This window comes from Strongylocentrotus purpuratus, unplaced genomic scaffold (genome assembly GCF_000002235.5).
Source record: "Strongylocentrotus purpuratus isolate Spur 01 unplaced genomic scaffold, Spur_5.0 spur5_scaffold_4, whole genome shotgun sequence".
In the NCBI taxonomy this organism is placed as follows: Eukaryota; Metazoa; Echinodermata; class Echinoidea; order Camarodonta; family Strongylocentrotidae; genus Strongylocentrotus; species Strongylocentrotus purpuratus.
In genome coordinates this window covers 12420857-12647428 of record NW_022145610.1, presented here as the reverse complement: position 1 = coordinate 12647428, position 226572 = coordinate 12420857, and the positions used below count along the sequence as shown (strand labels likewise).

The 226572-nt window shown below is 37.4% G+C and overlaps 8 protein-coding genes across 10 annotated transcripts; 3 read left to right on the top strand and 5 right to left on the bottom strand.

Annotated features, from left to right (window-relative positions):
* Positions 1 to 37707: 37707 nt before the first annotated feature.
* On the bottom strand, positions 37708 to 41189 carry LOC115929252. The gene is made up of 2 exons (XM_030997907.1): positions 39603 to 41189; positions 37708 to 38233 (listed from the first exon to the last, which is right to left on the bottom strand). The coding sequence occupies exons 1-2, from the start codon at positions 40649 to 40651 to the stop codon at positions 38128 to 38130; spliced, it is 1155 nt and encodes a 384-aa protein (XP_030853767.1). The 5' UTR covers positions 40652 to 41189; the 3' UTR covers positions 37708 to 38127.
* A 12618-nt stretch (positions 41190 to 53807) lies between these two features.
* Positions 53808 to 77970, bottom strand: LOC586320 (dopamine beta-hydroxylase). The gene is made up of 13 exons (XM_030998198.1): positions 77224 to 77970; positions 72403 to 72600; positions 61749 to 61928; positions 61185 to 61268; positions 60596 to 60775; positions 59776 to 59878; positions 58943 to 59109; positions 57849 to 57992; positions 57301 to 57339; positions 56722 to 56781; positions 55837 to 55963; positions 54770 to 54930; positions 53808 to 54259 (listed from the first exon to the last, which is right to left on the bottom strand). Exons 1-13 carry the CDS (start codon positions 77623 to 77625, stop codon positions 54176 to 54178), a joined length of 1929 nt encoding a protein of 642 aa, XP_030854058.1. The 5' UTR covers positions 77626 to 77970; the 3' UTR covers positions 53808 to 54175.
* Positions 77971 to 100807: 22837 nt separating this feature from the next.
* On the top strand, positions 100808 to 107814 carry LOC593050. Its single transcript, XM_792546.4, has 6 exons — positions 100808 to 100937; positions 102618 to 102743; positions 102937 to 103098; positions 104298 to 104467; positions 106558 to 106723; positions 107756 to 107814. The coding sequence occupies exons 2-6, from the start codon at positions 102629 to 102631 to the stop codon at positions 107812 to 107814; spliced, it is 672 nt and encodes a 223-aa protein (XP_797639.3). The 5' UTR covers positions 100808 to 100937; positions 102618 to 102628.
* A 3269-nt stretch (positions 107815 to 111083) lies between these two features.
* On the top strand, positions 111084 to 120952 carry LOC100888020. The gene is made up of 8 exons (XM_030998155.1): positions 111084 to 111305; positions 112889 to 112952; positions 114557 to 114623; positions 115717 to 115849; positions 117195 to 117372; positions 117934 to 118097; positions 118730 to 118871; positions 119407 to 120952. The coding sequence occupies exons 1-8, from the start codon at positions 111121 to 111123 to the stop codon at positions 119626 to 119628; spliced, it is 1155 nt and encodes a 384-aa protein (XP_030854015.1). The 5' UTR covers positions 111084 to 111120; the 3' UTR covers positions 119629 to 120952.
* A 1364-nt stretch (positions 120953 to 122316) lies between these two features.
* Positions 122317 to 125342, top strand: LOC593023 (peptidyl-prolyl cis-trans isomerase FKBP62). Its single transcript, XM_003723879.3, has 2 exons — positions 122317 to 122401; positions 123478 to 125342. Exon 2 carries the CDS (start codon positions 123558 to 123560, stop codon positions 124596 to 124598), a length of 1041 nt encoding a protein of 346 aa, XP_003723927.1. The 5' UTR covers positions 122317 to 122401; positions 123478 to 123557; the 3' UTR covers positions 124599 to 125342.
* Positions 125343 to 133329: 7987 nt separating this feature from the next.
* Positions 133330 to 165812, bottom strand: LOC586433 (centrosome-associated protein CEP250). 3 transcript variants are annotated; one of them, XM_030997820.1, is made up of 35 exons: positions 165730 to 165812; positions 164818 to 164937; positions 164268 to 164360; positions 162165 to 162257; positions 161145 to 161261; positions 160336 to 160410; positions 160029 to 160124; positions 158385 to 158423; positions 155650 to 155724; positions 154993 to 155130; positions 154373 to 154456; positions 153235 to 153438; positions 152617 to 152712; positions 151933 to 152028; positions 151015 to 151110; positions 150134 to 150287; positions 149497 to 149596; positions 149083 to 149143; positions 148345 to 148452; positions 147414 to 147485; positions 146689 to 147013; positions 145847 to 146458; positions 143936 to 145444; positions 143113 to 143173; positions 142110 to 142244; positions 140846 to 140980; positions 140233 to 140351; positions 139620 to 139761; positions 139004 to 139131; positions 137800 to 138216; positions 137287 to 137349; positions 136171 to 136382; positions 135420 to 135614; positions 134978 to 135089; positions 133330 to 134369 (listed from the first exon to the last, which is right to left on the bottom strand). In XM_030997820.1, exons 2-35 carry the CDS (start codon positions 164839 to 164841, stop codon positions 134308 to 134310), a joined length of 6048 nt encoding a protein of 2015 aa, XP_030853680.1. In that variant the 5' UTR covers positions 164842 to 164937; positions 165730 to 165812; the 3' UTR covers positions 133330 to 134307. The 3 variants fall into 3 exon arrangements, with proteins under 3 accessions (XP_030853680.1, XP_030853681.1, XP_030853682.1); XM_030997821.1 differs by lacking the exon at positions 158385 to 158423; XM_030997822.1 differs by lacking the exons at positions 164268 to 164360; positions 164818 to 164937; positions 165730 to 165812 and adding an exon at positions 163058 to 163185.
* Positions 165765 to 217400, bottom strand: LOC100888092 (CDK5 regulatory subunit-associated protein 2-like). The gene is made up of 11 exons (XM_030998038.1): positions 217269 to 217400; positions 198341 to 198432; positions 197264 to 197334; positions 196150 to 196254; positions 190029 to 190105; positions 186100 to 186223; positions 185161 to 185318; positions 167774 to 167933; positions 167240 to 167305; positions 166414 to 166523; positions 165765 to 165771 (listed from the first exon to the last, which is right to left on the bottom strand). The coding sequence occupies exons 1-11, from the start codon at positions 217319 to 217321 to the stop codon at positions 165765 to 165767; spliced, it is 1023 nt and encodes a 340-aa protein (XP_030853898.1). The 5' UTR covers positions 217322 to 217400.
* A 1880-nt stretch (positions 217401 to 219280) lies between these two features.
* On the bottom strand, positions 219281 to 224533 carry LOC586453. Its single transcript, XM_795299.5, has 3 exons — positions 224287 to 224533; positions 222197 to 222375; positions 219281 to 220660 (listed from the first exon to the last, which is right to left on the bottom strand). Exons 1-3 carry the CDS (start codon positions 224392 to 224394, stop codon positions 220576 to 220578), a joined length of 372 nt encoding a protein of 123 aa, XP_800392.1. The 5' UTR covers positions 224395 to 224533; the 3' UTR covers positions 219281 to 220575.
* Positions 224534 to 226572: the final 2039 nt, after the last annotated feature.

Genomic DNA, 226572 nt, shown 5'->3' with positions numbered 1-226572 from the left:
TATGGCATGACAATGCAAATATCCTGTATCACATGAAATCAATATACTGGATGGGAGGAAGCATGCAGGCATAGCTTTCCAATCATCTTTTCTTTGAATATGAATTGAAAAATATCAGGCATAGCAAATGGTATGATACACAAGCCATATATAGTCTCGGTGGATATGAGAATAAGTTATTTTTAATCACCCATTTCTTGAATGTCAATGCCAATAAAATCATGAAATATTGATGAATATCGAAGACGAATAAACAGAGATAAGCAGTTGTTTATCCAGGAGTATTCTACAGGGGGATCGCTATGGGATCACAAATATACTTCGAATCAAGGCCTGATAAAATTAAATAAAAAGGAAAAATGTTAAATATAAATCTTATAATTAGTTTGTCAAGCAATAATAATTGTATTAGCAACTGTCCAATTATTTTGTTCGAAGCAACCTTTTGCTTTTCATATGTAATGAGAATAGTTTCAACCCATTTTAATTTTGCTTAAGTAGTTTAATTCCATTCAATTCATTGAAACTTAAAAAAGAAAATTTGTATATTTGAACGTTTACAAAAAGAAGATTTGTCTGGATGAACAGAGACTCCTGACTCGATATATCCTCATACAGCTGTCTGATATATATTTGAAAGAAATTGGTAATCATCTTTGGTCTTAGACCATCTTAATGAGCCAACAAATAGATATGTTCATTAGATTAAAGACTCTGACCCATGATGCGCATCAGAGGCTAATGTGAAACCAGACAGTCACACTAGTATCATACTTTCAATGTGAATGAAATATAAAAGCACACAGCCATCATCTACTTTTCACATTGCTTTGCTCCCCTCTCCCCCCCCCCCTCTCCCTCTCTCTCTCTCTCTTGTTTTTTTCTTCCCATTTCCCCCCATTCAAAGGGGGAGGAGAGATGACCCCCATCGTAGCTACGCCACTGCTCAGCATTACCTTTAATACAAACATCTCACTTCCAACAAACCTTGATTGAAATGCGTTGCACCCAACGTCACATCCATCATTAGAGGCCTCTGGCTAGACCATGTCCAATTAACCTACTCTCCATCACAGGCATGACTTAGACACCCCAAGACACTAGGCCTGTCTTCATCAGCTCGAGATTACCTAATAGCCCGCTATAGCCTGCTGATTAAGGAAATAATCCCAAAGTTACAAATTGCGTCTCCATCAGCTCGAGACTTCGAAAATTGAAACTAGAGCTCGAGAAATTAGCTCGAGATATTTTGCTCAGCATTTGTGCAAAGTGCGAGTCTTTGGGCTGTTGTTCGGGCTGGTGAAGACGCACTGGACAAATAGCGGATATTTTGCAAACTAGCCAAAGATATCTTGGGATGACAATCTCGACCAAATATCCTGCTAATTGCAACTTCAGGCTGATGAAGGCGCAAATTAACTGGATAATTTGCTATCGGGATAGTTCAAATAGTGGGATATTTGACAATCTTGAGCTGATGAAAACAGGCCTACTGTTTACAAGCGCTTTGAAGTTCACATCAGGTTTGATCTAATCACCTCTTGGTTGTCCACAGGACATGAAGTCACCTGTTATCCGTACATTGACGGCTAATTTAAATGAAATTTAGGTGTCACTCCAATGTTATGACAAGTTTTGAAATTTCATCACAATTTCCTGAGCCACAGACATGTCTCAATGGGCTTAATGATCCCAATTAAACATTTAATTTTAAAGGTTAAAATTACCTCTCCCCTGTATGCAGGTGCATGTTCCCTGTTTATCGAAAGGAACCATGCTCAAACTACAAAGGTTTACTTAGTTTAAATCTAAAGTTATACAATGGGAGGGGGAGGGGGAGGAAGGGGAGGGGGAGGAAGGGGAGGGGGAGGAAGGGGAGGGGAAGGGGAGGGAGGGGAGAGGAAGGGAAGAGGAGGGGGAGGTGGGCACACTTGATCGTTCATAAAGCCAGGGTAGTAATGCTACTTTGAAGGGCCCCTTGCGAATGCCCTGGGATTATTATTATCATTATAAAGGCAGAATTTGGCTGATAGATATCTGTCCTCTCCTCCCCCTGAAAATGCTTTCATACCATCTTTTAGATATTTAATTCCCCCCCCCCTTCTCTCTCTCCCTCTCTCTCTCTCCATCTCTCTCTCTCTCTCTCTCTCTCTCTCTCCCACCTCTTCTTTCTGCCTCTTGCTTTTTTCTCTCCCCCTCTCTCTCTCTCTCTCTCTCTCTCTCCCTCTCTACTTTTCCTTTTCCTGAATGAGTGATGACAGTGATTGAAACAATATGAAATCAAAACGCTGTATCTTTGTTTATATCAGTAGACTTGCATGTCAAACTGTATGAAAACAATAATACCTTATTTAATTGAAGTATTTTGGTGATCGCGAAGCAAAATTCTTACCCCCTATGATATCTGCAAAGGCTGGCTCTTTGTAAACAACCGGCTCCTCTTCTGGCTCCACGGATGTCATTTTCTCCTCCTTTATTCCAAACAGAATTCTCCACAGATAGTTCAAAATATGTTGAAGAGCTGACACAGATCAAACCAATGTCTGCATTCAAGCCAGAATTCATTCCTCTCTTGGTACGTGACTTATTCCAAGAATTTTTTTTCCAGAGATAATTAAATATAGAATGAATTGATACTTAAATATTTTGATCATGAGCTCCCAAATGCCAAACTAAGGATATTCTTGTTAAATCACAAAGAAGTCGAAGCTAATTAACATCAAAAGGTTAACTAGGCGAAATTTCTGATGATGTCTTGTTGAAAAAACACAAAGCTCATTCCAATTCTAATGGTGTTTGTATTTCAATCACAGAACGTAATCACTAGCACCGCAGCGTAAAGACGACAACCGCACCTGACTACGTTTTGCTCAGTCAAAGGTGAATAAAGCATATACGGGGATCAGCATTATCAGAAGCCGAGCTTTCATGAGCTAGACATGACCTTTTACCGGCCAGAGACAGCCCTTTGAAGGCACCAAACAAACTATCGTCCAAGTTTGCAGAGGATACACTGCACTTCAAACACAAAAAGGGTACTCAGCACATCCCAAAGCATTGGAAACATCATATTCGGTTTCCATCACACCAAAATGCAAAGGGAAGAAATCATACATCAGCTATATATGACCTTGTACCAGCCCTGGTAACTCTTTGACGGCACAGAACAGCTATCATCCAAGTTTGCAGAGGATAAACTGCACTTCAAACACAAAAAGGGGCACTCAGCACATCCCAAAGCATTGGAAAAAATCATATTCGGTATCCAGCAGAGCAAAAATGCAAAGGGAAGAAATTATAGAGGCATCCATAACGGTTAATTACAGCGCTATCACCACTACCAGCGACCACTTTGGTCTAGGCACACAAAAGAGTGTTGACCAACTGTCAATTTTCAACGCCTTCTCCATTTGTAATCGAGTCTCACATGACATGCAACCTTGTCCAGCCCTGATCATGGTGGGTTAATTGCTTGTATGCGAGGCAACATGATAACCTTACATCATGTATGCAAATAAAAAATGAATGTTTAATTTTAAATCAAGACACTAGATGCCATGATAGGTTATAGACTCACATAAATAGTATTCAGACTCACATAAATAACATTTAGACTCACATAAATAGTATTTAGACTCACATAAATAGTATTTAGACTCACATAAATAGTATTTAGACTCACATAAATAGTATTTAGACTCATATCTTTTATATTTAGAACTATAAATGGCTTTGAAGAAGAAGACTTGATGCCAGGTGATTTTCATCTCCACCAGGTATTAAAATCTAGTGTCTTTTTTCAGTTTCTATGCAGTTTATTTTGTATTTCTTCATCTACTTTACAACTTCTATGTAGTGATATCAACAAAAATAACATTTGTTTGGCTTACTTCGAAGCATGGGGCCATCATGTCAGTTGAGTGGCAGCATTAATTACCCAACCTGTTGTGAAAACATGCCCTTTATTCACAAAATGTTGGGGTAATGTTTGTTAAATAAACACCTCTCATCTACAGATGGTCTGATCCAATCTTCCTAACACTTTGAGAAAACCCTGCTGTAAACCTACAAAAGGTTGCGTCCTTAACTTGCATCATCACATGATCTTCAGTTTTCGTTTCATGAAAAGGGCGTGTAACACAACTTCCCGACTGGACGCGGTGAACCGGTGATTCAAAGTAAACCAATTTTTTTAACCCTTACCCTCACATAAAGTTGAAATATTAATTTCAAGTTAAAAACAATCAGTAGAAGAAAAGAAAGAAGCTTAATGCACTACACATTGAAAAGGACAACTGCAAAGCAGAAACTGAATCCACACTACATTTCAAGATATAGGATATAAGTTGATTATCATTCCAAATTAAATATCACTGTGAAGGGTTTGAAATGTCATCATACTAAGACACAGGGACTGTTTAACCCACTGACTACTGAATTATCTAATTCCCATAAGCTTAACACAGGGACCAACGGGTTCCAGTAAGCAATGGATTAATAGAACCAGATGGAAGATAAATCAATTCTACCAACGACTGGCCGTGCATGGGGGCTCTATACCGGAAGTGATATCACATATATATATATACTGAATTGCATCATTAGGTATGTGCTACAGTAAATGGTGGGAAACATGGGGTGAAACTCGTTGGAGTGTTAATAATGAGGAGTGCTGGTAAATATTGATTCCTCTTTTAAGAGGAACAAGATTGAATTTGTAAAAGTCATCTGGATTCAAAGTGACACCTTGGCTTAAAACTAGCAATTTTGCCACTTATCTTTTTGTTAAGGTATTGATTTTGCTACTTGAGTGATTATAAAGACATGATTGGCACTCCTCTACAGCAAAGTTCACACATTTTTATCTTCTTGAAGAATCATAGATTATAGAAATTGTACAGAGAAATTGGCAGGACTGATTGAAGAGATTGGAGCAAGTTTCATGCCTACTTTACAACATGTCTTTCTATACATTAGATGCATACAATTATATACAATTTAGTAATATTATAAACAATGAGAAAATTAGTATGGGTTAGTTAAATGACGGTTGTTTTTAAAGTAAATACACAAATTGTACACATTGTCTGCTAAGAGTAAGAGCAAGAAGGTCATTAACTCATATGCTTTTACACATAGTGAACATCCTTCTTGCACTCACACGTTGAAATGTATGGTGTGTTGGGAGTAGCTAGTGACAAACATGCAGGACTAAGGAGTATATACATGTCATCTGTTGAGAGCCAGAAGGGCATTAACTTATATGCTTTCACACAAAGTGGATATCCTTCTTTCACTCACACGACATGTAAAGAGTATTAGGAGTGACTTGAGACGAACATGCAGGACTGAGGGGTATATAACATACATGTCATCTGTTCAGAGCCAGAAGGGCATTAACTCACATGCTTTTACACATAGTGAACATGCATCCTTCTAGCGCTAACCTGTCATGTAGAGAGTGTTAGAAGTCTTTGTGACAGACATGCAAGACTGAGGGGAATATCATACATGTCATCTGTCCAGAGCCAGAAAGGCGTTTGATGATGCTGTGGTAAAAAGCATATAGTAAACGCCCTTCTGGCTCCAAACAGAGGACGTGCGAATCAACAATCAAGGATGACACTCCTCTTGTTTAGAGAGGATCGTCATTACTGCAGCATTATGGGTAGGCGGGTGACAAATAGGAGTACAGGTACTCTAACACAGGGCATTATTAGTTCATCACGGAAATCACCCAAAAATGATGGATATCATGTGACACTACCTCCAACTGTGATGTAGTCTCGCTCATCCGAGATGTCTCGTTTGACGGCTGTCATCTCGTACTCTGGCATTCTTGGTAATCAAAGAGGGCTACCCCAAGGCTAGGGCCTGGCTTTAATCCTCCCTCAGTCCAAACAGAAAAGGAATCCCATGTAATGCGTCTCAAGACAACTTGTTCAAACTCACAAGTACAAGTATGTGCGCATAGGCGCATGCATGTTCATCTCAAAGAATACGATCGACCTCCTAGACCCCTACAGGGGGAACGCATAAAAACCGGTGGCATTCAGCGTGACACTTGAATCTGAGCGCTTATGCCAGGTCCGTTCTGCCCCTGCTATGCAAGCTATGCTTTTTAAAAACAATGCGATGCCTGTCCCTCCCTATAGGAAGGTATGCCTGGACTGCTGTGTTCTAATTTCCCTCATTCCGCCTCATTCCGCAAGCAAACAGCATGCTCATGATTCAGGCTCTTATTCTGAGCATGGAGTCTGCTTGACCTTTAACCCCCGCTGGAAGTCTAAGGAGAAAACCATGACATTGTCCACTTCAATGACAAACAATGTCATTGAGCATAGACCAGGGCCCTGTTCACAAAGCCTTTTTTCAATGACAAATGACAAAAATCAATGACAAATCTGCTGATAACCAATCAGAAGCAAGGATTTCAGTAGGTTATAACAAAATCTATCATTTGTCACAGATGACAAGTTTTGTGAAATGCTCCCCCCCCCCCCTCCCTCAGATGATTATGAAAGGCAAAGGCAATGATATATGCGCATTCAGATATGTACATGCCTAATAGTACATAGATATGCAATATCATGTACTGACTGTATTCAAATGGAAGCCTACATGTTCAAACCCCTGAAGCATAAACAAAGTACAGGAGAAAAATCAATTGAATATAAACAGACATACACTGTTGCCAATAAAGTTGGAATAAGTTTTCCTTACCTCTTTTCATCAAATGACTATAACAATATGATTTATTCTTGATAGATTAAGTTTATACCTTCTCAGAACTTTATTGAGCAATCTCTACGACTCTTCCGACTGATCAAAAAGTTCTGACAAGATATAAACTCTATCTCTATAAAGAATGAACTATCATTGTCACAATCATTTCATGAAAAGAGATGAAGAAAACTTTGTCCAACTTTTTGAGGAACAGAGTATGTTGTCAGCTGAGAGCCAGAAGATCATTAACTCATATAAAACTTGGACATTAAAGAGTAAATTCCCTTGTAGTTATCAGCGGACAATTGTTTGATAAAAGTTATTCATAACAAACAGACTATTCCTGTTCTTACATCATTTTCATCTCTAAATTATTTCCTTCTTCAAAAAATAGGAATATAGTTGGAATATATATTACACATTTTGGGGCTGTTTTTCAAAAAAGAATCTACGTTTACCACCGCTCAACATAGATGACTCAAAAGCCTTGTAAAATTGCACACTTAAAATATTATTATGGTTATTCACTACTTACACAATGTACCCTTTTTTCATTTTCATCCCTAATGATTTTTTTCTTCTAAAAAAATAGAAATATATTTGGCATAGTACACATGTTTCTTTTTCAGTCATTATTCAAAGACATCAACCATTACCTAGGCTAAATGTAAATGAATCAAAAGCATGTTAAATTGCACACTTGAATGTGACAAAAATCATTTATTACAGACAGAATGTAACTTTTCATTCGGCTAATGATTTTTTTTTTTTTAAATAGGGTTCTTTTTTATTGTTGCTTTTTAAAGACTTCCATCTTTAACCAAGACTAAACATAAATGAATCAAAAGCCTTGTGAAATTACACATTTTGAATTGCATTAAGAAGGAAAAAGGAGATCAACTGAAGATGTGGACTTATTGAACATGAATATTGACAGTTCGGAATTTGTATTAATTACAGGGCAAACCTGTCTAGTGGCCTCCTCTCTATAAATAACACTTTTTTCTGGTGGTCACATACACGTACATGTATAACTGTGTGAAGTCATATCTAGCCCTGATGTGAACATGTTATAAAAATTCCCAACAAGAAAGAAACAGACTTTAATTCATCGATCACTACATTATATCAAGTCACTTCTCTTTCCCTCCCTCCCTTCATCCTTCTGCCCTCCCCTCCCTTGCTCCGCCCTAACACCCTCCTCACCTTTGTTTCATGCCAGGAATTTCAAAAAACTCAAATAAGCTTTAAAATCGTTACACTGGCAACACATTGGATTATTCAAATTTCAAAATCATTGTTTTAGAAAATTTACCATTTTCAAAACGTTTATCTAAAATTATTGGAAATGCAAAATTCCTTCCAAGACATTACATTTTAATTTAACAATGTAGCAATAAAATAAAAATATCATACTTGACAATTAGAAGAACAGTATCTGTTCAATTTATCCCTAATAAAACTCCTTTCATAAAAAGGTTGAATGTGATTTGTTGGTATAACCCTTTAAGTATCTTTCATATCATCACAAGAGGACACTGTTCATGATTCACCCTCTGCTTAGTTTGCTACGTGATTATCCACTTTGGGTGTATCTACGGCAGCTATCACGATGTCTACAGACCTGTTATGGATTTCTATCTATATTAAATTGCTAAACTACATATTCCATTAACAAAAGAGGGCACTGTTTCACAATTCTCTACTCACTACATTACCTACATGAATCTTCACTTCGTGTGAAGTGCTAAAACATCCATCTCTCTGCGCAGTTGTTATCAAGCCCTACATTTTTTTAATACTTGCAGGTAAGACTGTTCAACTATATATCACATAACCACAAGAGGGCACTGTTCAAGATTCTCTGCTCACTCAATGAATCTTCACTTTGGGTAAGTCTACAATATCCATCTCTATGCAGAGTAATGATCGAGCCCTACATTTTTAATGCTTGCAGGTAAGACTGCTCAACTATATATCACATAACCCCAAGAGGGCACTGTTCATTATTCTCCTCTCACTAAATTACCTCCGTGAATCTTCACTTTGGCTGACTCTCTACAATATCTATCTTTCGGCAGAGCTGTTATCGAGTCCTTTATTTAGACTGCTCGTTATGTGATGATGGGGTCTACAGAGTGAAGTCGCTGTACTGTCTCACCAGTTGTGCATAAACACATCTTCATGCATCACGTAACAAAAGTGCAAATATTGATCTAATGATGAACATTAATGTGACCATCAAAATGGGTAGAATTTTGTTTTAAAGAGAAGGTTGAGTTCTGGGAAGAGGTGAAAAATAATTTGTGAGCGTTATCATTCTTATTATGCAAGTGTGGAAGCTTAGAACATCAGATAAAACTTGTTCCCTAAAAAGCATGGCTCTTCAAATGCCTTTATATTCTAAATATGTCATGTAACATTGTAAAACTCGGGGGTAGGATTTTTACGCCACGTGTATGTGTAGTCCCATGTACATCTTTCTGTGTACAGTGTTAGTAACTTTACCAAGACTTGGCCAAATTTCTTATCATGTTGATGATTCCAGAACCTTGCAATACACACAAATTCTTATATGCTAGATGATCAACCTTTTCTGGTTGATTCCACACCATTTCTTTCACAATGCAATTGCATGACCAGAACTCAACTTCATCTTTGATAGTACTTATTTTTACTCCTTATTGCATACAAATCACAGGTAGCTTTGATTTGGTCATTGTAAAGGACTGTGTAATGGTATGATTTTCTTGATGAAATCATTGAATACATGGTTATGTTAAATACATTGTGGAAGAAAATGAAAGCCAATGGTAGCGGTGGATTATGAGAAATATTGAATTGAGTGATATATATACTCAAAGAGAAAGTTGAGTTCTGGCGAGAGGTGGAAAATAATTTGTGAGCGTTATCATTGTTATTATGCAAGTGTGGAAGAACATCAGAGAAAAAAATGTTCCCTGAAAAGCATGGCTCTTCAAATGCCTTCATATTCTCAATATGACATGTAGCAGCTTAGAAATGTGGGCCTCATTTTTATGCCACATGTTCTGAATAACAACTTATACTTTCAAAAGCCTACAATTACAATCGTACGCCATAAGATATAGATATTAGGAAAGTCAAAGATCATATAGCCAAGCTGATTTTTTTTTTTTTTTAACCTGTCATAATGCTGCTTCTGTGTGCGTATATACCCCTTTAAAATGTTACCTAAGCCCTGTATCGTAGCTTAATTTCCAGATGCACAAATGTTCAGCACGCATGAGTACATACATACTGTCAATTCCATTTGCGAAACACATCCTACTCATAAGCAATGTTCCTTGTGATGAGAGAATGCTGCATGCCGATCTAGGAAAGCAGCCAGGGCACTATTTCACAAAGCCGTCGTAAGTAAAAGTTCAACGACATCCCATTGAAACGTGTGTTAATTAAAACACAGGCAATTCAATAGGATATGGGTGAACTTGTTCTTATGAAGGTTTTGTGAAATGCTGCCCAAGTGGAAAATGCATTCACTGTGTAGTATAGATGAGAGAAATATGTGAAATAGATTTGCTGATTTGGAAAGAAATCATTGGATAAAGGCATGACCATGTTAAAGGTAAAGACCAGTTATGGTCATGCGATTGCATTGTGAAAGAAACGGTGTGGAATCGACCAGAAAAGGTTGATCATCTAGCATCTAGCATCTGCAAGGTTCTGGAATCATCAAAATGATAAGAGATTTGGCCCATTCTTCGTAAAGTTACAAGCACTATACACAGAAAGATGTATATGGGACTACCCTATATCTCTCACAGACCATGAGAGAAACAAATTTACCAAATATATGAATTAGTAGGCGGTTTCCCGGCAAATTTTTTATCATCATGTATTAGTCAAAACATATTATTTCACATGATTGGTAATGAGAGCTTCCATTTCATTTTTTGAAATTGGGGCATTTCCAATACTGGTCTTTACCTTTAACAAACCATGCAAAACAAATATCTCATAGCGAGTTTGTTGTCCTGAGATATTTAAGAAATAAGAAAGGGTGCATGACTTTCCAGGGGCTGTATGCAACCGGGGAGGGGGAGATGTAGCCCCCCCCCCCCCCCAACACACACACACACACACACACACTTTTTAAATAAACTCAAAGGCTTACAATACTGTGGCACTGCAAAGATAATATGCTTGTTCAGCTCCCCCCCCCAAAAAAAAAACAACAACAACAACAACAACAACACAAATAAACAAAAACAAAAAGGCCCCACGGCTTTTGTTTGGATGCAGATCAATTACATAAGAACTTCCCGCAAACCCGCTCTAAACAAAACAAAAAATATGAAAATCTGATAAATAGCAACTCTTCTGCATCCATGTCATGTACCATACATCTAGCTCTAGAGTAATGCTAGTCCATTGAGGGCAGTACATACCAGAATACCAAAACATCTCCGTGACCAGTATTTAACTGAAATACATTTTAATTTTTAATCCAATAAGCTAAGCAAATGGAAACGTACTGACCTGGGGAGGCAGAACAATTCTATTTAAGGCACGGCAATGAATGTTTTAAGTGATTGGGAATTGCTACGAGTCTCGAGGTAGCTTCATCTGCTGAATGGGCTGCATCAGGCATCGATTGTTCTCCATAATTAATGTATGACCGACTTCTTAAGTGATGATACAGTCACCGGGCAGGCAGTGAACTATGTACTCCAAAGTAGTGAATCAGTGAATGTACTTTTGATGTGAAAAGGGGCTTTTATGTGTTGATGTAAAAATATTCTCAAGGGTCAAGTCCAAATCTTTTTTATCCTACTACAAGTAGTACAAAGTATCAATTCAACTGACTTAAATTTGAAGTATGATATATATTTCCTTCAGTTCTTTTCTCTGTATTCATAAAATACTAAATATACTCTGTACTCAATGGATTCATATAAATTTGAACAGCCTTGTTTCATGGACCAGTAGATCTGAGATTATATTATCCAAAACAAAAAAAGAAGAGTATGAATTTACAAATAGTACCAACAAAAAAAAAGAAAAAAAAAGTGAAAGGCGTAAATATTCTAAAAAAGAATGAAACGCCGATAATACCAAACAACAACAACAACAACACAAGAAGGCGTAAATTCAATTAAGCTTAAGCTTGTGTAAGTTATGAATGTATAAAATTATGCAATATATTAGTACGGTAGAGATGAACAGACGATGGAATTAAGAACAAACTGAGCAACGAAAATCCCCTTTTCCTTGCCGTGTCTGATCTTGGCTATAGTAAATATAGTAAATATAATACAGCTTGGTATTGCAGAAGGAACATCTTATTGGAATACATTCTTCCTAGCAGTTTAAATAGGTTCTCCTGCGAAAAGCGGCTATACTGTTTCATTTAGGGAGCATAAATCATCTTCTAGTGCCATGAAACATAAACATGTCACAATGCACATGTACACTGTAAACAGACATAAAGCAATTTCGATACAGCAATCCAACACCAAATGTCAAAGGCTAATAAAATCTGGAGGATCGAAAAGTGATGTAAAACTTCTGGTGTACATGGCTACTCAATTAGAAATGAATTTATGATGAAACAAAACGTGTGGCTAACATATGCACTGTATAAAAATATTGATTTTCAAGACAGATTTAAGCACTACTCACAAATTAAGAAATAATAGTTGTTTATTTTTTTTTGGGGGGGGGGATCTGTTTTCTGTATGAGAAATGTTTTTTCTTTTTTTTTCCTCCATCATTAATAATTGAATAATACATAGAAAATATATGATTATATTGATTACAAAGAAAGAAAAAAAAACAACTTGTAACATAAAAAGTTACTTCATCCATTATGATAACTATCAAGTTGTTTATGTCTCATTTAATTGCAGGTCAATTATGTTCTCACTTATCTCATTAAACATCTGATAAATGAAACCATTAGTAACAGAACCACACTGTATATAAAAAATAGATGCGAATTAGAAATATATTGAATTAAAGATAAACTTGAGTACTGGTAATGCGATTGCATTGTGAAAGAAAAGGTGTGGAATGGATCAGAAAAGTTGATCATATAGCATGTAAGTAATGGTGTGTAATGCAAGGTTCTAGAGTCATCAAAATCATCATAAATTTGGCAGAGTCTTGGTAAAGTAACAATCATCTTACACAGATAGATGTATATGGGACAACACACATGGTGTCGGGGCTAGTACTACCCTGATTTCCTTATCTTTCTATGCTCATTACTCAGCTAGTATACATTTTCTTCCAAAATTGTTTGGCACATAACATTTATTTGTAATCTTGAACATTCAGTTTAAGTTTCGTTAGATTCTGTGAGAATTCATTTTCTTTTTTTACCAAAACTCAAGTTTATCTTTAATACTGTGCCTTTAAAAATATAACGAGAGAGTGAACTATAACAGCAAGACCTGATAATACATGAAATACATGATTCTATATTTGGTTGAGGTATAGCTATTTCTTCCGATACTTTTCATTCAACTACTCTAAAATAACTACAACAATCAGCGTACTTGTAATCTGGTTGGCTGGGCATCACATTCCTATTCAATATTCTGAAAATGGGTCAAGTCTCTATAATGAAATTAATGTCGGCTCAATTGAGGTTCGTTTATTCAACCGGCCAAGTCGTATGTGAGGGCCGGAACTTAAGGAGCCCATCGAAATCTCGTTTATTCATGAATCGTATATTATGCACTTAGATCAACGCACATTCAAGATGCATTACACTGTCAACATACTGTATGATCAGTGGGATGGTTACGAGGGGTGTAGGAAGCAGGGGCACATGTCTACTCGTAGACTAGCAAATGGGCAATTCCACGGTAACGGAAGGACACTCAGACAAGATTTTTGAACTTCAGGTTCATACTAAAAGAACTGTTTTATTAGTATAAGATGTGAAACAGTACAGATATAATACCTATATAAGTGCCTTTAATTCTCCCCAAAAAAATTGTCATTATAGTTAAGTAGTTTAAGAATGTGCATATTAATTATCTCGGTAACGGAAGGACATAAAAATGGACATGGTTTTTCCAGTTAATTAGTGTTTATCCAAACTTTGTGAAGTTGATGAAGCTTTCCACTTGACTGAAACACATTTTGTTCCCCATAGTTTAATACATACTAATAAAACATTTCTTTTAGTATGAACCTGAAGTTCAAAAATCTTGTCTGAGTGTCCTTCCGTTACCGTGGAATTGCCCAAATGTCACGGATCCTGGGCAAAAAAGAAGGGAAAACTAAATTTCAAAGAGAGAATGAAAGGCCATTATGACAAGAGGATGACACAACCCTTCCCACAACGCCTCTCTCAATGGCCTCTGATGCATTTTATTCCGCTCATCCCCCCCCCCCCCCCCTCCCCATGCGCCTAGCGCCCCTCAAAGGCTGGACCCATGCTCAACCTCTGCATAACATATCCTTAGAGTTAAAGGGCATTAACTCACATTATATTAACAAAAACACGCCTTACTGGCTCTCAGCAGACAATATCATCATAACCTATACAGAGCAAAAAGCATAACAACATACACTGACTTAGCACTACCACACATTCTCATGAAGGGCTCTTGAAATATGTATTGCAGTGCCAATTTGTTCAGATTATACAAAGGGTTGTTGTAAGGATCATATATATTCCAATCGATAATGCACCTGGCTATTGAAATTGCCCTAGAGACGATATCCTAAAGGGATATGGGATCATGTAGTTTCCGCTTTTGAATCCCAAATGCTAACATTTTCCTATTTTATCACAGTGACTTTATATCTACAGCTGAAAGCCAAATTGGCATTAATGATGTACAGTCAAACCTTTCTTAGTGGCTACCTGTCTGTAAAAGCCACCTGTCTATAGTGGTCATGTATTTTGCCTCCCTCAAGAAAGAAATTTGTGTTGTAGAACCTGTCTAGAAAGGCCACCTGCCTACATTGGCCACCTTTTCTGTGTCCCTTGGGTGACCTTAATAGACAGGTTTGACTTTATACAAAAATATGAGTTACGGCCCTCTGATTCTCAGAATAGGATCTGTTCTTATATTGCTTTTCGCACTTAAAACAAAGAAATGAAAAAAGGAAGAAATGAAAGAGGCAAAATGCAAAAATGAAAAGGGAAAAAAGTTCAGGGAGGAAGAAAATGGAAAAGAAAATAAGAAATAGAGTGAAGATGAACATAAAATAAGCAAAGGGTATAAGAAAAGGATAGAGCTAAGAGTAAGTGAAATAAGGAGGGGAGAACAGACAAAAGGAAGAATTCAGTGAAAGGAGAGATGAAAATAAATAACAAAAAGGAGGGAGAAGAAGAAGAAAAAGAAAGAGGAACAATGAAAAGGAAGAGGAAATAGAGAATACAATCAAATGTTGAGAGAAAGAAGAAATTATCCACTCAACCCCTAGCACTGAAGTCTGTAGCCTCCTATCTCACTGCATAGGAATGCCCTGGCATGTGAAGCCACATCTCTGCATCAATTCCTTTATTCAACATTATTATCACAGACTTTACCGAATATGAATTACATTTTTAAAAAATCCCCCAACCTTTCCTTTTTATTTTTTTCCATCTATACGTGAAAAAGGTGTAGGAAGGTATTGAAATCTTGTGCAGTTTTCTAGTGCAATATCCCCAGGCAGCTTGCAAAACAAATAGATGATTCATGTTAAACAAAATGTACTGTTATAGGAATCCAATAAAGATGAATGCAGCACTGCTCCAGCCCCAGGGCATGACACAGTTTCAACTCTGAAAGGAATAGCCTTGATTTAAACAATAATTGAGAATCTGTAGATAATCTGTAAACTGGATGTTTAAAATACTAGATGGAACTTCGGCTGCGCGCAGTCGAAAATGATGCCTCCGCCAAAGAGCAATTTCACAAACCAAAACAGAAGCAATTTTTCATATTCAAGTTTAATAGTAATCCATTAAGAGGTTTTAGGAATATCGTGATTACAAGCTTTTTTTCATATACATATATGACCCTTTAATCTTTGACCTCATGACCCTAAAATCTATTCAGTTCATTGGCTTTGCAAGATACATACATGTCTTGAGTTTGATGGTAATTCGTTCATCGGTTCTAATGATAATGCAATCACAAGCTATTTTTGCATATGTAATGAGCCCCATGACCTTTGACCTTATGACCCCCAAATCTAATCAGTTCATTGGTTCAGCAAGATACATACATGTCCTGCGTTTGATGGTAATCTGGCCATCGGTTCTAATGATGTGATCACCAGGTATTTATGCATACATAATGAGCCCTGTGACCTCTGACCTCATGACCCCAAAATCTAATCAATTCATCGGCTCTGCAAGATAAATACATGACCTAACTTTGGCAGGAATCCATCAATCGGTTCTTGAGATAACGCGATCACGAGAACGGGACGGACGTACAACCCAAAAACATAATGCCTCCGGCGGCTACTTCGTAAAGAAGCCATAAAAACTCTCTATACAATAATAATCTCTGTAATAATTCTTGCATTCCTATGAAACATCCTACTGGTACCCACTTATTACACTAATCGAGAGGTGCAAATGAAATGTAATGACACTAAACATTAAAGGTGAGTCGGTGCTGGAACTCATAACATTTTCGCACCTCGATTCAAGGGTGTTAAACCTTTCCACCTGGACACCCTGATAATGAAATCGTCTGCTCAAAGCCAGAAGGGCATAAACACATTTAAATTAAACACCAGTGATTAAAGGTAAAGACCAGTATTGGAAACGCCCCAATTTCAAAAAATGAAATGGAAGCTCTCATTACCAATCATGTGAAAGAATATGTTTTGACTAATACATGATGATAAAAAATATGCCGGGAAACCGCCTACTAATTCATATATTTGGTGAATTTGTTTCTCTCATGGTCTGTGACAGATATAGGGTAGTCCCATATACATCTTTCTGTGTATAGTGCTTGTAACTTTACGAAGAATGGGCCAAATTTCTTATCATTTTGATGATTCCAGAACCTTGCAGATGCTGGATGCTAGATGATTAACCTTTTCTGATCGATTCCACAACGTTTCTTTCACAATGCAATCGCATGACCATAACTGGTCTTTACCTTTAACATCCTTCATGCTCTCCTCAGACTAAATTACAATTTTCACCCCGCAGGCAGCTAAATTCAGGAAACTTGTTTCTATTTGTGGCACTGCCAATCTGATTTGATGTATCACACATGTCAGTAACTCAACAATATCGCTATATCTCAAGATCTCATAAACATGTCAGTGACCGGTCATGTACAACAAAAAGCCGACAGAAATAAATTATTTTCCCCTTTCAACACTCAAGTGTTACATGAGGTTATCGGTTTGCCCTTTTGCCATTTGCCCTTTGAGAAACCTTACCCCATCGAATACTACATCAAGAATAATTAAGGGCGCATTCATGCTTGATTTTGAAAGGTAGAATGAGCGATCTGAAATGCTCATCGTGATCGTAGTTCCACGGTATACTGTTCATGCTTACTTCTCTGGCTCATCGAGGCAATTCTCCATGTGTGGCCTTAATTGGTATTCCAGCTGGATTCGCAAACCTTCACTGTACATGCTACGTAGACCCACTAAAGGTCAGTGCGTTGACCCCATTTAAACGCGTTTACAAATTGTAAACGCATCTTTTTGTGAGTTTACGATCGGTGATCGTGATCGCCGTTTTTCGGTGATTCTACAAAAGTAAGCATGGACGCAACCGTGTTTTAAACTAAATGCGTAACAGATGCCTGATTCTGGCCAGAAAAAGTGAAGCATGAACACGCCCTTAGACTGGTGTCTGGAAAATGTTCGCTATACTAAAGGGAATCATACACAATGAGTGGAACAATGATATTGCAATCTTTGTAAAACATGACACTATTACGGCTACAAATCAAAGTCCCTATAAAGAATCTTCTGGACATTAGTATCTTCTGAAAAATATTTTCCTGGAAGATAACTGTGGTTTGAACACATCAGTATAAATATTTGTTTGGATAACTTGAACCACACAATATCACAATGAAAATTAACATCTAATGGGTCATACAATGCCCTCAGAAACCCTAATGGCTAGGAAGCAACGTCCCCATAGAGAATCTTCTGCAACTTATTTTCCTTGAAGATAACTGTTGTGTGAATGCTTCAGTACAGATATTCCTTGGGATAACTCTAGCTGCACCACACTGCCACTTATGGAACAATTTATCTAAAATGATTAAATCATGCTTGACCCTTTATTCTTTTAAAGCGACACTAAAATGTCACATTACATGTATATCCTCGTACAAAATTGTTTCTCATTAAACTTCGTCTCTGAATTCGATTATTTTTTTAATCTATTAATTCTTAAAATACACTAGTATTGGATTATAAACATTACATACCAGAACCCCATTCGCACTTGCACATGCACTTTCACTGCACCCACTTGATCAATTCCGCGTGTACAATTATATAATTTAAGAGTTTGCCGCTATTCTCTCGAGGCTGCCATCGACTTCAAGCTTACCGCTTTATGATGGCGATCTCCTGCGTTTTCTGTAATTTATCTTTTTTTCATTGAAATTATATTTGTGTTTGTATGTACTTAAAAATGTATAATTATGTAAAATGAAGAAATATTTGTTACTTTATGCATATGACTATGTTCTATTTTAAAAATGCAGAAATAAAAACAAACAAACAAACAAATAAAAAAAAATTAAGATAATCATAATGGGTCATACAATATCCTCCAAAACAACGTCCCAACAAAGAATATTCTGGAAATTAGTTCTTCATGGGAAAAATTCTGGATATTAGTTATTTTCCTTAAAGATGACTGTTTTATTGATATGAGTTCCCCTCTTATTCTTGTTCATTGCTTATATCTACATGTAAATATGTTATATGTACACCTGCTCTTGCAGCTGAGTCTGGAATAAAGTCTTGAATTGAATTGAATTGTATGAACACATCATTGAAAATTTTGTTTGGATAACTTGTGCTACACCACACCATAATTTACAACATCATCATTATTTAATGAGTCATTCAATGCTCTCTCTAACCCTGCGGCTACCAATCAACGTCCCTACAGCGAATAATCTTTCTTTAACATAACTGTTGTGTGAACGGATCGATACCGATATTTGTTTGTATAACCCGTGCCGCACCACACCATCATATACAACATCAACATTCGCTAATGGGTCATACAATGCTCTCTCTACCCCTGCGGCTACGAATAGGAAATCAGCGTCAAGAGACCCATTAAAATTCCAGTTACTGAGTTCTCATACCATTGATGTAATTCATATTCATGCCCCGAGAGAGAGAGAGAGAGAGAGAGAGAGAGAGAGAGAGAGAAGATAACGGTAGCAATACTATTGCTTCCCATGTTTCCAACTTGAGTTGATTGATGTTACAATTATAATGAGGGAATTAAAACTTTGTACAGGTTAAGGTATTACATTTCCCGAAATTGATGGCATTGCTCATAAAACAGATCTTTTTACACTTTGTATAACTACAAAAAATAACATGAGCTCTTTTGGGATTTTCCAAAGTAAAAATATTACTTTTAGAAATATAAAAGATATGTTGTAATGGAGCCAAGAAAGTAGTAACTAGGTGGAAACCAGAATGATGAAATTCCCATGTAAAAGTGATTTCCAGTATTGAATGGACTAAAATGCTTACCAGTACTTGAAATAAATCTAAATATTAGTGAAAAAATAAGGTGATATTTTAATGCTTCTCTCTCTCTGTCTATCTCTCTCTCCTCTCTTTCTCCTCTCTTCTCCCCCTTTCTTCTTTTAATTTCAATCAATCTGACTTATTACCAATCCTAGTATTAAGCACTTTTCCATGATCAATAACTATTCAATCAATGACTATTTTTATGATAATATCTTGACTGGCAAATTGCATTAGGCTTCCATTATCATTTATTACTTCACTGTCACAAGCACATGAGGGAACATGAATGTAGATTGAATCGGTAATGACAGTGAAAAACCATGTCTATCTTGCTGGTCATGTTTCAAATACCCTCGCTGCGATCGAAATCGCCAAACGTGCACATGTAGGTATGCTCTGCGCGGTAATTGGAAGTGATGGCAACACTTTGTTCATTAATCTCACACATCCACTTCAATCCATCCTACGGCATTGACATGTTCACTTAACGTACAATCTATACTTGTGAATGCCCATTCGTCTGCTTGCCCAAATCAATTATAGGGGTGGCTGGGGGAGTAAACCATTTTGGGGGCTAAAATCAGCCCCAATCCCCATTTTAAATCTAGATGTGCTTTGCCTTTAATAGTAGACAAATATAAACTGCCCTTTAAATGTGTTTTAGTGCCCTCCTCCTTTTAGTTTTATTATCCAAAATACACTAGAATGGGGAAAAATAAAGATAGTATTTTTATTGTTTAAATCATAATTTGCTGAATTATTATTATTTATTTTATTTTATTATTATTATTAATATCTTCTCTTTTTTTTCTCTCTTTTTTTTTTTTTTTTTTGGGGGGGGGGGGGGGGGGGACAAGGGTGCTTTTTATAGAGATTTTCTAGTATTTCCCCCCTAAAAAAAACCCCTGGAACCCTGCCTAACACCACTCAGCCTCAGAATAGACAAACTAAACTGCTCATTTTCAGCACATAGCCTATGTTCGTTTATATGTTTGTTTATTTGTTTGTTTTACCTGAACGCTAAGGTGCCCCCTCCCCCTCCCCCATATCTATACCACTGTTTATACCCCGGATGTAGACCAAGAAGTACTAAGTGTGAGAACTGTCTGGAGACTACGCAACGTCACAGACATTATCAATATCAACCTGCAAAAGAACAGGTGCAAGCTCACGCACCGCAACAATTAAAACTACGCTCTACTACTATTTGGGACGATTCACACAACAACATTTTGAGATTCATTGCTACGAGTAGAAGCTTATCTGCTAATTGTAATCTATTACCTGAAATTGTTCAAAAGAATTACAGTCGAGACCTGGAAAGGGTACGAAAATAGCTTATGAGCTACTGAGCTTGTTGTTCTCTATTCCAACTTGGAAGATCATTGTTCTAACTCAACTAGAAGTAGTTTTAGTACTTTGGATCAAATTTTGATGCTACACTTTGTGGAGGCGAGTGCTCCCCCCCCCCCCCTGCCCCCCTCTCCCCTGCTCATTACAATGGCAAAATTAAGAATTTGTTCTTTTTAAGAGACTTAATTTCAGGTCAGAAAGTCTATGATAACCACCCACACCCCCCCCCCCCCTCCCACCCCCTTGATTTTCCTTGTCATAGATTTTGTACAGATTTTGGGGTTTTAATATCTGTGACAAGAATCTTCTTCTTTTTTTAAATTGATGAAATTTAAGTCATCACAATCTTTTTTTCCCAACAATTATACACTGCCTGTTGTTTCTATCTTGAAGTAAGTAACTCTGGAATTATCACCTTTTATTTTGAAATCTATATTCCTACGTATCTCTCAGTCAAGCAATTTTTTTCCCTGTACACAGCCATCTAGACAAATACGAGGCTGCAGTAGAGCGACAAGGTTTCAAATGACAAAAAGAAAATTAATACTTGAAGAAAATTTAGTCATCACAACCTTTCCTTTTGTGACATTAATACACTGTACGTTGTTTTTTTATCATGTAGTATGTAACTCTAGAATTCTCACCTTTTATTTTGAAACTATATTCCTACTTATCTCTTTCTCTACCTAGGGCGCGTTCATGCTTGATTTTGAAGGCAGAATGAGCGATTTGTAACGCTCATCGTAAACGCTCATCGTAATCGCAGTTCCACGGTGCAGTGTTCATGCTCACTTCTCCAGGCAATTCTCCTTGGGTGGCCTTCAGCTGGATTCGCAAACCTGTGTGCGCATGCTACGTAGACCTACTAGAGGTCAGTGCGTCGACCCCATTTAAACGCGTTTACAAATTGTAAACGCATCTTTTTGTGAGTTTACGATCGGCGATCGTGATCGCCGTTTTTCGGTGATTCTACAAAAGTGAGCTAAGACGCAACCGTGTTTTAAACTAAACGCGTAACAGATGCCTGATTCTGGCCTTCAAAATCAAGCATGAACGCGCCCCTAGATCCTTGAACAGCCCAGCAAATTTTGTCCCTGAATACAGCCATGGACACGACAATGCGGCAGTAGGGTGAAAAGGTTTCTGGGACATTTCCCTCACACGATCCTGTTTATGTTCCATGCCGTCTATCAAAACAATGCATGCCCATGCAGTGCAGATATGAGGAGGTCGATGCCTTTGATTCACAATGCGATAGAAACTCGGAAGCCGTCAAATGAAAAAACTATTCTGGTGTAAGTGATGATATCCTTGTTTTTCTTTGGACGGGTTGAAAGGGGTTTTTCCCTAAAGTGTCTGGAGAACGTATGCTCCACTTGTTTCTCCAGGTGTCTGTCTCTCAAGGTCTTTGTTTATCTGTTCATTTTCTATATTTTTTTTTCTTTGGATGTCACCTTTTTGTACGTCTGTTTCTCTTCCCAGCCATCCGTCTCTCTCTCTCTCTCTCTACTTTTCCAACTCCCTTTTCTATCTGTATCTTTCTCTTTTATTTTCTATATTCTGCTATTGATTTCAAACTCTCTCCCTCTCTCTCTCTCTCTCTCTCTCTCTCTCTCTTTCTCTCGTTCTTCTTATATTTCTATCTTTATTTATATATTTTTCTCTTCATTGGTGCCTCTTTCTTTCAAATGTAAAAGTATACTCTCTCTCTCTCTCCATTACATTATAACAAAGACTAACTTGCTGAGGCGTTATTTAGAGTCTACACTTTCTTTCTCTCTCTCTCCTCTCTCTCTCTCTCTCTCCTCTCTCTCTCCTCTCTCTCTCGTCTTATCTTGCTGTATTGTTCTCTCCCTTGGTGCCTCTCTCTTCCAAACGTTACAGTTTATTCTCTCTCTCTCTCTCTTTATCTCCCCCCTCCCCCCTCCATTACATAATAACGAAGACTCACTTACTGAGGTGATATCTAGAGTAGATAGGAAACAACTTCATTTAAAATCATGCCCCACCCCCTTCTGCCCTATCCCCATTTCCACCATCCTGGAGTAAGTCACCACTGGTGCTATACAACTTGAGAAAGTCTTTCATCTTCATTTAAAATCATGCCCCTCCTTCCTGCACCCCCCCCCCCCCTCCCCTTTTCACCAACCTGGGGTCAGTCACCCCTGGGGCTAAACAACTAGATAAAGTCTTTCATCTTTTCTTGCAAAAATAGTTATTATCAACCGTGAGCCAGAAGAGGATCGCTGGGGTAAATTGACACAACTGAATGCCCTTCCAGTTCTTAATAAACACAAAAGTAAGTTTAGGTACACACATCATCGACCAGATAAGCGTTAATCAATCAATTACGCATCACTGTGAGACCGTGGTCAGTACATTGATTCTTAGTGTAAGAAACGATTTGATTTCTGACGCAGGTGCCGTTACGCTCGGCAGGAGAGCATGCCAGGCCGATTCCGCGGAATAGAAACGAGTGTTAAACGAGAGATGAATACCTTCACAAGCCATGTGTTAGGAGTAGTGAGGATGAATGAACAAATGCACGCATCATTTCAGCTATTCATTCATTATTGATTTGAATGGTTAAAATAACATCAGGTTTATCACTGTAGCATACACGCATCGCACTATAAATGTCTGAACGTTATTTGGGGAGCTCATTTTTATTTACTATATTTCTATCTCTATGAAAGAATATTCATGTAGATTATGCAAACAAATTATCAAAGGCCAAGGTTTTCTCTCTCAGACTCAAAGTGAAAATTGAAGACCTCATTTTTTACCCAATGAACAAACAGGGTGAATTAATTCAAATTTGGAAAGAATAATGATTGTAATTTGAATAAAGAATATTGACTTGTGCCACCATACTTTTTAGCTTTTTAGGAAAGTTTTCAGTTATGATTTTTTACAACATTATGGACCTTTTACAAGTTTTGAGATTTTCATTGTGCACATCCTCTCAACGCCCTTCTGAGGCTTTGAAATAAGACACAGACAGACAGACACCAAATCCCCTTTATCACTTGATTGTAAATGCACATTTGAAAAAGAAAATTGGACAGAGACAGACATCTAAATCCTCAATTTTCCCCCTTTTAGACGCCCCAGTATTTCTTTTTCTCACCCTATAAGGAACAGACCCCTTGTTTATGATAAGAACCCAACCTAATCCTATTTCATCATTTTCCAGTCTGCTAGGCAATGTGAGGAGAAAGTGTTTCCCAACCGAGTAAGCCAAGCTTCTCCTAGAATATCTTTGTCAAGAAACTGTTCATCCAAAGTCTGATCCAAACTGACAAGTGCCCCAAATTTGCATTCGATTGCAAAGATGTGCTGCATACGGACTCGCTGCCTCACAGAAAGATCCAGCGTTTGTTTGTGTGAATTCTCTTCACATGGTTATGATGAAATTTCCAATTATGCAGTAGAAACATATAAACCGTTATCAAATATTGATGAGCTGGTTGGCTCGATTGAATTACACCTTTTGATGAAAACTGCATTCGACTAACAAGGAATTATTTCATTTGGGAGATCAGGTAGCATTTCATATGTACATATATATGGCATTTCATTTAGTTTAGGTTATGTAAACGAACTTATTCTAATTGCAAATAATCTTGAAGTGACAGAACACTGAAGATAAAACAGACTCTCCACTGTGCTTCAAACCCTTCCATGTGGTGGACAAAAGGTCCTACCCAAGAATTGTGTCTTGGCTAATATGTTTTGACAAAGAGCCACTACACAATTCTTCCCAACACAGCCAAAAAGTATTGCCATTGTAAATTTCATTTTCATGATACATGTTTTTATTTTTTGCCTAATCATGCAATAAAACAATCTTTTTAAACAAATCAAACATTCAAACATTTTTTTATTAATAATAATGTTAGCACAGAAGGAGTTTAGGGCATAAAAGGGGGTCAAAGTCCCCCAAATGTTCTGACTAGCCAATAAAGGGAAGTCCAGACCCCAAGACGACCCCCCCCCCCCCCATTGGCCAGTACATAAGGGTGTCATGTCATGCGAGTCTCTAAAGAAGAGGACTGACAGGATTGCTGGTATGTTTAATAGATCTACGGCACAAACTACATCCCGAATGTGCTCCTGCTGCACATATCAAATGCATTGATGGTTGTAACATAAAACAACCCCTTTGGCAGATTCGTTGCCCAATTTTTAACCTAGTGTTATCATGTTGTCTATTGGAAATATAAACTAACCCACTGCTGGTGCATTTTGATATCTATGCCACATATGTATTGTTTCTTTAGAGCTAAAAGGCCATTAACTTGTATATGGTAACACAAAGTTAATGCCCTTCTGGCTCCAAACGGACAATATCTCTGTACGTGCGTTGCTGGAAATATTAAGTACAACATCACTGGATAAAGTGACCTCCTTTGGCTGACTCATCGCTCCATTTTATTCTTATGTTATTATGTTGTCAACTCAATATATAAACAAACCCATTGATGGCAGGTTGTCTATGGATCATATATCTTTGTATGTGTGTTGCTCCAGATATATCATACAGAGTGCAACGCCATGGGGTAAAGCTACACCCGTGAGCCAACTGGTCACTCCATTTATAATCATGTGCTGTCTATTCAAAATATGAATTAACCAACTGCTACTTGCATAAACAATATCTATCCCACGTTTCTCATCACAAGTGTTGCTGTAGATATCAAGTGCAATGCCGTAGGATAAATCAACCCCTTTGGTTGTTTGGTAGCTACATTGTAATCTAATGTTGTTCTATTCATTGTATTGTTTTGTATGTATCGTAAGTAAAGAAAACACACTTCTATTGCATTTACAATATATACAACCCCTATACATATCAGAGTTTTGCTGCACATATCGTGTGCACCCACAACATAAAATGTAGCATAAACCAATTCTCTGGACCAATTTATTCCTACATTAATCTACTATTTTGTTTTTATAAATGTAATGCTTCCTGGGAGAAATTTCAATTATTTGTACATATTTGTGGCTTAGTATTTTGTTGTTGTATATTGGGAACAAAACTTAACTACTGCTAGTGTATTTGAAAAATGTATGTTATGTATTATCCTAAAAGTGTGTTACAGTACATATTGAGCGAAACACCAAGTGAAACACCAAGTGAAACACCAAACACCACCAAACACCTTCATACTGCAATCAATCTTTAACGTCTGGATGTCATCACTGCGGGGAATGCAACATATATATACCATCGCCTTTGGTTGACGAATTACAACATTTTGATCTAGTGTTGTGTTATTGTATTTGTATACTGGAAATAAAAACCAGGGACTGCTAATGAATCATACACGTACATCCTGTAATATGCGATGCTGCATAGATCGAGTTCAACGCCACAGAGAATGTAACATATCACCTGTTGAGAGGAAGAAGTATTTTAAAGCCCCACTGCACTACTTACATCTACTTGCGCCCTCTTTATACCAAACAATGCCTAATCAGTGACCGTTGGTCCCCCATGGTCCCCTTTTTCTTATGTTAATTGAGAGCTAATTCAATGAGATAACCACCTGCCAGTGCCCATGCAGGGAGGTCTAATCCCTCCTGGCCAAACTAGTGCAGATGGGCTTTAATACAATGTTTCAAATAACTTAAAGCCCTTCTGGCTTTCAGGAAATGATACACCAGCCCCTAGACCAATTCACTGATCCATTTTAATCTAGTGTTACTGTATCTTACATATGGAAATAAAAGCAACCACTTCTGGACCCTGTTTCATAAAAGCTTGTTATCAATGACAAGTTACAATAACTGTTATAAGCTACTGAAATAGTGGCATTTGATTGGCTGAGAGCAAATTTGTCAAAGAAATTTCGCATTTGCTATTGATAACAAGTTTTATGAAACAGGGCCCTGGTGTATTCCAGGAGGGTGTTTCACAAAGATCCTAAGTTGAACTTATCTCTAAGTTGGACTTAACAATTATGGAAAGCCATTAGCATCTTTGAAAAAAAATTGTAAAAGTCATTTTGAAAGGCATTAATTGTTTATTCAAATCATTCATATTTTCTATCATCAAGGAGATTTCATGTTCTGGATGTGGAATTTATAAAAAGTCTAAAATACTTGAATTTCTGCTTTTGAATATATTTCATTTTAAGACTCCAATGGCTGTCCATAATTTTTAAGTCCAACTTTAATAGAGTTAAGTTCTACTTAGGATCTTTGTGAAACACCCCCCAGAAGTCTATGCCGTGTACATTCCCTAATGTGTGTTGCTACACATATCACATGCCACATGCATGGTACATGATATAACATGTCATGTGTTGAGAGCCAGAAAGGCGTTAATTCTATACTAGGATGTGAGTTAAAGCCCTTCTGATTCTCAACAGATAAGATCCCACACCTTTGGTTAATTCAATTGAGAAGGTGCAATGGCTCAGTGGTAGAGCAGTGGTTTCATGACCTGGAGGCCCCGGGTTCAAAACCAAGTCAATGCACTTAGCTTGTGCTCTTTGGTAAGGCACAATAATCTTCATCACAAGTCCGTCTGAGAGGACTTAAAGCTGTTGGTCCCCGGGTTGCTGACTTACAACCATATTCATGCATTCTTAGCAGTCAGGTAAAACATCATCAAATGTCAAAGACACGTTTTTATCTAGAGTTATATCTTTTTCTAATACCAGAAGACAAATAGTTACCACTTGTACTGCTTTAAAAAATCTATACCAAGTTCCCAAATACAGTTCCTGCAAATATCAGGTGCACCATGGTAAAAGATGTAAGATATCATCATTTAAGGGCCAGAAGGGCCTTGATACAATGTTAGGATATGACTTAAAAGCCCTTCTTGCACTCAGCAGCTGATACACCAACCCTTTGGCCAATTCATCGATATGTTTTAATCTAGAATTGTCTACTACCACTTCTGGTGCACTTAAGAAATCTATGCCACATACGTTACATCCCTGAAAGTATATACTGCTGCAAATATCGATCACAACACTGAAGAAAATGTAACACAACACGTCCCCTTGTGCCAAGTGGTTGTTGCGTTTTTATATAATGCTATTTCACCGTATTTATTAGAAATGGAAAATTCTTTACTGATCAATTCATTTTAAGATATCTTTCATAACCAAAAGTGTGGCAGTACACATATCAAGTACCTCACCACAGAGATTGTAACCTGAGCCAACCCCCCTTGGGCTGAACAGTCGCTATGTTTTTAATCTAGTGTTATTGTATTATTCATCGGAGAGCACCTTCGGGCTAGGACACTTCAGCAATCTTCACGGAACAAGCGTTGCGCAATCATGAGGAGGTGTCCCTTCTCAAGTGCTCGGCAAGTGCCGCTTTCACATTTGCTGCTAAAGAGGGTCAAGTCTGGACTTGGTCTCTGGGGCAGGGAAACTTCAGCAATCTTCACGGAACAAGCATTGTGCAATGATGAGGAGGTGTCCCTTCTCAAGTGTTCGGCAAAGTACCGCTTTCACATTCGCTGCCAAAAAGGGTCTAGTCTGGACTTGATCTCTGGGGCAAGGACAATTCAGCATCTTTGCGTAACAATCATTGTGCAATGATGAGGAGCTGGTGTCCCTTCTCAAGTACTTGGCAAGTGCCGCGTTCACATTCGCTGCCAAAGAGGGTCTAGTCTGGACTTGGTTCGGTGCGATGGTTACCCATGTGATTCTAATCTCAAGATCGCGCACTATATAACTTTTTTTAATTGAACCAAGAGAAAATCACATATGTGCATATTTTTCACATGGTTAAGTATTTAAGGTAATACCTAATATTAGAGAGTCAACATCTGCTCTGGAGACAATTGCTTCAAGCATTATTTCATCAAAGATGGAAGCGTAGGGCGAGGTTAGGGTGAGAGTTGCAATTGTGTTTTAGGTTGGTCTAGGATTGATGTTGTGATTTTGCTTAGCGTAGGTTTATTGACAACAGAGCAAATCGTTGCCCAAGCATGTGTTGCACACAACCCGATATCCCAACACTTCTGATTTGTTCGAGAAAACCTGTCACAAAGCTTACAGCATATCCACAGTGAAATTTCACGATCCGCATCGGGTCGTGCAGATACTGTTCATGTTGCAGAGAGTCCACTTCTGGCAATGCCCTAGTCCAGACTCGACCTCCTCTCTCTAAGGAGGTCAAGAAGTGCGCACCAAGTGCGGATCAAAGCAACCCTGATAAACACCATTGCTATTAGCTTTTGCATCCAGACCGAGTCTCCATAGAGTCCGGATTCAACCCTCACCTACCCATGATGTGAAAGGTGCAAGGGGGAAAGAGATATCCCCTACGGAGAGAACTTTATCAATCTAAATGCAATAACGCTGGGACGATTGGATTGTCAGGATAATGGTGACTTTGGTATTTTCATATCGGAGAAGGGACGGGCACTCGTTCGTTCATTTCTTGAGCTGCAAGGGATATGATCTGAGGGATCTATGGTGTCTTAAAGGGGACCAACAACCAAAAACAAATAATACAATATCTTTATTTTGAGGATGGAACTATGGTGTCTTAAAGGGGACCAACAACCAAAACAAATAATTTGAACATCTTTTTTCAAGGATGGAACTATGGTGTCTTAAAGGGGATCAACAACCAAAACAAATAATTTGAACATCTTTTTCAAGGATGGAACTATGGTATCTTAAAGATACTATGTCCCTTTTGCAGCCAACCTCAAATTCTGTAGAACTTTGCAGGAATTATGAATATGTCATGTTTGTCCTATCTGTGAAATTTAAACGTTAGCAGTGCCCTCATATTGAAATTATGCAAGGAAACCTGTTTACTTGCTAGCCTTCACTGTCAGACACTATTGAGTGACTGACTGGCTTTTTTCTTCTTTGGTAATAACATACATGAAAATAGTTGAAAAGGGTACATGAGCATTTGTCTACACCAATAACCCACTTCTTGTGATGGCCAAGATTAAACTGATTGAATCTTTGCGCAGCATAAAACATATGACCATTCGGTACAATTGTCTGAAAATCAAGACTATTACTTTTGGGCTCTATAGCCCTAAAGTCGATTTGACAACTAAGAGTCGTTATTTTCCCACTTGAAGACATTTTTAAGCCCCACTTTTTTAGGGAAGTTCTAAATTAGTATTATCTTTCAAATGCAGTTGGAATTTAACTTTTTCATTTTTTTGGCCTGCAAATGGGACATAGTACCTTTAGAGGGGATCAACAACCAAAACAAATAATACAAATATCTTTTTTTGAGGACCTAAAAGCATTCTTGAAAACTATATGAGACATTCCAGAAGTTATAAATTTGGGAGCATGGGGGTGGGGTATATTTACTGTAGAATCCCTCTATGGGAACTACCGTGATAATGTTATACGTGTGTAATCCTAACGATGTCTACAGTAGGATTCTGCATAGAAAAATAGCACATGTTTCATAATGGCCCGAATTCACAAAGGAGGTTTGTCGACAAACCTTGGTTTTCGTTCGTCATATGACGCGTTTTACGCGTTTTTTACAAACCTGGTTTGTAAAGAACAAAAGGAGGTTTGGCGAAACAAAAGGAGGTTTGAGCTCAAACCTTGGTCTGAGCTCAAACCTTGCTTTGTGAATTCGGGCCTATATGTTCAGAACAATGTTAAAATGAGAGCAATGTTGCAACGTCTTCCAGTGAGTAATAGGCCATTTTGCGAAATGAGTTGTTGCTAATGGGTTAATAAAGAAATTGAGTATTCCTACAACCATCAGTATGCTACACCAGAACTCACTGGGGAGCATTTGTCTGTTACATGTAAATGTAAGATCAATGCAGATGAAGGCATGGATCTATGATTAGCATGTAGCAATGATGCATGAAGCCATGTTTTTAAATTGGCGACATTAAATATTAAAGGAAATTAATGTATAGGGAAATGGTCTCCCTAAATTGCACTCTCTCTGATTATGATTATCATGTAGCAATCTATGATTATCATGTTGCAATGATACATGAATGCTATGTTTTCAAATTGGCAACATCGAATATTAATGAAGGAAATTAATGTATATATATCTCTCTCTCTCTCTTCTCTTCTATTCTAACACCTATACTTCTTACACCTTTTCTATTTATTCTTCTCCCCTCCTCCTCCTCCTTCTTATTCATAATTATTCTCCTTCTACTTCTTCTGCTACTACCCCTTTTTCTTTTTTCTCTTCCATTATCTTCATCATCATCATCATCATCATCATCATCATCATCATCTTGCTCAATTTAATTAACTTTTTTTCTCTCTCTATACTTTACTCTGTCCATCTCTCCATCTCTATCTCCACCTCTTCTTCCCCTCTCTCTCTCTCTCTCTCTCTCTTTATCGCTATCTCCATCTCCATCTCCATCTCCATCTCTCTCTCTCTCTCTCTCTCTCTCTCTCTCTCTCCCTTTCTATCCATCTATATACATATCTTTATTTATCTATCTATCTATCTAAATTTCCTCTTCTATTCCTCTCCCCTCCCATCTACAGTTCCTGTTACTATGCATATATCATTCATGCTCTGTATCTTTCTTGTATTCAATGTCACTTCTTCAATTCTTTTTTTCTTGATACACTCCCAACAGCTCCTTGACACATATAATTGAATTAATCAAGATGAAAAACATGTAATACAGTCAACATATCAATACAAAATATGTGTTATCAATATCAGACTAGCGATATCCCTGAAGCAACTATAGACAATGCTCCCACGCTCATTTTCACCGACGATGTGAACATGTTGCAAAGTAAATGATGGATCATTACTCGTTCCTTGTACTCGAAGGTGCACGCAGCGAGGACGAGGGCGACAGGCCGTGAAGACAGAATCATTCCCTTTATAGAAGCAGATCTAAGGTCCTCATGACTGATTACGAATCGTTGAAGGGTGAATGAGGAAGGGAACAAATTTGACTTGATGGAGATGGATTTGTGGATGTCTTGAAGACAGAAGCAAAATTGAGAGGTTTTCCACGTCGGATGTGGAATTAGATCATTAAAGGGAGACGGTAGTCAGTTTCAATTTGCTGATACCGGATTTGGCGGAAATATCATTAATGTGTGTTCAAGTCTTGCAAACAGCAATCTTGTGGTCCCATCACTTGATCAGGAAATACCCCCTACTCTATCTGAGAGTGTTCTGTTTTGGGGGGAAATGTAAGATAAAGACTTTTTCATATGGGGCAATTGGTCGAAAATGCAGAACATTTCATAAGGCCTGTTGGTCATAAAACTGGAGGCTAATCCTGGTGATTGACAATACCTGTTATGGGAGAAAGCACCCAAATGGTGTCAAATTCCCCATGAGAGCTACTATGTGTCTTGAAGGCTCTGTGATTTCTAAATTAAAACATACATTTCAACAAAGGTTGATGAATAGGATTATTGTCAACTCCTTGGCCATTTAGAACACTTTTTTCTTAGAAGATGATAACACAAAACAAGCTCAATTTGATTCTTTTGTGCTTATGTTTCTTCTCCCTCCCCCTGACCCCTTCTCTATTTGACTGTCTGTATATGTCTCTCTCTCTCTCTCTCTCTCTCTCTCTCTCTCTCTCTCTCTCTCTCTCTCTCTTTCTGCCTCTCTCTCTCCCTCTTTGTCCCTGCATTTCCCCTCTTTCCTTCTCTTTTCCCAACTTTTTCTTTCTCTCTCTCTCTCTCTCTCTGTTAACCCCACCTATTATAAGTTTATAATCACTATAAATACATTTTTACTTGACAAAATCTGAACATTCCCTCATTTTTTAGAATATAGAAATAATAATATCACATATTTTTTCATAAAAGTCTGATAACATATCAACGTACTTGCAATTAAATTGATACAACCATATCTTGCAGATTTGGGTGTATGTAGTATGTAAGTTTGTAACAAGAGGTTATATAATGATATATAATGATATATTGCTGTATGTTATAACACATTATCACCAACAACAAAAAAATGTGAGCCAAACGCAGTAACAATATGCCATCGTCAAGGTTGTTTTACATTAACAGAGCAGTAAAGAAGGGAGTAAAAGGGCCATCATTCAACTCAGTCATGTCCATATATTGTATAAAGGAAAAATCACTGAATGACACAAGACTCTGAGGTTCCAAAATAGAAATCATTACCCTAGCTTCTAAAGGATGATGATAATCCAACACATTACTCCGGATCACAATAAGCCTTCAGCATGTCTGCTATTAGTAACAAACAAATCTCGATTTGGTAACAGAATCTCATCACAAATGCTGTTTTGCATTAGCGGTGCAAAGAAGCAACAAAGAAGAGCAGGAAGGAAAAAAAACGGTTACGGGGAAAGCAAGAGGCCGTGGGCATAAAAGACACATCTTTCGGGAGCACACTCCGATCGGGGTAAACACGACGTAATGGTGATCTGTCTGTGGGGAGATTGTAAACGGCTAGTGTTACAGCCAACAGAGGCTTGTAAATCGCATGAATGCAAACAGATTGGAGGAACAAAAAATTGTGCTTTCATAGGATTGAATTTTGTGGATGGTGTTCTTCTAAGCATATTTACTTTAGAAATTGCTTTGAAGATTTACAAACTTAGTAACGTCTAGAGTTTCACTAGAAACTTTCTACTACTACTATGGGTCAAGAAACTGCTTTGTGAATGAAACTGTCTGGGGACATTTCTATTACAGTGAAACCTGTCTATAAAGACCACCCAAGGGAGACAGGAAAAGTGGTCTTTATAGGCAGGTGGTCTTTAAGTACAGGTTCCTTTAGTACATGTTTCAGTAAGAAAACATTTTCAAGGGAAACAAAAAATGTGGTCTTTGTAGACAGGTGGTCACTGAAGCAGGTTTGACTTCATACATGTATGTGTGATAGTTTTCCAAACTGGCATCAAAAGAAAAAGAAAGCTGACCAAAGATATCATTACTAGAACTCGACTTTCTCATCAAAGCATAAAATATTTCTTTAAAGATCTTTGCACTGAAAATACTAAATATTAAAAATAAAATCAGGTTTAAAGAAGAAGGTTACATTCTTTTGATAAACACCCATTAGCCATAATATTCCCAACATATTCAGAAGTTGATATGCATCGCTTCTATGAGTCTCTTCACGATTTGACCTGGAATATAATGCTACAGGCAGATGCTGTAATATCCGTATTAGATGTTTGTTGCAATGTTTTTATCGTAATGCATCAGCAGATTATAAGAGAATACCCTCACAGCAATATACATTGTAAGAATTAGCAACGGCTTGTGCGATTGTAATGTAATGTATTAAAGATTGATTTTTTATAAGGAAAACAACAAATGTATCCACAAAGGCTTTGTCTTGCATATATTGTAGAGTTATATTAACAAAGTAGCAGCAGTTGGAAGGTTTCAAATGGAAAAAACATTGTTACAATACTTCTTATCAGCTTTAGAGATTTTTAATGAGAATATATATACTATATTTTTGAAAATGCAGTGTTTTTTCGAGTTGCAAATCAAAAAAATAAAAAATAAAGTACTTTGAGGACTTTATCAAACAAGGTTCTCTTTAAAGTTTGAAGAAAATTTTTCAAGCATTTACTTGAAGACAAATTATTTTGTGAAATGTTCAGAACCTAGAGTTATCAAACAAGATTTTCTTTAAAAACTAAATTTTAAGCATTTTCTTGAAGGCAAATTGTTCCTCGACATGCTCACAAAAAGGGTAGAGAGAGAACAGTGTCACATATACTTTAAAATGTAAATAAAAGGAAAGGATATTGGCTGCAAAGTTAACAATATACCAGCAACTAAAATCTACAGCAGCAGTGGGCAATTTGGCTCTGGAAAGCTCCATAAGGGATCGGGTAAATTGAAAAAAGCTCTGGTAAAAATCAATAAAATACTTTAATATCACTGTTAGAAAAAAAGTAGGTGTACAACACTAAATCCTAAAAGAGCTCCGGTGAACAGAAAATAATATTTTGCAATGCAATAAAACAACCGCTTCTAGCCACTACAGTTAAAATAAATCAAAAAAATGGTTTAATGCACATTGCTGGGTTTGCCCCCCTAATTCCTAGCTTAAAACACCACTGCTTTTACTACTATTCAGTATTTGCTCTAAGCAGCATCCCGGTTGTTGAACTGCATTAGACAGTTTAACATTAAGAAACCTGAATGTGCGTGTTGCCAATTTCCCCCTTTAATACCTCGATCAAGTAAGTAGATGGTAAATTAGACGGCACATGGTGTGTTCCCCGTCTGGCAAGTGTGAGCACCCACGCTGCCAAGGCACCGTTACGGGCAAAGTATCTTACGAGCTGTGCCTTCTCGGGCTTGAGTGTGTGCCCACTTACTTGTATCCGTGTATGTGTCAACAAGGTTATTTAATTACGTCCATCTTCCAAATGGATTTACGCTGGATTAGAAGAACATCATGAGATACCATTATCCCTACGCATATCATTAATCTCATGAGCTCCCTATTGGCATGCTACAAGGCTGGTTTGCCACCATAATAACCAAAGTTGACTCATATGGTGATATCCATGGGTAGAGATTTAAAGATGATCCATGTAAATAATGTTCTGTGTGATATCCATGACTCTTTATATTATGCTTCTCTCTGTCTCCATATCTTCATTCTCCTCCCCTTCTAGTCTCTCCCTCCTTCTCCGTCTCTTCTTTCTGGCTATCAATATCTCTCAATCCCTCTTTCTGTCCATCTCTATGTCACAAGCTCTCCTTTCCCCACTTTCCCCCTCTCCCTTCTTCTCTCTCCCTCTTATCTCTCACTTTCTTTTTCCCCTCCCGTCTCCCTCCCCACATGTCTCTCTTTCCTCCCTCTCTCTCTCTCTCTCTCTCTCTCTCCTTCTCTTCTCTCCCTCTCTTCTGCTCCCCTCTCCCTTTCTCCCTCTCTCTTTCTCTCTCTCTCTCTCTCCCTCTCTTCTCTCCCTTTCTTCTGCTCCCCTCTCCCTTTCTCCCTCTCTCTCTCTCTCCCCTCTCTTTTTCTCTTTCTCACCCTCTCTCTCTCTCTCTCTCTTTCTCTCTCTCTCTCTCTCTCTCTCTCCTTTTCTTTGCAAGGACAGAGAGATGAAAAGATGAAAACTAACATTAAGATTACCATTAAATGTATGAAAAACATGCATCCCCGAAGCACCTTGAAATCTGATCATCTCAAATGCGATTCTTTCAAATGGATGTCACATTCCAATTCCCATGACAGATTACCATGACAACTGCATAATCGTAAAGACTGGACCTTTCAACATAAACCATTTTCATGGGTATTATTACAATGGGCAAGCCGGTGCTTCAGGCTGAAGACAAATCTAGAAAACAGGTATATATATATCATCTGCTGAGAGCCAGAAGGGCATTATCTCTTAGACACATCTCTTTGACATAGAAGTTATGTCCTTCTAGTTCTGGACTTGATGTACCTCTGCATTGATTCCCTTAGAGCCTGGAAACGGATGTTCATAGTTGCAACTTGCAATATCATCTCAGCCCAAATAATACTAATGAAAAGTTTATTGCCATTTTTCTTAGTACCTAGAGAGAATGATGTGTACACAGATTGTATAATGAGTTTTTCAATTTAGCTTTGGAAAGGATCTCATTTTTTATGAATAATGCATAGGAAATATTATTTCTTGAATAATAATCCTACGGCTATAAAAATAGCTAGAAGTAGTAGACATAGAAGTAGTAGGTGTAGAAGTAGTAGATGTAGAAATAGTAGATGTAGAAGTAGTAGATGTAGAAGTAGTAGTTGTAGAAGTAGTAGATGTAGAAGTAGTAGATGTAGAAGTAGTAGATGTAGAAGTAGTAGATGTAGAAGTAGTAGATGTAGAAGTAGTAGATGTAGAAGTAGTAGATGTGAAGTAGTCGATGTAGAAGTAGCAGATGTAAGAGAATTATATTAAGAAATAGTAGATGTATAAAGTAGTAGATGTAGATGTAGTAGATGTAGAAGTAGTAGATGTAGAAGTAGTAGATGTAGAAGTAGTAGATGTAGAAATAGTAGATGTAGAAGTAGTAGATGTAGAAGTAGTAGATGTAGAAGGAATAGATAGAGAAGTAGTAGATGTAGAAATAGTAGATGCAGAAGTAGTAGATGCAGAAGTAGTAGACGTAGAAGTAGTAGACGTAGAAGTAGTAGATGTAGAAGTAGTCGATGTAGAAGTAGCAGATGTAAGAGAATTATATTAAGAAATAGTAGATGTATAAAGTAGTAGATGTAGAAGTAGTAGATGTAGAAGTAGTAGATGTAGAAGTAGTAGATGTAGAAGGAATAGATAGAGAAGTAGTAGATGTAGAAATAGTAGATGCAGAAGTAGTAGATGTAGAAGTAGTAGATGTAGAAGTAGTAGACGTAGGAGTAGTAGATGTAGAAGTAGTAGGTGTAGAAGCAGTAGATGTAGAAGTAGTAGATGTAGAAGTAGTAGATGTAGAAGAAGTAGACGTAGAAGTAGTAGATGTAGAAATAGTAGATGTAGAAGTAGTAGATGTAGAAGTAGTAGATGTAGAAATAGAGATGCAGAAGTAGTAGATGCAGAAGTAGTAGATGTCTAAGTAGTAGATGTAGAAGTGGCAGCTAACTTCTTGCCCTGGATAATATCCAATCCCGGCTCAGTAACATAAAACTTGATTACAATCCACATAAAAAATCTATCTCAAATCTTGTTGCAATTAATAGCATCTGACTATGCATTGTATTTATATGTAACATAATTTAATTCTGTTAGTATTTATTATAAAGTTACATACCATTGAAGGAGATACAAGTCATTTTGTGATAAAAAACTTTCATAACTTTTTATGTTACAGGGCTAAGGCATCAGGCATGTTGCCCGTATTCAGAGTACAGGTGTGATCGAGTGCATGTAGCAATGTCAAGTGTTAAATGTTAACTTGTCAAGCATCCCTCAAGCTTACATTCAATGCTCCTCAGCGGACCATTATGCTACAGTCACACGGCCATGTTACGGACCTGCAGATGCCTGCGTATATTTGGATAATGAAAATGCGTAATTTTTAACCCCAATACGGAAATTTGAGCAAAAGTTACCTATATTCTGCGGACGATACGGATTAGTTACGGATGTTACGTATGAATTACGGATGTTACGGGTAAAACCTGCGGATGAACCCATCCGCTGCCAACCCGCTGACACATGTTACTGACGACTTACGGATGACTTACGGATTTTACGGATGACTTACGGACGATACGGATGACTTACGGACGATACGGATAAGTTACGCTCGTGTCTGCGCATGTCGGCTTCCTCTGGCGTCCGCACCATCCGCATATAAACCCACGTGGATCGGAGCTTGCTTCAGTCGCATTTCATCAAGTCTGAGATCTAGTTCCAGTTATTCAACAGTTTCTTCTCCATCTTTTTGGACTTTCGTGTGCATCATGTCTGGCAGAAGAAGTAGCAGAAAAACCAGGAAGAATCCTCCAGTGAGTGAGCAGCCACAACAGCCTCCCCAGGCAGAGGAAGAGGCTCAAAAGGTAGAAGAAGAGGGACCATCCCTGGCAGAGCTGACGGTTCCCCCACCCCCCAAAGATGACCGTCAAAATCTCGTATACCATAGCCAATGGAAAAGTGGATTTCTAACCATGTGACAAGATGGTATACGAGATTTTTTACAGATAATTAGTCGAGTGATACTGCTTCCAAAAGTTCGCAAAAGTGTTTTCCAAAAAAAAACGACTTACGAGATTTTGGACGCCCACCGACGATAATCAAATGCAAAATGCATGTAATACATTACAAACAATATTATACATGTATAGAAAACAAAATATAGCAAAACAAAATTTAAATAAGCTCGATGTGCCTCGACCCATCAAGATGTACAATACACTTATTTCGTTGCGTGTTCATAACGCGTTCTATCTCATGCTGATATTTTAATTTCTTTTTAAATGATGAAAACGATAAATAACCATTTAAACACCTAGTTGAAAATATATAATATTTAGCATATAAAATATCAAAATTAAAAGAAGAATAATTTCCACCTGGTATGCCAAATACAAAATCATTAAAAGATAACATTATTTCACTTTTGAGAGTGTATTTTTCAAAATCATCTAAAAATCGACGATTGAAGGGGCATTCCCAAAATAAATGGGCAATAGTTTCAAAGTGTTTTGAACAAAAAGAACACAAATTTAATATACCAACAGTTTTCAGATACTTGTTAACACCAAGGATATTATGAAGAACTTTATATTGTAAATATCTAAGTTTTCTTGATAAAGAACATTTAAAAGGAATCATATAAATTTTGTCCAAAGTAACAATTGGTTTTGAAACAATGTTCCTCCATTTGTTTTGTGAAATAGGAGTTTTAAAGATTTTCTCAACACAGATTTTATAAATAAATTTACATCCTTTCGTTACCTTGTTCAATTTTTTTGTTGTCAAATTTAAGCATCAAGAGTTGCGTGATTTGTCTGTTTGTTATGTTTGGCCAACTGCTTAGGCCATGCGCTGCTGCCAGGGAACTGCTCCGGCGGTGCCATTGTAGTAATGCTTGAGGTACAGGCGCTGGCGCTTGGCAATCTTGGTGGTGTAGTTGCCAGCAAGCCTCTGTTGTATGTCATCCAGCACGCCCCCCTCTCTCCATGCACCCGGGATGATGTTGTGCTGGTCGTCCTCTCTGTCCATCATGCCATTCTGCTCAGCGGATGCCTGGTCTCTCAGGAGGTTGTGGATGCACAGGCAGGCGAGGACGATGGTCTCCACTGTGGAAGGCACCTGTGCCATAGCACTCAGAAGACACCGGAATCTGTTTGCAAGAATGCCAAAGGCATTCTCCACACATCTCCTGGCTCTGGAAAGTCTATAGTTAAATATCCTCTCCTCCATGGTCAGTGGCTTGGCACCAAAAGGCTTCATCAGGGTGGTGCGTAGTGCAAATGCAGCGTCAGCAATCACGAAATAAGGGATGTCTCGATCGTCATGAGGCAGTGGCTCATCTGGTGGTATTCCAATGTTCTCATCGTCAATTGCCTCTTTCAGACTGCACGTGTTCCAAATCTGGGCATCAGAACTCGCACCACCTGCTCCCACCTCCACCCACCGGAACTTGTAGTTGCCATCAACCAGGGCAAGGAGTACAATCGAGTTGTACCCCTTATAGTTGTAGAACTGGGAGCCACAGTTCGCGGGTGCCTTGATGCGGATGTGCTTGCCATCTAAGGCTCCCAGGCAATGGTGGAAGTTCCACCGGTCGGAGAAGGTCTGGGCAATGCCCTTCCACCCCTCTGGAGTAGATGGGTTGCTGATGGTCTCCTCGCCATACTCAGCGTAGATGGCCTGACACACGTCCAACACCAAGAGTGAGATGGTGTTGTGGGGTACATAGAATAGGTACATCAGGCTGTGGTAGGAGTCCCCACTGGCAAGGTAGCGCATGGTGATGGCGACCTTCAAGCCTACTGGAAGGGCCTTCCTGTACCAGGTATCATACTTCTGTAAGCGAGGAGTGAGGCGGGTGACCATTTCGGCAAACATGGCAGGTGTGATGCGGGTGAAGTTGCGGAAGCCCTGAACATCCTCGTTGCGTAGCAGGTGCATCAGGTTACCATAGGCACCCTGGTGTGGTCGCAATGTGATCCAGTGACGAACCCAACACATCCTCTCTTTTCTCCTTTCAAGGATGGCTTGCATCTTGGCCATCAGGATCTTCATCTGCATCTGATTGTGTTGGATGGCCATCAAACAATCCAGCAACACAAGGCGGCGTTCTCTCTCCATCTTGAGTGACCTGTGAAAGTCTACAGTTGAAGAACTGACAATGATGAGGATGCTGGCAGCATCCAGGGTTGCATACCCAAGTGAAGACCATTTGGCATGGGCGACATCCGCCGAAATGAAAGAAGACATAGGTAAAAATTCCGCATATTATCCGTATCTCAACCGTAACATACATATCCAATCCGTAACATCCGTATCCCATCCGTAATATTCGTATCCCATCCGCAAGCATACGCAATTACCGCAAGTCCTATCGTAAGATCCGCAATATATATGTCAAAAATACGTTAAACATACGTAACTCCTACGTAATAGTGTTTACGTACCCCTATGTATCCGCAGGCATCCGCACACCCGACAAAGTGTGCGGATCAGTTACGTATCTAACGTATCCTGCGGATGAGTTTACGTATCTTACGTATGAGTTACGTACTTTACGTATGGATAACGTATATTCTGCGGATGCTTACGTATATTTCATCCGCAGCAAAATTTTGAGATTTTCAAAATTCCGCTGCGGATCTGCGTATGTCTGCGGATCCTGCGGATTGAATTACGGATGGATACGGATGCTTACGGATGATACGGATCCTTGCGGATGCTTACGGACTTTTATCCGTAAGCATCCGCAGCTACCGTAAGTGGCCGTGTGACTGTGCCATTAGCCATGCACGAGAAAACGAGGAGAGCAATAACTTTACCATCTTCCGGGGTCTGGCTTCCTTTCTTCCCTTTTTTCCCTATCCTACATCATCGTCCGGTTGCTAGGCAACAGAACCGAAAGCATGGGATTTCCATCAGCGTGTTATCATGGTTTTCTGCACAGGGGAGGCTTCTGTGCCGGAAGGAATAATCTTTATGTTCAGAGCGTCTTAACAAAGTAGAAACAGTGCGTGTAAGGAATCTGATAGTCAATACAGATTATCATCATCAATGATAGTACTATAAAAAGTATTAGATGTACTGTAACAATGAGCAAAGGTGCGATTACTATTCATTGGAGGAATAATTGATGTAGAAGAAGAACAAATAAACAGTCAAACCTGCTTTAGTGACCACCTGTATAGAAAAACTACCCGTCTACAAATATCACATTTTTGTTTCCCTTGAAGACCACTTTTCCTCTCTCCTTTAAGTGGTCTTTATACACAGGTTTAACTGTACACTTATATTGCACATAAAACAGTCAAACCTGTTTTAGTGGCTACCTCGGTACAACCAACTGTCTATGGTGGCCGTGCTTTCTGTCTTCAGAGAGAAATATGTTGTAGAACCTGTCTAAAGCCACCTGTCTACAGTGACCACTTTTTTCTTCCTTGGAGTGGCCTTTATAAACAGGATTGACTATATCTAGTTTTCACATTAATACAGGAATCCATACTACCCCACCTCCGGCCTCCCTGCACTCATCAGATGCAAGGGAATCACAAGTTATATATTTCTACCAGTTCTGGAGGTGTTTCACAAAGATCCTAAGTTGAACTCATCTCTAAGTTGGACTTCCAAAGTATGAAAAGCAGTCAGCATCTTTGAAAATATTTTGTACAATGTATTTTAAAAGGCATAAAATGTTGATTCAAATAGTTCATATATTTTCTATCATCAAGGAGATTTCATGTTCTTGATGTAGAATTTATGAAAAGTCTAAAATACTAGATTTTTTTTGCTTTTGAATATAATTTTTTAAAGGCTACAAATGGCTCTCCATAATGTTTAAGTCCAACTTAAAGTGAAAAATTGACATAGGATCTTTGTGAAACACCTCCCTCTTGACTTATTCCTTTAAATTGGTCTGAGAGTTTGGCACTGGGGCTGCATAAGCTAACCTCTTCCCTGCTTGGGGCGCAAGGCACATACAGCAGGTAGGAGACATAATTAGAAGACGCCTTCTAATGCTGTTATAAGCTCCTGAAGTATCATGGTATATTGATTGCACATTAAGTGTGCCGTTCCTCTACCGTGTACAAAGTGCAGTATGAACCCAAGCCAGGCCAGGCTGTAGTCTGGTGGTTTATATTTGAGGATCCCGCACTTAAAATGAACTTTTTTTAAAAATTATCACTAAGTACTCCATTGCTATTTATATTTAAACAAAAAAGGGAATGTTAGTGGCATCAAGATGGCTTGAACAACAGCACTAAGAAAGCATTAAAGTTTTCATGAGGAAAATATGATAGCGGTCACCACTACATATGAATTTAAAATTTGTAATCAAATGCAAATTGGCAACAGTGTGATGGACCTTTGGAACGACCATTTCATTTTCTTTGTACTGAATTGTTCATAACTTTCCATTTTCTTGGCTGCTGATAAAGAGGTATCTCACAATGGGGCTGTGTAATTCCTATTTTTGGATGAAGAATTTTTTTTGTTAAACGATCATAATGGGTTTATGAATTGTCATTGCCATTTTCTTGGCTGCTGATAAAGAGGTATCTCACAATGGGGCTGTGTAATTCCTATTTTTGGATGAAGAATTTTTTTTTGTTAAATGATCATAATGGGTTTATGAATTGTGAAGTTGAACTTTATATAGCAAAATCTGCATCAAGATGATGTATGTGAAAACTTTTCCAAATGAAATTCTATTTGTGATGAACTGTATGATTATTTGATGGTCTTTTCTCTCATTCTCTCATTCTCTCCCTCTCTCCCTCTCTCCCATATGCACAGACATTCTCTCCCTCCCTACCCCCCCCCCCTCTCTCCTTCCCTTGCCCCTCTATTCTCCTCTCTCTCTCTCTCTCTCTCTTTCTCTATCTCTCTCTTTCTATCTCCCTCTCTGTCTCCCCTCTTCCTCTACCCCCTCATTGTATCCCTCTATCTACCTACCTATCTATCTATCTACCTACTTATCTATCAATCAATCTCTCTCTCTCTCTCTCTCTCTCTCTCTCTCTCTCTTTCACCATCACATCCACACTCCCGCACATACAATAACATGAGCCAAGTGGCTACTTGCTATTCAATCGATCTATCTACCTCTCTCTCTCTCTCTCCCTATCTCTCTGACTCTCTCTCTCTCTCTGTCTCTCCCTCTTTCACCATCACATCCACACTTCCGCACATACAATAACATGAGCCAACTGGCTACTTGCTATTCAATCGATCTATCTACCTCTCTCTCTCTCTCTTTTACCATCACATCCACACTCCCGCACATACAATAACAAGAACCGAGTGGCTACTTGTTATTCAATCGAAACTTGTTGCACTTTAGGCCGAGGTCATGCACAGACAGACAAGGAACCATAAAAAAAAAGCCAAAATGCTGAATAGGAAACACATTGGCAATTATCACCATGAGCACGAACACACGAACAGTACTCTCCGTTAAAAAAGTAATAAGTTTCCATTACGACCAGTAGAGAAAGGAACAACAGAGAACTGGTAAGTATTTAAGTGACAATTTGCATTTGTCATGTGCATGAAACTACATCTAATGAATAAGACTACAGACAATTGAAAAAAAATGATATATAAGAAATGGAAAGACAGTAATGACCATATTGCAAGACTGTGGGTCCATACAGAAATTTAAGAATTGCTAAGTCACAAAACGATTGTGTCTAGATTAGTAAAAGAAAGTGCTCTGTCTGTATGTTTGAAACCTTGTCCTAAGAATATATAATTTGTATTCATAGCAGTGACTATTATAAAGTATAGAAAAAGGTTTTTATTCCCCAAGAATCCTTCCTCTTTGTGAAAGGTGAGATTTTTTTGTGAAAAGTATTTCTTGTGGGGATGGCGGATGAGAAGTCTACCAGAATGAGCTTTCCAAAGCAAAAATATGCATTAAAGGTAATACAAAGTTTTGGTATGGGGTTATGAATTCGGTTCAAATGAACATGTTGGAAGCATAAGCGATCCTACAATATTCAATGATCGTTGTTGCGGTTGAAATCGAGTCTAAAGTTATGGGATTGTAAATAATTAACTCTTTATGTTCTATAGCTCCCTCTCAAGGTCAAAATGTTAATTAAGCTATAAAACAATGTTTCTTGACTAAAATCGACCGATTTGTTATTCCCATTTAGAAATTATATATTACAACTACATAGTCTGAGATTTTCATGTTTGCAGCTACCATTATACGGCCGTAGGGGCTATTAAAAAATTTATAAAATTTACCGGGAGCACCGGTAAATTGTTATATTCAATTTTTCTCGAAAGCAGAATTGTTTTAGGGGCTAAATTTTATAGCGCTTATAATACATCCACAGGGGCATCCAAATATATCAAAATTGTAAAGAATCACTATCCACCCAATTTCAAAATTTCCCAAAACTTTGTATTACCTTTAAGCCTGCACTTTATTACAGATATTCTGCCCCGGAAAACACATGGAAAGATCTTACAAGGTATTGGTATGTATTAGCCACCCTGCACAGGAATTCCATGAATAAATATTAATTTTACAATTAACACATAGCTCGTGTATAAAAAGAAGAGAAGTTTTATACTGAAAGTCACTATGAAAAAGATAGCAAATACGAAACCTGCCACAACTAACATAAATGCTCATTGTGTTTAACACACAGGAAACAATCTCAAGATTTGATGCTGAAATAGAATTTTCATATTGTACAATACAACTAGAAGACACTTTAGTGGTGGATCCAGGGGTGGAAGCATGGGAGCAAAAGAGCCAAGATAATGTCCTTAATGTTCAAATAGACAAAAATCAAAGCTGGAAAAAATTATATATCAATAGATATGGTTCCTTCCCATTAAAATATGACATAATCTCATTTGTATAAACAGATGAAAGTCACTGCTCCGCATTTAAAAAATAATGCCGCCAATCCATGTCCTTCAAACATACTTGATCCAATCAAACTGGGGCATTCACATTAGAAGAAATTTATGTACAAAACTTCTTACAAAGCAGAAACATGTATAAGGAATCACTGCATTGTCAAAACAATACTCAAATCCTCATTTTGCAACATAACGTTTTGTATCACGACATTCAGACAACCAAAATTAAATTACCCATCATCCAGCTATACGGGTTTTGTACTAGCTATACAATAAATATACCTGGTCTGAATGGGTATTAGGTAAATCATCATCCCGCCCACTGAAGCCGGTCTGGAGTTGTTTTCACTGCGCACACAAAATCAATCAGAATTCCTGGGAAAGGCCTTTTCAACTGATCAATGCTTCTCCCCCATCAGTGTTTGCGATGCTTAAGGACCTACTTCCATCCATTATCAACTTACCATCCTTGTACGAGAGTTTGTTCATAATTAATGCATGTAAAACAAACATCGGTACATTTTGTTCGAATCTGAGTGCCTGTGTTTGCATTGTACCCTTCATAATCAAAACAGGATGATTTGTCATTCAGATAATAAAAATAATAATAATAATTATAGGCATTTGTATAGTGCTGTCTATCTAGATATTCTATTCCAAAGCGCATTTATTATTACCCCAGCTTTAGCCTACCTGCCATTACAGCGCTCTAGCATTTCAAGAAATTAATTCCTACCAGGTACCCATTTACCTCACCTGGGTCGAGTGTGGCAAATGTAGATTAATGCCTTGCCAAAGGTCATTAGTGCCGTATCGGGGATCGCACCACGACCTTTGAATTTCATGTCAAGTGCTTAATCCATTCAACTATGACACTTCTATATAAATTGCCCCAATTAACTTGAAGCATTTACTAGTAGTCTACAAAACGATACAGTGGCGGATCCAGGGGGGCACAGGGGGCACGTGCACCCCCCCCCCCCCGGCCAAAAAAAATATGTTAAAATCAGCCCTAAATTCGCCCAAAATATACTGAAAAACAGGGGCGTGCCCCCCCAGGGCCCAACGGAGCAAAATGTCAAATTTAAAAATTTTGTGACCGAAAAAAAATAAAATTGTCCTCTTACTCCCCCCCCCCTCCGCTTATTCAGCGGCTGGCTGAGTCGTTGCGATTTTTTGGGGACTAAAAAAATATTTATATAATCTTCTCTTTCCACACGGTGCCCCCTGTGTGTGCCCCCCCCCCCCCCCCCCCCCCCGGTAAGAAATTCCTGGATCCGCGCCTGTGAAATGTTATCATTGTATTTGTTTGATACAAATTTCTGATTCATAAATGTAGTAGGGTTTTCCGTCAGGGTAGAAACAGAATATTGATTTACAGCATAGGTATGATATTGCTTTATAACTTAAATTCCAATCATGTATCACAGAGTTATCAATTTGTATAGGATTTAATTTAAAGATCCATTATCTTTTCATCCTTCATCAAATATTTCTCAAAACTTTCACTGCTCTGCATATTTCTCTCATTTCTGCTTTTCTTGAACCCACTTTATATCAGAGTAGACCTCCCCTTTAAATTTGTGGGTAATACAACCATTCCTCAAATGGATTTCCCACTGGGAATGTGTGCATTCTATCGCAGTGAGTGATCCGTTATTGGTAAACTGTCTGCAGTTTGAGGTTTCCTTTATAAAAAAAGGTCATGACGTTGTCACCAAAAAAGGTTTTGGATGATTTTATTGAAAACTGTCTAGACTTAGGAGCCTGTATATGTTTTTGTTATCATCAAAAAATGATTCAGATTGATCTTCATCTGGATTTAGGAATTTCCTATACACAATCTAGCATTCGGTCACAACATTTGAGATGAATTTATTGCAAACTCTCCGAACACAGAAGGGTTTTCTGTATAGTACAGTATCATGGAATCGTCCACAGAATGCTTCAGATGAATTTATCAAAATCTGTCTGCATTTTCAAGTCAGCTCTGTACAAGGGATTGTCCACAACATGTTTGAGATGAATGAGATGAATTGATTGAGAACTGTCTTAATTTAGATGAATAATTCTAGTATTGCTGACAAAATTTGGAGGTTAATTTAATAACAAAAACTGTCTGAATTTGTGGTTTCACTACATAATTGTGATCAAAGAAATCTAAAAAATCAAAATAAAATGAAAACTCTCTGAAAAACTCAGGATTCATGAAAATTTGGTCACAGGATTTCCCACATAATGGTTTAAGGTTAATCAGAATTGATTGATCAAACTTCTTTAGATATACCCACAAGTGGGTGACAGATATACATCATTTTAAATATCTATATCGTAGCCAAAGATGTTCTTTGGCAAAATGGGTAAAACCCACCACTCTCTATTTCCATCACTGCTAACGGTGGAGTGAAAGGAAGATGGTCAACTCTATTTGGGCTGAATACAGAACTCATAAGGCCACTTTTAAATAACATACATGTAAGTTAGTCTTCAATTTCCTTTATTCACTTTTTAAGCCATTATGTGATACACTTCCTATAATGTAGAGACATAGAAAGGTCTCCCCAGGGAGTGGAAAATGTGCACACATTGTGTGCGGGTGAGCCTGAATCCGATGACCGGGGTAATAATATATCTGTAAAGCGCTTAGGCACATCGTTGGATCGGTGTATTGAGCGCTATATAAAAAAACGGATTATTATTATTATTATTATTAACATAAAAAAATACTTATACCAGTAACAGAATCACCCAAACAATTTGACATGTTTGACCAAAAACAAATTTATCTAAATAACACTTTAGAAAATATAGACAGGCTGATTCAAGGACTGTATTATGCTCTTTAGACCAAATAATGCCACCCCCCCCCCACTATATATGCATTGACCCAGATCAAAAGAATTGAAGGAAAATATCAAGTGTAATTTAGGCCACATCTGTGGAAAAAATGCATGAATCAAAGGGTTTAATCGATGATGAATGACAGCTGATCTCAATAACAATATAATCTGTATACATCATCAGTTTTTCAAGCTGTCAGCAACGCATCTATTAAATCAATGATAAACAATCAATGCACAATAACTGTATTATGTACTCTAGGTAGATCTGCCTCATACAGGTGTAACAGATTAAATTTAGTTCAGCGAGGTCATGAATGTATTAATTGTATGATTTTTTTTTTCACACTTTTTCTTTGAATTAAGGTGCTCAAACCTTTGCTCCAGTGAGATTTGCTCTGAGCTATATTTTGTCACGTACAGTGAAACCTGTCTATAAAGACCACCCAAGGGAGACAAGAAAAGTGGTCTTTATAAACAGGTGGTCTTTATGTACAGGTTCCTTTAGTATGTGTTTCAATGATAAACCATTTTCAAGGGAAACAACAAATGTGGTCTCTGTAGACAGGTGGTCTTTCTATACAGGTGGTCGCTGAAACAGGTTTTACTGTAATAGGGCCAGGGATACAGTTGGGATAAAGATTGTAGGGCAAGGATTAGGTATACTGTACAATCCATGGTTGTGGTTTAATAGAAAATTTATATAGACTGCAGAACAAGCATTGGCCTGGCATGTGTTGGACAATATTGTAATGAAAAGAATATTATGCCAACATTTTGCTCTTGAGAGTCATTTTGTTTCAAGTTTTATTTTTGCCATATATTTAAAAAAATCAGTATTAGGGAAACAATTGGGATAAGGCTGGGTTTAGGAATAGGGTTAGGGTTATGTACATGTATATATAGAGTTAATTCCTCAGTTGAAGAATTCGACTAGTGTAGGCAAAATATTGCAGAGCAACTGTTCCCCGAGCATTATTGGTGTAATTTTTTATATGAAAAGGATAAAAGAGCACCATGGTACATTAACACTTTTCAAATATTTATTACCACTTTGCAAATGTACTTGTTTTTGTACTATTTGTTTTTGAATTTTTATTTTCTGATTCTATCTCTAGTTCAAGTTCTAGTTCAAGTTCGATTCCTAATTCCAGTTGTAATTCTAGTAGTTCTAGTTCTAGTTCAAGTTCTAGTTATATCTGGTTCTAGTTCTAGTCCTAATTCCAGTTGTAGTTCTAGATCTAGTTCTAATTCTAGCTCTGCAGCTATTACTATACAAAGTAGTATACAATCTACATGTACCTTCAGTATTAATATGTAAGCCTAAATATGTCATCACTGCATTACAGACAGGCACACACAGAAAAACCTTCTCATCACCTAGTAGCTATTTATGAAACAGATGGCCATCTTTACACATGATTGACAAAGCAAATCCTCTGTGCACTTCATATAGACAGGTATAGTACAGATGTCTCTATGAGGGTTCATACATTTATATCACTAAAAGGTCAACAAGAACATATGAGGTCACAACTCCAGTTGTTATGGCAACACAGCAGAGAATCTTGAATTTATGATAAGAAATAAAACATCTACATCAGAAAGTGCATAATCTATGAGCTGTTGTGAGGGGGAAGGGCATAATGCTACATGCTAAATATAAATTAAATATTATACACATAAAGAATGGTTATGAGTTCAATAGTGCAAATATTTTCATGAGTTGAAAGATTTACATTCTATTCAACGAGGCGTCAGCCGATTTGAATAGAATGAACGTTAATCTTTCAACAAATGAAATATTTGCACTATTGAACGAATGAAAAATATTCATTATTTGTTTTATACAATATCGAAGAAGATCTAATAGAATGTTAATCAACAAATTATGCTTTACTCCTTATATTAAAGATAAATTAAAGTTGGAGTCAAGCCTTCTCGATGACATTCAGATTGCCTTTGCGTCAGATACACACAGGGATACGCGCACGGCAGAGAGGTACCAAAAATGCATGGCGAATATAACCAAAAATGTACACCTGTGCAATAGAACATTTATTGAATATCATGTGACCAACAATCCTCCAATCAAATGACAAGGATCCACATAGGTGTTGTATAAATTAATATAATACAATCAGATGATACATACAGTAACAAATAATTTACATTATGGGTAATGCCCTTATCTGATTATCTGCAGATGATATTGCAGGTCACAACCAGAGTTGCTATGGCAACACAGATTTGAATCTCTATCTCAATTCGAGCACCAAGCTTCATATCTTTGAAGCTATTTGATTCAAGTGAATGTTTAAAATCACATGTCTCAAATTGAAGTAAAATTAGTATTTATATGAATATTATGTAGAGGAAAATAGTAGTCAATCAAAACATAATTGCTAATGTAATTCTTATTTCAATATAGTTCTTAATAATCCTTGATATGAGCCAACCAAGTTAGAAATCAGAGAATTTGCATTGCATTGCCTAGAGTGCAAGAAGAACATTGGAGGTCACAAAGTAGTTGCTATGACAAAATACATTTGAAGCTTGATCTCGATTCATGTGAATAACACTAAAAATCAGATGCCTCAATGAGAGTATGTACATTATGATAGTCACAGAGTTGAATGAGAACCAAGATTTTTTGTTTCTCTCTCTCCCTTTCTCTCTCTCTCTCTCTCTCTCCCTCTCTTTCTCTTCTCTCTTTATCTCCCTCTCTTTCTCTTCTCTCTTTATTTCTCTCTCTCTCTCTCTCTCTCTCTCTCTCTCTCTTTCCCGCTCAATATTATTTTTGTTTTATTTGCACATAAGAGGCATGGGAGATATGGAGACCGAGGACCAGAAAAACAACACCTCCAACTCATGTCCTTCATCTTGTTGTTATAAATATATATGAGTAAACTGGTATAATATGTCCTGTTGCCCCAACCACTTTTGTGCATCCGTGTAGGCCTATTGATAAACGGTTGTTTTTCTAGCTCTGAAAATCGAAAGAGTCTGCCCCTAGTAGAAGGATGCCATAGGCATAAAGCCAAACATTTGTAAAGATACTAAACTTGAATTGTCAAAAACAAAACCATACAAAACAATAATCAAGGCATTTCTACTAGTACTCCTACATTACTACTACTGCAGTAGAATACACTGGTATATAAACTCAGATGTTACTTTTGCTATTTTCCCTTAAAAAAGGGGAACAGAGAATCCCCTCATCCAAACTTGTGGCTAACCACACCCCTACCCCCCCCCCCCCACAACAACAACACCACCACCACCACCATCATAACCCTTTTTTCCCACACTCCACTCATATTTGATCCCTTCTCTTAGCTTGCTTTTACAGATAGCAAGTCATATTTCCCACTCTAAACATCTCCAAATAGTTCTATTTTGAAAAAGTCGCTAGAAATAAGTTTCGGGGGACTTACCCCCGATGATCTCTGCCCGGCCATCGGCAGGGATGGCCGAGATGCGTGGCTTCTTCTGGTTTACGAAGCTCGACTCCGCCATCAACTCAACGTCTTCGTTCCTTGCCTTGCCACTCATAATAATTTGCTCTTGTTGTTCTGGCGAAGAAGCACGCCTGCCCGATAAGTTCCTCTGATCTTTCGGAACTTGAAGGATTAATAATCCGTCTGGGCTGCTTATCCTCCGTTCAGCCAGTTTGGGAGATGTGGTAGATACAGTATTGAATAGAAAAGTAATGAAATGGGAGCACTTCGACTCCTCCCTCGCACACGCACGACCAATGTCTTCAACAATACAAATTCTTATTGAGGAGGAACGACGAACAATGCATGCACCTTCACGAATCGTGAGAGGGCACTGTACAGATTGTTCAGGTTTGTTTTGATTGGAGTCAAGTTCTTTCCCGCCATATAAACAAGTTATTTTGATTTTGTTTTTTAATTCACAATGAAACCTTGTCTTGGAAACTTTGAGAGTAATTTTTCCATATCCTAACGTAAACTTATTACTATTCCGTCTTTCTATTAGGCCACTCTCTTATAGGAAATAAAAATAGTACCTTATGTGATTAAAACAAGTAAATTATATCTGATTGAAATATTTTTGTTGGGGGGGGGGGGGGGGAGTACTCTTTTTCTCTTTTAATTGAGCATCCTGAAAGTTGTTAATTCATTAATTGATGTTATGATCTTTCGTACAGTCATGCCCCCTCCGCGCCCTCTCTCCCTCTCTCTCTCTCTCTCTCTCTCTCTCCCCTCCCTCCCTCTCTCTCCCTCCCCTCTTTATATCTCTTCCTATATCTCTCTCCCTCTTTCTCTCTCTCTCTCTCTCTTTCTCTCTCTCTCCCTCCTTCTCTCTCTCTGTCCCCCTCTCTCTCTCTCCCTCTATCTCTCTCACTCCCTCCCTCTCCCTCCCCTCTCTATATCTCTTCCTATCTCTCTCCCTCTTTCTCTCTCTCTCTCTCTCTCTCTCTCTCTCTCTCTCTCGCTCTCCTCTCTCTTTCCCTCTTTCCCTCTTGTCCCTCTCTTGGTCTCTTTTCCATACAGGCCTATTATACTCAAATATGTTTTCTACATTTCTCACATGCATGAACAAAACTTGTGAGAAATGCTTTAACAACAACAAAAATCACAAGACGGTTTCATACTTTTTACAATTTCACTCATTTTATTTTTAAAAAAATAAGTAGGCCCATAATGCCTAAGAGCAAAATCGAACAGAGCAGGGTATTGTGAATAATAGCGCAAGAATGAACGTAACAGACTGTAATTCCTTTAATGATTTAGATTGAGAGAACATTAAAAGATATAGAGCACCGAGGCAATGACGTTTATTAAACAGGCAGGATCGTAACGAAAATAAAAAGACTCTTCAATTATTATAGCGCATTTTTTAATACATCGACAATGTCTCGAAGCGCTAAACTACAGAATGTTATAATAATATTAACCCCGGTCATTGGATTCGGATTTGCCCGCTCAAAATGTACACTGTACACATTCTCCACTTCTTGGGGAGCATTCCAGCCAGGCGCCGTTTTTACAAACGCTCACAATGCTGAACAAACTATAACGAATTTAGCATCATACCAGGTATCCATTCAACACCAGGGAGGAGAGTGGCAATTTAAAGTTTAACGTTTTGCCAAAGTACGTTATTCGAACAATTTCTTGCTTATGCGATTTGTAAAACAAAAATGAAGTTTTAATAGAAAAATATATGATTGTCATATAGGCCTTCAATGTAGGATATCTGCATCAACGTTAGTTTAAATGAACCTCCGAAAGTTTTTTTAAAGTTAAGAAATTCACTTTTAAAGATCATTTCAGACTGATTAAAACAAAGGGGGAGACACGATTATAGGGTTGAACAGAAATACCCCGAGATGTTATTTATCCCGGAAAAAGTTTTCATTAGAAACTGATTATCGTTTTGCTTACGGCCTATCAAGTTACATTATTAATAATTGAATCTTAACCAACGTCCATAATCTTGGACAACATGTAGGCGCGTACACAGGGGGGGTTTGGGGGTTAAACCCCCCCCCTTTGGTAAATTTTTGTGTGTAAACCCCCCCCTAAATTTCCCTAAACCCCCCCCCCCCCTTTTTGGATTGGCTGAGTCGTTGCGATTTTTTTTTTGGACTACCAAAAAAAAAAAAAAAAAAAAAGTGTCCTTTTCCAGAAGATAAGGTTAGTAAACCCATTAGTAAAGCTTTGAATGGTTGTCTTTAATACGATATCTAAATCATGTTTCATCATTGAAATTAGAATCACAGTGTCAACCCTGCGAGACGCTCAAACAGGAGACCCATAGAAAGAAAAAAAATTATTCTCACCATGAAATTCAAAACACAAACGCCATTATTGTATGCCAAGAAAACAATTTGTTATCAAAATTGACCTCAGTGTAAATAAAAAAGAATACCTTGCATAATTATTGAGCTAAAGTGCATATCAGATGAAAACATGAATGTCAAATACCAAGTTCTTGTATTTTGAAAGAAAAATTCGTTTTCATGATTTGCAAAGTTTTGCGAAGATTGGCAGTTAGATTTTGAAGCAAGAGTCCGTCATCAATCATCTGTTGTTGAACACTCGTCCGAGATTTGGGGTAGATGGGTCCGAATCTCTTCTCTTTCCATGTTGTTCCATTTCCCCTGTGATATAAAGAAAAGGGACTTATAATTATTAAAGGTATTCATGCGTGGGTATCTAGACGTTCGTAAAATAGGCAACTTGGCGATCACGACGTGGGTCACCACATAACCGTGCGTTTGTCCGTGTGCTGCCCTCTATTATACCCACGCATGAGCAACTTTAGATGAAACGGTTAAAAACTAAATTGTGCATACTCATAACTCATTGCGGGCTAGAGGACCCCCATAGGATATCAAATATGGCTGATAAAAAGTAATGGTGAACAAATTAATTGCACATGTTCGTTTACAGGTACAATTCCGTCTCGTGCTGGATAATCAACTTTTCGATTTCAAACAGCCTTTCATAAGTTTATGTAATATCATTATTCCATAAGTCAGAATTTGTTTAAAATGCAAATGACTTCAAAATAAGGTGATCCAAATTTTGCTCCTGTGACACTTCCTCCGGACTAATTTTTATTCTCAAAGACAAGATTTGGAATGTAACTTTGTAGACGGCTAACTTACTGTAAACGGAACGCCAGCTGGTCGAAAGCAGTCCATGTCGACGTTGGTTTGGTGGACGATCTCCTGCCAGACCTTCTTCGTTTCTCCCGTCCACTCTAGACTTTGGAATCCCTCTACGATCTCCTCATCGGACATGTCGTCGGCAACGTCTTCTTCATGGCTGCGAGAGAGAGAGAGAGAGAGAGAGAACAGAGACAGAGACAGAGAGAGAGAGAGAGAGAGAGAGATGGATTGAGGGAAAGAGATGGGGATAACAAATGAGAGACAGAGGAGGACAGCAGGAGGGATAACCAAAAAGGACTTCTGTCAAAAGTTTTTATAGCGGTATGTTTTTCTTCGCCACTCTCTCTCTCTTGTTCTCTTCTTCTTCTTCTTCTTCTTCTTCTTCTTCTTCTTCTTCTTCTTCTTCTTCTCTCTTCTTCTTCTTCTTCTTCCCCTTCTCCTTCTTTCTTCTTTCTCTTCTTCCTCTTTCCTTCTCTTCTCTTCTTCTTCTTCTTCTTTCTTCTTTTCTTCTTCTTCTTCTTCTTCTTCTTCTTCTTCTTCTTCTTCTTCTGTTTCTGTTTCTGTTTCTGCTTCTTCGTCTTTGTCCCCCTCTCTTTCTCTCTCTATCGCTGCACATTTCAACACACCGAACACAAAACAATTCCACAGTTCCAGAATTTGTTTATGTTTGCAGGTAGTAACTTACTTGCTTTTACTATTGTGTTCCTACTTTCATTCTGTATATCCATGCACCTACTTTTTCTTTCAATATAATGTCTTTCAGTTGATATCAGGGAACTTAACATTGTTTCCATCCATCCGTTATGTTGATTGTTAGAATCTGGCATTGCTGTCAGGAAGTGCTCTTTGTTCTACTTGCATTGTGTTTAGACTTTGGAATATAACTTTCTGTTCTGCTGAAGCATTTTCCCTCCTAATTTTTCAGTTGACCTGATCCAAATCAATCGCAAGTCCTGTAATAAATCCCAAGTTTGCAGTCTCCTATCTCTTATGTACATAGTTGTAATTAATAAATCACAACTGTCAATTTTCTGTTCACATTATTTTGTCTCTAATTTACTTACCGTTTGCCCAGTAGAAGAAATTTCTGAGAATCCTTTTGGAGATGGTGCTTTTACAGACCTCCAGTGGGGTGCGTGGATAATAGTGAACGTAGTTTACACACATCTCATCCGTGATACTGAAACCACCCTAGAAAGTGAAACATTAATAAATCACATCTCAACAATGATACCTCAAACACCCTAAAATTTAAAAAAAATAAACAAACATTAAAATCGAACATAATAGGGTACAATGGGCGTTAATTAACTATCGACCATAACGTGGAATACTTTTTCTTACTCATTTCATAAAATGATTGTGACAATATGATTTACTCTTGATGTATAAAGTTTATAACTTCTTACGTTGGTTATAATATTGATCAATTTAATAAGTCATAGAGATTGATCTTTAAGGTTCTGAGGAGCTATAACATTTGCTTACTTCCTATGCCAAAGTGGTGAAGATTCTTACTTACACGATGATGCAAAAGATAAAAAGAAGACTATACCTATAAAATGAAAACTTGTATTAAAGTAACTTAATGATATCTGAAATCCCAGTGTGGATATGTATATTAATCTGAATTATAAATACATATATTTACTTAATATTTGCATAATGATCTACAAGTATGTGTTGATCAATGCTGCCTTGTTGACTATAACTGTAAGTATGATTTACGTGTGTGTGTGTGTGTGTGTATATTGGGTTTTTACAGACGTGTATCAATCAGATATGATTATTTACGTCTGGGGACCGACTTTTAACGTCACCATCCGAAAGACGTGACTCAGTTTCGAACCTGCGTTCTCGCTGAATCAGTTTGTAACTTCCACTGTTAGCTGGATTACAGGCGCACGCCACAACGCCTAGTTTAAAAAATGAAAATGATTTACACTTACCATCGTCACGTTATCTTTGTCACTCGTGTCGTATCGGCAAGAGGTTACTAGAGTGTCACCCTAGAAAAAAAGAAAAGGAGAGAGAGAGGAGAGAGGGGGCGGGAATAATAAACGAATGAATAAACGAGAAAATGATGGAAAAATTTACGACATTAAACTTCGGTTAAATATATTATAGGGGAAGCCCACCCTGATATTAAGTTGTTTTAATAGAAGCACAGAAATAAGAGTAACAGGTCAGTGACAGTTTGAGCAAAACCCAATTGAAAATTAGAAAATCATTCATTGTTGAAGGTGCGATTAATCAAACACAAATTGACAACTCTGTGACGTATCTTGTGAGCTCTCCTCCCACTTGCCCTGTACTAAACAACTTCAAAAATGTATATTGATTAAATTTTAAGTCATACATTAAGCCTAGATATTAGTATTGTAAATATATTTGTATACAACCCTTGTATGAAACAATTCTATTCCGTCATCAATATCTAAGAAAATGATAGTTTATAAAATTTTCTGTACAGAGGAAAAATTACTGTTTTGCTTGTATGTTAAAAGTTACACCACAGAAATACTTACTGGCAAGATATGAACTGGTTTTGGTAACATTCGGATTTCCTGCGAAAGGAACAATGCAAATTAAGTTAAATACAAGGGAAATCGAGTGTCTTTCAAAATGAATGAAAATACTACTTCATCGCTCTACTACGATTTTGCTTTGTGTTTTTGTCTGTTCAGAAAAATTGAAGTCCTTTGATATACCTCCTAGATTAATTGACAGTTTACCTTTTTTAAAAAAAATTGAAAGGCATCTGGAAATTAATTTTTGGAGAAGTATAAAATATTGTCTGAAGCTGATAGAAAATATTGCAATTTTTCAGGTTAAAGTGAAAAAATAGTATTCTACATTTTCTTATTAAAATAACAAAGTACCAAGTATTGATCATTGTGGGACACCACACTCTATAGATAATGAATCCTATTTAGCTTACATTATGACTCAGTCAAACCATATCTAAAAAACATCTCCACGATATAACCATCATCAATGTCAAACTCGACATCATCGTCGTCATCATCGTCAAAATCATCACCATCATTATTACTTTCTTGTTATAGCATGTTACCTGGAAGTCCGAGCTGAAATGATCGTCTCTGTTAAGCTCAGGTTGTTCGATCCCGTCTCGGACATGTTTGGTCCAAACCGCCGTGCCTGTCAAATGGGTGTGCAGCTGGGATGCAAACGCTTTAATGCCCCGTCGCGGCAAACCCTGACGGGAAATTCGGAAAAGAGAATAGTTCGAAAAATAATAGTTCATCCTTCTATTAGCATACAATACGGGAAACATAATTGGCAGTTGAAAACTTTGTAATGAATGATGTAAGAAATAGAAATACCATTTTGATAGAAATTAATGCATTTATTGACACGTGACTTAATCGTCCCGAAGTATTGTATTGTATTTCAAAATAACCCCGGAGAACTATCCCGAGAAAAATCAAAGACCACACGTTGGAGAGCTCACATTCTATCTGGGAGTAATTTGAGTTATTTTGAAGCGACAGTTTTTGTGGGGTTAGTCGTGTCAGTGGCTAAGTTGTCCGAGGGAGGGATTTTTCTTAGGGGAACTCTCTTGGGTGTTGTCCGGGGCAATAGTTCCCCTGATTCGTCATCACAACGTAACGGAATCATATTTGACACCTGTATAAGTCAAACAAATCTGCAAGATAAAAACAATACTTCTGTCATATTTAGGCAATCGTTCATGCCATACACCTTTAAAATAACGGGAGCATAGAGTATTGTCTCGGTTTCTTAAAGCTAATCTTGAGCTCTGGCTTGGGGATCGTTTTTGAGAGAAAAGTGCTATGGTTTATTTTGGATTGTTTATCCTGCAGTAGATTGTTTGTTTGAACCAGAGAAATAAAAACAAATGCACAAAAACTTACTGGGTATCAGCTTCGATAAAAAAAAAACATCACAAATTCCGTTTGCACATAGTGACCTGTGTTAAGCATAGGGTGTCGGGCCTACATGACTTGTACTTACCTTGATTTCTTTATCTTTCTATGCTAATTACTCAGCCACTATACATTTTCTACAAAATTGTTTGGCACATATCATTTATTGTAATCTTAAACATTCAGTGTAAGTTTCGTTGGATTCTGTGAGAATCTACTTTCTATATTTACAAGAACTTCAGTTTATCTTGAAGCATACCTTTCCTGTGCATCTTGGTAGACAGTGTCCGGTCAGAATGAATTCATCCATCTCTGGTGGTATCGAGAGCTTGGGGGTGTAGACTAGACCCAGCTCAATGATACCAGCGTCAAATGGTCTCAGGGTAGGTGTGTAGTAGAAGCGAAGACCGGAACTATCCACGATACCTGCCATGTTAAAAAATATTATTATTGTCATTGACCAGATACCCACATAATGAAAGATTTAGATATTCAAAGGCCTACATTTTTTGGCAATGTAGTATAAAATGTAAGGAATAATAATAAATCAAAATTGATTTTAGCAACTGTCCACCAAAAAAGTATATTCTAATCTCAATTGAAACTTACAGTTGGCATAAACTTAATTATTTATATGTTAATGAGCTCTTGCACTAATTATCGCTCATGTCAACACAGAAGCATTGTTATATGTGTCTACATTAAGTACAATGTAAAGGGCATTATAAAATGCAGACCATATAATATACTCATGTAGGTTCTTCTGCTATGTCTATACAGATTAAATTTCATGACATATAAAATGTGAAAAATAGTGCAAAAAGTGTTATTTAAAAAAAAAAGGATTTTTTCTCTCTACTACTTTCTTATGGCAGACAAAAGAAAACGGTTGGCAATCATCTCCGATTGGAAAAGTGCCTATAAACCATGTGGCTTTGAATGAAAATGAAAAACCACCCTTTACCTCATTGTTTTTAAGCACTTTTATGGGATGAACATTCCTAATGTAATATGAATGTCTCTTTGGACGTTAGTGAGCCTGCGTGTAGTTCTGAATTCAAGCAAAGAACAATTTAGTTGTTAACTATATACCTGCTTTTCTTGCCGGGTTGTTATAATGAATCTCTATCATGATGTAGCTTGATGTTGTTGGTCCTCCTATAGCAATGCCTGCCTCTTCAGGGTACACGAATGCCTGAAACGAACCAAAAAAAAATGATTGAAATTGGTTGGGTGGTTGGTAGGTTTCTTTGCTTTACTTCTAAGAAAGCATGTGTATGCTTGTAAGTAAGCAACCATGGGACCGACAGCTTAAAGTCCTCTCCGAGGGAATTAGTCATGAGGATTAATGCTTTACCAACAGACACTAGCGCATCGATTTGGTTTCGAACCAGGGACCTCCTGATTACAAGACCACTGCTTTACCCCTGAGCCACCGCGCCTCACTCTTAAAAGCCTGAATAGAACGTTTTTAATATGACACAATAATCTGCAACCTAATACTGTTGAGCTAATACAGTCATGTTAATTCCGTCATAAATATCGAAGTTATATGTTAATGATTGTTTGTAATGGTGCGTGTATGTGTATGTGGGTGAGTTTGAATAAATCTCCCTTTTCCTCCGTCTTCTCCCATATTCATGTTATTCAATTTTGGTTTTTCCGTCCGCATTATATTCCTGCTCCTCTAATTCCTCTTTGTATCATCAGCTTATCAGTTTTCATGGCCAAAACCATCATCATTATCGTCATTATCAAAGTCAACGATGTCAATAATCATCATCACCACCACCACCACCGTCACCACCACAACCACCACCACCACTATCATCAAAACCACCACACCAACACCACCATCACCGGTCCAACAATGTTAATTGATATATCAGATCAACCCTATCTATATACCAACCTCTGCCCCCATGGCCCAAGCGCCAATGACCTGGCTACACGCCAAACTAGAAGACCCGGCCGGACGATCATCACAGGGACCCTGGTAGAGAGATACTTCGACATCGGGATCGACGTCACAATGGTAGACCTCGATGTGATGAACGAGATCCTCGTTGCCTTCCGTTACCTCTACCTCATACTATAACGAAAAAGGATGAGAAATTATAATTAGATCCCATTCATTGTATTCATTCGCGGGATTTACAGTCAGCCAAATTCTGTTTTGCAGAAAGGACCTCGGACGACATTATATCCATAATGTCTAACATGATACCTAGACGTTGTTTTATTTAAGCACAGATGTCTTGAATATAAAAATCACCATTCAAAATATGACATTTGCGTTGTTTTCTATACTGATGTTTATCTTGATTATTATCAGTTGCCAATATAAATGGAAATGGTTTCGTCATTTATTTTAAACATGTTCAATAGAAAAGCTTGATAATAATTAATGGAAAGAGAGGACTACACATATAACTTTCGTATTTATTCAACTTGCAAATAGTTATTTCAACATCATAAATGAAAATATATCATCAGCATACCTTTACGATGTGATGTTTTACTTCTGCATCGGGAAACTTTGAAACTTTGCACCAATAAGTCGTATCATCATCAGGAACCGTGATCTAAATTAAAAGAAATGTTGCAATTTTCAATGTGATGCAAACTGATACGAGCTTAATAAAAATCTTACCAAAGTAACGGTATATCTCTGCCATTCTCTGGAGAATAATGTTGGTGCAATTTTATGAGTGAATCTTCGTATAAATGAATGAACTTTGCGAATTTCCTACATATTGCTAATGGCAAATACTTTTCTTATCGCAATTATACACTTTAAAGAATTACTTAAAAAGTGATGATGTTGATGATGATTACCAAACGGCATTGACAGAATATGTCAATATTCTATTTTGCAAAGCTAACAAAGTGTACAAACAGATCGGATGAAATAATTCAAAAGGAGTGTTCAAAACAATTATAAGCCTGGCCGAGATCAACAGCTATTCATGGGGTATTCGCTCATAATTTGGTATATCAAAATGACTGAAAATGACGAAAAAAACCGTGTTTTATAAAGATTTTTGTTTTAATTTGGGACTTACATCGTCGACCGTAACCTCAATGATCTTGGTATCAGATGGGAAGCTTGGAATTGGTCGCTCCGGCTTCAGGAGCGTTACCCTTCGTAGGGAGTGGTGGAGGGGTGCAACGGAGGACTCCACAGTGTCGTTCTGAGGCCATGAACCTGGCCCGCGGAGAAAGAGGAGGTGCGTGGTACCCCTCTGAAAACAAATGAAGCAAAACAGGTGAAAATGATTAATTGATTCACAGAGCGATTAAACTCTGGCTTGGGGAGTGTCTTCCCTCGGAGGGAGTGGTGGATAGGTGCAACGGGGGGGGGGGGAATTCACGACATCATTACGCGGGGATACCAGCTACCATGCTAATAAAGAGGTGGCGTGTGGATGTCCCACTGGAAAGAAATACATTTAGGATGAAATCATTAATTGACGATAAAGACATTGGAAGGAATCGAGACGGAGAACGAGAGAGAGAGAGAGAGAGAGAGAGAGAGAGAGACACACACACACACACACACACACGCACAGGGGTGAGGATGGGTGTAGTGAAAGAAGTGACAGTGAGAGCAACAGGGAGGCAGAAAGTGAAAGAGATGAAAGAGGAGAAAAAGAAAAAAGTCTTCGGCGTATAGATGGATAGATACATACATACATAGAAAGGTTAGATATAGATGGAGAGAAAGAGAGGATCAAAGAGTTTTGAAGGAGTTTTAACAAATATCTCTAAAGGGAAAATTAGGAAACTACTTGACCGGCCCACAACTGCAAAATTAACCCATGCATTTGTATCCTCCCACCTTGATTATTGTAATTCAATTTTTTCTGGTCTTCCGCAATCGTCCCTACTTCCACTTCAAAGAATTCAGAATACTGCTGCAAGGCTTGTTACTCTCTCGAGAAAGTTTGAGCACATAACCCCAATATTGCGTTCTCTTCAATGGCTTCCCATACACCATCGTATCACATTCAAAGTTCTTCTTCTTACATACAAAATTCTCCATGGCCAAGCCCCTAAATATCTTTCAGATTTGATTTCCTTACGTTCTTCTAGTTCTTTAAGACCTCTTCGATCATCATCAACCTTGCAGTTAACCCTCGGACCTCGTACCGCTACAAAATATGGCGACCGAGCTTTCTCAGTAAATGCCCCTATCCTTTGGAACAAATTACCAGCGCACTTTCATAATATTCATTCTCTCGACCAATTCAAGTCCTTGCTGAAAACGCACCTTTTTAATTCATAAATAATATTCTGCAGTTGTGAGTCGGTCAAAGGAGGTGCACACCGTCTTATTTTTTGTTTGTTCGATCCTATGTTTGATCCTATGTTTGACCTCTTGTATGTATGTTTGTTTGATCTCACTCTTATCTTATTTTTTATTATTATATATGCATGATTTATTGAATAAAGAACAGATGTATAAGTTGTGTGTTTATTATAAGTTTTGGTAAATAATTGTTAAGTCAGAATATGGTGCGCTTAGAGACACCAGTATTAAGCGCCTTATAAATATTGTTTATTATTTATTATTAAAGGGTTGGCTATACATGGGTACTTTTGTCATCATTTGCCGGAGTTCGTTAATCCATGCATACGAGACTCATTTTCAAGGCAGACACCGTTGTCTACACTGTAGCTTTGCTAGCTATTTGATCCTCCATTCATGTTTATGATCATTCGTTGAATTATTTCATATATTACTATAGCAAATACGTTTTCATAAGCTTTTATCGCTTTCCATACAATAACCAATTTACATTTATGATAATAACAATATATAAAAACACTTTTCTAATTATAAGCAAAAAGCTTCTGAGTTTTAAATTACACCTCAAAGCAAAATCGCTACAGACAGCGCAGACGAGGTCTGTGATCGACTGATTGTCGAATGAGGACAATCGCCTCAGGTATGACGTCGTTGTTCGTCGCATTTTATTGCAATATAAGAACAGAAGTCGTCGTCGAATTGATATACACTGGACATCGATTGTATAGTGTACGTTGGTACACTGGCCCCAGGGGCCGGTTTCTCGAAACCATTGTAAGACTTTTAAAGTTCGTGGACATCCCATAGAAACGCGAGTTTATTCTATAACATGTTTCATAGGGATGTCCAAGAAGTTAGACTTATGACGGTCCAAGAAACGGCGCCTGGTGGCAGCGGTTCGTGCAGTCACGTGATTGCGTGGCAGATGTTAAGCGCTTTGAGAGGGCCTTCGGTCCTGAAAAGCGCTATATAAGAACTAGCTATTATTATTATTATTATGTTATATAGCGTTGAAATAGTCCTGATGGCAAGTCCCCCAAAACAATTTTTTGCCAAATACCAGGGAGAGCGTGGATACTGGATAGATATTGCTTTCTCAAAAGGTGGAACATCTTTAGCTTTACAATGACATTTTATAGCAATGATACGAAAAAGGGGATGATTATTCAGCTCATGCAAGTTTCATCGATAGAATCATTGGTAATCTTATTAAACCTGTGTAGTAAAATATTCTGACAGAATATGCAATGCAGTCTTTAGCCAATATGGAATGTAACCATGGAGTACTTTAAATCTTAAAGATGAAGTTGAGTTCTGGTCATGCGATTGCATTGTGAAAGAAACGGTGTGGAACCGACCAGAAAAGGTTTGATCATCTAGCATATAAGAATTTGTGTGTATTGCAAGGTTCTGGAATCATCAAAATGATAAGAAATTTGGCCAAGTCTTGGTAAAGTTACAAACACTTGCACAGAAAGATGTATATGGGACTACACGAACACGTGGCGTAAAAAGCCGCCCCCCCCCCCCGATTTTTACGATGTTACATGCATATTTAGAATATGAAGGCATTTGAAGAGCCATGCTTTTCAGGGAACATGTCTTAAATGATGTTCTTCCACACTTGCATAATAAGAATGAGTAGTGCTCACAAATTATTTTCACCTCTTCCCAGAACTCAACCTTCTCTTTAAAATCCGTAATCGCAATATCCAATGTGTTTTTTTTCTTTAAAAAGGGCCCTTTGGCATGTCCCGATGCAGACAAAGAGAGTTGGCTGAGAAATAAGAGCTACACTTCTGAGAAAATTCCGCCAGTAACGACTTCATTCACCTTCAATGACCTTAGGTTTTAGGCTAATGAGACCATAGCCCTAGAGCCATTTGAGTTGGCGGCACATTCATGTTTCAATTCACCCTAAAAAATCGATGTCCAATTTAAGTTGAAATACTGCTGGTATCGATTTGTTAATTCCATTTTCACGGATCGGCGAGGAACGATGAGGGGGAGAACGGGGGAGACTGTCAGACATCGGGTACAAGAGTAAACGAGAAAAAGAGCATGAGAGCAAGAACAAGAACAAGAAAGAGAGAGCAGGAGAATGAGGGGGAAAAGACACTGATATGGAGCAAAAGAGGAGAGAAAGTGAAAGAGAGAGAGAGAGAGGGGAATACAGAAAGAGGATGCGACGAAAGAGAGACAGCTACATTGGGTTGGTGGGGATCGGAGGCAGAGAGATGGAACGCAACAGTTCGGGAGAAAGGAAAGATAGATGAGGAGAAAGCGAAGCAGCATTATTATAACTGAGAGCACTCCGTGAAGATAAAGTAGCTCTAACGAATCAATTTAATTTGGACGGAGTAAGCCAACAGACAGATAAACTTACAATGGGTATGTAATGAAATCGCACGAACGCGCGCACGACGATGGACGAAAAGGAAACCGGAACAAAGAAAGAAAAGCCCGCGTTGACAGTTAAAACAATCGGAGAAACTCATGACATTGATTGATTGACTGATTGACATTACCGTATTACCGGCATCAAATATCCGGTCAACCGCGTTTTCCTCGAGTCGATATTTGACTGTAGATAGATCCATCTGAAATGCCGATCGACGGATTGTACGTTTAAATAACCCGTGGTACACGAGTGTGTGCAATCGGATCTTAAGTAAATCGACCATACCTCGAAGCATAGGTCGGGAAAGTTCGTTGGACGCTCTCCGGGCTGCTAAATTCTGTCTTCCTGTAGACTTTGTTTAATGCCTTTGTCAAGTTTTGTAATTCATCAGTGTTAAATTAACGTGTTTTAAAGGTACTATGTCCCTTTTGCAGCCATGCAAATGCTGTAGAACTTTGCAGGAATTATGAATATGTCATGTATGTCCTATCTGTGAAATTTAAACGTTGGCAGTGTCCTCATATTCAAATTATGCAAGGAAACCCGTTTACTTGCTAGACTTCACTGTCAGACACTATTGAGTGACTGACTGGCTCTATTTCTTCTTTGGTAATAACATACATGAAAAGAGTTGTAAAGGGTACATGAGCATTTGTCTACATCAATAACCCACTTCTTGTGATGGCCAAGATTAAACTGATTGAATCTTTGCGCAGCATAAAACGTATGAACATTCGGTACAATTGTCTGAAAATCAAGACTATTACTTTTGGGCTCTATAGCCCTAAAGTCGATTTGACAACTAATAGTCGTTATTTTCCCACTTGAAGACATTTTCAAGCCCCACCTTTTTTAGGGAAGTTCTAAATTAGTATTATCTTTCAAATGCAGTTGGAATTTAACTTTTTCATTTTTTTGGCCTGCAAATGGGACACAGTACCTTTAAGGGTTGTTATGTAACTAATCAAGACTGGGCATGCGTAATCTAACATTTAAAACACAAAGCTGTAAATTGATGCATATGCTATTGTTTTGTGTTGATCGGCACGAGTGGTAAAGAAGCGACTGTGCGTATTGTTACTGGTGTTCAAAAAAGGATTTAATTTGTGTTAACAAATTGGAATTGTGTTGAAGTGTCAAACAATGACTCTGTGTATGCAGACAACAAGGAAATAGGATTAATGTTACAAGGAAAGCAAAATGTCCTGGGAAGTCTAAAGAGTAGAAATGTCGTGGTTTAGTGGTTCATTCGCCCAATCCAAAGGTTGATGGTTCGAATCCCAGCCCGCACCAAACGTCTTTTGACAAGATGAAATACATTTGCCATTCTTCACTCAGGTCAAAATGGGAACCTGACAATTTTTTTTTTTTTTTTTTTTTGGGGGGGGGGGAGGGGGGGGTAATAGTAATTGCAGGGCCCAAAGGAAGAACAGCATTGAAGCTAATGACCGAGGCTCCTCTGAGTTAACAATATCTTTACCATCCCTTCAGCAGGAGAAGCGAAATACAAATCGGCATCACCGCAAGGCATATATACACTGCAAGTATTAGCATGATCGCGTCTATTTCCATTTTAATGCACTTTCAATACCATACAAAAATTATGTACGGATTACGCAATATATCACATTGTCATGTTCGCCCATTTCAATAGGTGACGCGCACGACTATTGAAATGTCCATAAGTTTATGCTTTTCCGAAGTAGCTGCGATCCTGATTTTTATACTTTTAATTTTCTGGGCCTTTTTATTGAAGATATTCATTCATTGGTTCACTCATAACTTAATTCTGGATACGTCGCCGACATAATGTGTGTCCTGAGAATTGATAATAACAAAACCCTTGGCCTTGGGTTAGTCACTGGCTCAGGTTTCACAAAGTGACCGACATGTCACCCAAGGTTAATCAATATCTGACTCATGGCCAAGTTTCGAAGGAGTTTAGGGCGAGAGTTTTGGCGAATCACTAAAGAAATCTTGTAATTAGGCAAAGAAAAGGAGCTTAAGGGAAGAACTGGCGGATGAGGGTTTGGGACAAAGGAAAACAGCTAGGACATGAAAATCGTAGACAAATGAAGAGAAAGTGACAAGGAATAGCGTTTGGAATGGAAGTATAATGGAAGAATATGATATTCGGTGGCAATACATTAGAGTATAAATGCGGACTCCATAAATAGATTTTGATTATTGAGGATAAAGCGAAGCTACTCAAATATTCGAGACCTGCGATTGTAGACAGCATCCGCATCGACAACATTTGAACGCGTTTTTACGTGAAGAACGCGCCAAAAATGATTCTATACTAGTCTTGCAGATCAAAATCTCTCTCAGAAACTTGAGAACAAGTTTACATGTATCGAATCTCAAAATGAGCACAATGGTCGTGGGGTCTATTTTTTAAAAATAATCATTCCATCACTTTCCAATGCGTTGTTATTCGAATGCATATTTCACTCCACTGGGGAATACAAGTGGCGAAGGGGCATGCGCCCTTATAAAAAACCCTTTTCTCATGTCAACCCGTATTTTGGGCACCTGTGTGCGGCCCTTTCCGTCAGCGAATCCTCACTATCCACATATCTCACTACTTATCAATGAATCCAGGGGGCAGAGGGGGCACACGAACTTGGTTCAACCATTTTCACATCTCGATCAGCCCTAATTCCAATTGTTGACGGTCCTGTTTGCGGCCCTTCCTGTTTTACAGAGGGTCCTGGATTCGCCTCTGTGCCTCTCCATTCATCCTTTAAAACCAGGGAAGTTCTTCAAGTGAATATCCATCGCAGTAAACAAACCTGTGTCGTATGTAATGAAAAACCACACCGCTAGTAACATTTCAAACACATCTGTTGACCCCTTCAGACTCGAGTCTTCTATCTTTTCCATGCTCCACGTATGCACGCGATCATTGGCCCTTGTGGCTTACTTGTACAAAACTCCATCGAACCGCATTCACAATCGATTAATCTTGAGTTGCACGGTGTTATTGCGAGGCAACGTGGAAGGCTTTAAGGGCATTTACAATTCAACTTGAGTCTTCGGTTTATTGTGGATAAACGATAAAGGTATTTCTTTCTTGATAGACAGTTTAATGTCCTTCAACTTAACATGGCTTAACACAACATCTAACACTAGAACAATGTAGTTCTTGGGGGAGAACTTATTAAATAGAAAGAGAAGAAGAATCAGAAGGTTAAGGAGGAGAACGAAGGGGAAATAGGGGGGAAATGAGAAGAAGTAAAAAAAAAAAAAAAAAAAAAAAAAAAAAAAAAAAGAAGAAGAAGAGGAAGAAGATGAGAAAGAAAACATGACAGTGGCATATTTTGGGTCCATCAACTGATAGCGGCACTGGTGTCATTGGAGCATGGACCTACCCGTATAAGTCCACCGATTGCTAGACGTTGTGGGTCATCTTCCTTTTGTTTCATTTTGCTATTATTGCGAGGGGTTCGCCCCCTTAATAACGACGCCACTGAATTAGTCAGATATTATCTCTCATTTATGCAGGACACGTAGCCAGAGTTCGATGTTTGGGGGGGGGGGGGGCACCTACATGACTTGTAATCAATCGAGGTAAACAAAAAAGGGGTCTAAAAAAGTTCAACCGATCTTAGAAATTTTAGGGGGGCACGTGCCCCCCCCCCCCCCCCCCCGTGGCTACGTGCCTGCATTTATGTACGTTTTGTGATCTTAAGAGATGTGAAGTAAGGAAATACATACCGGGGTGTGTTAACTTTGATCGAGAACAGTCAATTTAAATTACATAGATGTGGAATCGAGATGGGGCACCCCCCCCCCCCACATACTTATTCTTTGGTACATCCGAAAGAGACTCTTATTCCCACTATTGAGTTTCATGATGTGCCCCATTTCCACGTCAAATGTTTCATGAACCTCGTTCTACACAAAATATCCCACTCATAGCCTCATTAATCATAACGAGTCGTTTTATCGGATCAATACCGCGGATATCTTGCCTCGCTTCGGTTAGCGTGCGAACCGTATGTTCTACAGGTGTTAATCTTTCGCGGTTTAACTAAATATCTTTTCAATCGATGTCCGCTATCGGATTTGTGGACTCGCAGGGGTATGAATTCTAAAAAAAAAATCATTGCTGGTAATGGCATTGATTTAGTTTTAATGTCAGCGTTAAGAGATTAGATTATAGCAGGAAAGACAAGTCGTGTCCACAGCTTTTTGGGAGAGAATTTCTCCGTGAGTAGTTGAACATACACGATGCGATCTGTCTATATCGGCAGGATTTATTTCAATGTCTATGTGTTCCTTTAAGATCTTGGTGACTGAAATCATTAAGTTTGTTCATTCGGCAAACTCAGGGACACCAACATTGGACACACATTTCTTTCATTTAGCTTTGGTCATATATAATACACTCCAGGGGCGTACGCAGGATTTTTTCAAGGGGGGGGGGGGGGGGGGTTTAAAATATTTTGCTCCCGAAAATTGAAAATCGCGCCGGCCGAAAAGTCGCACAGTGGGGGGGGGGGGGGGGGGGGTGAAGCGGACACAAAAAAAAAAAAAAAAAAAAAGGGGGGGGGGGGAGGGGGGAAGGGGTTTTAGGTTATTTTAGGGGGGTTACATACATAAAAATACCAAAGGGGGGGTTTGAACCCCCCCCCCCCCCCCCCCCCCCTTGCGTACGCCCCTGATACACTCTATCACCACATGGTTGTTTTAATATGGCAACCTAATTTTGAAAGTAAGCTGCCTCGAGTGAAAGCAATAAAATTAAAAGATAATTAAAAGTGTGATTATGAAAATCGTTATCAATATGATAAATGCACCTTTGATTTCTTTCAAGACAAGTGATTCACTTCACATACAAAAAAAAACACACAATTTTTTAATGTTATCGTTTTCTTTAAAATTGTGCCAAACGGGTATATTTCCGTGGTTAGTCTACTTGAATAAGTGCTTTCAACAAGACAGTTAGATAATAACCATCTCCAAGAATATATTTCCATTAATCGAAAGGATTAGAGTTAAATGGCGGGATCTTAATAATACTCAAAGAGAATTGGAAAGGTAAGGAATGAGTAAGAGAGAAAAAAAAAAAAAAAAAAAGGGGGGGGGGAGGGGGGAAGGGTTTTAGGTTATTTTTAGGGGGGTTTACATACATAAAAATACCAAGGGGGGGGTTTGAACCCCCCAACCCCCCCCCCCCTTGCGTACGCCCCTGATACACTCTATCACCACATGGTTGTTTTAATATGGCAACCTAATTTGAAAGTAAGCTGCCTCGAGTGAAAGCAATAAAATTAAAAGATAATTAAAAGTGTGATTATGAAAATCGTTATCAATATGATAAATGCACCTTTGATTTCTTTCAAGACAAGTGATTCACTTCACATACAAAAAAAAACACACAATTTTTTAATGTTATCGTTTCTTTAAAATTGTGCCAAACGGGTATATTTCCGTGGTTAGTCTACTTGAATAAGTGCTTTCAACAAGACAGTTAGATAATAACCATCTCCAAGAATATATTTTCCATTAATCGAAAGGATTAGAGTTAAATGGCGGGATCTTAATAATACTCAAAGAGAATTGGAAAGGTAAGGAATGAGTAAGAGAGAAAAAAAAAAAAAAAAGGGGGGGGAGGGGGGAAGGGGTTTTAGGTTATTTTTAGGGGGGTTTACATACATAAAAATACCAAAGGGGGGGTTTGAACCCCCCAACCCCCCCCCCCTTGCGTACGCCCCTGATACACTCTATCACCACATGGTTGTTTTAATATGGCAACCTAATTTTGAAAGTAAGCTGCCTCGAGTGAAAGCAATAAAATTAAAAGATAATTAAAAGTGTGATTATGAAAATCGTTATCAATATGATAAATGCACCTTTGATTTCTTTCAAGACAAGTGATTCACTTCACATACAAAAAAAAACACACAATTTTTTTAATGTTATCGTTTTCTTTAAAATTGTGCCAAACGGGTATATTTCCGTGGTTAGTCTACTTGAATAAGTGCTTTCAACAAGACAGTTAGATAATAACCATCTCCAAGAATATATTTCCATTAATCGAAAGGATTAGAGTTAAATGGCGGGATCTTAATAATACTCAAAGAGAATTGGAAAGGTAAGGAATGAGTAAGAGAGAAAAAAAAAAAAAAAAAGGGGGGGGGGGGGGGGGGAAGGGGTTTTAGGTTATTTTTAGGGGGGTTTACATACATAAAAATACCAAAGGGGGGGTTTGAACCCCCCCCCCAACCCCCCCCCCCCCCTTGCGTACGCCCTGATACACTCTATCACCACATGGTTGTTTTAATATGGCAACCTAATTTTGAAAGTAAGCTGCCTCGAGTGAAAGCAATAAAATTAAAAGATAATAAAAGTGTGATTATGAAAATCGTTATCAATATGATAAATGCACCTTTGATTTCTTTCAAGACAAGTGATTCACTTCACATACAAAAAAAAACACACAATTTTTTTAATGTTATCGTTTTCTTTAAAATTGTGCCAAACGGGTATATTTCCGTGGTTAGTCTACTTGAATAAGTGCTTTCAACAAGACAGTTAGATAATAACCATCTCCAAGAATATATTTTCCATTAATCGAAAGGATTAGAGTTAAATGGCGGGATCTTAATAATACTCAAAGAGAATTGGAAAGGTAAGGAATGAGTAAGAGAGAGACAGTCACAAAGAGATAGAGAGAGGGAGAGAGAGAGAGAGAGAGAAGGAGAGAGAGAGGGGGTGATGCAGAAAAAGAGGAAGAAACAGACACGTAGGTATAATAACAAAATATATGTACACAGAGAGGAAAGGAGAAAAAATTGTGAGACAGAAAGACAGACGAAGAGAGAGAGACAGACACAAACGGAAACAGGCAGAGACAGGTAGATCATAGAAATAGACAGACAGACAAAAAAGCAGAGAGAAACAGTCTGAGATATTAAAAAGAATAGAATATGAGAAAGACAAAAAATGCTACGAGAAAGGACCAGCAAACATAACTTTATATTGAAATGAAACGCACCTCAACTAAGTAGTCTTTATCATCGCACGTGTCGATCTGTCGCCCGTACTCGATCACAAGTTCTTTCCTCTTCACACGGTGGTCATCTTCATCATCGCTAATGTCCTCGCCTAATGGTTGCCTTATCCAAGCGTTCCATAGCTTGTAATCCTGTTTGTCATCAACGGTTAGCACTCCATTCTCATCCGTATAAGTGTCCTATAAAGAAAGATATAATTTGATACTTATTAGATACACGTAATTTGAAATGAGGTTTTCTTCATAATTGATGTTTTTGTGTTTATTCTTTTGATTATTAATTTGCTTCCTGAACGAGAGATAAGGTAATAAGGAGAGAGACAATGGACGAGAGAGAGAGAGAGAGAGAGAGAGAGAGAGAGGAAGAGGGGGGTGTATAACGGAAATAAAAGAGAGAGGGAGAGAGAGAAGGAAGAGGGAGAGAGAGAAGGGAAGAGGGAGAGAGAGAAGGGAAGAGGGGGAGAACAGAGATGGAAAGGAAGTATAGGAAGAGAGAGGAAGACAGAGAAAGAAAGAGAGCTACTATGAAGCATATTAACTGTGTAAGTAGTTTTCTCCTATCCTATGTCGCTTTAAAAAAAAAAAATCTAGATTCCGCATTTCTCACCTCAATTTGCATCATGACGTCAAACTATTCAATTCCATCAAAGTTTTCTTTTTAATAAAACTATATGAATCATCTTCTTTTTCTGAAACCACACATCACCCACTCTCAGAAAATGTCATATGGATAAATCGTGAAAGGTCATCTGATTTGCACCCAATCCCTGCTTCAAGTTTTGATTATGTTGTGGCTAAAAATGTACTCCAATATATTCCCTACCACTTAAGCAGACATGAAATTGTTAAAAATGAAGCCGGGTAGTTTAATAATCGCTTGGAAATATTGATGTCTAAATATTATGAAATTAGGTCCGAAAAGAGCGGTTCGATAAAAAATCTCTCGGGGAGAGTAGGGGTCAGAGTAATGCGCTGCTTTTGTCCGGCATTTAATGAAGTTTTAGGAAGCTTCGGGTGAAAATTGAGTTTTGAATCGCAACTATGCTCCGGGCTTGCAAGAGCAAATTGATGGCGTCGAGCCCCGAGCATTTGGAAACATGTTGTACGTGCATGGCTATATCATTTCGTGTACTTTAGAACTTTGAGAAGTGTTCTAGAGACTTTGTGCCATCATGTCGGAGGTGCATTTAGTCGGGCTTTTGGATGGGTTGGGTAGCTAGAGTCTGGTTGAAATCATTTAGGAAATCTCGCTGTGGGTATAATGCGGAGGGTCGGCCAAAAGTATAGGATGCGACTCAGCTGAGCCCCCCCCCCCCCGTCCATCTCTCTCTCTCTCTCTCTCTCTCTCTCTCTCTCTCTCTGTCCGAATCATGGGGCGGGGGGTGTCGAAAGTAGTGGGAGGGAGTAATACAAAGATGAAAAAACTGTATCTTTTGCTTCCACCACTTCATTTTCTGTTATACTATAAACCTTCTTTTTTTTTAACGAAGTCTTGAACCTTGAACCTTGAACCTTGAACCTTGAAGAATTACTCTCCCAAAAGGGGGAACTAAATCCGACAGCCCAAGGTTGACTGAAAAGACAATTTCTTCGGTAAATGAAAAGGATGGTCTAAGTAAGCCTACAGGTCAGTATAGTGTGAGCTCAAACGGGTGACATGTTTGGCAAGGCCCTTGCCATGATTATACGTCGCCACTTAATTTTAGTTTAGCTTTATTTCGTAAATTATTCTCCATCAGTTCATTACGACCATTGCTATGTGTCTTACTGAATTTTGTTTGTATTCGAAATCCAACTTGTTGTTTATTTTGCAACGAATAAACTTATAATTCATCTAACTTTTCATCTCGAACAAATACAAATCAATTAAATACATGCAGATATACATAATTATAAATATAATAGGCATGTTGACGTTAACCCATCCCTCCAAAAAAGCCTTTACCCCCCCCCCCCCTAAATACATCTCGACAACAATAACAAAATAATTTATCGTGTAATATTAGACATTTGAAAGTGAAGGGGGCGTTAAAAAAAAACTATAGTTGTGATATGCATAGCACAGATGAAATCCAATACTGCTACTGCTTTTTCCCCCTCTAACATTCTGTACGCAAATGGCCTCCTATCATTTCCATTTCGCCCACCTCTCAGTTACACAATATTGCAATATTATTATTATTTCTAAATTTTAATATCTGACTCCAAAAAAGAGATAATATCTCACATAACTGTGACAAGATAAGAAGATATCAATTGCCCAGGCATCAATATTTATTAAAGATAACTGCAGAGTATCAAATTTCCCTACAGTGAATATATATATCGGGTGTAGGCGTAAAAAGGCACCAACAGCGATCTTTGAATAGGCCTACAAAAGATACGTGACACGTTTTGGTCACTTTTCAACCAACGGGCAGAATTGCAAATAAAATGATAATACGAACAATGACTGCGCGTATATAGTTCAACGGTGAGACTCGGTTATTGATATAGTCAATGAGCTGGCCGAAAATCTAATAGACGATCACTGAATACTGCTGAATGGCAATCCTGGGATGTCAATATCTGTTATTGGTGAATTTTGTTAACGTTTTGATAAAATAGTGTCGCTCGAATGTGCTTGCGTGTGACCTGAATTTATCGTATGATATTGTCTATACAATTTGCATCAATAATGACAAACAAGAAAATTCCGAGGAGAAAAAATGGACCGCCATCGTCATGAAAATGGGAAACAAAAATATTGCAGATAACAAAATTAATGCATTTATATGAGTGTTCTACCACCAGACCTAAGTCAATAATTCACATTTAATGTAAATAGTGATTATTCATTTTTCAGATTTACATCTCTCGAAATCTAAGGGGGAAAAAAAGGGGGGGGGGGTGGTAAGTTATGAGATCTTACTGCTTAATACAAAAATATATCAAATTTATTCAGTCAAAACAAAATCTATAAAATACTTCAAGGGTTTGGTCTATCTAAAAAAAATACGCCTATTTCTTATATAAAATGCAATATTTATATTCTAAAATAGCCAGAAGTTGGCGCTAGGATATTCGTCACCGGCATAGGTGATAATAAAAGCCCCCCCCCCCCCCCCGATTTCGTTGAAGGCTGACGTCTTGCCCGAACACCAAGAAGCGGTACTAGGGGGTAGGGTGGGAACTGAAGCATCTCTCCCCTGCAAAAGAAAGGTGGTTTTTCGAGGCACAAGCCATGTTCAAGAACCTCAAAGCGCACCCACTAGCCCCAGCTCCCCAACCTCCACCTCCACAAAAATTAATGTAGAATTGATCCTGCGTATACCGACTCTCCAGTTTCTAGATTTTTACGCAGCGCCAGCTCTCTTGAATGATTAAATTAATAGGTTATTATCATCATTGACGTGGAATGAAACATAACCATATAACACATCTCTCAATGTTTTAGACAGAGAAAGATGTGGGTAACTACACGAACGATGTCCACATAATGATTACGTGTAACAATTTTTTTTTAAATGTTTCTCTGTATCTATCTTTCGTTTCCTATCTTCATGTGGTTCTGCGAATCTGTCTCTTTTCCTTTCTCAATCTTTCTCTTTTCACCCTCATTCTTTCTCTCTGTTTCTCCTTCAAATATGTTTTTCTCACTATGTGTGTATGTGTGTGTGAGTGTGTGTGTCTCTCTCTCCCTCTCTCTAATCAATTTCTCTCTCTCTCTCTCTCTCTCTCTCTCTCTCTCTCTCTCTCTCTCTCTCTCAGTCTCTCAAAATCCCTGTCTTATCTATGATCACAACCGACTTCAAGAACTGATTATTATTTCCAATGACAATGACATGCCCCCACTTATACAGAGTGGCAGCATCCACTATAATTATGGTAAAACATCGCCAGGCAATGTCTAAGGGCCTTGTTAGTTCATCGATTTCTAATTCACTCGAAAGCTTCGGGCTCTTGCAATCACAATTACACCGCCTACGGCCTAACAAGATCAGTCTAAAATAGTTTGTATTGGTTAATAAAGTACACGGCGTGAATTGGCCATCGCAGAGTGATCAATTACATAATATTAATCACTTTTGTCAACCATAAAGGTTATGTAGGCGTTGTACTCTCTTTCATTTTTCAAAAGTACACGTGCAACTGACATCATCTTGGCATTGTTTATGCATTGACTGCTGTCAAAGCTGGTGGGTACACTCTAATTTAGAATAATGATGTTGTTTTGGTGGTGGTGATTATATTGGTAATGGTTCTGATGGTGGTAATGTTGGTGATGGTGTTGCTTGTTGTTGTAGTTGATGTGGTAAGGTATTGATGGTGGTGGTAATGTTGCGTTGGTGATATAGTAGTAGTATTCATAGTAGGCCTACTTATAGCAGTAGTACTTATTGAAATGTAGAAATCATGCGAAGCTAATATAATGGTATACATCTACAATGTAAAACTCCGCGGGAGATGCTGCTTAATCTTGATATTAAATCAGCGAGTTGTATCCATTGCTGACAAAACGTCGACCAAAAACTTACAGAAGGTGATCATATTCCCTTCTTCGTCATTTATTTACCTAATCATCCCTGAAAAATATATATGGGCCTAATTGAATCCACTGATGCTGATATTAAAGGAAAGCATATACAAATATGTACTGTTCAATTGAATAAAATACATTTAAACTAAATAAGCAAGGAGTCAGAAAATCAGAAATATTACTTCACTATCTAGCATAGAAACAATATTATTGTATAAAATGCTTTTTCTATCATTTTTTTCTACAAAATTTAATGTGAGAAATTATTTAAGTTTATGACTTACCAAAATGGTGACTTCGCCATTGGACCCCCTGATAAACGTCACCATATCGGCATCAGTAGATGCACCATAGGGCGACATCCCCACCGCCAGCCATTCGCGGCCTGCCCGAGAAAGCGCGGGAAAATTTTCACTCCTGCTCCCTGCATCGTCTGCTGTGACATCGTCGAACAACGGTACGCTGAGCATGTACCGAAGCAACGACGTCGTGTAATCGACGGACCATTTTAGATGGGCGAGTTCGTCGATCTCCTCGTATGGTGTTACGAAGCTGGTTTCGTAGTGGTAGTCGTGGACGACGTCATGTTCGGGCTCCTCGGGGAGGATGGGGAGCGCGTTGATGGAGGAGAGGGCTTGTAAGAACAGGAGAATATGCGTTGCAGTCACAATGCATTTCTTGTTCATTTTCCTAACAAAATATGAGCACCAGATGTTTTTTCTTCTCCTTCTCTACAGTTTTGACGATTTTGAACACCGATGAAAGCAAATCAAATAACGTAAAGTTTCAAATCCATAGATCTAACTACCTTTTAAATATTAAGATTTTAAAAATGATATCTGCTGTCCAATAATAGGCCCTTACGATGGAAAACTAGAACGAAAATATCTTCATCGACGCGAATAATTTTGTTCTATCTTCTTTAAGGTCGATTTCGCGTCGTCGGAGCTTGAAGAGAATGCTTGTCTGATGCTCTTCAAAATTCATGAAGTTGTATTATTGTCCCTCGTGTGGCCTTAATAAGCAATTCCCAGCTATCTGCAGTCTCTCGTGGAAGAATTAAATGCAATCAAAACGACGTTCTTCATTGAGAGTGTATTGATGGAGGCAAGGTTGACATTACTCATGAATATTCATGAGATGTGCAGCTGTGTCGTCGACCGATATTAAACCAATCGGGACCATTCTCGAGGGAGTAGGGGAGGGGTCAAGAAAAGACGTAGTATGACGTCACAATCATGGCAATTTATACTGATTTCTCTTGCCCTTTCTACAGTATTAATCGGTACCCTCTTTACTCAACGTCAAAAATAGAATAAAATCAATTTGGTAGACTTTATATTAAACAAAATTTAATGATTTTAATAGAAACTCTATCTAATTGATGTAAAAAAACAATCTTTTCGGTCTATAATGAGTTACTTCTCATGAAAGCATAATTATAAAGTAAATTGTTTCAAGTTCATTAAACTGGCCACTGTGAAATTGGTACATATATTTTGTTTGTGGAAAATCATCCGAGTGGCTGAAATCATAGAACTATAGATCGCAATTGACTATATTGTTGTTGATAAAGGCCTATTTCTTTATAATGTCACATTTTTTAAATCCAGATTTTTATACTGTATCTTTAAAAAAATATTCTGGCAGGACAATCGTTAAAACCCGACTTAACCTTAACATGATCATACCTTTAACATTTGATATTACGGAAAGATTAAACGATGGATATCTCGTAATATTGACTTAGCTTCATGTTTCAAAAATAAAATGATGTCCATCGTGCTATTCTATTTAATTGGCAAACTGGTATTTGGACACGGATATAGAATTACATGAAATAATGAGTTTACTAACTGCTATTGGGGGAATACAATGAAAAGGGGCACAATCGGCACATACCAGACCCCCTCCCACCCCATTCTGAGAAAGATTTTTTTTTTTTTGCATTTATTTTTTTGCATTTTGAAAGTAACGGAACAAGTCTGAGCAATTGGCATATTCTGAGTTTCTTCTTCTCTTAAAAAAAACACCCATACAATTTTACACCCATAAAATAGCAACAGAAATCATACAAAACTCCATGTAATGAAAATGTTTTATCAAAGAATAAAAAATAGACAGACAAAGAACAGATTTGTATCGGTTGGAACAATTTTAAATTATAATTGCGTGGATCTAACGTGTTATGGAAGGACACTGGAGAGTTCGATGTTAAAACATGCCCCACCCCCACAAACACACACTCCCCTGCAATTTAAACTAAAAATAATATATAATTTCTAGCTAGGCGGAGAATTTTAGGTAGGTCTACTATTACTCATTAGATAACAAAGAGTGGTGCATGTGCGTCAAACAAACTACAAGTCTTTTGTTTGTTGGATATTAAACTGCTTATTTTGGAGGAGTCTATCTTGGTGAATGTTTTAATCATCTATGAATTGCCGTAATGATTAATTATCGCCTTACGTAATCTTTTATAGGTCGTTCTGATTGTTCTTTTAAAAATTGCTTACGTTATAATCAATATAAATCTCGGTCATGATGTCGGTTATAATAGGGACTTTTAGATTTGCACGAAGACAATAGGTCTATGCTACGATCGACGTCCTGCCAATGCACTGCCGTGAATGGACGTCACACGTATCAGTCCACGCAAATCTAAAAGTCCCTAATAACAGTACAGGCTCATACGAAAATGCCACCAAAGTGCAAGTGGGCCATTTCACAAACTCCGCCCAAATGTCTTGTGTTTTTTTTACACGAATGTATGTAAATAATATAGACGGAAACCTATCATTTCCCTTTTGTCCACCAATGCAATCCTGATATTAGGCCCATTGGAATACATACACTGTTGGTCATAAAGGTGGAATACTTATTTTTACCCCATTTTATGGAATGATTTTTGACAATGCTTTATTCCTAATAGATCTAAATAATAGTATACATTCTCAGATTTTATTGAATAATAATTTGCGAGTGTTTGCTTTGCATGACTGCTAAAGCATGTGTATGCTACGTTGCTTATAAACTAGGGGACATACGTCCTTTAAGACATAATTGACAGTAATGAAGATTAATGCCTCACAAAAGGGCACTAATTTAGCTGATCGACACGGTTTTTTAATTTTTATTTAGGTTTTATTTCCGATTAAAAACAAGGATTAACTGGAAAAGGAGCAAAATCCTAACCAAAGATGACAACAAATTCAGCAGATGGATCAGAGAGGCGGTGCATAACCAGAAGGGACGCGACATGGGCCAGTTTAACCTACCATCAATGTACATTCCCATTCTCTCGGACTAGAGTACCTACATAAAGGTACTCTATCTCGGACTGTCGTACTACCCCATCTAGTGGCGATAAAACGTCATTCTGATGATGCCTGCAGCAACGAGTAGGCGAATGTGTCACAGGTGAAACAGCTTGTGATCCACAGTCCGGTGACATATCCACTCGTCCACGACACCTCTAAATTCAGTGTATTCGTGTATTCAGAACTGAATAGTAAATAAAATGAAATCATTATTATCATTTTTATTATTATTATTGATATTTTCATCATTGTCATCATCATCATCTATATATTTTTCTTCTTTCTAATCATCCTTAATTGTATGAATAGCATGCCTACAGGCCTCTTCTTTATCAAATAGCAACTCTGCTGCACAATAAATGATAAGGACACGCTAATCGAAACTTAAATTCCCCACAAAATGGTCTTACTTCGTTTTTGTAACTGTTAGTACTTTACTCTTCTGTCATAAGTCATATTGCATAAGTAGCTGACATGTGGGTGGGATCAAAGCACATTGCACAATGATTGTAAGCAAACTTTGTACAAAAATATTTAGCATTCATGTTATCTTCTCTGTTGATAGTTTGTGGTTCTTAATTATATTTTATCCTAACATTCATGATATTGGTTCTGGCCTTACGTATTAGTTTTCTCTCACTTGATATTAGATTCTTTCTCTATTTTATTTTGTTCATTATGTTTCTTTTCCGATATGATATTATATTTTCTGTAATGAGCTAGCTTTTCGGTTTTCTGTTCATGCATCTTTTAACTTTTCATCTTACTTTTACTCCATTGAACGAAGCACGCAATATCTTTTATTTAATTTCTATCGAATAGCTCTGGGTACGGTAAAAAAAAAAAATCATCTTACCTGATGTAACTCAGTATAAGAGTATGAAATCCATTGGTCTATATGAGATATAATATATCTCTCAACTCAATATTTGTAACCTAAGCTAGCTTAACAAAGCATGTACATTTGCTACTTTTTAATGGCCAACATAATTATGAGCTATATAAATTTATAATGATTCAATCCAATTCAATCAAGGTTTATTAAAGACATGAATGGCAGTCATAGACTGAATTGTACGTGCTTTCACAGTGCAGGTAAAATACAATGCAAGTATAACATAACAACATGAGATCAGGAAATGGAATTGAATATGATGTGTACAAGCATAATTTAAAATTTGATAGGTAGTAAAATATATACGGACTTTTAAAATGACTGATTGATATTGCCCCACTGTTAAGAAGAACATAATATTGCACAGTTCTTAAGGCAATTATAAGCTTGGATTTGCAGAGTGAAAGTGTAATGCTACGGTCACAAATGTTCGTACGAACGATTCGTTCGTACGAATCTCCCTGTTCCTACGAATTTCAGAGTTCGTAGAGATTCGCAGATGGGGCACATATTCTTACGTCCTTCTTACGGAGTTCGTACGAACGCCGTTTAATTCGCAAGAACAACTCAAGACCTTCTTGAGAAACGAAGTGATTTTCGGTTATACAATAGCCCCAGAGTTCGTACGTTTTCGTAAGAACGCCTTGTGTTCTTCTTACGTCAGACGTACGCCAATCTTACGAGTTTTTGTTCTCGTAAGGTGGTCGTACGTTTAACTCACGGCATTCACAAGTCATTCGTAAGAAGAGCTTAAGAATTTGTTTCCTATTTGGTCGGGTTGCAAAAAAGCGCTGCCGTATACTGTCGAAAATTCTATGACTGTTGAAAGTTCGATATTACACGATGACAGTATTGCCAAGAAGACTACAACTGCAACTGCAACTCCGTAAAGTGTTTCTTGAACTTGCTGTTAGAATATCTGTTACTTCCTTTATTATAAAAGCAGTCATGTTAACCGAAGAAGTCAACAAGTTTTTGCTCTGTGGTGGCATCAAAGTCATAGGACTACTTCTCCTTTCTCAGTTTCCCCGTTACCTCATCTTCATCGCCGTCAAACTGCCGTCTTGATGGTTCTCCCTCCTCGTCGTCGTCGTCATCTTCCACCGCCTCCTGCCGGTCGCTTCCGATATGGCCATCATTTCTTGATATCAGGCGCGCCGAAATCAGTTTGGGATTGGGTGGCAAAAAATCCAGGGGGCTCACCTTCCAGGGACAGTGGCGTAATGAGCAAAATCGTTTGAAGGAGGGGGGGGGGGGGCAGAAGGAAAATTTGCATCACCACCACTCCTTGGCTTACATGTTACATGCAGGCCCCATGGAACATTTTTCAAAGTGGAGTATTAACGATCAGGTTAGAGTGTAGCGAGCGTAGCGTAAATTGGCGTGGGGTCCGGGGGCTTTGCACCGGCGGGGGTCAAGGGACTAAGCCCCCGGAAGGTCATGGTTTTTAGGCATTAAACTGCGGTCAGATAAGCATATTTAGATACCTTATTTGTGTCACTGGCAGGTCACTAATTGTCGGGGATTCCACGGAGCAGAGCCCACGAATGCTCAGGGGTTATAGGTATTCAATTACGGTCAGATGAGCATCCAGGGGGTCCACCATAGGGCCCTTGGTGGGGTTCAGGGGGCAGAGCCCCTTGAAGCTCAAAGGTTTTCGGCATCTAATTACGGTCAGATGAGCATATTTTGATATCTCATTTGTGACATTGGTAGGTCACACATTTTGTTCTTTCTCTTTCTTTCCTTTCCTCTTTTTTTTAAAAGTGAGGGGGGGGGGGGGGGGGCTCGAGCCCCGAGCCCCGCCGTTCTGCAGGCCCTAACATGAAGGCTTCTAAATATGTATATTTTTATGCCCAGCTGTTAATTTGGGAATTAGTAATTTTCAAACAAACGCATAAAAAAATATGATTTACCAAAATATTGAAAAAAAATACCGGAAAATCATGTCATTTCAGCAACATTTGTAAATCACTGGTATCGAATTAGAAATAACCCCCGCCCATTAGTACGCCAGTGTTCAGAGGCTCATGTCTTCTCACTACTATAATATTTAAAAAAAAAACACTTTCCCATCCTCTTACAATATTTCCACGATATGCGCAAATCGCATATATTATAAAAACATCCATTGATAAAATGTAGGAGCAAGCGGAATGTATACGAAATTTAATCCCTATTAACTTTCCTTTTCTTTGAATGGAATATAATTTAGTTTAAATTAAGTTTGGTTAAAAAATACAAACCATCTATACTCCTTTACTGCTTTTTTATAGGGTTGGGAGGGGGGTGAATGCCCCCACTTCCGGCGCCTCTGCTTGATATTGCCGTTGCCGCTCTCCTCCTCTTTCTCTTTCCTCCTCATCTCTTTCCTCTAACAGATTTCCCCTTTGGTCCCATATTTCTTCGACAGGAGATGCACCCTCGACGAACACTATGAACAGAGTGAGGCTTTATAACCGTTAAAACTCAAAATTTGCATAAATTGTGTACGTACACCTTACGAGCACCTTACGAACTTCTTACGAACGCCAGGAGTCATTCGTATGAAGACCACAAGAATCTCCGCTCGTAAGGCGTTCTTGCGAAAGCCGTAAGAGCCCTCTATGAACAACTTGAGGCGTTCTTACGGTCATCGTAATAATTTGAAGCTTCTAAAATTGTCCCTCGACCCTACGAAATGTACGAAGATCTTGCGTGGTTCTTACGATGTAATTACGGCGTTCGTACTGCCGCCTTACGAAGAGAGGGTTTCGTACGATGTTAAAAAAAATCTTGGACAAGACCATCGACCAATCTGCGTTCTTACGAACGGTCTACGAACGGTCTACGAGCGCTTGTTTCGTACGGCCGCCTTAAGAAGATCTTACGAAATGATCTGAAAATCGTTCGTACGGCGTTCGTAGCAGCCCGTAAGGGTATTTGTGACCAAGGCACATACGTGTGAGATTGGGAAGAGCACTGTTCTGGAATCGCTTAGTTTTACAAGAAAATCCTTGATACTTATTGACGTTTCGTAAATTGTATTTGTTGGTTTTCTGTGGTGGCAGGCGCGTACTCAGGGGGGGGGGGGGTGGGGTTGAACCCCCCCTTTGGTATGTTTTATGTTTTTTTTTTGGAGGAAACCCCCCCCCCCCCCCCCCCGATAAATCAGATAAATCAGATCAAATGCTTTGGAAAACTCAGTCAGAATGAGTGTTGACAGTGACTTAAGTTTTTCAGCATTAATATACTAGGTATGTAATAGTCCAATCAGATAGTGACATGTAGACATGTTCTTTCTATTTCCAAATTGATTTGGCTCAAATTTGGCTGAAATATCTTCCCACAGCCATTTTGATGCTGATGTCTGTTATCGCTGCATTTTTTATCAAGATAATACCATGTGCGGGGTTTTTAGTGAGGCAATAGATTACAAATTTAGACTGACGGTAGTAACGTAAGAAAAAGAACTGAAGAAAAGATGACACAACAGGCACTGAAAAGGTGTGAGATGTCTTGAGACATCGTCTGCTCGGCAAATAATGTCCAACCTGTGATGTCACACATCTCAGCAGCGTTCATGGAGCTCTTCAGGGCATGCTATGCCGGGGTTGTATTTAAGCGTTTTGTAATTGATAATAATCATTACTTCGAATGTTTTCAAGCATTGAATTTTGATAACCTTTTCCAATCAAATGTTCACCTTTGCAATAATCAAGTTAGTTTTTTAAATCAATAAACATCTACTTTAAAAGGTACTCTATAGGGGCTTTTGACCTACATTAAGTGTGCTTCAGCCCGAACTTGTCAGAATATGATTTTAACAATCATTTTTAAGATGGCAGTTGCTCCAGTCAGAATCAGTGTTGACAGTGACTTAGGTTTGTCAGCATTACTACAAGGCATACAACAGCCCAAAGAGATAGTGACAGGTAGACGTGTTCTTTCTATTTTTCCAAATTGATTTGGATCAATTTTGGCTGAAATATCTTCCCACAGCCATTTTGACGCTGATGAAGTAGAGCAGGCCTTCTCAACTAGCGGCGCGCGCGCCACTCGTGGCGCTTGCGGTCAGTCGGAGTGGCGCGCGACTGTTGCAAATATATATGTATATATATATTTCAGAATAAAAAAATTAAGAAGTTGCAGTCGAAGTTGAGCCCAAATTGTCTGCTTAACAAACAGGAAGAGAGGGGAATTTTCTCGTTTTTCAAAACCATTTTATACGACTTTAAACCTGAGCTCTAGTATAAACAAAAATACGCTTAAGATGTGCTACCAATTTTAACATTGCCGATCTCTGTAAACATAACGTTTTTGTTTTGTTTGATTTTCACTTAATTTGGACATTTCCCGAGTTTATTGCACCAAAATTACTACATATAAATTTACCTCCAGTGAAATTGTACCCAGAAATTGTACCAATTTGTTCACATCAATATAAAATTATGATTGATATATTTTGGAATAAAATGGTGTTAAAAATGCCACATCTGGGCCTTTATAGAAAGTCCTGAAATCCACCAGCTCCAGGGCACCCCCATTGGTGCTTTGCCCCTGGACCCTACCCGTTTTCGGCTCGGTCGCCACGCTCCCTCGCAGCACAGTCAAATATACAGGTTGGCACTTCAACGACAAATTCTTTTAATTTTGGCACTTCTAATAAACTAGTTGAGAAGGCCTGAAGTAGAGGATGGTATTGGTAATAATAGATCCAAATTTGTAGTCGTATTCATAGCAATTCACGTATACAATGCAAAATAGATTTCATACAGTTTAGAAGCGAACAAAATATATTTCCAGACATACCAGCAAAATAATGTTTACAAATTGTGTAATTCTAATACCCAAATATTAATTAATTAGCAGTCAGTAATTATATAGGTGTTCAAATGACCTTCGGTGAAAAATTGTGTGATGACTACTGAATAATACTAATGCAATAATTGTTGTTCTGTGAATATACAATTTAGTTGTTAACATCTGTTATTACAATCTGTTATACTAAACATGTTTATTTGTGAACAAAGAGCAATTGATTACCTTGGAATTCTATGAATTTCAAAAGGGAATGAGATTTGTAGGATTGCAGGTAGGAAAATGCTTGTTTTAGCAGTTGTATAGAATATATGCCAAGGTAGTTCAAAGGGACAACGTTTTAGTGTGGAAAGGACACACTTACTATACATATTCATAAAAGGAACATAAGATAGCTGTGAAAACGAGCACGATTATGTTTCTAAAAGGGGCACATTTCGTTCATACAATATTTGGGCATTGTACCCCCTGCCCCCTCAGCTACTACCTTTTATTGTGGTTTTAGAAGGGTACCTGTTACTACAAAAAGCTGCTTCGATTCTTTGAAACTAGTTATGGCTCTTTAGATGACCGCAAAGGGGCACAATTTGTAAGCTACAGTGGGAAATATAGATGAAAAAGGGGAAAGGGAAATTACATCAAAAGTAACACGGGGAACTTATATTTTATATAATTATACTTAGATTTAAAAGAGCTCTTATCAGAGCTTAAAATGGGTATTTCTCATACGTAAAAAGGGGCACTCATCAGAGATGTAAGGGGACACTTCTTTGAAGGGAAAATGCAATTATTACAAGCTAAGGAAAAGGGGCACTTTTCAGAGGTAAACAGGAGCACTTCTCGCACCTGCAAAGGCGCACTTATAAGATGTGAAATGGGTGCATTTATTACAATTTATTACAACAGTGCACTTGTCAAAGTAAAAAGGGAACCTATTAGATTAGAATAGGGAAATTCATCAGAAGTGAAATGGGGCACTTGTTAGAAAGAAAAAAGGGTACTCACCTGAAGTGCAAAGATACACTCTTCCTATGTAAAAAGGGGCACTCATCAGAGGTGAAAAAAAGCACTTTTAAAAAGGGGGAGGGACACTTACCTGAAGTAAAGGGGCATTTTCCCGAAATAATAAAGGGGTACTTTTGGGGTGCTCGATAATGGCGAAAGTTTGAAACAAATCGGACCAATGATAAGAAAGTGATGGATGTTTGAAATATAAGATCACTAATTCTATGCGAATCTCAAATTAGCAGTTTGGTCAGTGGAATGTGACGTAGTCGCGGGTAACTCTCCCGTTTGTCATGTGAAAAAATACCATTAATTGCTGTTTTTCTCCTAAAGGCCTTCACTCTTGGGTCCCTTAAAAAAAAATCGATGGATTGCATATTATTAGTCCTCTGAATAGAACAGACCCTCCTAAGTCATACATTTCTGAAAAAGTGAATGTTAGTTATTTTGTGTGTTGGAATAAATGGGAAAGTTGTCCGCCACTACATCACAGATACGTGACCGATTCAGCCAATTTGAAGAGCCCATTCCTAAAGCGATTACATTTTTCAAAAGTTCATAATTGTCTAGTTTTTTGTCCGATTTCATTCAAACTTTCACCAGTCTACATCTCTAATAAAAATAAAGATGTTTTAATGACGTCTTATAATGCACCAATACTGCTCAAGCAGACGACATCCCATAAAGAATGAACATAATTGCAATGCTATTATTTCTCAAATTAAAATGAATTTAGTGTATATAAATGTGATGGCATTTTACACCATTCAAAGGGGAATGTGAAACCTATTCTGATAACTAAAACCTTTTGTTTGTAAACAAAAACAAAAAACAACAGGACAGGGGTTAATCAACAATCAAAGAAACCAGACTTTAAAATTGAAAAAAAAAAACAGAATTATAGTATAGACGGCATTTGTTCCCTCTTGAAACGCTGAACAAACCGTGGTGTATATGCAGCTAAAAATGCAGTGGCGTCTTACTTTGTTTACAAGCGACAGATTCCTTTATTTTGTTATCGCTGCATTTGTTATCAAAATAATATTATGTGCGGGTTTTTTAGTGAGGCAATAGATTAAAAATTTAGCCTGACGGTAGTAACGTAAGAAAAAGAACTGAAGAAAAGATGACAAAACAGGCACTGAAAATGTGTGAGATGTCATGAGACATCGTCTGCTCGGCAAATAATGTCCAACCTGTGATGTCACACATCTCACCAGCGTTCGGAGAGCTCTTCGGGTGCTATGCCGGGGTTGTATTTAAGCGTTTTGTAATTGATAATAATCATTACTTCGAATGTTTCCAAGCATTGAATTTTGATAACCTTTTCCAATCAAATTTTCACCTTTGCAATAATCAAGTTAGTTTTTAAAATCAGTAAACATCTACTTTAAAAGGTACTCTATAGGTGCTTTTGACCTACATTAAGTGTGCTTCAGCCCGAACTTGTCAGAATATGATTTTAACAATCATTTTTAAATGGCAGTTGCTCCAGTCAGAATGAGTGTTGACAGTGACTTAGGTTTGTCAGCATTACTATACATGGCATACAACAGCCCAAAGAGATAGTGACAGGTAGACGTGTTCTTTCTATTTCCAAATCAATTTTGGCTGAAATATCTTCCCACAGCCATTTTGACGCTGATGAAGTAGATGATGGTATTGGTAATAATAGATCCAAATTTGTAGTCGTATTCATAGCAATTCACATATACAATGCAAAATAGATTTCATACAGTTTAGAAGCGAACAAAATTATATTTCCAAACATACCAGCAAAATAATGTTTACAAATTGTGTAATTCTAATACCCGAATATTAATTAAATAGCAGTCAGTAATTAGGTGTTCAAATGACCTTCGGTGAAAAATTGTGTGATGACTACTGAATAATACTAATGCAATAATTGTTATTCTTTGAATATACAATTTAGTTGTTAACATCTGTTATTACAATCTGTTATACTAAACCTTTACATTCATGGACAAAAGCAATTGATTACCTAGGAATTCTATGAATTTCAAAAGGGCATGAGATTTGTAGGATTGTAGGTAGGAAAATGCTTGTTTTAGCAGTTGTATAGAATATGCCAAGGTAGTTTAAAGGGGCAAACGTTTTAGTGTGGAAAGGACACACTTACTATACATATTTATAAAAGGAACATAAGATAGCTGTGAAAACGAGCACGATTATGTTTCTAAAAGGGGCACAGTTCGTTCATATAATATTTGGGCATTGTACCTCTGCCCCCTCGGCTAATACCTTTTATTGTGGTTTTAGAAGGGTACCTGTTACTACAAAAAGTTGCCTCGATTCTTTGAAACTAGATATGGCTCTTTAGATGACCGCAAAGGGGCACAATTTGTAAGTGACAGTGGGATATATAGATAAAAAGGGGTACTTATTAAAGGGCAATTACATCAAAAGTAACACGTGGAACTTATATTGTATATACTTATACTTATATTTAAAAGGACACTTATCAGAGCTCAAAATGGTTATTTCTCATACCTAAAAAGGGGCACTCATCAGAAATGTAAGGGGGCACTTCTTTGAAGGAAAAATGCAATTATTACAAGCTAAGGAAAAGCGGCACTTTTCAGAGGTAACCAGGAGCACTTCTCGCACCTGAAAAGGCGCACTTATAAGATATAAATGGGTGCATTTATTACAATTTATTACAACAGTGCACTTGTCAAACTAAAAAAGGATCCTATTAGATTAGAATAGGGAAATTCATCAGAAGTAAAATGGGGCACTTGTTAGAAAGAAAAAAGGGCACTCACCTGAAGTGCAAAGATACACTCTTCCTATGTAAAAAGGGGCACTCATCAGAGGTGAAAAAGCACTTCTGAAAAGGGGGAGGGACACTTATCTGAAGTAAAGGGGCATTTTCCCGAAATAATAAAGGGGTACTTTTGGGGTGCTCGATAATGGCGAAAGTTTAAAACAAATCGGACCAATGATAAGAAAGTGATGGATGTTTAAAATATGAGATCACTAATTCTATGCGAATCTCAAATTAGCAGTTTGGTCAGTGGAATGTGACGTAGTCGCGGGTAACTCTCCCGTTTGTCCTGTGAAAAAAATATCATTGATTTCTGTTTTTCTCCTGAAGGCCTTCACTCTTGGGTCACTTAAAAAAAAAATCGATGGATTGCATATTATTAGTCCTCTGAACAGAAGAGACCCTCCTAAGTCATATATTTCTGAAAAAGTGAATGTTAGTTATTTTGTGTGTTGGAATAAATGAGAAAGTTGTCCGCCACTACATCACAGATACGTGACCGATTCAGCCAATTTGAAGAGCCCATTCCTAAAGCGATTACATTTTTCAAAAGTTCATAATTTTCTAATTTTTTGTCCGATTTCATTCAAACTTTCACCAGTCTACATCTCTAATAAAAATAAAGATGTTTTAATGACGTCTTATAATGCACCAATACTGCCCAAGCAGACGACATCCCATAAAGAATGAACATTAATTGCAATGCTATTATTTCTCAAATTATAATGAATTTAGTGTATATAAATGTGATGGCATTTTTCACTATTCAAAAGGGAATGTGAAACCTATTCTGATAACTAAAACCTTTTGTTTGTAAACAAAAACCAAAAAACAACAGGAAAGAGGTTAATCAACAATCAAAGAAACCAGACTTTAAAATTGAAAAAAACAACCGGAATGATAGTATAGACGGCATTTGTTCCCTCTTGAAACGCTGAACGAACCGCGGTGTATATGCAGCTCAAAATACAATGGCGTCTTACTTTGTTTAAAAGCGACGGATTCCTTTATTTTGTTATCGCTGCATTTGTTATCAAAATAATACTATGTGCGGGGTTTTTAGTGAGGCAATAGATTAAAAATTTAGCCAGACGGTAGTAACGTAAGAAAAAGAACTGAAGAAAAGATGACACAACAGGCACTGAAAATGTGTGAGATGTCATGAGACATCGTCTGCTCTGCAAATAATGTCCAACCTGTGATGTCACAATCTCAGTAGCGTTCGGAGAGCTCTTCGGGTGCTATGCCGGGGTTGTATTTAAGCGTTTTGTAATTGATAATAATCATTACTTCGAATGTTTCCAAGCATTGAATTTTGATAACCTTTTCCAATCAAATGTTCACCATAGCAATAATCAAGTTAGTTTTTTTAATCAATAAACATCTACTTTAAAAGGTACTCTATAGGGGCTTTTGACCTACATTAAGTGTGCTTCAGCCCGAGCTTGTCAGAATATGATTTTAACAATCATTTTTAAAATGGCAATTGCTCCAGTCAGAATCATTGTTGACAGTGACTTAGGTTTGTCAGCATTACTATACAAGGCATACAACAGCCCAAACAGATAGTGACAGGTAGACGTGTTCTTTCTATTTCCAAATTGATTTGGATCAATTTTGGCTGAAATATCTTCCCACAGCCATTTTGACGCTGATGAAGTAGATGATGGTATTGATAATAATAGATCCAAATTTGTAGTCGTATTCATAGCAATTCACATATACAATGCAAAATAGATTTCATACAGTTTAGAAGCGAACAAAATATATTTCCAGACATACCAGCAAAATAATGTTTACAAATTGTGTAATTCTAATACCCAAATATTAATTAAATAGCAGTCAGTAATTATATAGGTGTTCAAATGACCTTCGGTGAAAAATTGTGTGATGACTACTGAATAATACTTATGCAATAATTGTTGTTCTGTGAGTATACAATTTAGTTGTTAACATCTGTTATTGCAATCTTTCTACTAAACCTGTTTATTTATGAACAAAGAGCAATTGTTTACCTTGGAATTCTATGAATTTCAAAAGGGCATGAGATTTGTAGGATTGCAGGTAGGAAAAATGCTTGTTTTAGCAGTTGTATAGAATATGCCAAGGTAGTTTAAAGGGGCAAACGTTTTAGTGTGGAAAGGACACACTTACTATACATATCTATAAAAGGAACATAAGATAGCTGTGAAAACGAGCACGATTATGTTTCTAAAAGGGGCACATTTCGTTCATACAATATTTGGGCATTGTACCCCCTGCCCCCTCGGCTACTACCTTTTATTGTGGTTTTAGAAGGGTACCTGTTACTACAAAAAGTTGCTTCGATTCTTTGAAACTAGTTATGGCTCTTTAGATGACCGCAAAGGGGCACAATTTGTAAGCTACAGTGGGATATATAGATGAAAAAAGGGGTACTTATCAAAGGGAAATTCCATCAAAAGTAACATGGGGAACTTATATTTTATATAATTATACTTAAATTTAAAAGAGCTCTTATCAGAGCTTAAAATGGGTATTTCCCATACGTAAAAAGGGGCACTCATCAGAGATATAAGGAGACACTTCTTTGAAGGGAAAATGCAATTATTACAAGCTAAGGAAAAGGGGCACTTTTCAGAGGTAAACAGGAGCACTTCTCGCACCTGAAAAGGCGCACTTATAAGATGTGAAATGGGTGCATTTATTACAATTTATTACAACAGTGCACTTGTCAAAGTAAAAAGGGAACCTATTAGATAAGAATAGGGAAATTATCAGAAGTGAGATGGGGCACTTGTTAGAAAGGAAAAAGGGCACTCACCTGTACAAAGTACACAGTACAAAGATACAATCTTCCTATTTAAAAAGGGGCTTTCATCAGAGGTGAAAAGGGGCACTTTTGAAAAAGGGGTTGGACACTTATTTTAAGTAAAGGGGCATTTTCCAGAAAGAAATGAAAGGGTACTTTTGGGGTGCTCTAGAATGTGGGGCGCACTGTGTTTAAAGTGATCCAATTTGTCTAAGCTTTCAAAGGATATAGTTTCAATCGACAGGATAACCTAAAATTATTTGAAACAGCCTACTAACGTCTTGTCTTATTATCTAAGATCTACCTGTTCACTTGTCCATTGCATCATTTCAAATTGCATAAGATGTGTATTAAAGGTGCATGAAAGTTTTTGTCACGAACAGCACATGAAAACTTATAGGTGTACTAACCTCAACGATTTATTAAGTACAAGAAAGAAAACTTGTTGATAAATTACTAAAGAAATTGAAAATATACTTTCATGAAAAAGATCTTCAAGATTGTGTGATCATTGCAAAGAGAATATCATGAATTGTGCTTGTAAATGAGCATTTTCTTACAGGACAATCCAACCCTTGTAATAAGTTCATTAGTATTAAAGCATAAAATTAAGATAAACACAATGGCGAAAGTTTAAAATAAATCGGACCAATGATAAGAAAGTTATGGATGTTTGAAATATGAGATCACTAATTATATGCGAATCTCAAATTGGCAGTTTGGTCAGTGGATTGTGACGTAGTCGCGGGTAAGTCTGCCATTTGTCATGTGCAAAAATATCATTAATTGCTGTTTTTCTCCTAAAGGCCTTCACTCTTGGGGCACTTTAAAAAAAATCAATGGATTGCATATTATTATAGTTCCTCTAAACAGCACAGACCCTCCTAAGTCTTACATTTCTGAAAAAAGTGAATGTTAGTTATTTTGTGTGTTGGAATAAATGGGAAAGTTGTCCGCCACTACATCACAGATACGTGACCGATTCAGCCAATTTGAAGAGCCCATTCCTAAAGCGATTACATTTGTCAAAAGTTCATAATTGTCTAGTTTTTTTTCCGATTTCATTCAAACTTTCACCAGTCTACATCTCTAATAAAAATAAAGATGTTTTAATGACGTCTTATAATGCACCAATACTGCTCAAGCAGACGACATCCCATAAAGAATGAACATAATTGCAATGCTATTATTTCTCAAATTATAATGAATTTAGTGTATATAAATGTGATGGCATTTTACACCATTCAAAGGGGAATGTGAAACCTATTCTGATAACTAAAACCTTTTGTTTGTAAACAAAAACCAAAAAACAACAGGAAAGGGGTTAATCAACAATCAAAGAAACCAGACTTTAAAATTGAAAAATAAAAAACGGAATGATAATATAGACGGCATCTGTTCCCTCTTGAAACGCTAAACAAACCGTGGTGTACATGCAGCTAAAAATACAATGGTGTCTTAGTTTGTTTACAAGCGACAGATTCCTTTATTTTGTTATCGCTGCATTTGTTATCAAAATAATACTATGTGCGGGGGTTTTAGTGAGGCAATAGATTAAAAATTTAGCCTGACGGTAGTAACGTAAGAAAAAGAACTGAAGAAAAGATGACAAAACAGGCACTGAAAATGTGTGAGATGTCATGAGACATCGTCTGCTCGGCAAATAATGTCCAACCTGTGATGTCACACATCTCAGCAGCGTTCGGAGAGCTCTTCGGGTGCTATGCCGGGGTTGTATTTAAGCGTTTTGTAATTGATAATAATCATTACTTCGAATGTTTCCAAGCATTGAATTGTGATAACCTTTTCCATTCAAATGTTTACCTTTGTAATAATCAAGTTAGTTTTTTAAATCAATAAACATGTACTTTAAAAGGTACTCTATAGGGGCTTTTGACCTACATTAAGTGTGCTTCAGCCCGAACTTGTCAGAATATGATTTTAACAATCATTTTTAAAATGGCAGTTTCTCCAGTCAGAATGAGTGTTGACAGTGACTTAGGTTTGCCAGCGCTACTATACAAGGCATACAACAGCTCAATCAGATAGTGACAGGTAGACGTGTTCTTTCTATTTCTAAACTGATTTGGATCAATTTTGGCTGAAATATCTTCCCATAGCCATTTTGATGCTGATGAAGTAGATGATGGTATTGGTAATACTGTAATAATGTCCAACCTGTGATGTCACACATCTCAGCAGCGTTCGGAGAGCTCTTCGTGTGCTATGCCGGGGTTATATTTAAGCGTTTTGTAATTGATAATAATCATTACTTCGAATGTTTCCAAGCATTGAATTGTGATAACCTTTTCCAATCAAATGTTCACCTTTGCAATAATCAAGTTAGTTTTTTAAATCAATAAACATGTACTTTAAAAGGTACTCTATAGGGGCTTTTGACCTACATTAAGTGTGCTTCAGCCCGAACTTGTCAGAATATGATTTTAACAATCATTTTTAAAATGGCAGTTTCTCCAGTCAGAATGAGTGTTGACAGTGACTTAGGTTTGCCAGCGCTACTATACAAGGCATACAACAGCTCAATCAGATAGTGACAGGTAGACGTGTTCTTTCTATTTCTAAACTGATTTGGATCAATTTTGGCTGAAATATCTTCCCACAGCCATTTTGACGCTGATGAAGTAGATGATGGTATTGGTAATAATAGATCCAAATTTGTAGTCGTATACATATCAATTCACATATACAATGCAAAATAGATTTCATACAGTTTAGAAGCGAACAAAATATATTTCCAGATATACCAGCAAAATAATGTTTACAAATTGTGTAATTCTAATACCCAAATATTAATTAAATAGCAGTCAGTAATTACATATGTGTTCCAATGACCTTCGGTGAAAAATTGTGTGATGACTACTGAATAATACTAATGCAATAATTGTTGTTTTGTGAATATACAATTTAGTTGTTAACATCTGTTATTACAATCTGTTATACTAAACCTGTTTATTTATGAACAAAGAACAATTGATTACCTTGGAATTCTATGAATTTCAAAAGGGCATGAGATTTGTAGGATTGTAGGTAGGAAAATGCTTGTTTTAGCAGTTGTATAGAATATGCCAAGGTAGTTTAAAGGGGCAAACGTTTTAGTGTGGAAAGGACACACTTACTATACATATTTATAAAAGGAACATAAGATAGCTGTGAAAACGAGCACGATTATGTTTCTAAAAGGGGTACAGTTCGTTCATATAATATGTGGGCATTGTACCCCCTGCCCCCTCGGCTACTACCTTTTATTGTGTTTTTAGAAGGGTACCTGTTACTACAAAAAGTTGCCTCGATTCTTTGAAACTAGATATAGCTCTTTAGATGACCGCAAAGGGGCACAATAAGTGACAGTGGGATATATAGATAAAAAGGGGTACTTATTAAAGGGCAATTACATCAAAAGTAACACGTGGAACTTATATTGTATATACTTATACTTATATTTAAAAGGACACTTATCAGAGCTCAAAATGGGTATTTCTCATACCCAAAAAGGGGCACTCATCAGAGATGTAAGGGGGCACTCTTTGAAGGAAAAATGCAATTATTACAAACTAAGGAAAAGGGGCACTTTTCAGAGGTAAACAGGAGCACTTCTCGCACCTAAAAAGGTGCATTTATAAGATATTAATTGGTTCATTTATTACAATTTAGTACAACAGTACACTTGTCGAAGTAAAAAGGGATCCTATTAGATTAGAATAGGGAAATTCATCAGAAGTGAAATGGGGCACTTGTTAGAAAGAAAAAAGGGCACTCACCTAAAGTGCAAAGATACACTCTTTCTATGTAAAAAGGGGCACTCATCAGAGGTGAAAAAGCACTTTTGAAAAGGGGGAGGGACACTTATCTGAAGTAAAGGGGCATTTTCCCGAAATAATAAAGGGGTAATTTTGGGGTGCTCGATAATGGCGAAAGTTTAAAACAAATCGGACCAATGATAAGAAAGTGATGGATGCTTGGAATATAAGATCACTACTTCTATGCGAATCTCAAATTAGCAGTTTGGTCAGTGGAATGTGACGTAGTCGCGGGTAACTCTCCCGTTTGTCGTGTGAAAAAATATCATTGATTTCTGTTTTTCTCCTAGAGGCCTTCACTCTTGGGTCCCTGAAAAAAAATCGATGGATTGCCTATTATTAGTCCTCTGAACAGAACTGACCCTCCTAAGTCATACATTTCTGAAAAAGTGAATGTTAGTTATTTTGTGTGTTGGAATGAATGGGAAAGTTGTCCGCCACTACATTACAGATACGTGACCGATTCAGCCAATTTGAAGAGCCCATTCCTAAAGCGATTACATTTGTCAAAAATTCATAATTTTCTAATTTTTTGTCCGATTTCATTCAAACTTTCACCAGTCTACATCTCTAATAAAAATAAAGATGTTTTAATGACGTATTATAATGCACCAATACTGCTCAAGCAGACGACATCCCATAAAGAATGAACATAATTGCAATGCTATTATTTCTCAAATTATAATGAATTTAGTGTATATAAATCTGATGGCATTTTATACCATTCAAAAGGGAATGTGAAACCTATTCTGATAACTAAAACCTTTTGTTTGTAAACAAAAACAAAAAACAACAGGATAGGGGTTAATCAACAATCAAAGAAACCAGACTTTAAAATTGAAAAAAAAACCCGGAATGATAGTATAGACGGCATTTGTTCCCTCTTGAAACGCTGAACAAACCGTGGTGTATATGTAGCTAAAAATACAATGGCGTCTTACTTTGTTTACAAGCGACAGATTCCTTTATTTTGTTATCGCTGCATTTGTTATCAAAATAATACTATGTGCGGGGTTTTTAGTGAGGCAATAAATTAAAAATTTAGCCTGACGGTAGTAACGTAAGAAAAAGAGAGCTCTTCGGGTGCTATGCCGGGGTTGTATTTAAGCGTTTTGTAATTGATAATAATCATTACTTCGAATGTTTCCAAGCATTGAATTTTGATAACCTTTTCCATTCAAATATTCACCTTTGCAATAATCAAGTTAGCTTTTAAAATCAATAAACATCTAATTTAAAAGGTACCCTATAGGGGGCTTTTGACCTACGTTAAGTGTGCTTCAGCCCGAACTTGTCAGAATATGATTTTAACAATCCTTTTTAAAATGGCAGTTGCTCCAGTCAGAACGAGTGTTGACAGTGACTTAGGTTTGTCAGCATTACTATACAAGGCATACAACAGCCCAAACAGATAGTGACAGGTAGACGTGTTCTTTCTATTTCCAAATTGATTTGGATCAATTTTGGCTCAAATATCTTCCCACAGCCATTTTGATGCTGATGAAGACGATGATGGTATTGGTAATAATAGATCCAAATTTGTAGTCGTATACATATCAGTTCACGTATAAAGTGCAAAATAGATTTCATACAGTTTAGAAGAGAACAAAACATATTCCCAGACATACCAGCAAAATAATGTTTACAAATTGTGTAATTCTAATACCCAAATATTAATTAAATAGCAGTCAGTAATTACATATGTGTTCCAATGACCTTCGGTGAAAAATTGTGTGATGCCTACTGAATAATTATAATGCAATAATTGTTGTTCTGTGAATGTACAAATTTAGTTGTTAACATCTGTTATTACAATATGTTATACTAAACCTTTACATTCATGGACAAAGAGCAATTGTTTACCTTGAAATTCCAAGAATTTCAAAAGACCATGAGATTTATAGGTTAGTGGGTAGGAAAATGCGTGTTTTAGCAGTTGTATAGAATATGCCAAGGTAGTTTAACAATGTAAATTATGAGATGCATGGCTCGATGTGTTATCAGTGTCTGTGATATGATGTAATATTGAATCCTGAAAAATGGCGCTTCAAAATGATCAAGAAGTGCCTCCAAAAAGTAAAAATCTTTGAGTGACCGGTTTTACCATACTCGTTTTCCCCTTTAGACTGTAGTGTTATGAAAACCGTTAGCAAACGGTTTTTTTCAAAATTTGTAATTTCAATCATAAATATCTTGATAATCAGACAGGCGATCGGCTTGTAAAAGTCATGGGGTTCCTAACTAACTTAAAGGTTTATATTTATCAGTGCAGCATGATCTAAATCCAGAATTTTGTTTAAGAATCTGAGACAAAGTTACCGGATCCCTTTAAAGGGGCAAACGTTTTTAATAGTGTGGAAAGGACACACTTATACTATAGCTGTGAACACGAGCACGATTATGTTTCTAAAAGGGGCACAGTTCGTTCATATAATATTTGGGCATTGTACCCCCTTCCCCCTCGGCTACAACCTTTTATTGTGGTTTTAGAAGGATACCTGTTACTACAAAAAGCTGCTTCGATTCTTTAAAACTAGTTATGGCTCTTTAGATGACCGCAAATGGGCACAATTTGTAAGCTACAGTGGGATATATAGATGAAAAAAGGGGTACTTATCAAAGGGAAATTACATCAAAAGTAACAAGGGGAACTTATATTTTATATAATTATACTTAAATTTAAAAGAGCTCTTATCAGAGCTTAAAATGGGTATTTCTCATACGTAAAAAGGGGTACTCATCAGAAATGTAAGGGGACACTTCTTTGAAGTGAAAATGCAATTATTACAAGCTAAGGAAAAGGGGCACTTTTCAGAGGTAAACAGGAGCACTTCTCGCACCTGAAAAGGCGCACTTATAAGATGTGAAATGGGTGCATTTATTACAACAGTGTACTTGTCAAAGTAAAAAGGGAACCTATTAGATAAGAATAGGGAAATTTATCAGAAGTGAGATGGGGCACTTGTTAGAAAGGGCACTCACCTGTACAAAGTACAAAGAACAAAGTACAAAGATACAATCTACCTATTTAAAAAGGGGCACTCATCAGAGGTGAAAAGGGGCACTTTTGAAAAAAGGGGTTGGACACTTATCTGAAGTAAAGGGGCATTTTTCAGAAAAAAGGGGTACTTTTGGGGTGCTCTAGAATGTGGGGCGCACTGTGTTTAAAGTGATCCAATTTGTCTAAGCTTTCAAAGGATATAGTTTCAATCGACAGGATAACCTAAAATTATTTGAAACAGCCTATCAACATCTTGTCTTATTATCTAAGATCTACCTGTTCACTTGTCCGTTGCATCATTTCAAATTGCATAAGATGTGTATTAAAGGTGCATGAAAGTTTTTGTCTCGAACAGGACATAAAAACTCATAAATGTACTAACCTCAAAGATTTAGTAAGTACAAGAAAGAAAACTTGTTGATAAATTACCAAAGAAATTGAAAATATACTTTCATGAAAAGGATCTTCAAGATTGTGTGGTCATTGCAAAGAGAATATCATGAATTGTGCTTGTAAATGAGCATTTTCTTAAAGGACAATCCAACCCTTGTAATAAGTTCATTGGTATTAAAGCAGAAAAATAAGATAAACATAATGGCGAAAGTTTAAAATAAATTGGACCAATGATAAGAAAGTTATGGATGTTTGAAATATGAGATCCCTAATTATATGCGAATCTCAAATTGGCAGTTTGAGTATGATCTTATCAGGATGGTCCTTGAAGACATGAGATGGTTGGGTGTGGGTCAAAGCTACTGTGTTGCTCTGGACATGATATCCCGACATGTCAGTGTTTCTGGTTCCTTTTTGACAGAGGAACCTGGCCAGAGAACACAAAGGACAAAAAGTTATACATACAGGCTCTACACATGTCAAGCTTTTATTATAAATATGCATACCTAGTGCACATTATACTGATTTATCTGACTAAGTCCTTTTTCAATCTTTTATATATATCTTCAAACTTCTTTTCTCATGATCATCCAACTTAAATCAGAATAAAAACAATATTTAAAGGACTTCCATTTCTTTGCATTAATATGAGCTTTCAACAATACATACAATCAACAGGTTCATAACCTTTGACCCACTTTCATGAATTTAAGCTTTAAAATATCCCAGTTTTAATTAAAACTTGAACTCTCACTATTTATTCTCAGATTCAGACGCCGCCATAATTGCTCATGTAAAAGTTACATCTTTGAACCAATCACTAGCACTGCGCATGCATGCAGTGTACATACGTAAGTACACAGTTAGCTAGCATCACGCGCATGCGTAATACTACTAGTATTTTTGCAGCTCAATCATGAATATTCATGATGCGTATACCTCTGAACCAATCAGGAGGAAGGATTTTACGCTCATAGGTAAACCTGTTTGGGAAGAAAAAAATCGCCGCCCGGCCTGCCCCTGGCATCTTCATACGCTACTATTGGAAAGCCATAAAACCACCAGTATCCTCATCTTGGAGTCAAAGCTGTTGATACGGGCAGACCAGAACGTCATACACTGAGCAGCACAAAGGGTGGCCGTTTGCAAGACTCTCTAAGACTCTCTACAAATACAGTAAACCATTGGTAAGTTACGTTTAGTGGACGCAGTGATGCCAATTCATTTACAACAACTGTTCTAAAGTCGAAGATCATGGTGGTTAGCGCGTAGTAAAAAACGACCCTCTAGTTTTGAGTACTGTTAAGAATATTTTATACTCAATACGTACGTAACCCCTTTTTACTTTAACAAGTACAATATGGGAACTATAAAAACTATAGGTCTAACCCCTTTTTTAAATTTTTTTTTTTAAATCTTATTGAGTACACATTCACAACATAATTATAAACAAAACAAATCAAAAAGGATGTCGATCTGCGAAGTTTGCGAACATCAATACTGAGAATATGACGCTTTTCTTCAAATAAACTTATTTTTTTCACAGAAATACCCGTTTTCAAATTCTTGAACATAGAGCGCATTAAATAATATTTTATTAGAGTTTGTGCTAAGCACTTAATTTTCACTAACCAGGTTGCCGCGAGAGAATTTGAGTAATATCTTTAAAAAAATCATTATTTGGGAATAACGTCCATTTCGTGAAAACCAAATTATTAGAAACCGCTAGAGTATGTAATTTCCGAAATGAGGAAATAGCATTTTAAAGGTGATAGAGTGTCTTTGTTCCTCGTTCGCTTTGCTGCTCACAACTTTTAAAAACGGGATAATTTCTGGGAGCGAAGTGCCTGAATACCTTCATAGTTGAGCAATGAAGTGCCCATTAAATAGACTTCTATTTGATAGCGAGTTGCCTGAATATATATTACACCCTTTATATCAAAATTACATTTTGACCACGCTCGTTTGTTTCACTCGCTCGCAATATTTAGAAAGATGATAATTATTCTGACCGATGAGAAGCCCGAATCTCTTCATGTTCGTGCATCGACTTGACCGCATCATATGATTTTGGCATTCATGTTTTCTGCAGCGAGATGCTCGCACTCTTAATTCTATATTTTATCACGACGTGTGTTAATCATAAGGTACATTTTGTTATCATAACAAAAGTATCATAATTTTTTTGCACGCTTGCTCCGGTCGCTCGCAAAATTTAGAGAGAAAAAAATTGCCAAAGTGTAGATGGCACTTGACGCATGTTAGAGTGATCCTAACTGAATCTTCTGTTAAGTATTTAGGACTGGGGTGATGTGAAACTGTTTTACTTCTTTGAAAGAAGTGCCATGCGGATTATTTAAAAAAAAAAAAAGATTGAAAAACGCTGCTTTAGTCTGTATGTACACGTGGGCTTTTTAGTGTTTGCAAACCGCCCTGAAAATTACCTTTATTATACACGTAACTTATAATAATCATGCGTACGCATATAGTCAGTGTGAAATGTTACCACCGGGAGTGGCAATTTCTTGCATACAAATATTACAAAAAAGCAGGGGCGGATCTAGCTTTTTGCCAAGGGGAGGGGGTGACCAAATTACGATGCAGAGCATCGTCTTCGAGCCGCAAAGCTGCGATCCGATTTTTGTGGCCATTTTGAACACCCGTAAGTGATGTTTTTTGGCATCTACTAACATGCGGAGCATCGTCCACCTTATTTGCTTAAAAAATAAGAATTAGATCAATTTCTACCCTTAGCACGTTTGTTTAGTTATTAAAGTTGCTTTATCTACTTAAATTGTGTTTTTTTTTTCAAAAATCTTTGCCGTCGTGGTTGAGAAGATTTTTCAATATTTGTTTTCTTCACACAGAATCGTTAATCATGTTGGCAGTTTGTCTCCTCACTTTCATCGCGATGTCGATTACCGCAGTCCCGGCCACGACCCCGACCCCGACCACGACCCCACAGCCTCCTAATGGAATTCCCCAATGTGCAAGTGAGTCTTTAAATAGATATATTAATTTATTTGTATATATGTATTTGTGCATTTAGTAGACTATGTATGCAAGTATTTATTTATGTATTCAGTTATTTTTCTAGTTGTGCATTTATTGATTTATTTATCCATGTTTGTTTTGTTGTTGTTTTCATCTATTTACCTTTCTATCAATTTAATTATCTATCTGCAGTCTTAGAGTGCCCAGTCTATACTACATTAGAAGAATTTGGTTCAAATATGTGGAAGAGACGGCTCGAAGCACCAGGAGTTTGGGCGCGTAAGGTCGCTCCAACCTGCAGCCTATCTGCTGTAACAGGTCTAGCCTTCTTGGACCTCCATAACTACTTTGTGGGTAAGCTTTGAGAATCAGGCTTTTGTAATTCTGTTATAATTCCGAAGAAAGCATAGAACACTTATTTTGAGATTGCCAAATTTATAAGAATGTTTATCCAACATTTGATTTTAGATGATAAAATTACTTTAAATAAGGTCAGCTTTTGGTTGGATTTTATGGAAGTGAATGAATTCGATCTAATTTTATTATCTTATACGCCAAATACTACACGCCTCCCATCATACGTAAATCTAGCTTATCGTCGATCAATTATTTCAAAGCCATATTAAGATATTATCGTTCATTACAATATTAAACCTATTTTAAAAACAATTTAAGTTTAAACGGGTATTTGATAATAAATGGAAAACATTGGTTAGCTGCTGTAAAACAAAAACAAACAAAAATTAAGTTTATGTGCACTAGCGTAATGCATTCTACTCCTAAAAAGGACGGTAACCAGGCAATTAATTGATAAAATCAAATTATCTTCTACAACATTTGTTGATGATTATTTCTTGATGAATTTCATTTATTCGAATTATACATGGGAAAAACCTTTCCGGTTATTTTTTTAGTCTCGTTTGATTTCCTACGTCTTGCTTTTCTTTACGTTAGCTTTGAAAGAACATTGCCATAATTTATGTATTCATATATTTTGTGTACAATGTACCTATAATATTATTGAGAATAATAGTAAGCATTATCCAAAATAGAAAATAGCAATCCAGTCGCCTATTTCTATTTGAATATAAAAGCCTTTTTATAGAGAAAGTAAGAGAAAAGAGATGGAAGGGAGGAGGGGGCGGGGAGGGGGGACATGCCGTGGGAAGAAAATGGAATGAGGACTTTACAGATATCTTTCTATGCCTACTAATTTTCATCTTTTTTGAAATAAAACAAACAAGAAAAATTGACTCCCTGTCCTCCTTTAAAATATTAGCATCATTTTAAATCAGTCATTAATTTTTGACATGGGAGAAAAGTGAAGATGGCAGATTAGATTTTAAACTTCCGCTTCCTAAAATGAAACGGCAATTTACATTCCTTTTTGGCAATGTTATATTCCGTTTCTTTTTTTAATCTTGATGAATTGTTTCAAACCGATGTAATAGGGATGTATACTTTGGAACTTGTAAACATAAATATTGTATTATGCCTCACCCTGCTTCGTCTTAATCTATCAACATTTCTTTCATGTCGAATTGTTTTGCCAGACAACGGGATTAATAAAACAACACCAATCACTGTGAGAGTCTCGGAAAACATAGCCGCGCCATCTTCGTGTCCCGATCAATCAGAATCTTTCCCTTGCTGTGACAAAAGCTACGCACTTCTCTTCTACATCCCTGCAGCTTCGCAAGCAACCGCCCCACCCCCACCACAGGTACAAAACTTAAAGCCCAGGTAGTGTAGGCCCCTATCCCCTTTTCAGCCAACATCAAATTATGTAGAACTTTGCAGGAATTATGAATATAATATTCATAATCAGGTGGGCTGTATCTAATACAGACCACCTTATATTTTTGTTAAAATTGCCTTTATTATTATTTTTATTTATTTATTTTTCTTATTTCGACCCACTTTTTTGTTAGCAAGATAAGTTGAAAATGGCTAAATCAAATAACTTGAAATTTCACACACATAATGTATAGGTATGTGGACAAAACACGGTAAGGTTTTCAACCTTGACCTTGACTGATGACGTCATCTAGGTTCCATTTTGTAAAATTTTCTGAAAACGGATAGTCATTTCTCATTCATATTTATCATGATCAAGGTCAATATCAGTCCGGTCAATTTCAGGTCAAAAAACGCGCGCGTGCGCGTACGTCCGCGCGTCAGTGCGCGTGCAAAATTGTATAATGCTCAAAATCGTCTCAAATTGTTTGTGCATAATTACGTTCTAGGCCCTTTAAAGCATTTTATTAAAAATCGCGCATACGCGCGCGTTTTCGCGCGTAACACCATTACAAAACATAGAATCGCCATTTTTTTTTTCATCATGATATTCCCATGTTTTTCCAAACAATTTAATACCATGTTTATCTCTTTATTACTATTAATAACAAGATGAGAATCCATTCAAGATAAATGTCTGTGCGCGCGAGCTCTTAATAATAATACATAGCATATAATTTTATGGGCAAAAACACCCCAATTGTTTTTTCATATTTGGATAGAGTATGATTTGGAGACAATATGATTGTATGTCTTTTTGGGCCATTAAGTGTATCGTGACATCATTATAATGTCCTTGAAACACAAAATACGAATTTGCATACTATGACGTCAGCATATTTATGTAAAATTGATTGTATCTCTGTAAATATTGATCAATTTTCTTCCAAATGTCGATATGTAGTAGCTAAGACAATTCTCTACAAGCTCAATATCCACTTTTCCTTTGGTTTTATAATAGATCGGATACAAACAAAGATGATACTGAAAGCGTGCATTTTCTGTTCATTTCATGACACATAGGAGATACAGGAGAGTTGATTTTCCTTTGTTTAAATTTAAAGTTATAAGAGTGCAGCTATCTTGTTGATTTCCAGATCATTGTGTAGTATTACAAAAACAAAAATTCATAAAATATTAATCTTTTCACCGTTTCGTTGCCATCTTCTGACCGTTCTCACCGGGCGCATACCGGGTGTTGAACGTGCTTCTACCGTCTTCACCGCCCAGATTGACTTTTGTTGAAAATTTTGGCCGTTTCCATACCGGGCCCATATCGGGTCTCGAACGTGTGCACCGGGTTTGTAGCAGCCACCTACCAGTCACTTAGCGTCCCCTCACCGCTGGGAGCGTCCTGTGAGCGAGTCCCCGGACTGCTGACGTCATGACACGACTGCCATAAATACCCCGATTTCGGAACGGCAACGGTCAGTCCGCTCTCCATTTTTCATCACCGTTCTGTAACGGGTTATGAGCGTGTTGTGAACGTGTTCATACAGTGTGACCGTTTTCATAACGTATTCATACCGTCCTCATACCGTTCAACACCGTCCTATCTTGCCGCTTACTTGCGACCGGTGCCAGCCGGCCAAAGTTTTGAACATGCCCAAAACTTTCGCCGGGTGTAAATAAGCGCCAACGCAGCTATTAACGTGTTGCCCGCCTTGATAACGAACCACCGTGTGCCCTCGCCGTTCTCCACCGTCCGCAGACATTTTCGCGCACGGTGGCACACGGTAGGCCTACACGGCAGAGTGTGAGAGTCACTTTAGGACTCGTTATTTCTTTCTTTCTCACTCTATCATCTTGTTGAAAGGCAGTGTTACTTAAATAATCTTGAATAAGGCCGAACCAATTGGGGGTACGTTGGAACCCCCCCCCCCCCCCTCCAAAAAAAAAGCTACAACTTCTGTTTGAAAACATGATAATCAACAGGAAAAAGTACAAAATGACTTGATGTAAAGTCATTTTGTTCAGTAGAATTAATCGATATTGTGGATTTCATATTTTTTTAAGGACTCTGGGATTGAGCTAGATTACTTGGAACATCCTCTGGAGTACTACGGCATCACCTTTGGTGGGCGACCGTTCAATCACAATGCGACTGAGAAATACGAACAGCTTTCTGAATACCTTGACGAGCAGGGCTTTCTATACGATTCAACCACTTACTTTGTTGAAGGTGAGTAATGTAGTACATGTGGCAGTCATCCACTTAGGAAAACTTTCCCGATAACCATCCTCTTAGGACAACATACAACACTGAATACTATTAATATTTTCTTTATTGTTTATTATTGTTGATAGATCATGGTCGTGGTGTTGATGACGACGATGATGAGGATGATTATTATTATTTATTTTATTAAAAGTAGTATTTATTATTATTATTATTATCATTGTTATTGCTATTGTTATAATTATTATTAATATGACTATCATTATTATAATTATTATTATTATTGTTCTCATTATGATTAATAAGAATAATAATATCTAATTTTTATATAGCGCTTAATACAAATGTCTCTAAGCGCTTTACAAATATACTATTACCCCGGTCATTGGATTCAGTGCTTGCCCGCACACAATGTGTGCACAATCTCCACTCCCTGGCCATTCCAGCCAGGCGTTACATGACGCTTAAAAACTGTTTGACCAACAATGACGGTCGCATCCTACCGGGTATACCCATTTAACACCTGGGTGGAGAGTAGCAATTGAAGGTTAATATCTTGCCAAAGGATATTAGTGCCGTGTCGGGATTCGAACCCTCGACCTTCGCATCTCCATATATAGTATCATTATTATTATTATTGTCATCATCATCATCATCACATCATGGAGGTGTCGTGGTATAGTGGTTCATTCACTCAATTTATATCCAAGGGTTGAGGGTTCAAATCTCAGCGTGCCGGCACTAACGTCCTTTGGCCAGACACTGATCCACATGTGCTACTCTCCACCTCGGTGTGAATGGGTACCTGGTAATAACAAGTCCCTCGGAGACGACCTAAATCCTTCGGTCCCCTGCTTGCTTCCTTCAAAAATACACATGACTTTTTAGCAGTCCGGTAAAACAAACAAACAAGCAAACAACAATAACAAATTCCAGGGCCCTCAGGAAGAAAAGCGTGTGAAGCTGATGAGACTACCCTTAGTTAAGAAAAATATAATTTACATGACCATATTTATTTATTCTATTTTTTTACAGCTTATGACAAACCATGGGACCCTCAGCCATATCGAAATGAAATCCGTATTTTTATCTAGAAACCCAGAAGGAATGATAATAATGAAGGCACCGACAGCCCAAGAAAACCAATGAGATCGCAGTGGGCGTGGTGGTCGTCAAAGACGCAACGTCGACGACCTTCCCATCACCGATCTCATTTCGTTTTTAGATGGTCGGCAAACGACTCCAACCAAGATTCTAATGATTTTATGTCATTTCATTTCATTTCTTTCGTCATGCACATAATGATAAGATTAGCTAAAGGATAAAACATAAGAAAAAATGGAAAGCACTTTTTTTTTGGTTACATTTTCAAGGTGTATAATCAAGTAGTTTGCTATCTTAATTTATTATGAGATAAATACAGTGCTTTGCTGTTTAAGTAGTGTCGAAATACATCATATTTTTAACCATTTCCAAGGCGTATAAACATAAAGTAGTTTGCTATCTTAATTTATTATGAGATAAAATACAGTGCTTTGCTGTTTAAGTAGTGTTGAAATACATCATATTATTAACCATTTCCAAGGCGTATAATCACAAAGTAGTTTGCTATCTTAATTTATTATGAGATAAATACAGTGCTTTGCTTTTTAACAATTGGTGATTGGTTACAATAAAAGTACCTAGCAGTCAGTGATCGAGCTACTGTTAATAATATTAGTACTGCATTGTTTGAGGTATAGTGTTTACGTGTAATTTACAAACATGACTTGCTTGACTTGACGTAATCGTAATGTCGTTCTCTTTGATATATTTTTTTCGGATTGGTATTGGAATTTGTTTGGGCCTATTGATTAATAAATACTTATACCCGTAAATTTCTCTGCATTCAATTTATTTACACCTCTCTGGGAAAATCACAGGTTTCTATATTGGAGATAATGATGTAGATTATGTTGATGATGATGATGATGATGATGGTGATGATGTTGATGATGAAAACGATAGGTGGTGATAATGATTATGATATAGTAATGTGACGATGGTGATGATGATGATAATAAGGAGGCGGGGGAAGGGTAGGAGGAGGTAGAGCACACGAGATATGGAGTGGGAGGAGGAGGAGCGGGAGAAGAAGAAGAAGGAGGAAATGGGCAGAAGGAGGTAAAAAGGTGTATCAGTATGGGATCTGGTTGTGATATATTGGAGGCAAGACAAATGATACACGTCCAACACGGATAAGTTCCAGACTAGGAGTTATCTTTATTAGAGGGGTTTCACAGTGGCCCTCGGTAGGCTCATTACATAACTTTGTCTGGCATAAACATATACCAGTAGGTGGCGCCATTACATACATTGATATGGATTTACATTGATCAAGATACATCACACTGGTTGTTGGTAGTAGTGTGACTTGGCTATTTCAAAATTCTGCATGAATGCTTTGGTTCGGCATGAATAAAAGTGATATCGACCGCTTTATAACAATATGCATGATTTGTTTGCTGATATCATCGAGGAGGGAGAAAGAGCACTGACTCCAAGAACAGCGCAGGCGCAGACTCGAAGTATATTGAGCAAACTGCTTTGCATTCCGGAAGTGTGAACTAAAATTCTTGTTTAGTCTGGACTTAGTCCTGGCTTAACTTATGAGAATACCGCCCAGTACATGTACTAACTTAAGCCAGGGGTTTAAACCATGGATCAGTTAGTCCACCTTTCGAGCATTGAAATTGACTTAGTCCATGGACTAAAGTTAAGCCCGGCCTAACTAATCCACGGACTAAGTTAGGCCAGGTTTAACTTAGGCCGCTTTCGAGAATACCATCCACTGTGTATGATAACCATATTTATAGTTCTGAAGTATTTGACCAATTATTATAAAACATTGTTTGTGTTATTGCCATGTTTCATATTATAAAGTTATAACCTTGTTCATCATATTTGTAGAGTATTTAACCAATAGGCCTAATTGTTAGACACTATTTTTTATCGTTTTTTAGGGACCTTACCTTGGCAAGCTTTTTCCAAGGCCTCCTCGTCTTGCTTCTTTCAATGTATACATTTTTGTTTCAATGTATTATTGGTGTATTCTTCTTTTGAGAATGATGAAATAGATATAAACAAAACTTGAACATGAACTTGAAAGAAGAACCAATCGCGATATAAAAAGGGTCAAAATTAAAAAGATAACGCGGATGACGCATGCGCATCGCATAGTATTGATGATGTCATAATGCGATGCGCAGGCCTCAACCCAAGCGGTCACAATCATACACAAACAAAACAATGCGTGTGAAATAAATAGTGAACATATTTGGAATAATGTCTTTATATCATTGGTAATTCACAACATGGCACCGGGAGGTAAGTATGCTTCCTTTAATATTTTATTTCCATCCTCATCTGCCTTGTCAATATCATCATCCTTATAATTTGTATTTTCAAGTACTTATCCATTCTGCTTAATAAATATCCCCCCCCCCCCCACTCCGTGAACGGAGTGATACCATGCGTGTTCCCGATGATGTCCGGTAAAGGGGTACTTTTCACGCACCAAAGTCCGGCTCGTAGTACACAAAAATCCGGCCCGTATTGACCTTACACACCGGACTGTTTTCAAAAGGAGGGAACATACATATGCGTACCCTGAATAACACTGAGTGCGGGGGGGGGGGGGGGGGGGGGGGGGGGAGGGGGCGGCGGGATAAATATGTTAATCTATTTCATGAGTTTTGTCTGGGGCTGTCTTATTTTCAATCAATCTGCTAACAATGACAGCCCTTCTTCCCTAAATAATTTTATGTTGTTCAATGAAATGTAGTATTTATGACAGCTTAATCATTTCGTTGTTGAAAATAACAATTGTTATATAATTTGCTTATTTATGATTCACTTTTAGAAAAACACTTATTGTATTTTATATTACTAATTGTTATCAAAAAAACTATGTACTTATAGTATGAATGCAAAATAAAAATCAAATCAAATCAAATTAAAAGGAGAACAATTAACCGATGCTAAATATGAGCAAAGGAGCTATAGTCTATAGTAAAGGCCCACATCATGACATGTTTCAATAAGCACATAATGTCCTAATAATATTCATAATATTCGCATGCACATCTCAGATTCATTACTTATTATCGTAAGTTCTAAAAATCGTGTGCATGCAGGTTGGGTAGACAAATTATGTTAACAAATTTTACAAAACGTGCATGAAAATGAAGTTACAAGCAGAAAGAAAAGGGGGCACAATGACCTTGAGTTATGCCTACATAATTTTAAAGGAAGAGGACTGTGACATTATCGAGTTAGATTGAACAGATTTGTGTATTATATACATGTACGAACCTTTATTTTGTAATAATAAACTTTCTTGATATTTTGTTACTTCACGAATGTGCTCCGAAGCTCGATCAACCGGGCACCAGGAGATCTCGGGAAATACGTTCTTTCTGGACATAGTACGAGGTCAGACTCGAACCGTTGGGAATGACCTGCAGAGATTGGGTGGGACAGTGGAAAAGTTCCTCAGCAAAGAGATCGACTACATCATCACCAATGGAAATGTATCTACACCACGGTAATTAGACCTTCAATTAAGGATATGAATTAAAGTTGACAGTTTTTTTTAGAATGATTTGATACTGGCGGGATACTGGATGAATTGTTCATGAATATCTTTGAAACTGCTTGAACATGTTTTTGAAAGCTCTATGCAAACTAAAATGTACGGTATGTTGAATTTCCCGCTTTGTTTTCTTGAGAGAAAATGCAGTTACTTACTTTAGGTCGATACCTTTATACTTTCAAGTAAGAAGGGGGGGGGGGGGGACTTACCCGACATTTCAATTGAAGCCATTGCTAGGGAGCATAGAAATAATATTGAATACACCTGTTACGAGGTACATGTATCTTATGCATGAGATTTTAAACAAAGGTTGTTCTTGACAACTTGAAAGCATTCCAGAGGCTTACCCGACATAGCAACACGGTAGTGTAGTCGGACTCTGATTCCAAGTCATTGTATTTCATTCATAAATGTCAGGTTAACGAAATAACTCAGTTTTAGGAACCCAAGAAAGGAACATAAATGTGAATACATATCCCCCCAATCATACCCCCAATCATCATCTTGAATAAAGATTGAGCGAGGCATTGATACTTGTAGGCAGGGAAGACCACCAAGTTATTTCTTTTTCTTCTTCAGTCCGTTCACACATAACTATTTTAAACGAATCTAGGCAAGAATAATGATATGTTGTTGTCCGCGGACAGGTTGTGTATCCGTTGAAACAGCAATTTGAAGAAATTTATAAGCAATAATTCATAAATCTTCTAAGACATTATGTTGGAGAATAATTATGATAAAGGCAGATATCACTGATGGATAATGCTATTTGATGAATATTTACAATTAAATCTGAAGGCGAAAGAGGAGGCTTTATGTTCACACCCCCCCCCCCCCCATCATACTGATTATTTATAACAAGTCAAATTCGTCTCTTCTAAATATGTGATCTGAGACCTCTCTAGACTCGAGACCTTTATAGCCTTTCTAGCTATTAATTATGTACGCAGCATAGCGCTTTATTAGCTGCGTGATTTTAACCGCGAATTAATTGCGAACTGTATTTTTCTAGCCGGTCTTAAATTTTAGCCTAGCGACTGCACAGTATACAGACGACGAAGAACCTGCATCATTTTGAAGTTAAAACAATAGAACTTAGCTGCGTCAAGTCGATATCTAAGTTCTAAGGTATCGTATTCGCTTCGTAACGTTTATATTAATTGGATAGTGATGTGGTTGTTATTAAATTGATTAATGAGCCTCAAAATGAAGCACTTCTAGTTTCACCTTTTCCACCAATTCCAGCAGCAGTGCAGTGGCGCCTCGTTCACCCGACTCGGCCTGCGCGGCGTCACCGTAGACCCATCAGGCATCAAGAACTGGCAGGACCCGAGGCATGACTGTCTGGAAATTATTCTTTTATCCTTGATATTTGAATTGAACAAGAAATATTTTCATACACCTGTAGAATGATTAAAAGGAGTAGGCCTAGAATCTATACTTGTTATTGTCAATTTGATCTATGACTAGGGGTCTAGCCTAGATCTATTGTTGTTTATTATTCAAGATTTTGGATGTCTTTTTTTTTTCATTAGGAAAACACGAGCATCCAGACCGTCCAGTGCACCTGTGGGACAGAGCAAAGGAACTGAGCCTGAGGTAACTAGATTATGGCTGAGTTAAGGTTAAGTTAAAGGAAAATGATTTAGACAATCAAGAAAGGGCCCAGTTTTTCTGAATAAGAATCCTCTCAAAGAATAAAATATCAGATTCAGACTCAGAGTTCAGACTCGTTGGCCCGAATTCACAAAGGAGGTTTGTCGACAAACCTTGATTTTCGTACGTCATATGATGCGTTTTACGCGTTTGTTTACAAACCTGGTTTGTAAAGAACAAAAGGAGGTTTGGCGAAACAAAAGGAGGTTTGAGCTCAAACCTTGGTCTGAGCTCAAACCTTGCTTTGTGAATTCGGGCCTTTGGCTTTGTGCATTTAGACCCTAGCTAGGCTAATCTGTTTTTAAAGGGCCTGAATAGATTTTGCCATACTTGCTACTGTAGTGTTAGGTGTAGATCTAGAGTCTAGAGGTCTAGTTTTGCTAGCTCAGTTATAACTTAGATCCTGGCTAAAGTTGTTCTTGTCTAGTACTTTGTAGTAGCTTAGCCGTTAGCGCATTATTTATTATTGATCTAGGGACAGGGTCTAGTAAGTTTATCTTCATATTTACAATCTTCTAAGTTCTAGAATCTTTGCTGTGATTTTATTTAAAAGAGTAGGCCTAGGGCTATTCGTTTTAAATTGATTCATACATTGTGTAGTCCTTGCAACAACAACAAACTGAATCGAATCATGTTCTTTTGGCCATTTTTAAGGCAGTAGACTAAACCAAGATACAGAATATGACATGCTCTTACATTTATATATATTTATAGTATTCACGGGGAAGGGCTATGGTCACAAGAAGCAACCAGGCAAAACAGGTACAGGAAAATCATAGAGTTGAGTTTGTCTAATTACTAAATAGGTCTAGATCTAGAGTCTAGATTCTAATACCTAAATGAATTATTTGCCATGCAGTTGAAAGACTACACTGTATACATGTATATGACAATCACATGTTTGGATGATTTTTTAATTTTGGGGGGATAGAATATAGAACTCTGCGCTTTAATCTATTCATGTTTGTGTAAGCATATGATGATTTAAAGACCGTTAATACTTCTGTGCCAGAAGGGATTAGACCACCCAGCAAGGTCACTGACAGGTGGCTATCTCATTAACTCAGCTCTCAACTAACATAAGAAAAAGAGGATCATGGGGGACCAACAGGCACCGATTGGGGAAGTTTTCTATATAGAAGGAGCAAGTAGCTACAAGTAGGACAGTGGGGAATCTCATAGCAACAGACAGTTTTTTGTAATGTAATCAAATTTAATGCTCAAATCTTTGTTAAGTGCCGTGATACAAATTATTTCATTTACCTGTTATGAATAATTGTATTTCAATAGTCAGAATGTGAATTGCATACATTAGTTGTTGCTGGTAGGTAGATGTCATTGACAATGTATGCAATATGCATTCCGACTATTGAAATTCAATTATTTGTACTATTTGTATTATATCCTGGCTAAACAAGACTTTTGCACTTCACATATAGCAGTTGGTCCTTCCAGGGTCAAATCTTACAAAAGTATATTATTTGAATTTTGTTTGCTGACCACCCTACTTCAAGTTTAACCTTGATGTATTTTTATGCTATTCACAGCCTGAAGTCCGCTCTTATGCAGTTGGTGTAGCAGCAAAGTGGGGAATTCAAGTACTTAGTTTAGAAGGTAGACTATAAATAAATAAATAATAAATACAATAATATACTAAATCAATGTACATGTAATTAATTTGCTTTCTGTTTTCTTCACAAATTTTTTTCCATGAAAATAAATACTCCTCCTCCAGAAATTAAAAATGTTATTGTAATTGGCACAATTTAACTTATATTCTACTGATTTTTAAAAAGCATGGACTACTTTTGAAATGGTCATGTCTTTTGTCAATTATATAGCTTTCTTACAATTCCCCTGCTGAGAAACATGATTGAATTGAATTGAATTGAACTTATTTATTATCCGTATGATAGAAATTTGTTGTGTAATACAGAAAAATAAAGATATACAGAAGAACAAGATAATCAACATACCTCACATGGCACAAAAAAGCAATTACCTGGTACTTATGTTAAAAACAAGAATAAAGGAAATACGAGACGGGAAGACAAACAAGGCATGAGGTGTGTTGAATATTTAGCAGATTAAATAATAATTAAGTACTTATAGGAAGAATGCCATTTTATTTTTTAATATTAGGCATCCTGTGAGAAGTTTCAATTCTCGCTACCCCAAATAGCGATTCTGCCGAGATCCGGGGAAAATCCTGAAAACGCGCATTGCATTATGGGATAGCTTTTCGACATTACAGCTTCCTGTGCAGGCGTTCGTGATCACAACCCTCTCTTTCACGGTAGAGTTTAACGGCCTTTTGTGCTAAAGTCACTAATTCTGCCCGAAGCTTTCCATTGCATATTATAATCTTTACAAATTACACTGATTGGCATCGATTTTAGCGTGCGTGAAAACTCTGCACAGCGAACACAGGCGCTAGCTCCAGCGGGATGGGACTCTATACCGGAAGTTGTAGTGACGACCCGAGAGAGTGAAAATTACCTCGTCTCGCGAATTTCGAGATTTTCGTACCTATTTAGGGTAGCGAGAATTGAAAATGAAAGAATTTTGTTTGGCCTGCACCCAGTAAGTAAAATTAAAATTCTAGTTTTATAATAATATCAAAATATCTGCTATCAAATACAAAACTAGCAAGCAACAAACTTAATATCGACTATAATGCAATGTATATTATGTATTCTTCACACAGATTTGAAACAGTGGATTGCAAGACAAAAAGCGGCAGCAGCATCATCTTTACTCCGTCCATCCAGCAAGGCAGGTCGAGTTGCTCCGTCTTGTCAGCTCAGAGAAAACTTCATCAAATTGGAAGATAAATCAAAGTAAGAAGCAAATTCTACCTCTTGATAATTACCCAATTTAAATTGGTTTCCAGATTTTTTTGATATTTTTATCCTGATTTTTTTTTCTTTCGGATTTTCCCTGATTTTTCAAGATTTCCCCCAATTTTCTTACTCAAAAGGGGGGAATGTTGTTAGATGCCATTTTTTTCCTTCTCCGAATCCCCCTTTTTTTTTTTACTCAAGGGGGGGGGGGGGGTGGGGGTGGGGGTAGGGGGTTGATTTTTTTTTTTTTTTAGTGCTCATTTGACTATCACCCCTGTTCTGATCAAGTTATAGCATCAATATTTCAGTGAAAAGATAGGTCTCTAGAAAAATAACCAAATGCCCTAAACCAGAGCATTATACTTACTTGTATGTGTTGAAGATTTGCAGCACAGAGAGAGAGAGAGAAAAGTGGGGGTTGCTAGATCTTGGCAAGTCTTTATGATTACCTACATGTATTGGACATGTATATCCAAAGGGGACCAAATAATAGAGGAAAGTTGTCCTACTGTGCCCAGCTTCTAATGTTATATTGATTAATTTACAATTATCTCCATGATGTACAGAGAAGCCATTACTTGCTTCATGGCTTTACATTGTACGATCATAGCCAATATTTTAGATCATGCACTAATAGAGTTCAGTAACGGTCTTGCAATATCAAGGGTTTTCAGGGTATACATGTACTTTTAGGGAGTACAGTTTAAAAATATACAGAATACTTCCTCAGGGTTTAGAGCATTGTTGAACTTCAATCGAAGTTCATTCTGTGAAAATTGAGCTCTTTAATGTAATCTACAGTAGATATGAACCTGGTCAGTGCCCGATGCAGAGAACGTAGTTATCGTCAAATCAGTATTGATACAGTAAAAATATCTGAATTCAAATTGGCTTCACATTATTTTGCTGCCATTGTTAATTTTTTTTAAACAGATTAGTGTGTGTATATGTTAAATTGCCAGTTTTTCAGTAATTTGGTGTAATATCTAAAAAATAACTTGAAAATATATATGCATGAATTGATATGTTTGAGATTGCCTCTCCAAACTAGCAAAAAAAATTGTTTTATCTATCACAATTACTGTAATGAAACATGTATATCTTATAAGTCTAAAGGTTAATAGCTCAACCTTGTGGTGATATGTTAGGCATGCACAACTACACAGGTACATCTCTGTATAGATTCTACAGTGGGAGTCTCATGTACTGATATGTATGTTTCAACTAATACAGTTTCTTTTGAGCTTCTAACTTGATGTCAAGCATTATTATTACAACTTCTTTCTTTAAACATTCCTTAAACGAATTAACATCCTTGACACTGTTTTCATTTCCTATCTAGGAAGTATCAACCGACGGTCAAGCGTCCATCCACGTGGCCAAGGCCAGACTTCACTGCGTCCACTGGATCCCCGTTCACCACGGATGCCTATAGTCCCCCAAAGACCCGGTCAGCGGGTCGCTTGACCAACGCCCGTAAAAAGCCTGCAGCCAGGGGCAGTGTGTCGCCACAAAGAAAGGTATGCAGAATGGTTGTGTCTACTGATATATATAACCCATGTATGTCATTGAAGAAGCTTTGAAATATACCATTTGTAATGAGTTTTCCAAGTTGACATGGTAGCTTAAACACCGTCTTGAATAACTCTCTCAGACAGTGTAACTGATGTCTATATATCTCCCATTGTCTGTTCTATCATATGTACACTGTATATATGAATATGACTGACATATATACATGTATGTAATTCTTTTCTTTCTGTTATCTCTCTCTCTCTCTCTCTCCTGTCTTTCCTTTCTCTTTCTTTTCTTTTTCTTCATCTGACCCTATCCCCCTCCCTCCACTTTCCCCCCTCGCCCTATTTCCCACTCTATTTTCATTTCCTCTCCCTCTATTTACTTCTGGCTCTCTTTCCCTCTTCCTCCCTCTCCCTCTCTCTCTCTCTTTCTCTCTCTTTCCCTTATGTCTCTCTTTACCTCTTCTTCTCTCTCCCCCTCCTTCTTTGCACTCCCCCCTCCCCTCATCCCCATTTCTCTCTGTCTCTTTTCTTTCTCCCTCATTGCCTCCTTCCAATCAACAGACGAGGCAGACGCGCCAGGTAGCCGCCACCAGAAGATCAGCCCCGCCCTCACCAGTTAAACCGTCACCCAGAGGAAGATCCCCTCGTGTAACCAGGGTAACCAGAGGACCAATTGTCACCTTCCAACTGGCCAAGATCCCTCCGGCATCTGAAGTTATCCCAAAGTGAGTCCAAGAAATGATGCATCTCAAACATATTGGTTGTTGCACAAAAACAAAAGTAACGCTTGGAGATTGTGCTTTCAGTTGCAATGCTCCAAAGCTTTGGAATAACCTACCAGTAGACATTTAAAAAAAGCCTTTATCTGTTGCTGTCTTCAAAGTTTTCTGAAGACACACTTGTTTTAAGGAATTTTTTTGAATAGTTTTGATAGTAGCACTGCCCGAAATGTTTGCAGTAGTAATAGCTACACTATTTAAATTGATCAAATTATTATTATTATATATGTGGAGTTGGTGAATTATTCACTATTTCATATCGTTTAGCACTTTGTGGGCAGTAGGAAAGAGTAGTAGATTGATCCCTACATATATTATGAATATTTGGTAGAGATTGGAGTATGATAAAAAAAAATGTTTGTGCTTGTTTGCTTTGAGAATGGAGTTGAAAATATAATTAGTGTAAATTTGAAGGGGCAAATATGATTCATATCAAACTTCTGTAGAGGTTGTTTTATCAATTTTTATACGGGTTACTGATTTGAGTCAAATAACCTAATAATGGATTACAAAGGGCCTCATCCCGGAAAATAACATATACATTCAACAATTTTCAACATTTAATGTTTATATTTTAGAGTCAAGCCATTCAAGAAGGTCAATGTTACGTTGAGGAAAGTGACACGACAGCTAGACTTTGATGATGTCATTATCCCTTCCCCTGTCAGCACTACTAAGACTAAGGTCATGAGGGTATCTAAGAAAGTCGCTATACTCAAGGTTAGTCAAATCTGAAGCCTGAAGGGACCGTTTATGTCGAAGCTTAATGAAAATTCATGGCTGTGTGATAATTAAGACTAGTTTCCAATAACATTAAATCACAATTTAATGACCACTTCACCAAATTGAGATTCATATTGAGTGTTTTTAGTTGTCAAACAACATGAATAACTTTCTTTTCATTTTATCTCTTTCTGCTTTTGGACAATTCAAGGTGGATTCAGTTGGATTTTGTTTCTGTCATGTTTGTTTGGTAATTTGTACCTGCAGGAGCTTCAAGATCGTCTCGATGGCATCACCGATCTATATTTTTTCTCTACCTCTTTCTGCTTTTGCACAATTCAAGTTGAATTCAGTTAGATTTTTTTCTTCCTTCATGTTTGTTTGGTGATTTGTACCTGCAGGAACTTCAAGATCATCTCGATGGCATCACTGATCTATATTTTTTCTTTACCTCTTTCTGCTTTTGCACAATTCAAGTTGGATTCAGTTACATTTTCTTTCATCACGTTTGTTTGGTGATTTGTACTTGCAGGACCTTCAAGATCGTCTTGATGGCATCACCGATGAATCCCCCGTCAAGACGACACCCAGACGCCAGCAGCCAGCCAGAAGGCGTAGGAAGGGCTCCACCTCCCCCAGACCCGTCACAGTCGCACGGCTTGCTCGTCAGCTCAAGAAAGAACTGCACCAGACCTCCCCAGAGATCTCTCCCATGCCCCTCAGAAACGGCAAGATGAAATTTGGGGCCTATTGATGAATGTTTGAAAATGAAGATGAACATTAACAGAGGTGCCAACTAGTACGATTTTATTGTATTTCGTACAATTTTTAGAATTAAATATGACAGTATGATTTTTCCTCAATAAGGACAAAAATTCAATGGCAAAATGCCCATTGTCTCCTGTAAAGTCTCCTACAAGCATCTCACATCAGCAATTTGGGGATGTTCATTGGTTTATCGAAAACACCAGTCATGACCAAATCATGCATATTCAACCAATGGTCCTTAAAAAAATTCTTCCTGTATGTAGGAACTTATGCAAATTGGTTAGAAAGTATTTATTGATCAAAAGTAGGATTTTTTGGGGGAAAAGAATAGGATTTTTGTTTCAGTTGGGGTTGGCAGCTCTGCATTCACAAATCTACCTGATCAATAAAGAAATACCACCTTGAGTATTCATGCATTGCAATTGTATGTTGTAAATAATAACTGGAATATGTATTCAAACAATAGCTTGCAAAGCCATGGAATTAACATTCTCTGTGCAGTCGATATATGATTGAAATCATCAACATAGTGCCATCATGTGCTTTCATGCCATGCAATTATATGAGTAAAACTTTGTTATAATATGATTGCAAATTTAGAGTAACAGCCAATATGAAAGTGTGTTTCCAAGATATATGTTTAGCTATCAATTTTCTCCTTCCAAAGTGTGAACTGAAGTTTGAAAAAATGAATATTCATGAAATGAAATACAATGTAGTTACCTTGAATTTCAGAACAAGAAGAGATTTTATTTTCCATAAGCTGATTCAAGTTTTAATGTTTATTTAGTTATTATTCTTTGCATATCTTGGATAAGTAATGAATGAAAAAGAATGAATCATTTTACAGAATAATAATGTTTGTATATTTGTTGGTAGCAACTTTGATGACTAGAGTACATCTGAATTGATTTTGATATATTTTTTTAATATGATTTCTACAGTATTACCTTTGCCAAATAAAAGAATATGTAAATTTATAAGAAATGTTAAATATTTTACTTTGAATTTGTTATTTACTTTTGTTGCAATAGATATTATATTCCAAATGTGAATGAAATAATGTTTATTTAACTCAATCTTGTACAAATCATAATTTGTTCTGATAGATCAAGAATCAGAAGGGCATTATTATTGACTTAAAGCCCTTCCGGCTCTCAACAGACAGCATCTCACTAATTTGATTGATTGATTGATTGATTGATTGATTGATCGAGTGGTCAATTATATATTTACTTGATTGCTTGATTAATTGGTTGATATGTAACTTGAAGCCACAAAAGCGAGCATATTGAGTCTTACGGTCAACAACTAAATTATTCGTAACCTTACCAAGTTTTAAGTTTTAAGTGTGTGAAAAAAGAATTGTTGTGATTTATGTTTCTTGAGAATGTGCCATATTAAAGGCCCACTGCACTACTTGTAACTACTTGCGCCCTCTATATAACAAACAATGCCTAATCGGTGACCATAATTGGTCCCCCATGATCCTCTTTTCCTTATGTTAACTGAGATCGAGCTGAGTTGATGAGATAAGTGACCTTGCAGGGCGCTCTAATCCCTCCTGTAAACTACGGCAGATAAGCTTTAAAGCTTCCATCTAAAAGTATATATTCAACAAAAGTCCTATAACTCAGCTGGTCCGCCTTTCATTCTGGAGTTAATACAAAAAACTTGACACCAAAATTCAAATTTGTATGGGGTATGAATAATTTAGTTAACTGTATGCACATTCTATAAGATTGCTCTATATACTGTACGTCAAATGAGTACATAATTACAAATGAATACCCTATACCAAGACCGATATGATTTTGAATTTCTGTCCAAGTACCGGTATCCTATTTGGAGACATATAATATATATACAAACCTACAAAACATATGTCCTGTTCCTAGAAAGCTCTATTGCTCAGTTTTTCCAAACTTGAAGCCTGACTGTGAACATACCTTGTGACCTTCTTTTGCTGCAATATTGTGCTTCCATTTGCCAATTGGTAGAAAATATTACTCCCCGTATTTATTTTGACACTCGTACATCATTGAGCACTCATATATCATTAAACAATGCCAGTTGCCATTTTGTTCCTGTTGTGTTGAATTTATATTATGAGTTTGTAGCCAGCCATAGCAAATGTTTTATATATTGGGGCTACAGACGTTTTCATACAGCCCCGTACTTCTTGTGTTGTCTTTTTGGATCTAATTATTTATTTTATTTTACTTTGAAATAAACTTTGGAAGAAATTGTGGTGTCCTTGTTGTGCTTCTTATGTGCCTACCGTATATAGTTTATTTATGATTAAGAAGTAAAAAAAGTTCATTGCAAATTGAAGTTTTTAGTTCAGACAGGGGCTGCCATAGAAAAACCAACAATTTGTTATTGAATTTCAAGCCATATATGTTCTAGAGAGCAGAGAGAAAAAGAGAGGGAGAGAGAAAAAGAGAGGGAGAGGGAAAAAAAACAAATTTCTAAGCAATATGTGTGAATATTTTATGTTGGATGAAGATCCTAAATTCGCACATGTAGCCAAGAATTGAAAAAATGAAATAAAAATCTGAAATTTTCTTGCTTAAGTTAGCCCTAAAATACAAATAGATCCACTTCTTGTAGGTTAGCAAAATATTATACAGTGCAAAATCAACGTAATAGCTGAGCACGAGACTATTAAAATAAAAAAACTAGTTTTTCACTGCTTCTCCGTCTGGAACAAAGGCTAAATCCTGATCTTGATTTTTCCGATTCCCAATAATATTTCGGTACGTAAATCGTGTTTTTTAATGATTTCTACTCGATATTTGTGGATGTTTATTGTCAATTGATTAGCAAATATAGGCAGGTAACATGACAATGAGTTTTCGTGCGCAAATAATGAGTGAAATTATCGGTTTTGTGCACTCTGGTACCTGTGTCTGCTATATGTTGTCCCACATGCTTACTTTTCTGTGTGTTAATATAAAGTTAATAATGATGTCTCGATGTTTGTTCATCAGTTGTCGCTCAATCGTAGATAGATTTTGTTTGAAAATATTTTGTCATTCATGTGAATTCATTTGTAGATGTACTATTTTACTACAGCTTGCAGTGATTTCTATGTATTTTATTACTTGTTTTAAACTTTTCACTGCCGTTGATTGTTTTCTCTCATTTTCTTTTCTCCCTCTCTCCCTCTCTCCCTCTCTCTATCCCCTCTCTCTCCCTCTCTCTCTCTCTCTCTCTCTCTCTCTCTCTCTCTCTCTATCCCCCTCTCTCTCTCTCTCTCTCTCTCTATCCCCCCCTCTCTCTCTCTCTCTCTCTATCCCCCTCTCTCTCTCTCTATCCCCCCTCTCTCTCTCTATCTATCTCTCTCTCTCTCTATCTATCTCTCTCTCTCTCTTTCTCTCTCTCATTCCTTTCTCTCTCTCATTCCTTTCTCTCTCTTTCCTTTCATTCTTCTTGTTCTTGTCCTTGATCTTGATCTTCTTCTACTTCTTACAGAGATGGCAATTTTTCATGAAGAAAAGTAGAATTCTAGATCTATTTGTTACATTGTATTATCTTTGAATAGACCCTAGTTTCTTTCTTCCTAGGCTTTGCGCAAATAAGGACTTTCTCAAAGATTCCATTATTTACATGAAGGCTTCAAATAGAATACTGCTCAGTCTGGTATATTAAGCATTTTGATGACTTCTTACTCTTAGAGCAGGCATGCTCAGTTGAATATCATAAAACCTGAATAGGTACGAACATAGGAAAAAGTGTTGTTCAGAAAAACAATTTCCATGACATTCAAAGCTTTATCATATTTGATTTATCACCCCAGTGACTGACTGCATACTTATTCTCCTATTCACAGGTCAGTCAAGCATATTCAAGCGATGTGATAAGTGAACCAAAGACCGATTAAACAGTGCTGATATCACAATAATCGGGACTATGGAAGATCCATCTTCAGCGGACTCCCTGGAAGCAACCAACCCTCAAGCCTCAGACCACCTTAGCAAACACGAGTCTACTTCAGGAGGAGATCAAGAGATTGAACCAAATGATGTAGAAATGAAAGATGAGACTGACTCGTGGACTGCCCCAGATGGCTCATTTTCCAAGCGCATCATTAAAAAGGGTTCTGGGTTTACGACCCCAAATGATGGTGCTTCTTGTCAGGTCACCATCTCAATAGTGGATCCGTTGGAGGACAATGACGTAGGTTATCCGACAGGTGAGCAGGTTGATATCGTGCTTGGTGATGGCTGTGGGAGGTTCTCTGAAGCGATAGACGCATGCCTGGAGACTATGCATCAAGGAGAAGAGAGTGAGCTCCGAGTCTTTGACGAACACCATGTCGAATCAGTTGATCAGACCCATGGTTCAGCAGCTGCAGAATTCAGAAGTGAGGCGGGGGATGGTCAAATATCAAACGGGGTGGCTACCTTTCGCGTTACATTGCATAGCTTCACAAGGAACAAAGACATCCACAAGATGAGCGTTGGGGATATCTTAACCAGAGTGTCTCAGCTGAAAGACTACGGGACAACGTGCTTCAAGGAGCGTAAACTTCAGCTCGCGGAGCGCTTCTACATCCGTGCCGGTCGCTACTTGATCATGGTGTGCCATCCGCAAGACGTCAAAGACCTAGACGACGAAGAACGACAGCAGTATCTGTTACTGAAGAAAGGTTGTTCACTCAATCTTGCTGCGTGCCACCTGAAACAAAAGCGATATGACGATGTAATCACCCATTGCACAATTGCCCTGGAGATTGAGCCGCTAAACGCAAAGGCACTCTTCCGCCGCTGTCAAGCTTACCTCGCATTGGACGAGTTTGAGAAGACCAGGACGGATATACAGACTGCTTTGGGGGAAGATCCTGAGAGTCGGCTCTTTCTAGAACAGAAAAGACTTCTGGGGAAGAGAGAGAGAAAAGTGTTTAATAATCTCTCTAGAGGGATGAATAAGATGTTTGGAGGACCATCATGATTGATGCTAACCAATTGCTTACTGGAACCGGATGGTCCCGGTGTTAAGCATTTAGGAATTAGAAAATTCAGTAGTCAGCGGGTTAACGGTCATGGGCCAGTTTTCAGTAGAGAGAGAGGCAAAGATTGCTTGGAGTCGAAGCCTGGAAATCGGTTACTTAAGCCTCGTTCAGAAATGATGGGGCAGAACCGTAGCTTTTTTAAAATGATGACGTGAATTGAAATACACTTCGCATTTCTGTGTCTTATAGTTATAAAAAAGAGCACAGAATTCATACAGCAATACCCTTGTGCACAGTTGTCATTTATTGTATACTAAATTGATAATTTTTGTTGTTGCTTGCAGCCTTTTAATGCACCATATATCTGAACCAACCTCTTTGGTTATATATATATTCAACATGCATACAGTGTTTTTCATTATTCATTCTCAAATCAAATAACTGCCTGACAAATTATCTAATGTAAAATGTTAAAGATAATACGAAGTTTTGGTATGGGGGTCATGATTTTGGTTCAAATGAACATTTTGGGAGCATATGCGATCCTACAATATTCAGTGATCGTTGTCGCGGTTGAAATCGAGTCTACAGTTATGAATTGTAAATAATACACTCTTTATGTTGTAGAGCTCCGTCTTAAGGTCCACATATTAATTAAGCTATACAACAATGTTTCTTGACTAAAATTGACCGAATAGCTATTTCCGTTTGGAAATTATATATCACAACTACATATTCTGAGATTTTCATGGTCGCAGCTATCATTGTACAGACGTAGGCGCTATTTGAAATTTATCAAAATTTACTGGGAGCACCAGTAATTTTTATATTTAATTTTTCTCGAAAGCAGAAGTATTTTAGGGGCTAAATTTTCTAGTGCTTATGATACATTCACAGGGGCATCCAAACATACCAAAATTGTAAAGAATCACAATCCACCCAATTTTCAAAATTGTCCAAAACTTTGTATTACCTTTAAGTCTGGCAATATGATGAACATTCCACTTCATATTTTTGAGCATATAATTATTTTTTCTACAAAGAATATGACAAACTTTAATCAGAAGATGTTATGTTGACTCATTCCATGTCAGAAATGTTGCCCAATTCTATTGAAATTGGTAAAGTTGGTTTGATTTATTGTGAAAATGGGGATCAATCAGTGGCTCTTTGAAAATGATCTTCAAGACAATTTACAATTTTGTTGGGATTATCAGGAATAATCCTGGGTTCAATAGGTGAGCATAGGTTATACGTATACTTAAAGGCATCGTTAAACCATGTTAAATCTGAGATGCATGGCCCTACGTGTTATCAGTGTCTGGTGTAATATGTAATATTGAAGCCTTAAAAAATTGCGCTTCAAAATGATCATGAAGTGCCTCAAAAAAGTAAAAATCTTTGGTGACCGGTTTTACCATACCAGTACTCATTTCCCCCAATAGACTGCAGTGTTATAAAACCTGTTAAAACAAAAAATAAAATTTTGATATCCCATCATAAATATCTTGATAGTCAGAGAGGCTTGTAAAAGTCGAGGGGTTCCTGACTGACCTAAAGGTTTTATAATTATCATCGCAGCATGAGCTTAATCTAGGATTTTGTTTCAGAATCTGAGACAAAAATACCCAATCACTTTAAAAGTTAGTTTGTAGAGAAATGAGGACTTTTTGAATGCTTGATAAATTTAACCTTACATAATAATTTCTTGTCATTATGTTTCATTTGCATGTTGATCACAACTCAAGGACATTATATTGATTCCCTAGATGCTGACTGTTGAATATGATACAATGATCTTTTGCAACAATGTAATCAGTTTCATGAATAGAATCAGATGTTACTTTTTGCTTTTAAAAAAATGCTATAAATTTATATTGGAAAAGATATTGATGTTACATGTATTTATTTGAATAGAAAGGTACCCAGGCTGCATCCCATGATTGAAACTAATGTTTGTTGCTGGTTACATTGGTATGTGATGTCATTAGTTGACTTTAATAGATGAACAAAAATGTATTGATTGATAAATGGGTAAATTTATAAACAGATGGACAAACATGGATTGAGATGTAGATAGAGTGATAGGTGGAGAGACTGATAAAACAATTGATAATGAATTGATGGATGAGATGATGAGTAGTATAGTAGGGATGATTGATATGATTGTGGGATGGATGGATAGAAAGATTGTGCATTTTAATTGTGAGGTATTATTATTATTATTATTATTGATGAGTGGATGAACTGACATGTAGACTGAAGGGTAAATTGAAGAGTAGATCAGTAGATGAATTGACTAATAAATGGATTGAGCAGTGGATTAGTGGATGGATAGACTGTAAATGGATGGATGAATGAATCGAGTGATGATTAGAAGAGTTGATTAATATGACTGGTGGATTGATTGATGGGCTGATAGGTTGACGAGTGAATGAACTGACATGTATATTGAAGAATAGATTGATTGATGAATAGACTAAATAATGGATTGAGCGATGAAGGGTTTGAATGACAGTAGCTTGGTGGGATGGATAAACTGATGTATAAATATAAATGGATTGACTGATTAAATAGATAGATTAATGGATGGAATTATGAGAAGCAGAGATGATTGATATGACTGTTGGATGGATTGATATATGGACTAGTAGATTGGTGAACTTGTATGTAGATTGAAGAATAGACTAAGGCATGGATTGAATGATAGTAAATTGGTGGATGGTGAAAATGATAAGAGCAATAAAAAGATAGATCTGTTGATGTGGAAGGATGGACTGGCGGAGGGTCTAATAGATATTGAAGATTCACATATACATCTAGATGGAAGAATAAACTGATGGAAAGATTGATGGAATAATTGTTGAATAAATACAGAGCCCATTTTTTTTTTTTTTTTGCTCCCGAAAATTTGAAAAACGCGCCGGCCAAAAATTCGCTCAGTGGGGGGGGGGGGGGGGTAGTGAGCACATTTTTTTTTTTTGATCCTCAAAAAAATTTCAATTTGCACCCCCCCCCCCCTTGAGCGCCAGGGGGGGGGGCCCAACCCCCAAAAAAGGTAAAAATCACGTGATTTTACATGATTTTTTTCTCAAGGGGGGGGGGGCCCGGGCCCCCCGGGCCCCCCCCCCTGGATCCGCCACTGCCTCCCTCCCTCCCTCTTTCTCTCTCTCTCTTGAAGTTTTTTCTTTTCTTTCTTTTCTCTTTCATTATTGCTTAGTTCTGTTTAGAGTAAAGGTATTCCCCCTTCACAAAACTATCTCTAGTAATAAGCATTTTCAATCCATCATGTATCAATGTACCTAGTGGGGAGACAACCTTCTCTCCTCCCTCTTTCTCTCTCTGTCACTCCATGTAAATATCTCTATTTTTTATCTCCCACTTTGTGTAAAACTCTATTTCTATTTCTTTCTCTCTCTCACTTTATATAAATCTCTCTTTCTCTCTCTCTCTCTCTCTTACTCCATGTAAATCTTTCTCTTCCTCTCTCACTCTATGTAAATCTCTCTATTTTTCTCTCTCTCACTCCATGTAAATCTCTCCATTTCTCTCTCACTTTACGTAAATCTCTCTCTCTCTCTCTCTCTCACTCTCTCTCTCTCACTCCATGTAAATCTCTCTATTTCTCTCCCTCTCTCTCTCACTCCATGTAAATCTCTCTATTTCTCTCCCTCTCTCTCTCACTCCATGTAAATCTCTCTCTCTCTCTCTCTCACTCCATGTAAATCTCTATATTTCTGTCTCTCACTCCATGTACATCTCCTCCTCACTCTCTGTTGAAGCTTTTTTTTCTTCCTTTCTTTTATCTCTCATTATTGCTCAGATCCAGCAGTTAGAATTAGGCATTCCCCTTCACACCAAAAAATACTTTCACACATCAATATATCTAATGGAGAGACAACGGTTTCAATAAAGCAGTCGACACCGAGGTTATTTTTTGTTCACAGCATTTTACTGCAGTTTTGCGATCATCTCCGACTTGCCTATGCACAACAACATCTCTCTCTCTCTCCCTCTCACTCTATGTAAATCTCTCTATTTCTCTCTCACTTTACGTAAATCTCTCTTTCTCTCTCACTCCATGTAAATCTCTCTATTTCTCTCTCTCACTTTACGTAAATCTCTCTCTCTCTTTCTGTCTCTCACTTTACGTAAATCTCTCTCTCTCTTTCTCACTCCATGTAAATCTATCTATTTCTGTCTCTCACTTTACGTAAATCTCTCTCTCTCTCACTCCATGTAAATCTCTCTCTCTCTCTCTCTCACTCCCCGTAAATCTCTCTATTTCTGTCTCTCACTTTACGTAAATCTCTCTCTCTCTTTCACACTCCATGTAAATCTCTCTATTTCTGTCTCTCACTTTACGTAAAGCTCTCTCTCTCTCTCTCACTCCATGTAAATCTCTCTCTCTCTCTCTCTCTCTCACTCCATGTAAATCTCTCTATTTCTCTCTCTCTCTCTCACTCCATGTAAATCTCTCTCTTTCTGTCTCTCTCTCTCACTCCATGTAAATCTCTCTATTTCTCTCTCTCACTCCATGTAAATCTCTCTATTTCTCTCTCTCTCTCTCTCACTCCATGTAAATCTCTCTCTTTCTGTCTCTCTCTCTCACTCCATGTAAATCTCTCTATTTCTCTCCCTCTCTCTCTCACTCCATGTAAATCTCTCTCTTTCTGTCTCTCTCTCTCACTCCATGTAAATCTCTCTATTTCTCTCTCTCTCTCTCTCACTCCATGTAAATCTCTCTCTCTCTCTCTCTCACTCCATGTAAATCTCTCTATTTCTCTCCCTCTCTCTCTCACTCCATGTAAATCTCTCTCTCTCTCTCTCTCTCACTCCATGTAAATCTCTATATTTCTGTCTCTCACTTCATGTACATCTCCTCTTCACTCTCTGTTGAAGCTTTTTTTTTCTTCCTTTCTTTTATCTCTCATTATTGCTCAGATCCAGCAGTTAGAATTAGGCATTCCCCTTCACACCAAAAAATACTTTCACACATCAATATATCTAATGGAGAGACAACGGTTTCAATAAAGCAGTCGACACCGAGGTTATTTTTTGTTCACAGCATTTTACTGCAGTTTTGCGATCATCTCCGACTTGCCTATGCACAACAACATCTCTCTCTCTCTCCCTCTCACTCTATGTAAATCTCTCTATTTCTCTCTCACTTTACATAAATCTCTCTTTCTCTCTCACTCCATGTAAATCTCTCTATTTCTCTCTCTCACTTTACGTAAATCTCTCTCTCTCTTTCTGTCTCTCACTTTACGTAAATCTCTCTCTCTCTTTCTCACTCCATGTAAATCTCTCTATTTCTGTCTCTCACTTTACGTAAATCTCTCTCTCTCTCACTCCATGTAAATCTCTCTCTCTCTCTCTCTCTCACTCCATGTAAACCTCTCTATTTCTGTCTCTCACTTTACGTAAATCTCTCTCTCTCTTTCACACTCCATGTAAATCTCTCTATTTCTGTCTCTCACTTTACGTAAAGCTCTCTCTCTCTCTCTCACTCCATGTAAATCTCTCTCTCTCTCTCTCTCTCTCACTCCATGTAAATCTCTCTATTTCTCTCTCTCTCTCTCACTCCATGTAAATCTCTCTCTTTCTGTCTCTCTCTCTCACTCCATGTAAATCTCTCTATTTCTCTCTCTCACTCCATGTAAATCTCTCTATTTCTCTCTCTCTCTCTCTCACTCCATGTAAATCTCTCTCTTTCTGTCTCTCTCTCTCACTCCATGTAAATCTCTCTATTTCTCTCCCTCTCTCTCTCACTCCATGTAAATCTCTCTCTTTCTGTCTCTCTCTCTCACTCCATGTAAATCTCTCTATTTCTCTCTCTCTCTCTCTCACTCCATGTAAATCTCTCTCTCTCTCTCTCTCACTCCATGTAAATCTCTCTCTCTCTCTCTCTCACTCCATGTAAATCTCTCTATTTCTCTCTCTCACTCCATGTAAATCTCTCTATTTCTCTCTCTCACTCCATGTAAATCTCTCTCTCTCTCTCTCTCACTCCATGTAAATCTCTCTCTCTCTCTCTCTCTCACTCCATGTAAATCTCTCTATTTCTCTCTCTCACTCCATGTAAATCTCTCTATTTCTCTCTCTCACTCCATGTAAATCTCTCTCTCTCTCTCTCACTCCATGTAAATCTCTCTCTTTCTGTCTCTCTCTCTCACTCCATGTAAATCTCTCTCTCTCTCTCACTCCATGTAAATCTCTCTCTCTCTCTCTCTCACTCCATGTAAATCTCTCTCTCTCTCTCTCTCACTCCATGTAAATCTCTCTATTTCTCTCCCTCTCTCTCTCACTCCATGTAAATCTCTCTCTCTCTCTCTCTCACTCCATGTAAATCTCTCTATTTCTCTCCCTCTCTCTCTCACTCCATGTAAATCTCTCTCTCTCTCTCTCTCACTCCATGTAAATCTCTCTATTTCTCTCCCTCTCTCTCTCACTCCATGTAAATCTCTCTCTCTCTCTCTCTCACTCCATGTAAATCTCTATATTTCTGTCTCTCACTCCATGTACATCTCCTCCTCACTCTCTGTTGAAGCTTTTTTTTTCTTCCTTTCTTTTATCTCTCATTATTGCTCAGATCCAGCAGTTAGAATTAGGCATTCCCCTTCACACCAAAAAATACTTTCACACATCAATATATCTAATGGAGAGACAACAGTTTCAATAAAGCAGTCGACACCGAGGTTATTTTTTGTTCACAGCATTTTACTGCAGTTTTGCGATCATCTCCGACTTGCCTATGCACAACAACATCTCTCTCTCTCTCCCTCTCACTCTATGTAAATCTCTCTATTTCTCTCTCTCTCTCTCTCACTTTACGTAAATCTCTCTCTCTCTCTCTCTCACTCCATGTAAATCTCTCTCTCTCTCACTCCATGTACATCTCCTCCTCACTCTCTGTTGAAGCTTTTTTTTTCTTCCTTTCTTTTATCTCTCATTATTGCTCAGATCCAGCAGTTAGAATTAGGCATTCCCCTTCACACCAAAAAATACTTTCACACATCAATATATCTAATGGAGAGACAACAGTTTCAATAAAGCAGTCGACACCGAGGTTATTTTTTGTTCACAGCATTTTACTGCAGTTTTGCGATCATCTCCGACTTGCCTATGCACAACAACATCTCTCTCTCTCTCCCTCTCACTCTATGTAAATCTCTCTATTTCTCTCTCTCTCTCTCTCACTTTACGTAAATCTCTCTCTCTCTCTCTCTCACTCCATGTAAATCTCTCTCTCTCTCACTCCATGTACATCTCCTCCTCACTCTCTGTTGAAGCTTTTTTTTTCTTCCTTTCTTTTATCTCTCATTATTGCTCAGATCCAGCAGTTAGAATTAGGCATTCCCCTTCACACCAAAAAATACTTTCACACATCAATATATCTAATGGAGAGACAACAGTTTCAATAAAGCAGTCGACATTGAGGTTATTTTTTGTTCACAGCATTTTACTGCGGTTTTGCGACCATCTCCGACTTGCCTATGCACAATAACATCTCACTATACATAGATTCAAATATACAAGTATTACACATCCACTAAAACGCAATAATGTAATCTGCAAATAAAACAAATGTACAAGATCATCTTTAAAACGGTCTAAAAACCTATTTCAATCGATTCATTTGGCACTACTTTAGAATTATATCATCATCTACATTACACTCTAGCACACAAAATACACAAGTTTAACTTTCTACAGTTTCGATTCTAGCAAGTCCTAAGAAAAACATAAAATCTCTAAAATTGATTGTGACGATAACATACTTAAAAAGTTAATATCCTGGAATGGAATATGAAGAAAGATTAATAAAAACAGTTTTAAAAAATTGTCCTCTAGCGCAAGAAATTTAGGCACCCAAATGTTTGTTCATGTGCAGTCAAACTATCGTTTTGTTCAATATAATCACTGCATACTGGTGAAGCTTGAAAAAGTCATAAAAATGCACCAATTTATTTAGGAAAGTAAAGGCATTATCATGGCATGTTTCCACCACCTCCTATTAGTGTGAACTGTGAAGAATTCCTTTATGATACAAAAGACAGACATTTATTAAGATCCTGAATTCTTATTTACATTGAAAAATTGACACTGTACATGAAATATTGCAACGATTTCCCTTTTACATTTAAAAGAATCAATACGGGCACTACGTTTCATGTCTAATACATTAATACTGTGTTTTGTACATACATGTATCATCACGTTCTATACAAAATTAGTTTTTATGAACTGAATGCAATATTTACATGTCCATTTCTTTGTCATTTTAAACACAGATTGGTCTCTATATAATTTCTCTGCCAAAGGTGTGGGCTCTTTTTGCTAGCTAAAGATTTGCTTGCACGAAAAACACATATTGCCATACACCCAAGAGGAAACAGAAGTTTCTTTTAAATCTATAATACATACTTATCTTATACACGAGCCACACTGCCAAACCGACCCCACACCAACCTATTCTTGTACATAGTGAGAAATGTTTTTAAAATTCAGTCTGGTATTGGTTATGATTTTGTGTGACTCGGGTCTTAACCGGCTTCACAACTGACGGATGTAAAATTATCAATCAATTCCGACGAGATGTTTCTTGGTTTCAAACTTCCAGCCCTAAATGCATATAAAGACACTTCTAGCGATACGGTTGTTGCACTGATGCATGTACAAATGTTGAAGTCAGCGTTAGATAAAAACATATATTACATTTGTCAGGAAAGTAATAATTCTGCTTATTATTTTATAAAAGTAAGCAAAATATAACGTTTTCATTAATATTTCCATTCCTTGAATACTTGGCCTTCAGAAATAATATCTTGTATCTTTTATTGAAACTCAACTCCATCTATATAGCCTAACCCTAAATACACCAAGTCCTTAAAAAATACTAATGAAGAATTTAAATGTCAAAGGAAATCATCTTTTAGAAAAATAAAAACATTAATAAGAGAAGGTCATCAAAATACCAAAATAATGTTAAAACTTCTCAGGTTCCTAGCTACAAAATCTTATCTAGCTCTTGCTATGTGGATTGACATTTCAATCCTGTACACTGTCCGTTTCCTGTTAACTGCTTTACTGATCAGTGCACAAATCATTTCTGCTCAAGCATTATATATATTATTAACGGTTTAGTTTGCTTTAAATATTTCTTTAAATTGGAGGCAAAAATAACCCAAACATGTATTCCCTGGCAGAAAAGGAGTTCACTCACTATCTCGCAAAAAGAGACTTGACCACATTTAAAAACAGTTTACAGTTTACATCAACTGGAATGCTTTATGATTTTATAAATTTCATCTGATATAGGTTATTTCATTTCCTGTCTGAGAGTGCAAGTGTATACAAAATAGAAAGAAAATCGTAGAATATATATAATTTGTGAAACTGGGTGTAAAAAAGAGAAAGACAGCTCATCAAAAATGTGTTGTATACATTTCTATCTCCTTCGTTCTACTTAGGTCCTTATGCCCCTGATCGTGTTTATGTGCTTGCTACGCCCTTATTCCTTTACAGCTTTTCCAGGTGACTGCTTCGACCTTATGCTTCTAATGTTGGGGTCAGGTGGATGTTACGTCATCATGCTGCTGAGCATGTTTATGTGCTTGCTACGCCCTTATTTCTCTACATTTTTTTCAGGTGGTTGCTATGACCTTAGGCCTCTAAATGTTGGTTTAGGTGGTCGTTACGTCCTTATGCTTCTGATGCCTGAAGGTTGCCTTTTGCTTTTTTGATGACATTGTGAGTTTTGCACACTAAAGTGGATAAGAAAAAAGGTAAAAAGAAGTGAATGTAAAAATAACAGCTGGATGTTCTGTAACATACGAACATCATAGTTGACATATATTGCCATGAGCTGATTAAAGAGATATTGAGTGGACAAATTTTCCTTTCATTCAGTGCTTGGTTTAAAGGGTGACTAAATTAAAAATTCATGTTGACTTTTGTTAATAAATCACATATCTTTTGACTTTTTCATGTACATTTATGTTATATATTTTATATTATTTTTTCTATTACTTTCTAATACTGGGACAACATATACATGAAATGTTCCAGACAATTTTGATAACAACATATGCAAGAATTTAATACTAAGTAAAACAGATAAGAGAATGAAGTTTGTTTAAATTTTGCTGGTACATACGAACCCGTATCTGCTTCATAAACAAATCACAATTACTTTAATCCATTTCTATTTTTAAAGTTTAATATCAGTCCTTTACTTATTACTGAAGTATTAGTTGTAGTTCGTTTATATTTTGGTGTTACACACAAACCATAGCCTGCTTCATAAACAAATCAAGATTACCTTAATCTATTTTTTGTTGTTGAAACATTTTAATGTCAGTCCTATACTCACACTGCCTGATGATAGCATCTTCCATGGTCTCCTTCTCTCTATTTGTGGCTGCTAGTCGATCCCGGGCTTCCTTCATCAATCTATCTTGGGCTCCAAGCCGTTTTCTCAGCTCCTGAAAAGAAAGAAACCAGAAAAATGTGTCACAAGCTTCCAAAAACAAGAAGAGCAAATGATAGGAAAGTGAAGAGAGAGAGAGAGAGAGAGAGGGGGGGGGGGGATGGGATAAAAAGAATATCTTTAGTTGAGAAAAGAGGCATCACAAAAGAAAATGAAATGTCAAAAAGGAGAACTGGAAATGAAAAGGTACAGGTAAATGCAGTTCGAGAATGCAAAGTTGCAAACACTATGATGAAACATGAATAAGAGCACAACTTTCTATCAACTATATCAATCAAACAATATCAAAATCAATCAAATTCCATGAATCTCCTTTGATCCCTACCTTGACCTCATCACTCTGTGAGTGTTGCTGCACCAGACGATCAGTCATCCAAAAGTTCACCAGGTGACGCCTGCTGGTGTCCAAGAGCTTCACCAGGCGCTTCACGTCGCGGGAGAGGGTCGTGAGAAGGGTGTGGTCTCCACTCTCTACCTCTGCAAGGTCCCCTCGGGAATGTGGGCTACTCTCCTCTACCGCCTAAGGAGGAATAAAAGAGATGGAAGTTAAGATGGTGACAGCTAATGTTTCAAAGATTAGTTTCATGAGTCGCTTAACATCATGAGAGAGCGTAATGCACAGGTTCCACTGTCTGCCTCTGCCATATCCCCTTGGAACGGGAGCTCCTAACCTCTACCAACTAGAGAGAAAAAAAATCACTGATGATAATAAAAGTGTTAAAGTATCTAAAACGATATGAGTTATCACCCTTATACTAGCAGACGATACAACTTGGATCATCAAAAGTCTGGAGCTGTAATATCTTTTAGAGAGTTTTCATTCGTGCTTGCGAAGAAGTTCACACTGTCCCAACTTCATATTGATAGTGTTGTTATTGCAGCTGGTACGAAAATATGGATATAAATTAATGCAAACAGGATTAAAAGTTTCATAAAGCTGTTTCCCTAACAAAGTCATAATTGATAAAAAAGTGCATCATGTCTGATTGGCTACAATCACTTTGTTATCAAATTGTGGCAGTTGTTTGTAACAGGTTTCATGATTACAAGTTCACAGAAATACTTGTCTGTCCTACCTGTGCAAGCCTGGACAGCTTCTCCCTGAGCAGCTTCTCGATGGTTCCCCCGACGACAGCTGCCTCCTTGACCCCTGACCTGACAGCTTCATAGGTCGTTGCCATGGAGACGGCATAACTCTCCTTCTTGGATCCGCCCTCGGATAGATCTGAATGCACTGAAGAGGATTTCTTCACCCTGCTGTCCCTGTTGCTGAAGAGATGTTCAATACCTGAAAGTAACAAAATAAACATGATTATAATACAGTTAAACCTGCTGTAGTGACCACTTGTCTACAAAGGCATTTGATGTTTCCCTTGAAAATGGTTTCTCATTGAATCATGTACTAAAGGAACCTGTCTACAAAGGCCACTTTTTGTGTTTCCCTTGGGCGGTCGCTATAGACATGTTTGACTGTACATGGAGTTCTATCACAAAAAATATTTTCAGAAATGGTTGGGATGAAATCACTTTCCTATTCAAATTGGCAATATTCTACAGCAGGGTCCCATCTTATAAACAGCTGCGATTAACCGCAACTTATTTGCGATTTATATCTATCGCATCTATATAACATAAGGGATACGCGACTGCAAACTTGGGATATGATTAGATGACTTGCAATTGACTTGGATCAATCACAACTCTCTATAAGACTGGCCTAAAACATCATAAACATATATCTGAAATGAAACTCTTGGAAAAAATATTGCTTGATGAGAAGAGAAAAAAAAAAGGGTCGTTTGATTAACTTTAATGCAATAATTGCATTTTGTTAATTACATTTAAATACGTACCACCTTCTATATTGTACAGAATAGAATTGAAGAGTATAATAATATTTCTGCCATGTAATATAAAGCATTCTAGACCAGAAGGCTCAAATACAAAAGGTACTCTCTGTCCTGGATTGTGTTAAAGCAATCTGTAGAGGAGAATGGAACATAAAATCTGTATTCCATTCACTGATCCTATGCAGTGTGATAAAAATACAATTTCTTGAGCATGTATTTAAAGGAATATCTACTTTTATCATTGAATTTAATGTAATCTCCATGACAGCCATCCTGTCAGTTATTCTTGAATGTAAATGAATAATGTGAATGTTTGTTAATTGTTGTGAAGTTATCACTTACCATCCACTGAGAAGTCTTCATCTAAATGTCCATTTCCTTCAGGATGCTTCTGATTCTTTCCATCTAAAATTGCACAACCACAAAGAAAGAAAATTGTCAATGAACTTCAAAAGTAATAGTTTGTCACAGTAATATCATTTGAAATGCATTTTTTGTGAAGTACAGTCAAACTTCTCTATAAAGGCCATGTGTCTATAGTGTTCACCTAAATTGTCTCCCTCTAGGATAAAATGTGTGTTGTAGAACCTGTCTGGAAAGGTCACCTGTCTAAAGTGGTCAGTTTTCCTGCTTCCCTTGGGTGACCTTTATAAACAGGTCTAACTGTATATGTACAGTTACCCTATAACCCCCAATAGTCTCTTGAATGTTATACTGAACACCATGCACAAACAAAATTTCAAGATGAGAGAGTAACAATGAAGAAACTGTATAAAATCCTTTAAATCTCACACACAATACACAATCATAAACAACAGAAATACTAAACATTACTCAAGAGAAACAAGTATTTACCTGTGAAGAGTTTCCTTGCGCTGCCGCTCTTTGTCCTATCGTCGCTTGATCTTCTCCTTGTACTACTGCTGCTGCTGTTCCAGTTGCTGGTGGTGTGTATCCTCACCTCCTCTGAGATGATGGTTGCCCGTGGCGACGAGGACGAGGATGCCTTCCCGGCCCCGGCGGCGGTGGCGGCGTTGGGAGATGACAGGGTCTTCTCCCTAAGGGCCTCCTCCAGGCGGATCCTCAGGGCATTGTTGGTGTCGATGCTGCGCTCCAGCTGGATCCGGAGGTGACGCAGCTCCTGGAGGAGCTCAGAGAGGTCGACGCCCGTGGTCCGGTCGATGACGTGGAGACGGGATGGGGAGGGGCGAGATGAGGAGTGTCCGTTATCCGCACCCCTGCCTTGGGAACCAGGTGATCTTGTGCTGCCATCTATGAGTAGATAATGGGGTGGAAAAATATGATTCTTTAAGCCATGAGATTTGAAGGCGTGGTTGAAACTACCTTGAGGGAAAGACTTTAATATTGTCTGTTTGGAGCCAGAAGAGTGTTATCTCTCGCATTAACACAGACTTAATGCCCTTCTCTCTCTGAACAGAAAATACATGACAGCAGATAGTGAAAGACACAGCTATACATACTACAATATCAATGGAAACATTCCGTTCATTCACACTATAAACAGCATGTTCTTATAATAATAATAATAATAATACTCAGTTTTTATATAGCGCTAATTACAATCACTAAGCGCTTCCAAACTTGGAGATTTTTACCCCGGCTTTAGTTGTGCTGCCATTACAGAAAATCTACCAAGTCTAAAACCTACTTATTCACAAGAAACTCTTTCAAGTTTACTTCTAGTAAATAAGAGATTTTACATGTTGTCTGTTGAGAGCCAGAAGGGGAATAACACTGTTCAACAGGATATGAGTTAACACCCTTCTGGCTCCAAACAGACAATAACTTTTTGATGCATAATGCTTTACACACATAGTTTAATGTTTTCAAAAAATGTCTTTTAAAACCTTTCAGATCTCACAACTACCAAAATTGTTTCCACCTTCTATAAGGACAGGAATAATATTCTAGCATAAAAACATTACTAAGGTTTTGACTATGCAACTTTGTGAAAACTACTAAATCACTAGAACTTCTCAAAAGACAGAAATAAAATTCTAGCAAAACACATGACAAAGATTTGGACTATTCAAATCACCTTTTTGATGGAGTTGCTCATAGATACTGAGTTCAAAGCGTAGTGAGTTTGCAAGCTGCTCGTTATCCGTCACCTGATCATGTAGCCTCTGATTCTGATCACTATACCGACGCTTCTCAGAGAGCAATCTGGAGGGGAAAGAAAAATGCAGTGAAATTCACCGCCTTGCACAAAAATCCCCTGCCTTGCACTATTTCAAGAGTTTTATAACACTTGTGCTTTTTTAACTCTACAAATATTTTCAAGAAAATGTCTGAGTTCACAGATATGAAGTAGCTATTTCTTCATACACCTAAAAAAATATCTAAGCTAAATCGAGTAGATAAGTGTATTTACCTGACTTTTTACTGCAGTGAACATGTCTGTAACCTGTTTAATTTGCAGTCTGTTATGTCATGTCTAGAATTCCTTATCAAATGATTCAAACACATTTCAATCATTAATTTCTTCCACAAAATGTCTGCAATGTCTTCTAATGAATTACTTTTTGTTTCTACAACAGTTTGAATAGTTGTCAAACATCTTTATTCTCCCTGTACAAATTATTTTTGTATACCGGTACATGTTTCAAGGGGTACATCATAACAACTTAAGACAAACATGAAATGTTATTTACCTTTTGATTTCTTTGTTTGCTCTGTCCAACTCGGCTTTTACCCTGAGGGTCTTGTCCTCCTGTTCGGCAAGCCGCCTCTGGAGGGCGCTATTGTCGGTCGTCAGCTTGATGTTGGTTTCGTACAGGTAGATACTACCTTGACCTACAAACAAACAATATAGTGAATGATTAATGGCTATTGTGGTGATCAGATATTGGCTCTAGCAACTTCTGCCCGAGGCTTCAATTAAAGAAACAGTAAAAAATAAACAAAAAGACTCACTTTTAAAAGCTTCAATTTAAAAAAAAATAAGGTATCCAATATCTGGGCCCTGTTTCATAAAAATTCTTATCAATAACAATTACCATAGTTCTATATCAACTTTGCTCTCAGTCAATCGAATGCAAGGATTTCAGTAGCTTATAACAATTATTGTAATTTGTCATTTATAACAAGTTTTACGAAATGGGGCCCTGCACCATCATTGCAAAAAAGAATTTGACATTTCCCAATAATATTGTTACAAGCAAACTTGTCGTCGTTATCATTAAGATTATCTTAAAGACTTGTATCATATCTCCGTCCCATTGTTTAGTACGGTAAAGGTCCAAATAAATGATAAAGAAGTTTTACCATCCGAGTGTTCCGAGCCAGATGAAGTCGTCTTCTTCCTCTTCTCTCTGTGCTTGTCGTTCATCGTCCTCGCTTCCTCCAATCTGTCATGCAGGATGATGATCTCTTTCTCGTACTCCCTGCAGATAGGAAATAACATGTGATGTACGGGATGGTCAATTCCAAGAGTTACATTTCCAGAGAATTTTTTATTTTGAAAGAATAATATTATATATAATAAGCCCACGCACGCCAGCCATTTCCCCACTCCTCACGACAGATAGTCAACCTGTTTGAAACATTGAGCCCCTCAAACTACCCACCCTCTCCAACAGGCTCAAAGAAAGATTACCAACAGTCTTTTCCAGGACTCCCCAATGCTCTCCCCTCACTCACATGGTGCAACCGTAAGCCTACTGTATATCTACATCACCATGCAAGCCGATACTTATAAGCAGCATCTAAGAATATTATAGACATGACATTTTAATAAAAATCAACAAATTAATGATAGAACATATAAACTAATGTATGGTATCATTATAATAGAATTTCCTATCAAACGTCTGGCAATGTATTCACTAGACCATGACACCTCAGGGTGACAGAAACTACCTCGGAGCAAGTATCTTACCTCTCTACGTCCTTCCTTGAAGCCTCTGCTCTCTGCTCCTGTCTGCGTAAGATATCCTGCATGTCTTGAATCTGTTTCTTCTGGCTCTCCAGATCCTCCAGCATCTTGGTGTCCCGACCCTGCTCAGATTTCAACCTGTAAGTGGTGATAAATGATGATAATAAAAATACTTGCACCAGGTAGCTACATTAAAATTGCGCACATATCAATATTATTGCAGGGCCCTCAGGGAGAACAGTAGTAATACTGGAGAGGCCGCCCTGGTTAAACAAGACATATTTTCATTACCATTACTATAAGTCATGTTAAGGGCATTGTTTAACAACGTTCAATCTGAGACGCACGGCCCTACATGTTATCAGTGTCTGTGATATGGTGTTATATTGAAGCCCTAACAAAATTGCACTTCAAAATGATCAAGAAGTGCCTCAAAATAGTAAAAACCTTTGAGTGACCGGTTTTACCATACTCGTTTTCCCCAATAGACTGTATTGTTATAAAAACAGTTTGGCAACACAAATTTGATTTTGATTTTCAATCATAAATATCTTGGTAATTAGACAGGCCATCGGCTTGTAAAAGTCATGGGGTTTCTGACTGACCTAAAGGTTTATAATTGGCATTGCAGCATGAGCTAATCAAGGATTATTTTAAAGGATCTAAGACAAAGTTACCGGATCCCTTTGATATTGCGCCCATATTGATTCAAGGGTATGCTCAAGGTGTCTATAAAAAAAAGGGGTATAATGATATTATTGCAGGGCCCTCAGGGAGAACAGTAGTAATACTGATGAGGCCACCCTGGTTAAACAGAAAATAATTACCATGTGTTCATGGAAAAACACAAACCTGCCAAAACCACAGCAATGTGTTATTTCACAAAACTGAAGCAAATACGCATTCAATTCTGTCAAAGCAATTCTGCAAAATTACAATGTAATAATAATAGTTACATCTATCTAGCACATTATACTAATGTTTCTGAGCTCTAAACCTTTATACCTCAGCATTAGCCCAGCTACCCTGATAATGCTCTCTGGCATTCAAGGAAGTTCAAGGAGTGGCATATGTAGATTAATGTCTTACCAAAGGATATCAGTACAGCGGCCGGACCATGAACCTCGTGATCCACAATCCAGGGAAGGTATCCACTAGACCACGAAACCTCTGCATTATAACCTTAAAAGAGGTAGATGTACCTTTTCAGTGAATATAGTCACCTCAGTAAATAGCTTTTCGTAAAAAGATGGTTAAGGACACTTACCTTTTCAGTTCATCCTTCATGCTGTCTGCTTTGAGTTGGTTATTGTGTAGGATCTCTTGGAGTTCTCTGTTTAGCTTCTGTTGTCCTCTGATCTCATCTCTTAGCTGCTGCATCTGCTCGTCCTTCACTCGCAACCTACAGCAAATAATAATAGAGAATAAACTAAAAATCCTTTACAAATGTATGCTTCCTGGAAGAAATTTCAATTATTTAAACATATTTGTGGCTTACACCCAGTAAGTAAGTTTGATCTGTAATCGAAACACAAGTAATAAAATATCTTGGAACCAGTGGGACTTGAATCTGCCATCTACTGCTTGCCGTGCAACTCTACCACCAGGCCATCACTGATAAAAATCTTGTATAATACTATGTATGTGTATCCCTGTTTGACAAGTACAACGGAAAAATGTTGAAATAAACATTCCATGAGGTGGCCAGATAATAATAGTAATAATAATAAAAACATTGCTTATAAAGCGCTTTCCACCGAAGTCTCTAAGCTCAGAGGTAAGGCAATGGTCTTGTAACCTGGAGGTCCCTGGTTTGAAACCAAGTCAATGCCCTATGGCCCTTCGGTAAGGCATTAATCCTCATAAGCAAGTCCCTCAGAGAGGAATTAAAGCAGTCGATCCTCTGGTTACTTCCTTACAAGCATATACATGCTTTCTTAGCAGTCAGGTAAAACAATAACCAACCATCCACCATAAAGAATTGGTGATAGTGAGATATGAAAGAAACATATTGTCAAACCTGTGTCAGAGACCACCTCTTTATAAAGACCACCTGTGTATTGAGATCAAAGACATAAATATTGCTTTCTTCTTGAAAGAAAGGCCACCTGTCTACAAAGACCCCCTCTTCCGATTATATCAGGTGGTTTTTATAGACACGTCAAACTATATAAAAGAGAATGAATTTAATCACAGTGCATAAAGGAAAAAGAAATTTCATGTCATAATTCCAAAATTACTAAATCATATGAAAGAGTTCTCATAGTTACCTGTCTGAAAACAATTCCCTGACATCGTCTTCACTTTGCCTTCTTCCAAACTGCGATTCATCTGTAAGAATAAACATCAATGTAAAACTTTATTCAATCAAATGACTAAAAAACATGTAGAGATAACAAAAATATCAGAGGGTATTCTCCCGGCGCTACTTTATGTAAAGTTGACTCTTCATTTTTTTCTTTCCTATAACAAAGAAAAGTGATGTAAAAAATTTGCATAATTCATTACAGTTCAGATAACCCAAGAGAAATATCAGTAAAAATGTGTTCTTCGAACATTTATAACAAAACATAAATTATTTGGAAGGCAGATACTGTGTTCATCTATACCGAAAGATAAAATGGTAACTAGTTACATACTAACACTTACTTACTGTTCATAGCACCTTTCAAACTACTTTGAGTTTGATCTGATGAATGTAAAGCCATTGTAATGACAAAATAATGTAATGAAATTAATGGTGGATATAATGGTAATTGTTCAAATTTTTATAATTTTATCCTGATATATGTTTATTATCTCATACTGTGAATTTTTAATTCTGTTCTATACTCTTTATTTTCGAGGATGCAGCCTGTAGGGGATGACATGCTTTCGAGTAATAGCAATTTCAATTGCTTTTGTCACCCCTAACCAGCAGATTGTGTCCTTCTCTCTCTCCTCTCCACTTTTTTTAAAACTGTTTGTATTTATTATGAATAATTGTTATACTCACTGTATGTTTTCTGATTGGTCAAATAAATAATAATAACAAAAATAATAATAATAAGTAGGTGATCACAACTTTACTTCTGACTGTTACATTTTGCTTACCTCCTATGAGTCTTTTGATTGTATCCACCACTTCCGTGCCATCTCTCAGCCTCTCCTCAATGACAGTCACCCTCTCAGAGTCGGCCCCTTCCATGGCTGTCTTGTTATCCTTCTCCAGTCCCTTCAGGATTCCCAACGCTTCCGTCAGCATGTTGGTGAGGACAGCCATCAGGCTGCGAAGCTCCGCCAGCTGCTCGTGGAGCCGGCCGATCTCCATCTCCTGGGACCTGATCACCTCCTCGCTGAAGGAGTTCTGCTTCTGGGTCTGGAGCTCCACCAGCTCAGACAGCAGCTCCTGGTTGCGCTCCTGCAGGGAGCCGTTGGCGTCCATCACCTTCTCCAGCTGGCTCGTGACGTTCTCCAGATCCTGCTGGAGACGCTCAAAGGCCGCTCTGTTGGCGACCAGCTCGAACCAAGGGTTGGGGTTAGAAGGATCGCGGGATGGGCTGGTGGGGCGGCTTAATCCGCCATTTTGAATACGGACCTGGAGCTTGCGGATGACGTGGCGGCATCTCTTCAACTGCTTCTTGAGGACTGTAACCTGCTCTTTGAGTTCATCGGTGTCGTTGGTCAAACCAAACCCAGCAAACGTTACATCAGCAGGGCCCACACTTCTTTCTGATGGGGTCAAGCTTGCCGAAGATGTACTGTCCCTGTCGTCATCAGAACTGGGGATATGCGACAGAGAAACCGCCGACAAGCGACGGTTAGCTTGAGCATAAGTAGATGTATTCAGCAGATTGGAGTCGCTGCTGACACGCTTAGGGGTACCTGGTACTGGCAATCCCACGTTGTGGAGTTGTCTTCTATAACGCTTGATGCGTTCGGCCTGTTGATGAACGGTGCCCTCCGTGGCATGAAGCTTGAGAGTCAAAGCTTTGAACCTTCTCTTTGTTGCATTCATCTCCAACTGGGCCTTCTCAAGCTGCTTGTTCAAAGATGGAGGCATGACAGCCTTGTTCGAACTTGAAGCCTTTCTCACTGGGATCCTACTGGTCCGGTCTGCTTTATCACGGGTCACTTGCTCTTGGTCCTGCGTGGAGTCCAGCTCCTTGCGCAGACGCTCAATCTCCTTTGCCATGTCTACAATTAACTCAGGATTGAACTCTCTCTCCTGTCCTTCCGCTCCTGAGCCATTCAGATGAATATGCCTCTTCAGAAGCTCAATCAAGTTCTGCGCTTTGTCCAGTTTCTTCTGGAGAAGTGCGACCTGCACACTGTCTGCTGAAGCACCCATCGACGTCTGTCCATATTTGTTCTGGCTATCATGTTGTCTACCCTGTACACGTTTCACTGCTTCCTGAAGCTGAGACGCTAGGTGTTCATTCTCTAACTTGAGGTTGTCAACAAGGTCTCTTCCAGACTCTGGAGGAGATTCAGGACCAATACCGAGATGATGACGTAGAGCAGCATTCTGCTGTTCAGCTGCCTGTAGTTTATGATTCTTCTCTTCTAGCAGTGCTTTGGCTTGATCAAGCTGTTGCTTCAAGATTGGAACCACATGGTCTCCTGTAAAAACAACAGGAATTTAAATTCATCATTACAGATTTTCTATTTGACAACGACCAGATGAAAAATGTCTTTAATAATAATAATAATAATAGCTAGTTTTTATATAGCGCTTTTCAGGACCGAAGGCCCTCTCAAAGCGCTTTACAGAAATATATACCGGTATATATATTTATATCCATACTATAGAGTTAACCTGCATTCATAATTTTCTAGTGTAACTTACAGTTTTGCCAACACAACATTAACTAGCATGTCATGAATTAAATGTATGGCATAGCAAAAGGGAAAAACATTCTTACTTATCAAACTAATTGATGATTCTAAAGAATTTGCTGCAATAGTCATTATTTACTAAAGAACAGAATCAAGTAGTGTCATTTCATTTCATATTTTCATTACCTGAACTGTCACTGCTTGCTTGATTAAGTAACGCTGCATCCAACTGTTGTTTGAGTGTGGTGTTCTGTCTCTCGCTCTCCCTCAGCTTCTTCCTCAGTCCTGCCAGATCTTTCTGAAGCCCAGAGATCACCTGGGGATCACCGTCCGTCTCCTGTCCGGGAACGCTCCTAAGGCTCTCCAGCTCCTCCCGCTCAATCCTCTTCTCCAGGGACTGGTACCGCCTCTTGGCATCCTTGAGGTTGGAACGGAGATCCGCCACCTCCCGCTGGAGCTCCTCACGGGTGGCAGCGGTGGGATCGGTCTGGTCGTGTCCTGGGATGCTCCTCAAGCTCTCGAGCTCTTCCCGCTCCAACTGCTTCTCAAGGGTCTGCTGCCTCCGCTTGGACTCCTTGAGCTGAGACCGGAGCTCCATCACCTCTCTCTGGAGCTCGTCTTTGGTGGCAGCTGTGGGATATGATAGTTCGTCCAGGCTGAGACCCGGTTGGGGAACTGGAATGTAGAGATTGGTGTCTCGGGAGAAGAGAGGAGGTGGTTGCATGCTCTCTGGATCATGGCCAACTCCAAAGCTTCTGCGCTGTGCCTCACTGGCTGTGGTGATAGTTGGCGAAACATCTGAAAATGAAAAAATGGACAAAGGCATACGTTTTACATGGATAGTTGTTACCATCTTCAACGTAATATTACAACAGATTAACATGATTATCAGTTACAAGCAGCACAATTTTAAATTCATTTTCAGTCTTATTTTTCTTGCTCAGATAGTCTACAGCTCATTTAAACTAAATCGAAGTGATACTTCCTTTAATTTTCTTAACATCAAGAGCACTTGCTGAAGTACTCACCATTGCTATCACTGCCGACTCCGCTACCTACACCACTAGTCGTTGACGATTGCACAGCACCTTGTCTGTCTATCACCACATGCAGGTGATTATCATTCCTCCTTCCCATGCCCTCCTCAATCTGCCTCCTCAGGGTCTGCATGGCAGCCAGTTCAGCCCCCAGGACGTCCCTCAGGCTGTTCTTGTCTCTATCATCGTGGGACGTGTCTCGGCTGCTTCCTGTCTCGCTCTGGTGGGTGATGTTGACGTTGAGGGGGAGGTTGGCGTGGAGGGCGTTGGTAAGGCGACTAAGCTCTCGGATTTGTTCCTGCATGAGCTGTTGAAGCTATGTAAAAGCACAAAGAAAAGGAGATGATTCAACATCGACGCTACACCTAAACAATGTAAAAAATAAAGTATTGCACTTGTAGAAGACAGTCAATCTTTGAGTGACCGGTTTTACTATACTCATTTCCCCCCCAATAGACTGTAGTTATAAAAACTGTTAGGAAAACAAATTTTAACATTTCTATTTCCAATCATAAATATCTTGATAATCAGACAGGCTTCCGGCTTGTAAAAATCATGGGGTTCCTGACTGACCTAAAGGTTTATGATTATCATTGCAGCATGAGCCAAATCCATGATTTTGTTTCAGAATCTGAGACAAAGATACCCAATCGATGGTTCCTACACTAAGTCAACAGGAGAAAACAGAGGTCAACGAATCAAGACTATGTTTGTACCTGTTCTGATGTATCACTTCCTCTGGGAGATTGGTCGCTATTTCCCAACCTGCCGTTCTCCATCTTCAGTTCCTGCAATGTACACAAAATAGGAAAGTGTTAGTCATTTATAATGCACACTGAACATTTTCCCCCAAAAAAGAGCCTATCAAAAAGAGCGAAAGGTTTGCAATTAATGTTTACATGAAAATTAAACAACATGGTACCAAGAACAGAACCCTGAGGTAAACCATATTCAATAGAAGCAAGTTGGGAAATATTTACCTCCTTGCATGACGTGAGAGAAGGTCATGCATGTTTGGTGTAAGGCACCACAATAACAACAAAATATGGTGTGATATCATTATCTGTTGATACACACGCAGCAACTTCTATAATATACAGTAGGCTTACGGTTGGACCATATGAGAGAGAGGGGGAGGATTGGGGATACCTGAAAAAGGACTGTCCGTAATCTTTTTTTCTTGAGTGTGTGTGTAGTCCTGAAAAAGACTGTTGGTAGTCTTGAAAAAGATGATCAACCCGTTCGAAACGTCGAGCCATTCCTACTACCCACCCTCTCCAAACGGCGCTATAGTTCTCCTTAACACTATAAGCTCAAGAAAGATTATCAACCGTCTTTTAGTCAAGGCTACCAACAGTTCTTTTCAGGACTACACACATTCAAGAAAGAAATATTACCGACAGTCCTTTTCAGGACTAACCAATCCTGCCCCCTCTCTCTCTCACATGGTGCAACCGCAAGCCTACTGTATATCTACATCACCATGCAAGCCGTTACTTATCAGCAGCATATAACTTCTTTAATGTCTTTAAAATGTTCTTTAAAATTGCTACATATTTGACACGAGCTGCTTGTATGATATAAGTTGGCTACTAGGGGAGTCAAGGAAGACTGAGAATATATCTTATTCACGTAGGATGACCTTACCTTGATCAGACCATCCTTGATCCTTCCTGCATTGTTAAGCTCATCGATGCGGTCTTGCTTGGCTTGGAGGTCGTCCTCCAGATCCACGATCTTCCTGCGAAGCTTGGCCTACAGAAAGATACAAGAGAGAAGTCGGTTTATATGCTGCAAATATACCTGACAATGTTAAAGGTGTTGACCAGTTTTAGAAACGCCCCCCCCCCCCTCAAAAAATTAAATGGAAGCTCTTATTACCAATCATGTGAAAGAATATGTTTTGACTAATATGTGATGACACAAATTTTACTGGGAAACCGCCTACTAATTGATATATTTGGTAAATTATCATATCGATCCGACCTGGATAGATATCGCGAATGCACTTCAACATTGAACATTAGGGCATATATTTCTGCTTTTTGCAAATTTAGGTTGAAGTATTGCCATCTAAACCTCTGAAGGCAATATTTAAACAATATTAAATGGATATTTTGCACCCAAACCCTTGCACCGCAATTTTACCACTACCGGTCTATACCTTTAATGTCTCTGAACAGACATTCTTAATTGCTCTATGGATATCATAATAGTTGGTTTGACTGGAGTAAACTGTGATTGTTATATACCATGTTTAAGTTGAAATCACTAGTTCCTACAAAAATCCATGAAGAAAAACATGAGCTCCTGCACCCTTCAGGTGACTTTTTGAGCTGATGGGGACACTTATCATCATCACTGGAATGATTAAAGGAGACTTACTGCATTCTGTTTGGCCTGCCTATCTGCCTCTTGCCCATCTTGAAGAGACTCCAAAGATTCCCTGAAACGCACACAAATGGAAAAAGGGAAACTCATCAAAAACATGAACTTCAATATGGAGAGATGAACTTCATAATGAAGAAGATTATGGAGGTTATGGTTTCTTTTTTTGATGTTGGTGACTGATCAGGATGAGGCTTGTTAGGGTGATGGCAATGATGATGATGATGATGCTGGTGATGATCATGATAATGATGGTGTCAATGTGATACTTATGATAATAGTGATCATAGTCATAATGTGGTTACAGTGAAAATGATCACATTACAATTCAGACCGCAAGAGATTAAAGATAATATCCTGTAATAAAAATAATGGCACAACACTTCTTAATAAGAAACTTGTTTCACTCACTTTGCCTTGGCTAGTAGTTTATTTTTGTTATCCAGATCCTCCCTGAGAGAGGCCACATATTCCTCATCAGGCTTCTGAGATCTCAGTCTTGCTAGCAGATCTATCAAAGATGAAACAGATATACATTAAAGGGATTTGGTAAATTTGTCTCAGATTCTGAAACAAAATCCTGGATTTAGCTCATACTGCAATGATAATTATAAGCCTTTAGGTCAGTCAGGAACCTCATGACTTTTACAAGCTGATCGCCTGTCTGATTATCAAGATATTTATGATTGGTAATCAAAATCAAATTGTGCGTTTTCCTAACGGTTTTCATAACACTACGGTTTATTGGGGAGTATAATAAAACCGGTCACTCAAAGATTTTTACTTTTTTGAGGCACTTCTTGATCATTTTGAAGCGCAAAATAGGAATCCTTCCTCTAAAAATAGGAATGGTTGGCAGCTATGTGTCAGATATACTAATCTTCTACAGATTGCTTACCTTTATTTATTTATTTGTTTCTGATATTTAGACAGGGTGGCTCATTATCACTAATAACGGTGGTCCTCCATGAGGCACTGCTAAACATGATGAGGATCAATAATACAAATTTAAAAAATAAAAATAATAATAACAAAATCATGAACATACCTTTGAGTTTGTCTATCTCCCTGTTGAGTCTATCATTATCATCCTTGAGCCTTGACATCTCGGCATGGTGTGACGGACTGGGTGACGCCCTCACGGCCGACTGCTGCATCTCCAAGAACAACCTGTCCTTCTCCCGACCACTCTCAAGCAGCTTCTGTTTATAGTAACGGAATCAACATTTAGTGAGCACTAGTATAAGAATAAATGGTTATGTGAGATGAAAACAATGAAAACATGCATGTAAATACTAAATCGCTATACTTGTATATAAAATGAAATTCATAGCATAAACGAAGGAATTACAATTTCAAAAGAAGAAAATAAAATCATAAACCTCTCGTTAGGCCTCGACTTTCCTCTACTATGATGTGACGGGACATGAATTCAACCATGCCCCTTTTGATAGGTACTACATGTATCTCACATAAAAGTAATTTTTCTTCTCAAATGTCTTGTCTGGTCTCTTTGTTGATGGCCACAATCAAATGAGTTTATTATTACAGCACCAAGCGTGTAGACAACACTTTTTACTTCTAGCCATGCCATTCAGTACTGATAAAGGACAAACCATTAAATTTAAGAATGGAAATCACGGTAAAGGTTAAAAACAACTTTCTCTTCATGCAACTTGGGGGAACCCCCTAAACTTTACCTTTCATCTACTGACAAACTATAGGGTAGGCATTATTTATTAGTAGTAGAGGCGTGTTTCTAAAAAAATAGCCACAACCCAAACGCTAACCCTAAACATACCTGATGCACAGTCATGTATGCATATGGATGCAAATTAGCTACCTTGGCTAAATTACGTTGTGGCTATTTTAAGAAACATACCTCTACAACTGATTCAATAATGCCTATCAAACTAAAGGCAACTATACCTCTATCGTCTTGTCTTTCTCCCCCAAGGCGTTCCTCATCTTTCCAAGGAGAGTGCCCTGCTCATGGTCAGCTCTTGCAAGCGTCTCTTCTGCGTTCTATATCAAAGAATAATGCAAGGACAGCAATATAATTTTTATTCCAATACATCAACATTCCTCTTTCAACAAACCACTTATTCACCATACTTTGGCACACACAAAAGTGTCTCTTTTTTGCTTTGTACAGATTTTACTCTCAGTTCTTATTTCATGGAGAGAAAAACATGCTCTAGACTTGAAAATATATCTCTGACATAAGTGAGCAAAACACTCTGACATAATATAATGGCACACAAAAGGTCTTTTCTTTGTAAAAAAAAAAATGATCCTCTTGAGTTCGTAAATATATAGAGAGTAAAAAGCTAGACTTGAAAATAAACGTATACCATGAATGAATATCATATCAGCCATTGTAAATGTAACATCAGGATCAAACTTCTCCCCCCCCCCCCCCCCAGAATTCCTGCTTAACAGCCCTGAAATTACTATTATCACGAGAATTTGTCACAGCAAAAATATCGTACAAATGGCTATAAGCACGGATTACAATCATACCAGGAGAAAACTAATGAACTATTATTCAAAGGAAGTGAGAAGTAAAAAGGTTGGTGCATGTAAAATGATAACAGAGAAACGTGATTTTGCATATGTTTGTTTGTTTTACCTGACTGCTAAGAAAGCATGTGTATGCTGGTAAGTAAGCAACCAGGGGGAAGACTGCTTTAAGTCCCTCTGAGGGACTTGGTAAGAATGATAAATGCATTACCAAAGGGCACTAGTGCATCAACTTGGTTTTGAACCCGGAGCCTCCCAATTACGAGGCCACTGCTCTACCACTGAGCCATCACGCCTCCCAAGTATCTTTAACTGTTTACTAACCTGCAGTTCATATTCCTTCTCGTTGACCTGTCTCTGTAGGTCTCTCAGTGCGTTGCTCTTAGCTACCAGGGCTCTGTTGTACTTGTCATTCAGATCCTGAAAGGGACACGAAACATACAGTTTGCTAACTGAATACAACTGTATCAATAATCACTTTATTTCTCATTATCTAAAATTTCTTCTGATCCCGTCTCTGCTCGTTCTCGGATACCCTCTCTGATGCTCTCTCCCTTATTAGTTTACATATGTCACACAATCACAATATCACCTCCTACCATCACCACCTCCCTCATTTATAAGTCGCATACAGGTGTACATGTAATTGTATCCATTTTTATGTGCTCTGTACATTATATGTAATCCATTCTTTCTCATGACATGATTAAACTCAAGTTGCCAAATTATTCAATCACTACAGATGGAATCACAGCTACAAATAAACAAATTAGAACACTGTAAATAAAGAAATTAATGATACAGTCAAACTTGCTTTAGTGACCACCTGTCTACAATGACCATGTGTCTGCAAAGACCAATTTTTTTAGTTTCTCTCTTCAAAAAATGCTTTCTCATTGAAACATGTACTAAAGGAACATGTAGATAAAGACCACCTGCCTATAAAGACCACTTTTTCTTGTCCCCTTTGGGTGGTCTTTATAGACAGGTTTCACTGTATTGTCATACCTTGATCTGAGTGTCCTTGTCTCTAATGGTCTGCAGGAGGTCTTGCGTAGCTTTCTCATTGGCCGCGGCTACTTGAGCTCGCTCCCGGACAATCTCCTATTTTAAAAAAAATGCCACAGAAGAGATAGAAGTACATGTAGGACAGGGATAGATAGGGCAGTGTTACTAGAAATGGCAATTTAGTTTTTTTGCTTTAAAAAAAAATAAAAAAATATGCACTGAACTTCTGCTGTACTCGCGAGTATTGGAATAATTCCTAGTTCGACATCTCTTTCTTTCTCCCCCCCCCCCACCTCCGCCCTCTCGCCCTCTCGACCTCTTTCTTCTCCCCTTCTCTTTCCCCATCTTTCTCCCCTTCTCTCTCTCTCTCTCTCTCTACTCAATCCCATTAACTATCTATCTATCCCATCTATTAACTCACCTATAGTTGTTCACTATCATGCTTGATTTGTTCAGTCTCTATATTCTCTCAAAGAAATGCTCATATTGTCACCCCTAGGCTCTTCTAGGGTGGAAATTGAAACATTCCTAGTTTGACGACACTCCCCCCCCCCCCCCCCAACACTCCCTTGATCCCACCAACACCATAAAAGTACAAACACATCTTCAAACACTCACCTCCAGTTGTTTATCCTTGTCCCTGAGTCGTTCGGTCAGCTGCTGGATGGCCACGTTCTGGGCCGCTCCGTTGCGGTCCTGGTTCTTCTGCTGAGCGCCTCGTTCCTCCTCCAGCTCCCTCTCCTTCCCAGCGATGGCTGCCTGGAGACGGCTGATGATTGCATCCTTCTCACCAAGGGACCGGTGGTGGTTATCCTCCGCATCCTGATGGAGCAAGATTAAAAATAAAATCCATAATGACTGACTCATATCAGGGTTACATTTTTATCAAAAATATCATGATCTAATTTAATTTCATCTTGCATATATTTTGTTTACATCACTATTATTGCAAAACAAATACTATTGGGAGGGGGTGGGGGTGGAGCAAGATTGTAAATAATATCTGTAGTGACTGACTCATATCAGGATTACATTTCTAGGAAAAATTATGATCCAATTATATTTCATCTTGCATGTGTTTTATTTTATTGTTATACAATCTGGTTTAAATGGGACCTCTGGGGGCCGTGTCTTAAAAAGAGTTGATATTACTTGCAACTTATTTGCAATTGATATCAATAGCAACTATGTACATAAGAGATAGGAGACTGCAAACTTGCGATTGTTGGGAGGACTTGCGATTGATTTGGATCAATCACAACTCTGTATTAAATTCAATTCATTTTATTCCATTCATCATATAAAAACAACATAATTATAACATTGATATAATACAGATAACTAAAGAACATACAAATAACATAACGAAAGATAAACATAAAATACAAATATATATACGAATGAGGAACCAGCAAGAAAGAACAATTAAGTCGGGGCCCTGATCCCTCTGAAAACAGACTGGTCCTTTGGTTTGGTTTTTCATCACTTTGTTTGGAACAAATAGTCATGAATGGTTATAGGCTTATAAGTTAAAATAAAAGAAAGAAAATAAATCCAGACCCTCTTGGGTTTTTACCTAGAATAACTTTCAGGCATATCACTAAATAAAAACATAATTTCATGTAAAATGTAAAAATATAAAGTCTTCAAAGATTTGGAGAGATACTAAGTAAATTTGACATTGATGTGTTAATATTTTCACATTAATATTACATGGATTTGGGAATAAATCACCAGGATTCTTTATATAACTTACATGGTTAGCTTTGTTGAGTGCCTTGACACTGTCAGAGAGTTGTTTGTTCTTGTTGTCTAAATCCTTCATTTTAGCTTCCAGTTCCTTTATAAAATAAAAAACAAAAGAGAGACACAAATGACACTTTATCAAATCAAGTCGATGAAAATTGGTAACACTCATTTGCTTCTTATCTCTCATTTTCCTACTCCTTTTCCCCTTTGGTCTTTCATTTCAAACTTTCTCTCCTCTTCTGTTCTTTTATCTTGGCTCCTGTATGTATCAGTTTGGTACACATCTCAGTACTCCAAGAGCCTTCTATTTTTTTTCTCTCTCTCTCTCTCTCTCTCTCTCTTTCTTTCTTTCTCTCTGTATTCTTCTGTTTCTCTCTCCATCCCCCTCTCTTTCCATCTCTCTCCCTCTCCTTCCTCCCTCTCCTTCTCTCTCCCTTCCTCCCTCCCCCATTCTCTCTCTATCTCTTTCTTTCTTTCTTTCTTTCTCTCTCTCACTCTTTCCCTCTCTGTCTCCGAAAGATGCCCTGTCCATCTCTATTCGCCATGAGCACCGAAAGGTGGACCTGTGCGCTATGCAAGTAGCCACTTTTATTATCATTATTATTATTATTCAAATGTAATACTCACCCCTAGCCTGTTAGCATCTTCCATCATATCCCCATTAGCTCTCTCAAGGTCTCTTTGGTGATCCCTAAGGCTTTGTTTCAATGCTCTCAGTTCTGCCTCCTTAGCATCTACAGCCTTGATTTTCTCGTCATTTGCCTCCTAAAAGAAAGATAAAATTAACAGATGATACAGAAGTTCATTATTTTCTGTCATTTAAAAAATAAAAAAAATATCATGATTATCAATCATTAGTGTTGTCATGTTTTTATGTTAAACAAGTACTTTATGGAATCACAAGACATTAAACTTAGTTTTGCTTCTGTTGGAGATTGAAGCCTTTCCTCTCTTTTCCCCTTTCTTTTCTGTAAATTTACTTTTTATGTGTGACAACAGCTCTGCATATTGAAGAACTAAATAAGTAAGTAGGGATACAATCATACATAATATTATTAATAATAATTAGATCAATTTATATAGCACAGCTACTACACAAGTATACTCCACTGCACTGTGATGAAAACAAAACTTCTAACAGTGCTACTTTACAGACAAACAATACAATACTATTCAAAAGCTCCTGAAAACAAGGGCAGTCTTCAACAAAACGTTTCATATGTCTAGTGGTAGGTTATTGCAAAGCTTTGGTACATATATACATGGACATATATCTTTCCTCACCTGCAAAGCTTTATCCCTGTCGGCTAGTTTGTCTCTGAGGTCTTGTAAGATGCTCTCGGTTGATGCCTGCTGAGCCTAAGTGGAAGAGAGAAAAAAACAGGATAAGTTCAATATCGTTACTACATGCTGAATGTAGAAGATTTAAATAGCTATTGAATAGCCATTATAACAGGTCGATTAGTAATGATAGCAATAAGAACAGACATTTTCCATATTTTGTAAAGCCGAACAAAAACAACATCAACAAAAGCAGGCTTACACAATATGGCAGGAAAGATACTTATTGAATCAGACTATTTCCAGATCTATAGAAACTGGCCATTTGCCTAAATTCTTCAAACACTACAGTTAGCTCTGCATTTATAAGTCAAATTCATTGGGAACTTGAGTCTACAAATATTAGTTTGACTTATTGAAACATCAACTTTAATACAAAGTGTAAACAACATATGCTGCTTGCATAGTTTTGTCCAAAAATTGATTCAACTTCAGGGAAATTTTACTTGTGCGACTTCGAGTTATGCAGAGTGAACTTTAAATGTAGGCGCATGCATTCTCTACACGAAGCCAACACCCAAGCTCTAAAAAAAAAACCCTCAAAAATAGATCTTCGTTTGCTAGAAATCTATTGCTCTTCTACTACAGTACTACATGTATATGTCACTACACTACATGTACATACACAATGTAGGAACAAAATGTATCATGTCTCATGCTTACCAATCAATAGAGTACCCACACAGAATGAAAATTTTGAAATACAACTAAATACATGAACACTGCAGAGTCAACGTGATACATGTTTATTATGGACAAGCATGTTCCCACTATGATAACTGAACGCTGATTATGGGAGTTGAGAACTAACATGACTGTTTGAAGTGTAAACAAGAACCCAGCGAAAAACAAATATACATTAACCATCACCGGCTAGCTTTGATTTAAAGTGTACCACACTACCAATTACCACAACAAAAAATGTGTATGGCTAGAATGTATAAAATAACCCTCTAAAAAATTTAGCTGGCATTCTATAAGCCAGTGGATATAAAGTTGAAGAAAATAAAGAATAACACACAAAAATGCGAGCATAGAACCTAAATTGGACTTATGTTCATCAAGAGTGTTTTTATATGTGCAGCATCTCTTTATAGAAATAATATTTGAAGGTCATATTTGGAATATGTATGTGCTGTGTGTATATGGAACCTCTAACATACAGAACTAAATATACCGTGTATATATATAGTTTCAATTCTTGTAAAATTGTTGACACTACATGAACTCAAACTGACACATATTCAAATACTCTGTATTAATGAACTTTAATAACTATCAAAACCACTCGTTGTTTACGTTTTTGTTTGTGTGTTTAGTGTTTGTTTATTTAGTTTTGTGATAAATGTATGTGAACTTTATGTGAGGTCAGCCTTATACCACGATATTTCACCAATATGCAGTTTCTCTTTTTATACTTTGGGTATAATCACAAATATTAGGGTCTACTGGGTTCTATCTAGACAACCAAACAGAGGGGGGGGGGGGGGGGGGGGTGGTTGTATGCAGTACTCTTTTTCAGTATCTTGTTATTTCAAACATGTTGATGCACTCAGCAGATTAAAATGATATCCTAAAACACAATGTTAAAAAAAATATACATATTTTGCATACATATTAAATTGACTGATAAAACATTTATGGGAGATACAATGTATAAAAACAAACACAGAAACAAGAACAAATGTGATTTCACTAATGAAAAAAGCAATTTTCTTCATTCAGGCTTATAATGCAAATGCAATCAGCATCAGCAGTTGTTTTGTATTAATTAAAAACATCTAAACAAATACAGATTAGGGAAATATCTGAAATCCCATTAACTAGAAACTGAGAGAGTAGCAAAGAAATGACAAAACCTGGCACAAACAAGAGAGTATTAACAAGAAATACCACAGATATATATAACATGTACTAAAGATGGTGAGATACCACATGAACATAACAATGGTTAATGCTGATAGTTGGAATTGGCAGACCCTGACATCAAGGTTATTCTGTTAGCAGTATGGAGTTTTTTTTTTTTTTTTTAATTAATCAGTTTTCTATCCTCAAATTGGCAACAATTAATCTTATTTTTTAACTCCTTTTTAGTTTAATAAAAATTAAAACTGGTTAATAAATGAAACAATGTGAAGAATAATTGAGATATTTAAAAGAAAAATTGCCAATTTGTACTAAAAAATAGTGATTTTATATTTTACACCGCCTTGCCAACTCAGAGAGTTGAATGATAATTACAATTAAATTTCTCTCATTCAAAAATAGCACAACATACTGCATTGGAAATAGACTTGGAAAATGTTGGGATTTCGCTTTTTCTGCCCATGTATAATCTATACAATTCTGGATAAAAAGATAAGGTAAAAACTTCTGACCAATACAAGAAGACACAACGTACTGTTATGGTACCATATTCCCAGAGCCCGAATCAGCCAATATATATACAAAGTCACATGCAAATAAATGTACATCTAGTGATAAAAAAGATGTTCCCAAATACCAGAATAAACTGAAAAATAACACAGAATGCAAAACCTCAATGTTACATGAACACAAAACATTCAAATGGAATGACCACATGCATTTATAATCATGATAAATGGATGACCATGCAAGATGCAAATAACAAGACATTTTGACAATGTAATTCACATTAGTGACACACAGAAACTTACATCAGGCAAGCTGGCATTCTTTGCAAGCTCCATGTATTCCTAGTCAGATTAGTAATGAGTGATACAACAAAAAAGAATGATAAATGACAATTATGACATCAAAAAACATGCAGATTAAGACACTCTCTAATCAACTCAGTCATAATGAGAGTGACATACTGCTGCTGTAAACAGCACCCCAACAAATCCTCTAAAGTCTATGGATGCTTTAAAAAAAGAATTGGTGGCGATCGACTCTCCATTGAGACTCCAATACATAATTTTATAAGGATTTACAGATTAATGCTCCCCACATAATCCTCTGTAGCTAAAGGATTCTTCTATGAACTATCACTGGTATATAACCCTGGATTACACAATTTCCAAGGATTTTAAACTCAATTTACTGCTTCAAAAAGAGAATTTTTATAAGAAAAACAAATTAAATTGTCACACCACAAACAGATGTCCTATAGCTGAAGAAATTTCTTTAAAATGATTATTTAATTGTCTAAACATCTTCTGATACACTATTTTGAAGGGGTTGAAATTTACAGTACTGCTGCCAAAATGATAATTAATCATATGAAAATCGCTTCCCTCTGTTATAATTGTAGTCTTAAAATATACCTCCTTAAATCACCAGTCAATCAAGCTTCCAGTATAATTTTGAAGGGTCTAAAACTCACTTTACTGCTCCCAAAATGACAATTCTGACAACAAAACTTGCTTCCCCGAGAGTAACTACTACCAGCATATGTTTTCTGCTAGATCTTGGTGTGAGATACCAATCAATTAATGGTGGATGGGAGTTATGGAATGCATGGTATACAGTTATTATTCAATACATAATTAATCAAGCATGAATGGATGAATGGCCGATACTCAGCATGCATTGTGGCTGTTCACTCAAGCGGAACAAATCAAATTTCATCCGTGACGGGGACCTTAGAAGTGGAATTATACAATCAGTGGAGCAGATATTTAAACAATAAGCAAATGCTTAGAGGAAATATCCTTTTTACGAACCTGATGTTCACATACAGATTTTGATAGTATAAATATGTTCTCAATTACACAGCCTACATACCACTGTTTGAATATGTAAACATTGTATAATCCCTAATTCACATTTTAATGTTAAAATGTGCTTCATGCTGGGTTATTTACATAAAGTTCTTCTGTACTATACAAGATGTATATACATAAATAAATAAAAATGAAAAATGAAAATAAAAATATGAAGTTAAATTAAATTAAAGATAAATACAAATAAATAAAAACATTGTAATGTGCTGATCATGTGCAAAACTAAGCACAAGGAAAGCAACCATTCTTTGACTTACTCATTCATTTCTTCCCCCTCTTACATTTTTGTCTCAGAAAATCTTTAACCGCCCCCCCCCCCCCTCATATTCAGTTACATTGCAAACACCTGTACATATTTTCTTTCATACCAATAATTGGACTGCATATACACACAAACATAGCCTGTGGAATGGTTGGTTCCTGTATCAAATACACATGAATGAGAACATTCAGAAGTCTTCAGTTTAACAGTATTTTCTTCACCTCACACACACACATACCAATTCCAAGTCAACACAACCAAACAAGCACATCATCATCTCTAGAAGTAAACAATCAACAGTTTGTAGTTCCTACCTTGACTAGTCTGTCCTTTTCTTGGAGTCCTTTAGTCAGCCTCTGAATGGCCTTCTCCTTCATATCCAGCTGGTGCTGGCTATCATCAAGAAGGTTCTGATTTAATAAGAAGAAAAAAAAGAAGGAAAAGATAGATGTTGCCAGACTTTAAAAAGCTATCTAAGTACAATAGACACAACTTGACATATTCCAATGGAAAACAATTTTTTTTTTTTTTTTACAGTAATTGCTTTTCTGATTCCTTGGCACATGAATTTGTCCATGCTGCATTTTACAATTGAGCAAAATAAATGGGTTGATGTTTTACCTGGTAATGTTGTTTAATGGCATCTGCGTTTTCTTTGGATTTCGCTTTTGCATCTTGAAGTTGGTCCTTTAAAAGCTGCAAATCATAAGAGACCAAGAAGTAACAAGTTAACACTGAGACTTTGAAATTAATTATAAACTGGTAATGGAAATAGGCTACGAGACACAGAGAAAATCTGACTCAAAAGTAATTCCGAACTGATCATGGAGTATTGGATCAGTAACGTGTAAAGCAAGAAAAACCAATTGTAATTCATATTGAGCGAATAGTACAAGTCACAGGTTGGGACAGCAAGTTTTATTCCCTTATAGAGGTCTAGTGGATAAGTCTTCGGACTGTAAACTACAAGACAGGTTTGTTCAAATCCCGGCCACAGCACTAATGTATTTGGCCAAGACATTAATCTACATTGGCCACACTTAACCCAGGTGTAGAAAGCGGGGAAGTGGTATGATCTATTCCTTGAATGCACAGAGCTAAATCTGGGGTAATGATTTCCAAAACTCCTTTGGAAGGACGAAGAGGCAATACACCATAATGTGATGTGCGATATACAAAAACAGGATATCATTACTACAATCTCGCTTCATTCATTGCTAAAGGTATCATACTTTTCCAACCAAAATAATTTAGCACAATTTCAAAGTTTTTATACATTCAGAGTAACTTTTACGTGGCTTGTTAAGAATGCGTTTTCTATCACTACTAGAAAGAAAAACTACTATTAACCGACAACTTGTACAAGTACATGCATACTTGTTAATCTTTTTTGAGAAGTTGGCAGTAAGGAATCATTTCTGATCTAATACCTTCATTGTATCGTCTTTCTGCCTTGTCATGCCATCTGTTTGGTCCTCTGCTTCTCTCACCTCGTCTCGAAGCCTCTCTAACTCATGCTGCTTCCTCGCCATTGAACGCTGCAATCGCTGCAGTCAAAGAAACATGTATATACAGTCAAACCTGGGGGGTGTTTCACAAAACTTGTCATCAGTTACAAATGACAGTTTGTGTTATAAGCTACTGAAATCCTTGATTCTGATTGGTTATCAGCAGATTTGTCACTGATTTTTGTAATTTGTCATTGAAAAAAGGCTTTGTGAAACAGGTCCCTGTTTTAGTGACCTGTCTACAAAGACCACATTTTTTGTTTCCCTTGAAAATGGCTTCACGTTGAAACATGTACTAAAGGAATCTGTCTACAAAGACCACCTGTATACATAGACCACTTTTTTTTTTTTTTTTTCCCTTGCGCGGTCGTTATAGACAGGTTTACTTTAAATACATCTTATTCAAGTATTCAGAAAATTTGCCTTGACAGATTGAAGTCAGACAGATGTTATGGTATCATTTTAATTCATTGCATAACTAAATGAAATAATAATAGAAATTTAAATGACAAGTAAACTTGTTATACACTTCTGAGTTCTTAAATTCCCTTGCGCATAATACAGAAAAAACATTTAATACTGTAGGCAATGGATTACATTATTGTTTATGTAGGTTGGAAAAAGATTATTGATTATTTATTTATTTATCTATCCATCTATTTTAAACAATTTATTAAAAAGAAATCATTCGCGGCTAAGTGGCCGAATTGCAGATTCTTTTAAAATCATAATAGATGAAATAGATACATATTAAAGTTAGTGATAATACATTAATATAAGTGAAAATACAACATTTTTGACAAATGGCAAAATCCAGGGAATCAATCAAGGTTTATCATGATAGATGTCATGATAATATTACCTAAGTGTAATAGGTAGAGGAGAAATGTTTAACGATTGATATTAAAAATGAAAAGTACTGAAAAAAAATGATTATCTCACCTCATTCTCTAGATCTTTGGTGTGCAATTGTGATCTCATATCGCTCATCTTATCTTCTAATTCTGACAATGAAGTGTTTTGCTGCTCGATACCCTGATGAACAAACATATGCAAGTCATATTCTATTAAACTAGAGTTCATTCAGTTACAACAAAATAACAACAGCACGCAACACATTCCAGTTAAAAACTAATTATCTACACTTAATCAATTCAATACTATTCAATTTAAACAAAGTAAATTTAATTCTTATTCAACCTAAATCTACCGATTCAATTAAATTAATCTTGTACTGCAAACGCTGTTTTTTTTCGCTGGTTCTTAAATTTTTGTTGCGCGCAATTCAGCCCACTCAAAAAACGCATAAGAAGTCATGCTTTTCGCATGTTCTAAAATTTGCGCTTTCCGATCTTAGCATGAAATCCATGAAAATTAACGTACCGCAAATATTTCTACTTTTACAGTATAATCAAGTGTTTGGTTCAATTTAGTCTAGATTTCAGACTGTACACAACAGCAATCTTTCCCCATGAATAAATTGTGCTTTAAATAAATATCTGAATCAAAGACTAGCTCAAGATACATGTATCACAAGTAAGTTTCGAGAAAAATATAATTGGTGTGACATAAATATACAGGGATATCAGACAAAGGAAATAGTTGGGGGAAAATATAAGGTAACCACACACACACAACATAGGGAAGAGGAAATAAAATTATTAAACAAGTATACAGAACAAAGAAAACAAGAAAATGAAATGAATGCATGGACGAAAGAATGGAGGGCAAAATGCAAAAAGAACACTCCATATTGAAAAAAATGCTACATTGAATATTATTTATGGTACACAACCTTCTTAGAAGGCAAATAACCTATTATGACTTCATATTACCTCTAAATCTCGTTGTTAAAGGGAAACATCAAAGAGAAACAGGATACAACAATGTCAATAAATCCACAAATTCCAACAGGAACTGTATACTGGAATACATCCTATACGGAGGATAATCACATAGTGTAATGGCTATCTGCTTAATAGTGGTGTCTGAGTGAGAGTGTATTGCGCAATAGATCAAGTTGAGACTGGTCAGATATATGGGGCATGACTGAGTCAACGAGGGGACAAGTTAGTGCTTGTTTGGGATGGCATAAGGAAAGGATGGTGGTAATTATTACATCCATATAAAAATCAGATTTATAACAAGCTGCTTGCCTTTTTAATCGGGTATATAAAGGATAACAGAGGCAGGTTGCATATGTATGGAGTACATAGTATTAGAGAGAGAATTCAACAAGGTATTGTTTTGGGAATCAGCCTTACAAAAGATTTTGAATTCTTGGAGAATATGGTATAAATGAAGGACACTGTTAGTCTGTCTTTTCATTCAGCGTTTATCCAACCTTCGGAAGGTTTGTTAACAGGATTATACCTACCATTATCATTATTATTACCATTATTATTGGACACTATCATTATCATTAAAAAGGAGAATCATGAGCAAAGCAGGAAGGATCTATTTTTTGCCCCATGTTCTGTGAAACTGAGCAACATTATTCTCCGTTTTGAACCACAAAAAAAGGAGTATGAAATGGAGGCTATGTAGAAGCCAACAGAGTACTTGCAGAAGCAAACATGAAACCAGCAGTGTATTCAACAAGAAAAGATGGATGTATTCAAAGGATAAATCAATCTGGTAAGTTCCTAGTTAAAGCTAATCCTGTGTTATGTTTATATATGGAGTTGCATTTTGATAGAAACTGGCATAAACTTATTCTGAATACTTCATCATGTATTAAATAGATTATTTAGAAAAGCAAAAATCTAAACAAAGTAACAAAAGCTTTGCTCTTCCACAGTTTCAATTGAAAGCCTTTGGCTGATCTTATTTATTTCTAGCCCTGAACATTCAATGAACATTTCATTTGATTCTGCTGGAATTAACTTTCTGCCATTGCCAGAACTTGTGATTACTTTTAAATGAAAGTTAGAGATGATGTTTAATATTAAAAAAGAAACAGTGAAGGGGCAATATTGACACATGCATCAGAATGAGGAGAACATAAGGGGACATGACAGAAATGAAGTACTACTGTGTGCTCACCTCATGTTTCTTGCGCTCTGCCTTGTTGACTCTCTCATTAGCCTTCGTGAGGGCCTCCTCCATATCCTCTATTTGGTCACATAGTTGTTGAATCTGCATCAAACCATGAAAAAATACAAAATTTGTATTATGTATTATAAACCAACCTTCCCTTGTGTGAATACATCTATGCAACATGCACCTATTTTCAAAACCTTTTTTTTTTGTACATATACTGAAAGTTGCCACAAGTGTGAAAGTATACTGTAGATAAGTACATTGAGAGAAGGACGTTAACTAATATCATCTTACACAGAGTTAATATCATTCAGTTATCAGCACACAACATCTACATACAGCAATCAAAAGGTAATATTGAAAGCTAAATATATACATGAACGTGTATGTTTTTATATTTCCTTATTACTTATAGAATAAATACCAACAAGACTGAACAATCAAATGGAAAATATGTATGTGAACTTCTTCCACTCTCTTAAATGTTGAATGGATCAAATCAATTTAATTTGAATTTCATAAAGCAATATTGAAATGTAAACGGATGACTAACCTCTTTATCTTTAGCTCTGACCATCTCTGTCAGTCCTTGGATAGCCTTAGCACCCTTCTTTCCACCGCTCTCAAGTGTTCCGATCTCTGCGTCTTTGTCTTTCACTTTACCATCCAACTCCTGCAAAGCAATAAGAATAAACATTACTAACCATCAATTCTGTTGTAATGCTAATCTCTATATAGCCAACAATGCCTAAGCGGTACCTGATGGTCCCCCATGGTCCCCTTTTTCTTATGTTAATTGAGAGCTTATTTGATGAGATAACCACCTGTCAGTGACCATGCAGGGAGGTCTAATCCCTCCTAGCCAAACTAGTGCAGATAGGCTTTAAAGGAACTACCCTAAAAGTACAAAACATGATTCAAATTTGCTTTCCAGTAGATCTGTTTGTAATTTATAACTTGTATTACTTTTGTTCTTTTTCATGTTCCCCTTTATTTCGCACCTTGGGCACAATATTTGTGAGGAGTGGCACACTAAAATATATACGCTATAGACTATAATATCCATTATTATTAACAAATATGGCTTCTAGCTTTGCTCGATGTGGTTTAAATGTAGCAAGAGCAAATTATTAAAGATTATTGGGACTTTCATTTTAAAAATTGTGCTAATGATGTAAATAAACATGTTTTCTCTTTTCTCATCATGGATGGAAGCTGTTGACTGAAGACAATTTTGATGCTTTACATAACATCTAAGACACACTAAATTAAAAAATGCTAGCATCACGTACAAAGTATAACAAGATGGAGATAAATAACAACTATTGATGATTTGCATTTATTTCACAAAAACTCTCCCAAAACTACATCTAGACATAATTGTAGTGATCTGCAAAGACTCTTGCACATTTCGCTCTAGACAGTTATGAAAGTTACGATATGAAAAATAAGATGATGTACATACCTTGATTACTTTTTGTGACACCTTCAACGCGTTTTCTATGTCCTAAAAGGGAGGTAGAAGAGAATGACACAAACATGCATGAAATACTAAATAACAGCTTTCCAAACTAATTTATTTAACAGATTAACTAGTCTAGAAGTTATTGATAAAAACTGTATTTTACCTTCCTCATCTGAATGACAATGCAACTGATTTCACAGAATCTTGTACCATGACATTTCCCTCTCCATTACTAGCTGTTTTTCATATAGTTGAATTTTCATGTATGTGTTACTAACTTAATATCTTCAACCAGTACTCAGGATAGTTTTTCCCCTTTGCCTCTAATGAGGTGTTTATTCAATATTCAAACAATAACATAATTTCACAAATAATTTCACAAATAATTCAGCAAAACAATGGAAAATCAATAATACACATATATGTTCAAATATATCCAAGCAAATTTGCAGGAATTTCATATTTTGTACATTCAAATGTTTATTTTGTTTAATATTTTTTTTATTTGATAAATAAATATATCAAATTCAAATCACTTTTATCATACCCATACTTATTACAACAACAAATTTTTTTTTACAAGTTCTCAGGATTATGCTTCATAAATAATATATCAAGTTATCAACAGTAAAACATGTGCCTGGTACACTGTATGCACACACACACACACACACACACACACACACAAAAGATGGTACCTTAATGTTCTTTGCTTTGTTTCTGATTTCATCCTGGAATTGTTCGGTTGCATCTTCCAACTCACGAACTCTCTTCTCCTGTTCCAGATAAACATCCTAAAAAAACATTTAAAGAACAAACAATATCACATGAATCATTCTTTCATAGCTTTCAGGTATTTATTCATAGATGGGTGGGGGGAATTACATAGTATTTATCATGGACCAGTTTTATGAGGGTTATAGGAAACCTACTGGAACAGAACAGAACAAAGTTGGAAAAAACAAGAAGATTCATACTTGTTTGATTTAATTTTTCATTAAAATGTGTACTCTGAAAATGTATTTAACTTCAAAATAAAGAAATTTAACTTTATGTCATTCTTAAATGAATGAGACTATTCAAGTAATCCACAGAATACAAGTAAATTATTTATACATTTTCAAAAGATTGGTATAGATCATCCACTCTCTTTTTTTCACTATCATCACTGACATTGACAGAATTGATAAATTCTAGATACATGGGCAAGGCATTACACTACATTTTCCACTTCATACCCACGAAAGAAATGGAGACCTGGTAGGATGATGAAAGCCTTTGTGTAAGTAATTGCCATATAAACCCTCACGATGACCATATGGTATAATACTCCCCAGACAGTGCACGTTGTGCGTGAATGAATCCAATGACCAGGGTAATTATATGGGTAAAGATCTTACAATAGAGACAATATTTCATATCAAGGGCTATATAAATTCAGATTATTATTATTAACAATATCAAAAAATGTTGAACAAAATAAAAAATAAGTCACTGTCGATCATCTCACCTCATATTGTTTGCGTATCCTCTCCTTGTCTCTATCTTTATCTCTGCCTGCACCTTTCTCCATATCCTGTAGTACCACAATGGGTGAAAGAATAATGGAACATCAATTTCCACATATTGAAGAAGAAATCTTCATCTTAATTATAATGGAACTTCATGTTAAAAGATCAATGAACTTGCTTGTGTGTGTATGTGTCATTGGCACTATCTGGATGCTTGGACATGGTCATGAAGGAAATTGAATTTATTAATTAATTTTTCTTGTAACAGCTCTTTAAGATACTATGACCCAGCAAATGACAACATATGACACTTCTTATTTTTGGATCTAAATACACAGTGATCAGTGATTGGTGAATATGTGCAAGTCCTTTGTTGCATGCAGTTGCCATTCATTTACTCATATAAAACATGGTGGCTTTTTTAGGGGTGGCAGTTTACCGGGCCATATCTGAACAAGCCTTGATGCACAAGATTTAGGAAAATGATAGAGATTCATCACACTGAATGAGAATGGGAGAAATATTTTACTCACATCTATTTGGTCCTCTTTCTCCTGTAGCTGATCTTTGAGTTTGTTGACCTCTTCTTGTAAGGGTTGTAGCGTCTTTCTTGCAGTAAGGACCTTCTCATCGTTTAGTCTTCCTATGATTTGATCCTTGGCTCTCAGTGCTGAGTTAAGTTGTTCTATCACCCTATAAAAGAAAACATAGGATACATAATAATTATGATATAGTAATATGTGCAATTTTTCAGTAATCTATCATTGCAGTAAGGACCTTCTCATCCTTTAGTCTTCATATGATTTGATCCTTTGCTCTAAGAGCTGAGTTAAGTTGTTCTATCATCCTATAAAAAAACATAAGATTCATAACAATGTTATTTTTTTTCATATAGTATGATGAAGTAATAAGTGCAATTTATCATTGAATCTATCATTGCAGTAAGGACCTTCTCATCGTTTAGCCTTCCTATGATTTGATCCTTGGCTCTAAGAGCTGAGTTAGTTGTTCTATCACCCTATTAAAAAAAAACATAAGATACATAATAATGTTACTTTTTTCTTCATATACATGTAGTATGATGAAGTAAATTGTGCAATTCATCATTAAATCTATCATATATGGGATGAAGGGAGGACTGAGGAGACAAAGGGCTTTTGGACCTTCGATAGTCACGTCAATGCTACCGCATGTGCTCATACCTTGTAATACCTTGTTCAGCTAGACACAAGGGTATACAATGCTAATGAGAAACTGTTCTCCTCAATTAAAGTTGCCACTGACTAATAACTTGTCATACTGTAGATCAATGACCCCTACTCTCATAGGTTTAGTACTACAAGTATGACTAAACCCTTATACATGGAAGTCTTTGTCTGTATTTACAAAAGAGTATTGCCAGATTTTTTTGTGGACGGTTCACTAATGCTGATTTTGCAGCAATATTTTATATAAATCTTAAATGCAAATGTTCAGAGTTGAGATTGATCCGTTTCAAATCAAGAAAGTTTTGTTCAAATATGAACCACTCCCAAAATTTGCAAAAGCTTCTTACATGTACAAGTTTGGGATTTTTACATAAATTGAGGTGTCAGAAAAGGAAGAATGAAAATGCAGAGTTGAGTAGCACTGAGATTGCAAAAATTTCTCATTTATACGATGAGCAAGGATATAAAAGAAAAAAAAGAGGAAGATGAAATGACAGAACATAACCAGGTAGACAAAAATCATATCTAATAGAAGGAGAGAGAGAGAGAGAGAGAGAAAGGAGGAGGGGGAGGGTGGAAATTAGGGCGTAAAGAAGAATGTAATTGTAAAGAGGGAACATAACAATAGTAATAATACATATTTCTGGCTTTATACAATGCTTTACAATAAAAATAAACTTGTAAAATGGCAGTGCTGCACAAAACCTGCATGCTAAGACCAGGGTAATAATCGGGAACGCCAGGAGTGTCAAGTCTAGCAGATACGAGCGCTATACAAGAACCCAATATTATTATTATTATACCAGTTGTTTTGTGGAAGTTTGCATGCTAGTGTACATGTTTAATAATCATGGCTGTGTGCATGGTATACCGCAAGATGCTGTTCAAACCCGCAGTCCCCTCCGGCAATAGAAACATTGCCCGACACTTTAGCAGACACATTAGTAGACAAGACGTCACATTCTGTATCTCCGCAATCATAAGCCACACTTTAATCCCCAGTCAAATATAGTCCAGCACTTGACTGAGGCTGGCTTTCACACCCTAGCGAGGCCCTATAGACCTTGGCTTGGGGGATTATTTAACAAGCTAAGGGTGCGTTCAATCAATTTTTTGAAGCTATAATCATAAACATGAATCACAAATCAAAACGCCGTTAAAAAAACACGTTTACTGCGGGAGAACGTTCAAGCAATTTTCCATTGCTCATTTCAAGCCCAGTCACTGCTCATCACACTGTGTAGTTTGACCTTGGAAGTATAGGTCAACTTTGCCGTGTGCTTTCTGCCTGTGTTTACGATTGACTATCGGTCAAACCGAAACAGGACACAATAACGATGTCATAGAATCATGATTGAGATCTCCTTTCATTCAAGCGAATTTTAGAGACTGTGTTTCTGCAGAGTCACGATACAAAACGCATCTTTTTCAGCGTTTCATGTTTGTGTTTTTAAACATGTTTATTTTTACGACCGACGAAAAATAGCTTGAATGCAACCATGTTTTAAACTAAACGTCTTTGAAAACTGTGATTCTAGGGTGAACAAGTGTCGATTGAACGCACCCAAAAAGACTTTGGGGGATCATTTAACGAGCTAATAGAGCTAGGGCACACCCTGTGCACCAAGGCAAATGTTAAAATCATATCTCTTAAGTTTAATTCCCTGCAAGTGTTATAAAATATGGAGAAAATGCTTGTGATTTGAAGGATGGTTTAATAAAGGCAGCATGGTTGATTGTTGCCAATTACTGCCTAACAGCTGAGCTTGATTTCAATTCCAAAATTTTGGGAATCTTGCCTCAACAGAAGAAACTGTCATCACGTTGCTTTACTCTTAAGAGATACACTTCTATGGGGGGGGGGGGGGCTGGTTCCAGTTCTAGACAAAGAAAGTTGGCAGTAATATGTGCCATTATTGGATTCAAAGGCCAAAGAAATGAATAGTCTACAATGTACTTGTTTATCTGTGTATATTCATATGCACTTACAGTCAAACCTGTATTATGTACATGTTAAACCATTTCAGGGAGGAAAAAACATGTCTTTATATAGATTGGGGTTGTAATATATATATATATAGGCACAATTTTCAATGTATAATAAATTTCAAGGGAAACCCCCCAAATCTTTATTACACAGGTGGTATTTCCATACAGGTAGTTGCCGGACCAGATTTCTCTGTACTGCATTATTGTTGAGACAAATTCATGTATTTCCATTATCCAACAGCTCATATTCCTTGAATTTCCTTTCCCTTTAAATGTTCCACCTCCCACTGCACTGTGACCATGGCACATATCTTCTTCTTTGTTTTGCACATCGAGCCTAACATAGTATCCTGCATTTAAAAATAACTTGTCTCCTCCTATCATCATGCCACAAAAAATACCAATAACATGCTTTTCCTTCGCAGACAAACATTCTACTACACAAGGTACATGTACGGCATTCAGCCTTTCCATGCCGCGTTTGATCTGTCTCCCTTCCTGTTTTCTTTTCCCATTACAACTTCAGTTTGGAACGACTTTATTACTCTCTGTATGACTCATAGCAGCCTGTCAGGGATGTTGTGCTCAGTAGGCCTGTCCTCATCAGCTCAAGATTGCCAAATGGCCCGCTATTTCTGATTTGGGAAATAAGTCAGAAGTTACAAATCGCCTCTTCATCAGCTAGAGACTGGACCTCAAAACTCGAGCTCGAGAAATTAGCTTGATATATTTTGCTCAGCATTCGTGCATAGTACGCGTCTTCGGGCTGGTGAAGATGCACCGGACACATAGAGGGATATTTTGCAAACTAGCCCTAGATATCTTGGGATGACTATCATGACCAAATATCCCGCTAATTGCAACTGCAGGCTGATGAGGATGCTAATTAGCTAGATAATTTGCGACAGGATAGTTGAAATAGCAGAGTATTTGGCAATCTCGAGCTGATGAAGACAGGCCTAGTAAGCGCTGCCAAACTCTTACTGTTAAACGTACCTCTGCACGCGATGATGTATCATTGTGTTTTTTATACTACCAAGGACAATAGGCCATTGCAGTGCCGGGTAGTTCCTAGCTGTAACTAGGGAAGTGCTAAATATATCCCTTTTGTTTTGGTACACGTGGAACCTCCAACATGTTCAACCGGAACACACCAGAGTTAAAAACATTAAAAATAGTCCTTTGTACGGTAGTATGGGTACCAGTATGTATTTTTTCTATTGGTTTTTATTATGTGGCATAACTGGATAACTGGATAGGTTTATCATGATGCCCCCCCCCCTAATAATTCATGGGAGTATCATAATAAATCTATCCAAGCCCCTCAGATAGGAAATAGAGTTGTAGGTCTACTCATTTCTTAGTTCTTACCTACCAGTCTACATACATGTACATGTATGCAGAGTTGCAGACCTACCTCCTATTTCCAATAGGAGTATTATGCTTACAATTCTGATTGCAGATATTCAACATTCAATTTCTTAAATTTTGTTAACCTTCATCAGACACATTTTTGTTAGTGCCAGTCAGGTAAAACAATAGGCAATCAAATACAACTGAATTCAAGGCCAAAAATATAGTTGCATCTACCCACAATAACCAAAAAGTAATTTTGGTACATATATGAAAACACAAAGCTTTATAGAAATGACTTGTCACATTGCCAGCACTTATTAACCTCAAGCACGGTAAACAACTGTCGATCAGCGATACAAATGCCAGGACTCTAAATGCCAGACCCTCAAATCTAATACTACGCCCGATCTCACCAGAACAGGTGTGCGTACTATCACTCAGCGCTAAATTCAGAGATCCCAAATTGAATCAAAGGCCCTGGTAAGTCCTTCCCTGAAAAAATGAAAACGTAATTCCCCCGTTGGCATGGTAACCCATGATGAAGGTCATTATTTGCTAATCGAATTGATTGCGTGACAGTCACACTTAGGCACTTCAAATTAAAGGGTTTTACAAATCTCTGCCCAAGCATATACTCAAACTGCAAACTTCTTTATTCAGATTTGGTCTACTCTGGGCTCAACAAAGGAGTTGGATCCAAGGGCAAGTGACTCATGATATATAAAATTCAGGATGACCCCCACATTCTAACAAATGTTCCTAGAGGGGAATTATTAGAGAAAAAGCAGAGGCCGATCAGTGGGGGGGGGGGGGGGGGGGGGGGGGGGGGGGGGGGGGGGGGAGGGGGGGGGAGGGAGGGCAAGAGGAGGATTGTTTTGTTGTTTACATGTGATTGTTTTTATTCTTCTTTTTCTGTTTGTACATTTTCCTGGTAATTACCTTCTTCTTTGTATAAAAGCTGGTGGAGATATCTGCTTTATTTCTAGATGCAGAGTTACATGTACAATGCACATGTATAGGGTCAAACAGAAGCAAAATATTGCTGATGCACTAGTCTTTATATATGATCCAACATTGCTCTACATACATACTCATACAAAATTACATTTTCTGCAAAAGTATGATTCAGAACCATACTTAATTAATCCATCAAAGCTGACTTTAAATGATTAATACAGTAGGATTCCATACTTGATAGGAGAGAAAACATCACCAGCATTACTCCATCATGAGCACTCCATGGCAATATGAGCTCTCTGGATTTGTAAGGTAGACTTGCTGAGTTTATTGCTCCTGTAGCATACAGATCAACAGGTTGGCAAGGAGCCCAGACGGGATCGGGGCAGCTACTGAACATGACTTGGCATCTAATACTTACTATTCACTGGTGTAATTCAATTTTTGTTTCTCTTTTTAAATAATTTCAGCAAAAAACTTGTGCAAATTCTAACTACTCAAGTTATTCATTAAATCTTCATGCACGTAAAAGTTTTTCAATTTATGGAAGTTGACATTGTGCTGTTCTGCATCTTCATATTCTGGTCACTATGCGCATTTTGCAAGTTAGGGCCTATAAGTTGTGAAGCTGCTAACTAATTATAAAGATATTGTGAGAGTAACACAAGAAAGAATGTGAGGCATAGAGATGAAAGAGGGAGTGGGAGAGAGAGAAGAGAGAAGAGAGAGAGAGAGAGAGAGAGAGGGAGAGGGAGACAGACAGAAAGACAGAGAAGGGGGGACAAACAGACAGAGACAGACATAGACAAAGAGAGAGAGAAGAGGGACAAATAGACAAAGAAAGACAAAGAGAGAGAGAGAGGGAGAGGGGGACAGACAGACAGGCAGACAGACAGAGACAGAAGGCAATGATAGCAAAAGAAAAAACAGAGGGATAGAGCTAAAGATAGAGCAAAACAATAACAAAGAATACAATTCATGTCACAAAAGGGCAACAGACAGAGATTAAAAACTACATGTACATGTAAGAACATGAAATCACATCCTCCACTGAAAACATTCTTTAATTCTACAAATCCCACATAAAAAAAAGAAAGGCATTATAACTTATTATGAAAGTAGCAGGTGCACAAAATCAAAAGAAATCCCTCAGAAACTACCCTGGAACTATGCCTGATGTTGTTTTCATGACATCCAGGTAGAAAAATAGAGAGAGAGAGAGACAGACGAACAAACCATTCATGTCACAAAACGGCAACAGACAGAGATTAAAAAGTACATGTAAGAACATGAAATCACATCCTGCACTGAAAACATTCTTTAATTCTATTAATCCTACGTCATAAAAAGAAAGGTATTAACTTTTTTGTGAAAGTAACAGGCGCACAGAATCAAAACAAATCCTCAAAAGCTACCCTGGAACTATGCTTGATGTTGTTTTCATGTCACCCAGGATTAGGCCCTGGCAGGAGGGAGGCCCACTGAGAGGAGGAATTAAAAACACTGGCTCAGCTATTCCTGGTGATGACTGAGCCTCTAATGAACATGAAGGTTACATGAAAGTACAACTTTTCCCCTGTACCCACATCTTTAGAATAAAAAAGATAAAGGAATTGCATGCCTCAATCTCCTACATCCAGATGAAGAAAACTACAAGATATTATTTTTACTACAAATATGAAGAAGAAAAAAATCTTTTGCCGTGAATGCATGGAAATTTTGCATCTTTTTGAGCAATATCTGGGTTGACTCATGACATGAATATTGTATACAATGAGAAATGTAAGCAATTGCAAATATGTAAACAAATTTCTTAATAACGATTCATTCGGAGGATATGTATACCCTGTATACCCCCACCCCCTCCCCCTTTTTTCACTCACTGTAAACTATGTACAATTATCATTTTGATTCCTTATTCATTACTTCTTCTTCATACAATTTTTCTTTTGTTTAAACATATTTGTGACTTACACCCAGTATCAATTTGTAATTGAAAACAAATTTTCTTCTTGGGCAAAAAGGGCTGTTAATCTTACAAAAAGGTAGGATATGGCACTCTCATGTGTCCATAAGGAGGAAACCTTAATCATGATGAGTGATTTATGGTAATAATGAAATCAAGCAGGCTTAGGACTTGTTAGAGGGAAGAAAGTAACAGAGATAGGCCATGCCTTAGAAATTATCTCAATGTGAAACTGATGCTGATAACAAGGAAATTGCATTTTTAAATCATATGAAAGTAAATAGGAGAATAGGGCTTCTAGATTACATACAAAAATCCCATTGTTTTTTTAATTTCAAACAACAACCTACATGTAAAAGACCCTGGAAACAAATGATATAGGGAGGAAGACCTACATAATAAAAGATTCCATGCCATGAACTTAAACATAGTAGGAACTGATACTTCAAGAGACGTGCATAAATTTTAGGATTTTAACCACTTAACCATCCAGGTAAGAAGAGCCCAGGCCTAGAAAGCATGGCATAAATAGGGTAATTCCCTACTTAGCTCTCCTCTTACACAGGGTATCACTTACTTGGAGATGAAAGGAAATTAACTTTCATTTTCTAGGCTAAGACTTCAAGCTATCTGGCCTGTATGCAGTTATTAGATAGAAAGGATTAATGAAAAAGGCCTTGATTTTAATGACAGAATGTGAAACTGATATTTCATCTATAAATACAAGTTAACAGAAGCAAGGAGATTTGGAGGCAGTAAGAGTTATTAACCCTAAACTCTTAAAATACAAAATGTTTTTTATAATCCCAAGATGATTTTCTTTGTGACAAAAAGTGCCCCTTTCCCATTTTGTTAAAATTGAAATACTGTTCGATGATGCCTACAACTGTATACTGTTACGGAACCTCTTATGAAATGGACAAAGAAAGTTCGTTTTTCTTCCAAATACAGAACTTGGGGAAGATCCGGCCATATCCAAATTTGGGCAGCTAAAATCCCTACATGCATTAATGTTCATCACTGAAAGAGTTAAAATGCTTATCAACTCCACATAACTACATACCCGTACATGTCTCTTGAAGACATACACTGCACACTTAACAATTTAGTAGTGCAGTGTGTATTCCCCGTGGTCCTACATGTAGCATTCTAACCAAGTCATCCCCACAGTAATGTCTTCCCTTCTACGAGATACAGAGGAAAGAGGGGGCAGGAACATCCTTGGGAAAACAAGAAATGACTGGATTGGTCACAGATGGAAAGCAGCTTGAATTCCAGGCAAAACAATTTAAACAAAAAAACAAACAAACCATAAGAAAAATGGCCTCACCCTGAAAATAAGTGTTTAATGAGGATCAGACACTTCAAGGGAGCATGTTAATAAGAGAGGCCCCCAGAATGACATTTAAATGGAAATTGAAGACCCAGTTTTTATTGCAAATGGATTAAGGGTAGTTTAAGTGTGATAAATCTGAATTTAATGTTGATTGCAACAACAAAGAGACAATTTATTGGATGATTTCAATGCAGATCAATTACATATTGTTACATACAGTATTGCTCCAAATAAAGTAGACAGATTACCGCCGGGTCTCGCGGGAATCAATCCAAGATTGAGTCCCGCGGTACTCCCGCGGTAACTCTTCCCTGTGCGGTACACAAATGGCGGTAATTACCACGAAAATGTACCACGAGATTTTCAAGAAAATCTCGTAATGAACCATCACGTACGTCACTCCCTTTGTCATGTATCAAACGGAAAGGATTCGCACGTCGCTTTACCATAATTGTTTAATCACTTAAACGATGAATGACGCCGGGAGAAATGCTTTCATTCCTTATATTTCTGTCGACGGCTAAGGTTGTGATCGCGCCGCGCGAAAACGTGGGCTTATAAAAATTAGCTGACCAGTTGATGCTCGCCGGCGGGCGGCGTCTCCAATCGCCTCGATCAGCTCAGTTACTAATGTTGGAGTTGGAGAAGCATAACCGTCCGTAGGTCATAACATGATCGCACTCCGAAATGCTCTATCTTTCATGGTCTCAAACGGCCTTTGTCATTTCTTGATAGCACTGTCCATGAGTTTGCATTGAAAATCATGTTTCTTTAAAAAAAAAATATATATTGATTTGTAAAGATTGCCGATAAGCCACTTCAATTTCTTCGCATGCCAAAGCACAACGAACTCTCCTAAAATAAGGCTCACTACCCCCCCCCCCCCCCCCCAAAAAAAAAGAAAGAACAAAAATTAGTGCTCATCCCCCTCCCCCCTCCCCCCTCCCCCGAAATATCGATCGGCGCGATTTTCATATTTCAACCTCCTCTATTGGAAAATCCTGGATCCACCCCGTGGCCCATGTCACATTCCACCAGTCTTCAACCAGCAAGTCCCCAGAGAAACAAATTTATCTCTTATCTTCTTGACATAATTAAATCATTTAACAACTCGACTCTTATCTCAATCTCTTCTGTGTGACTTGATGACAGAGAAAGTGTATGTTACGCAATGTACGGTCTCTACGTACCCAGGCAGGGAGAAAGTTTTGGTTCCCACGATATGACATGACTTCTTGGAGCCTTGCCAACAGCGTGCGTGATTATGCGCTCATGAATATTGATGAGTACGGACATGCTGAAAAAACTGCTATGCAGAGCTGAAATCGTAGGTTTTTTTTTATCGATTTCCAAGTGATGTCAAGGGTAAATCATGAGAACGAATGTGTGTAAATATTCAAACATACTAAAAATAAGATAGTTGCGGTGTGAGAAACAAGAGAAAGAAGTAGAAGCATAAAAATAACAACGTCAATGTCTCCTCTCCCCCCCCCCCCCCCCCATCTACTTCCTCTCTCTATTATCCTTTACTCTGAACGAGTCTCCTCTTCTCCCCATCTATTTCCTCTAGTATCTTTTATTCTTAACGAGTCTCCTCTTCTCCCCATCTATTTCCTCTCTCTAGTTATTCTTCCCCGGGTCTCCTCTTCTCCCCATCTATTTCCCCTCTCTATAGTATCATTTATTCTTACCCAGTCTCTTCTCATCCCGATCTATTTCCTTCTCTCTAGTATCCTTTATTCCTACCCAGTCTCTTCTTCTCTCCATGTATTTCCTCTCTCTTTAGTATCCTTTATTCTTACCCAGTCTCTTCTTCTCTCCATCTATTTCCTTCTATTTAGTATCCTTTATCCAGTCTCTTCTTCTATCCATCTTTTTCCTCTCTCTATAGTGTCCTTTATTCATACCCATTCTCCTCTTATAATTGTGATTAAGTTATGATAAAACATTGACAATTGTCGGTTTCGTTTTTTTTTTCCTGGGAGGCACTGTATATGCCGATTGCGTATCTTAAATGTGGTGTCATGTCAATCAACACCAAAGTTCTAAAACACCGCGAAGTGTTACGCACCTTTGTTCCGAGAGCGCCGACTCGGGACATGGCGGGAATGTAATAAATATGTCATTATTTTACAAGCCGTTTGTTGTGACTGGATAACGATACAGAGTAATGCCACGTGGCATGAGAACATCATTGTTCAATTATTAGAGCGTACGGACCATTTAGATTGGAAATTAACAAAATTTAGGAAGCATTGGCGGATTTAGGATTTTCCAATAGAGGGGTGGGGGGGGGGCAACGGGGGCCTTTCCTCCCTGGCAAAAAACACTGACGGCCCCCACCCCTGCCCAAACAAGTTTTAAAATAAGATGGTAACCACAAAGTTACTTTTTTCTCAAGAAGGGGGGAGGGAGGGGCTGTTGAGTAAAAACATGATTATAGTTGTAGTGCTCACACTACCCCCCCCCCTCGAGCAACAAGAAAAAAAATGTTTAAATTTCGCCCCCCCCCCCCCCCCCCCCCCCCCCCACCTCAATTGGAAAACCCTGGATCCGCCACTGCTTGCTTTACTATTTTCACCATCTCTCATATATCCTCTCTCATTCAATTGGAAAACCCTGGATCCGCCACTGCTTGCTTTACTATTTTCACCAATTCTCATATATCCTCTCTCATTCTACCTTAACGTATCATTTACTCAGTCCTTTGATCTTTCAACAGCCTCCATCTCTCTCTTGCATCCTCTTTCTTCCTCTAATTTTGATCATCTATTTCACCCGCTTTTTCATGCAAAATGTTTACTTCATTCTTTCCCAATCTTTCTTCTACTCTTTTCACCACCTCTCATATCCGAAATAATCCATAATGGCAAACGATGTTAGTAGGATTTACATCGTAACACAAAGGATAAATCAACGATGTACATGAAGTTTTCTCTCAATTTCCCAATCGATATTTTCTCGGCGTCATGATAAACATACGACACGTCCAAACACATTGCTTCCTGTCCTATAATTGACGTGAAACTTGCATCAGAAAATGTGCCCAAACCCAAGATTTTATCGAGCACTATATGCAATCAGTATTTAATCGGTTAATGCCATTAAATACCATTAAGGGGACCTTTAGAATTGGTTCATAAAAGGTGTATTGTTTCTCTAATCTCCCAGCCAGCGCCCTCGTCATCGGGCTCTTTGAAATAAGGGGACCTTTAGAATTTGTTCATAAAAGATTTCTTGAAGTCCGGCTTCTTTCAGGCTCAGCTCACATTTTGATGTGTAAGGGGTTCTCTCTCTCTCTCTCTTCAGATGAACTGAACTGTATTGTTCCCATTCCAATACAATTTACATATACTTACGAACCAAGTCATAATTGTCTGGCGGCCGCCAGATAATTCTATCTTTCCTTATCATGATTATGTTATTTTCCTTCTATCTTCTTCACTTTCAACCTTTCCTTATGGTATTCTTTGTTTTATCCTACCACCTTCTTCTCTTTCTATTTTCTGTATGTTACTCTTTGCTTTTATACTTCTATCATTTCCTCTTTCTATTTTCATTTTGAAATTCTGTTTTCCTTTCTATCTTCTGTTCTTTCCTGTTATTATTCTTTATTTCTATCTTTCTATCTTCTCTTTCTATCTCTCATGTTATTCTTTGTTTTATGTCTCTTTCTATCTGCATCATAACGTGAGGAAATATAGCTAGATTATTTGGCGGCCGCAAGATAATTCTTTCCATAAAATTATGTTATGTTGCTTTATTTCTATCGTCTTCTCTTTCTAATGGCTGAGTGCAAATGAGGTATTGCCTGGGTTATCGGGCTACACATGAAGAGAAAATATTAACAAAATTATCCATTTTCAATGTTTAGGCAAGATTCAAAGCACTAGCTGACATTAGAAGGCGGACGTGGTTTATTTAAAAACGCTCAAGAAAAGCCTGAAATACAGGCGCGGATCCAGGGGAAGGAGCGTGCTTGGCCCCCTCCCCTCCCCGCCAAAATAAAAGAGAAAGAGAGAATGAGAATAAGGGAAATAAAGAAGAGAGGAAGAAGAAAGAAAGGGGGAAGGAGATCCTCTATTGTAACTATTTTTGTTTATACAACTCGTGAAATATATTGACCTGTTCCGTTTTGTTTGTTTTAAAATTAATCAAGTTTATTTGTAAACACTAGATCCAGCGGGAGGGGGGGGGGGGGGTTAATATGATGTACATTTTGTTCCCATAATAACGGGAGACGGTTAATCCCATGAATACAAGAAAGAGGGTGGAGGGGAGCCAATAACAAATACCAAATAAATAGCAACAAACGAACAAACAATAAATGAATCATAAAAAAATTTCGAAATCGGTGAGATGGCCTCGGACCTCCAATTATCACCTTATTAATCAATCAATAATGATACCCCCTTCTATCTTTCACTCTATATCACCGATTGCGCTCTTATCCCTCCTTTTCTAATATTCCTCTCTTCCTTCATTCCTTCCTTTCCTTTTTTTATTTGTCCTTTATACTTTTCTATTATCTTTTGTTGTCTTCTACTATTTCTCCCCGTCTATGTCTCTCTCTACAGTTATTTAGGATCTCTTAAGTCTTATGGGGGGGGGGGGCGTCTCGGCCTCCTGAATTCATTTTAACGTTCGTTTCTTTTTAGGTACCTTTTTCCAGTTTCGGAATTATGGACCCTATTTCATTTTCGGATTATGAACCCTATTGCATTTTTCGGAAATACGAACCTTCGGACACCACCACCCCCCCCCCCCCCAGGAACGATAACCCCCGTGGGCTTTAACATCCGAGGACAAATATCCCCCCCCCCCCCGGGAACGAATATCCACGGAGAATTAGCTCCCCTAGGACAAATATGCCCCAAGGACAAATATACGCCCGCCCCCCCCCCCCCCCCGTTCATTGAAGGGGAAGTCCACCCTGATGATGATTTGCATTTTTTTCGGGGGGGGGGGGGCTGAAAATCAAAGGGGGTAATTTTCCGAGGGGGAGGGGATAATTGCCTTGGCCGGGGGTGTTCGTCCTATAACCCTTTTATTTATATCAAGTCTCCTCTTCCTCCCATGTAGATTTCCTCTCCCACGAATCCTTTATTCTTATCCAGTTTCTGATTCTTCCCATCTATTTCCTTGTATACTTTATTCCTTTACAGTCGCCTCTTCGTTCCATATATTTCCTATCTCTGATATCATATAATCTTTAATATCTACATGTATTTCCCTTCCTTTTATCCTTTATTCTTTGATTCGTCATCTGAAGACATCACCCTTCATGGATGTTTACAAGTCCCGTCAAACATTGATTGATTAACAAGTAAATGACATGAGGTCACTGTCCTCCACACCTCTACCTAACCCCGTCTTTCTACTTCCCTCTCTGCCCTCTCCCCCTCTCTCTCTCTATCTCTCTCTCCCTCCTGCACGTGATTACATTTCCCAGACATGTTTTGACAGTTCTTATCTAAGAAATATGACACGCCCCAGCCAGCTGAAACTGAAAGGGCTTGCATAGTCTGCCAATTCAGACGCCATACCATAAATGACAACTGAAAACGAGCAAATAATTATTTGCTTTTAAAAAATAAAGTTGCAAATTATTATTTAGCCAATGAGAAGAGTTAACTTTTCATCTGAAAATCACCATTTAGAGATAGAACGAGATTGTACGAATCGTTGTTGTGGTGGTTTTAAAAATGGAATTATTGTGTCCGAAACTAGACTTAGCTTTTATACCATCGGTGGTTCCAACAACGTGTGTAAGGGAATTAATCTTTCGGATAACCATGGATGTCCCTGGGATAACTTTCATCTGATTTTCGGATTTATAGTTAAACATGGATATTTTAAAAGTGGGACACGTCATAGAATCAGGTAAGTATGCAATCATTGATCAATCTGTAGCTAAACAAATTGCAGCTACGTGATTATGCTTAGTTAAGTCGTTTGTATTTTCAAACCAGAATGAGCAAAGCGATGTGGGAATACTTTATAACTCATGTCCTATGTAGTTATCAAACTTGCGTGCCTCGCGTATCGATGAATGAATTGACCTACATTCATCCCTTTGTTTCATTGTGTTTGGTTACTAGGTTACACGCTGGGGTAGTTTAAGTTTATCAGACCATTATAATGTTCAATGTATTTGTGGCTGCTTTTACCTTTTGAAATAAAGGCTCTTCGTTATTCAAATATTCAACAATTGTTCTGAAATAATGATGGTATGGTGAAATCCTACCCAAACTCGTTTATTCTCATTATCAATGAACATTTTTTCAGCTAATTACAAACGATGCCTAGTTGGCTAACAACCATCATGTGCAGTACGTGCGAACTTGTAGAATCAAGTCAGTCAATCGGCAATTTCCATTCATTACAGATCAAAAAATTGAAATCCCCATAGTACATCTCTCACTCACATTAACACACACATTTTTATTTATGTTTTGAGGATAGACTAAACATACAAGAATCTCGTGTTCTACGAGACTGCCGACTCCCAAATGTGGTACATTACCGCGGGACATTATGGTAGGTGGGAGTACCGCGGTAACCAGTTGGGTGGCGGTACTCAATAAATTACCGTGGTAATTTGCTCCCGCGCGGTACACGGCGGTACGGTGTCTACTTTATTTCGAGCAATACTGTAACTAATGTGCTTAGATTAGCAAGTGTGCGCTTGTAAACAAGTGACGCCTGGCTGGAATGCTCCCCATGGAGAGGAGAATGTGCATACATTGTGTGCGGGTAAGCCTGAATCCGATAACCGGGGTAATAATATATATCGGTAAAGTGCTTTGAGAGGGCCTGCGGTTATGAGAAGCACTATTATATATAAGAACAAGCTATTATTATTATTATAACAGGGTCCAGTTAACTTTCATAAAAAATCAAAAATCCATCTACTACAAATAAACGTCATCACTATTTTAATTCCATAACCTTTTTTTAATTGACAGGTAAAATGAACTCAGAGTCACTTGACATTATTTTCTGACCTCTCTCTTTCTCATCAACATGTATTTCTGTCTCATCAAGCAAGTTACAAGCTATACCTCCAAGTTTTTGATGGATGGACCTCAACAGTTGGTCAAGAGTCTACAAAGATCAGGTCATCTAGCTTCATTTCAGCGTGATCTGCAATGACTGGGCATGTTTATCTCACGCAAGGGGAGCAGTCTGAAGGCACCAACCCTTGTCAGTAAATGTGTGCATTTAACAGTGTCTGAATTGTAAGACCACTATATATGTAGACTGCACAGTCTACTGTACATCATTGGCTCTGTACATACTTTAGCTCATCAGCAGAGACTGATAAAGTTAGGCTCAGCTCAAAGCTTATTAGTAAAATTGTGTTGAAGTGTTAAATTAGAGTCTGTGTCTCTAGGCTACTAGTAGCATATCAACAAAGCACTCTTACTATCAACTCAGGGTCACAGGAGGCCGCTTTATTTTTAGCTCTTTCAAAATCAATCACAACAAACAGGGCTTCTGCAACGGGGAAACAGCATCTTATTACAACAGCGAAGAAATTAAAAGAGGTTCCTGTATATTTTCAATAAGATAGGGGCAGGCTTGCCTTTACTTTTCGATCTAATTGCTTTTTGTCATGCAATGTCACCTTTCTCCGATATTGGTGTTCACTTCTATACTATCACCTTGAGTGTTTCACAAATTTCTTACTTTACGTATTAGAAATGTTTAGTTACTTTTGTTGTATTATGAACTCCTTGAGACAATATTTTCTTCTTCAGAATATTCATGAAATTCGACCTAAAAACCTCTAGAGCAAAAGAGAGAAATACAAAGGTACAGCTTGTAACCATACTGGGGACAAATTTTTGAATATTCACGCAAACTTAAGCAGAACTTGGTCAGGTCCAGCTCACGAACAGCTGTCCGATCTCACTGCTGGGATTTTGTGAGTTACTGAAAAATTGTCGTGATTTAATTTCCCCTATCCAATTTCCTTCAGTGAGGTGAAATGTATTGCAGGCTTCATTTATCTCAACTGACCTAGGCTCTGCTAGGGAGGACTTCTGCCTATGTTTCCCCCTATCAAAGAAGCAAAGGAAATACATGGGAGCAGTGAGCCATTTAGCTCTTGTAAGCTTCAAAAATACTCTTGTAAACTGAAAAGAAGCTCAGGTAAAATAAATAAAAAAAATACTTCAATCACTGAGAAAATCGCGCTTAAATAATACCGAATCCCTAAAGAGATCCTGCGTACAGGAAAGTATTTTTACACTGCCCAAGTGTGATGATTAGTAGGTGGGAACAGATTGCCTACTTCAGGGATGCCAGTTAGAATTGATCAGAGGGTCTGGAAATCACCTAGAATGAGCTTTTTTGTACACAAAAAAGGCTAAACTAGGGTATGAAAATAACTCGCCAGGGCGTGAATTCAGGCTATTGCCTGAAAACTGGCATCCCTGCTACTTGCCCTATTAAGGCCACCACATCCATGCTGTACATATACCTTACATAATGGAATATGACAGGTTTGAGAAAGAAGTCACAATATTTGGAGATTAGAGACAAAATTTGAACAATGTAAATTCTTCCTGATTGAGGCATTGGAAGGTCACTAGTATAATACTATTGAGACTGCAGGAATGTGAAGCCTTCCTATTGGAGAATGGCCAATTCTGCCAACAATTGTAATGACTGCATACCAGTCGCTCATCTATACACTCTTTCATAGCCAACAGAGACTTGTCTCCTAATACTCCCCAAGGAGTGGAGATGGTGCACATTGTGCGTGAATTTATCAAATACCATTATTATTCATCAAAGGCACAAGATACCCTACAATTCGGATACTACTATTCTCCTGGCCATCCGGAACCTGAACTAGGAAGACTTTACACCTTTTTAATTTCTTTAAAGCCTATCTGCACTAGTTTGGCCAGGAGGGATTAGACCACCCAGAGTGTTCACTGACAGGTGGCTATCTCATCAACTCAGGTCACAATTAACATAAGAAAGAGAGGATCATGGGGGATCATGGGGGACCAATGGTCACCACTTAGGCATTGTTTGCTATATAGAGGGCGCAGGTAGCTGTAAGTAGTGCAGTGGGGCTTTAAACAAACCTACCTGTCTTTCTCAGCTAAGACTCCTCTATTGTCCATGTGTTGCTTCTGAGATGCCATCTTCTTGTTGTGGAGGTCATCCTCCAGGTTGTCCTTAGTAGAGGAAGCATTGTTGACCTGCTGCTGGAGACCCTGGTTTGTCCGCTCCAGCTCATCCAGTTCCTACAATGTATTCAGTCACATACAATGATAATCACATTAGCATTGAATGATGATGACAGTGGGCATCTATAATAGTGCCAAGATTGTCTTACCGTATTTGCCGGCGTAAAGGCTGCAGTATTTTCGGAACAAAAAATATCAAAGAATATGGATGCGGCCTATGCGCAACAACAGTCAAAATCTTCCAAGCCTAACATCCAGCATGCCAATATTTTTATTTTCGTTGAAGTTCCTATTACATTTGTATCTACTTTTTTTTACACAATACACTTGACTTGGTAAATATAGAAAGAAATCATATTCTGCATTCCATAGAAGCATTTACTGAAACTTATTTTCATCTCAATTAAAAACAGTGAAACCTCATTACAAAAAATAATATGTAGAAGTTTTTATAATGATGTCCAATGTACTAAATACCTCATGCGATGTTGTGATTTCTTCTTGTGAAAATATGACCAATCAATTAACAAAGCTCCATCCTAATTAGGCCTGTCGTATCAGCTCAAGTTTGCCAAATAAACAGCTAATTTCAGACTCGGGGTATTATCCAAAAGCTCAAAATTGCGTCTTCACCAGATTGATACGCTCATTACAAACTAGCTCGAACGGGCGCAAATTAGCCCACTGTTTCCTAAATAGTGGGATATTTTGGAAACAAGACCAAGATTTCTCAGGATATTTTCTCGATCAAATATCCAGCTAATTGTAACTGCCGACTGTTGAATAGCGGGCTATTGGCAAACTCGAGCTGATGGAAACAGGCTTATTGATGACCCACCTGTTGGATCCTGCGACATTTTCCTTCGAGCTGCTCCTTGAGCTGACTGAGAGCATCTTCCTTTTCTTCCTCCATCTTCTCTGCAATCACATCCTTCTCATGGGCTAGGCTCTCCACAGCATTACTACAGGAAAATAACAATACAAAAAATAATATGACATAGTAATGTATCTCTTCTCATTAACTGTCTATCAGCGCATAAATCATATACAGTCAAACCGGTCTATAAAGACCATCCAAGGGAAACAGAAAAAGTTGACAGGTGGCCTTTCTAGACAGGTGCTACAATACACATGTCTCTCTCAATATAGACAGGTGGTCTTTATAGAGAAGTAATCGTTATTTACAGGTTTGACTTTAGCCTGACTTAAATCTTGCTGCCCTGATATGGCACTGGGCATTCAAAAAAAATTGTTTATACTACAAGACAGATACAGATACAGAGAAAGAAAGACAAAAAGGGACCTAGAAGAAGAAAAAAGAGGACTGAAAACTGAAGCAAAGAGAAGCTTGGAAACAAAAAGAAAATCATGACCATAGGATATCTAGAGATAAAGACTTTGAGGTAAAGGAGAATAATGTGGATATATATTGAAACAAGAGAAAGAAATAGAGACGGGAATTACTACATCATATACACATGTAAATGTATGCCCAACATATAGTATACATTTGTACCAGCAGACTTATTTTTCCTGGCTAAAACCCTTTGTACTGCTAAAGAAATAGGTATATTTAAGAAGAATCTTTCTAACAACCTTTCAAACTGTAACTAGGGCTGGGCGGTCATTGCATGAAAGTAAAACTGAGTATAAATCGTGGATCGAGACATCCTTTCAAAGTACTAAGAAAAGTAATCAAATGTGTTTATTACTGCATGAAAGTAAACCAAATATAAATAAAGGGATCAAGACATTCTTTCAAGGTACTAAGAAAATTGATCAAATGAGTTTATTATTGCATAAAAGTAAACAAAATACAAGTAAAGGGATCGAGACATCCTTTCAAGGTACTAAGAAAATTCATCAAATGTGTTTATCATCTAATGCTTTTCTTCTCTCACTTCACACAATAGGATCTGAAACCGAGAAAGGCCAACATCCTGAATGGATGGTTTTAAATAACCTGGTAACGTCTTCCTTCTCAGAAGACAGGACTTTCCTTTGGGATCCATGGAATTTAACCATGAAGAGGCAACAAAAGAAAGTTTTCTGTAGTTTGCTATCTACATGTGTACACTGCACATACATTGTGCATGTATTCATACTGTTTATACATGTACATATGTGTGTGGCTAGATATTCAAATGATGATCCATATGCTTTTTGTTTCTTTGTGCATCTCTATGGTTGTTTAAACCACTGAAAATAATTTTCAAAAAACCTCAACATTCATCAATGTATAAAATAAAGGTTTGATGGTACAACAATTTAATCAACCAACACTTATCATTCAAGGATGCCATTTCAATTTCTACTTGTTGAAAACCTTGCACTTGGATACTATACCACATGGGAGAATCTAGTAACAATTCTTGATCCACTGCTCGAACTTCATTCCATCCCAAAACTATGTATGATAAAGCAAATATTTGGGGTTCATAGGGTGGCTGATAATATGTTCAAATCTAATATTCTTTGAACAGATTTAAAATAACATGAACTTGAGCATTCATGTATACTTCAGAAAGGTTTGTTTTGTTAATGCCAAGACAAGCTCATTACTTGGGTAATGCTCTTTGGAAGTTTAAAAAAAAAAAAGAAGCACATTATCCATTGCACATTGTACATTGCATCGAATAAGACACAAGCTCAAAACAAGTGCTTCAAATGTACTTCATACTAATTTACGTACATACAAGTATAAAGCCTCTAGAAGGTTTCTGGCAAGAAGCCATTTCTTTTCTCTTTCGACATTTCCGCTTTAAAACTTGGCTTCGTGGGAAAGGAGCTTGTTATAGTTCCTTCCCGTCTCATGTTCGTGAGGTTCTCCTTTTAATGCTCACCGCAAATACTCCCCATCATCCATCGCAAAGCATTGCTGTATAATAGTTTGCAGCTGGCTAAACTGCAATACCTGTACCTAGCCGAAACTCACGCACCTGAAGTCAATTCTTGCTACATGTACACTCTCTCTATTCTTAATATTTCTACTCAATCAGTCCCCTTTCAGAAGCTCCTGTATTTGCATCCTTTATGGCATTGAAACTTTAAAATAAGCCCCCCCCCCCCAGAAAATTAAACGTGGATGAATGCAATGCTACATGTATGCCTTTCTTTCTGTTTTTCCACTCTTTTTCTTAATTTTAGAGATGATATTGATGTGATAGCTCTCTGGTAACTCTGGAAACCTGTCTATAAAGACCACCCAAGGGAGACACGCAGGTGGTCTTTATGTACAGGTTCCTTTAGTACACGTTTCACTGAGAAGCCATTTTCAAGGGTCTTTGTAGACAGGTGGTCACTGAAGCAGGTTTGACTGTATTTCAATCCCTCATTCAGAATGTATTAAAAGAGAACACGAAACCAAAAGCATTGGATGGGGCGGATAAATCATAATGGATATGTAAAAAAAAAAAAAAAAAAAAGAGTAAAATCAATAAGGAAGGCCACACCTGGGAGGCTGAGGTTGACTTAAAGCTTCTCATATATCATCTCCAATATGAATAATCACAGTCACAAGGTACCCACAATGTACCATCACAGTACACAAACTAATTTAGTCATTAGAGTCTAATTATCAAGACATGAATATTATATTACACTGTTCAACCTTCAATGACCTCAAAACTTATAAAGATGCAGGTAGCCCAAAACACATAATAAATATATATGTTACTCCTGTTGCATTCTGTATTGTCATAAAACAATGGCGGAAAACATGTGGGAGATTCTATTCTACATTCTAGTTGAGTTTAAACAGTCCCAGAACAGTCTGGATTTTGAATGGGAAAAATACATTTTATATAATTTGGCATATAATTGATTGTTCTGTCATTTTAATATCTTACTTCTGTTCCTTTGTTTAAATAATGCAGATGCTTTTATGTGATCTCTTTTTGTTTTGTTTTTTGTTTCACTTGATTTCAAGTGGATTCTCCCTCAAGAGATTCTTAATAGCAGATCAGTTGAAGTATTTTAAAATATCTTTAATCTTTAAATGTATTTATATAATTAATTGTTCTGTCATTTTATCTTTCTTCTGCTTCTATGTTTACAATGCAGATGATTTTACAATCTGCGTGATCTCTTTTTTGTGTTGCTTTTTGTTTCACAAGTGCGCCTAGAGAATTTGATTTCAAGTGGATTCCGCACCTTACAAATCTCATACCGGTATATAAAATAATCATTAGTAGTAGTAAATACTTTTTAAAGTAAATATGTAGTCTGCTCAGAGCCAGAAGACATTGACTCTGTTCCGAGGTTATGAATTAATGCCCTTCAGGCTAGTCCAAACAGATGATATGTAGTCTGCAAATGAGTGGATGTGTTTCAAATCACTGGCTGATATCATGCATCTTAATTGAGGAACCGTGTCTACGTAACCATTTAATGATCTTGTTAATAGATCTAATTTTCGACAGCTTCAATGTTTTATGATTCATGTTGTCGTGTTTCCTTGTTCAGTGAGTCACTGGCAACAATTAAAAGAGAAAATTCAAGTAAAGTAGAGATCTTTCTTGAAAGGGAAACGTTTGAATATTTCAAAGAAAGTCACTCCACTGGCCAAATGATGTTTTTTTTTTCCACATTGAACATTACAAATTTGCTAAATGCGGTGTGTGAAAAAATTGTGATTTTTTTTTTTTTTTTTCTTCTTCCAAACAAGATACTTAAAGCCATATGTGAATGCAAAAAATTTCCATCAGTACTATTTCCCATGAATGTCCACAGCCCTTCCACATCATGACCTATTTTTCCCTGACTTACGATGCTTTGACTAGCAGTTGCTGCTTCTCAGTCAGTTCTTTCTTCAGGCTCTCGACTTCTACTTTCAGCTCAATGTTCTGTGGAAAGAATAACAATGTACACAAAAAATTATTTAAGTATATGAATGAAATTTTGCCCCAAAAACAAACAAAACAAATATCTTCAAGAGAAGCACATTTCTTCTAGAAATTATAATATTTATGCCAGAAAAGTTTTATTCAAATGAATGGATGACAAATCGCTTTAACTAAAATTTCATACATGAAAAACCTACTTTTTTTTTTCTTAGTACATTCATGTTTTTTAAAATCTTTGTACTTTCTGTTATTTTGCCAATTCTATTCATCAGATAGAAATTCACAGTTCTATCTTTTCATTTATCTTTGATATCTTGCGGACCCTAACTATATCAAATGATTTTGCACCAAGTCAGAGAGAAAGAGAGAGAGAGAGAGACAGACTCTAGAGACACACAGAGAGAAAGAGAGAGAGAGAATATTTTCATGATTTCCTTCCTTATATTGTTCTTATCTGGTCATCAATCTGTAAAATGTCACTAGAACAAACCAAGAGACCACAGGATTCTATGCCACCGAGAAAAACATTTTCAAACAATCCTCTAAATGTTGCGGTAAGTTCACACAAATGGCACATGGAAATGACATCATAGACACAGCTGTAAGCACAGGAAGTATAAAAGGATGGAAAGACAGAATATGGGATGGCCTAAATAATCAAAACAAGTCTTGAATTTTTTTTAAAGATGTGCATGATGAATGAAATTTCATTTGCACAGAAACATGTTTAGACCATGCCCTATCAAACTCTGTATGCTTTGTGCATAATATCATTCTTCATGAATATCTGTAATATGAAAACTTAGAGCAGTACAATACAATGCATACAATATTAGAGAACAGTTTATAAAAAAATAATTAAAGAGAGCATATAATAACAACAGCCCCCAGGAAATCTAAGAACACTAATTTGTTCTCATTGGTGTGTATACATATGCAATGTGTGAAGTACTAAATGCCATAATCTACATGTATATAAATTGCAGTATCAATATCAATTGTCATTCATACTTGCATATCTTTTGATAGAGACAGCAAGAGAGTCAGAGAGAGAAACAAGAAAAACAGCAGCCAATGTCTTTATGAAGTACTCCACAATGCATATCCAATCTAAGACAACGACATCCAGGTCTCAATTTATTTTGATAAGTACTCATGAAAGTGAAATAAGATAGATTTAAGCCACTTCAACTTACATTGTAATTTCCTTATAAAAACACTCTTTGTTCTTCCCCGTTTAATGACCTACGGTACTACAATGTGCCCGACTGGGAAATGACATACATGAAGCTTTGGTCCTACATGTACATTTGCTCTGTCAACACTTGCTACAAGCTGTATGTTATCAAAGTCGTAGGGTGAATCAGAGTTACGATTGGATTTAAGGTTAGGGGTACATCTCAAATTCTTGATACAGTTTTAGATCCAGGGCTGAAGTTAGAATTCAGTAATAACAATAATAACAATCTACAATGTAATAGCGCTTAAAACGAAAGACCGTCGCTAAGCGATTTACAGATATACATATAATTACCCTGGTCATCAGATTCTTTCATGCACAATGTGTGCCATTTCCACTCCCTGGGAAGTGTTCCTACCTCATGGTCACCATGAGGTTTACACTTTGACGTCACACTTTCAGGTCTCCATTTTCTCCAGGGTATGGGAGCACAAATGTAGACTAATGCCTTGCCTAAGGAAATTATTGCTGTGTCAGGGATCAAACCCACCACCTGTGCATTTTAAGTCAAGTGCTTATACCATACCACTCGACTACGATTGTTACGTTGTACGATCGACATGGCAACTGTCCTTCAGTGTCTTCAAGTTGCAAACTTAGTCTGAATTCTAAAGATTGTAGACAATCGTCAAACCATATACTTTTCCATGACATTGAGACTACACTTCCTACATGCATCTAACATTTCCTATAAAAATCAGTTTTCAATCCATTGTTGTTTCATCATTGTTCACACTGAATCACTGATATATGTTTGGTTCCAGTTTTTAAACTGCACTACAAACCTTTTTCAAACTTTATAGCAGAAAGCAGAAATTGTCGTTGTTCAAATGCACTAGATATAACACTTTTTAGACTTCTAAACTTTCTATGGCAGTAAAAATGTCACTATCCCATCAATTTGAAAGATGACTTTCTATAAAAAAAAAAAAATTAACAACTACACTGTGTGACTACATGTAACTTGTCACAGCTTGCCACTGATGTAAAGAGGTCATGAGAACAGGGCACATTTGTTGTGACATGTTTGTGAAATGCAATCTACTTGTTTACGCACAAATCTGTTGATTTGTGATGTAAGAAAATGCCACTGTTCCCCTTCTGTATAATCCAGAAGGAAAAGTCGTCATATTGCATTTCATTGACAGTTGGCACAAGATTTTTAGAACTCAATAACAAGCTAATGCACCGTATGTGTTCACACATTTTAAATATAGAGTTGACTTCTGGTCATGTGTGTTTACAATCATTACCTCGTGTTAGAAACTGTATCAAAGCAACTGGAAAAGGGGTATTACGTAGTGCATTTGAATTGATGTCTATTTAACTGCAAAGTTTTGAAATGATCTACAGACGTGTATCATGTAAATGAAAAGAATTTGACTCAATTCTGCTAAATCATGCACTGTGCAAAAAAAGGAGTACATGGGACAACACTTGTGTGGCATGAAAGTTGGATCTAAAGTTTTCACCTTGTTATTGTCATATTTCGAATATGAGGGCATTTGAAGGTTAATTTTTCTTCCAAGGATCATTTCTTCTATGGCATTCTCCAAACTGACAAAGGCTTTCTAATGATTTTTCATATTTACCCAAATCTTAACCTTCTTAGTAAATAGATCTTGCCACATTTCCTGGGGTAACCTAATTCCCGCTGGGTCATCACATGACTCACGATATCCAATTAGAACATCTTAAGTGAGTGCTCCTGACACTTACTGAGTGAATTAAGTTTCCAGGTTATCAGGTGAATCAGAATTATAGCTCAGATAATAGTTTGTAAAGTTTATGCTTAATGTGGGTATCCCAGGCATTTTAATATAATTTTTTAAATGAATCAATCAATGATTTGTTAAATTGAATTGTATATTGTAAATATTTCATTTTAAAGCGGTGAAAATTCATGTGAAATGAATAAAAATTTAATCTGTTAGCACTTGTCAGTTCCTAGGTCCCAATGAACCATGAGTCATTGTCGTTCTAATTCATTGTAAATGAATGCACATGTACAAGAACTTCAGAATGGGCTTCTTGAAAAGAAGACCTTAAGACCCCCCCCCCCCCCCCCCCACAATTTGTGAATATCTTCAAATATGCTAATGGTAGACATAAGGTACATAAATGTAAAGACCTACAGTTGTACACTTTTACATCGACTGACCAGAAATGCAGAGAGAGAGAGAGAGAGAAGGATATACAGGTGTAAACATCTTTTTAGTCATGCCCCTTAATACTTGACTTTTTCCCCTCTATATTTAGACCATATCTGCCTTTCGCAAAAACATTGTATGATCCCTCTTATTCATACTTCAGCTCATTTACATAACATGTAACATGTACACGTAATGTGTCTACAGGACTATCAAGTTCATGATCGGTTATGATTTATAGAGATCACATGATTTCTTGTTGATATAGTGAGCCATCCCTGCAGGAAGTTTCTTTAATGCTATCCAGTATTTCTTAAAATCTAAAGCTAGGTTTAAACTTTACGTCTGCGAAACCTCAAAGTTACCCACAACGATCCACTATCAATGACGATTACAACAAGTATTCCAAGTTGTAATGTGTCTATAGGACTATCAAGTTCATGTTCGGTTATGATTTATAGAGATCACATGATTTCTTGTTGATACAATGAACCATCCCTGCAGGAAGTTTCCTTAATACTATCCAGTATTTCCTTAAGTCTGAAGCCATGTTCATATGGGACCATCGTATTTCAAACTGTTAGTCAAAGTTACACACAACGATCCACTATCAACGATGATAACAACAAGTATTCCCAGTTCTAAACAACAAGCCAGGAAAACATCCAATTTAATTAAAAGCTGGCGTAACCTCAAACTTAATTGCATCCACACAGCACTTAATTTCAACAAAGGACCCCTGCCCCCTGCTTGTAGTTATCATGCTAACCTTTAGATAGCTTTAAGTAAACTTTAGTTTCGTAACTATGAGTGTGTCGAGTAAGGACCCCCTTTTGCTTGTAGTTATAGTCGCGTTAACCTTAAGTTTGAGTCAATTTAACCTAAATTTTGTAACTATGAGTGCATCCACATAGTCCCGAACTACAAGATACATGTAACTTCGAAATTTTAAAACTACAACCTAAACTTAAATTTAACAGATTGCTAAGTGAACCTATCTTAAGATTTGATAGAGATATGTTATCTCACAGACAGGATATCTTATCTCCTGTATATGATACTACAGGGTCAGTTTTCTTGATCAGATCTTCTGATTTTTTTTAAAGCTAATAAATACCATGGAAATGGAGAGGAGACCAGCAGACATAGAGCTACACTTATGGACATGTCAAGTGCCACTTAAATGGTCAAACTATAAGTTCTTTAGATTAAAAGTATTACTCTAACTGAAGAAAAGCGAAAAGTAAATGTACAGCCAAAGTGAGCCCGATAACAACATTTTTTTTCTATTTCATCACTGTATATTTTCGAGAGTAAATGCTTGAATTTGCTCTCCATTGCAGATAACAAATGTTGCCATGGATATAACCTCCTGCCTGGTAAAAGAGTGAGAGGCCAAGGCGAACATGTGGTATAATGTATGTCTTGCGAGCCCCCCTCCTAGTGAGGGCTTGTCCTTCAGACAACAGCAACATGTAAAAGGTAATTTTTTTTAAATATCAGCTAATGTATAGTAGATGTACAGTCGAAAATTAGGACATTGGGACCATGAAAATCACCTTTTTATAACAAATATCTTGTTATATCTGAGCTCTTCATAACAAGTTCTCCTGTATTGGACATATGAAATCACGCAACTAACATGGTACTCACTTTCAAAACAAGTTTTAAGAATTGGCCATATGGCCATCAACTTAAGTAGGAAAAATAAGTACATAAAACCACTAGAAGATATGCTGGCATTAGTTGTTGCAAGGTGTTTTTTTTATTTTTTATTTACTATTGACTTCTGTAGTAGTAGTCACATATCATGTTCAGTCAGTTAGTGGAACATCTGCTCAGTAAATGTACATCACTCGTTGTATGACAGTTACACTGTAGAAAGTGTTTTCACAGACAAATTGTACTGGATATCAAAGTGGTCCACACACACAAATGGTGACCTATCTTTAAGGGCTGCTGGACTCGCACATAAGTGGGTGGATTACTCTTTCATACTTTACAAACTATCAAAGACATTCTTGTCACAAATTTACAGGGGTCTATTTCAATCATGTGGGCCCCTTTTCTTTCCTTTTCTTTTTCTTTTTTAAGTGAAGGCAAATCAATCTTAGCTCATGCAGGGCTTGAATATTGTAAGTTTTAGGGGCAAGTCACTTCAGCTAATCAGAGGATCACAAAATCCAAGACCAATACTAGTACATTCGGGAAAAGGGTATGGATGCAGTGAGCAGTAGTTTTGTTAATTTGAGAGTGGCACTGCACCACTTAGTAGTATTACAGCAAAATGCCTAGTGGCCATTGGACAATTTGAGCTTCTTCCTGTCTATTTGTCTCTTTTTTAATATACTTTATTCATTTGTTTATTTTTAATTGTTACTATAGTAGCAGAGAACAATCAAGATCTCCTAATTTTCCAAGATTGCCACTCACTATTAGGACATAGAAAACTTTTTATTAATTTTTAAAATTTCATGAATGGTGCTATCTTTTTTTTAATGACAAGGGACTCTTTAATTTTCTTGATAATTTATCCATAGCAGCTGTCTTTTATATATTTTTTATGTATTTTTCCCTGTAAAGTGGAACAAAATCTACCAAAAACTGATGATTTTTTTCTTCTTTTTCTTTCTTCCAAGGATCTCGGTACTCACTGTTGTGATGTCATCATTGTCTTCAAACTTTTGTTGCATTCTCTCCTCCATGAAGTAGATGCGCAGCTTGAGGCTGAAGTTCTCCTTCTTCAGATCAGAGATTTGCTGCGGAGGAAAAGAATGAAGGGGTGGCAGGATGAGTGAGACAAAGGTGGTAAAGAAAGAACCCTGAAACATCGCACAAAGTGACATATCTTTTTCTTAGTGGTCTATTCCATTTGGAAGATTATACAGTGCGTCCCAGAAGAAACGAAACCGAGAATTATCAATGTTTTATCATAACTTCCTTTTTTATAGGACGCACTGTATATCATACTTACAGGTACAGTCAAACCTGCTTTAGTGACCACCTGTATAGAAAGACCAGCAGTCTACAAAGAACCACATTTTCTGGTTCTCTTGAAAAAGAGTTTCTCATCGAAACATGTACTAAAGGAACCTGTACTTAAAGACCACCTGCCTATAAAGACCACTTTTCTTGTTTCTCTTGAGTGGTCTTTATAGACAGGTTTCACTGTATATGAGAACTAAATGTACCCTTTCGAATACATATAGTAGGTAACTTTCTCAATTTGTCCTAAATATATATACAAGGGTACCTGTGGCTGAGGTAAGTGTGCATGCACAAACCCTTTTTAGTCAATGCGCGTAACAGTGTCTGCACTGTGAGACTAGACTGACAGCATACTGCATAGGCTGTGTACCTTAGCTGCTCTGGCCATAGCCAGAGACTGACAGAGACAGGCTCTGCTCAAGGCTTTAGGAATTGTGATACATTGTCAAATTAAAGTCCGTACCTGCAGACCAGGATGAGGTTGACAATACCACTTTTCTAAATTCATAATCTTATATTACACTGATGTTATTAACATTCATTATTTTGAATATGTATTTGAAAATTACTGGTATCGTTAAAAAAAAACTTTAAAAAGCCTAACTGCGATTAGATTTTTTCAAAACTGAAGGCATGAACAATTTATTTGGTAACCCATTAAGATGGTGAGTATCATTACATATTATGCAACAGTCATACCAACATGTGGAGTTTATCATATTATTTCACAATACCATACCAGGGTGATTAATTTACCAGCTGTGTTAATATTATCTTTACCTGCTCATACTCCTTCATGGTGTGGGCACGTACCGGCGACATCCTGCCACTTCCGCCCACCTTCTGGATCGCTATAACATACATACAAAGGTAAATAAACAGTTTTGTAGTGGTTACCATGGAGATTAAACAAACAATGATATATTGTATGTTGTTGTTGTTGTTGTTGTTGTTGTTGGGTTTATAAGGCTGTCCAATCTGAAAAGATTATATCCGCCTTATATGCATTTATTTCAATATGCTCTGTATCGATGAAAACTAGTCATTTTATGGTTGTTACCATGGAAATGAAGCAATGAAAACTGATATAATGTCTGTTTTAATGTTTATGTTACTACGTATGGGGATGTGGGCTAATTGGTCATAATGAGAGCCAGGAATAATCATACATGTATATTTAGTGTATAATTATCAAGGATAACCTTCAAATGTGGATGTAATGCTGCCACAGAGGAAGGATGCTTTTCAGAAATTTAGATATACCGGCATGTATAATTATATGTAAATACTAAATGGTATATGTTTTAAACCAGAGCTCAGAAACCAAAATATCACAGGATATTGAACTTGTTTTTCTTTTCTCAAGTCTTTTTTATCTTCAATATTTGATTTTAATTACTACAAAATATTGTTCTCCTCCATCTCAACATGTAGCTCTTCCACTTCTCTCTTCCTCCCAATCTCTTCCCATTTACTTGTCTTTTGCCTTCTCTTCCTCCCTCCTTTTATTAATTGAATTTTTGATAATTTTCGTTACTACTATCATTAATGTTGTTTTTGTTGTTCTTGTTTTACTTATTATCATTGTTGTTATTATAAGTAGTAGTATGAGTAGTAGTATTATCATTAATATTTTTATCATTATTGTTATTATTATTGTTATTAATTGTTATTATCATTATTATAATTACTGTTGTTGTTTTTTATATCATTTCATCATCATGATTATCATTACCATTACTACTATCATTTTTAACATTATTATTATTAATATATTACCATTATTATCATTCTTATCATTATTATTATTATTAATATAACTATTATCATATGAAGGATGAATAAAAGCAATATTACCTGGTGCAGAAGTGTCAGGAAAGTGGTCACTGAAGTTAGCTGCTGTGATGTCAGCCCCTGCAGTCACATTGGGAAGCTGGGAAAAATTGATGCTGTGAAGATCAAAAAACAAAACAAAGAAGCATCATTAACAACTAATTCCAAACAAACCCCCCCAAAAAAAACTAATAAATAAATGTTATTATTTATTAGCAAAGGGAGTGAAATAAAATCAAAATAAAATTTCAATTGTAAAATCTTGCGATTTATTTCAAAATATATGTCAAAATACAATTTGAATCAAATTAAATTAATCACCCAAACCAGTTTTAAATGACATAACAGCAGTTTATTCATCCCAAAAAATTGGCAATATATAAATATAGATATTTTTATTTTATTGGTCTCCAATCAAATTATACCGCACAGCTTAATTGTAATTATTGATAAATGTACATGTACCTTTCTAACATCAACATTTTGAAGAAAAGAAAAAAAATTAAAAAGAAATATCAGAGAAGAACAGTATTTACATACGGCTCAACGTACGTGTGTGATAAATTAAGGTACATACAGTATACGTGTATATGCAGTCAGAAAAGACAGAACTTGTCAAATTGATATAAGTTCTTGTACATAATAATATTTGTAAATGCACCTACACTGTATCCATCTTTAATATAGATGCACATCTCATTATATATATACAACACTGCCCTCCACTACACACTGTAGTGTATCTAGACACTACCCCAGGCCCAGGCTTCAGGCATTTACCAGGTATACACATGTACATCACGGGCATGAGAACAAAGGAAGCCTGTAAGAACTCCACAAAAACAATGTACACATCTAGGTCATGAACAAATGTGTGCATATTTAATCCATGCATAAACCCTCGTGAAAGCTCAATATTTGTCTACATGAAAATTCACAATACAATACTTTACCCTAGTCAGACAGATCAATGCCACTCACACCACGACTCACTAGTGAAACACCAGATTGCAAATCAAGTCATTTGGCGAAATCAATATTATCCTCCTAAACCATACACATCTCTCTCTCCCCCTCCTCTCCTCGGGTTCTATTGTGCCTACCAATCCAGCATCCCTCCTCCCCTCTCATACACAAGAGGATGATGACTTCTGTGTATACAATACAGCTGTGATGAGGGGTAAATCACATCACGTATCAGCAGCTGAATGATCATTAGAGCATGCGGAACACAGCTGTCCTACTTTCCACGCTGTCCGGTTGCTAATCAGACCACAGCCATCGCAGGCAGAAAATTTATGCCTGTTTGCAAGAAAAAGGTCAAGTTTCGCTTTCGGCAATCAAGTTCATCCCCAACTTTCCATCTGTAAATCTCTCTCACCAATCGGCCAATATTAGAGAATTTACGTGATGTGATTTTTATTTCATATTCTGCGGGGTCACTTCCAAAAATATGTTGTAGTTATATTTTGTCACTTCTTGCTCCCACTTGTTACAATGACATAATAATTCTGAAGACAAATTTATCAGGGCTTTTTATCTCTCTCACTAATCGGCCAATATTTATAGAGAATTTAGTATTAATGTAATGTGATTTACTTCATATTCTGCAGAGTCAATTCCAAAAATATATTGTTGTAATATTTTCTCACTTTTTGCTCGCACTTTTTATGACACAATACCATATGAAAACAAATATATCAGGGCTTATGTAAAAGGTGTTCGGCCATGAAGGGCTATCATTGTTGCTATTTTTTCATTTCTTATGATTAACCAGTAACATAATCAATCAACAATTCAACCACACAAAAAAGTATTATTGTTAAAGGTTAGAGCAAGAACACTTCCAACGTTGATCCCATAGACTTTAGGGGGATTGCAAATAATGGAATTTTACATTTTTTCATTAGGGGATTTTAAAATGTAAAATAAGCTTTAAAATCCTTAAATTGGCAAAACTTTGAGAGATTCAAAATTCATTGCTTTTTAAAAAAATTGCCAATTTAACCTTCTCAACAACATTCTCGTCCATGTACTGTATATTGTTTCCATAGATATTTGTATCAATTACAAAGAAATATTAATATTGCTGCCAATGAAAGTGATCAATTTAGCCTAAAAAATAAATCCTGTCCTGAAAGGATAAGACTACAAAAGATTAAATTGGCAACACTTTGAGAGATTCAAAATTCATTGCTTTTTAAAAAAATTGCCAATTTAACCTTCTCAACAACATTCTCATCCATGTACTGTATATTGTGTCCATAGATATTTGTATCAATTACAAAGAAATATTAATATTGCTGCCAATGAAAGTGATCAATTTAGCCTAAAAAATAAATCCTGTCCTGAAAAGGATAAGACTACAAAAGATTTCAACCATTAACCATGAACTTGAGACTGTTCAAAGTCCAACTGCATATCCAAGGAAACTGGTATATCTCTGTACATTCATGTGGAAGACATTAAAACTGGCAACCGCTGTGATTTTTTTCCCTATTGTAAAACAAACATCGGTTACTCCCAAGGTTTAAGTTTCACTCTCTAAAGCCTGGGAAAAATACTCTTCCTTGTACTTATTAAGCTGTTTGTATGCTGTCTGATCTACATGTTACAATTTACATCTGTGTGGACACCCTTTGAATTAAGAACAGAGGACAAAAAGATATGATAGGTCAACAGCCGAAAATGTGAGAGAGAAAAACAAAAAGGTTTTTTAATATCTTCTGCTCTTTTCCTCTTGAAACATTTTTCTAAAAATGAAATAATGTATCAAAATATCTACACTTGTACAAATGTACAATATGATGATAATGACGAAGATGATGATGATGATTATGATGATAATAATCGAAATGTAATTTTCAATTGCATATATACATGATATACATTGTTCAGCTTCATTCATTGTCTTGAAATCATATCATTGGTACATTGTGAATTGTGCATATCAATCCTGTCAGGAATCCACGTAATGAACCTAGGTCCAGAGAGACAACTGCAGATAGAATGCCTTGTTTAAAGGTAAAGACCAGTATTGGAAACGCCCCAATTTCAAAAAATGAAATGGAAGCTCTCATTACCCAATCATGTGAAAGAATATGTTTTGACTAATACATGATGATAAAAAAATTGCCGGGAAACTGCCTACTAATTCATATATTTGGTAAATTTGTTTCTCTCATGGTCTGTGAGAGATATAGGGTAGTCCCATATACATCTTTCTGTGTATAGTGCTTGTAACTTTACGAAGAATGGGCCAAATTTTTTATCATTTTGATGATTCCAGAACCTTGCAGATGCTAGATGCTAGATGATCAACCTTTTCTGATCGATTCCACAACGTTTCTTTCACAATGCAATCGCATGACCATAACTGGTCTTTACCTTTAAGGACATTAAACTACATTTAACAGTATGCAAAGATTCAAGTGCTTGGCCTTTCAACCAAAGGGAAAAGGCCAATAATTGTGATCTTTCACCTACATACACTGTATTGTGCAACATGATGGCAGGCTTAATTCATGGAAACATTTCATGCCACAGGAAGAAGGGATTGCTCAAGTGGCTTGAAGATGACGGAACTGGAGCAACCAGCACAAATCTCCACTTCCCGGTATCCTACAGATCGTACTTCCTACACACTCCAACACTAATCTATCCAATCATCCTCATTGGAAGTGATAGCTGATTTACTTCATGAAGTCCATATGAACTCATGTGTACTTAAAGGTACTGGTCACTTTATAAAAAAAAAATCAATGCTCCAATGGCATAAATCTCCACTTCCTTATATCTTATGGATCACTTCCTACTACAAGAACTAATCTACTCAATCACTGTTCATCAAAAGTGATGACTGACTGCTTTATGAAGTCTCCAACTTTCATGTACATGTACTCAGGCGTAGGGCCACGGTGCAATTAAAACCCCGAAAAGTCGTAAAAGCTTTTGAATTCGTAACGGCTATCTTAGCTTTATCTCAACTTTTAAAAAATAAGTGTTCCAATGGCATAAAGCTCCACTTCCTTATATTTTATGGATCACACTTTCAACTACAACAGTTAATCTACTCAATCAATGTTCATTGAAAGTGATGACTGACTGCTTTATGAAGTCTCCAACTTTCACCTATTTAAAGGTATATATGTCAACTTTCGAAAAATAAATGTTCCAATGACATAAAGGTGACAGACATACCTAAGCAATGGAAAGACATCTCTACTTCCTTGTGTCTTATAGATCAGACTTCCCATGTCACTCTAGTCTAACAGTAAACTTAATCTCCATGTACAGTATCTTATCAATATCATTGCTCATTGGAAGTGATAAACTGACTGCTATATATGAAGTCTCCAACTGTCACCTATTTAAAGGTACACATCATCTTTAGAAAAAGAAGTGTTCCAAAGGCAAACAGGTGAGAGAACTCTGCCAGCACAATAAATCTAAGATACCTTGTAAGGCTTGTATCTTATGGATCAAACTTCCTACACAATAATCAATCTAATCACTACTCATTGGAAGCGACACTTGATAGCTTTATAAATGCTCCAAGACTCCAACATTGTACATCTAAATGTAATCATCAGCTATAGGAAATAAAACGAAAGGGTTTCATACGAAAGGCAAACAGGATAGCTAAAGTGGCATAAATATGACACAACTAGAGCAACCAGCACAAATCTCTACATGATACATCCTGGTATCCAAACGAACGCCATTCTTGATCTACATACAGTATGTACTCAATCACTGCTTATTTCAAGTGACAGATGAGGTTATACACGTATACACTTACTTACTTATACTTCATGAGTCTCCTTCTCTTACATACAATGTATTGAAAGGTACTCTATAAAATTGAAATTGATATTTGAAAATCCAACTAAAATGTTATGAGAAGCATGTTACTTTAGACATATCACAGACATTTTCATTTTGTATTACCGTAATAGTATTCCTCAAAATAATCTTTGATTTTTTAGAGGTATTTGTACTGTATTTGTACTTTCACTGTACTGTATACAATTCTTATTTCACACAAAGAAAATCAACATTCCTTGAACATTGTAATTTCCACATTTTTCTCAAACTGGAATTATCATTTATACAAAAATTTCAGGATCATATCAAAACGTGAAATAAGAAAGATTACATTTAAAGACCAGTCAGACTAATCTACATTGTTGCAGTGACATGATCAAAAAAATTCATGTTGTATGCTAACAAATTGCACAACACTTATGGTATATATAATGTTCTTTGCAGGCAACAGCATATTGGCAACATATGATTGGATTTCCTGATATTTCCTCCCCCTTAGCAAAGAAAACTTAAAGGGAAAGTCCACCCCCAAAATAAGTTTGTTTCGATAGAGGCAGAATAATAAGAAAATCAGGTGAGTGAAAGTTTGAGCAAATTCTGAATGAAAATAAGAAAGTTATGAATTATTGAAGTTGTGATCAATCAAATACAAATTGGCAACTCTGTGACTTATCATACGAGCTCTCCTTCATTTGCTTTGTGCATAATATTCCATAAAATCATGTTTTCTTCGTTATTGATGACGGAATATATATTTGTTCCTTGCAGGGGGAGTATAGAAACATATTTGCAATTATTATATTTAGGGTGCATGTATGGTTGAAATTTTTCTTGAGGGAAAATGAAAATTTTAGATTTTTTTAGTACTGAGCAAATGGAAGTTGAGCTCGCATGATACGTCATAGAGTTGCCAATTTGTGTTTGATTGATCACAACTTCAAAAATCCTAACTTCCTTATTTTTAATCGGAATTTGCTCAAACTTTCACTCACCTGATTTTCTTATTATTCTGCCTCTATCGAAACAAACTTATTTTGGGGGTGGACTTTCCCTTTAATATCTTATTAAAATGCTAAGCTGCAATACTGTAGATGTCCTGCTACCTTGACCGGTCATTCTGCACACCCCCTTTCTTAGAAAAAAGGGAGAAGTAACTCATCACTCCTACGAACGTTCCAAGTTCAAATTCACACCCCTTGAACCCGATGAGAGGGGGCGTTGTCATTGTAAATTCAGATACATTTACAAGTATCGTAGACTACGTGTGAAATGGCACAAGTTCAATACACATATAACGTTTAAAGAAAATATTCAAATTGATACTTTCATAGACCAGCATATAAGTTCAAGGTAATTCATGTGTACCAGTACAATGTATGTACACATATTAAGTGTAGGATCTGTTTTTAATAAGTAAAATCTCTTTTTGTCAATGCAGAGGGTAAACCTCAAGAAAGCTGTTAGAGGTTTTGTAAACAAACTTTACTTTCCCTTGGATAGTTAAAGATAAACTTTAGTACTGGTAATGCGATTGCATTGTGAAAGAAAACGTGTGAAAGGATCAGAAACAGTTGATCATGTAGCATATAAGTATTGGTGTGCACTGCAAGGTTCTGGAGTCATCAAAATCATAATAAATTTGACCGAGTCTTGGTAAAGTAACAAGCACTCACATAGAAAGCTATATATGGGACAACACACATCGTGTCGGGGCTAGTACTACCTTGATTTCCTTGTCTTTCTATGCTTATTACTCAGCCAGTATACATTTTCTTCCAAAATTGTTTGGCACATGTCATTTATTTGTAATCTTGAACATTCAGTGTAAGTTTCGTTTGATTCTGTGAGAATTTTTTTATTTTTTTTTACCAGTACTGGAGTTTATCTTTAATATATTATGTACTTTACAACGTATCAATATGGTTTAGTGAGTGCTGACACAGTAATAAATAACAATCACTTACAGTGTAGCAGTGGATGGGCACTAGCGATCCAAAACACTATCACACTCACAGCTGTTGCACCAAAAATAATAAATCCGATTGGCACTAAACCTTGACGGGTAGTTTCACAACATCTAAACTTCCATCCGTCAATGTACAGACAGGAAGACAGTACTGTACCCACCATGTGATTGTGAAGTCGGGCAACTTCCACGTCACCGGTGTGACTGTCAACCAGTGACTGGTGACTGGTAACATTTGCCTGTCAGTAGGTTAACTCAACCTGACCCTTTGGCTAGTGGAGATCAATTCACTACATGTACTGGTATACATGTGTAAACCAATCCAGGTTTAGTCTGTCAAGACATTCTGGACGGACGCAGTTAAATGACTTGTCGGCCACTTCACAGGACACACTGTCCGATTGGAGCTAGAAGGGCGGAAGACATACTTCAACACTGAGTTAATGCCCTTATGGCTCAAAACAGATGATTTGTACTGGTACAGGTACACGTACATGTACGTTGTATGTGTGAACCAATCCAGGTTTAGTTGATTGCCTGTCAAGACATTCTGGACGCAGTTAAATGACCTGTTGGTAAAAGGTTACATCGTCTGATTGGAGATAGAAGGGCGGAAGTCGTACTTCAACACAGGGTTAAGGCCCTTCTGGCTCAAAACAGACGATATAGTACCAGTACATTAGTGTGAACTAAGGGTGTCTGGTCAAATCAGGGAGATGGGAGGTCTCAGTCCCAAGTCCCTGGTCAATGCAGGGAATAGCATCGATAAATTTCCAATTAGGTTGCCTTCAATGTTCAAAGTTTCAAACACGTGTCAGAGTTGTTTAATACAACATTTTATAATACAGGTGGACAAGTAATTTACATACCGGTACAAAACTGTAGCCATTCGCACTTTTAGAAGCAGATCTACAGTAATCATTTCAAAGTTAATTTTAGTTTAAATGAGTTAAAAATGAGTTGTAACACTGTATACAGCCCCCTCCCCCAATAAAAAAAGACATTTTACAAGTATTTTACACAATATTCATTCCCTGTGTATATGCTCCTTTAAATTTAAACTTTCTTCTCGATATGACATTTCTTTATACAAGTTTTCCCTTGTGTGAAAGGTCCCATTTCTCAAGGCATTATCAACCCACTACGATCAGTGAACCCTCTCATTCACTCAGCGCTAAAATTGAGCGTTGACCTACTATCTCTTTACTCCATCGGTCTGAATGAATTTCCTCTGTGGTCAAACTTGGCTTGGCAGAGGCAGGGAGAGGTCAGCACAGCAGAGCATTTCCTGCTCTGTAGTCGACAAAGCTATTTAAAAAATTAAACCTCACAATCTGACTATCAAATCAGTAAAAACATGGCTATTTCTAATTTTCAGTGCAATAAAAAATAATAGGAATCTGGTTATTTACATTTCCTTTGCAAACATTATACTTTCACAAATATGAACCACTTATAATCACAAAGTTCAAAATATTTCTATAAATGCAAAATTTTCTGGTTGAACTCTTTAAAATATTCAGATTTTTATGTTCACACATACATTGTATTTATTTTAAAACATATTAAGAGTTGAGACAGAAAGTTCAGAGGTTCATCATAACACTCTCTTTCCTTTTACTTCCTTCATTGAAAACAAACATATCCTCTCAGTTTTCAAATTCAAATCTAAATATTGTTATCTATCAACTTTCACTAGACATGGGGAATTCCACCTTGGTATTACATGTAGGCAATGAACTGATGATTTACAAAACATTGTAAACTTACTCTTTCATTATCAATGGTGGTTGGAACTGTGACTAAATCTTAATTCCCTTCTTTTTGAAGTTCACAATGGGAAAACTGAAGTTTGTGAAATTTGATATCTGTTTGTCAAAAAATTAGCACTGTCAAATGAACCCATGAAAGATTTGATGATTCAATGGAGACAATGATAATGACTTTCTTACTAATTGAATATTGAGCCATCCCTTACAAAAAGAAAACATGTCATTATTTCACCTTATCACTATTTCAGTTCTTTGCCAATAAGGTTGAAAGCAAAGCTCTGGAATCTGAGGTGGCCAAACAAGTGTGACTTGTTTGTCATTGAACAAAGGGTGCATAATCCTCATGTAAAACACTATTGTGTACTGTAATCCTCACTAAGAAGCTAGTTGACTGATACCTTGTATGCACAGCAACAAAGACAGTCTTTTCGTTTTCTAGGTAGGCAGGCAATAACAGTGTCAACTAGGGCTGTGCACAACAGTGTAATGAGGTACCCGAGTACACTCCCAGGCTCACAGGCGAATACTCGAGTATTCGGACGCCATGTTTTTTTATAATTTTTTTGAATTTTTTTGAATTTTTTTGAATTTTTTTGAATTTTTTTGATTTTTTTTGAATTTTTGGATTTTTGGATTTTTTTCCTTTTTTTTCTTTTTTTGCCACTACCATACCACTCGGCAGTTTCTCAGGTCCCTCAGGTTACGTGCCGTAAAGTATTTTGGCGACAATAGTCAAATCACTGACTAATCGCCAATAACTCAAAACACAACAACAACAACCTCGCGCAGCTCGCTGAAAACGCATGCAACTTTACTTTGAGTTGCAGTTGAAGGCGCCGATTTAATAAGAATAATAACAGTAAACAATGCTGTTTTAAAAACCAAAGATGGCAGAATAATCCATTTTCCTCCAAGTCCAAACAGAAATCTGGACATTTGATCCCAGTTTCTGAAAGGTGAGTTTGACAGTGCTTGAGTTTGGAAACATTTTTACCGACGGTACTATGCCAGCGGATGCTGCTCTCCCTGGCACGGGTAAGCGTGGGCCTGGACATTTTTTTTTTTTGCGGTCGAATATTCGGGTACAAGAAATCGTACCCGAGTAGTTGTCAACCGTGCGGGTACTCGAGCATTCGACTACCCGTCGCAGCCTTAGTGTCAACGAGATACTGTAGGAGACTGCAAACATGCGATTGATTGGAGGACTTGCGATTGATTTGGATCAATGGTAAGTCTTTGTAAGACTGGGCCCAGGTAAAGTAAATGGAAACACAAACATTCCCAAAACAAGTCTGTGTAAAGTAAACTTCACTGAAGTCAAAGTTGCCATGGTTTTACATGTACACAAGGGATTGCAACCAACGCTCAAAATACACGGGGGCGGTGGGCGATTCGCCCCCGTGAGCTCCACAATCGCCCCCGTCAGATGGTTCACGGGGGCGATTGCAAAATTAAAAATCGCCCCCGTGGAATTATAAAATAAAGATTATCTTTTCTGATATAACTTTAACACAATATTGAGTATCAATTTTCAAACCTTAAACCAATAAAATGGAACTAATTAGATGGCGCTTTCTCTCCCATCTCTATGAGTATTACCGATACAAACAACAGAGCTCGCAGTGCAGCTGTAGTGCGGCCGTCAGCAGTGGCTATACTGCGCCGGTAGTACCGGTGTGCACGCTGCTGACGCCCAATATCTGCTGGAGCTGGAGACGATCGCGCAAGGACTGAAACATGGAGAAGTTTTTCGTTGTGAAAAGTGTGAATCCTCTGAAATCTGGTTATTCTAAAAGATTAGCAAATAATGTAACTCGACCAGTAAATCAATATTGAGAAGAAGATCACCAAAGATGTTGCAGGGGCGGATCTAGGCGGTTTAGGGGGTTTATATAACCACCCCCCCTCCCCCCGTGGGCTGCCAAGTGAAAATGTGATGTGCATAGAAAAATGCTATCATGTGTCATTGTGTCCAGACCTACACAGTATTAGTAGATGTCAGTAGATGCCAGGAAAATATCACTAATTAACGGGGGTTCAAAATAGCGCCAAAAAATCACCTCGCCGCTTCGCGGCTCCTCGACGATGCTCCGCATGTTTGTAGATGCCAGGAAAACGGGGGTTCAAAATAGCAACAACAAAAATCGCCTCGCCGCTACGCGGCTCGTGGACGATGCTCCACATCGTATTTGGGTTACCCCCCCCCCCACCCTTAGCAAAAAGCTAGATCCGCCCCTGTGTTTTGGAAGGATATGGTAAAAACTAAAAGTAAAGAAAGAATGTAAATAAGGTTGCTCCGAATAATGAGGAGGACATTGTGTGCAGAGCGGGAAGAAATGGAGAGAATGTCATCACGGAGATAAAAGTCAATAACACGTATGTAACAAGTAAATTTCCTAAGAGGGAAAATGCCGACTTAAATAAATGATAATGATAAAATACCAAGGAATTTAGGAGTTTCATGGGTACCAATTCAATGAAAATTTGTATTAAAAAAGAGCCCCCGTCGGTACTAAAAGAGCCCCCGTGAGAGGGCTCACGGGGGCTCTTTTTTTTTTGGAAGAGCCCCCGTGGACAAAAAATTAATTTGAGCCTTGATTGCAACCTGTATCCATGGAATTGTTTAATAGTGATTCCTTGTTGTATACAATGTGAGTTTGAAGGTACTTTACAGGTGATGGAATCAAAGTAATTCCACAGGTTGATTATTTATGAATCCTACATACTATCAATGTCAAGCTACTATAGCTTTGTACATTTGTACACATACATGTAGGAATGACAGCTGTAACAAAGAAATGGGAGAGATTGGCTGTAATGGCTGACTGTCATACAAATAAGTCTCCAAATCGGCCTAAACGTGTACAGTTATCAACTGAATTATTCATACCCCTGTTGTTTTGTTCTTCATAAGAATCGGATCTCAAGAATGAAAGGCAGACTGATTGAAGTAGGGCCTTTGTTGAATATTTTATACAGGTGTATGTAAGTTTTAATATGTCACATTCTCAAGAAACATAAGTGGGGACGAATCAATTTGTTCGAACACTTCAAATGTATTTTATGATTATGTTATTATGAATATATTGCTCATGACAATTTTATGAAGCTACTATTAGTACCGGTTTATCAACAAACACCTGGCAAATTTAGTTACAATTATTAATTTCCTTCAGTTGTGATGGCATTACACTAAGATAAAAATTTGTGTATTCATAATTTCATATCACTTTTAGGCTTTAATAGGCACATGTGGGGGAACAAAGGCTGTCATGTTGTTGCTTTACAAAGTAAGGGTCTACATTCATGCATGATAACTCTTGATTTGCTCCTCACTAATAGTTCCCAACATATCTGCTGTAATAATGAATTTAAAGCAGTAATATCAAAGAACTTTTGAAAGTGTTGATTATTGAATGAATACTGGTACTGGTAATCATAAGACATTGACACAGAAATGGGAATGAATGCAGATTCAGAATTTTTTCTTTAATATTACCTTTTGATCAAGTTTAGTATACCATACTTTATAGTCCAGTACATAATACAAAAAACTTACTAGTAAACCATACAATATACCTTTATTTTTCTATTCTAACTGATCAGAGGCTTCCATTATGAATCACAATTCCACACAAACCTTTAACAGGATTACTCCAAATGGGCACCAAACATATAAAACTTCCCAGGTAAAAGTGATAAGTCACATACAAAATATAATATTACAGATGTAACAACTTTTGCTCATTAAAAACAGACTCAAACTTATCCAAATCAAGTTTATTCTATCATAGTCTACTACAGAGTGCAATTCAAACCATACCTTTAGATTTCAAACTGCTCAAGGGTTTCCATCCTGAACAGCAACTCCACAAAACAGAATAAGGAATACTCCAATTAGTCACAAAGAGTATAAAACTTCCCAGGTACAGGTGTAGTTAGTCAAATATTATTCCAGACGTAACGACTACTGCTCCTAAAAACAGACTTCCAACTAATCCAAAGGGGGCCCTGTCTTTACGGTTAATGCTAACATGTCCAAAAATAGCTACACTGAAATTTACAGACTAAAACACTGATCCACTACGCGAGTACACTGACACACTGAAGTAGTAGTGTAAGTACCATCACAACATCCTAAAGATCTGTACTACGGTACTAACAGTCTAACACGCACAATGCGTTCGTGTGGATTCGCTGGCTTTAAGAGTCCAGGAAATGAACGCTCACTCTCTCAAATTCCCAACAGGAAGCGATTGAGTTGATTCACCCAGAGACAACGCTATGTACAGCGGCCTAGGCACAGCCCTGGCCTGGGAAGCTACAGGGGAACATGTTCCCCTCCGTCTGCCACTGGATTTGGGTGATAATTACATGAGAGGGTACACGTAGGACTGGGGCTGGGAACTTTGGGCCAATGTCGGCTCTTTCCTGTTGACAGGAAGAGGCTCATTTTGGTTACGCTGCCTCTCTGCTGACTCTCTCTCTCTCTCTCTCTCTCTGACTTTGCCAGAGCTCTGTGTAATTGACAGTTGGTGGCAGTGTTGCGTTTCTAACGAAAGTAGAACATTAAGACTGACAGATTATAGAGCAATTTGTATCCATTCTGTTGTATCAAATTTTAATGCCATTTTATGTAATGCTTTATTTCTGCTTTTTATCAACCTTAACCGTGTATAATTATTATTCCTTTTTCATTTTTATATTTTTATTGTTTTATGGTTTATATAATGTTTAATGTTTTATGTCTTTTTACTTGTACAGGCAGGGCCCCTTTGATGAGCAATATTTGTTATTGAAAGGGCTACCAGTACCCTGTTTAAAGAAGACTTGAATGAATAAATAAATTAAGTTGAATACTGGTAATGCGATAACAAAGTGAGTAAAAAAAAAACGTCCGACTCTGAAGCATTTGGAAAAGGTTGATTAACTTGATTTACATGTACATGTATAACGTACAAACAGTGATGTAATGTGCAGTTTTGAAATGATACAAAATTACAAGAAATGTATTCCATCCTGCGGAAGATCACATGCACTGCACACTAAAAATGGGTATATGGGACCACACGCAAATGTTTGGTCCAAACTTTCAGCTACATGTACATGAACATTGTGTATTTCTTAGATTGTTGGTATATTATGAATATGAGAGCATTTTATGAGCTGTCCATTTTGAGGGGAAATTTCATTACAACTCAACGTTATATATATATATATTAAAAGAAAGCAAATTAATTATTTCTCATTTTTTCACCCAGACTCGACCTTCTCTTTCGAGGACACTATACCACTGAAATCAATAAATGTGCATGTACACAGTACATGTATATATGCAAATGTACACACAGAAGGCATACCTACATGTACATGTACATCAACATGTACAATACATACATGTATCTGCCAATACCGATGCCACATTTCATCGACCAACAAAAAATATGTTGATTACTTACTACTATTACTTACCCATGTTCTGGCCTTGTTACTCTGTGACTTTTAGGAGACATAAAATAGCCGTATGTTTTGTCTTTACGTTGTTGCTCCATCATTGCAGGTGTTATATATACAGTGCATATTAACTATCAAACATCAATAGCACTGTATAATTTTGAAAGCAGACATTCCAAACAAACCAAGTCCGCAGCTCTTCTAAAGATCTTTCCAAAGTACATGCAGCTTAGAAATCAAAATATCATCGTTGAATACTTCTTGCTTTTTATCCGATCAAGAAACTGGTGAGGTTCACTAAAGAAACAAATATGATGGTAAAATGAAGTTTATTTTGTCTCCATCCTTGACACTATCAATGAAAAATTAGAAAATCTCTACGCTGTTGGCACACATCGCCATTTACAAGATGCATTTGAAATGTAAACATGTATTACAGCTTCATCTTGGAGAATGTTGTTAGGCATGGATGCACAAGTTCCACGTGTAGCAGCTTGAAGTTATTCTTAGCCATTGTATTCTACTGGACATTAGACCAATGAAAAGTGTCATCCTCCCACACATACATGTATATATCGAAAGTCACGTGACTCATCCAACTTACATTGAAGTTAGAGAATAAAACAAATTTCTCAATTATCAAAACTAATTTCAGAATTTTGTCAAAGAAGACACACACAGACCTACATGTTAAAAACTCTCCAAAAATGAAACTTTGTATGCTCTCTTTGCTCTTTAGTCTTTCTTTACAAATGACAGACTGATTTTCAACAGCAGACCTGTACATTTCAAAGCAGATCACAGAAAAACATCTTTTTTTTCCCCTCCATAATGTGTCCTTCAGCAAAAAAATAACAAAAATGAAAAGAATGTGTCATGTGTAATTGGCGGTTCTGCTTTTACAATTTGGAAATGTGCACATCTTAAAGCGGGACTGCACTACTTGTAGCTACATGTACATGTACTTGCGCCCTCTACAGTATACAGTATAGCAATCCCTAATGGTCCCTTTTTTCTAATGTTAATTAAAAGCTGATTTGATGAGATAACTACTTGTCAGTAGCCAAGCAGAAAGGTCTAATCCCTCCTGGCTAAACTAGTGCAGATAGGCCTTTAAGCATATCCATTTTTATTAAAGGCAACATGATTCAAAACATTGAAATGTTTTTAAAGACATTTTCTGTTTGAGATCGAGCTTTAAAAATGTTTAATCGCACATCAGAGTGTGAGACACACATGATAGCTTTGTGCATGTATTGTAATATCAGTTTCTGAATTCTTATTTCGGCTGCATACATGTAGCATGTGAAGTGAGCTCAAGCCCCGGTGGGGTCACTCAATGTGACTTCCGGACCGCATGACCGTTACCAAAATCACGGAAAAAGGGGTCAATTTCAAGCAATGTCCGCGGACAAAATATTCCTCGAAATAAAGAAAATAGGGGTGCACAGGTGTCCCCGAAATTGATAAATAGGGGTCAGGAAAAGGGAAAAGAGAAAACCGGGAAGGGAAAAGAGAAAACCGGGAAGAAAAATTCTCGGAGCCGAGTCTTGTCCTTTAAATATGGTAAAATAGGGGTAAATTTGCGAAAGTGTCCTTACAATCTTATAAATAGGGGTATTCCAAAGTAGGATTTTGTCCTTGTTTTGACGTAAAAAAGGGGATTAAATTTCACAAAATGTCCTTGAAATTGACCGCAAAAGGGGGTTATATGCATTGGTGGTAACGGTCATACGTGTCACTCTTTGCAGGGGAGTGACCCCACCGGGGCTCAAGCTACTTCCATTTTAATCAGTGCATATGAAAAATGAATGCCAACTATCCCTTGATTAAGTACAGTACATGAACATGTGGCCAAAACCACTGCTGCTTTTCTGAAGACTGCCACCTACATTTGTACATGTACGAAAGGGAAATCCAACATTATAGTACACAACTTTAAAATAATGCAGAAAAATCAGAGAAGCAGACTTGTGAAAGTTTGAATGAAATTTCTGACAATAAATTTTAAAAAAAAGTTTATTTCATATCTGCTAAAGCGGCTAAATCGGTAATGTCACTATGAGTATGATTTAGTGCTGGACAACTCTTTGATTTGTTCCAACACACAGAAAGGCTTCTTTTTTTTCCTTCAATATGTATGACTCAGAAAGGACTTTATATTTCAAAGGCCCTGTAAAATTGTACTCTCCATCATATATTTTGAGTAGTGCCCGACCGCTCGAAGGGTAAAAGCAGTTGGGAGAAAATCGAAAATTAGTGACATTTTTGTATACGACAGCAGGAGAGCTATTTGTTACTACAATTTCTTCTGTAAGTTTCAATCCACAGACCAAAATGCCAAATGAACTTATTAGAAGGGTTGGATTTTCTGTTAACAGTACTAAAACATGCTTCCATGATTTTTTTATAAGAACTGAAAATAATAATTTTTAAGAGTCCTAAAGTAAAAATTGGGTTTGGCTAATATGTGGCCAAACCCCCTTCTTTACTTGATATAGTATTTGATCTACTAGTACTACTAGTACTGCAGTAAGGTTGGAACCATAGGAACATGTATTACTGGACGCAACAAACAAAATTTCAACAGGATTACCCCTAACTTCTGTAGGTATATTGATAATGAAAAACTTTACTGATAATTTTATACCAGTTTCTGGGAGGGTTCTTCTGCATTTAAAAAGGACAAATACAACTTTAATTAGGACTCTTTTTTTTTTAAAGAATTGTTTTAACTTCTTACGGGAATCATGTGAGTCCATATTGTTATCTGTATCTGTGCATTTCAAAATGATTTCGCTATGCGTCATGGGGACCAGCTGAAAAACCTCACTACGTGTATGGTGGACTGACCACTTATTGGCGCATGTTCAGAAGCCTAGATCCAAAATTTGACCCATAACTCCGGCGTGGAAACCGCTGTACATTACAACTTACAAGTGCATACCGATGGTGGGTTAATTGCGGGCGGGCGCGCGCCCGCAACCCACTATCAGGGGAATTGTAAATTGCATTGTTCAAGGGTTTGCCATGAAACCTGTGAAAAAGTGTATACTAATATCAATGTTTTTCCGAAAAATACTCCCCAAAAACTAGAAAATTGACACGAAACAGGTAATAAACATAATGACTTTTAACTCATGATCTTTATTTGGACATTTAATGAATATTTTCTTCATTTTGGGTATATTTTAGTAGGGTATCTGAACAAGCGCCATGATTACCCCTCCCACTCCCAGAATGATGTAGATGAAACTCCTCACGTCTTTACTTTTGTTACTTTTCTTTTACTAGGGTGTCTGAACAATTTTTCAATTTTCAATTTGGCTATGGCTATAATCGGCTATAATCACTATGAACATGACAGACAATGAAAGCGGACAAAATATACAGTTCCTCAGGTAGACAAAGGGACATCCCTTCACTGCTATTATGTAAAAATGTGTAGAACAGGTGTCACATGCATATTCACCTGTTCTACACATTTTTACATAATAGCAGTGAAGGGATGTTCCTTTGTCTACCTGAGGAACTGTATATTTTGTCCGCTTTCATTGTCTGTCATGTTCATAGTGAATGCTGCTTGCTATTATATTACCGAACCCCGAACCGAACCAAGTTCGGGTGAAAAATTGTCGAACTCTGCCGAACCGAACCGAACACGAACATAGCGTCTGACTTACAGCACTAGTTTGGACTGAGCGGAGCGCACGCCCCCTAATTAGCTGATCCACCAAATAGCGGGAAGGGTATTTTTAAACTGTTATCAGTTGTGATCCCTGGGGGCTAGCGAAAATATAAGCACATAGAATTGTTCCTTAAGACTGATATTACTTATCGATCGGGGCGTCATATCTCAAAAGTGGCAAACCTCAAAGTTAGCCAGGATACAATATTTAAATTGCTGTTTTGACCAAGATATTTTTAGAATTTTGAAACAACCCCCCTTTGGAAATATTGGAATTCACTTGCGTTTTCATATGACACCTCATTCATTGGGTATCACCTTCAGGATCACAATTCACAACAGATAAAGGTTTGAATTTTTGCATGGTCACGCAGTGCACGTAGACTGCATAGGGATGCGTGCAATCTCTATGGGAAGAATTTTAGCACACAACATTGGGTGCGCGATCAGACACCCTACTTTTACTTGAAAAATACTCCCCCAAAACTAGAAAATTGACACGAAACAGGTAATAAACATAACAACTTTTAGCTCATGATCTTTATTTGGACATTTAATGAATATTTACTTCATTTTGGGTATGTTTTAGTAGGGTATCTGAACAAGCGTTCATTTATTTACCCCTCCCACTCCCAGAATGAATTACAAACTCCTCACGTCTTTACTTTTGTTATTTTAGTTTTTACTTGTAGTCTATGTGCAAAGTTTTGAGTCTTGACACCCATATATTCACTACACGCACACAACGCAATCAGTAACACACATGCACAGGGAAGAAATTGGACTTATGATTATGAAGTTGTGTTGTTTGTTGCTTCTCGTCTTGCTGATTGATTATTTTTGCAAAGCCAAAGCTAGTCTAAACAACTTCAGATAGATCATATAGGCCTAAAGTAAACAGGACAAGTTATCTCACACACTCATACTGTCACACTGACACTGCCTTAACAGTTACAACTTGGGTTCTTCATGTTCTTAAGTTAACTTGCAGGTCATCTGGGATTTAAACCTACGGAAACTAAACCAAATCTATTAATCAACTACGAGCATGACGAATGCTGCTGAACCGAGCCTGAGCTGCGCCGCATCTCAGGCTCAGCTCGGCCAGGCAGCGCGGCGCGGCGGACCTCTCAAGCAGCGTCAGGCTGCAATGCCAATGGCAATGGCAATGCATGCCACACCACAAAAGCAAACCGTTTTTATTGTCAGTGTTTTATAAAATATAATTGTGGAATTCGCACTTACCTTTCACCAAAATTAACTGGCAGCGTTGGGTCATCTTCTGCCAGGGAATCCATGATGCTCGATTATATTTGCCAAATTAACTTAGAATCTATGAATTTAAGTCCGTTTTTCTACCCATCTCGTCGTTTAGTTTAGATCGGTAACCATTACCGCCGTGATTCAAGTGTACGGAATTTTCAATGATTCCGATTCCGAAGGTGAACAGCGCACGATCGAGAAGGAGTATGGGGTTCAGCGAAAAAAATAGCTGAACTTTCAGCTGGGGTCATATTTTGTCTGGAACGTGAGTTCGCACGGTCGGTTTGTTTTGAAAATAGAAAGTAGATTCGCGGGAAGAGGGGGGTGGGGGTGGGGGAGTGGTCACTTTTTAATCGTTCCTTCATAAATTTGTAAATTCTCTATGCAATTATTTCTTCTTTTCTTTCTTTCTTTCTTCACCTCCCCGTTTTTTCATATAATTTATCTATAATTTTTTTCCTTCTTTTTTTTTTCTACTCCGGCGCGGAATTCTGGATCCCCTCCTGCATTATTAAGGGGTCTGATTCCGATGTACTTCTTTTTCAGAGGACAGAAGAAATCTTATTTATCCATTATTTGGAGTGGAAATAAGAAGGATTTTCATAGTGCTATGTGTCTTTTTTGTTTAACATTAAATACAAGAAAATTATCGTGTATTTTAATTTTTCTCATACATGCAACATTTTCAAGTGGGTTGCTCTCCGCATCTAGCTCACCTACCTCTTTCGTTCCTATTTTCGCCACCTAATTCCCACCCCCAAACACACAATATATATCTCTTTCTTTCTTTATCTCTTCCTGACTCTCTGTCATCCAGTAGCAGCCGATATTCTCCCTGTTTATTCTTTTCTTGAGTCACTGTCTTAAATGGATAGTTGAATTCTGTTGCAGAGCGGAGGGCGCTCATTTAAGAGGTAATGAAAAACTGAGTGTCAAATTTGAAAGAAAATAATATTTAAATGACAAAATCATCTTTGTTTGATCAAAATTGGTTCAGAGACAGCTGAAATATAACGATTTCTATTACTTGTGTACCATCATAAATATTAGATAAGTTGAAAAAGCTGTTGAAAAAATAAAAAAAACGAAATAGCGCCTTTTACGTGTTTTTTTTTAGCCAATGCCGTGATTGGCTTTTTTGTTCGTATTTTGTTGGTTATAATTATTACACACAACCAGCCGGCCTATGTATTGTTATTTTTAATTAAATAATTAATTAACGGTCACCATATTTTTTTGAAAGTCCAGGAGCTGAAGTGGAATGATCGTATTGGCTAAATTTCACACATTTTGGGGTCTAAAATTACCTTCATAGCAATTTTAGGTTCTAACCGAAGGGCACTAGAAATGTCATAGATATAATAAGAATAAAAGCAATAACCATGCACTTTGAAGGCATTTGCGGTCTGAAAACAGAACTCAACTATCCCTTTAAACTCTTTGTTTATTTTCTTTGTTTTTCCTTATTTTTAATCAGATTTTGCTCAAACTTTCACTGGCATTTTTCTCTCATTTCTCTGCTTCAATTATAACAACTTTAATATCAGGGTGGATTTTCCCTCGATTATCTTAGGAGTCAGCTTATCACTACATATCAACTTGAAATATACAATCGAACATGAAACCAGAGAAAAAACTTTGAGTTTCTCTCTCTCTCTCTCTCACTGTGCTACTTTCTTTTTAAATCCCAATCCTCTCTTCCACTTTCTTTCTTAAAATACCCGACTCCCCTCCCTCTCCTCTTTCTCTTCCTCTCTTGTTTTCGGCTTGCTCTTCCTCTTGATCAACTCTTCTTCTTCATTATATAGTTATATGTAGTTCTTTCTTTCTATATGTCTCACCCAGTCCCCCTTTCCATCATACCCTAGTTTCGATTTACGAGGCGTCATTCTCAGAAGTAGGACTATGTCAGAGACACACAGTCACTGCCTTTGATGCGCCATTTAAGAGAGGCACTGTATAATTTCGCCACACGAAAAGTGTTAAAAAAAATTAAGTTCAAGTTCACTTTATTTATTTCTTTCATAACAAATATACAAATGAAAATAAAGTACGTATAAAAGTTATAATATGTATCGATATATAACATGAGAATAGCACAAGTGGAGTAGACATGAAAAACAAGGGGAACACATTTAACCATGTACATTAATGAAAGACTTTGGAGAATGGAGACTAGATAGGAGGGCCTGGGCTTATGTAAAAGTCTGTCTCCAGTGAAAGTATAAAAAACTAAGTACAGGTTGTACATTATTTAAATTATCCATTCTCTAATAAAAGAAAAAAAAGGGAAATATTTTACTTTCACACATTTGATTGAATTATGGGACATGAATTATTACCTTTAAAGACATGATTAACAAAATTGCCTAAATTTAGGTGGCAAAGAGTTTATTTCACACTAAACAAAATCTTAAAAAGAATTCGAGAATTATGAAGCAAGTGAGCCAATTTTAATCCACACAAGCAGACAAAATTATATATACCGGTACTTAAAATGCAACTTCTAAATGCAAGGTGAAGGACAGCACACTATATGGTAACTATGTTTGGTCAAATTTATTGATTAATTTTTATACATTATCCATCTCAAATCGTGTAGTCACGATCAGCCGACATAAGAAAGAAACTTGAGTTGTCATCAAAATGAACATTGCAGGACCTGCAGGGTGGGTAAAGGTAATTAGGGGGTTTCACAATTCGCCCCTCCCCCTTTCTGACATGATCCTTGGTCCACCATCGTGGTTGATCAAGGATCTGCGAAATCAGACAAGTACACAAGCTCTACCAAGAGGTCTGCGATACAGAGGGGAAGATTCTTGAGAAAAAGGAGTGAGACCAGAGATCCATGAGACAGAAGCTTGGATTCATGTGATAGGACACCGCTAGACCGAAGATCCGCGAGTTGGAAGTGAGGATTCACGAGAAAGAAGACGTGTGACACTGCTGAAGGAGGAGACCGAAAGTGCATGAGATAATAAAGGATGCATAAAAATTAAGTCTTGTTCACATACGACTCCGTAAACTGCCGCAAGAAAAGCCTCCACGGATTTTCCACGCAAACATGAATTACCTGCGCGTATTCTCAGCTCTGTGTTTACAAGATACAGCAATAGGAAGGGCATTAGACTTTATACGTCATAACAAAATTAATTAATAAAACACAGCAGTTTTGCCGCATCATATCTGAACAAGCTTTAATCACTTTTGGCACTAGAATTTCCTTCTTTCAACTGCGAAGTCCTTCTCCTCGTGTCGAACTTGAGCAGCACATGAGACGATAGTGAAATCACTTTGTCATGAAGTCAGTTAAGATCTTTCCCGTCCCGATGCCAACATGATGAGGTGGGATGACGTGAAATAGAATCCGAACCCTGAAAAGGAAAGCAAAAAATTATAATAATTTAAAACACTGCATTTAATGATTATAATGGTTGACAGGAAATTCTGATAGCAAAGAATAGACTGTTTTTGTAATGTAATCAAATATAATGCATGAATCTTTGTTATTTCATTCACCTGTTACAAATAATTATATTTCAATAGTCAGATTGCGAATTGCATATATTGATTGTTGCTAGGTAGGACAAACATTATGGCTTATCCTGACTTACAACACAGAATGTATGTAATTCGCATTCTGATTATTAACATACAATTATTCATAACAGGTAAACAAAATAATTTGTAACTAGGCAGTTAACAAAGGATTGTGCATTAAATTTGATTACATTACAAACATGGCCCATTGGATAGTATGCATGTATAGAATATGTACACATGTACCTTCTTAAAAAGGAAAACTTTGGGTTTAAACTTTTAGGAAATTAAGTGCCTCCCAAAAGTTTATTGAAACATATACACATAATAACATGTACTGTATGCTTAGGTATGCTACTGTACGTCAGAGGAAAGTGAGAGGAGAACGAAGGAAAAGGGGAAGGAGAAGCAGCAGCAGCAAGAAAGTGAAGATGAGAAGAAGGAGAAAAGAGCATTGCTATTATTTCTAAGTACTCATCTTCACCCGAGTGGAGAGTGGCAAATTTGGCTCATTGCCTTTCCAAAGGACTTTAGTGCTGGGTTGCGTAGGATTCAAACTCTCAACCCTTTGATTGATAGTTAAAGAGAAGGTTGAGTTCTGGGAAGAGGTGAAAAATAATTTGTGAGCATTACTCATTCTTATTATGCAAGTGTGGAAGAACATCAGATAAGACATGTTCCCTGAAAAGCATGGCTCTTCAAATGCCTTCATATTCTAAATATGCATGTAACATCGTAAAAATCGGGGGGCCGGCTTTTTACGCCACGTGTTCGTGTAGTCCCATATACATCTTTCTGTGCAAGTGTTTGTAACTTTACCAAGACTTCGCCACATTTCTTATCATTTTGATGATTCCAGAACCTTGCAATACACACATGCTTATATGCTAGATGATCAACCTTTTCTGGTCGGTTCCACACCGTTTCTTTCACAATGCAATCGCATGACCAGAACTCAACTTCATCTTTAAGTGAATAAACCACTATACAATGATCTTCACATCTTAACATATTCACATCTTGACATCGTATAGCAAATGGAGATATAAGCTTCAGGGGGATGTTTCACAAAGTTGAATTTATCTCTAAGTTGGACTTAACAATTATGGAAAGCCATTTGCATCTTTGAAAATATTTTGTAAAAGTTATTTTAAAGGCATAAAATGTTGATTCAAATCATTCATAATTTTTATTATCGAGGAGATTTCATTGTTCTTGATGTGGAATTTATGAAAAGTCTAAAATACTTGAATTTTTTATTTGATTATATTCTTTTTTAAGGCTACAGATGGCCCTCCATGATTTTTAAGTCCAACTTAGAGGATCTTTGTGAAACACCCCCCAGAACTTCATCCCTATTTCGGACTTACGCCTCGCCATCTGTGATCTTGAGGGCAGTCTTGAGGAAGTCGCTGATACCTATCACCTTCTGACGTATTTCCTCAGATTCACCATGCCCGCAAGTGTTGAAGATCTCGACATAGCACATCGGGTCATCGTTAGGGCCTCGACATAACATCTGGTCGCACAGAAAGTGCAATGTGACGTTCTATATTGAGTTTAAAGATAAGAAAGAGACATAAGTTAAATGGAAATTTAAACGTCACAGCCAAGAAGCATATGGAAGGCCCTCGAAGCCAAAGTGCATCTCTTTACTTTACTTTACTTTACTTTAATACACGATGTTGTAGGTCTAAGCCTGTTCATCGATCCAGGATTCTTCCATGATTACTGTTATTTGTGGAGGGAGCTAGAGGTTGTGTACAGTGTAATTAACATGAGACAATAGACAACACCTAGACCGGCTCATACAAAAGGCTTACATTCTTTGACCAGTGACTATCAAGTCTATTCTTAAATGAGTTTACCGACCCAGCTGCCACAACGTTTTCTGGGAGACCATTCCACAGTTCCACCACTCTATTGCTAAAAAAATATTTTCTTATATCAAGCCTTGAATATTTCTTTTCAAGTTTTTCTGGAGTGACCTTGAGTTCTATCTTCTGTACTCATCTTGAAGGGAATCTCTTTCACAGTGTACAAGCCATTCACATACTTATACACATCGATCATGTCCCCCCTTCTACGCCTATGAACAAGAGTTGGAGAAGAACATTTCCAAGGTCGGGGGATGACCCCTTAAACAATTGTCCATGTACAGTATGTGCGTTCAAACACTAACCGGCAACTCCAGAGACGCCAAGTTCAAAGATCGGCAATGCGTGACATTTTAATTTTTCGGCACACGAGCGAGCGTGCGAGGGTATAACACACGTATAAGGTATAGTAGCCTTTTTTCTAAATCTAGCGCGCGCGCCGTGCATGAGAGCATTTCCTGACCCTCCAAATGCGTGATGTCACGCCTAATGCGTGACGCTTGGTAGCTCTGCAACTCTGTGACGTATCTTGCGAGGTCTCCTCCCATTTGCCCTCAACTAAAAAGATTTATATTTTCCCTTCAGAAATTGTTTAATCATACATTTACCCTAAATATAATTATTGTATTGCAAATGTTTTTATATAACCCCTGTATGACATATGAAACATACAGTGTATAGTGTTCTGTAAAGAACAAAATGGAGAGGAGCTCGCAAGATACGCAACAGTTTTTTCCAATTTGTGTTTCACAAATTAATTGGCAACTCTAAAATTAAACTTTCATATTTTCAATTTTTCTGCTTCAATTGAAAACCAACATAATTTCAGGGTGGACTTCCTTTTTTAAGCATATGATAAAGCGGGGTGGGGGGTGGGGGGTGGGGGGTGGGCGGTTATCTCAGAAGAGGGAGGTCTCTTGTAAATAATAATAATAATAATAGCCTAATAGTCCACCCTCCACTCCACATTTTATTAAACCGAAACAGAAATTCTTTTTGCCCAATTGATCGTGAGCCCGGCAGCCACTGAGCAGCGCCAGATCAACGTTGCTCTATCCCTTATTGTTGAACGCCAAACAAGTTAGCAACAACTCCCATCTTTTAACATCTTTTGGTATGACGCGGCTGGGGTTCGAACCCACGACCTCCCGGTTGTGAGACGGATGCTCTACAGACTGAGCCAACACTCCGGTAAATGAAGGAAAATTATCTAATCGGATGTCTAAGTATGTCTTTAAATACTTTTAAGTTTTAAGTAAAATTTATTACCAGATATAAACGGGATTATCCTGATTAGATCTATAATTCTGAATATAGTTGGAACTTAATTCATAGCATGCACTGAGTCAATTGACACTCATAAAGGCTACTTTTAATGTTGAAACCATAATACTGTCTATTTAGGAAACATATCATATCGTGTAACATAAACAATTCCTTCACTGATCTCCTCGCCCTCGTCTATCTTCTTCTCCTCCTCCTTTTCTTCCCCGCCCGCTGGAAGTAGGAGATCAACAGCGGCAAGCTGCTCTGACGCCCACGATCCCGGGTAGCCTGGCCTGGGCAGACTCGACAGCACTCACCTTTGATTCCCGGTTCAAGCTCTTCCCAAGCGCATCGATGAAGTTTACCATAAAATCCTTCGGTAAAGCTGACTTTGAAACATTTGTGAAAGCTCGTACTGTTGGCATGATTACTCACTGTAAAATGTTGCTAAATCTGAAGATGAGATAATGAAGCCAAGGGGAATCGTACAAAACAAATGGCATCGAAAAAGTGCCACGCTCACTTTTTCAAGTACCGTCAGTCATGCATGATGTACAGTATACAAAGGCCGACAGCATAATTAACATAACAATCAGGGATTTGTAATCAGGAGTTCAGCAAGTGCTTTGGTGTCTTGGTCCTTTGTCAAAACTCCCGCATTTGGACGGGAGTCTGACCACGCCCTTCCTCCCGCTTCGATGTGTGTAGAATCTCCCGGTTTACAAAAAGAACCTCTTGCCAAACATGGTAACCACAATTTGACCCCCTAATAAAATTCAAACGTGTTTATTTCGAAATTTTATACCAGTGATTTACACATGTTGCTAAAATGACATGATTTTCTGGGTTTTCTCAACTTTGCCCTTGATGCCAGAAGCGGCACTCCCGGTGGGGGGGGGGGGGGGGGGGGGGGGGGGGGGGGGGGGGGGGGGGGGGGGGGGGGGGGGGGCACTTTTTACATAGGACAAGTAGGCCTACCCCTTTTCTTTTCTAATAATTTTCCTTTTCCTCTTTTTTCATCTCCAATGAGTACCTCTTTTCAGGTACTATAAATTCCCCTTTTCACCTCTAGCTGACATTTTTCCCTTTTTTTATATTGACTCCAGTGCCCCTTTTCCTTTCTAATAAGTACCATATTACCTTCGGATAAGTGCCCCCCTTTCCTTTTCAAATGACCCCCCCCCCTTTCAAAATGCCCCTTTTCACATCTGATAAATGCCCCTATTAAAATATGATAGGTGTCCTTTCCATTCAACAGATTCCCCATTTCCATTCTCATAAGTGCCTATCTGTAGAGTGTATCTTTTCAGGTGCAAGAAGTGCCATTTTCACCTCTGGTAATTGCCCTTTTTACTTTGACACGAGCACCGTTTCTTTCTATTAACTGTCCTTTTCCCTTTTGAAGCTTTTACCTTCCATTAAATCATTAGGGAAAGAAGGCGATTCGTTGTAGCCTACCTTTATCGACTCTCAATCCTCGTCTGAATTCAGTCCCCCCCCCCCCCCCTCTCCCGCGCGAAGCGCGGAAGCTTTGATAGTTCACTTAATTATTAGAGAAACAAGACGATTCGTTGTACCGTTCTCGACTCTTAATCCCCGTCTGAATTCAGTTCCACCCCCCCCCCCTCCCGCGCAAAGCGCGAAAGCTTTTACGTTTCATTAAATCATTAGGAAAAGAAGACGGTTCGTTGTACCGTTCTCAAATCTTAATCCCCGTCTGAATTCAGTTTTCCCCTACCCCTCCCGCGCGAAGCGCGGAAGCTTTTACGTCTCATTAAATCATTAGGAAAAGAAGACGATTCGTTGCACCGTTCTCGACTCTTAATCATTGTCTCAATTTAGTTCCCCTCCTGCGCGAAGCGCGGAAGCTTTGACATTTTCATTAATTTATTTAAGAAAGAAGACGATTCGCTGTACCGTTCTCGACTCTCAATCCTCGTCTGAATTCGGTTCCCCAGCCCCCTCCGCGCAAAGCGCGGAAGCTTTGACATTTCATTTAATTATAAGAGAAACAATACGATTCGTTGTACCGTTCTCCAAATTAATCCTCATCTGATTTCAGTTCCCCCCCCCCCCTCCTGCGCGAAGCGCGGAAGCTTCATCCTTGTCTGAATTTCAATTACGTTTCAATAAATCGTTAGGGAAAGAAGACGATTCGTTGTACCGTTCTCGACTCTTAATCCTTGTCTCAATTTAGTCCCCTACCCCCCCCCCCCCCCCTCCGCGTGAAACGCGGAAGCTTTGACGTTTCATTTAATTATTAGAGAAACAAGACGATTCCTTGTACCGTTCTCGAAATTAATCCTCGTCTGATTTCAGTTCCCCCCGCCTCCCCCTCCTGCGCGAAGCGCGGAGGCTTTTACGTTTCTTTAAATCATGAGGGAGAGAAGACGATTCTTTGTACTGTTCTAGACTCTTAATCCCCGTCTGAATTCAGTTTTCTCCTTCCCCCTCCCTCGCGAAGCGTGGAAGCTTTTACGTTACATTATATCATTAGAGAAAGAAGACGATTCGTTGTACCGTTATCGACCTTTATTCCCCGTTTGAATTCAGTTTTCCCCTACCCCTCCCGCGCGAATCGCGGAAGCTTTTACGTCTCATGA

What these genes read in the sequence shown, in the direction of transcription:
- LOC115929252 (XM_030997907.1), bottom strand. Translation starts at nt 40,651, where the DNA reads ATGTCTTCTTTCATTTCGGCGGATGTCGCCCATGCCAAATGGTCTTCA. An exon ending in AGGATATTTAACTATAGACT is followed by an intron (nt 38,234 to 39,602) that starts TTCCAGAGCCAG and finishes CCTGGGGAGGCT; the next exon opens with GTTGTGGCTGCTCACTCACT.
- LOC586320 (XM_030998198.1), bottom strand. Translation starts at nt 77,625, where the DNA reads ATGAACAAGAAATGCATTGTGACTGCAACGCATATTCTCCTGTTCTTA. An exon ending in ATAAAGACTACTTAGTTGAG is followed by an intron (nt 61,929 to 72,402) that starts GTGCGTTTCATT and finishes ATTTGTTTTCAG; the next exon opens with AGGGGTACCACGCACCTCCT. An exon ending in ATTTCAGCTCGGACTTCCAG is followed by an intron (nt 57,340 to 57,848) that starts GTAACATGCTAT and finishes TTCCTTTCGCAG; the next exon opens with GAAATCCGAATGTTACCAAA.
- LOC593050 (XM_792546.4), top strand. Translation starts at nt 102,629, where the DNA reads ATGTTGGCAGTTTGTCTCCTCACTTTCATCGCGATGTCGATTACCGCA. An exon ending in CCGCCCCACCCCCACCACAG is followed by an intron (nt 104,468 to 106,557) that starts GTACAAAACTTA and finishes TATTTTTTTAAG; the next exon opens with GACTCTGGGATTGAGCTAGA. An exon ending in AACCACTTACTTTGTTGAAG is followed by an intron (nt 106,724 to 107,755) that starts GTGAGTAATGTA and finishes ATTTTTTTACAG; the next exon opens with CTTATGACAAACCATGGGAC.
- LOC100888020 (XM_030998155.1), top strand. Translation starts at nt 111,121, where the DNA reads ATGTGCTCCGAAGCTCGATCAACCGGGCACCAGGAGATCTCGGGAAAT. An exon ending in TCAAGTACTTAGTTTAGAAG is followed by an intron (nt 114,624 to 115,716) that starts GTAGACTATAAA and finishes TTCTTCACACAG; the next exon opens with ATTTGAAACAGTGGATTGCA. An exon ending in AGAAAGTCGCTATACTCAAG is followed by an intron (nt 118,872 to 119,406) that starts GTTAGTCAAATC and finishes TTGTACTTGCAG; the next exon opens with GACCTTCAAGATCGTCTTGA.
- LOC593023 (XM_003723879.3), top strand. Translation starts at nt 123,558, where the DNA reads ATGGAAGATCCATCTTCAGCGGACTCCCTGGAAGCAACCAACCCTCAA.
- LOC586433 (XM_030997820.1), bottom strand. Translation starts at nt 164,841, where the DNA reads ATGGTCAGAGCTAAAGATAAAGAG. An exon ending in CCAAAGATCTAGAGAATGAG is followed by an intron (nt 161,262 to 162,164) that starts GTGAGATAATCA and finishes CTTTGACTGCAG; the next exon opens with CGATTGCAGCGTTCAATGGC. An exon ending in ACAAGGACACTCAGATCAAG is followed by an intron (nt 152,029 to 152,616) that starts GTATGACAATAC and finishes TGTCCCTTTCAG; the next exon opens with GATCTGAATGACAAGTACAA.
- LOC100888092 (XM_030998038.1), bottom strand. Translation starts at nt 217,321, where the DNA reads ATGGATTCCCTGGCAGAAGATGACCCAACGCTGCCAGTTAATTTTGGT. An exon ending in CCAGTTAATTTTGGTGAAAG is followed by an intron (nt 198,433 to 217,268) that starts GTAAGTGCGAAT and finishes TGATCTTCACAG; the next exon opens with CATCAATTTTTCCCAGCTTC. An exon ending in AGAAAGAGGACCAAATAGAT is followed by an intron (nt 167,306 to 167,773) that starts GTGAGTAAAATA and finishes GTGGTACTACAG; the next exon opens with GATATGGAGAAAGGTGCAGG.
- LOC586453 (XM_795299.5), bottom strand. Translation starts at nt 224,394, where the DNA reads ATGCCAACAGTACGAGCTTTCACAAATGTTTCAAAGTCAGCTTTACCG. An exon ending in GCTTGAACCGGGAATCAAAG is followed by an intron (nt 222,376 to 224,286) that starts GTGAGTGCTGTC and finishes AACTCAATATAG; the next exon opens with AACGTCACATTGCACTTTCT. An exon ending in AAGATCACAGATGGCGAGGC is followed by an intron (nt 220,661 to 222,196) that starts GTAAGTCCGAAA and finishes TTTCCTTTTCAG; the next exon opens with GGTTCGGATTCTATTTCACG.